Source organism: Thamnophis elegans, chromosome 14, assembly GCF_009769535.1.
Source record: "Thamnophis elegans isolate rThaEle1 chromosome 14, rThaEle1.pri, whole genome shotgun sequence".
Classification (NCBI taxonomy): Eukaryota; Metazoa; Chordata; class Lepidosauria; order Squamata; family Colubridae; genus Thamnophis; species Thamnophis elegans.
In genome coordinates this window covers 20,305,477-20,542,412 of record NC_045554.1, presented here as the reverse complement: position 1 = coordinate 20,542,412, position 236,936 = coordinate 20,305,477, and the positions used below count along the sequence as shown (strand labels likewise).

The window sequence follows — 236,936 nt, the reverse complement described above, 5'->3', positions numbered from 1 at the left end:
GCTTTCTTTGGCCATTTCTCTTAATAATCCAAGAGCCCTGGGCTCTAATGGTGCTACTGTTGCTGCTTTGTGGGCTCCGTATTTTCTTTCCCTCCGGGAGTTTCCTTAGAGCAGTAAGAAATCCTGTCTTCCAAGCTAGCGGATGCAGCCAAAGGCCTTTCGGAGCCAACCTGGCCACCGCCATCCTCTTCCTTGTAACCGCCAGAGGGGCTTTGGTTCCAGGCCTGCTAGTTCTGGAATGCCAATAGTGAACTTCCATTTAGTTTTCCTTTTCTGTTCCTTCCTTTGTTGAAAACCATGCTGGGGAATTACCCTCACAGGCCTTTTGTGTTCTTACCAGACTGAAAATGGCATCTTCTGCTGCTGGTCCCATCTAGTGCCCTCCAAATGGTAGATTTTAAAGAGGCTTGGGGATCATAACGGCTCCTGTGTAGGCCATTTTCTACAGATATCCAGGTTAGAGATCGGTGGTTGTTCTGGAAACTTACAAAGCCATGGAAGAGGAAAAGAATACAGAAAAAAGTAGACTTGTTGGTCTAGTTATACTGTGTCATTTATTCTGCATAATAAGCAGAATAGAATTATTCTGAGTATATTTATGACAAAAACATAAACTTTTTATTTTTGTGTTTATGTCTTAATTTTACTCAATACCTACAAATATACCTAGTGTTAAAGATAGCCCTCCAAGCTGCTGTATCCTAAGATATCTAACAGAGTGTTTTTGTAACACATACTGCAGTATGTGCAGTTATAAGTTATAAGAAGTTCCATTGAACTCAGTAGGATTTCCTTGGAGTAAGCTTTACAAGTAAGAGAAAGTAGAATTTTCAAAAACAGGAACTTACCAAAATTGTAATGACTAAAGGAAGACTTTGCTACCTGGAAAATTTTATGTAGACCATTTTGAAACTTACCTTTTTAGAAAAAACTCACAGAAAATAAATATTCCTATAAATGAAATTAAGATGTGGTAATAAACTTGATCACATTGAACTCCTATCTTATTTGTATTTATCTTAGTCTAACTTGGGTAAACATGGTCAACAGCTGAAAACGTGGGAGCTCTGTGGGGCTAAGGAAATGTCTCCATGCGTAAGATTCCCTGGGTTGAGACAGCTTCTTTGCAGGTCAGTGCAGCGCAGAGAGTTGCAGCCCAAAGAGATTGTCACATATATTTATTCTGTGATCGGACTCCGTGGCCCGAATAGATCCAAGGACCTAGAGAAACAAGACAACAAATTTCAGAATCTTATAACTGGATTTTAATTCAGATCTCTTCCATATTTGGCTACCAGTAGACCTTCGCTTATTCTTGCTTAATTCAAGCATATCCAAAATAATCGATGTTCAGTGATCTGGTGCTGAGTTGCTGCTATGGGTGCTGCATTCTCTGACGCTTCAAGTAAGCAGGAATTTCTCTTCTGAAACTCCTCCAACCTCCAAGCCCTGTTGCTCTCCTGGAGTGTGTGTGGGGGGGGGTCACAGGTCCCCATCCTCTGCCCTGCTGCTCCCCTCCTGCTTTGTGGGCAAGGGTGTCAGGGGGGCCTCCTGGGAAAAGAGGGGGGCATGGAGCCATTTTCTCTCCTGCACAGATGACATGAGCAGAGTCGGCTAATGCTCAAGCAGCAGCATGTCCTGTGCCTGATGAGCAAAGCCAGCCATGTGCCTGCTGGCCTTGCTGGAGGTAGAACAGCCCCTTGCTTGGAGGGCTTTGTGAAGAGGCAGCTGGATGGAGCTGAATGAAAGGAGGGGGATTCCAGGCAACTCTTAAGAACCCCCAAAGGAGCAGGGGAAACAACCAAAAACCCAAGCTGTACTTCTCTCCAGATGGATTGGGGGGAAGGGGGAGGAGCCTGCTCTCTGCACATGCTCAAGGGTGCTCCCAGGCTCTCCAGTTTCAAGTGCTTCGATCTGAAAGGCAGCCTTGTTCCTCCAGGAGGCTGACAGAGAAAAACCGCCTCCTCTCCCCTCCCTCCCTCCGTCCCTTAAAAGGAAGCCTCCAAGCAGAGTTGAGGCTGAAAGGCCACTGAGACAAATGAGCGCTAGGCAGAGGAGACAAGCGGAAGCCAGGCAGGTGATCTCATGTTCACATCCAGCTGCAGGAAGCTCCCTCTTGCAAGATCATCGGGGAGGACTTGGAATGGCATGGCTGCTTCTGGGCAGGTCAAGACATCAGTGGGCCACCAACTTCCTTTCCCAGGACCAGTCGGGGGCCCATGGTGGGTGGCTATTTTGGAAGGTGTGGGTTCCTGTGTATTTTTCCAGGAGAGACCCTGCAGGGGGGATTAGGAGCTTTGAGGATGGAATACAGTGATATCCCCTCTTGATGGAGGGATGGAAGTGGCAGTCTTGGACATGGGGGAATGTGGGTCTTGCCTGCCTTGTCCATCTGCCTCTTAGAGCAGCTGCTTTGAAGAAGAACTCGCTGTCTACACTAGGCAATCTGACTCTCCTGTCCCTGCCCTCTCCTTTCCTTCCTTCCTGAGAAATCTAGAAAGTGTCCCGTGAAGTGTTCCTAATCTGTTTTGCCACCCTTGGGGGGGGGGCGGCAGTCTCCTTAGCCTCCTCCCCAGCTGATTTGTGATGGCACTGGCCTCCCCTTTTACCCTGAGACCTGAGTGAAAGCATCTCAGCTTCTCAGCGCTGGAAAGGCTTCTGGTGTTAAAAGGCAACAAGTGTGATTGGGAAACCCACCAGATCCAAGGATTGGGAATGCGCTTCCAGACTTGGCCTTTTCCTCTCTGGCTCCTGGGATCTTTCTTGGTGTCAGCAGGTCCAAAGACGCACTTGCAAATGAGGATATTTTCCCCATCCAAAATGCCTCACCCGGGGCTCCTTCCTCCTGGCTGATAGGGGTGGCAAAACACACCTACTCTTTTGCTCCCTGCTTCTCTGGGCAAGTTGGAGGCTCCCGTCCTGCATTCCAAGGGTGCGAAAGGAGGCCTCCAGCTCCAACAGATCAACCTGGTGTTGGTCCTGTGCCCAGGTTTCATTGTGCAAAGGGCACTTGGAATGGAAAGTTTGGCAGCTGTCAAGTCCTAGTAACATAGAAATGTCAGAGGTTGGAAGGTATTTTGGAGATCCTCTAGTCCATCCCCCTCCCACTGAGATAAGGCCATCCAGCTTGAGTTTATACATTCCAGGAGAGAAGACATCTGCATTCCAAGAGAGCAGCTCTTACTCCTCATCTCTGTCTTCTGGAACAACTGCTCCATCTTCTGTCCAAAGTCTCTGGATGCCTGAAGAGAGTTTCCAGACATTAAGAGACAATCATTAAGTTTCAATCAGAATAGAGCTGAAAGGGACCTTGGAGGTCTTCTAGTCCAACCCGCTGCTCAAGCAGAAGAGATTATTCCATTTTAGATAGGTAGCTGTTCAGTCTTTTTTTAAAAACCTCCAGTGATGAAGCACCCACAACTTCTGAAGGCAAGCTGTTCTGCTGGTTAATTGATCTCACTGGTTCTCAATTCCTTGTGGCAATTGTGCTGAAATTCTGTTGCCTGCTCTTCAAGAGTGTATATCTACCCAAACACATCTCTCTCTCTCTCTCTCTCTCCCTCCCTCCCTCCCTCCCTCATAAACACACACACCAATTAATGAGCTAACAGAATAAGCAAAAGTAACTCAATACTGATGGCTTTTAATTATGTTTGCAGACTGTTGTGGCATAAAGCTAGAATCCAGGGTGTGATGGGTTCTAGTCCTGCCTTGGGCAAACACTTCCTGAAAATCTTGCCAAGAAAACTGCAGGGACAGAGCCAGGCAGGCTCCAGGAGTCAGCACTCAATCGCCCCCCCCCCCAAAGGATATTGGTGCACAGTGTGTTGAGCCTATTGTGCCATATTTGAGCATATATATTTTTGCCAAAGGTGGCTTTCTTGTGTCCCTGGAAGGGCCCGTTTGTCCCTGGGGGCTGTGATTCCTGCACAGCAGCCTTTGCTTTCCCTGCAGAAGGGATCCCGCCTCCAGCTTAGTTTCCTCACTGGGGGCTTCAAGGCACCCCGGCGATTTTTCCGGGCTGTCGGGAGCTCAGGCTCTGCTCGCCAGGAGGGGCTGGAAGGGGCGTCCGTAGAAAGTGGGACACTGGAGAGGAATGGAGGTGCAAGACCCCCGCACAGTCTCTGCCCCCCCCCCGAGTGTGTTGTCGCGCCTCCTCCGGATCCCAGCGAGACTTTTTCCCGCTGGAGGGCGAGACAGTTTTGCCCGCAGCGGAGAAACCGCTCCGGCGGGTTCCTCTTCCTGTAGGGCGTGGAGGCGAGTCGGCGTCCCCAGGACCCAAGCGCTCCTGGTCTGCGGCCGGATGCTAGGCCGGCGCGAGCTCCGGCGCCGCTTCAAGAAAGGCCCGCGGACTGGAGATTCCCACCACCCCGAGCCGAAATGCAGCCCAAGAGTCTTGTCCCAAACGACGACAACTAAAGAAGCTTCTTGGATTAGAAGCGAAAAGGAAGCCCAGGTGCCTTCGGGAAAGCCCCTCGGAGACAGCCGTGTCCGGGAGGACGGAGGGTCTCCAGGGGCTTTTAGAGGGTCGAGTGGTGGACTTGGGTCGACACGAGGACACGAAGCGTCCCCTGCGGAGGCGTCCTGGGGGGAAACCGTCCTGGTCCCCCGATGGGCTCCTCCCAGGCTTGCTTGGCTCCGCATACACCGTCGTGGGAAGCAGCCAGAGGGATTGGCAGCTGGGCGCGTAGCGCGAACTGTTTTCATTCCTCCGGGGAGGTGTGTGCTCAACTACGGACCTCCGTCCCTTCGGCCGTCCAGAGCCTCTGGCGGGCGACGGGGCAGGTGTGCCACGCTAGGGGCCCCTGAGCATGTTCGGAGCGCGTGCTCCTCGGCTGGGCGGTGGGGCGGGAGGGAGTTTCAGGCCGGGCGAGGTGGGGCGAGGCAGTTGAGGCGGGAGCGCCGGAGACCGGTGCCGTCCGGGACCCGGATCTGGGGCGGAGGCCGGCCAGGAGGGTCCGGTTCCTCCCCGCGGGTAGCAGGCAGGGGTGGCGCGCAGGCCAGGAAGCGCGGCGTGGCAGGACTGCCATGGGCGAGGCCGAGGAGCAGCCCCCGACCGGCCACCGCCGAGCGCCCACCCCGCGACGCTTCCCGCTGCTGCTGCTGCTGCTGCTGCTGGTGGTGGCGGAGGTAAAGCCGGGCCGCGGCGCCCCTCCCTCCCTCCTTCCCCGAGGGGAGGCTGCCCAAGCGGTCGCCGAGCGGCCAGAGCTCCGCCAGCTCTGCTCCCACGAAAGGGCGGCCAGGCGGGCGAGGAGGCTCGACGGAGGCCGCTGGCGGACCCGCGCTCGGACAGACTGGCGTGGGGGGTCTGGTGTCTCGGGAGCAGCTTCGAAAGAGCGCGGACGGAGGACAGGAGATGGAGAGGCCGGAGCGGCGGGTGGAGCCGGCCTGATCCTGGATGGGCCGGAGAGCGGCTGCCGTCGCCGTCTCCTCTGCTCCAGTCGCCCAAGTCGCCTGTTGGGCTGGGCTGCGTCTGGCTTTCGACGGAGGGCGCTGGCTTGGAGTCCCCAAAGGGTGTCCGCTCTCTTCGACGTCGGGCAACGCGCAGTCTCCCCCGACGGGCGCCCCGCTAAGAGGGTCTCTGCGGGGCGGCTCGCCTTTCCCGGCTGCGGAATTGTCCGGTCCCTCGCGGTGCCAGGCGGCTTCCGGAAAGCCACCTTCGACGGCGCGGCCGAGAGTCTGGCTCCGGCTCCACCCGCTGCTTCTGCCTTCTCCGCAGGTTCTGGCTGGCAGCTCTGCAGCGGCGAAATCGGAGTCGGAGTCGGCGCCGCCGCCGCTCTTGGTAGCCACGCTGGACGGGCGCCTCCGCGCAGTGAGCCCGGCCACGGGGGACGCCCGGTGGACGCTGAAGGAGGGTGAGCGGCGCGCGGGGCTCCGGGGCTGCTCCTGTAATCCCCTGCCGCCCAAGAGCGTCCAGAGGGGGCGTCTCTCCGGTTCTGACGGGCGCTGCTCTGCTTTCAGATCCGCCTCTGCTGGTGCCCCGCGAAGAGCCCGAGTGAGTGGCGCCGGCCGAGCTTCTGCTGCGGGGAGAAGGCGCGCCCCGCTCACCCCAAAGCGCCGTCTGCCCCCCCATAAGGCAGCCGATGGGGGGGGCGAGGGCGGCTGAGAGCAACGGGGGGGGGGTTGCTGTCCGCCGGTGGTCCAGCGGCCTTGTGCCGATTGCCCAGCTGGCCTAGCTGGCCTTGTGCCGGAGGAGCTGTCCAGGGCCAGCGTCCTTCTCTTCTCTGTCCAGGCCCGCGTTTCTCCCCGACCCCAGCGATGGCAGCTTGTATGTGGTGGGGGGCAAGGACAAAGGGGGGCTGATGGTAAGTAGCCAAGAAAGGGGGCAGGGCACCCCTGAGTCAAAGTGGCCCGTGCTGAGTTTGCCTCCTGGGGAGCTCAAGGGGAAGGGGCCATCCTGCAGACATTTCCCCTGATGGGGCAGTAGAGAAAGCTGGAAGGGCTCCCTGCATCCTCAAAGACCTTTCCTTGTGCAACTGATGGGGAATGTGCAGACACAGGATTAAGCCAGCTGGATCTTGGAGGCCATGCAGGGCCGGGAATAATAGAGTTGGATGCCTCCTTGTTCTAATCCAACTGCCCATGCAAGCAGGAGACCCTCTAACATAGTATAGGGCCTATACCATTTCAGGCAATTGGCTGTCCAGTTTCTTCTTAAAAGCCTCCAGTGATGGAGCAGCCACCACTTCTAAAGGCTGTTGTGCTGGTTGATTGCTCTCACTTAAGAAATTTCTCCTTAGTTCTTGTTGCTTCTCTCCTGCCATTGTTTCTCGCCCTGCCTTCAGATGCTTTGGAAAATAGGTTGATCTCTCTTCTCTGTGATAGCCCCTCAGGTATTGGAAGACTGCTATCACATCACACAGGATCCTTTTCTACATTAGACTAGAGTCATAGCCAATTCCTGCAACTCTTCTTCACTTGAAGGAAGAAGGAAATTAGAAGCTTCCACTGGGCCAGTGTAGGGCCACCCGGCTTGGGCACAGAATCCCATATTCTTGAGGGATGTAGAATATGCCCAGAGGAGCTAATCCTGAGCAATTAAAGACACCTGAGAGAGTTTCCTGGCTACTTCTTGTTTGTTGTGAGCTTTATTTCTCAAGCAGGTTCTCCTGCTTGAGCAGGGGGCTGGACTAGAAGACCTCCAAGGTTCCTTCCAGAGTCCTATTCTATTCTGCTCTCTTCTGTTCTATTCTATGTTCTCTTCTCTTCTATTCCATTCTATTCACAGGATACTAATGGTTAAAGGGAATAATTGACTCCCTGTTTGTATTGTGTGAATGGAGGTTCTTACTTAAAGGCATCCTGAAGGCCTAGAATTCTGAAGGCTGATGATGTGGTGCATAATTCGAGGGGCATCTACATGACTACCACACCAATAGTTGTTGAGAGGTCCTACATGTTCCAAGCTTCTTGTGCCAAAATGCAATGCTGGATCAGCTGCTACAGATGGTGCCTTGATGATTCCACAATTGTTAGTTAAAGGATGATCTTGAGCTAAGTAGGATGTGTGTGTGTCTTTCTCTCTCTTTTATTTTTCTGGTAGAAGCTGCCTTTCACCATCCCGGAGCTGGTGCAGTCTTCTCCGTGCCGCAGCTCTGATGGCGTGATCTACACAGGTGCTGGGGGGGGGGGGGGTTGTTTCCATCCTTGGCTTGTGAAAGGCTGGGCAAAGCATCAGTGAGGCTGGAGCCCATCTCCACTTGGAAGGGATTGGAGTGCCCCGGAATACACGTCTTCCCTCCTCAATTATCCAGGGAAAAAGGAGGATTCCTGGTTTCTTGTGGATCCGGCATCGGGGGAGAAGCAGAGTGTGCTGTCGCCAGAGGCCTGGGATGGGCTGCATCCCACAAGCCCTTTGCTGTTCATCGGACGCAGTGGTAAGCATCCCTTGGGCCTCCATCCCTGAGAAGGTTCAGGGGGAGAAACAGCAGCCTGTAGAGAAAGAAGAAGAAAGAGAGGGAGAGGGGGATAGGAGGAGGAGAAAGGAGAAGGAAGAGAAGGGGAAATGGGGAGAGGGAGAGGGAGGGAGGGAGGGAGAGAGAGAGAGAGGGTAAATCAATGTTGCTCTCCTCTGCAGAATATGTCATCACCATGTATGACACAAGGACCCGTGAGCTGCAGTGGAATGTCACCTACCTGGATTACTCAGTTTCCATCCATGAGCAGGACCCCGACTATAGTGAGTAACTGGGCAGAGCAAGGTGGCAGCCGGGATTCTCCTCTCCACACACACACCCTTCCTTCCTTCCTTCCTTCCTTCCTTCCTTCCTTCCTTCCTTCCTTCCTTCCTTCCTCCCTCCCTCCCTCCCTCCCTCCCTCCCTCCCTCCCTCCCTCCCTTCCTTGTCAGCTGGTAGGGGAAGCAGCAATGTGGGACTCCAAGGAATGTCACCATGGAATCACAGTGCAGGCAAGGAGGGAGGGCAGCCCTTCTAACCTCATTGGTGGAGGGGAGTTCAGACCAGAGGTGAGTTGCTCCCGGTTCAGCTGAATCGGTACTGGAATTCAGGCCTGGGTTGCAGAACTGGTAGCGACCCAGGCCTGCCAAACCCCCAAACTTGCTGCCACTGGGCTGCCACCATTTTGATTCTTAATGACTGTGCGTGTGCAATTCACTGCAAATTATCCTGGGCATGCGCGAAGAACAATTTACATTGAACAGCACAGGTGTGGGTTGTGAACTGGTAGTAAAACCAGCAACAACCCAGCCCTGGTTCAGACGAGGGCAGCCGGAGTTTTCCCACCCACTCCCCTAGTGCCAATTTTAATAGCACATCTGCTATTAAATATTAGGCCCTCCCCACAAAAGCTGTTGGTTTCATCAGCCAATCTGTGTGATCTAAGCTTATTTTTAAACTTGTGATTTTTTCACATCTGGAAATTGATATCCCAGCTTCTCCAAAGCCCTGAAAGTCTCCCTCTTGCCAGAGTCGGTCTAGGCCAGAGGTCTCCAACCCTGGCAACTGTAAGCCTGGTGGACTTCAACTCCCAGAATTCCCCAGCCAGCTTTAAGTCTGCCAGGCTTAAAGTTGCCAGGGTTGGAGACCCCTGGCCTAGGCTGCTGGGCTTGACAGGTCCCATCAGAGATGAGACCAGCTTCAGGAATTAGGAGTGCGACTGACCCTGTGATTAGCACTTGGCGGGCATCTGCACTCAAGGATATCAAAGCCTCTGCTGCCGTGCCCAACACCTGCCCCCCACCCCGGCACAGGCATGGCCCATTTTGCCTCAAGCGGAGACGGTTGGCTGGTGACCGTGGGCAAGGAGAACGGAGAGGTGCTCTGGGTGCAGGACTATGGATCCCCCGTGGTGGGCGTCTACAGTTGGCACAAGGACAGCCTGCATCGGGCACCCCACCTCAGCATAGCCATGGAGAGCCTGCGCTACCTTATCCTGCACGCACAGAAGATCCCCCTCCTCAATTGGACCTTCCGGACTGGCAAGGACTTTGCGGCCAAGGCCCCTTTGCTGTAAGTGCCGACCCCACGAGAGCATCCTTGGGGGTCTCAGGGTTGACTTCTAGGAAAGCAGTTCTGTCGAAAAAACCAGGGTGGGGGCATAGATGCATTTGTGGGGAGCCTAAGAGGGGGAAACAGAGACACAGAAAGCAAAGAAGTTGAGCTTCATTTTTTGTTGGCTGTCCTTAAGAGCTCTGGGCAACTGTGCAAACCACAGGCTGCAATTGGAAGAGACCTTCAAGGGTCATTTAAGAGGTGACAGTCAGCCTCCTCCCACAATGGGCTGCCTGCACTGGAGAAAGTGGAATGTATTGATAGGCCTCAGTTGGGAACGTTTGGAGACAGGCTGGGAGGGAGACGTGCAACTTGGTGGGACCAAGAGCACCTTAAGTGCCTCATCAGGCTTCAAGAAGACCCCAGGCTGACTCTGGAAGAGGCCCAGAGAAGAGGCAGGAGGAAACAGGGAAGACAGAAAGGGTGTGTTTTTGTGTGTGTGTGTGTGTGTGTGTGTGTGTGTGTGTGTTTACACTCTGCCTGAAAGCAGCTCACCCAGAAGAGAGCAGAACGTGGCCAAATGGAGTCAAGTTACCAGAAAGTAGAATCCGACTGAGCCTTAGGAGGTTACTTACGGGGCGTGGCTGTGGGTGGCCTGCCTCGACGGCAGTAGAGGCTGAACAGCCCCTCCTGTCCGAGGTGATTTCTGCTGGGACATGGGTTAGACTAGATGGCCCCCAAGGTCGCCTTCCAACTTTAGTTAATCTTTTGATTCCAGCGTAGTATTGGTTTTAATCGATGTTGCTTTAAACTATTCTTAGCTGCCTGCCAGAAGAGAAAGGCAGAGCATGAATCATATAGATATGCATGTTTACATGTGTGTGTATATGTGCACGTATGCATATAACTGTTCATGACCAAGGAGCCTTTCAGACGGTTTTTCTTTTTCCCAAATGAACTTTGCTTTGTCTTTCGTAATTTTAAAACTCATTTTATGGTTGGTGTGTTGAAGGGTTTTTGGTGGGGGATTGAGTTCTTTTGCAAACCTCCCTGGGCTCCCTTGGGAAATCACAGAGAATTCGTGGGAAGGAGTAAGAAAAGGGATAGGGGGACTGCAGGTGGGGGTCAGGCCTCTGGTACAAGAGGGCCAGCCATTGGTTGCCCGGTTTCCAGGAAAGCAGCCAGGGAGAAGGGGCAGAGGGGGGGGGGCAGCATCTGCCTCAGGGTTAACCCTGGTCTGTTTCCCCAAAGGACACCCACCGTTTCAGGAGCTTCTAGGAAAGAGATCCTGGCTGCACATGAGCTACCACACCTCCTCTCTCTGGGCAGGAGCTTTTTTTTTTTTGTAAATATTTTTTTTTATTTTTAAACAAACATAAACACACAAAACATATAACATAAAAAACCTCTTCAACTACATACAGTGTGTCGATTGGTTATAAAATCTTTCTCCGTCCTTTCCATAGTCATCGCTTGGGCTTTATCAAAAATCACTTATTGTCAATCAAATATCTTTGTATACATTATTATTGTACTTCATTTCTTTAATTATCACTATTGTTTCACCATTTTAAACAAGGTATTCTAAATATGTATCCATTTATATTATGATGATTCATTATATCATCTTCAATATATCCAATAATAAAGTTTTTTTAACCCTATTCTAAATTATTCTATTATTTTAGCATTAATAACATTCTCTAATAATTTTGAATTCCATGTTTTTTCCATTATTATCATCAATCTAAAATACATTTATACAAATTATTATAATTGTTAAACCCATTAATTATAGCTATTATTACATCATTTTTATGAGGCATATTAAATTTGAACTAAATTTATATTATGGCATTTCATTACATCATCCTGAAATCATCCAATAATATTACATCTTTATATTCTATTCTATATAGAATTATCTTTTATAAAAAGGCTTTTTAACATCATCTCCATCTTCGTCACTTACAGTTTATACAAAATTTCATATTATCAATCTAGTATATATAAATGCTTTATTATCATTATTGGTCATTTATTTGACTATAGCTATTATTACTTTGTCTTATACATAATACTCCAAGTTTAACTACATTTAACTAAATTTTATTGTGACATATCATTTCATCATCCTGTATCCTTCCAGAAATAGTGCAGTCCAATATCTCTTGCCATTTGTAGAATCTGTATTCTAAGTGTTTTCTTGATAAGTCTTATGTGCACTTCTCTTGACAACTTGTTGTTCATTGGATATCTTAAAAGAATTTGAAACCCTCCATCTGTTCCTTTCATCTGCTTGACTTTTATTATCACTGGTGCTTCTGCCAAAATTACTCTAATTGTTTTTGCCAAATTTTCTCCCCTATCTTCATCTATGTTTTGACATCTGAGATAGAGTTCCAGTTCATCGATCTCTCCTTTCTGTATTCCGCACTTATCATTTCCCTCCGCACTCGATTTGCTGTCAATGTCAACAATTTTCTTATCACTTTCATGTGTCTCTGTAATTTTTTGAACTCTGTCCTCAAATTTTGTTGTATAAGTATTCTCAACACTTCCCTCTGTACTTTCTGTATTTTGATATTTTGTATTTTGATCTATAAATCCAAGACTCTTTTCAATTCTCTCTGTAGTTATTAAGAGCCGAGGTGGCGCAGTGGTTAAATGCAGCACTGCAGGCTACTGCTAGATCAGCAGTTCAGCGGTTCAAATCTCACCGGCTCAGGGTTGACTCAGCCCTCCATCCTTCCGAGGTGGGTAAAATGAGGACCCGGATTGTTGGGGGCAATATGCTGACTCTCTGTAAACCGCTTAGAGAGGGCTGAAAGCCCTATGAAGCGGTATATAAGTCTACTGCTATTGCTAAGAGTTTTTGAACTTCTAACATAATTTTTTGCAATGTTAGTTCCTTTTCTTCTTTATATAGTGCAATTTTTCCAAGTTATAGACACTGCCACTAAAACATCCAAGGCTTTTGCTAGGTTTCAAACAAATTCAGTGAAATTTTTTCCACTGACCCTTTCAGTAAACCAAGCTGATAGCTTTGTAATATCAGATGTTGCCAAGCCTCTAGCCATTAGATGGCAGTGTTACATCTTTCCCCTCTGTTTTTCGCTCTTTTTTTCCTAAACTCCCGTTTTTCTCCAGAAAGAGAAAAAAAATTGTTTAAAGATTGCGATCTGGCTGAGCCTTGCGAGGAAAGAGGCTCTAAATCCACAAACACAAAAAATGGGAAAAGTATAGAGGAAGAAGGTGGAAAAAAAGAGCAGTCCAGTTTAAAAGTAAGAGGTATTTGTAAAAAGTCCATCCATAAAAAAACCAAACAAAATTAAAGTGAAAAAGATAACACAATAGTTTTAAACCAGGGTAAATTCACCACTTGTTTCCTTCTGTCCTCAATTTTATTTTAACTCTGAGTCTTTTGGGTTTTCTCTTCTCTAATAATAAAGATTTTTCTCACCATTTCGACACACTGTCTCTCCTGTGCTGCTTCCGTTTCAGGGGCTTGTCCCAACCTTCTGCAGCCATATTGGCTGCTTCTCTTGTAGCCGGCAAAAAGAGATTTTTCTTGGATCAATCAGGGGCTTTGCAATGCCCCTGAGATTAGCAGGACATGTCCTTCACTATTACCTTTCCTTCAGAATGGTTTAAATCCAAAAAGGATCGTCCAGCAACAGAGATATCGACAGCAATACTGGAGCTCCAAGATTGCATGTCATGTCATTGTGATGTCAAGCCCTGCCTTTCTCTAGGCAGGAGCTTTGATCTCCTGCTTCTTTGGTTCAGGGGAGCCATGATGGAAGGGGCTGCAAGGGAATTCCCTGCCCCTGACCTCCCCCATGTCAGCCCCTTCAGCCCAGCCCCTCCCTCCAGGGCCCTTGTGGGGACAGGAGCCACTGTGGCTGCCAGCCACTCATTTGTGCCTCTGTAAGCCTGTGAATGGTTTATCCATCAGTGCAGTTGGGTAGTGAATGGATTTATATTCCGTTTTTGTTTCGTGCAAACCCTCTTCCCTCCAAGCCACCCTAGGGGTCGGGTTGAAGGATGCTGCGTTAGACTGTCCCTGCCTACCAGAACTCAGCCTCCAGATGTCCAGGTCCTCCTGAATCTCCCCAGAATCTACAGGACAGCCCTCTGAGCCATGGAGGGGCTTCCTCACCCTTCCTGACCCCCTTTTCTTTCAGCACAACCCTTTATGTGGGCAAGTATGCGGGGGGCTTCTATGCATTGACGTCCCTGGTGCATGAAGGCATGGCCCTGGTGGTGAGTTTTCCCAGGGGGTGGGGCAAGGGATGGGTAGGTGTGTGGGGGGGGTCCTGGTGATCATTGGCCTGTCTCTGCCTCCTGCAGCCTCAGGGGGTTTCTCTGGCCCAGGGCAGCGGTCCCACCACACGTGAAGTGACCCTCCAAAGGTCTGGTGAGTGCAAGATCACACCCAGCACGGGCATCCAGTACCCACCGGGCACCATCTTCCTCCCCCACAGCCAGTGGCTGCTGATAGGTGAGTGTCTGAGCTCTGGGGCCTCCATTTCCCCCAGAGGTTGCCCAGAGGCCCTGAATGGTAGGGGAAGAAAGTCCCCCCTCCTTGGACTGAATGGTTTGCAATGCTGCCATTCTGCAAAAGAACATGTGTGTGCATACTGGCAGGCGTGGGCTGACCCCCCTTTCCCCTCTGGTCCTTGGATGGGGGGTGCCAAGCCTTGGAGGTTCAGAAAGGGGAGGGAGAGGAAGTGGTGATGAGAAGATTTGGGGGCAGCTGAGCGTCCCAGAAGATCAGCATTAGAAGAGAGCAGGGGGTTGGGGGAGTTGAAGAAAAAAAACCACAGTCAGCATAACTGAAGCTTTGGGAGGCAGGCAATGTAGGCAGGTGGAGCTCAGCCATGGGGAGCTCTTCTTGGGGAGGGCCCCCAACTTCAGGCTGCCCCCTTCCTTCCAGGCCATCATGAGATGCCCCCGCTAATCCACACCACCATGCTGAGGGCCCCTCCGGGCAGCCTGCGGAGGACCCCACACGACTCCCGCGCTCACAGCCTCTTCGGAGAGGTAGGAGCAAGAGGGGGGAAGGGATGATGGGGGAGAGGGCTGCAGGGCAGAGTCCTCCAGTCCGGGTGACAATGGCCTCCTAAGAGAAGGGGAGACCCTCCCGGCTGCTTCACTCAGGGTCCTCGTCAGAAGGCTCAGAGCCAGCGATTCAGCCCTGGGTCTTCCAGGCTTTTCTTGCAAACACCCCAACACTCATAAGCTATTGTGGGAATTGGGGGGGGAGAGCAATAAAGACATGCAGAGGGTGTGCTTGCTCCTCTTCCCCTTCCCCACTGCAGGTGACATCTGGGGCAAAAGAGCTGGCCGGGCTGGCCCCACTTCCAGGCCCGATGTCCAGGCCCTGTGGCTGGGCGGTGGCTCTATGTCCCCCTCCGTCCTTGCCAAGAGCTTCCGGTCTCTTTCAGTTCCTGGCCCCTGAGGGCCCGCAGGAGGATCTGGCTGATGGTCGGCCCTGGGGGGATCATGCCGCGAAGGAGGCCCCAGTGGAAGTGGATCCCTCCTTTGCCAGCTGGGAGCTGGTTGTGGTTGGCCTGGCTTCCATCTGTTGGGGCGGGGGGCTCCTCTGCCTCCTGCTCTGGGTGAGTGGGCTTCATCTCATCCTCTTCCAGCTTTCTGTGCTTTGGGAGGATTGCAGGGGCCGCAGGGCCAAGCCAGGAGAGGCACCCCTCAGTCCCTGCCAGCTGCTAGAGGATGCCACTTCATGGGCTCTATTGGGGAGGGGTCTTTTCCAGGATGTAGCCAGTCCTGCCCCCAGCCTGATGATGGGGACCCAACAGTAAAGGCAGGTGGTCTCTTCCCCTTTCGTTCCTGCTGCCGCTCTCCCAGAGGGTCCCTCTTGAGCGCAGCTCCAGCCAGCAGCCTCCTGTGTCCTCCAGCCATTTCCCAAGAAGGACTCCTGAAGGGTCCCTGGAGCTGGACCAGGGGGCAGAGCTGCCCTCCTCCTCAGCCTCGGTGGATAAAGCCTCCCTCCAGGGCCCTGGTCCAGGTGGGTACCTGCCCAGCTAGTAGAGGGTGTGTTGGGGGGGCTGTCCAAGGGGCCCCTAGGGGGACTTCCTCTTCCTCTCTTTTCCCCCTCAGCAGGTATTGCCCCAGAGACAGTGACGGTGGGGAAGCTCTCCTTCAGAGCCCAGGAGGTGCTGGGCCGGGGGGCCGGGGGCACCTTTGTCTTCCGGTGAGTGACAGCTGCTGAACAAAAGGGCTCAGCCCTGCCGTCCAACTGAGGGGCTTCCTACAGGCCGAGGGTCCTGGGTTGCTCCTGGGTTGAAGAGGCAGCTGGACGAGCCTCCCTCTTGGGGTCCAGGAGGCCGAAATGCTAAGCATCCTCAGAGGGGGCCCAGACAGCTTTGGCCGCTTCCTGAGAGGGCAGAGGCTGAGCGAGGGCTTTGCTGGAAGGTGGGCATTCTGGGCCCATAGGAGAAGCCCTTCCTCCCCATCGCCTCACCCGGGGGGGGGGCTTCCTCCTTCAGAGGCCGCTTCGATGGGCGTGATGTGGCCGTGAAGCGGTTGCTTCCGGAAAGCGTCCGCTTGGTGGATCGCGAGGTGCGTCTGTTGCGAGAGTCGGATGCACATCCCAACGTGGTGCGTTATTTCTGCACCGAGGCTGACGGGCAGTTCCACTACATCGCCCTGGAGCTCTGCTCTGCCACCCTGCAGCAGGTGAGGAGGTAGCCCCCCTTCCGGCCCCCTCCACCCCCCTCACATCCCTGCTATCCTTTTCTTCCAAAGAGGAAAATATGAACTTGCCCCATTTGGTCTCTGTGCCCCAAGGGCTGCATTGCATGAAGCTGCCAGGGGAAATGCTCCCCTCCAGCCTGCTGGCCCTGCCTGGCCGCCAGTTCAGATGCTGTGCCTGGTTTCCTTGCCTGGGGAAGCCCCTCTGAGCTCAGTAGGGGGACCCTGACTTCCACCCCCACCAGCCCAAATATTTGGAAATGATGAGAAATCCAGCTACGTCTGTCCGAGGGATAGAAATAACTTTTGCTTAAGTATTGCAGGTGTGACGTGAAGGGATCTCCTTCCAAACGCTGCTGAGCGCTTCATCTGAAAAAAGATCACCTCCTGGGTGGGGGAGGATGGGGGGGAGTGGATTGGCAGATTCCTGAAGGCCGTCAGAGCTGACGGCTCTTCCAGCATAGCTGGGGGTGGGTGGGTGGGTGGAGAGTTTTGATGGGGGGGGGGGGCTCCCGGCAAGAATTGCCCTGCCTGCTTCCCTTCTGCCCCCTTCAGTATGTGGAGCGCTCCCTGTTCCCTGGGAAGGCCCTGGATTCTCTCTCCCTGCTGACCCAGACCATGTCCGGACTGGCCCACCTGCACTCCCTTAGCATAGGTGAGACCCCTCCCCTCAGCAGGGGCCGTTGCCTCCCCCTCCCCTTGAAACGGAGACCGGGTGTCATCCTGGCTGGTGCTGAGGACCTTTTCTGGGCAGCTCATCGTGACCTGAAGCCCCGCAACATCCTGATCTCAGGCCCTGACGGGCAAGGCCGGCTCCGAGCGGTCATCTCCGACTTTGGCCTGTGCAAGAAGCTGCAGGGGGAGCATCAGACCTTCAGCCTCGGCTCAGGCATCCCTGGCACCGAGGGATGGATCGCACCCGAGATGCTCAGGGAGGACGCCCGGGAGAGCCCGGTGAGGACGGCCGACCTCCCTGCCTTTGGGGTCTGGGAGCTGAGGGTTTGGGGACCTGCCCCTGCCCTGCCCTCCCCCCTAGGGTGCCATCCCAGGGGAGAGAGAGGGCCAGAGAAGAGGCAGGATGGGAATCAAACCTTGGGCCTTCAGAGACTCATGGAAGCGGCTGCCTCTGGCCCTGGCTTCCTGCTCTCTTACAGACCTGTGGGGTGGACATCTTCTCCGCCGGCTGCGTCTTCTACTATGTCCTGTCCCATGGACAGCATCCCTTTGGGCACAGCTTCCATCGCCAGGCCAACATTCTGGCAGGCACCTACCAACTGCTGAGGCTCCAGCAGGACACTCACAGTAAGGGGGCTGCCATGGGGTGCTTTGGCCCTGTGGGAGCATGTGTGGGGACGACCTTCCTGGCTCAACTGTTGCTCAGCCGTGGCTGAGCCCTTTCTCCTCAGCTTCACCCTGCTGGCAGCTACGCTAGTCTACCTTGCAGGGGTGTAGCAAAGGTAGTGACAAATGGTAGGTGGATCCTTGGACGACCTCCTGAAGGTCCCTGCCTGCTTGCTCTCCCAGGCCACATAGTAGGGCGGGACCTGATAGAAGCCATGATCAGCAGTGACCCCCACCTGCGCCCCTCAGCCGCACAGGTGCTCTGCCACCCCTTCTTCTGGGGCCCCGAGAAGCAGCTGCAGTTTTTCCAGGTGAGTCCTGGGTGGGTGACGCTCGTCCTGGCTGCCCTTTCCAGTCGCGCTCTGTCCTGCTGCCCACGCTCTCTCCCTTCTGCAGGACGTCAGTGACCGCCTTGAGAAGGAGCCGGCAGAGGGGCCCCTGGTCAGCCTCCTGGAGACCGGGAGCCTGGCGGTGGTGCGAGGGAACTGGCAGCTGCATCTCTCAGCCCCACTACAGGCAGGTAGGTGCTGGCCCACTCTGGGCCCCCTGTGTGTCCTGGGGGAGGGAAAGTACCGCAGGAGCCTTGCTGGCCCTCTTGGCCCCTCTCACTCTCCCCTCTCCCCCGCAGACCTCAGGAGGTTCCGGAGATACCAGGGCAGCTCAGTCCGGGAGCTCTTGCGAGCCATGAGGAACAAGGTGCCGTGCCAACCCCGGCTGGGCTCTTTGGGGAATGCCAGGCCCTCTGCGTCTGAGTGGCACATGAGTGGGTGGCTTCCCCCCCCCCCATTCCTTCGGGCACCTCCTGTCCCCTTCCTGTCCCTGAGTGTGGCACTGTCCCCTGGGGGCCTCTTTCTCCTTCAGAAGCATCACTACTACGAACTGCCCAGCAACGTCCAGGAGGCCCTTGGCAGCCTCCCCCATGGATTCCTCCAGTACTTCCTGGACCGTTTTCCCTGCCTGCTGCTGCACACTCACCAGGCCATGCGCCTATGCGCTGCTGAGCAGCTGTTCCAGCGATACTACTGCCAGGAGTGAGGAGCATTCCACACGGCGGGGCATTTCTTGGCCCCTGCCTTCCCACACCTCCACATCTGGAGGGACCGATTCAGCACAGGGCATCCGAGCCCCACCAGCTCCCTGGCAGAGGTGTTTATGCGGGGCTTCCAGGAGGCCTCACGCAGAGAGGGGCAGAAGGGGGTGGGCTTCCCAAGAGGATCTGTTGTCTTCCCTTCAATTCTCAGCTGAAGAGAGTAGGGGAGCATCACCTGTCCCCATGGGCTGCACTGCTGATGCACGGTGGGCCTTGCATAACTTGAGCCTGCTGTGGCCACTCCAGAGAAGGGATCATCCTCTAAAGGCAGCCAGAGGTGCTCTCAGGCTGGGCTTTGCCCTGCCCCTTCTCCCCCTTGGTTCCCTGCCCCATGGCATTTTATTCCCAGGCTCATCATGAATGGGGATGCAGGGAGCATCTCCAGTTGCCTCAGAGACCTTCTGGGGTGGGGGTCAGTAGCAGAAATCTGGAATGTGGGGTTTAAAAGAAAAGCTAGCAGCACAAGGGAAGCAAGCAGGAGGCCTCTGCTCTGCAGCTGGAGGGCCATCAGGAAGGAAGGCACTTTCTTCAGCCAGGAAGCAGCAGGAGGAAGGATGGCCGGGCAGGGGTTCCCCTTGAGCCCAGTTGTGCTGAGAAGGAAATATCATAACTACCTTTTAATTCATTACACTTACACAGAAGCCCAGGTGTGGACTGGTTTTAGCCATAATTTGATGTATTAGACAGAATTAGATCAGATCTGAACATCAGCCGCATTGTCAGTCTTGTTATTTTTTTAATCAGACAATTTTAATGGATTGTGGAAAAGTGACAAATACTTGTTAACCAGGAAAACATTTGGCCAAATTTGTCATGGCAGCAGCCAGCAAAATATTGGATGGCTCCCAGCAGCCCTGACCCTCACTGGAAGAGGAGCAGGAGGGCATCCTGGGGCCACCCAGAGATCAGCCAGTCTTTTCTGATCAGTAATGAGCTGGATGAGATTAGCACAGGAGCAAAGACAGTTGCCAAGAGAGAAGATTCGCTCTCCTGCGTTTGCGGCTGCCGCCATGTTTGATGAAGGCCCAGTCCTAGAAGATACGCAAGGCTGATTCAGGTGGATCTTGAGTTGTGACAGTGGTAAATCATCCCCCCACCGCACGACCAGCCTCCTTTGTGGCTGCAATCATCAAACAAATCCATGGTTTGCTATGGGCCAATGTAGCCAAAAAGCAAAAGATGTTTTTGGGGAGGCAAAATGGTCATAAAAATCGTGACCAGAGGATGGTGTAGTATTTACGAATGTTGTAAATATGGTTGCTAAATACTCCAATTGGGGGTCACGTGACCCTGGAACACCCCCACCAACCGTTGGCGCATGGTGCCTAAGTACCCACGCAGGGAGTTGCATTGTAGCGCCAGTTGCTAGGTGTGACTGGTCATAAGTCGAGGACTACCTCTCAAACCGGCTGAAGCAACTGTGGAACAAGGACAGGTGCAACTGGGACCCTCTGATGTCCTTGCGTAGAGCCAGTTTGGCCCCTGACCTGGTTCTTGCTGGTGGCCCAATGGGGGTTCAGTCCACTGGGTCACACACGGGGCTGATGCCAAGACAAACAGCCACACATTGAAGAGTCTGTTGCGTGAAGCCCAGCAAGGCTATTTGGCAAACTATGTTTAGGTGCAGTGATAAAAATCTCTCTCAACCATGGAAGCAACAGAAGCACGCCTGAAACGCTTTAAATTTTTAAGAAGTTTAAAATATTCCTGCCAGGCTCTGGGTCCCAACTGTGATGACAATTAAGATCGGGGCTCCCATCTCTGGGAGAGGGGAATCCCCACAAACTCCCGACACTTTGGGCAAGAATGGACGAGGAGGAGAGCTTTCTCAACCCATCAGGGGCTCCACAGTTAAGGGCCTAATGCAGCCACCAAATGCCAGCAGGGCTCATCACAGCAACTGCTGCGGCTGGGGCTCCCTGTCCGAGCGGGGCCACTCTGGACACATGCACAATGCCTTGAGGTGGGGAGCACATCCACGCAACAAAGGGTCCCTTCTACCTGAGTCCTCCATCCTGGGTTTGCTGGTCCTCATGAAGCCCATTCCCCCTCCCATCACTTGGGGGTCGCTCTCCTGTGGGTGCACCAAACCCTGGGGAAGTTCAGCTGAAGGCTGCTGCTCACTGCTTTGGAGGGGCTTCAGGTGCAGCCGTGGGAAATCCCTAGTCCAGGGACCCAGGGTTGCTGGCTGGATCTGAGAACCCTGCCTGGCCAAGAGGACCTGGGCTGGTGTGTGTGATGACAGCCACTCCCCCTTGCTTCCTACCGTATTTTTCGGAGTACAAGACACACCTTTTTCTTTCAAGAGGCTGAAAATCTGGGTGTATCTTGTACACTGAATACAGCATTTTGGCCTCCTGAAATTCTGCCCTCTTCACCAAAATGGCCATGCCTAGCCTTTAGGAGACTTATAGAGTGCTCCTGAGGGCTGGGGAAGGCAGAAATGAGCGAAAAGCGGTTTTTGCTCAAGTTTGCCCCCCCCCCCTCAACCCCCAGGAGCATTCTGGAAGCCTCCTAAAGGCTAGGCATGCCCTTTTTTTGACAAAAAATGGGCCCAATTTCACAAAAACTGGGCCATTTTTGGGAGGTCTGCAGAGTGCAAAACGTTTTTTTTTAATTTGCCTCTTCAAAATCTTGGTGCATCTTATACTCCCAAAAATAGGATATGCGTTCCCTTCTGCCTTAAGTCATGCTGCCTGGCAACATCAGTGCTGTGAGCCCCCTCCCAAGAAGACAAGGAGGGCTGGGATGGAGGCCAGCTTTGGTCCTTCAGCCAGGGACATAGGTGGGTCTCCTGCCCCCGGACTCTCTTTGGCCACAGCTGCCTTTGCTGCGGGGTTGCCCGACCACACGCTCCCCCTTCTTCCCAGGGTTCCCAGCTGTGGGAGGCCTTGGTGGGCTCAGAGAGTTTGAGAAGCTCAGCCGGAGGAGGGTCACCAGTCCTAAGACAAAGCAAGGAAAGGACTGATTCGCCATTGCCAAGGCCAAATGCCACTGAACCGCACAAGCCCAGCAACAAACCCCTCGTCCGCCAGTGCAGAGCCCGGACTCCCCTCCAGAGAGAGGCTCAAGTAGGAATCCGGCTGAGTTCCGAATCAACGGCCAAAGGCTTCTCTTTATTCAAAGCGAGTATAAAACAGTGAAGGGGGGACAGAAAGGGGGGGGGGGTGTCTTATCAGAATCTGAGAAAAAGCATCCTGTTCAATTACAGTACTTTTGTGGCCAGGGGGGCTCCCGGCACCCCAAAGCAGCCTGGGGACAAGAAGGGCTGTCCAGGGGGGGCCCGCACAGTTCTGAGCCAAGCAGAGCCTCCCCTGGCTCTAGCTTGGTGCCTTGGTGGCCCCCGATTTAGAGGCCAGCAGCTTCTCCACCATGGTGTGGGCGTAACGGAGGCGGCTGGCTAGCTCCTTGCAGCAGCCAAACTCCTCGATCAGAGCCAGTTTGTAGGTGTGGAACTCACGCCGCTCGTTGATGTAGGTGACAGCAGCCATCAAGGGGCAGAGGATGACCTTGGTGTGGTCCTGTGGGCCAAGAAAGCACAGCGGGGGCGGGGGGGGAGGGGACTTGCTTAGCATCAGGAGGCAGCAGTACCTAATGGCAAAGCAAGGAGATGACCCGTTCTGAGAAGGGATTTGGGGTTCCAGCTAGGAGGACCCCAGGCCTGGCGGGTGCAAGAACTCCAGAAACGCTGCTCCCAATCCTTTGGTCTGCCTCCTTTCCTCCCAGGAAAGCCAGGTGGATATGGGGGTGGATGGGAGGGGGTGCCAGTGCTTCTGTGTCCCCAGAGAGAGCACCAGCACCTGGGGGAGGGCAGGCTCCCAATAGATCGGTTCCTCCCTCCATTCGCAGGCATCCTGACATCTGAGCACGTTTTCTCCCTCTCTGCCCCCCACCCCCTCTGAGGGCCCTGTGGCCCACTCCTCACCTGGAAGAAGTTGACCTGCACGGTGCCATTGCTCAAGTGCAGGATGATGGCACTGCGGGTGCGGAACCAGTTCAAGAGGTAGGGCAGCCGCGCCAACTCGTCCCCTTCCCGGGGAGTCACGTTGGCGCCAGCTTTCAGCAAGTGCTCACTCATGTAGTTCTGGAAATACTCCAGCAGCTTAATCTGGGAAGAACGGAGCAGAGCGGGTAGCCGACCAGGGTGAGCCCCAGCACAAGAAGGCCCCCTGCCAGGAAAAAGCCAGAACATCCCCCCCCCCTCCCAGGTCCTGCAGCCATGCCAATCTCTTGGATGGGAGCATCCCTCCACCAAGCCTTTTGCCCCCCCCTTCCCCCCAGTCACACCCTCTGGGCCTGGGCTTTTCCTCCCGTGCAGATGGAATGCCCCTTCAAGCACAGGCTCAAGATTGCAACGGAGGGGACTCTCCTCCCGCCCATCAGAGACGGAAGGGGAAACTGAGGCAAGGGTAGGGCAGCGCCCCAAGCGTCCTCTCTCCATCTCACCTTCTTGCTGAAAGTGTCTGGGTAAGAGAGCACGTTAAAATACAGTTCAGTGCCGTTCTGGTTAATGTATTGCAGTTTGTCCCCGTCGCTGTACATGAGGAGTCGAGTTGAGTCGTTGAAAAGGACCCCAACGCTGTTGTCGCACAGTTGGTAGCCTGTGGAAGAGAAGACGGGCGCATCCTCAGCTTTCCTGGATCGGGCCGCAATCCCAAAGGATTATCTTGACCTAGCAGGAGAACAAGACCACAGCCGGGCGAGCCCACCCTACCTGCCCCCGGGGAGCATTTGGGAATCGGCCCAAGACCACGGAGGCATCTGGCCGCACCTCCAAAGATGGGGAAAGAACCGAGTGGCACAAGACCATTAGCTGGGCTGGGAAAGAGCATTCTCTCCTTCCCTCAGAAGACCAAGCTCTTTTAAAAGAAACATATTACAGGCAGCCCCCAAGTTATGACCATTCATTCAGCGACCGTTTGAATTACAAAGGAGCTGAACAATGGCCTCACGACCCGCAACCGACGTTACGGCTGCTGCCCTGCCCCTGTGGCCGTGGGACCCATCATCCACTCCTCCGGAGCCGAGAAGGAAGGAATGGCTTTTGTGGGCTGGAGGGCATTGCAGGGCCAGGCAGTGAGTACTTGGGAGACCTGAAGGAGCAGGTGGGGGACAGATTATTTGGGGAAAATATCAGCAAGACTTAACAGTGATTTCATAGCAGTTAATCAGTTAAATTTTTTAACTCAATTCAGAAAAAGAGGAAAGCAAAACAGAGAAATTGCTGGAGTTCATTAGCCTAATTAGTGCAAAATAAGCCCTTTTCCCAGGGTTGGGGGGCAGTTTGAAACCCGCAAGTGTTGACAGACTAACAAATTTGTCAAACCACTTTGAATTTCAGTTCACCCAGCATCAATTCTACATCGGCTGTCCCTCGTCCATATGTTTTAGGGCCTTTGGGGGGCAAGTCCAGGGCAAACAGGCCCTCCCCCCAAGAGGGTGTCCTCTGTCCCAAGACTATTTCTTTCCTTCACACGACATACAGAAAAATCAACTGTCCTTGCAGGGGAAAATGCAGCTGGGGTAACAGGGGCTGTTTCCAGAGGGTTCCCACTAAAGGGCCATTGCTTGACCCAGCGCCCCCCCCCCCGACCTACCTAGCCCATACTTGTCAGAGTAGTCCACCCACTTGCTGACCCAGAAGATGGGGATGCAGGCAGGGTCTTCAGCCTCCTCTGGGGGGAAAAAACAAAGAGATGCAGGAGTGAAGAAGTGCACCCGAATTGGCTGGCTCAAAAGCACAGCCTCCAGCCAGCCGCCCTCACCTTGCCTGACGGGAGTTTTTTCTGCGGGACGGCAAGCGTTGACTCGCATCAGCTGCTGCAGCAGGTCGGGAAGGTAGCAGGGCAGGGGCTGTCCGGCCTCCATCAGGATGCCGGCCTTGTCTTCCTTCTCGGGCACCTTCTCGAGGGCTGCGTTCTCTGGACCTGTGCCAGGGAAGATTTGGCCAGGCTCAGAAGCTTCATGGCCCAGAGGGGGGGGGGGGGCACTCTGAAACCTTGCCCCGGCTCACCTTTGTTCACCACCGCAAGAGGCCTCCGGCTGCTGGGGTCAAGGCTGCTGGGCGCCAGGGAGAAGCGGGGAGGAACCGTAAGGCAGGTGGTGGGCAGCCGCGAAGGGATGTAGCCTGTGGTGAAGAACTCCTCATTCAGCAGCTCGTCAATGGTCGGCCGGGCAGCCGGGTCATGCTGTAGCATCTTCTGGATGAGACTAGCAGCCACGGGGTTGATGTGCTGGACGGACAGAAGGTCCACAGGCCATTCCTACACAATTCCCCCCTCCCCCCCCCCACATATATAAAGGAAGCGCCAAGCATTAGGATCAGGGACTTCTCGGCTGGATTCCAAGCAAAGCAAAAAGAGTTGCAGAAGAACAGAATTCAACCATGTCTGAAAAGCTCAATAAGCAAAATGAGGAGCCAGATTTTTGGAGGCCAGAGGCTGACTCTGAAACTGCTCAGAAAGGGCAGGGGAGCACTGTGAAGCAGGATACACCCTCTTTCCCCAAAAATACCTCCCCCCCCCCAAGCCCAATCGGGTTTTTGAGCACATGGGATAAAATAAGCCTCCTCCCCGAAAATATTGCAACACAGCAGCAGCCATGAGGTGACCACGCTCTCCGCTTCCTGCACCTCAAAAATAATAAGACCTCCCCGGAAATAAAGCCAAGTGCTTATTTGGGGGGGGGGGTGTCAAAAGGAAATAAGACCCTGTCTTATTTTCGGGGAAACACAGTAACTTTAAGTGCTATTGCTCTCAAGCCAACTGGCTGAAGCAGCAGGATGGAGCAGTCTTATTCTTACAAGCATTATTTTTTATTTGTTTTACTTTTTATGCCACCCATCTCCCCTGTAAAGTGACTCTGGGCAGCCTGAGATTTCAGTCACTGAAAGCGAGCAACGACCAAATGCTGCCAAACTGCAATCTGTTAGGAGTGCGGCTCACACAGCCACAGGGGGAAGAGGGGGGAGCTGTGATTCAGCGGGGGTCCAAGGCAGCCCACCTGGGGCTGAGCTTGAGGGAAGAGGAGACAAGGACACACAACTTCTGCATTCCCTCCAAGCAGACCGGGGTAGGTGGGTGGGCGTGGGAAATGCAAAGCCGGCCCAGCCCCAAGTCCTAACAGGCAGCTCCCGCAGGATGCCCTGGCTGGGAGCTCCGAAAAGAACCCACCGTAGGAATGGTGTATGCGTTGTTCTTAATCCGAATATAGGTTTCTTTCAAGCAGGAGGTTTCAAAGGGCGGCTTCCCAACCAGGAGGGTGTACCTGCAAGGAGAAAGAGCTTCAGAACAGCTCCCACAAAGCCTCCTCTGCCAAAGGGACCGGAGCCCCTTTGCTGCCCCCCACCCCCGGTCTGTCAAAGTGATCCTCGGACGGCACAGCCACTTCCGCTCCCCAGTCCCACTTCTGGCATCACGAGAACACCTTCGCTCTCTGCGCTGGCCACACCTGAAACCTCCCCCCCCAAGCACAGTGTAAGGCGGCTTCCACCTGTTGAGCCACCCAGCTGACGGCCTCTCAAGCCCCTGGTGTCCCAACGTGGCTTTTGCCAACGAGAAGTCACGCCCGAGAATCCTGGGGAGGGACTTCAAACAGCCACAGATTATAAGCTGAGGTTGTTGAATTGTCTCTGTTGTTTGGGGAGCCCTGCCTTCTTACACCTGCAGGATGTCTATGGAGATCCTCAGCTGCCCAGGCCATGCTCTTTCAAAGGCAACTGGACTTCCTGGTTTTGCTAGAAGACCTCTTGCTTCTCACCCAAGAAGCTTCTTCAGTTCTGCCCGAATGGTGGGGAATGGAAGGGTTTATATTCCTTGCAGTCATCTGGTCATTAGAACTCTTCCTGAAAGTCATTGAGGCCATGACTGCAAGGAACATGAGGAAGCTTCTTGGATGGAAAGTGAAACGTCTTCTACAAAACAAGGAAATCCCACTTGCCTTTGGAAGAAAGCAGCTTTGGGGCATGTCCTGCAGAGTCCCACTGAACCCCTATTTGTCCATTCCCCAATTTGCAGAACTGGGAGATGTGTGCAAAACTCCCCTCCCATGGTTCCTGGTGCTGTGTGTGTAATTTTCCTCTTGTGATTTCCACGTATCTTTGCAACCCACCCAAACTTACATGATGCAGCCAATGGACCAGATGTCCACTTCAAAGCTGTGCCCTTTCTTGCCCAACACTTCGGGGGCAATGTAGTTTGGCGTCCCACATAAAGTCTTCTTCCGCTCCCCGTCGTACTCCACCCTGGTGGCCAGGCCAAAGTCACCTGGACAGACACAAGGGGCAGGCTTCTGAGTCCAGCCTACAACTGGGCAACAGCCCCACCGTTCCTGCTGGCTGCTTCAGCATCCTGCAGAGGATGCAACCCCTGCTCCATGGCCCCAAGGGGGTCTCAGCCGTGCCCAGAGAATGGGACCACAGCCCACTCACCAATCTTCACCTCCATGTCATCATTCAGAAACAGGTTGCCCAGTTTGAGGTCGCGATGGATGACTCGGTTGCTGTGCAGGTACTGGCAGCCCAGGATGATCTGGCGCAGGTAATAGCGGGCCTCAGGCTCCGTCAGGGCTTTCCGACGCTTGTGCAACTCCAAAAGGGACTGGGGGAGGGGGGAAAGGGGGGGAGAAAAGCAACCCGGCAGCATGTGAGAAGCTGTGCTCAGAAGAGGCAAATGCCGCCCCCTCCCCATTATAGGAAATACAGATGAAAGGGGAGGGACTCATAAAAGCATTCAGAGCCTTTGGGGGAAACTCAAACCATGTGTGCAGCTTGTAAGCCTCCCTATCTCAGCCCCTAAACTGACAAAATAGAAGACCTGATCTGAAAGATTTCTACTACTCGCCCAGCAAAAGAAATGCCCACTCTAAGCCCCCTCCCCTATAAATGACGTAGGGGTTCCTACGGCAGACTCACCACACTAGGGACCAGTCAGTCCATGGCCTCCTCACTGGGAAAGTGCCAGGAGACCCTGCAAATAATAGCCATGAAAACCCACCCTCGAGAGGAGCAAATCTGCCAGGTTTTACCCTGCGCCGAGAGGCTATTGGAAGGATTTGAACACAGAACTTGTGGAAGCTGAGGAAAGAACTAGCAGGCATCCAAACAGCCCTTTTGTCCTACCCTCCCAGCGATAGGAGCCCCACAATTGATGTGACCTCTGAGCCGCTCATCCTCTAAACCGGGGGTGGGTGGGTGGGGTGGGGGGTGGTCCAATATGTAGGCTGTGGAATTCTGGGAGTTGAAGTCCCCAAGTCTTAAAGTTGCGATGGTTGGAGACCCCTCCTCTAAACTCTCTCAGGCCGCTGCCTCTCCTCAAAGGCACACAGAAAGCTGTGTCAGCACACAACTCCCACTTCCTCCACCATGATTGTGAAAGCGACACCGGCAGGGACTTCTCCCAGCTCCACACCAGCCATGATATAGGAAAACCAGGCAAAAAGAAACTGCCCTGAAAACACTGCAAAGCCCCCCCCCCAACAATACAGAAACCCAATCCAGAGACATAGCCTCCCCGGCCTCCAAAACTGGGGGTGGGGTGGCTCCCCTTTCCCCAGGAGAAACAGTCCCGCCCCACTTCTTGCACTGGACAAGTCGAAGTAAAGTTCCCCTGGCCAATGATGGCACCCTCCACCAAAGCACCAATCCCTCCCTCCCTCCCTCCCCAACTCTGAAGATGACAGATTCCTCCACACCCTTTGCTCAAAAATCAAACTTGGCAGGTTTCTCCTTGGTTCAAACAGTCCTCAGGTTGAACCTCTGAATTCCAAATGATGTCCTTGAAAATGACCATCCAGCCAAATCCACCTCCAGAATGAGTGATTAGCTATCCCTAAATTTGCAAGCAACCCCTTCCCAAAGCTGCTCCACTTAAATGCCTTCAATCAAGAATCACCTCCTTCTACCAACCCCTACTCATGCCAGCAACAAGAACTCACTGGCACGGATCCCCCCACACACACTTAAATCAAAGGATAACTGAACTAATGGCCTCCAGTCACCTCCGGTCTGTCCTGACCCCAGCCGTGTCTCCTCCTGGAGAAGTACAACACCCGCACCCCTCCAAGCCATGGTTGGTCAAGGACTCTAGTGCCAAAACACTCCTGCTACCACTTAGTAGACCTACATATCCAATTCTACACCAGGAGCAGCACAGGATCTCCTCCAGCAGAAAAGATACTACAAGCAACTGCTGGCATGAAAGAGAGGAAGCCACCCGGGGAGTTGGGTCCAATGACTCAGCCCTTTCTGGCACATTCCGTAAAGCTCCTAATCCCACCAGGGGCCATTAAGAACCCTCTGGGCTTCTGGGGATCCCCCTCTGGCCTCGCCCATTAGCTGCATCAATTGTCATCATTGTCCCTATATATATATGGGAGAAAGGGATGATTCATCCTGATCAGCCTCCACAACCCAATCCACAAACTCTGAGCAAGACACCCAAGAGGGGAATGGCTGGAAGAAGAAAAGAAGGAGCAATTACGTTTTCGGGAGGACCGATCCTTTTGCCACTGGTCAGTGCGCTAACCCTCCTCCCACAAGACCCCCTCTCCTTATGTTCCTTCCTAGACCTCAGTGCAGGAGGCTCCTCAACTGACAGATGCCAGATGCTATTTAGCCAATAGGCACGCTTCATGAAGGGTCCTCACTCAAAGTAGGATGCAACCCCCACGCCCTGGGATGAGAAAGGGGCCAAGCAAGGCGGCATCCCATTCAACTGATGTCCTGGGCCATAAATCAGTTCTAGTGGTCTATTCTAGAGCAGGGTGCCAAACTCAAGGCCCAGGGGCCAGATGCAGCCCGCAGGGTGCTTAGATCTGGGCCACCCTGGAAATAGTGAAGGAATGGCCTGCGGTGCCTCGACCAGAAAAAACAGAGCTCCGTTTTTGCTGGCAGAGCATTGCAGGAGGCTGTCACAGCTGAAAACAGAGCTCGGGAGCCCATTTTTGCTGGCAGAGCGCTCGACCTCCACAGTTGCCCCCAACTTGAGTGACGCTGACCCCCCTCCAAGGTCAGACAACTTTGATTTGACCCTTAATGAAATTGTGTTTGACACCCCAGTTCCAGAGTGCCCAGCAGCCCCCCCCCATGTGGCTTGCCAGCCCCCTCTAGAGTACATAGCGCTCCTACCCCTCGGTTCAGGTTCTACCCGCAGTTTCAATATTTCTAGGTTTTTGCATGTACATTTTAAGTCTCATGTATCTTTTATGTTTCTTTAACTCTTTGTAGCCCACCCTCCTTTTGCTGGCCATAATAAAGGGCTTTTCTTTCATTTCTAAAGGTCACCTGAGCGAGGGAAGGGATGGGAGAAGGAGGGGGGAACCCGCCCAAGCCATCATAAAGCCCCCCCCCCCACTCCAGTTGCTTTCAGGCAAGGGGAGGCAGGGAGGAGATGGATGGGAGGAAGAGAAGCCGTAGGAGAGTCGTGGGGGGTCTCTTCGAGCGCCGCCTTCCTTCTCTCCCTTTGCTGATACGCAGCATTTACAGCTCTCCCGACGGCAGAGCCGAGCCGTTGCGGCAAGGAGGAGCCCCGCTTTTCCCTCGGAGCGCCAGAAAGGCTCCAGGCTAAGGCGGGAGGGACCCACTCTCGACGGCAACGCTCGCGTTCAAGAGCCCCCCCTCTTTTCCTGACCCCCCCCTGGAGCCAAAGGGAGTCGGGGGGACGGGAGGGGGAGTTGCCGCGCCTTCCCGCCGGCCACCGGCGGGCCAGGCGAGGAGCAGTTCCGGCCAGCGCGGGAGGGGGGGCATGCCTGGCCCCTACCCGCCTGCCTCCCGCCCTGCCTACCCGCCGCCGGCAGAGCTCGAGCACCACGAAGACGAAGTGGCTGTCCTCGAAGAAGCCCTGGAAGGCCACCACGTGGCTGTGCTGGAGGCTGCGGTGGATGGCGATCTCCATGGTCATCTTCTCCTTCTGCGGCGCCTTCAGCAGCAGCGTCTTGGGCACCACCTTGCAGGCGAAGGCCTCGCGGCTCTCCGCCTCCGTGATCTCGTAGCACTTGGCGAAGCCGCCCTTGCCCAGGAAGCGGCCCAGGCTGTAGGAGCGGCGGCTGCGCGGGTCCACCAGCACCTCCGGCACCGCCCGGCTCTCCGGTCCCGAGGAGGAGGAAGACGCCGCCGCCGGCTGCTGTTGCCCCGCCGGACGGGAGCCCTTGCCGGGAATCGCCGCGCTCATCGCCGCCAACACCAACGCCGCCCTCGCCCGCCCGCTGCCTCCTTCGCTCAGCGCCGCCGCCGGAGCCTTCGAAGCCGGAGCCGGAGCGTTACGGGCGGCCGAGCGCGCTGCCGATTGGCCGGCAGGATTTAAACGCCAACCCGCCTCCCGCGCCGCTAAGCAGCACGGGAGGGAGGGGGTGGGGCGGGCAGGGAACCGCCTCCCGGGCGCGGCCACGAGGGCCTCTCTGGCGCCGGCGGCGCTTGCCGCTTCCCCCCGCCGTCCGCGCGCCTTCCTGGCCTCCGCCCCGGGTGGGAGGGAAGGAGGGAGGTGGGTTGGCCCTCCGCGGGGATCCCCTCCGGCCTGAGCTGCGGGGAGCGCAGGATGCGAGGTTTAAGCCTGGTCAGAGCCCGCCGGGGCCGGAGTCCTGTTCACCAGTCCGGAAAGGCGGAGGCAAATGGGCGGAGGGCCCGGCCTGGAGGCTCGGGGCTCGGAGAATGGGGCGGGGGCGGCAGAAGGAGCAGGGTCGAGAGCGCCCCTTCCCCGCCCGAAGGCTTGTCTCGGGCGATTCTTCTCCGCTCCTTTGTCAGGCCACATTCCCACCGGGAGATTCAGACTGGACGCCTGGAGGAGTTTCCCGCCCGGTGGAACGGGCTGTCGGAGAAGTTCTGGTGGATCCTGAGCTGAATTGGGGATCGTACTAAATGCAGCCAGGATTATACAGTATAACTGAAGGCAGGCGCTGCTCAACTCTTTCTGAAGTGGGCCCCTGCCCCCCCCCCCCCCCGCAGAGAGAGTGGACCATGGGCGCCCTTGTTTTTTAACTCCCCAGCTGTGCCAGGCCTCGGGTTTCCTTTCTGAATGCTAAGCCACACTGCCCCCAGTCTGTTATGCCAGGTCAGCCAAGACTAGGAATTGAGGGGTTCAGTGGCAGCCCCCGTTATCCACGCAATGCGGGTGTAACATTAACGAACATATTTGTTGTTAGTTGCGAAGTCCCTGCCAAGGTGGCGCAGTGGTTAAATGCAGCACTGCAAGCTACTTCAGCTGACTGCAGTTCTGTAGTTTGGCTGTTCAAATCTCACCGGCTCAGGGTTGACTCAGCCTTCCATCCTTCCGAGGTGGGTAAAATGAGGACCCGGATTGTTGTTGGGGGCAATATCCTGACTCTGTAAACCGCTTAGAGAGGGCTGAAAGCCCTATGAAGCGGTATATAAGTGTAACTGCTATTGCTATGATCCCTACATGTATTGGTGACTGGAACCCGCTTATGGAATTTTTGTCTTAAAAAATGTGATTATAGTTTTGATAATTAGGATGGATTATAGAAAACAGTAATTTTAGAAAGAGGTTCAATATATATCGGTACTTATAACTGCTATTCAGAAGCTTCCTTTTTTGTTTTCATTTGTTTCAAACTTTTCTTAAACTTCGTTTTTCTTGTATATTACTTTGTGCTAATTTTTATTTTCTTCTATATGTTATATATGTGTGTGTGTGTGTGTGTGTGTGTGTGTGTGTATATATATATATACATACATACATACATATATATATGTGTGTGTGTGTGTTTTTATTTGTGCTGATAAATAAATAAAGGGAGACTAGTATAGATCTATTTCAAGCTATTTAGCTCTCATCAGCTAGCCATACCCTTACTGGGATTTGAACCTGGGCTAGGTTCAAATCCCAGTAAGCAGTTAGCTTCCTCCCATAATTGGGGCTTACCAGGGGTTGTAAAAAATCATATATATATATATATATATATATATATATATATATATATATATATATATATATATATATATATATATTTAACATATAGAAGAAAATAAAATGAGACGGATGAGGCGACGTGCTTGATCAGCAAGATCACGTCGGGATCACCAGTTGCGGCGTTGTCGCCACACTGGTGGGCTGCTCATGTGTCCTTCGCTAATCAAAAGGAAAACACCAGACGAAATTCCTTGGGATGAGCTAAAGCCTCGAATGATCATCAAAGGGCTTTTTTATTAGAAAAAAGTTAGTTACAGCGTCATCAAAAAGGAGCGTATCAAAAGGCATATATAATCACACATGGTACAAGTAAACTAATGAAAAGTTCACAGTATTCTACAAATAAACCAATAGAAAATCACATCATGGCAAAGGGTGGGCAAAGGGGGAGCAGAAGGTTACAAGCTGCATGGCATTGGGAGGGGGAGAGGGGGAATAGAAAGTTACAGCACAGCATAGGGGGGAGAAAGGGCATGTGTGGGAGTAGCTGGCTCACATAGTTCTTGTTACATAAGGCTGTCCCAACAACGCTGTCAAGATTAAGATCTCTTGAATTAGATTCCGGCTGATGCGGCGGGCGGCGCGGATTGCAGCAGGGACGCCCGCCGATCGCAGCCCAATTGCGCCAGGGGCTGCGCTGGCGGGGACGGGCATAGGGGATGGGACTTGGAGTCCTACGATCTTGGCGAGTGGGGATTCCTGCGATGGGGTTTGGAGTCCGATGCCCCTGGCGATTGGGGGTTCCGCTGGTTGGAAGAAAGTCCTTCGTGCCAAGCGCTTTTCCCTCCCAACCACACCTGGGGGACACAGGGAAAGGCGCCCGCTCGCCAGTCCGCCCGCCCACCCTTGGACTCCCGGGGCAGCACCTCCCCAGCGCCTTCCTTCGCGCCTTGCGGAGTTTCTCGCACACAGGACGGGCGCGACCTGGGAGACACAGGGAAAACTCCGCAGGGCGCGAAGGAAGCAGCGTGGCAGCGGCAGAGCTGGGAAGGTGCTGCCCCCGGAGCCCAAGGGTGAGCAGGCTGGCGCGGGTTGGCAAGCAGGCGCCTTTCTCGCACACAGGGAAGGGGAGGAGGGCGGCGGCGGCTGTTTCACTAACCCCGCGCAGGTTACTAAAGGCCCTCAGCAGCAGCAGCAGCCGCCGCCGACCTCGCGCGACGGTCCTTGGGGGCGCTGCGGAAGCCCTGCCAAAGTGCCCCTTTCCCAGCTCGGAGCGGGATGAGCAGCGAGCGGAGCCTCATTTAAAATGACGGCCGTGGCCGCTCGTTCGCTCCGCTGCTCTTGTGTGGAGGTCTACTGCCGCTCTTGCTGAGGAGGCAGAGGGGTGGGAGGGGTGCGAAGGAACCAGCGCGGCGGCGCTTGGCGAGCGGGCGCCTTTCTCGCACACAGGGAAGAGGAGGAGGGCGGCGGCAGCTGTTTCACTAACCCCGCGCAGGTTACTAATTCCCGGTTTACTCACCAGTGAAGCAGCAAAACAAAGCAAACGGCTGCGAAGGCGAAATGAAATGGAGACTCATGCGGCGTGCTAAGCGGACTCCAGCCAATCAGTGAGCTGGCTGGGATGGAAAACTTTAAGCACGCCACGTTTTCCATCCCAGCCAGCTCACTGATTGGCTGGAGTCCAGACCAATCAGTGAGCGGCAGGCTGGGCTGGCTTAGATTTTTAGTGTAGATAGAATAGATGGGGGAACGGAACGAGCGAGCTAGCGGCAGCTGATGACGGGCGGGGGAGCCAGCGAGTGCCAAAATAAAGCGGGGTTTTTTGAGAAGTGGGCGGGACGCGGGAAAAATGATGAAAAGTCGTGCCTGTCCCGCCAGATGCGGGACGTCTGGTCACCCTAAACATTCTGTCCCTCTGGGATTAACTCCCATAGGGAGGGAATGTGGTTGCCGACTACAGGTGGGGCATTGTTAAATGATTGCTGATGCCCCCACCGACGTAAGGCCAAATTGTTTCATGAGCGCGTTTTTATTCTGATGAAAGTAAGAGTGGCTATCCCAAGGTGTGATAGCAGAACAAACATTGACATGGGGTGGGGGGGCTGATGCCGCAGCATCAGCAGCATCATTGCCCTCCTGGAGAGGCCCAGGGAAGGGCTGATGGCTTCGAATGTGGGAAACATGGAAAAAATGGGTGCGGGCAGAAATTAACTTTTGCAAAGATAAAAAGAGCGAGAGTAATTGTGGTTCCAACGAGGGAGAAAGATAGGCCTCATAGATTGATTTCACAATCTGAGTTACATAGAGGCTATCCAAAATCAAGTTAAAGGGTTTATTTGGAAAAGTAGAAAAAGCCAAAATAGAGGCAGCAAGCTCCGCACGCTGAGCGGAAGTCTGCGGGGGGGGGGGGTAATTTTTGTGCACCACCGACCATTCTCCTGCCAAGCACAAGCACCATAGGTTTTGCTTCATCAGCAAAAATAGTCATGGCTTGAGGAAGTGGGAGAGGGGAATATGGAGTGTGCCATTGCAGGGGAACAGTTTTCAAAAGAGCCAATCTAGGGTCGGGAGGTGCATGGCAAGAAATCTCACCTGGCCAGTCAGCAAGTGCGAATTGAAGGTTTTCCGGGTTAGCAAGTAAAGTCTCCCAAGTTGATAAAGAACAAGGGACAAAAATCGTGGAAGGTTCAATTCCGGCCAACAACTTTGTTCTGACATGGGCTTTTGTAATTAGAGCTGCAAAAAGTGCAGGTTTCTGAGAAATAGTGGACTTTGGGGTGTGAGACAAGTGTACCCATTCAATAATTAATAAATTTGAAGTTTTTTGCACCACGGCTCCTGTTGGGAGCCCAAGAGTGTTACATATAATGAAAGCTAAGGGGGTGTTATCCTGAAGACGATCCACCCAAATTTGATCCAGGGCCTCATTTACCTCTTTTAAAACTTGCTGATGTGTTTCATCTAATTTAATAACATCTGCAGGGTTTTTGCCCATTGTTAATGCAGAAAACAACGGAGCCAATTGAGGGGTTGTGAGCCCCATATATGGTCGTGCCCAGTTAATGGAGCCCAAATATTGCTGTAACTGTACTAATGTGGGAGTGTGTGGCAAGTCCAATTTTGGCATTGCAGGTGCAGCATGAGAAGCCAAAAGTTTGTGACCCTGGTACGAAAAAGGTTGTGCTGTTTGAACCTTTTCTGGAGCTATGTGCAGGCCATTTTTATGGAGAAGGTTAGTCAGAAAAGGTAATGTTGCTAAAACCGTACCTGGGGGCCCACATGCTGCTACTAAGATATCATCCATATAGTGGTAAATCAAAAAGTGAGGATGTGCCGTCCGATACGGCTGCAAAGTTTTATCTACAAAATATTGACACATGGTGGGGCTGTTGAGCATTCCCTGAGGCAGGACTGTCCATTGAAAGCGAGAAGCAGGTTTGGAATTGTTAAATTCTGGAACAGTAAAAGCAAACAGTTTGCGATCATTTTCATGGAGTGGTATAGAAAAAAAGGCATCTTTTAAATCAATGATCATGAGATCGCATTCTTGGGGAATCAAATTTGGATTGGGGAGGCCTTACTGCAGCGCTCCCATGGGCTGGAGAATTTTATTAACAGCCCGCAAATCATGCAAAAAACGCCATTTACCAGATTTCTTTTTTATAACAAACACAGGGGTATTGTAAGGGCTGTGGGATATCTCTTTCCTCTTCCTCTCTTCTCTCTCTGTCTCTCTCACCCTCTTTCTCTTTGTCTCTGTTCACTTTCTCTTTCCCTCTTTTCCATTCTTCTGTCACTTTCTCCTTCTCCCTTCTCTCTCCTCTTTGTCTCTTTCTGTCTCTTTCACTCTTTTTCTTTCTTCCTCTCTCCCACTCTTTTATCACTTTCTCTTTACTCTCTACTGCCCAACCTGTCCCCATAATTTACCTACTTTCCTAGTTTCCTTACTGGAGCCCTCACTCCCTCAAACGCACACACACACACACACGCACGCACAAAACCATTTTTCTCCATTCCAATTCGGATCCTATAAATCAATTGCTCTGTGAAACATCTGTGAAAAAGATTCAGGTGCTCAGGCATGAAAATGTCATCAAAGCAACAGAAAAGAAATCAGAAGAGTCAGTAAGAAAGGGAGTAGCAAGAACTCCTTGAGACATAAAATCACGATGAGGAAAGACTAAGAGAGGCATCGTAGGGGGTAATGGAAGAGAGGTAGCCGGGATGACCAGAAGAAAGTAAGAAGAGCCAGGCATTGGAGCATCTATAGATTCACTTGCCAAGAGATTGAAATAAGAAGGAAGATAAGAAGCAGCCTTTTGTGTGGGGCTGGCTGAATGCCCCAGGATTAGTTTCCCGACTGTGAGTCAGGTTGGAAAGCAGGCAGAAGCGTCCTCTAAAGGGATGTAATGCTGAGGAGCTTCAGGGGCTGAGGGTGACAGAGGCATGCATACAAGGGAGGAGGAAGCCTTGGATTCCGAGTGTGAATTTAGTGAAGAGGTTTCCAAATATGGTGGGGGGGGGTCTGGTCCCCCCATCATGGCTTTTTCATGAACTTTTAAACATTCCATGATGATCCGCCAAGTGGAAAGTATTTTCACTGGTGCCCTTGGAGGGTCATGGAAATGCCTTCCTAATTTTTCCCAAGTGGCTGTTCGAATTGAGCCCTTCTCAGGATATGTGGGACAATTTTGATAAATGTACCTGAGAAGGTTGGTAAGATCTTTTTTCGAAGGGATGGGGAGAACGTCCCCATCGTTTTTTAAGATTAATATTGAGGATTTGGCCAATTCTCTAAGTTCAAAAAGATGTGCAACCTGGGGCTTAGAGAATTCTGCCCCCATAACTCACGATTCTGGGAGGATGCTCCATCTGCGACAGCCGGTCCTGGTATGCAAGGGGCATTCCTTCGCCGGTAAGCAATGGGGGTGCCAAATGAGACGGATGAGGCGACGTGCTTGATCAGCAAGATCACGTCGGGATCACCAGTTGCGGCGTTGTCGCCACACTGGTGGGCTGCTCATGTGTCCTTCGCTAATCAAAAGGAAAACACCAGACGAAATTCCTTGGGATGAGCTAAAGCCTCGAATGATCACCAAAGGGCTTTTTTATTAGAAAAAAGTTAGTTACAGCGTCATCAAAAAGGAGCGTATCAAAAGGCATATATAATCACACATGGTACAAGTAAACTAATGAAAAGTTCACAGTATTCTACAAATAAACCAATAGAAAATCACATCATGGCAAAGGGTGGGCAAAGGGGGAGCAGAAGGTTACAAGCTGCATGGCATTGGGAGGGGGAGAGGGGGAATAGAAAGTTACAGCACAGCATAGGGGGGAGAAAGGGCATGTGTGGGAGTAGCTGGCTCACATAGTTCTTGTTACATGAGGCTGCATAGTGAGTTTTGACCGTTAGGCCAGAAAGATGTTTCTGGTGCGATGTTTTTGCATCCCTGTGTATGTGTGTTTCAGACAGCAGAAACTGCCCTGCACACAAACACCTGGAATGAATTCCAACACTGTTGGAGTCTCTATTTGTTCTGTTTGGTTGCTGTACCAAATGAGACATATAGTTATTTAGAGTTAGACATTTATTTAAAAGCCAAAGTGTACACATCCAGCCAACCTTTCTCTTCTCCACTGTTGTTTCTTTGTTTTCAACTCTCTTATTATTTTGATTCCTTTGGTTTGTTGTAAAGCATTTCTTTGCAACATTTTGTACTTTTAAATTGCTTCAGAAGGGAATTCGGTGGAGATAGACAGCTAGCTCCAACTGGCAGAATGAGGGTCAAGCAAGATATACCATTTTACATCGAGGCTACATTGGATTAGTTTATTTTGTTTGTATATAAATGTCTGCATTAATTTGAAAGAAAGATGAAAACTGTTCACTGAGATTGGTCATTGGAATTCTGTGGTTTGACAGTTGAGGAGTGACGGTTGGAATGCTCAGTGACAGTTGAAAACAGACATTTGGAAAAGAATAGAAGACATGCTGGTCATTTGGCATTGGAGACCGTGAGAGACAGCTGCAACTATCTGTCCATGATCATCAATTGAGGGGATATCATTTTTTTTACTTCAAATATAATTCCAGTGCTATTGTGTAAGCTACCTGTTACATGTTACAGCGATATCAGCTCATTCCAACCATGCTGCACTTGAAATTGTGGAGGTTAAAAAACACTGGTAGAGTTTAGAAGAATGATTTCTGATAACTATCCCAGATATTTATCCAAGAGGAAATTGTTCCTACTATGTCATAATCTTGTGTGTGTGTTCTCAGGGATCTCTCTCTCTCTCTCTCTCTCTCTCTCTCTCTCTCTCTCTCTCTCTCTCTCTCTCTCTCTCTCTCTCTCCCTCCCTCCCTCCCTCCCTCCCTCCCTCCCTCCCTCCCTCCCTCCCCCCCCTCTCTCTCTCTCATACACACACCCCTATATAAATGAAAGTTAAACTATTCTCTTTTGTTTTGTTTCAGCAAACTTACAGCCACCAACATAGTTCATAGTCTAAGATATTTGCAATGAGGAGTAATGAAGGTATTCTGCCTACAAGGTAGGTAGCTTCCATTTATGCAAACTCTTATTGTTATTCTAAGTGGGATTTGTATTTAATCCTTCAATAATACGTCCTGTTCAATTTGTAGTATGTAGAAAGAATAATTAAACTACAGTATGTTAGTGGGGGCAGAATTTCTTCAGTTTTGATATTCATAACATATTTGGCATTTGTATACATCTCACAAAGTTCTATAACTGTTAAGGTAATACCTTGCTTTTTTCTTGACAATTGTCAGTATTATTTTAATGCCAACATATTTGATTTAAACCTTTAAAGGCATTACTTTTTTATAAGCAACTTAAAAATATTTTTCCTTTGTATTTGTAAACCACTCAGAGTCACTTAGAAAGTGTGATGGGTAACATCTAAATTTGATTACTAAATAAACTTATACTGCTAAGAAATCAATTGGAGAAATTTACCTCCAATAGAATCAGTGGTGAATGCCTTTTACACTGCTAGTTTATTCATGTATTTATGTATACAGTAGGTGTCAGAATAATAGCATACATAGACCGTATGTTGAGCTATTTTGTTTTTATTTTATTTTAACAGTTCGAAGTTCATGTACATGACCAATAAACCACTTAATTGGCAAGCACCAAGTGAAACAGAATCCATGATTACAAAATGGTCAGTCTGGATTAATAGAGCCCAATTTGGTGGTTATTTGCTCAGTATCTTAGGATGGATCCTGTGTATTACCTCAACAGCCACCGATTACTGGAGATTATGGCATGTTAAAAGTAAGGACAACTTGTATCCTGGCTTGTTATGGATTGGAATCTGGAGAGCCTGTTATCTGCACAGCACTCATCCACAAAACAGATATGTCCACTGTGAGGAATTCACTGAAGACCTGAAGAAGCTGCCCAATGAAATTTTTCTGGCTCAAGATCTGTTGAGCTTGTGTTGCATCGTGGGAGCCGTGGGGATAACTTTCATGAGCTTTGCCTTGTGGAATGTTGTCAGAGCCATAACACACAAAACTTTTTTGCTCACTCTTTTTAACGTTGGAGGCCTCATGAACTTCCTAACAGGAATCATAATCTTAATTCCCATTGCTTGGAACAGTTATTCCATCTTGATTAATGCAGACATCATGTTTCCTGAGTCTTTCAATATGCCTACTTCTCCAGTGTACCAGGAGATTGGAGCTGCTATTTATATTGGCTATGTTTCTGCACTTTTATTAATAGTGAGTGGTGTTATGATCATGTGCAATAAACGTGTTTTTCAAAGCCGTCGAGAAAATCTTGTTTTATCCCCAGGAATTGGATCGCTGGCAACAATTGACATGTGTGGAAATATTGGTTCTTCTGGGACAATCGACCAACGACATAAAGAGGAGCCTGAGCTCCTCCGGCCTGATGCGGTAACATCTGTGCATCATGTAGATATAAAGAAAGAGTCTGTACAATCAATGCAACAGCAACTGCTTGAGGATGCTAAGGAGGTCCCTATTGTATTAGTTACTCCATATGTGGTCGAATCCCAGGTTGAAGGTGAGGAGGCAGTGAAGGGGCTGGACAGCACGGAATCACATCCAAGGAGGAAGCATCACCGACCAGACTAGGAAAGGCTTTTGTGCTGGTGCCAAAGATCTATCTATTTCTGTCTGTCCTGTCCTGTCCTGTCCTGTCTGTCTGTCTATCTATCTATTTGTATTTTGTATTTTATTAGGATTTATAGGCCGCCCTTTTCCCTGAGGGGACTATCTGTCTGCCTGCCTGTCTGTCTGTCTGTCTGTCTGTCTCTCTCTGTCTCTGTCTCTCTCTCTCTCCCTCCCTCATCTATCTAAAGTAACTGCTTTGGCTTATTCCCAGAGTTGATCTGATTCCTTGCACCTGATGTCATGCCAAGAACATACCATCACAAGGGTGGAAGTCTGGAACTGCTCAAACAGATGAAGCCCCCTCCCCATCTTTCTTTCTGACTCAGAGCCCTGCCGTTCAACTCATACCATCTGACTACCTCAAGTACACCAAATGAGAAAAAATGCTATTGAACAATATTGTATAGTAAACAATATTTTTAAACAATTGTAATATATTGTAAACAATATATTTAAATATTATAATATTTAAATAGGTTTTCTTTAAATGGTATATTGTTATAATGCTATATATTGTAGAACATTGTTTTTATATTCTATTGACAAATTCTACTGTATTTTAGTTTCACTTTTAATTGTACAGTTACAAAATAACATTTTCTACTGAAAATAAATATTATTAATAGTATTGAGTGGCTCCCAATTCAGGACTGTTTGCCTTCTGTTTGCTTGGGTGTCCATGGCAAGAAGTCCTGTGATTTTCAATCTTGCTTCTAGAGCTGCCAACAATTCTGACTGATTAATTAGCCTTATCTATGCTATAATTGAAGACTTTCTGAGCATATTATGGTCGGCAGTAGCTAAGTGGGGAGTTGGACATATTGACTGTCCCTTTGTCTTCATTTGTCTCTTTGTTTCTGTAGTTTAGCTTGAATAATTTGGTTTGGAATTTTGTTTCCTTTTTTTGACTTAGAGGTGTATTCTTGATCAGAATGAAAACTCCTTAATCTCACATAAGCAGACTCAACCATATTTTCAGCTGGGAAACAGTGGCCATTCTAGATCAAACCAAATGCAAAAATGCTAGGGAATTTCTGGAATTCAGACAAACCAGCCATGAATGACACATACAAATAATCTACATTTACATACCATTCACAAGAGACAATGAAAAAGGGCTAGGAAGGAAAGAAAAAGACCAGAACATATCCTCCCAAGCAGCCTACTACACCCAGATAAGCAAGGATTAATGCCAAGTAATCAAGCAGAAAATAATACCCTAACCAAGGCACTACCAAGGGGAAAACCATGCCCCCAACACTAGCTAGGCAAATTACAGATAATCCTCTCCTATGATCACAACTGAAACCAGAATTTCCATTGTTATTAAGCAAGGCAACTGTTAGGTAATCACGATTTTACTACCTTTTTTGCCATGGTTGGTAAATGAATCACTTGCAGTTGTACAGTTAACAACATAGTTGTTAAGCAAATTTGGCTTCCACCACTGACACTGCTTATTGGAAGGGAGCAGGGAAAGTCACAAATGGGAATCTTAATGCCCTGGGGACACTGCAACTATCACAAGTAGATGCCAATTGCCAAGTAGCCAAATTTTGATCACATGGCCATGGGGATGCTGCAACAGTTGTGAGTGAGAGGACCAGTTGTGGGTCACTTTCCAGTGCCATTGTAAATTCAAATGGTGAATAAAGGAATGGGTGTAAGTCAAGAACTACCTGTATTATACATGAACAGTGAGCAAAGTCCCCCCTAGTGGCACTGACGATGTTAATGATCCATGATGCCAGGTAATGAAACATCTGCAAGCGAAGAATCGAGGTCGGAGCACCCAAGGTCTCCACAGTTCAACCTATGGAGATTCTGTTCTATTGGATTTTATCCAGCAAGTACAGAAATGAAGAAATTGTATTTTTCCCATGTGGAAAGATGATGGTGTTCTATCATTTCTTTTTTCAACCACTGTAATAATTAAATATTGATTTAATTTGAATTAAAGGATTCAAGGATTTATGGGATTGGGAGGAGGATGACTGCCTTTCTGTGGAAAATGAGGCTCCATTAGGAGACAGAGGGGAAAACAAGGATAATATTAAGAGCAATTTTAAAGGAGACTTGGATTTGGTTGCTAAGAATTGCCTATGAAAACACAAACAGTTATTGCTATATTTGATCAGCTCTTGGAAGCAAATAAATAAAAAGATTGAAGAATTAAGGTCTCCAATGGGAAACTCTATCTCTCAATTAGATAAGGAAGCAAATAACAATGCCCAAGTTCCAAAATCTACTGCACACTAAACTGACTGAGATTTCTTGGCTCCCCAGTGGATATGGTGGTAAAAGAATATTGTTATAATCTTTGGGCAGATTGTTCTTCCAGCTATGTTATTCACAGATAACATAGATAAGAGAACATAGATGTTATTCATTGAAATCTTTCCAAGGAAATACTGTATTCGGCCAATATGGGTGTTATACCACTCAAATCCAGCCTCTGCTAAAGTCTGGGCAGAGAACCAAGATAGTGAGGGAGGCTGACTCCAACCTTGAAAATTCTAAAACATTAATGGCCAAACAACAAATCCTCTATTAACAAGGAGAGAACAAGATAGGGATAGTAAAAAAAGAGAACTCAGATCTACTTAGCAATATTACTGAGACTTATATACTGCTGCTAAGTGGTTTTACAGCCCTCTCTAAGTGGTTTACAGAATCACCTCCAACAATCTGGATGCTCATTTTACTGACCTTGGAAGTACGGAAAGCTGAGTCAACCTTGAGCCTGGTGACATTTGAACTGCTAAATTGCAGGCAGTCAACAATTAGCAGAAGTAGCCTGCAGTACTGCATTCTAATCACTGCACCATCAAGGTTTTTAACAGACTGTCACAATTTATAGATGACAAGGAAGAATTAATCCACCAGTTTGCCACCCCTTTGCCCAGGAAATCAAGAGCTGATTTTAAAGAAAATCAGAATAATTAGTTCAATATTGAAATTGGTAACTAATGCAACAGACAGTCTGAACACTCTGCTCCCCTCTAGCTGCTCTTCTGTGGAATTGTTATCAGGCTCGGTTTTGGAATGCACTAATGTGTAGTCCCCAATGGAACTGCATCTACATGGAGGGAGGTATGCGGTGGAGTACCCCACGGCTCTGTTTTAGGCCCAGTACTCTTCAACATCTTCATCAATGATTTGGACGAGGGAATAAATGGGGAACTCATCAAATTTGCAGATGACACCAAGATGGCAGGAATAGCCAACACTCTAGAACTGGGATGGCGAACCTATGGCACTGGCACATGGAGCCATTTGTCAGGGCACGCGAGGCATGCACGAGCTGGCCAGCTGAGTTTAGCCTTTTTTAAAGCCATTCTTTGCCCTCCCCAGGCTCCAGAGGCTTTATAGGAGCCTGCAGAGGGCAAAAAGAGCCCTCCCCGCCCCCCGGAGACCCTCCGGAGGATTCAGGAGCTTCCCTAAAGCCTCTGGAGCACAAGAAACGGCTCTATGGGCAAACCAGATGTTCAGGAATGGACTTCCGGTTTGCTCATAGGGTCGGTTTAAGCCCACCAGAGGCTTCAGGGAAGCCTCCTGAAGGTCCCTGAAGCCTCCGGAGGGCCTCCGGGGTGGGGGGGTGGGGGAGGCTGTTTTCGCCCTCCCCAAGCTCCTATAAAGCCTCTGGAGCCTGGGAAGGGCAAAAAAAGCATGCAAAAATGGGGGGGGGGGGGTGGTGTGCCTCTTATGCATGCATGCACACTGGGGGGTCGCACATTACATTATGGGTGCGACATGCCTGCGCATGACCCCCCCTGTGCTCTCCCCTTATGGCACGCGAACCAAAAAAGGTTCCCCATCGCTGCTCTAGAAGATAGGCTCAAGATACGGAAGGATCTTGACAGACCTGAACATTGGGCACTGTCTAACAAAATGAAATTCAGCGGTGAAAAGAATAAGGTTCTACATTTAGGCAAGAAAAACAACATGCACAAGTTCAGTATAGGTAGTACCTTGCTCAACAGTAGTAACTGTGAGAGGAATCTTAGAGTCCTAATGGACAACCATTCAAAAAGGAGCCAGCCATGTGCAGCAGCTGCTAAAAAAGCTAACACAATTCTAGGCTGCATAAACAGAGGGTTTGAGCAGGAAGATCTCGCTGGTTTGATTTTGAATGTTAGTTGTTGAAAAATAAATTGAAGGAAGCCATGAGAGTCGCTCAGAGGAATCTAGCTGCCCATATACAAGATGAGATGCTGCATATAAGAAGATAATATTTTTTTAAAACCCTCATAAAATTAAAGAAAAACTTTTGCCATTTCAATTTGGTCAGAACTCGAGCTGGCTGCTAAAAGTCATAAGTCAGTAATATTCTGGCCCTCTGTAGCAGGAGTCCTAATAGAGATTGATATACCAATCTCTGCTGAGGACTGTGAGAACTACTACCAATGTTTGTTTGCTTCCACGGAATCTGTAGAGAGATTTATCATTCCCTAAAACTCCTCCCCCTTGGCCACCAGTCTCGGTTAAAGAGATGAAATCCATCATTAAAAGTCTAAAGAGTAATAAAGTCCCAGGTGAGGATTTTCTACCAGCAGAATTATTTAAGAAATTCCCCGATTGGCAGGGTCCAATACTGGCAAGTCTTTTTACACATATAAATAACACCTGCCATATTCCAGCTGGGTAGAAGATAGCAATAGTTGTCCCCCTATACAAACAAGAGAATAAAAAGGATCCTAGTAATTATAGGTCCATCAGTTTGATTGACATTGTAGCAAAAATATATGCTAAGTTCCTTTTGAAACCTGGGTAGAAGAAAATAATATTCTTGTAGTAGAAGAACAAGCAGATTTTAGATAAGACCAATCTATCATCCATAACTGCTTTGTCTTGAACCACCTAATTGCCAAATTTGTCTATAAGAAGAGACCCTTGTTTTCCACTTTTATAGATCTCACAGCAGCATTTGATAGGGTGAACAGAGAAGGACTGTGGAGTAAACTGATATCTCTTAAAATAGCACCTAGGCTGCTGTCTTTGATTAAAGCCCTTTACACAAGTACCTGTTTGAAAGTGTGATATGGGGCTAACTGAGCACTGACAAACAAGATTCACACCAATAAAGGGATAAAACAAGGGTAAATTAGCTCTATTATTATTTAATTTATACATCAATGACTTGCCAGGATTAATGAAGGATCTCATGGTACATATGCCAATGATTCTAAATACATATTGTAACATCTTGCTCTATGCTGATGATATGATTTTATTATCGTATTCACAAGTAGGAGATTGTGTAGGAGATTTAAGCTCCTACTGTCACAAAAAACTCTCTATTAGTAAATCCAAATAAAAATTATATTGCTTAGGAAACATCAACAGAGACATAGATGGCAATTAGAGGGTGAACCAATTGAACAGGTTAACACCTTTTTATATTTAGGCTTGAATTTTTTCCAAGACTGGATCTTTGGTTGCAATCGTCAACCGAGTGCACTTAGAGCAAAAGCTCCTTTGAATGTATTGCTTAAATTAAAGAATCATGGTTACTTAGGGTCCCTAGCCCCATTAAAGTATATAAAGCTACGTTTACCCCTATGGTCTTGTACGGAGCAGACGTTTGGGGTCTACATTCTACTACTGTATTGGAACAAACACAGTCCCAGCAGCTGAGATGTATTTGGGGTGTAGATCTAAGGACGTCTGTTGCAGCAGTTAGGGCTGAATTGGGAATTTATACAATTCATGCACTGTCTAAAATCATAGGATATGACAGGTACAAAATCAGAGAAATGGAGACTGAGAGACTCCCCGTGTTTTTTAGAGCAGATAAAATCAGAACTGCAAACCTCTTGGATCATTAAACTGACAAATTTTGTAAGAAGCTGTGGTCTTCCTATCTCTTGTGTAATAAGGAGAACAAGTTAAAAAAAGAGTTGCTCAAAGAATCATGGACCTAGAAGCACAAAATGATATAGATACTCTTAGTAAGGCTGGTAGCTTGAAATGGTTGAGTAAATATAAAACCTTTCAAATAGACAGCTATTTAAAATTACAATTGAATTTGAAAACAACATTCGACAGAGCACAATACTTGAGTAAAATGGTTTGGCTGAAATCGGCATATGCGGGACTGATTGGCGTAGATTGTAAGGGTGATACTGAAATATAATTTATCTTATTTACTTATCTATATATCCCAATTTCATTTTAAATTGTTTTTATAGGAATTTATTAATAATTTGTGCTTGGAACTTTGTAATTTTGATATGGCCAATGGGCAAATCAATAAACTAAACTAAATTAAACTAAACTAAACTAAACTAAAGCCATGGCATCATTTATTTTAAAAAAGAAATCCAAAATGGAGAAGGATACACAACAATTTGGATAATATACCTAATATGGATGCCCTGCCAATTAGTTTGTCAGAAAACAACTGTCACCAGGAGGTGATGCCAAGGGTCCTGTGCCATATGGTTGGCAGAAAAAGTCTGTCTGCTATCCATCAGGAGAGTAAGTTGTAACTTTCCTGCAAAAAACAATCTTACGTCATTTCATGAGTCTGATGTTTGCCCTGTCCACTGTTCAGCAGGAATACTTGTATTCTCCATAGTGGTGGAGGTAGCATCCAGACTGGGTTGACCTTATCCGCTCATTGATTGGACTGAGTCTGATAAGACTGTTAAGCCATGCCCCTGTCGCTAGGCAGATCCAGCTTTCAACTCAGTCCCTCAATGAAGACGGATGTGTCATAGCAGTTCTCCTCAGAGATATTTGGATTTCATATATACATCAATTATTGAAGTGGGAGTTATTGGATTGTGAGTAGTGCTGGACTAACTTGTTGAATCCCCAATCGGGGGTAGTGGCAGCCGTGCCAATAACCCCTTGGGGGTGGCAAACAGCTCCGTTTGGCCTCATAGCCTAACTGTCACTTGACAGGGCTCCTGACATTGGGCCAATTTTAAACAGCTCTACTCTGTTATTGAATCACTTGGCTGACAGTTGTGACTGGAATTTAGAGCGCTATTCAAGAAGATCTTGTTGATAGTTGTTATAGTGCAGGAGTGCTCTGCCGCTCCTCTCAGAGTTGAGTGGCGACTGCAGCTGTCAAAACAGTTGCGGAGCCCCCGTGCTGCTTCAATAAACAAAGAGCTTGATGAAGTGGAGGCTGCGTGCAGCAGAGCTCAGAAGAACCCGCGCATCTCGCAAACGTTCTTCCATAGATTGCACTGCAGCAGGAGTTGATTTAGGTGTGAATCACCATTTTGAAGCACGAGCTGGAAGTCTAAATGGCGGCCACCAGCGGCATCATGGACGCAGAGAAGAGCCATATCCTCACAACTGCGGCTACTAGCTCACAGGAGATTCTGGAGGCCCCACATCAGTGTCTGGTCCCCTCCAGCTGCTTCCCCAAGGGGAGGGAGGCAAAAAGCCCACAGCAAGACTAAGCATACTTCTAGGTTCTCACAAACTAAGAAGACCTCTAAATCTAGCTCTAAATTTGAGCGCCAAAAGGATAAGGCGCTTGAACAGTTATATAAAAAGGCCAGTAGTCAAAAGGTCTCCTCTGCCCCAGACTCTGATACAAGGCTTTCTCTGGGACAACAGCCCGGGCATAATTCCCCTGGGGGAGGATCAGATGGGGAGCCTTCACTCAATCTTAGAATCACCATAGACACAATGGGGCTTTGGGGCTCTGCCCAGGGATGGCAGTCCTCCCCACGTACAGCTGGGCCTCGTCCTGTCCTTAAGTTAGAGGAGCCGGTACTTCCATCCACATCAGCGGGGTTTTGACTTGAGAAGATGTATCCCATGTGCATGCCCAATTTCCAGGACATTATTGCCAATGCCATTCAATAGGGCATAGCAGCCGGGCTGCAGCAAAAACAGGACCAACCACACAAGGGGGCTCCCCCAAGGGCACCAGTGGTAGGGGACATTCCTACAGAGGATCCTCCTGTGTCCCCTGCTCAGTCACAAGAAGATCAGGAGTCAGAATCTGAGGAGGGTGAAATTAGGGAGGAAAACCTCTCTGAGGATGAGGGCGTGCCACCCGCAAAGCCGGCCCTTTCTGGCCTGTTCCAGCCATCTTTGTTTAAATCCCTATTATTTAAGGCAAAAGCTTCTGCCAAATTTGGAGACAAACCATCTGACACAGCCGTTCAACCCCAGGGAATATCAGCTGAAACTATTTTCGCTGAACAAGCCATCGACGCTGAGACAGTACCCACTCCAAAGATATTTGTTGACTTGGTCAAGAGACAATGGGCGTCTCCCACTGCCTATCTCTACTGACAAAACCTTTTTTAATGTAGACAAGGATATGGCCCAAGTGCTTCTACCACCTAGCACAGATGCCCCAGTGACCGCATTTACACTTCTGCCAATATGCCTGGGGCTCCAGAAGACTCTCTAAAGCCAGAGGACAAGAAGGCGGACCTCACACTACAACAGGTCATCAGGCAGCGGCCTGGGCAGTAACAGTGGTTACTACTACCTCATTTTTTAACCGTTCTTGTCTGCTCTGGTTATAGGATTTATAACAGCGGGTGCCTATCGCTGACGACAGAACCCACCAGGACATTAACAAATTGGTTGCAGTTGTTCAATTTTCATCCCAAGCCACTTTGTCTGCTGCCAGGTTTGCTTCTAGGGCTATTGCTTCCTCTGTGGCGTCCTGGATATGTCAGTGGCAGGCCGACATAAGCCACAAGTGGTGCTTAGCATCAGCGTCCTTCACCGGGGGCTCTCTGTCCAGCACTGAACTAGACCCTTTCCTGGTGGAGAACAAAGATTAATGGAAAGTTCTCCCCACCGCTCCACGGAAAGCATGTTCAGGGCGGTTCCTTACCCGAGACAATCTGCCATTTGTAACCAGGAGTACGGGCCTTCCTTTCGGGATCAGGATTATGGATCTTCCTTTTGTGGGTCTGATTTTGGGGCCTCAGGATTTAGGCAGCATCAGAGTGGCTATGCACCAAGACAGAGATTTCAGGCCTATCGCCAGCAGAGGGGCAAACAATCTAAGCATCCATTTAGAGGAGCTGGTGGCGGCGGTCGCTTCTACTGTCAGAACTAGGCTTCGGCCAGGTTCCCCATCCATCTACCCATCAGCAGTTTCTCCACTCTGTCAGTTGCAGACATATACTTATTCTCACAGACAACATAGCCACCAAGCCTCATGTAAATCGACAGGGAGGGACAAAGTTCATGTGCCTCATGCTGGAGGCCAAAAGATTAGGGCTTTGGGCCGAGAGGAATTTACTGTCAATTACCATGGAGTATATAGTAGGGGTGGCGAATGTACGGGCTGATTGGCTCAGCTGGACCGTGGTTGACAATGCGGAGTCGCAACTTCATCCATCAATCTTTCGGGCAATTGTGGACCTTTTCGGCAGCCCGTTGGTCGACCTGTTTGCCACCCCATTCAATGCTCAGCTGCTGCGGTTTTACTCCCGTTTTCCTTCACCAAACCAGAGGGAGTGGATGACCTCCACTGCAGTTGGCCCTGGGAGCTCTTTTACTCATTCCCCCCGTTGCCCCTGATTCCAAGGGTCATACAGAAGATCATAGGGGAGGGGGGAGGAGGTTGTGATGATTGCTCCCCATTAGCCCCGGCGGCCTTGGTTCGCCGACCGCAGATCGCTCTCTGTGTACAGGCCCTGGAGGATTCCTCAGGACATGTTCTCCCTTAGCCAGGGGTCGCTGGAGCATCCAGACCCTTAGTGGCTTCAGTTGACCGCTCTGTGAACCAGGGACAATCTGTGCATATTCTATCATGACAGAGTGGTTTTATGGCTGGATCCCTCCTTTATACCCAAGGTGTGCTCCTGTTTTCATCGACCTGGAACTGGTTCTGTCAACTTTCTGTCCAGAACCATTACACCCTTTAGAGAGAAAATGGCACACCTTGGATGTGAGGAGGGCTGTAAAAATCTACCTTAAGAGGACATTGCCAACTAGGAAGCCGGAGGCACTGTTTGTCTCTTTCCAGGCTGTTTCCCTAGGAAAAAAGGTTACATCCACCACCATTGGCAGATGATTGCGAGTCTGCATTGCTTCAGCGCATCAGTCACAGGATATTCGGGTACCGGGAAGGATAACTGCCCATTCCACTAGAAGCGCGGCCACCTTGGTCACCTGGGCGAATCAAGCCTCCTTGTCTGAGATTTGTAGGGCAGCTACGTGGGTGTCTCCTTCCCCCTTTATAAAAAGTTATAAATTGGACACCTTTGCATCGGCGGAAGCTGCCTTTGGAAACAGAGTTCTTCATGAACCCACCCAGGGGACACCTCCAGCTTTGGTACGCCCCAATCTGAATGCTACCTCCAACACTATGGAGAAAGGGCATTGGTCCTTACCTGATGGGCCTATTCTCATAGTGTGGAGATAGCATCCAGCCCCTCCCTCAGAGTGCTGGTCTTTGCAGAATGTTATTAGCATATTAAACTATTTATACCGACGTCGTCACAGGATCAAATCAAAGACCTTGACAACTTACCTGGAGAACATGACACATTGAGTCTGACGGAAGTCCTTCGCCGAACGTTGGGTCTGCCTAGCGACAGGGGCATGGCTTAACAGTCTTATCAGACTCAGTCCAATCAATGAGCGGTCAAACCAGTTACCTCCACACTATGAGAATAGGTGTATCAGGTAAGGACCAATGCCCTTTCTCTGGTGCAGCAAATGGTGCAGCTTGTTTGGCTCATTTATGGTGGATCCAAGTCTTGATTCCCACTACCTTGGGAGAAGTGTAGGTTGATAACCACACCTGGTAGGACCCTCCCCACTTAGGTTGCAAGGGATCATCCTTTGGACTTCACCAAAACCCAACCCTCAGCTTCAGGAGGATGAATAGCCTGGTCCAATCCACTAGGCTCAATCCAGCCAGAAAAGGTATCACTAAACAGAGTTCTATTTTTTCGATAGTTCAGGGACACCAACCTCTTAAAAATGCCTTAGTGCTGCTCCCCAGATCTGAATCCCCCCCCCCAGGGTTTATTTTTTCCCTTTGGGGTTGGCACCTCACACATTCTCATGCTAGCCATGTAGCATCCATATACACTCCTGGATATAGAAACAACCGCACCATGGAAATACCCAGAATGTCTCTTCCATGTGAGTCGTATCATGGAGGTATTTAATCACATGCCTAGCTACAGTTCCTGGGAGAACTATAGAATGAAGTAAGCCTTATCAGCCACCAGATGTCAGTGTAGCTCCCCTCAACTTTGCTCAGACTCCTTCAGCTGGGTGTAAACTGGTCTATCAGGAAGTTCAAAGGAGGGCATTAAAGACAGCTGTTTCTCTCCAGAGGTTGACTTGCAACAGCCTTAGCTGTCCCATCTGCTCTCCTGTTTCCTTTGGCTATTTGCATGTCTTCCCTGGAATGGGCTCTAACATGCATTACAGCTACCTCAGCAGAAGTACCTCAACTGCTTTCACCATGGCTAAAATTTCTTCTGATGTTTGATCTTTGCATCCTTCACAGTTAACAGTCCTCTTTCTTTCCACAGTGCTCCATGTACATGCAAAACTCTAAAAGCTTACTTGCTGTCTGTACAGGTGCTGATTTTCTTACCCTGACCCAAATGTAAGGCTTTCATGAGGGCAATCCTTTTCAGCGGAAGTATTAAGGGGAAGAGGGTGGGCCACAAGGTGACTACTACATATCCAGTAGGAATATCCAGTAGTATCCAGCTCTTATAAAAAGTCAGCACCCACCCACCCACCTTCCTAGAGAATGAAATATTTTGGGGGATAATAAAAAGGCAGGAGAAATGGGAAAAAATCTTAAGGGAGGCAGAAACCTGCCCCAGTCTCCCAGCCCCACGCAGGAACTGAGGAGGCCAGCTTTTAGAAATGCAGATTTGGTAATCCGTTCAGAAAGACTGGGCCAGACAGAAACTCCAGATAAGCAATTAAGTTGACAAGATTAACTTAGACAAACGCCTAGGTCCTAGGATTTGCATTTCCCCTTCTGCCTATAGAGCCAGCCACAACCCCATAGCAATCTGACAACAGCCATTAGAATATTAAAGGACATGTTCTTGCACAGGAACAGGAAGCTCAAACACAAAGCCCAAAGGTGTAAAAATCCACATTCCTCATGGGGAATTTGATGTGTTATTTCAAAGAACCAAAAACATTAATCAAAGGCACTCCTAGTTACTGAAAACATTACTCAAGAAGGCCCCTCTTTCCTGCTCCCATCACCTTCATCCAGATCATGAAACTTCAAAGAAAAATTGCTGTAGGTCCACTCAACACTTGAGAGCATGTGTGTTGTGGCCTGTCAGCCGCTGTCCCCTCCAGCAGCCAAATCAGAGGAAGAGGTGGTGTGGGAGTCAAGGTCAGAAGGCAACCTGGGAGCTCTGAGGGGGAATAGCAATAGCAGTAGACTTATATACCGCTTCATAGGCCTTTCAGGCCTCTCTAAGCGGTTTACAGAGAGTCAGCATATTGCCCCCAACAATCTGGGTCCTCATTTTACCCACCTCGGAAGGATGGAAGGCTGAGTCAACCCTGAGCCGGTGAGATTTGAACCGCTGACCTGCTGATCTAGCAGTAGCCTGCAGTGCTGCATTTAACCACTGCGCCACCTTGGCTCATAGGGAATGGGGCTGGCAGAGAAAGAGACAGAAGCGGAGCCTGGATTGTCCATCAGCTCTCAGATGGAGAGTCAACAGCCTCCAGGTCTGGATGTCTGATGAGGAAGAGGAGGAACAGCTGGGTCCAGTGCCTGACACAGTGGACGAGAGCAGTGGAAATCCATGGGCTGGTCCTTGGGACGGAAGCCCCACTGCTGCTAGTGAAGGCCCACCCTAGCTTTGGTGATAAAAGGCAGGGGGTGGAGAGGAATAGATGTGGCAGACAACTATTCATCTTCTGGCAGGCCGGACTTGTTAGCCTGTGTTGAGAGAGAAACTTTTTGCTAGAGTTGTTGGCATTCCTAATAAACGAATCTTTGAGTTCACTTCAGAGGGTTGGTCGTGTTTGGGGAGCTGGGTCAAAACAATGTGTCCCTCTTCAATTCCTGTCCAAAATAATCAAATGAGGGGTATGAAGTCAGGAATGTACTACTTTGGTGCCATTGTCAGATGCCTAAAAGTGATACTGCCATTCAATTGGGAGGAGGGGAGCCTCGGAGTTAAATCATTAGCTACATCTGAAACAACTGAGTTTTACCACTTTACAACCGGTTTCCTGTCACCGGGAGACTGAAGGTCCCAACATCTCTGGAGGGATGTTTATGGTAGCCATGTGGGATATATAACTTTGATGTCTAACTAGAGATAGCCATGGGAACGTGTGCTTTATTGACTCCCAGGGCAGAAGAGTTAAGGAAGCATCTTCACACTTGTGTATCAGAATCTTCATTCGGACAAAGGGGAAGGGTCATTATCAGTTTAATCCCATTTGCAAGGCCTAAAGGTTTTCAGATGCTGCTTTGCTTCTAATGATTTCCATCCTGCTTGATTAAAGGTTCCTTTTGAAATAATCCGTTTCAAGAGCCTTTACTTTCTCAAGTTAGGAGAGGAGTCATTACAGCCATTTTATATGAACTGTGTGAGGATTTAATAATGCCGGAGTGTATTCTCAAATCCCATGGACATTTGGAAGAAGGAAGTATTCTTTTCCTCTTAGTTAGCCAAAGCTGCAAAATTACATTTCAGCACCATTGCTGTCCATCTGATATTATAATATTTATTGAGGAGTAAATCACAGGAGGTGGAAGCCTTCACAAAACACATCAACTCTGTGGACAGATACGTTAAGTTCACACGGGAAGATGTTACGGAAAACAGTCTGTATTTTCCTGGACTATGCAGTACACACTAAGGAAGACAGATGTCATAACATTGAAGTTTATAGAAAACTAACATACACACACACACAAATCAGTATTTGGATTTGGATTCTCACCACCCACTGGAGCACACTGGGCTGAATGTTGCTGAGCAGTGAAGAGAGACATGAAAAAGAACTAAAACACATCAAGGAAGCCTTCAGAATACATGTGAGAATGCAAACTAGACCTTTAGCAAATCCAAACAAAGACCAAGCAGGAGCTCCTCCATTACAGAAAAAAAGAGGACAACAAATGAAGCAATGTTGTCATTCCAAATGTTGCAGGAATATCTGAAAAGCTCAGGAGGATTTTCAAACAACACAACATACATGTACAATTCAAATCCACAAATATACTAAGGCAGAAGCTTGTCCACCCCAAGGATAAAACACCTAGACACAAATTGAGCAATGATATATGTAATACAGTGCAGTGAGACATGTGCAGATCTGTACATTGGAGAAACAAAACAACCATTTCACAAAGCATGGCACAACTGAGGAGAATAAACCATCAGGACAAAATTCAGCAAGCCATCGGCATTTGAAAGACAAAGAGCACTCATTTCAAGACAGAAAGCTCCACATTTTGGATAAAAGAATAATTGGTTTGAAATAGGGGTAAAAGAGTCTCCATCTATGCTAGAATTGAACAGGTCTCAATCAACAGAGGGGGAGGAATAAGACACCACTTATCTCCTGTTTACATCACAGCCCTTTCAGCAATTCCAAGAAGATCCGACAACCATTTGCACTCTAATTCAGGTGACCCTGAGGGCACAGATAAGCCCCCAAGTGGCCTCAATGGCTCCCAGAGAGAGTGCTAACAAAGTGCAAAGAAATACAACAATTCCCTCCCATCCTTTCAGAACTATCCTTTCATCCTTGTACCATCCGTTCAAAACTAATGAAGCTTCTTGAATAAGAAGGAAAACATCTTATTTGTCTTCAAAGAAAAAAATAGTGTATTTAACTTTTGAAAAAGCACTTTTGATACACCTAAGAAAGGTTGGTTACAAACAGCAATGTTCCTTATTAGTACTATTGAGAAAGTAATGCACATGTCATTTATTTCATTTTACTTTTGTTGTTCAATCTGCGTCCACAGGGCAACACCCAGTCAGAGGAAGTAGAGACTGCAAACACCTCCGCTGACAGCAACCTCCCAGAATCATGGAATACCAAAACAAACAACTATCATCAGTGAATCAAGTGAATGTCAGCCATCCTTTCTTGTACAATAATGTGTCGGAATTAATTTAGTTTCCCTGTTTTTCTTAATCTTTTCTTCCCTGACTAAATTGTAAAGATCTTAGATGATGATTATTGTTGTGATTTAAAAAGTAGGCAGATTCCAGCCATGCTGCAGAAGAACCCAGATGGTGGCAGTCAGTGTGTGAACTCTTGGCCTTAGTGGCTGCAAAATTTAAGCAAACTTGTGCAAAGAAAACCAGGACCTGGTTGAAGGCAGAATTATTGAGTGTTTATTAGCTGACATAATGGTTGGGGGTGGGTGGGTTTGACCTTGGGATGGTTGGCTTTGGAGGGAAACCACCAACCACTAAAACTAGCCACCCACCTCTTGTTTTTTTCTTTTTTAATATCTTACAGAGATATTAATTTATTATTGTTAGAGTGGCATCACCACGAGTTATGGAGCCCTAGGGCAACAAAAACCCCAAAAAGTTTGATGATATTAATTTAAGGTCCACAACTTTATTCCAAATAATAACCCTTATTATTATTCATAAAAGGCAGGCACAACATACAACTGTGTATTAATAATTCAGCTGTGGAGGTGGTTAGTAGTATCAAGTTTCTGGTTGTGCAGCTGATGAGCAGGTTAGCTTGGTCACTCAACAGTGAGACACTGGTGAAGCGGGCACAACATGTTCTGTGTCGTATGAGAAAAGCACACCTTCCTTCCGCTGTCCTTACCACTTTCTATTCAGAGACAATTAAAAGCATCCCATGGTATTATAATATTGTGTGGTTTAAAGGTATTACTGTTTTGGACAGGAAGGCCTTGCAGAGAGTGGTAAGGATGGCAGAAAAGATTATTAGAAGCTCACTTCCTTTTATCCAGGGCATGGCATTTATGCAATGCTTAACCAGGGTTGGCAGGATTGTCTGGGACGCTACACATCTTTCCATGACTGGTTTTCTTTGTTACCTTTTGGGAGGAGGCTTCACAATATCCGAAGTAGAAAAACTAGATTATGTAACACCTTTGTACCATGTAGAGCAACCTTGTTAACTCTCAAGGCTCTTTTTTCCACTAAGTAATGGACTGTGATTAATGTATAAGTTACTATGTTTTATTTTCCTTGTGTTCTTCAATACCCAGGAATAGGTATTGCAATGGGAGAGTGTTGCCATGACAATTATTTATCAGCTTGGCTGGCTCAGATAAGAATGGGAAATGAAATAAGTCCTGATTTGACAAAAACACCAGAAGGACCTTCCTCAACACCTATATAGCATTTGGCAATTTTTAATATTATTTCAATTATTAGGTTTTATTAATTCTGTCCCTTATTTATTAATATAATTTAAATATTAAATGTATTCCTGTTATCTCCCAGGAGTTGGACAACTTGGACCTTGAGGAAGAGGTTCCAGTAGAACCATGGAATGTTAACCTAAGGAGACACAAAACCAAGGCTGTTCTGTGAGAGCAGCAGCAGCAGCAGCAGTCAATTGATTTAGATGATGTCAGGCCTCCTAGAAAGCAGACTGGAGACCGAGCAACATAGTTCTATTAGGCATCTCTCGAAGAAAGAGAATAAATCTTTTATTGATCACAGCTGGCTGCAGCCTGATTTAAGAAGCAGCTCTGACTCATGTTCCCTTTGCTGGAAACAGTATCTAATCTCTGAGTCTTGCATGATATCCCTATTTGTGTAAGAATCCTTGAGCCTCTAACTTTTGGATTGATGGACAACCCTGACCCAGCTCTTGGAATTTTAGTCTGTTTTTGGACTATTCTTCTGCATGCTCCTATTTCAAAGCGATTCAGAGATTTGGTTTTGGTTTGCAGGCTATTATCTCTTGAACTTGAGTCAACTGAGAAATATCAATTATTTGTGGGTTGCAATCAGGACAGTTTGTTTCGGCAGACGGTGGCTTCACTGCCAACATCAGTGGAGTCGATCTTGACGATCGCTGGATGGTGCCATACAATCCTGTCCTGTCTCGCACTTTCTCAGCTCATATAAATGTTGAGTACTGCAATTCAGTTAAATCCATAAAATACATCTGCAAGTATATTAACAAAGGGTCTGACCAGGCAGCGTTCACCATTGAAGATCTGGACCAGGTGACGAGGTGTGAGGCAGGACAATACATCAGCAGCTCTGAAGCAGCCTGGGGCATTCTCTGCTATCCTAGTCACAAAAGGTTTCCTCCTGTTATGCAACTTGCCGTACATTTCAAAAATGGACAAAGTTTATTTTACTGAGGACAATGTTGTTGAGAGGATCAATAACCCTCCAAAAATAACACTTCTGGCCTATTTTGAGCTGTGCAAAGTTGATGCTTTTGCAAGGACCCTTTCATATTGTGAAGTTCCAACTTACTACATATGGAAAGGCAACCAGTTCTGCAGGAGGAGAAAAGGGAAGCCTGTACCAGGTTATCTGGGGATGAAGAAATATCAGTGAAGTTTTGGGTGGAGTGTACACCGTCCATCCCAGTAATGCCTCCTCTTGCACGAGATCCGTGGCCCCATGCCATTTACTGCCCTAAAAACTGTGGCAGGGGTACTTCAACTGACATTTCAAGCAGTGTGCAGTGCACTTAGCTTGCTGGAGGGCGATGCTCACTGGAAGAAGCCTCCATCTCTGACTTTCCTAACAAAATCTGTGAGCTGTTTGCCATCATGTTGGTTTTCTGCCAAGTTGGAGACCCCCTAAAATTGTGGGAGAAATACAGAGACAGTCTTGCGGAAGATGTTAGATGGCTAATGGAGAGAGCGTGTGGAAATGCCCAACTGGTCCTCCAACGTTCTTGATCAATCTGTTGCTGGCCAAAATTAGGGATGGAGTGTGTTAATATAAGGCAATTGACAGTTGGAACAGAGTTCTTTTCAGGTGGGGAAGGGGAGTAGAGCAAGTTAATTATTGTATTAAGAAATAGTAATGATCTGATGGTCATTTTGAAAAATCCTTTCTTAGCAAGCACCTAGAAGCCAAGAGGAATATACATGCTAAATTTCAAGTTTGTAGGGAACTTTAGATCCTGCTTTCTTTTGTCTTGCAATCCCTCTCCTTCAATAAAAGGTTCCTTTTGAAATGCTGATGTTTCAAGAGTCTTTACTTTCTTGAAAGGAGAGAAGCAGACCCTTACACAACCATTTCATTTCTATTAATAAGAATGAAATCCAGTACAGCTGACCATCTAGTTTCCTCCTCTACCTTTTGGGTAACAAAGTTGTCAGCCAGGCATGTCAGGAATGGCATATGCCATTCACTGCAGAATTTGTTTCACAGTTAAAGTCCCCCTTTAGTACTGTGGTATATGTTCTGCATAGCTAGGTTAACTGAACAGCGAAGAGTTCATCTATTTCCTCAGCTTGGTTGGATGGCCTGTAGTAAACAACTCAATTTCATTTCTTTCCCCCCTAATATTTACCCAAATACTTTCAAGGAGGCTTTCATCCTTGGTATCAAATAATCACTGAAGGAAATGTGGTGTAATTTCTCTCTCTGCAGGTTGCTGTCATGATGTTCTCCATTCTTGCTGTTTTTCTTGTGGCCATTATACAAAGGCACCAATATCAAATGTATTTCTGCAAGAGACCAACAAGTGTGTTGAGTTTCTCATGAAGTATATAATCTGCTTTGCATTTCCCAATAGATTATTTAACTATGCATTATGATACTCCTTTTGTGCAACTATACTTCATGTGATGGTTAGAAATTATTTCTGACAATTTCTATGTATGTAATAATTCATTTCATTGTTATGAATGGTATATGTAAACATTAGAAATGCCTTTTGTCATTTTTAAACATTTGATTGTAAGCATTATGTACAATATATACAGTATAAACACTACTGTTCAAAAACAAACCAAAATGACAGAATTTGTCAAAGTGTGAAAATAAATTGGAAACAGTTCAATTTCAATCAATATTTTTCTGGAAATTACACTAGATTGCAGATTTTCTCTAAAAGATAAACTAGGAACATTTCTGTCCTGCTGTCTGCAGCCCACACTCACCTAAAAGACCAACAGTCATGGCCATAAATTGGAACTTGTAAGTCTAGAACCCAGGATTACGTTCTTCTCTTTGTAGGCGTATATTTATTTATTAGATGTCTATGCTGCCCATCACACTGTTAAGTGAATATAACTAAAGCAATATCATAGCACAGTGATTCTCAACATTTTCTTCACCATGGACCCCCTTTAAATACATGTTGTGGCCACAGACGATGGCACCACCCCCCGCCAAGACTTACCTCAAGATTTTAATAACATTTCTTCAAGACTTTGTCAAACCCGTGTGATGACATTGCAGCCCCCAAGGGTCCATGGACCACAGCTTGTGAACCACTGTCTTAGCATCAAGCCGAACATGTGGATCCATAAAATGAGCTCATGCCATGATAATCTAGAAACCCACTGCTAGTGAAACTCTGGTGGTTTAAAGAATTGGCTGTGCTTGTTTTATTATGTGTGAAATCGAAGAGGGTATTTTAAAAAGAATACTAAGAGATGCAGGCCTCCCATCTTCCTCCTGCTCAGAGCTTTGGCTGCTCAGGTGAGCCAACAGGCTTCCAACTGCCGATTCCAAGGAGGTGCTTAGAGGGTAACTGCCATGCCGGGCTGGCAGATGGGTTCCTGGAAGGTTCTGGATCAGTCTGCCACAGCAAGATGGCTGATGTGATGCCCTCAGTGACCAGAAACACCCTGCTTAGTGCTTTGGAGGAGAGGCGACGGCAGCAGCAGAAGGTGGTCTTGGGGTGGGGCTGGTGCCTCTTTTTCCAGAGGTGGCAGTCCTTCTAGGCCCTGGCATCCCAGCCTCAGAGGATTGGTGGGTTTCAGTTTGGCATCTGGCCTAAACCTGACATATTGCTGAGTCAGTAAGTTGAACTTATTGAATCCCACAGCTTGGTGGGCTGTCAAAACCTAGCCAGTAGGGTTCTTTGCAGCTGGCCCAATTGGCCATATTTTGGCTGAGAGGGCTGCCCCACAGTCTGCGGATGGGAGACCACTTGGAGATCCCAAGACTGTTGGCTAGACTGGAGAACCAATCCTGGAGGAAGGCCATGCCTGGATGTGTCTGGAAATCAAGTTTCCCCTGGTTCCCCTTGCTCTCTGTTTTACTCTCACCTTGAAGGTTTCTCTGACCTCCTCGGCTTCAGCCGGGTTTTTCTCTCCTTCTGGAGATTTCCGGGGGTCCTTTTCTGCTGGTCAGTGGCCATCAGAAAGGCCATTTGTTCCTTTTCATTTTCCCTGCTCTGGCCCAAAACACAGGGATCTCCAAACTTGGCAAATGTAAGACTTGTGGACTTCAACTCCCAGAATTCCCCAGCCAGCAGCTTTAAATTCACAAGTCTTAAACGTTGTCAGGTTGGGAGACTCCTGCATTAGAGCATATAAAACTATATGTATAGAACATGGTTTATGGCCTAGCGTCATGATGGCGAACCTATGGCACACGTGCCATAGGTGGCATGTGTAGCTCTCTCTGCGGGCATGCGAGCCCTCACCCAGCTCAGCCCTATTGTGCATGCACATGTGCTTCTGCTGGCCAACTGATTTTTGCATTTCTGACGCACTTGTGGGAGATGTGCATGCATGCACAGGGGGAGGGAGGAGCATGGGGGATCTCCTGTTTTTGGTGCCAGGAGGCTTCAGGGAGTGCCTCTGGAGCCCCGGGGAGGCCTTGTTCACCCTCCCAGAGGCTTGAGGAAAACCTCTGGAGCCTGGGGAGGGCAAATAACGACCCTCCCAGAAGCTCCAGATGTTAGATACTATTACCATTACCCGATCTAACACCCGAAGTCTGGAAACGGGCCTGTTTCTGGCCTCTGGAGCCTGGGGGAGCCTGTTTTTGCCTTTCCAGAGGCTCGAGGAAAACCTACTGAGCCTGGGGAGGGCAAAAACGTCCCCGTCCACTGTGGCACGGGAGGCCGAGTAGGCCACTTGTGTGTATGGAGGCGCATGGCATCTGCAGGGGGTGGGTGGGTGGGCACATTGCATTGTGGGTGCGTGCAGGAGAAAAGGTTAGCCATCACTGCCCTGAATCATTGGATTCAGCCCCTGGCTGAGTTTGACTCAGATTAATCAGGGCACAGCCACCTATTCCAGTGTGCAAGAACATCTGCAAGACATGAAAAAAAGTGCCAAGATTATTGCTGCCACATCTTGGGGCTTCAACCATGTGGTAGCAACCACCATCTTGATTTTTTTGGCCCTCTCCTATTTAGACATGTCTACCATTCACTTTGATTTGCATGACACACAGTACTATAAACTCACTACAAATTGTCCTAACGTTAGGGTAAAATCCAACTGCTTCCTTGGTGGTTCAGTGTGCTGAGGACAGAGGGTTGACCCTCCTAAGATGGCTGTTTTCCCTTTTGAGCACCCAGCTTTCTTTCTAGAGTGTTGCTTTGTTTTTCCTGTATCCTGTATTTTGATGGGTTTTGGGGAAATGTACCAAAATATCTATAAAGATAAGTGACAGATTATTTCTGCAACATTGTATTTGTATTTGTATTTTATTAAATTTATATGCCGCCCTTTCCCCTGGGGGGACTCAGGGCGGCTCACAACTCAAGAGGGGAGGGGGGAAAACAAACTTTAGACATATAGAACAATACAAATTTAAAAAACACAACATTCATACCATTCGGGCGGGTTACAATCTTAGTCCCAGGCCTGACGGGATAGCCAGGTTTTGAGGGCTGTGCGGAAGGTCTGGAGGGTGGCGAGGGTACGAATCTCCACGGGGAGATCGTTCCATAGGGTTGGAGCTGCCACCGAGAAGACTCTCCTCCGCGTGGTTGCCAGTCGGCATTGACCGGCAGATGGGACTCGGAGGAGGCCTAATCGGTGAGATCTAATAGGTCGCATGGAGGTAATCGGCAGTAGGCGGTCTCTCAAGTACCCAGATCCACTACCATGAAGGGCTTTATGGGTGACAACATTGCATTTTTGACAGAGCTTCAAACAGTGGGGAAAACCAAGCCCTAAAGCATAGAGGCTAAATCTTCTGGTGCTTTCCCCCCCACAGAAATATCTGCTTCACCGGCTGATCTTGGTTGCGATGCTGCAAGAAAATGCCAATGAGGAGGAAATCACAGGTATTGCAGTCAGTCTCACCACGGCCTTCAAAAGACTGAGCTTCCCTTATTAAAGGCCATGAAGTCCCTGGATGCTCCCAGTGAGGGAAAGGTTCCAAGATCTTACTGAAATCTGTGCTTGCCCTGGGATGTCCTCTTCCATAGCACCCTGAAGTTTCCCAAATGGGAAGGCTTTCATGAGCCTTGTCCGTTTGGCTGTGGGGAGGTCTGACTATCTCACTCTGTCTCACCCATCTTCATTGGAAGTCAGTGTTTGTCCCTGTGAAGACAAAACTGGTAATAACCTCAATTTTGAATCCAGCCCTATCAGGTAGAAACAGACACCATGTAGACCTAGAACTACTTGTATCAGAACAACTGTAGTAACAGCACCTTGCAGGTCTGAACGAACTCCCCTTTTTCTCTTTTATCTTCATGAGAATTGGAGGGGTGGCTGTCTGAGGCATTTTTGTAATCCCCTTTTTGGCCTGGGCTCAAGCCTCGTTTATCTCATCTTTGCCTTTCTGGTGGATCTCTCTATTGATCTTTCCTGCTTCCTTTTTGAAGACTATCATGAACAGCTTTTCCAGAAGATTTCACGATGCCATTTGGGGGAAGCAGCCTCTGGGGTCCTTCTCATCTATTCCCAGAGCATACTCCACATTCTGGAGGTAGGTCAAGCAAATATTTAAGGGTACCAGAAGAAGGTGAAAAATCCTTTAGTTGAATTGTATAGAGATTTATAACAAATGCTGACAAAACCTACATCCAATTTAGGCACCAATCTGTAATCATACATACGGATACCATAGTATTGCAGGCACAATGTAATTTGGTCACTTGCAGAATTAACAAAACTCCCCACCAGAAATTTCTGAAAACATCACTTCAAATATAGAATAACAGAATTGAGTGGAAACACCTTCAGAACTTCATATCCTGATGTTCTTCCATTCCCCTCAGGCCTCCAGCGGCACCCTCTACCACATCCTCATGGATCTGACCCTCTTTGAACATCAGGGAGCAGAGTAAGTCAAGCAAGTCCTCCAGAGAGGAGAGCTGTGGGGAGGCAGAGGGGAGGCATCTCAATCACGAGGCAGAGGGACCTCCGGAAGATGCCCAAGTCTCTCTGCACGGTCGGGTTGGAAAGGGACTATCTGAAGAATGGATGATGCCCTTGGCTGAAAGACTGCTTCTAATGACCATGTATTATTGTATTTATATATTTTATTTGTGCTTTTATTATTAAAAAGGTGAAAAGTTTAAAAATGCATTTATAGTAAGTTAAATGCAAGGTACAAACTGATAAACAGAGCATCCCATAGCCTCTTTACCAGTACGCACAGATGGTTGATGGCTTTAAAACAGCTAAAAACAAAGCCAAAAAAACCCCTAAACTAAGAGAAGCAGCAGCAGAAAGCAGAAGGCACAGCAGCACCAATGGAAAGAATCCCTTCAATCCCTCCCAACATTTGGGTGTGTGAATAAGATAGGGAAGAACCCTCCCTACTAGCACTGAGGATGTTACCTAGTTTGGTAATGAAATGACTGCAAGAAAACAACCAGAGAGAGCAGCAAAGACCCCATGATGGAGAAAATGTCACCTTATCTAAGGGATAGGGAGTCAGTGCCCAATCAAAGGTCGCAAAGTTTCTAGCCTTACAGTTTATAGTTCCTGGGAAATTTGAGTGTCTCCTTGAGTGTCTTGGATGGGCATTGGCATTTAGCAATTTCTGGAGGGCATCAGATTCCTCAATCCTATTTTCGGATAGGAATGAAAGCACATCTAGGATGCTCAGCCAAGAGAGGAAGGTCATGAGCTCCAGAAGACCTGTGGTTGGATCAGAAGCAGGCTTGGTCTAATTCATTCATTCAAGGATTTATGAGCAGAGACTTCAGATAAATGTCTAAATTTCTCTCTTGATCTGGATGGCTAGCATGACAACTTACTAAAGGTTCAACATCCAGTTGGAATAAAAACATCCTGCATCAAACCTGGAAGAGACAGGGGTTTCGGTCATCACTGGAAGGATCCTGTCCTGAGAAACTGGTTATTAGGTTCTCTGAAAAAGTTCTATTTTTATACTGTCTTTCCTAGAAGCTTCTTATAGATTGTTTCCACTTAGCTTTTATCTTGTTTTTACCTTATGTTTTCATAATTATTGTAACCACCTCAGGAGTTTTAGAACAGGAAGCATATAAATACTTGGAAGGAAGGGAGGAAACCTCCCATGTCCATGGGCAATGTAGCCAGTGCCTCTGATGTGACCCTCCATGGTAGATAGCTGCAAGTCTTAAATATCTTGCTTTTGATAGAACATGGATGCAAGTGTATGCATAATGTGTCTACAGACCTATGGGTTTAATATGGTTTCTTCCTTTTAGGGCTTTATTACGAGATATTAAGATATTGGTAATGTCTCATAACATCCCTACCAGACTTTTCTCACAGTGGAATGCCACCAAAGTGGAAGTGCCTGTAACTTTGGAAGATGTCACCCAGAGCCAGACCATAGAAGAAGTTATTACTGAGTGTCTTACACTCATTCTCAAGCTGGGAGTGTATCTTGCAACACTCAAGGTGAGAGCAGATCCCTTCAGCAGTTTTCTCTTTGGCATCAGCTTCATTTCCCCAGGACCAGCACCTCATCCAAAATAGACTTGGCTGCACATAAGGATAATACACTCCAACAATGGATCTCCTTCATTTGGGACAAAGTTGGTAGAAATGTACATTTCTGTAGCCAGAAGATCTCTCCTGCTTTTTGCCCAAGACTCTGAGATGTCTTCAGTTAGCATAAGTACACCAAACCCTTAGAGATCAAGAAATCTGGCATTACACTCTTATGCCTAGTTAGGGGCTTGCACTGTTTAGTTTTGACATACTCTACTGTAAATTAACAGTGCCAACATGTAAGGAAGAACTTGGGGACATACATGAGATAATGCCAAGGGCATGATGGGAACTCTTACTTGCTATAGTTCTTTGCATTGTGATTCATGTGAACATAACTTTAATAAAAAAACAATTATTGATTTTTTTTTGAAATAGCAGTATCCTGGCCATAGAGATACAGAATCTGTTTCTCTTGTGTTTGTTTACTGGCAGGATTATTTAAAAAAATAGGTACCCAAAAATATATTGATGATTCAGTTTGTCAATTCTGCACAATCCAAATTGAAAACTTCCTTTCAGCTCCCAGCCCCTATTCTTCAATCTGTAAGTTTATTTTAACGAAGACCTCACTGGAAAAACAATAGCAATAGCAATAGCAGTTAGACTTATATACTGCTTCATAGGGCTTTCAGCCCTCTCTAAGCGGTTTACAGTCAGCATATTGCCCCCAACAACAATCCGGGTCCTCATTTTACCCACCTCGGAAGGATGGAAGGCTGAGTCAACCCTGAGCCAGTGAGATTTGAACAGCCGAACTGCAGTCAGCTGAAGTAGCCTGCAGTGCTGCATTTAACCACTGTGCCACCAACATGACCCAGGTGGCCAGGAAGGCCCAAGAGAGACTCCATTTCCTTAGGGTCTTGCGTAAAAACAAGGTGGAACAAAAACTGATGATCTCCTTTTACCGATCCACAATAGAAAGCGTCCTCACTTATTGCATCATAGTACAGCATGCTGGTTTGACAGCCACGGATGGAAACATTAGAGGGTGATGAGCACAGCACAAAACATTGTGGGCTGCCCCTGACACCACTAGATGAGATCGCTAGGGCTCCCTGCCTTAGAAGAGTGAGCAAAGTCATCAGGGACGACTCTCACCCTGCATGGCACTTCTTTACCCTCCTACCATCGAGAAGGAGGTATGAAAGCATAGCCAGCTGCACAAACAGGCTGGAGAACAGTTTGTATCCATGGGCTGTCAGACACCTGAATGCACAATAACAAAATAATAACTAAGTAGTATGATGGACTGACAGGGCTAGCGCAATGTGTAACATGTTCACACTGGTGTAATGGGGCTGGGTGTTTGTTAATAAGATTTACTGGGCTAGGGATATTTTTTTTTCTTTTGGTCTTCACTGTGAGTTGTATTGTGTGTGTATGGGTGCACAGAAGGAGCTCAACCAATCTCATTGTACATATGTTGTGCACTGGCAATAAAGAATTCTTCTTCTTTAGACCAAGCTTTGAAACATCAGTTGTCCGAGCAGCATTGCTTAAAGCAGAAAAGCCTGACCAAGTCAATGTATGCACTAATTCCAGGACAAATGCCATGGGATTAAATCCACTGTGCTTCCTTTCTCCTCTGAAGGTGGGCAACAAAGGCCTGGGTGAGTGCCTCCACACTGCTGTGCCGGAGCTGCTGATCCCAGCGGAAACAATCCAGTATTTGTGCAGGAGCCAAGAATGTTTGAGCCCAGTGGAATTTCTGAAGATGTACAACAATCCTCTGCAGCCACAAATGGATGCAGGTACTTTTTTTGCCTGCCCCCAAGGCTAACCAGAGAATCCACAGCCCAAAAGGAAAGTCTACCTCCTTGGACAGGCCTCAAGGCAGCCCCTGGTCAACGGGAAGCTTCCACAGGGCTCCACTAGAACCAAGCGAGTCACCATTTTGCTGGAAAGCTGTAGATTCTACTTGAAACTGAAGATGGTTGTAAACAGACTGTAGACAGATGTAGTGGTTTATGTTTGGAAAGCTGGTGCTTTGCAGCTTTAGTGCGAGGGTCTCTAGACTTGGCAACTTTAAGGCTTATGGACTTCAACTCCCAGAATTCCTTAGCCAGCCATTAGGAAAACCCATCCTGGGTGAGGAATTCTGGGAGTTGAAGTCCAAAAGTCTTAAAGTTGTCAAGTTTGGAGACCTCTATTTTAAACACAATTAGATGACCGTGGCAATATATTCAATTTATCCTTCCATCCCTGCTCCATCTTGTTTTTAACATCCCGGCACCTTTTGGTTAAAAGCAGGTGGTTGGATGGAGAACAGGGATTCCCCAAAGAAAATCTTTGATGCAAATTGAGGCATAAGAAAGGAACTTACTAAAATTTTGAACAAGGGTACTGGTAGTCCTTGAGGTAAAACAGGTTGCTTAACAAATTACATAGGACCATTTCTAACTAGGATGGCTGCAGGGGCCCTGTGGCCATTCACCCTTATGACCCATCACTGGGTCACTGCAGCACCCCCAGACCTCCCCCAGACCAAACCCTGCGCTTGGGCCTCCTCCACACACGCCAGTCAGGCCCCACCCTTTACCTCTTCATGCTGGGGAAGGAGGATGGGACAGAATGGTGGCCACTTCTGGAATTGTCTCCTCACGACCAGCTACAAGGATGCTGCAGGGCTTCTCTCCTCCATCCCATCCTGCCGGAACCCCTCAGTGCTTGGCTCTGCTGCTCCCCGCACTCACCTTTTGGAATTCTCCAGAGCTCATGTTGTGGAAGGAGGGCAGCCCACGACCTCCCTGGGCCACGCAGGGGACCTGAACGTAGCAGCCATCTTGTGCTGCCTGCTTGTGGGTGGGGAGAAAATGGCAGCTGCCGGAGAAACTGATTCCTTTGCTGCCTTAAAGACGCCTCCAAAGTGGTGCAGAGGCTTCTGAACGAGCATTGTGCAGTCCTTGCAAAGGTAGCGAAATGAAGCAGTTTGTCCTGGCTGCACAAGCGGTGACCCAAACACAGCGGCTATTTCGTGGCTGGGATAAAAATGGTGGCCACTTCCAGAACCATGCAGCTTAACAGCTGCCATGACATGCAACCGTAATGGAGAGGCTTCCATGAGTCTTACCTTGAGGACGACCTGTAATTAAGAATGCGGAGGACCAAACCTTTAGTTCCACAGTGTTGAAAAGGGTTATGTACATGTTGCTGGTAATTGCTGAGCGACCGTTTAAAGCTAGGATGGGCCTCCCAAAAGATCCTTAGTTCCAGCAGCCAGCCCTCCTACCCACGACACATGACTGGATTTGGGGCACTCAGCAACTGGCTTGCATTTATGGCCATCCACTGTCCTGCAGTTACATGACTGCAATTTATGTTTTTGCCAAAACTGGCGTTCACTTCTGGGTTTGAGCAAAAATGCCCCATAGGGAACAATGGGTTTGTGTAATAGCTGCCACAAAAAGATTGCAAAATCAGGACGGTCACATGATGACCCACTTTACAACTGTCATGATTTATGACTGTAATAAGCAGGTTCCTGGAGATTATGGGAAAAAATCCATGGCTTTGGGCAGGGGCTGGGAAGTTTGGAGAGGCTCCATTCTCAGCCTCCTGGTCACATTTGACACACTCCTAGTGTGTGTGTGTGCAAGCACAAACCCACACACCAGGCAACCAGTCCACTTTAGCCAAACCAAGACATAAAGGCAACATGTATGCACTCTGATTGGTCCCTGGGGAGAGACTGCAGCCATACAAACACAACATGGGTGCACCAAAGAATATACAGATGCTCTTCCGGTTATTGCTTGTAAAAGCGTTGGAAAAATGATGTTTCCTTTTTCTTCCACTTCCCTCTCTCCTCCCCAGAAACAGTATGGCCTACTCCTACCCATATGACTACGTGAAACCCTACAGCCAAGCTACCTACCAATGTGTCTAAAGAAATCCCATTTGCAAATCCCAAAGCCCTGGGATGGAGTTGGCCTGAGAACGTTAATGCCCATCTCTTCACCCACGCAGAGGGAAAACAAAGCAACTAATAAAGTTGTCAGGAAGACTTGAGAGTGGTGTGCTGGCATTTTTTCAAACCAGGGATGAGGAATTAATGACTCTCCAGAAGCTGTTGAACTTCTCTTTGTTCGGGTCCTGACTCCTTATGACTAAAAGTAGTTGGAGAGGGGAGAAATTAGGGGCAAATACTTCTATATCTTTCAGGTTCTTGCCAAACTATTCCCTTTTTCTTTCTGGGGTGACTCTGCTTCACTTCCCAAGCAATTTAATTCACTGGTCAATTTAGGGGAAAAATACAGCTCTCTGGGTAGGAAAATTACAATAAATTGGTTGCACAGTGACAAAAAAAGAGAATAATTTTACTTGGCAGATGAACCCAACAAGATATCCAAAATAACTTTCAAAGTTCAACTCATTTATAGCAATACACATTTTCCAGAGTTCAGCTTGACAGCATCTGCCTATGGAAGTTACAGAAACCAGAGCAGAAGGGTTAATACAAATATCTATGAAAAATAAAGGGGTAAAGAACCATATTTTAAAAAAGAATAGCACTGAAATGGTTAGAGAGACAGTACATTTCCTTCTACAGTGTCAAGTCCATCAAGGCACAAGAATACATCCATCGTTTAGAAAAGTGACCGATAACCAGCAGTCATCTTCTGCACCTGTAGCAATTTTTTGGTTCATACTTTTAACGAAGTTTGCAGCATATCAGAGATAGCATGTCTCTTGCACACCTCTCTTTGATACGGACAAAGAAGAAGAGCTCAACAGAGGTCTTGAAAGGGTTATGATTTCCATTACACATGCATTGCTTTGGATTCTTCTCGGAAATTTCTGGCAAGGGCCGTCTTGGTTAACAGCAGCAATCAAGCTTCTCATATAAGGTTTAGCAACAGCCAGAACACCCAATGTTAGCTTAGGCAGCTTTGTCAGGATACAGGTCATTAAACTCTCTTTTTAAAGATCACGTGTCTTCTCAGAAGACATGAGGCCAGCAGTGGTACGATTCCTACTTTGTCTTCTTCTTTGTTTTAAAGCTCCTCACTGTAAATCCTGGACTGGTTAAGTTTTCATTGGGATAGAAAAGGCTGCTTTGGAGTGATTTTATTCTTTTTTACAAAGCAGTGCTTTCAGTATCATGATCGAGATCAAGCACAAGGTGGTTGTGTGAATTCTGATTCGGCGAAGTCACCAATTCTGTGGCAGGAAGTTCCATGCCAGGGATGCCCTGTGATTGCTCTTTAACTTCGGAACTGGTATCTGTGCAGAAAAGATATCAAACAAACACAGTACAAATGCTGGAAGATAAACTCAGGGCTGGCTACTGATCCACAAGACTCCCCCTCTGAAATACTATGCAAAATGTCTGAATTCAAAGGAGAGCAGGAATTACAATTCAGGGTCTGACTTCAGAATCCTCTAACAACATATTTTATTCAAGTGTATCATAATGGCTAATAACTTTGTTGTGAAAGGAGCCTGACCTGATCTCAGAGGTGACAGGATATGCCTTCACCTTAAAATTTCAAATTTGAGCAGCATAGCTCCTGAAAAACAGAGCACTTTATTCTCAGACAGCCAGCCAAAGTTTCTTCATGTCATTCAGGGAAACTGATTTGTCACAAGCTGTAAATCCAACTATCAGGACCCAGCTAGTATAAGCTTAGGTAATTCTGGAAAAGCACAAACTGTTCTTTACTAGGGAAGCATAATTTGAAGAAACAGGTCAATGAAAACAGAATTTTGTTCATTTGTCTGAATTTGCCACATTCTGGGGAAAACTGGTTGGGCCTGGGGCTTTAGTGGACCTGCAAAGAATAGAACTCTATGGGACGAGAACCCATTAGCACAAACAATTAGGTTGTAACAATTTGGGGGAAACTTGCCTGTCATGGCTACCTAGCTCTCTTCCCCATTTCAAAATCCAAGAAACATGAGCTAGGCTATTTCTACACTGGCAACCAACCCTCTTCTCCCCCCTCCTTCAATGAAAAGGTGAAAAGACATCTGACGTGCAGGTGGGACTTCGTTTCCACCGACATGCAGCCCTGGTATGATGGGTCGAAGGTATCCTTTCCCTTTTAATGCAGAATGACTGCAAAATAGAGTTGCACCTGTTCTTGTACATTTCCTTACCATCAGAAATGCAAATCCAGTCACGGCTCTCTGCCCCTGTCTGACAATCACATAGCCAAAGTTTAGACGGGCCCTCACTTGGCTCTAATGGAAGAGCTTTAATGATCCAAAAGTTCCATAGGGTTGGTTGCCGCTAGTGCATCAATGGGGCATGAGGCAGAGCAGGGGATCGATCGGATTGCCTGCTTTTCAGCATCTGTGGGTGTGGTGGAACGTTGTCTGGCTTCCCAGGAGGGAGATGCTGCAGGCCAGAGGACCAAGAGACAGGGACTAGGTTTAGAGGCAGCTCCTCCCTAGACATTCTCGAGTAGATCTTACATGATGCAAGTAACTGCTTTAGTTTGGCCAGATTTCTGTCTGCAGGTGAGGAATGATAAAGGCTCCAATCTGCTCTTCCCCAGAAAGATGCTTTGGCTGCTGTATCTTCTTTCTAAGTCAAGGTCACCTCCAGCAAATTAGGCAGTATTTGGAGCTGAGTCTCTACACATAAATCAGCTTGCCAGAGTTCTTGGCCAACAATACTGCAATTAGGGCAAAAGAGTGCACACCAACTTGCTTGGGGCAACGGCTGCTTATTCCAAAATCACATCAAGTTTGTATTTTATTACGAATACATAATTCACCTGAGCTTTCAATCCATACGAGAAGCCTTTCTCTCAGATTCTTCTTACCCTGCATGTTTAAGCCACGTGCAGCAGTGGAGGTGCCCTGTTCACACTATAAGGGAACAGCAACCAGTGCCAGGATTGGCATGGATCTGCAAGGTTGCACTTAGCTCTCTGTGGGAGAGAACTTAAGACTGCAAATTCGTCAGCACAAGGGTGGAGGGAAGAACAGTTTACGTGTGCCTCTCTGTGTGCCTCTTTCACTTCTATCTGGACATGCTATGACGCTCTGAAGATTTTCAAAAGCAGAAAGTCATTCCAGTGTCTGCTGATGAAAGGTTGACAAATATGGATCGGAAGGGGCAGTAGACCAGAATGCATTAAAATGGAGATCAACATTACGAACAATGGACAAGAAAAGCATCACTCCTTTCACATGCAGGATTAGTCCAGGTGCAAGCAAGGCAGGTTACAGTGACCAGTTAGTAAGAAACGAAAGCAGCATCCATGATTATGCAACATTTGCAACATATCCAGCCAATCGGAAGGCCTCAATTTCCTCTTACCATTTCCAATTTCAGTTCCTATTGAATAAGGCAGCTCAAACATCTAGATTATTTAATAAAATTCTCAATTAGAATATTATTTGTAGATATATTACAATCTAAAGATTCAAAGGGTTATTTTGGCAGTTGAAACTTGTTTTGTTCCAGTAGCCATTACAAGGCTGCAAGGGTTCAATATGTTAGAGTCTGCTAAAATTAAGAGATGGGCATGCGCTATTTCATTCTGCCAGAAGTCAAGGCTTTGTCCTAATATGCGTCTTAAAATTAACATTAAGTGTTATTAAAAAGTGCCCAATCCAGATTAAGAAATAAAAAGAGCTTGTAAATATTGATGCAATAAATGAGTCTTGTACGTACTGCACCAACAGGGAAATTATTTGGTTAGCTAGCAAGGGACAGTGTTTAAATAAAAGAATAAATGGCTATTTCCCCTGTTTGCCATCTACAATCTGAGTATGATAAAATTCAGCCGTCATCTAACAGCAGCACTGAGATTTTCCCAATGTTTCTGAACGCAGCCTGCGTGAAAAGGCCACCAGCACCCCATCTGGGCAGCAAGGAAAGAAGGAACCCACAGAGCAAAAAGGCTAAAACCTGCCTCTCCTGATCATTGGCTGTGTTGCTATAACAACACAGGAAGGAAACCTGACATCTTGGAATGTTCTTCAGTGTGAAGTAAAACAATTTTGATGGCAGAGGAAAATCAGAGGGAGGGTTGCACTGCTACCGTTGATGGGAAGGAATGGGGACTAGCAAAGGATGATATGCAAAAGCCCAGAACACAAAATTGATTGCTGATTGATTCCAACTCTTGAGGATGCCTTTGTTGTTCAGTTAAAGGAAGCCAAAACTTTGACGTGAACACTGAAATGGGCTCACATATTTCACATTTGCTCCAATATGTTCACTATTTCCTTTCTGAAATGAAGCGCTATGCTCCTATCTAGACTAGCTGCTACTATGAATACAGTTAATCTGCCTTTGTCATCTCGTCCATGGATTTTGCTAATATCAAAGGACAGAAACTGGGCCTTGCAGCCCCCCATGGAGGGCTGGCCGACAGCCGTAACTGGCTTGCTTTGAAGTGGGGGGGCTTTCTTTGGCCGTCCCCGCTGGGAGAGAGCATTCCTCCATCAAAGCACAAGCTCAAAGACATGCATGAGAGGAGCCGAGAGGGTTCTTACCAGTCACGATGTGGGACGCTGTTGCTGGAGGGCCCAGCAGAGAACCATTTGCAGACAGATGAGGAGCAGGAGGGTGAGGCGGAGGGGGCACTGTGGGACGGTTGCGAGGTCTGGGCACTGGCCGGGGCCTTGGTAGCGTGCCAGATGGAGGAGGCGACTGAGCCGGTGGAATGTCCTGGGCTGAAGGCTGGGCGGATGGGCAGGTGGTGCTATGCTTCTCCAGGGGGGGTGTGTCAGGTGGGGTGGGGGTATGTGGAGGGGTGGATGACAGCGGCTCTGACCCGGCCTCTGCGCCTGGCGGGGAGGGTCCAAAACTACTAGCCTTGGTCTGTGGAGGTGGTGTTACGGACTGCGTGGGGGGCTGGGGGGGTGGGTGGTTGGGAGCTTGTATCGGGGAGAGGCTGCTCGAGTATCGCCGGGGGGCAGAAATCTGGGGCAGGGCAGCAGAAGGCTGAGCGCCCCCTTGGTTTGATTGCTGGCTGGGAGGAGAAGGGCTTCTTGGGGGGGGCTTGGGGGCTGGAGTGGGGTTCGGGGTCCCTGGCTGTCCCGGAGGTGGGTTTGCTGGCTTTGGAGGGGCTGGTGCAGGTTTTTTGACGGCTGAAAGAGAGCAAAAGGAAGAGACATGGCTGAGATTGTGGTCGAGTATGAAGCTTCTGATTATTTCATGGGCTACAGTTAAGTGCTGGGCACCCAGGCTGAAAAAGACCTCTGGCCCCTGTCTGAGAAACACCAAGTTTCGTGGGGATCCTGAAATTGGATGGAGGTTGTATTACCACAGAAGACCCAGCCCGGCAGCCTCTTTTCAAGAGAGGGATGCTTCACGTCCTCTCCTAGAGGACTGCCTGCAGCTCTCCCATTTCCTAAGAGCGAGGGTCTCTAAAGTGGATTACCTGTGAACTTCAACTCCCAGGATTTCCCAGCCATCATAGCTGCCTGGGGAATTCTGGAAGTTGAAGGCCGCAAGACTAAAAGCTGAAAGGTTTGGACACGCCTGTTCTCAGAGCCTAATGCAGTGTGAGGGCTTCTCCCCTGCTGTCCTCTGTGGCTGCCGCCCAGCCTGCTCTATGCCTCCCTGGCCAACATTAGTCTCAACCCAGCAGTCTAATCCAATGTACCCACTCCATCGGTTCCAACAGGGAGAGTGAAGTGGGCCTCTTGGTTTTGTTTGGGGTTATTTTGTTGTATATTTGTGTGTGTGTGTTTACTTTGCACCAGTCATGTGTATGACACATGGGTGCCTACATACCTTTTCCAAATAAAAACAAATCTTTTGCTGGGGCAGAGCATTCTCGCTTCCCTTCCCAGCGCTGCTCCTCCTCCAATACATCTTATCCCCCCCCACCAAAAAATTTTGATCACTTGAGTAACTTGAGACTCCAAGTCAGGCAAATTTAACTGTCTGAATTTCGGGGCAAGTTCTGCATTCTCTTGGTGGTGTGAAATAGCCCAAGTAGCCAATGACATGCGAAACCTGCTCTACGGCCCTCCTGCAAGGTGACCAAAAGTGAAAAGGAGAAAAAAATGCCCCAGTGTTGAAATCCCTTCCTCACCGGTCTCCCTTCTGATCCAAAGTGGGCAAATTCTGATTGAGAAACAGCTGTTCCTCGGGAAAGACCTGGCAGCTTTAGTCTTCACTGAACCCCCGCCCCACAACTCTCCCCCCCGGCTGCCAATGCAGCTCCCAAAGGACATACCTCGCCTGAGGGCATGTGGGCTGGGCCCGGAGGTGCTCTGGGGCTGCCCAACTGAGTACTGGCTGGCGCTGCTGAGAGGCTGAGAGGGTCCACCATTTCTGGGGGGTGGCGGTGTGGTTGAGGGCACCAAATCCTTTGGCTTGGAAGAGCTGCAAGGAGAGAAAGACCTGCATCAAAGGCTCCTGTTGGGTGCCAGAAGCCTCTTCTCCCTAAGGCTCCTCTTGAGTCGTGGGGCCCTTGTTGCATTAAACAGGTGCCAAGTGCAGGCAGACCCCCACTCTTTGGTCCCTAGCCCACTGCTGGCCTGCTTGACCCAGCTGTCTAGGGTCCATGGAATCCCCCACAGCTTAGGAAAAGTATTCAGAAGTGCTTCAAGCAGCAGAGCACCAAGGTCAGCCATACCAACTGCGGGCACCACAGAGTTAGAAGAGGGATCTTAAGCTGCAAGAGTGACGTCCTTCTAGTTCCTCTGAGATGTCTCAAAGATTGCAATTCCCCAGAAACCCAAATGAGCCCCTTTTCAGCTACTCACCAGTCCTTGAACCTCACTCAGGTCCCTGGCACCCATTTTAACCACCAACATTTCTTGCTCTGCCCATTCCTACAACCTGGTCTTTGCTCAACCTATTTTGGGGGACTTGTTCAGAATAGCAAGGCTTCTCTGAGCAGCTGCTTCCGTATCTTCTCCCCCAAGTTACGCTTGTAGGCTGTCCAGCAAGGGCTGTTGGGCCCAGAGACCAATTGGTGGAAGGCTTTGGAGGAGGAGCAAATCTCGCTTTTTCCAGTGCAGAAAGGAGCCTGCACCGCCAGTCGACCCCGCTTTCACATTCCCACCTTCCCCGTGGGAGGAAAAGCTAAAGCCCAGAAACACTGTGGCACACTGACTGGGGTGGGTGCACAGCCTACGAAGACGAGACAAACAGGTTCTAGCTAAGTGGGTTAGAAGGACGAGCTACCATCTCTCCAGGTCAGGCGGGAGGGAGGATCCCTACCTTTGCGGGGTGCAGCTGGGCTCTGCCGTGCAGCTCTGCATTTTCCCTGACTCGGGCGGGCTCTGGCATGACCTCTGAGCAACACCTCGGGAGGGAAGCAGGAGGGCGACTTGGCCTGCTTTAAGGCAGGAGGATCCCGATGATTCTGCTTCCGTGGGGCAACAAAGCAGGCCAGCCTTGCAAAGCGTCTCCCTTTGGCTTTGGGGACTGACGACAGGGAGAGAAGAGCAGGACCGGGGCCCACCCTGAGCCTGCCTCGCTGAGCCCCCCATCTTACCTGCTGTCCTCTGTGCCTTGGCTGTGAGAATGCTCTGCTGAGCCAGGCAGGCAGGCAGAAGAAGCACCTGCCAGGCCGGGCTCAGCCCCCGGGGCCTGTGGGTGCTGCTCCGCCGTGGCCAGGGCCAGCGGGCCAGCCTCCGTGGGCGGAAGCGGTGGCTGGAAAGCTGGGGCTGTGTGCTTTCTATTCACAGTGCCAACTCTCCGGGGGTTTGCCTGGAAGTCCATAACCTTGACACCAAAGCTACAGAGGAGAGAGAGAGTAAACACTCCATGCAGGCAGGCTACATGTAAACACAAAGAGTCAGTATAACTACTCGGGGAGACGGAAGGTGAATCCCTGCTGCTGGCCATGCAAGATAGGCAGCAAGGAACACACAAACTCTGCCAGCCAGAGTTTGACAAGTGCAACACATTCTGGCTCAGCTAGGAAGAGTGTGACAGGCATTGAGGACTGGCAAGATTGATAATCCCCCATCAGTTTCGTTTTGTGAGTGTGAGAGAGACAGAGATGGAGAGTGAGAGTGATGCAGAGACACAATACATCCATACTGGACAATTCTATCTTCGGGCAAACTAATATCTGCCCACTTTATCCCTTTAGCCCCAGGAATTCTGCAATGGTTTGAAAATATTTCCCTTCTCCGGAAATGTTGGAGAGTGTGGTGGCTGCCGGGCAGCTCTATCCACAGGACCTTTTTGGTATCCTCCCCCTGTGGTCCAAATGCCTGGGACACTCCAGCTGAGAACATCCCTGGTTAAGTCACAGACATGCGTCGGTAACTGTTTAAATATTAATGGCAGGGCTGTGTGTATTCAGTGGTGATCACAGCAATAACAACGGCAGCCACAACAACAGAGACACAAAAGCTGCCCACAGTCACTCGATAAGTGAGATGGGCAGCAGACACATTTAGTTAATTAATAATCAATCTAGCTTTCTCAGTACCAAGAAGCCAGGCTTCTTGTGCTCTGTCACAGGGCAGGCAGACTTTGGTGCTCTGTAGAATCTGTTTGCCTTTCCCAGATTTACTGGCAGCAAAATGATCTAAAACAGGTCAAGGTAAACAAACCGGCATTTATACGTGCAACTTAATTATTCATTTTCTTGTTTTAGATGTTTGAAACTGTAAAAGTCCAGAATACACACAGCTCTAGTTAATGTGCAGAAACAAAAACATGAAAACTAGGTTACTGATGAATCCAACGTAGACCATGTAGAACAAATGTTTGTCTAGCTCAGGGACCTCAAACTCAGACTGGCATTGAAGCTTTGGCATACTTGATTTTTTAAAAAAGTCTTTCATGAATAGAGGGTCACATATGCCACTAAACATAATTTTACACACACACACACACCACAGCCATTTCTCTGCATTTCATTTTGGCTAATTGGCTACTGAAGGTGAGGCTCACTTATGCAGTGGTGAGTCTGTGCCTGGATCATGGCCAGGAGGCAGGGGAAGAGGCCCTTCCCTGTAGCTTTGGGCCACTAAAACCCCAGGCAGCGTTTCAAAGAGCTGGCACAGCTCACTTCCTTGCCCTGGGTACCTCCCAGGAGAGATCTTGCTAGGTGTGTTCTGGGGTACCTCTTTTCATTCTGGATACCTGTACAGGTAGTGGCAGAGGTGGGGCCTGGAGCCAGGAGACCGTCCCTTCTCAACCCAGAGCCAGTGGACTCGGCATCTGTGATGAATGTGGCCAGAGCCGTCTCTGCCAGCCAGCAGCCAGCCAGCCGCCTTGCCTCTAAGTCAGCGCTTCTCAACCTTGGCAACTTTAGCATGTCTGGACTTCAACAGGGCGTGGCCCCTGGGCTGGGAGTTTGAGATCCCTGGTCTAGCTGCTAGTAAGGCAAGGAAAAACCAAGTGGCTCACATTGGAAATCAGGCTACAACAGCGTTCAGGGAAGCCCAAAGCACACAGATAAACAACCCCTGCTAACCACTCTTCAAACTAAAGTCACAGCAAATTTCCAGACTGAAATTTGGTGTTCCAAAGACACGGTAGAATTTCTGGGGAGGCGATTGGCATGACAAAGGTTTTGGGTTGTCGTGGATTATAGAAAAGGGGCCTGTAACCGTTTATCGTGAGGGCTGTCAGCAGGGACACCTTCTTGCAGGCCCTACGCGGATCCCAAGGAGAGGCTGCTCCCATTGCTCCCACAGCGTGAGATCTCCCTCGGGCTTCTATCATGCATGGAACACGGTGAGAAGGAAAGAATGGCATGTACGTTACCTTTGGATCCTCCTTAGGCTGCAGTAAGGAGGGGAAAGGCACCACTCAGGGCTGGCTGGCCATGACCCCAGGCATGCCCAGCTCCTCTCTGTCAACACAGGCCGTGCCCGACTGCAGAATCCCTTCAGGAAGCCCATCAGGTGCCCTTGGGGGCTCACTGAAGCAGCTGCCCTTTTAAAGAAGCTTCCAGGTTTCCTGGAATGAGGCCTTTAGTCCCAACACCCTGCGCACCTTGGTACTCAAGGGGATACATTTGTGCCTCCCAGGCTTGGTGACTGAAAGGAACACCATCGATAGTTTTTAATACTCCAAACCAGGGGTCTCCAACCTTGGCAATTTTAAGATTTGGGGACTTCAACTCCCAGAATTCAAGGTTGCCAGGGTTGGAGATTCCTGCTGTAAACCACCTTGGATGGAACCTCTCTGATTGGCTGCTAATATACAGTATGAAGGCCGTCATTCTCAGAGGAACAAGTGTTGTGAGTGCCAACTAACATAGAAATGAATGCCAACTTCTGCCACAATTCAAACTTCATTCACTATGCAACATTCGGGGGGGGGGGGGGGGCGAAAGAGTCAACAAGACTCTTTCGTGGTAAGAATATGATCTGTTTTTCTTCATTAGACAAAGAAATCTTTGATTTCTTATGTGCCAAGAAAAGGACTGTTGACTCAACCCAAGTTTGTGACTTCTGAAAGAACTTCAAACACCTTTGACTTAAGTTAAACAGCAACAAATGGTGTTGAATATCCTGCTAAACCAACAATAGGATGGAGGAAGGGAAGAAACGCTCCCTTTACCTTTCCTTTCTCAAGAGCTCCCCTTCCATCACAGCCATGCTGACCGGCCTCTTCCGCTCCAGGGTCCCTGAATCATAGTCACTCCCTGCAGGAAGGTGGTTGGAGTTCACAGCTGGCTGCCCCACAAATGCCCCAGACACATTGAAGTCCAGCTCTGCAAATTCAGGAATAAAAATGAAAATCCAAGTGGTTTAGTGGAACACCGCTTTCAGGCCAAGAACTTAACTTCAGAGGACAAAAATACTTTACAGCTTTCGCTTGCAAGTATTAAGGTAAATTCATTTTTACTTCCCTTTCCAGATTAAAAGTCAGACAAAGCAATACAACACAATGGGAATGCAGGAGCACGCACAGTCCGGAGTCGCTAGTGTTGCACATATAACAATGCGCAAGCTACATCGGTTACAGGTTTGCTTCTGGATCCAATTCAAGATGTTCGTTGTTACCTTAAAGCCCTACATGTCATGGGTCTATCTTTCCCTAATGAGACAAGCCTGCCCCACTTACGCCAGCAGAAGAGACATGCTACAGATCCTGTGTGTTAAGGAACTCCAGCAGCGGGTTCAAGAAGAGCCTTTTCCGCTGTGGCCCCATCCCTGAGGAACACTTAAAATCTTAATCTGGGTAGTTTTAAAGTTTTAATTATTTTTCTGCTTGTTTTAAACCTTGTAAGCCACCCAAGTCACCTTACAGCCCTGGTGGCACAGTGATTAAAATGCTGTATGGCAGGCTGATTCTGCCCACAGTCAGGGATTCAATCCTGACCAGCTCAAGGTTGACTCAGCCTTCCATCCTTTCAAGGTGGGTAAAATGAGGACCCAGATTGTTGGGGGGCAAGAGGCTGACTTTGTAGCTCAGAGAGGGCTGAAAAGCACTGTAGAGTGGTATATGTCTAAATACTAACGCTATAGTGGAGACGAGTGGCATAAAAATTAATAAACAAACATAGTTTGTTTATTTTCACTGCAAGTTAAAAAATTACGGTGGCACTCAAAACTTGTAATAAAAGCTCTGTTCAATGTTTCACTACAATGAATGCCTCTAGAGAAGTAGCCAGTAGCTGGGTGCAGATATTAAGACATTTCCAAGCTCATATGTCTCAGAAACTAAAACAAGTTAGAGAATTTAGGTACAGTAATAGAAATGCAATAATGAAAATCTCAAGAATACTAAACTTAAATGTTATACAAGAGAAAATTGGCATTAGATATTCTATAACTCATGTTTTAACCCAATCATGATATAGTGGATAATTCAATTTCTAAAAATTGTTGAAAATATAAAGGTTAGTTTGGATCCTGTTTTTACAACTGGCATTGCTGTAAAGCTCAACAATTCTGAAAAATGATTCATAGCAGAATGAAGCAAATCTTAAAAGGTACGTATGTGACCCTTTTCAACTGCAGCATTTTTACTATATATTCCCAGAAAATTTTACTATATATCCCCATAAAATAGCCCAGATTAGCTTTGTACATGCTAACTGCTGTGAGGATATTTTATGCCTTTTATTAGAATGGATGTCTCATCCCTTCTAAGAATGGCTCACCAAATTGTAGGAATACAGTTCAACATCTAGAACAGAGGTATTCAAACTTTGCAAATTTAAAGTTGCCAAGTTTGGGGACCTCTGATCTAGAAGTTTGTTATTTTAAAAGTAAATTCGACATAGAATTTGATTCAAATTGCAAACCATTTCATAATTTGTTGTTCATGGCTTTTGATACATTTTTGGATTTTCTCTACATAAACATTTCTAAAATTTTTACTCTCAGCAGAATTCATTGTAATCTACAATTTCATTTTATATAACATTCATTATGTCTCCTGTTATTAACTTCTGTTAATAGTTTAATAATAATTTTTAGATTTTAAAAATGCAATATATTCCATTACTTAAAATTAATTAATGATGTATTGAAAAATGGTAATTTCTATTAAATGGGAATGCCTTTTTTCCCCCACAAGGGATTCCCCCCCTATTTATCCTGCTTACATCTTTATGTATTTTCTCTTTAAACGTTGAACAAAAACATATTTAAAAACAAAACATGTTTCCAAACTCGTTCTTTTCAGTACCTCACATGGGTTTTTTACAAGGATGAAAAAATATCAAAAGCAAACAGCACAGCGGTTCCATCATCAGCTTGCCAGTTCTCCTAGGAAGAACAATTGGGATCACACGCCAAGAAGAAAAAGCGTTTTCTTTACCTTCAGGAAAGAACCAGGTAGCGTGCTGGATGATGGGTTCAACAATGGCAACCACGTGGACTGAAGTTGCTGCTGCCATTTCTGCAAGAGAGCTGGGGAGAGAAGACCAGTGGCTCAAAAGATGTCCTCAGCAATCAAGGAAGATGATGAGATCTAGTCAATCCTGCTCACCGGGGTCGAAGGATGCCTGGTGGAATGTCTGGGTGGCTGTCAACTGTTTACTGGATACAAGTGAGGGGTTCAAAGTCCCCTCCCTCTGAGGGCTTTTTCTCTTGCCCAGCTTTCAGGAGAAGCTCTTCTGAAGATGCTGCCTGAGGCTTCTAGAGCTGTCCCAATGGGCAGAACCTTCCCCCGTGTTGCTTTTAGGCGACAGGGTGCGTACCCTCCAGTGTTACCTTTGGCCCCTCGGTTCTTCATGCATTCTGAAAATATGCGGATTGCTTTGACCAGCTCAAGTTTTTAATTAATTTTAGGATTTGCAGAACTGAATAATAAAAATATCCTTTGTGATGCTATTAATCTTTCTTGCACAAAAATGAAGAAACAGCACAGAAGTATTCAGTATTGACTTCTTATGCAGTGATTTAGTTTGTGCTGGACCTTTTCCATTAAAGAGCTAGTTAAAAATATAACCCTACAAATATTCAAGATTCGCTGCTCCTTGGCCAAGGGCCCCCTAGCTGGAGTTCAAAGAGCTGCCAAAGACAACAGAAGCAGGACGGCCCGTGGTGATTGGCCCCTGCTGATCTGGCAATTCAAGTATTAGAATTCAACACTTACCCTTCATTCTTGGCCCACAACAAATTTGGGCCCAGCACAAATGGCAATGTTGCTAGGAGTCATCTTGTTAATGTCACTATACTGTGCGAGTTTTGCAAGGAATTTGATTAAATACCTGCAAGGAATAATCAGTGTTAGGCTCTATGGAAAACCAAAGGCATCGCTGGTCACAGAAAAACTGAGGTCCAAGGTACTTAGCTAAGACTGTCCTGGACAGTACAAAAATTCCACAAAAGCAATGTAAATTTCAATTCTTGCCTGGACAGGAGCAAATAAGTGTGGGAAACACTGGAGGGCTTACTCATGGGACTTCAGAGCCCCATAGAAAACACCATCCACTGGAATCCTTGTTGAAGTTTTCTAAATGACAGTTCCATAGGTGGAGGCTTTGCGTTCACCATCTCTGGAGATGTTTATGAAGAGGCTGGGCAGCCACCTCTCCTGAGTGAATGGAATGGTTTTCCATTCATATTGGAGATGGTAAGACTATATTTACATTTGTTTGATTCCTTTGTATTCCACTGGGGATTGGGCCACAGTCCCACACAGGGACTGTGTGGCAGCTCAGGAACAGAGCCCCTGCTCTGCCTCTAGAAGATGGGGGTCCAACCGTGGCAACTTTAAGTCCTGGCTGGCTGGCTGGGGAATTCTGGGAGTTGAAGTTCACAGGCCTTAAACTTGCCAAAGTTGATACCTGTCTTCTAGAACATTATAAACACAGTGTCGGGTACCTCCATGTCAAACCCTCGCCTCACGTCCCAGAGCATAACTACCCATTGGTACAGCCTGGCTTCTTCTTCTTCTTTTTTTTGGAAGAAATTTTTATTTTTTATTTTTTTTATTAAACAGCAGCAAAAAAATCATCATCTTACATTACATCTTGTAGAAAGTGTGTCAATTGGTTACAATTAGCTTTCGTGCATCTCTTCCACAGTCATTACTTATATTCATATCAAATGTTGAAGATTCTTAATGAGTCTTACTATCAACATAGCATAGTTCTCATTTGACTGAAATTGTTTTAGTGTCCTTATATATCATTAACTGTATCCCTATCCTTATCATTCCATTATTAGTTGTTATAATTAATATTGGTTAACAAAAAAATCCTTTCCTGTTTATATCCATTTCTTCTCATCAAATCAACATGTATGTGCACATTATTGCCCTTATCAATTATTTAACATAACAATCTATGTTACTAAATTACTACTTACTAATTATAAACTTACTTTTTTGTTATCTTTCATATATCCAATAACATTACACTTTATACCATATTCAAAATAAAAATTAATTAACAAAATTTCTAAACCTTTTTTTCCCCCAAATCACTGTTTGCAATTTATATCCAAATTCCTTATATAAACCAGTACATATATATGTTGTTAATATCTCTTATCATTTCATTATTATCATTAATATTTGTTAACAAAATCATTTATTATTTATATCCAACTTCCTCACCTCCAGCCAACATAGAAATGTGCCTTGTTACCATTATCAACTATTTATTTAACAAAGCAATCTAAAAATTACTAAATTCCTACTTACTAATCACCAAACGTAGCTATTTTTAATTATCAACTTTCATATATCAATCAACCTGTATCCTTCCAGAAGGTATATAGTCTTATTTCTTTTGCCATTTGTGGAATTAATCTTCGTTTATTTCCTTGGTAAAGTTTTAATGGACATCTCTCCGCACCTTGTTGCTTGTTGCATCTCTCAGGTAATCTCGGCGCCCTTTTGCTACTTTAATTTATCTTTGATTATCAATCGTGCTTCTGATAACAGTTTTCTCTTTAAAAACATCATTTTTTCTCTTTTTTCTTCTTTGTGCCTTGAGATTTGGAATAGAGCTCCAGTCCATCAAATTCCCTTTTTCCATACTCCCATTTTTTTCACTTCAACCACTTTCACTCCACAAATCAAATCATTAGTTTTCTATCTTTGTATTTGTGCCCTTGGCTCTTATCACTTTAATTGCAGAGCTTTGAAGTACAAAGACAGTGAAATCAAAGGAGAAACAGGAACGAATGGGTGGGTTTCAGAAACTCTAGCCTCCAAGCAGCAGAATTTTCCTTTAACTCTCTTATGTTGTCTCAGGTTTAGGGGGAGCAAAGTTCTTAAATGGAGCTTAATAGCAAATATAGAAGGTTTTTGTTAGAGTAGAGAGGGAGATTTTAATCCTTAAATTAAAAAATAAAGCAAGAAAAAGTCGAAGAAGAAAAACCGGTCCATTCACTTTAAGAAAAGGAGAGAAAAAAAAAAGTTGCGAGCACTTCAATCCATAAAGTGTAATTACAAAAAGAAGAAAGAAAGCATACTAACCAAAACAATCCAATGGAGATCAATTCTGCCGCTTACTCTTCTGCTTAAGGATTAATTTAGCATAAAAAAGAAGTACTTTTGGGCAGTCTTTTCAAAACAAAAAGGATTCACCAGATGATCACACTTTCTCTTCCCATTTCCTTCCGTTCCGTAGCCGTCCCAACTTCATCAGCCTAGGCTGCCTTTTGTTGCCAGCTTGAAGGTCTTCTCTTGGATCGATCAGGGACTTGCGGGGTCCCTGAGATCAGCAAGACGTGGTCTTCCTGTTCAGGACGGTTGGACCACCCAGCGGCAAAAGTATCGGCAGCAGTCTCAGAGCATCAACGTCCATACCGTTGGGACGTTGGCTCCTCCTCCGGTACAGCCTGGCTTCTATGATTTGCATTCTCTAGACTAGAGTTTGTACTGCAAACTTAAAAGTGGCCAACAACGCAGAATACTCCATTTCCAATGGAGGTTTATAATATTACAGTGAACACATTCCTTGAGCTTCTGCATCCTGGAATTCTCCATTTAAAGCCAAGGATTGAAGACAGATCCATTTGGAAAACCTTCGAGAGCTTAACTTACCTGAAGTTGGCCAGGTTAGGCTTTGGCAATTTCTGGCAAATCCTCCACAGGTCTTGCAGTTTCTTATCCTGGTCCTGGATGCTGTGGGAAAGCAAAATGTTCTCTTAAGAGTCACCTAAAAGGTATCCCTTTATTCCCATGTGCAACAGAACTTTACTTGCAAAGCTACTATCAGCTGTTGCTGAAGAAAAATCTAAAATTGGAGATCGTACATTATCTACTTAGAAATATTAACCAGTTTTCAGGAAAATAACACAACAGTACTCTCTGATTATTATTATTATTATTATTATTATTATTATTATTATTATTATTATTATTATTATTATACAATTGTATCACAGCGGCCAATTGTTTCGCCGGATTTGGCATTGGTTACTAATCGGGCCCCACCCAGGACATCGTAACGTATTTTCGTAATATGCGTGCAGATCCAAGCAGTGCGGCTTTTTGCATTTGACTGATGGTGATTTTGGTCAATTTTAAACTGTTTTAATGTAATTCCAGTGCTTTTGGAATAGCACCCAGTGTGCCAATTACCACTGGAATTATCACTGCTGGTTTTGTGCCATAGTCGTGAATTTCGATTTTTAAGTCCTGGTATCTTGCGATTTTTTCATGTTCCTTCTCGGCGACCCTGCTATCACCTGGTATTTGGCGATGTCTATGATTGTGATCTTATTTTTTCTCAACCAGTGTGATGTCTGGTGTATTTATGGCCAGTATTTTGTCCGTTTGTATACGGAAATCCCACAAAATCTTGACCATCTGATTTTCGGTGACTTTTTCAGGCTAATGTTCCCACCAGTTTGTTGCTGTTTTAATATTATAATTTTTGCACAAATTCCAATGGATCGTTTGTGCTACTGAATTGTGCCGCAATTTATAATCAGTCTGCGCAATTTTTTTACAGCAGCTGAGTATGTGATCAACAGTTTCATCAGCTTCTTTGCAAAGTCTGCATTGGCATCATCAGAGGATTTTTTCGATTTTGGCCTTAATGCATTTGTGCGGATAGCTTGTTCTTGTGCAGCCAGGATTAGGACTCTGTTTCTTCTTTAATGTACCTGTTGTTACCATAACCAAGTTTGTTCACTGTCCACTTTATCTTTTATTTTTTCCAGAAATTGGCCATGCAGTGCTTTGTTCTGCCAACTCTCCATCTTGATTTTATCACATCTTTTCTGTATTCTTGTTTCATCTGTTGGGCCTTCAGTAGATTTTTGTTCTTTACTTCGATTAATAGATGTTCTTGACTTTCTTTTAAATAATCAGCCAGTGCATGTTTTTCCTCCTCAACTGTTTGCTTCACTTGTAATAATCCTCTGCCACCTGATTTTCTGGGCAGGTACAGTCTATCAGTATCACCACGTGGATGTAAACTGTAGTGCATTGTCATTAGTTTCCTGGTTTTTCGGTCCAAAATGTCCAAATCAGCTTATGTCCAGTTAACTATACAGCTGTGTATTCTTATAACTGGTATTGCCCAGGTCTTTATGGCCTTGATTGTTATTTCCACCATTCAATTTAGATTTCAAAATTTTCCTAACTCTGTTGGTGTACTCTCGCCTGACAATAGTTTTTACTTCTCCATGCTTGATGTTATCCAACTGCAGAATGCCTAAGTATTGTAGGCTTCATTTTCGTTGCATTTAATTAGTTGGCCATTGGGCATTTCAATTCCCTCACATGCAGTGATTTTGCCCCCTTTTTAGGATACAGTGGCACATTTTTCCATGCCAAACTGCATTGAAATATCGGTGCTGAATACTCGGACTGTGTTTGTCAATGATTGGATTTCTGTTTCTGACTTTCCATAGAGTTTAAAATCATCCATATATAGCAAATGCGAAATTTTTTCAGCTTCTTTGGCTATTTGGTAGCCTAATTTCATTTTTTTAAAGATTACTGATAGTGGGATCATTCGCGATGATGAAGAGAAGAGGTGAAAGTGAATCACCCTGGAAAATTCCTCGCTTGATATTAACCATTCCGTAGATCTCATTCCTACTGCCAACTCAGTTCTCCATTGTTTCATCGCCTTTTCAGTAAAGGATGAATATTTTTGCTAATGCCAGTTGTTTCTAAGCATTTTATGATTCCAACTATGTGCAGTGAGTCAAATGCCTTTTTGTAATCAATCCAGACCATATTCAAGTTCATTTTTCTGTTCTTACAATTTTCTAATATCATTTTATCAATTAGGAGCTGATCTTTTGAGCCCTGCTTCTTCTTTTGTTGCCATTTTGCTCTACCGGCAAGATGTTGTTTGTTTCCAAATAATCCATCCTGTTATCTGCAATAATGCTGTGAGTAATTTGAAGGTTGTTGGCAAGCATGTATTGGTCTGTAGTTTTCAGGTGTTGTGCCTTTAGTTGCATCTTTCTGAATCAAGTATGTTTTTCCAGTGTCAACCATTCATCAATTTGGCCCTTTTGTAAAATTTCATTCAGTTGCCTGGCCAATATTGCATGTAAACTGGTCAGATATTTGAGCCAGAAACCATGTAATTGGTCCTTTCCAGGTGATGTCCAATTCTTTACCTTTTTTACTCGATTTTTGACTATCTCAGTTGTTATTCTAATACTTGCATTTGTTTGTTGCCATGCTTTTCTCAAAGTCATGTATCCACTTGCTTCCTTATTGTAGCCTTTGCATTTTCCCAGAATTCTTTCCAGAATTCAACTGTGGCCTGCTTTTCTGGTTTTTCACTTTGGTGTCACCATTCACATTAAGACTTTGATAAAAACGCCGTTGGTCTGATCGAAATTGCTGATTTTGTTATATTGGATGATTCGTACTTCATATCTTCAATTTTTTCTAGCTGTTGCTGTTATCTGCTGTTTTACAATCTCTACAGCTTCATTGATGTTTCTTGTATCCAATCTATATCTTCTGATTAGCCACTCTATGATTTTGTTGTTTTTAAGCCATTGCTCATGCATGTTTCTTTAAGTTACTAGCATCTGCCCTTAATTTTTTGACTTTTTGTTCTAATCGGATTTTCCACTTTGGCTTTGATGCTTTTTCTGTTGTATGACTAGGTACTTTGATTTTAATGCCTAGTTCATTAGTGACTATTACAGCTGCGCTGTACATTAACTGGTTGTTTCCAAGATGGATCCCGATTCAATTGTTGAAAACACTGCATTAACCATTTTCATGATAGGGGCCAAATTTTCTTAGGCATGGTTTTTTAGTGACGGTAAACGTTGCCTTTCCTCATTAAGCAGAAAATGCTCCATGATCTTATCCTTCAATTCTTTTTGTTTTTGAGTTATTTCATCAGTTGGTTCAGTGATAACTGGTTCTAGTGGGGGTGGTGTTATTTCCTCCCCGAGAGCTTCTTCTGGGAGTTCTACTATAATGTCTTTAGTTGTGTCTTGAATATCAGTTATTTATTATTATTATTATTATTATTATTATTATTATTAAATTTATTTGCCAACCATCTCTTTGTGGGGCTACTCTGTGCAGCTTACAACAATACACCAGAAAAAAAATGATAAAACATAATGTAAACACAACATCGTTGCTTTAAAAAGAGCAGTGAAAGAAATGCAAGGAGGAAATCAAGAAAGTGGTTTCCAAGTACAACTTTTCAAAGACTTTTTCAAGCATCGACAAGGCAAACCAGAGATCCTGGCAGAAACCAGCCTTACTTTGCAACCTGGGTCCACTCTTCATACAGGGCATAGGTCATCAGTGGCTCTGGCAGCTCCCTCAGGTAGGACTTCAGGGCCCCTGAAGCAAAAAGGAGGAGGGGGAGTCAAAGCAAAGCAGGCTGGAGCTGCAGCTGGACAGGCTGTAGCTGGGCTACAAAGGGATCCAAGCAGCTGTTTCAGTTACGCAGGAAGATGAGGGCAGCTACCCATGATGGCTACCTGTCTCCCGGCCAGAAGAGTGGAGGTGAAACCCCTTATTTTAAAACCACATCAATGATTTTAAAAGCATGTTTAAAAAACTATTTCTCTATCATTTGCTCCTACATTTGATTTTTAATGGTTAGAAAACTATGTTTTAAATAGGTGGCACTGGCTCAACAGCAGCAAGAGTGAGAGGAATCTAAGAATCCTTGGGACAACCGCTTAAGGATGAGCCAGCCGTGGGCTGCAGCTGCTAAGAAAGCCAATGCAGTCGTAGGCTGCATCAACAGAGGGATAGAATCAGGATCATGGGAAGATGTTTTTATACTGTACTGGTAAAACAACACTTGAAATATTGTGAAAGGATTTAGTCATCATGATATAAAAAAGACGTTGAGACTCTAGAAAGAGTGCAGAGAAAGGCAACAAAGATGATTAGGGGAATAATCATTAGGCTAAAACATATGCAGAAGGGTTGCAGGAATGTCTAGTCTAACAAAGAGGAGGACTGGGAGCCATATGATAGTATTTCAATATTTGAAGGGCTTGTCCCAGATAAAGTGGGGGGATTAACCTATTCATCAAAGCATCTGAAAGCAGGACAAGAGGATGGAAACGTATCAGGGAGAGATCCAACCTAGAATGAAAGACATTTTCTGACAGTGAGAACAATTAACCAGTGGAACTGCTTGCTCCAAAAGCTGTGAGTGCTAAGAAGAGATTTGACAGTCATTTATCTGAAATGGTATAGGACCTCCTGCTTGAGCAGGGGGTTGGACGAGAAGACCTCCAAGGTCCCTTCCAATTCTATTATTCTATAATTATTTTGTAAATGCTCCTTTTTTTGTTAGCTGCCTTTCCACTAGGCAGTTCAAGGAAGGTGCAGACATTTTAAATCAACTAGTGACAGACCCAAGAGGACCACCTAGAATGTTAATCTGACTTTTTGGGGAAGAAGCGGAAATATTCTGGAACAAACTCAGCAAGTGGGGCAGAAACTAATGAGGAGGACCTCAGTTGTGGCCAATCTTGAAACCAGCAAAAAAGTATGGCCACATAAAGAACAGATAAAATAGATGAAATGATGGTGAAATAGGAGGACAGATCTCAAAAAACTGAAGAAAAAGATGAACAAGAGATAAGAAAATCGGAGATATTGACAGCAGAATGAGTGCTGTTGAAAAAGATAAGAGTGGAGTATTGGAATGGGAGATCGATTAGACTTGAATTTTACCTCAGATTCCAGAAGACAGAAGAAGTGAGAAATTCTGGCAGAAGCATTGGTGATAACTAAAGGGAATATGATAGAAGGAACGGATGAGGGGTTTCGAGCCTTCACAAGACACTCAGTGAAATATAGTTGCCAAGAGATGTCCATACAAGATTTATTAAAAAAGCAATTAGAATACAAATACCACAAATGGCAAGAAATAAAAGATTGCACTACTATTGGATGGATACAGGATGATGTAATGAAATGTTATAATAAAAATTAATTTAAATTTATTTAAAGTTAGAATATTTTGTATAAAATGAAGTAGTAATAATAGTTATAGTCAAAAATGATTAATAATGATAATACTGTATACATATATATTGATAATATGAGATTTTATATAATTTGTAAGTGAGGACTATAGAGAGGATGCATAAAGGTTTGGTGACCAAGATAAACAATTTTATAAAATAGGGAATTTATCTTATCAATGGTTAAACAAAGAATTTTATAAAGATGTACTATTACTGGATGGATTTAGCATGATGTAATGAATGTCATATATAAATTTACCTAAAATGTAGAATATCCACATAAAATGTAATAATGACAATTATAGTCAAATAAATGTATAATAATTGTTTACATATATATCAGATTGATAATACGAGATTTTATATAAAGTGTAAGTGAAGTCTATGGTGAGAATGTACAAACGTTTTGTAACCAATCAACACACTGTATGGAACTGGAAGATGTTTTTATGTTTTATGTGTGTCTGTACTTGTTTGTTTAAAAATAAAATAAAAAATGTATACAAAAAAAAGTATGGCCACCAAGTCCCCAGTCGATTCTGGGTCCCTCCAAGCCTGGTGCAGAGCCATGAAGAAGAGGTTCGTCTCTTCTTTTGGGGTCCACTTACCGGCCACAGCATGAGGGTCTGAGTAAAACTCATCCAGGTGCGAGGAGGAGCAGTCCAGCGCTGCCTTCAGCTTCTTTAACTTGGAGGCTCCAGCAGCAATGCGGAATAAGCCCTGGGGAGGACAGGAAACACACTCTTCCCTTAGCCAGACTCCCTCTGGGATCTACCCTGCTTAACTCCCCATTTCATGAAAAAAGATCTCCTCTTCAAGATGCTGATGGTGCGAGACATCAGGGAAGTAACAAGAGTCAGTTTGGCTGAGCTCATGCACCACTTGGGGACATATTGAGCTGTGGCCACCGAGGTCCTGATGGAATGTGATGCCCTTTCTTTGAGCAAATCAGACACAGGCGGATCAGCTGGGAGAGAGTTCTGTCTTTTTTAGGCCATTATGGCAAAAGACGGCTTGAAAACTGATCTCAGCCAAGTGACTCTTCCCTATTTCTTCTTGGAATATTCTGTGAACAGAACTTGTGCTTCAAAACAGGAACATGTTTTTCCCCCAGAGCAAATGGATGGTCACAAAGCTGACAGCTTTTCACAAGTGAAGTCTAACTCATTTCTGACATCCTGCATGTACCTTCTTGTTGTGGTTTCCCCTAAAATCCTGATTGGCCAACAGTTCCCAAACTTTCTAAAATCTGAGACAGAACCTGGGCTCCTTCTCACAACACTGCTGCAAGAAGGAAGCCCTCGCACTGTGGCTCGGGGGTGGGGGTGGGGAGGCATCCATTCTTGCAAGTCCTGGGGACAAGGCTGAAAGACACCTGACATAGACAGAGGTAGGGACCAAGTTCCTAAATACCAAACCATGATGTTGAACCTGCAGCTTTCTGCTCCAATATCCATTTTTGAGAAGGCAAATGGATGAAGCCGAAGGAAAAACAAATTGGCCTAGATATGAAGCCCAAGACAAAAGGGAAGAAATGGAAGTCAATCCTTGCTACCCCCTCTTGTACATGGGCTTTTATTAGCTCCTCAAGCCCTCCAGGGGGCTCCACTTCAGCTTTTTCTTCCTTTGGGGGTGGGGAAGAGGTCAGACATCTGGATGATGGAAGGATAATTGCACGACACTCCCTCCCAGTCAGGGAGCCTGGGGTATGCAGGTGCCCTAAGAGCAGTCTGGGCCAACAGTTTCCTACCAGAAGTGCAGTGAAGAAAGCAAGCTAAAATGACTCAAACAAATGAAAAGATTCAGGCTGCTTCCAAATGACTTGGCCAGCACCAGCAAGACAAAACAGCCAAGTTAGCCTCAAGTGTCTGCAAAACCTCCATCAAACCTTCTTCAAGGGATTTCAGGAAATTTGGCAGCCAACATGCCAAACTGGCCATCTCAGATGAGCAGAAGGCAAATGCCTTACGGAGGCAGCCGAATCTGGGAGCCCCCTGGCCACGGAGAAAGTGCCACTTTGGTCTAGGTGGTGAAGGCACCAAGATAAAAAGCAGGAGATTGTGAATTCAAGTCCCATCGAAAGCCAGCTGGGTGACCTTAGGCCAGTCCCACTCTCTTAACCCAAACCACCTCAAAGGGTTGTTGTTGTTGTAGGGGAAAAAAGGAGGAGAAAAGTGTGTTGGATGTGTTTGCTACCTTGAGTTATTTGTAAAATAATAAAGGTGGGATGAAATAAATGGGGCTTGGCCCGTCCTGTATGTGCAAGTTGAACCTGCCCCACACAGGAAATGAGAAGAGTGTGGTGCCCTCACCCACCTCCTCCTTCATGCCTGTTTCCAAGAGCATCATCACACAGGCCTCGACGGGAACGGCAATTTCTCGGCCACTACGCTTGAGGTGCTCCTCCAGGGGAGTCCCGAAAGCTGGTTTTTCAGTCCACTTGTCTAGTTAGAGAAGCAGAATTAAAAGTCAGCCACACAACTGGGAAACCACCATCCAGAGGGTAGGGGTGGGGGAGAGATCTACAGTACGGTCATTAGGCATCACACAAGAAGATCTGAACCATTTGATGGCAGAGCCCTTTAAGTTCTGTCCCCGGGAAGAACCAGAATCCAAGTCTGCATCCTGGGAGTGATGGACCCAGAAGTGCACAGGCTGAGGTGGCTGGATTGGCCGGGGCTCTCAGCACACAAAGAGGTGACCTCTAAGCAGGGCTGGGCTTCTCCAACAGAACTACTTAGGTGAGGTCCAGAATGCTGCTACAACCACCATGCTTAGGGAGAAAAAGGAATGGCAGGTAATCAACCCAGGGAGATTTTTTGCAGTTCTTCAGAAATGTTCATTCACACCCACGTAACAAGGTTGCTAGAAAACATGTGATTTGGAAGCAGGAACTAAAACAAGATAGTGATGTTGGCTGCAACAATGCTTGAGGCATACTCTCAATTATCAGGTAATTTAATTAAGCAGTAAACCGTCCCCAGTTTTTCTTGCTAGGGTTCCCAGTCCTTGAGGTCTTTGTGGCAAGGGATGCAAAAGCAGGTGGGGTTGCCACAGGGATGAGAGCAGGTAGCTAAGGCAGGAAGATCCACGCCTTGTTGAATAAGGTGGCCAGGGGTGAGCTGTTCTCGAAGGGAAAGGTGATTTCTCGATGATCAGAGGTTCCTCCCAGGAAAACAGATGGTGACAATTCTGTCCAATCAGGAATAGCAATAGCAATAGCACTTAGACTTACATACCACTCCATGGTGCTTTACAGCACTCTCTGAGCAGTTTACAGTGTCAGCATGTTGCCCCCAATAATCTGCATCCTCATGTTACCAACCTTGGAAGTATGGAAGGCTGAGTCAACGTGGAGATGGTTAGGATTGAACTCCTGGCAGTGGGCAGAGTCTGCCTTCAATACTGCATTCTAACCACTGAGCCACCAGGGCTCCTAGAAAGCTATTCAACAGCTTTTTCCATTGTAGTATTGTAATCCAACTGTTGGCAATCTAGCCACCCCCAATTATGGATGACCTCAAATTGGCTCATCCCCAGGATGCAATTAAAAAAATCTGTTTTTAATTCCATAGGTTATCCTGAGCTTCATGCTGATTGGGCAGCTATATACAGAGTGAGTACATAAATAAATAAATATCCTTTCTCAATTAAACAATCTGGAGAGTCACGTGAGTTTTGCCAAATGGCCCACACAAATAATTTCAAATCTCTCCAGTCTGCTAAGTACATTTAAGACCGTTTCTTAAGACCGCTTTTATCTCCAGCCAGTTCTTCTCAGCTGCCTTTTTTGAAGCCCCAGACAGGCGAGCCCCCCCTCCCAGGACAAAGCAAAGTTGTTTGAAGCTAGGATTAATACGGGCGGGTCCCACCCCTGTGAGATTTATGCTTTTATTACTATCTTAAACACCAGCACCATTTGTCTTAGAGGCTTCTTTGTTTAAACGGACTTCAAAATGGCGATTTCTCCCCGTTGGTGACTGATAGGGGATGTACTTAGCCGGTTTTACCTTCCTGCAGACCGCTCCTTAACAAAATAAATTTTTTTTTTTGGAAACAGAGGGGAGCGAAAGCACTGTTTATTTGTTTATTTATAATGGCACCCAGGTCAAAATCGAAGCGTCTCTCTACAAATGTGCCTAAAGAATCTAAAGAATCTATACTGGAATTGCAGCCCTTGTCTCCTACGCCCTCTACTGGAGAATTTTTAACACAGGAATTTTTCTTTCAAATGCTTAATGATTTTAAACAAGAAATTAAGGAATTTGTATTGGAGCTATATGATGATTTAAAGTCTAAAATTGACCAAATGAAGGCGAATACGTTTGCAGCCGTGTCTGCCCTGTCAGATTATTCTGCTGAATTCGCAATAAGAGTCAGAGGATTCCACGAAAAGGAGCGAGAGAATCTGAAACAGACCTTTGTTGAAGCCTTCAGCCATGCGGTGGGAAGCCCGGGACTTAACTTTGATTGGCAGATTCGGAAAATCTATCGCCAGAACTCGTTGGTAGCGGAACAGCGACAGCTCCCGAGGATATAATTATATATTTTTCCACAAAAGAATCCAGAAACGCGATTATGCAAAAGTTTCATAATAATAGTCTGCGAGTTGATGACCAGGACTTGATTGTCTTCAAAGAAATACCTTTCCAGATGTTGAGAGCAAGAAGAGACTATGCTTTTTTAACTAAAGAGCTTAGAAATCAACAGATTCAATATCGATGGGAGGCCCCAGCCGGCATTACGGTCACATTTGAGAATCAAAGACTTCGTCTTAACTCTGTTTCGGAGGCTCGAGATTTCTATTACAAGACTTTGAAGGCGGGACTTCCTGATTCACTTGGAAAAGAGGAGAGACAAGCTGAAGGAGAAGGCAAGCAACAGACCACATGGCTGCAAGATGGAGGGGGTAGCCTTTCCTCCCTCGGAGAAGCAGAAAAGCGGAGATCGAGGATTTAGACATTTTAAAATATTTGCCAAAGTTGTGGACTGAGTGGGGGTTTGCGACCTCTCTCCGGTAGAAAAAGCGGAACTTATTGGTGGGGTGATACTGATTGTATATATGTAAAATGAATGCGGAATGATTTATGTTGTTTAAATTCTGTTAGAAGGGATTACTTTAAAACAGAAGGTAAACTGACCCTTGTTGAAAGTATTATTTGAATATGTGGAATGATCCATGCTATTTAATTTTTATTAGAAGGGAAAGCTTGGTGAAATTATTTTGAGTTGGATTTTAACTTAATGTCTGCATAAATTTGATAGTGGTAAATATCAGAGAAGCAAGGGATGAGGGTAAAATGCATGCGGAATGATTTACGTATATGGTGGGTGATATTGAATGTATATATGTAAAAGGATGCAAAATGATTTATGTTGTTTAAATTCTGTTAGAAGGGAAAGCTGGACGAGATTATTTTTTAAAACAGAAGGTTAACTGATTCTTGTTGAAAGTATTATTTGAATATGTGGAATGATCATGCTATTTAATTCTTATTAGAAGGGAAAGTTTGGTGAAATTATTTTGAGCTAGATCTTAAACTAATGTCTGCATAAATTTGATAGTGGTAAATATCAGACAAGCAAGGGATGAGGGTAAAATGCATGCGGAATGATTTACGTTGTTTAAATCCTATTAGAAGGGAAAGCCGGTCGGGATCATCTTAAGATAGAATGTAAACTGATTTTTGTGTAAAGTAATACTTGATTCACGCTGCTTAAATTTTACTAAGAAGGGAAAGTTTGGTTAGATTATTTTGAATTACTGTTTGAAAATAAGGTTAAGAAAGATTATTTACGCTGTTTAAATCCTATTAGAAGGGAAAGTTTGATTATTCTTCTGAAAAGTAATATTTGAATATGTGGAATGATCCACGCTGCTTAAATTTTACTAGAAGGGATTATTTTTGAGCTAGATTGTATATTGATGTCTATACAAATTTGTACAAATGTTTATCTGAATACAAGGTTAAGGAAGAGGAACGGGAGAGTCTACAGGAGGTTGGGGTAAATAAAGAAGTAAGAGACGAGAATAAAATATAGATAGAATGACTTACACTATTTAAGCATAGATAAAGATGGGGGGCTGAGCTTAACACAAAGAGTTCTTTTTCTTTTTTTTCCTTTTTCTTTTTTCTTTTCTTTCTTTTTTCTTGTTTTTCTTTCCTTTAATATATTACTTTTATTTTTAATCCATACGAACACAAGATACTTTAGATAGAAGGCAGTGCCAGGTGTGGGCCCCGGGAAGTCGGGAGGATTAGGGATGGGGATTTATGGGGGGTGGGTGGGTGGGTGTTAACATAGTTTCAATAAGAACAAGAATGCACTTATATACGGTTGTTTTTTTTTCCCCTTTTTTTTCCTCTTTTCTTTCTTTATATTTTTTTTTCCTTGGTTTATTTTACTTTTTATCAGATTAAACAACACTTGAATAAAGGCATACACCAAGGAGGGAGGTAGAGGGAAAGAAGAGGGAGGAGTAAGGAAGGAGTAAGGGGAATGTAAGGAGGGCGTGTTGGGAGTAAGGGGAGAAGGAAGGTTTGAGGGGAAAGGGAAGTAGGAGGGGAGTGTTAGAGGGAGGAAAGGAAAGTTGGAGGGGGTAGACGGGGTGTATGGAGGATGGAAGTGTCAGGTGGGGTTGTGAATGATGAGTTGTGTTTTCTTTTTTATTTTTTATTTTTTATTTTTATTTTTTTTCTTATAGCAAATACTCTGTATATAAGTGATTGTAAAATGGAATGTGAAAATGAATAAAATATATTAAAAAAAAAAAAAAAAAAAAAAGACCGTTTCAATTCTCTTCTCTTCCAAATCAAAAGATGAAGACAGAGGCGCCTGAGCAGATTGTTAGTTATTCAGGAAGAACTTAGAAAGGAGAAGTCTGAAAGCTCTCCGAGACATGTGATGCTTCCCCAAAGCTGTTTTGTCTTCAACCCTCTGCGGACAAAAATGGTGAATACTTGATGGCCCGCTCCGAAGCAGAGTTGGAAAGTGTCAGAGAGGCCCTCTGGCTCTGTGCAGCACTGAATTAAACCTCTCCGATAGGCTGGAATGGAACAGATTGGATGACTTGAGAGAAACTAGGCCCTGAAATAGTGCTTTCTGCTTGTATCACAACCTTCAGCCTTGGTGCCCCGCAAGGCCCAAAAAATGGTGCTCTTCTAATGTTGCTGAACTACAAAGGCCAGCAGCCTCAACTGTAAGGTCAGAGGGTGAGAATTGTTGCTTGGCAGTGTCAAAAGGATCACAAAGTCCATCCCTGGAAGTCAGGACCTGCCACTATCTAGGGTAACTTCCCTCCCACATTACGCTGCTTCACATAATGAATTTATGAAACCTACGGCCTTCACCTGTGGCTTCTAAAGGAATGTTTTGTTTTTTAAGGTTTAGAATATTAGCAGAACACATGTCGTTTCAGGACTAATTTACCTTGAGAAACTAAATGGACCCAGCTATCCTTAAAAACTATCGTCCAGTCTCCAACCTCCCTTTTTTGGGGAAGGTTGTTGAGAAGGTAGTGGCCCTTCAACTCCGACGGACCTTGGATGAAGCAGATTATCTAGACTCCTTTCAGTCTGGTTTCAGGCCTGAATACTGCACCGAAACCGCCTTGGTCGTGCTGGCCGATGATCTCTGGCGGGCCAGGGATAGAGGACATTCCTCTATCCTGGTCCTCCTTGACCTCTCAGCAGCCTTCGATACCATCGACCATGGTATCCTTCTGCTGGAAGAGGTGGGAGTGGGAGGCACGGTTTTACGGTGGTTCTCCTCTTACCTCTCCGGCAGGTTGCAGTCGGTGTTGGTTGGAGGACAAAGGTCGACCCCTAGGCCCCTTAAATATGGGGTGCTGCAGGGCTCGGTCTTGTCCCCCTTCCTATTCAATATCTACATGAAGCCACTGGGTGAGATCATTCGCCGGCACAAGATTAAATACCATCAATACACGGATGATCCTCAGTTGTATCTCTCCGCCCCGTGCCAACTCAGTGTAGCGGTGGAAGTGATGTGCCAGTGCCTGGAAGCTGTCAGGGTCTGGATGGGAGTGAACAAACTTGCACTCAATCCTGACAAGACCGAGTGGCTGTGGATGTTGCCCCCCAAGGACAGTCCAGATATTCCATCTCTAAGCCTGGGGGGTGAAACTTTACACCCCTCAGAGAGGATCTGCAACTTGGGTGTCCTCCTGGACCCGCAGCTGACATTAGAACATCACTTGTCAGCTGTGACCAGGGGGACCTTTGCCCAGGTCCGCCTGGTACACCAGTTGCGGCCCTACCTAGATCGGGAGGCACTTCAAATGGTCACTCATGCCCTCGTCATCTCAAGACTTGACTACTGTAACATGCGCTACATGGGGTGCTCCTGAAAAGCGTTCGGAGACTACAATTGGTCCAGAATGCAGCCGCGCGAGCGATATTGGGTGTACCAATATACACCCATGTTACACCTATCCTCCACGTGCTGCACTGGCTTCCTATCGGTCTCCGAACGCGTTTCAAGGTGCTGGTTATTACCTTTAAAGCCCTACATGGCCTAGGACCCGGATATCTGCGAGACCGTCTTCTGCCGCATACCTCCCAACGGCCGATAAGATCACACAGGGTGCGCCTTCTCCGGGTGCCGTCAACCAGACAATGCCGTCTGGCAGCTCCCCGGGGGAGGGCCTTCTCTGTAGCCGCTCTGACCCTATGGAATGATCTACCCCCAGAGATCCGGATCCTTCCCACTCTCACGGCCTTCCGAAAAGCTACCAAAACCTGGCTATTCCGGCAGGCCTGGGGCTGTTGACCTCATGAATGAGGTCCAGCCCCGCCTAGATTGAGTGCATGAGGTGATCTTTTAATCTGTTTTAATCTGTTTTTTTTAATCTGTTTTTCCCCCTCTATTTTTAATTCTTTATTTTTTAAAAAAAATGTATTTCTGTAAACTGCCCCGAGTCCTTCGGGATTGGGCGGCCTATAAATTTATTAAATACTTAATACTTAAATACTATATATGTTACTTGATTTTTGTTGCCATTTTTATTGTTAGCTGCTTTAGCATATTTTTACATGATGACAAAATTGCTTCTGAGTGAGATGGGTGGCGTATAAATTTAAAAAACAAACAAACAAAGCAGACAGCAAAATGATTCAGCCTTCTTAGGACAACGCAGCTTAACTAACCAGCTGTTTATTGGGATACCCGTGGGATTCCTCTATCATGGAAAGGCCTTTTCAAAGCCAAACAGCCCCTCCTCCTCTTCCCTGCAGGATCTGCTAAATTGTTCTGGAGGTTGGACTTTGGGAGGTCTCAATGGCGCCTCCCTCCCAGCAGCCATGTTTTGAAGAAGGCTCTTTTGCATGTGTCATCTTTAAGGGCAGGGCTCCGCACAAAAGGTTTTGCAAGCAGGAGGCTGCGATCCAACATCTCTGGGAAGAGATGCTGATCAGAGCAGACTTCCCCAAGAACTTCACATATCCCCCAATAAGGTGACTGAGGAAAAGCACCAGATACCGGAAGAGAGACAATGGCTCCACAACTGGCCAAGGAGTGGGCTGTCATGCCTCACCTGTCCAAGGAATGGTAATGCTCTGGAGGAGCTTCAGACAAGTTCCTAGGAATTTGTTAGTGGATTAAGAGAGAACTGGGAGGTTTTCAGGGATGCAACTGCAAAAGGGAAGGGATATTTGGGAAGATTAAGCACCATTAAGAAAACTCCTGTGTTTTCATTCAAGAAGGACAGCATGCGGAAAGGGGACGAAGTAAACTGGGAGGAGGAGGAGGAGGAGGAGGAGGAGGAGGAGGAGGAGGAGGAGGAGGAGGAAGAAGAGTGCAGAGATGGCACAGGCAAAGCAGGAGGCAGAGCATGGAGTTACTTTACCTTGATGGGCCTGGATTTCAGGGAGCACCTTTTCTAAGACTGCTAATGCTTTTCTATGGTAATCTGCTTGGGCTTCTAATAACTGAGAACAAAACCCATATTTTAAAACAAAAGTTAGCACCGAATGAACAGAACAGCACACAGACAGAAGGATTAAGCAGGTAAAATGTATATCCAGAACAAAGTAGGTTACCCGGGGAGCAGTTACTTACCGAGACAAAGTGTCTTGCATAATCACCTTCTTTGGAAATGAAATTATACATATCTGCAGCAAGTTGGTCCTGGAGATTTTGGGAAGGGGTGTAGAAAAAAGAAGAGGCAAGTTAGTAACATAAGACACTGCCTCAGAGGAAACAAACAGAAGGTTAAAAAGTTATGATATTTATGTAGTTACTTACCAAGCACATCTAAATTATATTAAGATAACCAAAATATCTTTAGAATCAAGAAGTGACATGCCTTGGGGATTCTAAAGATATTTTGGTTACTTTAACATAATTTAAATGTTTGGAAATTGAAAGTTGAAAAATTTGACACATCCTATCACTGCCTCACCCAGCAGCCCTCTGGGATAGGCACAGAAATCTGGCAGAGTAAATTAAGCAGGCAGACAGACCCTGAACCAGCCCTCCAGGATAATGAGGTTAGGACATGAAGAGAGTCAAACCACAATTCCATTGAATCCATCTTCGTGAAAATGACCACATCCTGCAAAAGGATGAGCATAAGGTCCACGAATCAATGGCCTTACCTAAACATCCCTTTCAGAACAAGTGAATTCTGTCTCCTGCATCATTGCCTCATGTGCCTATTTTAAAATGTGCATAATCACAGCCCATTGCCTCCAATATAATTAATATAGGAAAATTGATTCAAACTTTCCACCATTTTACATGATCCAAATAATCTGTGCAAAAAGTATAAACAAAGCTACACACTATACTTTATTCAAAATTGGATAAAAGTAAGCATGCGGTGATGCTTATTAATGTTGGTGAACCCCTTTGAATTTTCAATATTTCTGTAATATAAAACAGGGATGTTGGTGGGCTTCCTTGCACAAACTGCCTGTTTCAGACCCTCCCAAGCATTTCTATAAAATGATGGTTGAGACCTTGACTCGTATGGAAGTTAAGAGGAGAATTGAGCACCCAATTCCAGTAATTCAAATATAACTTTGGACAGCAAACCTAAGCAAGCAAAAGGGTGAATTGAGGTATTTTTGTTTATTTATATTTCATTCTTTCTAGATTGCCCATCTCCCCTCAAGGGGGGGCTCCGGGTGGTAAAAACCCAGCTTTATTGAAAAGCTGCTTCCTACTAGTTCTAGAGCAGGGTTTCTCAACTTCAGCAACTTTAAGATGCGTGGACTTCAACTCCCAGAATTCTTTAAGATCTGTTATTCTTAGAATAAATAATGTATTAATTCTTTAAGATGTGTGTGGACTTTTAGGAACTGAAGTTCTTAAATTGCTGAGATTGAGGAACACCGTTCTCAGGAGACCAAGAAGAGTTATCATCTGTTTGAAGTAAGTTTCCTAGGAAGCCAGGGTTGGTATTATTAAGGCTAGGAACTGCTTCCTCTGTCCTGAATGAAATTCACCTGTTAGGCTGCTGAGAGAGGCATAAAAGACATCCATAAATAAGCTCCAGATGCAAAATCCTGTTGGTGACATTTCCAAACCAAGGACATGATCTTCTGTCCTGGGTGTTTTTACTCGGGAGTCCCAAAAGTGCTTTTCCCCAAAGGCAACTGGACTTTCTTGGGGTTTTTTCCTTTGAAAATGTTTCCAAGAAGCTTCTTCATTTCTACGTTTCAGTTCCTTTGAAGTTTCAGTTCCTTTGAAACGTTTTCAAAAGAAAAAAAAAACTCAAGATAGTCCAGCTGCTTTTTGGAAAAAAAGCACTTTTGGGACAACTATGACCATGTTACTAGGCAGGGAAATATAAAACTTCTCCAAGCATCCATCAATTCTCCATCAGAGATTGGAGCAAGAATTCACTTAAGAACGTACCTTGCATTGCTCTACTTTATTTCCAGCTTCATCCATCTCCTCCTTGAGGGAATCTATTTTAGATGGGAGCCCTTGGAAGTTAGTAGCTGAGGTTTTGTGGGCCTGGTTCCACCTGCATAAGAGAAAGCAGCCATCCAGAAAGAATTCCAGGGGAGAAAACACTTATGAAGGATCAATGGTCTTCCTAACCACCATGTGCAAGTCCTGTTCTTCCATAGTGAATTATGCAGAAGCATCTTTTGCAGAACAAGATCTTCAAATGAAAGTACTTATGAGAGGCAAACAGGAAGTGAAGAAATAGAGTCCATAGCTGAATATATCCTCGAGACAGAACATATGGGGAAGATGTCTGGTCTGTAACTCCAACTAAGTAAACATGTCACGCCAACTGCATGCCAGATAGAGATGGGACCTAGAAAGGCACACTATTCCTGATGTACACGGGTCCTATTCAAAGTACGACAACTTTACTGAAAGTAGAGGATCCATTCTATTGCATTCTGGCAGAGAGACGGTGTGGCTGACGGGTGAGGTCTTGTGGGAACTGGAATTCAGTTGGGTGCCCACTTGGCTACTTGAGCAGAAAGCTGTCTTCTGTGACAGATAACCATGTTATGGGAGAATGAATGCTGTTCTAGTGAACAACAAATCCATCTCACTGGCACACCTTCTTTTACTCATTGAGCAAGCATGCCTACGGGTACATCGACTTTGGATGGGAGCTGATAATCTCCAGGGCAGCTGAGCTAAGTGAGGAGACCTGGCAGACTCTCTCCCTTCCCAAGGTACTGAGTGGATGACAAAATCCGGAAGGCTGGATGTGGCCTGATAAATGTACCGATAAATGAGAATATTTGTAGCTCACGGTTAAAATGGCGTTCTCTGGGCTTGGTTGTTTTCTCTCTGCAGATGTTTCATTACCCAAATTTGGTGCCCTGATGATGTTACCTAGTTTGGGTAATGAACAGGTTGGATAAATCAAGTTGATTTAAATCAAATCCACCCTGGTAATGAAACATCTGCAATAAAACCAGCCAAGCTCAGAGAGCACCAAGGACTCCTCAGGTCAACTCTGGAGCAGATGGGCTTGCAAGGAAGGGGGACTGAGACCTCCTGAGCATAAAAAGGAAGAGGAGAGTTGTACTATACCGAGCTCTTGCAGAATCCCAGTCTAGGACTAGCTTAGCAAGCTGCTTCCTCTGTTTCTGAATATTGGGGATTTCCATCTGTAAGAAGACACAACAGGAAACCGACATTTGACACGAACTATACAACCATTATATTTATCAAACAACCCCCCTTCTCCATGTTGCTGCTTTTATTACTCTTCCTGGTAAGAAAGGGGGTGCCCCTGGGACAGGACCGATGGTCACAGCTGGAGCCACTTACCTCGCTGAGTTGATTCAGTGGTTCCAAAACATCCCTTTCAACCTGCATCTCGTGGTGAGAGAGTTCCATTGCAAGTTTATTCTCTGCTTCTCCACAAGCCTCCAGCATTTTCCTACAAACAAAAGAAACCGTCTTTGGCTTCATTCGGTTTGCCCAAAGGAGTGGAAGGAGCCATTCCCCCAGCAAAATAAAGCACATGAACTTGTTACAATTCTCCAGCCATTTCTCAAGAAGCTCCGGACGGTGTGAATGGATGGGAGAACCTTTATTCTCACAGGTGCCTGTGGGAAAAGGAGAGTCTAAGGGAGGGTGAAAGGAACCATCCAGACTGTGCTAAGCAAGCTCTCTTCCCCCGGCTGGAATCATCACACAGGAATGGATGTAGAGGTACAAGAGGTTTCTGCCCCTCTGGGTTTCAAAAGGGTGGAAAAATATGGTCTGCTGCATATACAGGTAGTTCTCGACTTCCAACACTTCACTGAGTGACTGAAGTCGCAAAGGCACTGAAAAAAGTGACATGACCATTTTTACGCTTATAACCATTGTAGCCTCCCCTTGGCCACACGATCAGAATTAAAATGCTTAGAATTGGCTCATATTTATGATGGTTGCAGTGACCCAGGGTCATGTGATCACCTTTTGTGACCTTCTGACAAGCCAATGAGAAAGCCAGATTCACTTAACAAAGGTCTTACCAACTTAATAACTGCAGTGATTTACTCAACTGGCAAGAAATGTTGTAAAATGGGGCAAAACTCAATTAACAACTGTCTTGCTTAGCAACATAAATTCTGGGCTTAAATGTGGTTTTAAGATGAGGACTCCCTGTTCAGGGACAAGAGGAAATCAGGCTGCCCTTTAGCCAAGAGAAAGACCTCTTAGGCATCCAGGGTTGTTCACTTACAACTGCTGAGCTGTTTTTCTGGCTGGGCTGAACCTCCACGACACAATTACAATTGAATTACAATTGAAGACATTAAAACAATAAATATAACAGCAACCTCCAATAAGAAACGGAGGAAAACTGTGAAAATAGCCAGCAACTTCAATCCCAAATGAAGAGAATGGCGTTTATTAACAGCAGGCCCACAATGTGAGTGAATAAGTACCAGTCCAATTTCTCCTTTTCATCCACAGTCTTTGCTGCTGGGGCATCTAAAGGGCCTCAGAGGACCTCTTAAAGTGAAAGTCGGCCTTGAGGCATTCTGCATGTGCGTGTGTGTGTGTGTGTGTGTAGGTACCTTGTCTTTGGGGCATGCAATGCTTCGAGCCACTTGCTGTTTTGCTACACGGAAACAGCTTCTTCCTCTAAGAATCCATGACTGGAAGATGGATTCTTCAGCAACTGTGTTTAGTGAGCGTACAGGGCTGAAAGGAGAAAGGGAGCCTGGCCCTCAGAGGCGGCACCGTCTCCATGTGCGAAGAGGCCAAGGGTGACGGGCAGATCCAGAAAGGAGCTTCAGCTCTTACCCCAGAAGCGTTTCCTCGCTAAGCTGCTGGGCGCCTTCCTGCATGTTCTGAGCAAACGTCGTGAGGGGAAGCTTCTTCTGCAAAGGAAAAGAAAGGCAGCTCCTAGCAAGGTAACTCTTCCAAACCTCTAACAGTCAGGAGGAAACATGGCACCTGCCCGCCCACCTGCAGAACCTGAAGAAGAAATCGGGGGAGGAACGAAAGCTCAGCTCTGATGGCTGCACAGAGACGTTGGGAAATGTCAGCATGACAAAGGAAGATCAACGTGGGGCCTGTAAAGGAGACGCTCTGCGCGTCTCTCCTGGCGAAGCCCTGGGTTGCCCTGCCAATGGAAGCAGGCCTTTCTGCTGGGCTCTCAAAGCTGCCCTGTGAGTCAGAAACAAGGGGCCAGAGCTGCTCTCTGGTGAGAAGGAAGCCGCTGTGCGCAGGAGAGGCTGGGCTGGGTGAGTGCTTGTGGGGGTCACCTCACATGAAGCTGGGAGCCCATGCAAAGCACCTGGGAAATGGCGGAGGCTCTCTTTGCGGGATTTCTTTCTCTATTTGTTATTTTTGGCTTCGTATTTTGGGGTGGCTGCTTCTTCTTCTTTCTTGCATGTTAGAGCAATACAAAGAAGTAAACAAACAAACAAACAAACAAACAAAAAGAACACTAAGGACAGTCTCGCCATCCTGTCCATTGAGCCAAGGTGGCACAATACTTAGAGTGAAGTACTGCAGGCTACTTCAGCTGACTTCTAGCTGCAGTTTGGCAGTTCAAATCTCACCGGCTCAAGGCTGACTCAGCCTTCCCTCCTTCCAAGGTGGGCAAAATGAGGAGCCAGATTGTTGGAGGCAAGAGGCTGACTCTGTAAAGTGCTTAGAGAGGGTTGTAAAAGGACTGTGAAGAGGTATATAAGTCTAAGTACTATTGCTAACCTGCAGGAAGAAAGGAAACACAGATGCACAGGAAGGAGCTTGAGAGGGGAAATCTACAGGGAAGGGCTACTCACATGTCTCTTTTCAGCCTCAGTTCCATACTGTCCTTGCAAACACAACACCAGCCGCTTACAGGAATTGTGGCAAACGGATCTCACGTTGTCAAGACGCCGCTCGATCTGGCCGGAGAGGAAACAAGACAGGATAAAGCAAGGCATGTTGTTAAATGAACAATTGTCAGTCGAGGATACCTAAGCTATGCAGCTACATAATACTCCTTTCTCAGTCCTATGTACCATGCGTGCACGTTGAGCTGAGTTCCATACACAATCACATGCTCACATTTTTATTTAGAACTTTAAAGTATTTGGTGAGAGCCACTTTGGTGAAGTTAGGAGGAAGTGAGTTCCAGGCCTTCCTCAGGCATGAAAGCCAGCTGGGTGACTTTGGGTCACTCACTGTCACAGAGTCGTTGTTAGGAGAAAAATAGGGGCAGGAGGATTAAGTAGGTTCGCCACCATGCATTGAATAAAGTATGTTGAAAGGCCAGGCTGTAATAATATACAAAGCCAATACTGGCGGTTGTTGACTTACGGCCACAATTGAGCCCAAAATTTCTGTTAAGCAAGACAGTTAAGTGAATTTTGCCCCATTTTATGACCTTTCTTGCCAGAGTTGTTCAGTGAATCACTGGGGTTGTTAAGTCAAGAGAATCTCGCTTCCCCATTGACTTTCTTTGTCAGACCGTCATAAATATGAGTCAATTGCCAAATGGCAGAATTTTAATCATGTGACCATGGGGATGCTGCAACAGTCACTTTTTTCAGTGTTGTTGTAACTTTGAACGGCCCCTTAATGAAGTGTTGTTGAGGACTATATGTACGCTATAATAATAATATACTATATTGACATGTTATGACATCCTAGGTTATTGGAGGGAAATTGATGCATATGAAGACCAACAGCAGCTGGAGAACTGGCAGCTGTGACTTCATACTTTGTGAATAGAAGAAGAAGAAGAAGAAGAAGAAGAAGAAGAAGAAGAAGAAGAAGAAGAAGAAGAAGAAAAAGAAGAAGAAGAAGAAGAAGAAGAAGAGGAGGAGGAGGAGGAGGAGGAGGTGGTGGAGGAAGACATCTTTGAAGGGCAGTGAAGAAGATGCAGTGAAGCTACTATGCCATGAAGGCTTATACTGAGTACTGGAGAGACCAACCTGGCCCAAAAGAAAGAGAAAATGAGAAGGAAAGAGACACAGCAAGGTAAAGTATTACATGGCCAGGGCATAAAAAAGCAGGCAAAAGCAAGAACTGGCAATGGGCAGGAAAGAGCAGGAAAACTGAAGGAAGAGACAGAGGGGCTAATGCCAGCTGCACAAGGCTAAACCTTATCAACAAATACATACAAAACCAGAACTGAGAAGACAGCAACAGGCAGCAAATGCTGCTTCTATAAAGAATTGGAAGAATTGGTGGTCTACTTAGTTAGCTATTACAAGAAGATCACACAGACTGACTACAAAAAAGAGCATGACAACAGAGTGGGGCATTGGGAGATCTGCAAGAAATGCCATTATGAAGACATATTAGACAACCAAGAAAGACTAAAAACAAGACAAGAATTGAAAGACGAGGGAATAGTCATAGGCTGGTGGCCCTATTTACAAATACAGGCAAGGTGTAAAAAGGACAGAGAAAGGGATGGATTTTATAAGGAGCCACAAGAACTGGATAAAATTCTACAGGGAACCAAAGAAAAATTTATTAAAAATTATATATATCGTTATTTATTAAATTTAAAATGGAAGAAGAAACTGTGAAAGAAATGATGATAACATGGGTGACAAATTTTGGGTATACTATAGAATTGGCGGATTGGGAAACATTTTGGGAAATAAATTACAAATTAACGATGGCAACGGCATGTAGACAGAACATGTACAAGATGTTCTACAGATGGCATCTCCCACCAGCGAGAATTGCGAAAATGTTCCTGGAGTGATCACCTATCTGTTGGAAATGCAACCAACAACACGGAACATACTACCATATTGTGGTGGACGTGCACATCTGCGAAAAAATATTGGAAAAAAATAAAAGATTGGCTGGAGGAGATTACCACACACCAAATTGAACTAAAATCAGTTATTTCTCTTAGGTATTATAAAAGGAAGTTATGAAAAAAATATTAGATACTTAATTCTACATATAATCATGGCAGTGAGAATTATATTTGTACAAAACTGGAAAAATAATTACACACTAACAGAAGAAAATGTAATTAAAAAAATATTGGAAGGTGCAGAGATGGATAGGCTCACGAAAGAATTAAAAGAGAAAGAAGAATCTGAATATTACTCTGTATGATATTTATGGTATAATTGGCTAGAAGAAAGAGGGGAAAAAATAGGAAAGCAAAAAAGAAAGGAAGAAAGGAACAAATTAAAAAATAACTACAAAACCGGAAAATGGTTAAAAGATAGAAATACAAAATAGACTCTAGCAAATAAATAATAGGAAATGGATACAAAATGACTCAAATGTAATAAAGGTTGTTATACATAGAATATATAGAATGTTATACATAGCATGAAGAAAAAAGATGTATGAAATAATATAAAAGCACATATATATAAAGTTATAGTTATTATACAAGACTTATATGTACAGATAAAAGAATCATAACAGATATGTAAAAGAAGCGTAATGTGTTGCAAAGATGTGAAGTTTGCATAAACAAAATGAAAAGTTTAAAAAAAGAAAAAAGAAAAAGGAAGGAACGGAAAGGGAAGAGGAGGAAAGGGAAGGGAAGGGAGAAGGGAAGCAGTCACTTCTAACTGATAATCCAGACCATACCAATGGCAACAAATGACATTTTAGCTTTATTTTTTTCTGATACTCTTCACAATCATGGTGGTTATGATTTTTGCTGTAAAAGAGAATTGGCTTTCCTAGTTTGGATGGATGATTTTTTTAAAAGAGGAACTTGTTGTCTTTAATAAAAAGCTTCTTTCTGGAAGGTTTTTTTCAAAAAAAGAAAAGAAATGCCATTTCCTTGTCAGCAAGAGCCAGCAGGACCATCAAAGAGACAAAGTAACAGAAAATGGAGAAGCGAAAATGTTCTGGTTTTGGGTGCAATCCCAAAACATCTGAAGCGCCACTTAAAAATGATTGGAACTGACAAAAGGCAACTTATAACTTCACTAAGAACACATACATCCTGTGACAATACACCATCAGACAACACCTGCCTGTTCCAAGGCCTTGGAAAGGCCTTGACAGGTAGATAAAGATCCTGAATCCAGTCTAAACATTGGCTGACTGCGTGCCAAACTATAGCAATGCAATAATACATATTATAATATAGAATATAATAATACTGCAATATTTTTAGCACAGGTGTAGCAATGGAATTTGGTCTAAGAAATATGCCACAATAGCAATAAATTGGAGTAAAGTCACAAACATTAATGGATTGAAATGCTGAATGTCTACAGGTATCTGGGCATTTTACCGTTGGATAACATCAAGTACAGACAAGTTACAAATGTGATTAGTAAAGAATACATCCAAAGTAAAATAAAACTGAATGGTGGAAGCACCATTAAAGTTAGCCATACCTGAACCATACCTGTAATATGATACATCGTTGGAATTATTAACTGGACACAAGCTGAAAAGGGCGTTGGTACTTACCTGATATGCCTCTACTCATAGTGGAGGAGGAGTATCCAGGATGGGTTGACCTTATCCTCTTGTTGATTGGACTGAGTCAGATAAGCTCTTGGGATTCGTCCCTGGTCCACCAGTCACCGCCCAGTTATTGGCGAAGAACTCTATGCGACCCCTTGTGCCAAAGAGCCCAGACCTTTGTTAAGGTTTCAAACTTTTTATTGACTTATAACTTGAATATATTAGTACAACATCCATCGTAACACATGTTACATTATCATAACAGGTAGGGTCTGGATACTCCTCCCCCACTATGAGAAGAGGCGTATCAGGTAAGTACCAACACCCTTTCTCCATAGTGAGGGGAGGAGTATCCAGGATGGGACGTACCAAAGCTAACATGTCCCTAGGGAGGGTAACATGCTGAGGACCCATGGCCAAACTACGCCTGGTGGGGTGTGTCCCCCGCCCTATGAACCGCCTGTAATACCCTGCGACCAAACGAAGCGTCCGCCGAGGCAAAGGTATCCAATTTGTAGTTCCTCACAAAGGGTGGGGGGGAAGACCACGTGGCTGCCCTACAGATCTCTCTGAATGAGGCCTGCATTGCCCAGGCCGGAGTGGTGGCCACACTTCGTATGGAGTGTGCTGTGATGGGGCTCGGCAACTGCATGCCCTGAGACTGGTAGGCCGTAGCAATGCAGGTCCTCAACCACCTGCTTATGATGGTGGAGGTCACTTTCTTGCCCAGAGACCCCAGTTGTAATGAGACAAACAGGGCCTCGGACTTTCTATTTGGCCGGGTTCTTCTGAGGTAAATCCTCAGAGTCCTCCTTACGTCTAAGGTGTGCCACTTCCCCTCTAGTGGGCGAGAAGGGTCTGGACAAAAATTGGGCAAAATCAGCTCCTGCGACCTGTGAAAGCATGAATGCACCTTAGATATGAAGGAGGGGTCCAACTGCAACACCACTCTGTCCTGGTGAAAAATGCAGAGATCCTCCCTGGCGGACAGAGCCTGCAGCTCTGATATCCATCTGGCGGATGTGACGGCCACCAGACACACCACCTTAAGGGTTAGAAACTTTAGTGACACTGTTTGCAATGGCTCAAACGGGGCCTCCGTCAGAGCGTCCAACACATTATGCAAGTCTCAGGAAGGGTACCTATGTACCATGGGTGGTTTGAGATTGGATGCCCCCTTCAGGAACTGCCTGACCAAATGTTGGTGAGTGAGTGCCTGGGCTCTGCCGCACAGAAGCACAGATGAGATGGCCGAGACTTGTCTCCTAATTGTGTTGGGAGCTAACCCCCTGTCCAGGCCTGCCTGGAGAAACTCCAGCACTAAGGGAACGGTGGCTCTCACTGGGTCCTGTCCCCGGGAGTTACACTATGTGGAAAAGGCGTGCCAGGTCGCGCCGTAAATGTGCTCCATGGAGGGTCTTTGGGCGGCCTGGATAGTTTCTACTACCCTGGGGGAGAATTTTTCCTCCCTCAGGATGCTCTGCTCAACCGCCAAGCGGTCAACTGGAGCCACTGGGGTTCCGGGTGTTCTAGTGACCCCTGCCTGAGGGAGATTCTTTCCTGGGGAATCCTCCAAGCTCTATCCACCGAGAGCGATTGGAGGTCGGCAAACCTGGGCCAGTAGGGGGCAATCAGCACCACCTCTGCTCCTTCCCGAAGAATTTTTTGAATGACCCTGGGAATCAGGGGCAAGGGTGGGTATGCATAGACAAATCCCCGGGGCCACGGGCATCAGAAAGTGTCTGCCCCCTCTGTTTGGTACCTGGAGTAGAACCTCGGGAGTTGGGTGTTGCGGGGGGGTGGCAAATAGGTCGACCTCCAGGTGACTGAAGCGTCCGTCACCTCTCTGAAGATGGCCGATGCAACCTCCGCTCCTAGTTGTCCACTTCTGGCCGGCTGTGCCAATCGGCTCTGATGTTGTCCACCCCTGCTATATGTTCCGCCTTTAAGGAGAGAATAGTCCTTTCGGCCCACTGGCCCAACCTTTTGGCCTCCTGCATAAGGGCCCTTGATTTTGTCCCCCCCCCCCCCTGCCTGTTTAAGTGGGCCTTGGTTGCGATGTTGTCTGTGAGGACTAGAATGTGCCTGTCCTTGACAGAGCAGTGGAACTGTACTAGGGCCGGGTGGACCGCTCTGAGTTCCAACCAGTTGATGCTGTGAGTCAGTTCTGCCTGGTTCCACTATCCCTGTGCTATCTGATCCTGCAGGTGGGTGCCCCACCCAAACAGGCTGGCATCCATGGTTACCGTCACCTGGTCTGGCGTTCTGAAGACTTTGCCATTGGTTACTGCCGGGGACGTCCACCAGATCAGTGAGCGGGAGACTTCTGCTGGGAGAAAGACCTTGGTCTGGGAACAGCTCCTGCTCCTTTGTTGGAAAGGCAAAAGGAACCATTGTAGGTCTCTGGTGTGGAGGCGAGCCCAAGGGACAATGCAGATGGTGGAAACCATGGTACCTAACAGTTTGAACAAAGTGGCTACTGACACCTTACCTCCCGTGGTTACCTGGGTGGCTAGCCGTTTTAAGGAGAGCTGTCTTTCTGGTGACAGAAAGACCTTGCCTTCCTCTGAATCTATCAGAGCTCCTAGGTGAATTAGACTAGTGGATGGGTGAAGGTGGCTTTTAGCCAGGTTCACGGAGAACCCATGGTCCCTCAGGATCATCAAAGTGATGTCTGGATCCCTTAGAACTCCCTCAAAGGAGGATGACTGTATCAGCAGGTCATCTAAATAACATTGAATCCTGACCGGAACCTGTCTCAGGCACGCTGCCAGGGCAGCCATTACTTTGGTGAAAACTTGTGGGGCAGAAGACAGACCGAAGGGCAGGGCCCGGTACTGAAAGTGATGCCCTAGGTAGCGGAACCTGAGATACCTCCGGTGGTCCCTAATGATTGGAATGTGTAGGTAGGCCTCTGTGAGGTCTATGAAAGTGAGGAAGTCCTCCTGCCTGATCACCTCCAAGATGGAATGCATTTTGAACCTCCTATAACGGATGTAGCGGTTCAGACGTTTCAGGTCGAGAATTGTCCTCCAGCCCCCTGATGCCTTAGGGATTATGAAAAGTAAAGATGAATGCCCCTGACCTTGCTGGTCTAGAGACACTGGCTGGATGGCTCAGATATCTAGCAGGTGCTGTATGGCCTCCTGCATCATCTCCGTGCCGGGTTATTTGAAACCGGGCAGATCCGGAAAAACTTTGGGGGACTGGCAAGGAACTCCAGTGACAGGCCATGCCTGATGGTGTTCTGTACCCACTTGTCAGATGAGGAGCGGTCCCAGCGATCAGCGAAGTATGCCAAGCACCCCACAATGGGAGATGAATTGGGTTTAGAATTAGTTTTTGTGGAAGGAGCGCCCCCGGCCTCGAAAGGGCCGCTTCTGCTGCCTGCCTATCTGCTGTCTATCTGAGTATCTCGGCCTAGCGGAAGAACCCCCCTGGTACTGCCTGGCACCTGAGTACCCCGCATCTGAGCCCCTGAAGGGATCCTGACCCTGGAAGGAGGATCCAAAGTCTTGTCCCCGGGAGTAGGACCGTCTGGGGTAAGGCACCGTCCTGAACTGTCCCTTCTTTGGGGCTGTGGGAAGCACCTTCCTCTTGTCCTTGTTCTCGACCAGGTAGGGGTCTACAGCTGCCCCAAAAAGGGCATCTCCTGTGAAAGGAACAGATGCCAGGCGCCACTTGTGTCGAACATCAACCTGCCACTGTCTCAGCCACAACAACCTACGAGATGCAATGGTTGAAGCAATCTCTCTGGAGGCAAACCTGGCTGCGGACAAGGTGGTATCTGCCGAAAATTGGATGGCCGCCACCAGTTTGTTGATGTCTTGGTGCACTCTGACCTTGGTAATGGGGATATGTTGCTGCAGTTCCTGCAGGCAGAGTAGGGAAGACCTGTTGAAGAAGGAGGCGGTGGTTGCTGCCTTCACCGCCCAGGCAGCTGCTTGATGCCCCCTTTGGAGGGTGAGGTCCGCCTTTCTGTCCTTCAACTTCAGGGCCTCCTCTGGTTCCCCTGGCAGAGTAGCGGGGGGTATGTAGTGCCAATACTGGTGCATCAATGGAGGGTTGAGACAGCACCCCGGCCATGTTCTGGTTCACATTGAAGAAGGTCTTGTCTGTGGATGTGGGTGTGGGCCCCGCTGTGGGGGCAGCCCATTGGCGCTTGACCGACTCAAGAAAGGCCTTGGGAGTTGGCACCATGTCGGTCTCAATGGCCTGCTCATCAAAGATGGTTTCTGCAGAAAACCCCTCGTTGATTAGGTGGTGCTTCTGCTGCTCTGTTTCCGAGTTTGGCGGCTGCTTTTGCCTTGAACAGGAGTGACTTATACAATGAAGGCTGGAACAACCTGGTGAAGGCTGGCTTAGGAGGGGACATGCCTTCGTCTTCGGATAATTTATCCTCCCTAACTTCCCCCTTCTCACAATCTGTCCTCTTGTGATGAGGCTTCCCCCTGGGTTTCCAGCCCCTCTAGTATCCTAGGAGAGGATGCCACTTGAGGTTGCATTTGTAGCTGCTGAAATGCCGCTGTCATGCAATGCTGGAAGGCCCGCATCATTAGGTCTTGAAAATTGGGGACCCCTGTAGGGGGCTGCTAACTGGGACCCATGCCCACCTGTGTGTGTGGGGAAACCAGAGGTGGCAGCCCCATGGGCAGGGCTGATCCCAAGGAAGCCATATATGGGGGGGGGATTGCCACCCCGAGGAAGACCCGAAAGACCTGATGTGTCAATAGGGATCCTTGCCTGCAATGTGGGTGCCTCCCCTGTAGCCCTGCCTGTTGCAGGAATTCCAGGGGCTTTCCCCTTCTGTCCCAGGCCTGGAATGGGCTTAAGGCCACTTGCCTTTTTGTAGAGCTGCTCCAGCTTCCTGTGCCTTTCATACTTAGATGACTTGGAAGGCTTGTGACCACCCTCTGCCTCTAGCTCTGCCCTGGGAGAAAAGGTGCTTCTTTTTATCTCTGGCCTTTGTTCCCACCCCTTCTGGGCCTGCCTCTGGGGTGGTCACTAACCTTGGTTGCTCCTCTGCCCCTCTGGTGGGGCTGCTGGCTGTTGCTGCAGGTACTTGAGTCCTGCCGGTCTCCCCATTGCCATTGGGCACTGCCATCTTGAACACGTGGCTCCTCCCGGCTTCAAGATGGCGCCCGTGCCAGGAGACAAATGGCGCCTCTTTTAAAACTCCCGTTCTTGCGGCTTGTGTTCCAAGGAGCTGCCGCGCACCTCTGCCGCCAGTTTTTTCCGCTTTCTGGCACCGCTAGAGCCTTGGCTCTGCCCGTGGGGCCCCTCCAATGAGGTGGGCCACATGGACAAAGGCATGGGCGCTCTGCGGCACTTGGGAAGCCGCGGTTTGCTGCTCAACCCAGCAGGGAGCAGCAGAGCGCTCCGGCGCACAGCAGAGTTCCCACGGCAAGGCTCACCTTCTGGGCAGGGATCTGCCGCCGCCCTCGCTTGCCGGTGATCCAATTTGCGCCCCGCGGCGCTTGAGGAAGCCACGGCTCGCCACTCAACCCTGTGGGGAGTGGTGGAGCGCTGCAGCGCCGCTGATGCCTATGTGGCAGGACTTGCCTTTGGAAGGCTTGCGCCCTTTGTCTCCTGCTTGCCTGGCAGATTTCCTTTCTGAGTGATGCTTGTCTCACTCAGAGGCCTGGGCAACGTGCTGCCCCTCCGGGGGAGCAGCTTTTGACAATCCCTTTGCAGCTCAGGAAGCTTTCAGCTCACGTGCGGCTGCTGCAGTAGGGAGACAATTGAATTTTTTTCGCTTTTTTTTAATTTCTTCAAATTTATCGGAGATCCAGGATGGCAAACCATCCAGTTGAGGGACTGAGTCGATAACTGGGCGGTGTCTGGTGGACCAGGAGCGTATTCCAAGAGCTTATCTGACTCAGTCCAATCAACGAGAGGATAAGGTCAAACCATCCTGGATATTCCTCCCCTCACTATGGAGAATGGATAGTTTGGGCTAAAAAAACAGAAAGCTAAAGACTATTCATGATGCAGTACATCCCTGTAGTGATATTGATAGATTAACATCTGCCCTGCAAAATTGAGTCAGAGGTTTACTTCAAGTCAAAGAGTCAAAGAATGAAACACATGCGTTGCCTGTTTATGTAAAAGAGTCAAGAACAAGCATTGATGATGCTTATTAAATATTGGAACTTACTGAATGTGCAGGAAACAAAACATGAATATTGAAATAATAAAAACTTGACTGGAAAATAGAGAAGCTAAAGTACTCTGGCTCTTGGGTACAATCCCAAAACACTTGTAAGAAAAGCATTACATGGTCAATTTCTACCGAAGTTAGAGGGGAAGGTGAATAGCAATACAACCTGTGAATTGCGTATGGTACATAACACACTAGATTTAAGTGTGATTGAAAAGAAGAAAGTGGACAACTGATGTGGCAAAACCAGAGAATAGCAGAATACAACAACTGAAGATCACAAAGTATTCAAAACTGAAAGATTATGGCATAATCCATGATGGTTATTAGCACTCTGGCTGCCATTCTTAGACAGCACTTAGAACATCTGTGCATTAACAAAATCACAAAATCTCAATTACAAAATGTCACAGTCCATGGATCCACATATAGAATACGTTGATACACAACACCGAGGTTCATGGGAAATATTTGATGGATTTGAAGGCCAACATCAGCTAAAGGATTGGCAGCTGTGACACTGCTGACAGCAGTATCAATATTGTAAAGTCACAGATAAAAAGGGGAAATAAAATATACATGGAACCTGCGCTTTGAGGACTGCCAGGTGAAGGGTGAAACTATATACAACTCTTAATTAAGGAACTGCATGCTTCCAGGTGGAGGGCTCCTGGCAGCCTAGTTTTCCTTGGGGGTGGGAGGGGTGGGCATGGAAGCTCTAATAGAGGAAAGGATTCTAAATAAAAGTCAGGCTGGCTTCACATGTTGTATTAATTTAGTGAATTACTGAACTGTTTTCATACTTCACAGTTAGCCACAGCAGGATTCCTGCAGCATGTGACTTTAAACTCAATGGCAGCCAATGATATGATGGCTTCCCATGATGCATGAACCTGGCTTTTATCATGGGAGTCTACCAAAAACCGTATGAATGTGGAATCACACAATAAAATATTTGTGTAGAAGAACCTGTCCTGTAAAAGAGAGGTTGTTGGCAAGACACAATTGAAAAGCAACATACGTTATCTTAAAGAGCTTCTGTCCAAAGGTCAGAGAAGTTAAAGTACGTTCACCAAGTCCAGCTGGGAATCTCCACATATAAATTGCATTTTATTTTCCTGCTACGTTTTTATGAGTGGGGAAGGTTAAATGGAAGCCTTCTGGAATTTTCATTTGAACAAATCTGAACAACAATGGTCCAGCTGCAAATATAGGAATCCCCTTAAGACTTTTAAGTGCTGTCTTTTTTTAAAAAATTGCCTTAGAACAGAGGTCTCCAAACCTGGCAACTTTAAAGACTCAGGGATTCTGGGAGACCAGGCCATGGCTATAGTTGCCCACCCCTGAGCTAAAGGATGCCCTTGCTTGACAATGCTGAGATGCGGAGACCCAGCCCTGCCACCTGCCAGCAGGTCCTGTCTGAGAAGCAGAGGGAGGAGACGGCCAACTCTCAGGGCCTCTGCTCCCCCAGGGAAATTGCTATTTTGGATCATCTAGTTACGGCCCAGTGAAGCGAAGCAGCTCAGGCAGAAGAGGAAACTTACTGTGTGTCGTGAGGTGGGGCTGGGCCCCATTTTGCAAGACTCCTCCCAAACTGGAGCTTTGGGTCATCGTCCCCCTCCCCCACAGAGCCAGATGCTGCAACTGGGGAGCAAATGGCTCACAGTCATTCCCCCCCCCCCAAGAAAGGTGGAGCGAGAACCGAATCCCACTGCCCAGCTTCTTCCACAGCTCAGTTGAACCCCAGGGGGCACCACTGGCAAAGAAACTTAAAGTGAACGCAGCTCATTCTTGTACACAACCGTCCCTCTTCACAGGGCACAACACTGATTAGCACGGATGATACTTAGCCAGGTAATGAAATGTCTGTCAGCAAGCGACCCAGCTCAGAGAGCACGAGGAACTCCACAAGTAAAAAAAAAACCCTACATGGTTAAGAATCACTTAAGTCTGTTACTTTGGCTTCCAATTATAATTTAAAATTATTGCTGAACAAATGCTTTTATTTTAACCTATTTTCCTATGGGACTCCCTCCATATTATTATTAGGTGGCAGGCGCCCGAGTGGAAGGCCGAAGCAAAGATGGTGTTTGTCAGCCCAAATCAATAAATTCTAATTATGGTCACTGTCAATCCAAAAAGCACATCCCGCATCTGCGGGACTAATGCTAAGGAAGATGATAATAATTCCTTCCATATTATGAACCAAAATACACAAACAGTAGTTGCTGTCAGGAACAGTCAAAGAAGAAGAAGGGGAGCCCAGTCATCCTGAGGGAAGGGGTCCCTTGCAGCTCCCAAGGCCTCTTAGTCAGAGCTGTTTGCAGAGATTACGTTTGAGAGTAATAAGCCATTTAACTGTATTTACGGAAACACATGACTTACTTACTTCTCTTGGAAAGGACTTTGGAAACGAAGAACATGCCTGGGAGAATATGCCAGAGAACAGAAACATTTGGCAAAAGGCACAGCGCCTGAAGTTGAGGCTAAGACAAAAGTTGGAAGTTTCTGCCCAGCAAGGGGATGAATAAGCAATTCCGCCTGGGTGTCACAGAACCAACAAAGCCATGCCTGCAAAAAGCCTTTGCCAATAGTTGGAGAGAAGAATTCCTGGCTTCCCTCCATCTCCACGCCTCCAAATATTTCTTAGGATTACCAAGGCAACAAAATAGGAAAATGCAGGGAAGACTTGAGAAAAAAAATGCAGAAATTTAAATAGGAATTTAAATTGACAAATCTGTTATCTTTTCCCTGCTCCTCTGATTTGGGTAGAACATAACCTAACTTAAATACATGAAGGAAAACTGAAATGTAACATTACTCAAAGAAAAGAGCTGAACGCTTTCACTTCATGCTTATAAAGAAAGTGAACATCCCCAAATTTGTAAGGTGGAATTTAGTAAGTTATAAATGCACAGAATAAACAGGAGAGAATTGACAGTGTAGGACTTGATGATTCTGGAGAGTCTTCAAAGAAGCTTGCTTTCTCTTTCTACTGCATGGAAATACTAAAGAAATATAACAGAAGTGATTAATGCTTTAATCCCCAATTAAAACCCTACCACATATATGTCTCAGCCTCTTAGAGGCTGAGGCATATATTTGGTACAGCTGCAGGAACAGCTTCTAGTGCTGATTTTATTTGGATAATATGAAAAATGTAAATGCATGCTTATTCACATTTTTGGCTATGGGCACCAGACCGTTAAGTACTTAACAGGTTTTCCAGAAGGAGTTGCTGCCTCAATTGTCTTTGGAAGAAAGAGTGAAAAACCTGAGTGCCAGCAAAGATGATATCCAGAATCTGCAGCAACATGGGAGAAAATCACCCTCTACGTGCAGCCACAACTGGCAGGACTATAAGAAACCTCTGCCCATCAACCCTTCCTTTCCAAAGTTCAACTCGATTTAGCTGAAGGTTCTGAGCAGAACCTTAGACGCACCTTGGAGATTTTGGTGTGTGAGAAAGGGACCGCATGGAAGCTTGGACTTGATAAAGGTTTCCGTATTTTCTGAATCTCAGCTCACATTTATATTCTATTCAAATCTGCATGGCTGCGAGGTCAGTTGTGGAATAATATCTCAGACTGATGTATCTAATCATAAGGTTATGGGAGGTGATTGAAACAGGAAAGGCATAAGAATGTTGTGCCTTTATGAGCAACATTGGAAAGAATATTATGGATTTTGCTCTTCAGTGAATTGCCAAGAAAAATTCTAGTATGTGAAAGAAAATTCACTGGACCTTTCCTGACTTGGAGACAGCATATAATAAAGTGAATGTGCTTGAGATGTAATATTTCAAACAAATATATAGTTGAAAGTTCTTTGCTGAATGGAGCAAGAATGGAATGTGATGGAAAGAAAATGCGTGTGGGAATCAACGGAATGTCAGGACTGAGCAAGGAATAAGGCAAGGAGCTCTGATGTTCTCTTGGCTATTTATTTACAGATTTATAATAAATTCTACATAAATACATGTTTAATACATGTATATGGTGACACTAGAAACACATTGGTTGGGGATGCAAATATGTGTGTACTTTTGTATACATCTGATCCCATGCTATGGTTGAGGATCTAAATGATTTGCAGAGAATATTAGATAGACTAAGGAGTATGGAACTGAGAATTAATATATGCAAACGTTAGACAGGAAAAATGAACAACTCATACAATAACAGTGATAAACTAGAACAATTAGGTGATTTTGAAATAATAGAAAACACTTGTAAGCTCAGGTTTTAGATTTTGGCCGTGGTGTGCTCTCCAAGCTTCTTCAATTTAGCTTCTGAACATTTCGTTATCGGACTAGGTAACAGCATCAGCAGGATTCTCTCGTCCTATTCTCCTTAGCTTATAAATGTCTTGTGTGCCAATGTGATCAGTTGGCCGTGTGTTTGGTTGTTTATTGGAGCTACATTTAAATTCTGATTGGTTCTCTTGTTGATTGGTTGTCCTCATGGTTTGGTTTCTTACGTATTCTTACTCTGGATCTAGATTAATATGTTTGTTAATTGCTGCTTTGGTAGAATACCAGCCTTCCATAAATTACATGTGTGGTGGGTGCTGACATGGCCAATGATTTTGGTTCCTTCCCAATCGAACTGGTGTTGTTTATTATCCATGGGGTTGAGATCAAGGATTTTTGGTCGTGCTGTTTAACTGCTAGTTGATGTTCATTTTCAATGGCCTTCCTGTTTATCCCACATAGAACTGGTTACAATTGTTGCAATCAATTTTGTTTACTACGTTGCTGTTGTCTTTCTTCTGTATTTTCTCTTTGACTGTAGGTAGCTTTTTCCTGAGTGTAAATGTGGGCTTGTGAGCTATCGTTGTTCCTAGGGCCTGCAGTATTCTGGCAGCCATTTTGGATGTCCCTTTGATGTACGGCAGGACTTGTTTTTGTGTTGTGATTGGCTGTGTATTTTGTTGGAGTTTGGATGACAAGGATCGTATTATGAAATCTTTTGGATAGTCTTTGTGGAGAAAAACATTGAAAATGTGTTTCTCTTCTGCTTTTCTTAATGGCCCCAGTGCTGTGTTCTGGCTCTTTTGAAAAGGGACTTGTCTTGTGTGCCATGGGGTGGTTGCTTGTGAAATTAGAATCTGGTCTGTGTGCTTGGATTTTCAGTATGCACAGGTTGTTAATTAGGCGATTGTTCTATATCTTAGCAGAAGGTTATTATGGTGGGAAAATAAATGAAGAATTCTGAAGATGTGCAAGTGCCAGCAGAAAGGTACTTTATTCTGTGAAATAAAGGCTGTTAAAATAAGCAAAAATAGCTGCCTATAAAGATGTGCTTCTATTCAGTTATGATATGTCAAGAAAATCCTTCTAGTTGGATACAATGGGACACTTAAGAAGTCTATGGGGCAGAAGATGAAGAGATAAAGAATAAATGAGTGTGAACTAAAAACAAAAGTAGAAGAAAGAACCATCTGCGACCTCCTGCTGGCTTCCCCTTTGACTTTGTTGGAAGCCAGCAAAGATTGGAGAACATTGTGACTGCAGAGAAGTTGCCATAGCTATAAATACTCATTCAGTGCTGTAAGTAAGTTTGAGCAAGTGATTGTTAAACAAGGACCACCAGTAATTTCTTTGGTTCACTATTACTTACTCATCTCCTCCCCCCACTCTTTATATCTATATATATTTGTTTATCCACAAAAAGGAATATTGTAATGAGTCTACAGATGTGTACATCTTAAAGTAAATACCAGTTTATTATCCTGTTGCAACTTAACAGAAGTAGTAAAATAAGAGGAAAAAAGAAAGGAAGAACAATATTTATGATACAACCCTCTTCTGGGGAACACACAATTACATTTTTTGAAAAAACAAACAAACTGAAGAACAAAATTCCAAATTGCTCTTGCAACATATACCTGCAAATGCATTTTTCCCAAATGGGTAGAGACACACATTCATGCTCCAATAACACCAAATATTTCACTCTGCAGTAAGCCAATCAGATTCAAACCAGTTATTCTCACTTTCTCACCAGCTTTAGACTAAGGTAACTTTTTGAACCCTGTTTCTGCTGGTGTGGAATGTGAAAAAAGCCTCTTCTGTCTTTATATGACATACTTGCTTTTCTCACTCAACATTTTGAAAAGCAGCAATCAAAATCTCCAAAGGCAGCCTTATTACAGGAATTTAAACACAACCATCAATCAATTACCTGTAGCAGGTCATCACTGAGGACTTCAGTTTTCTCAGCTCTGCAAAAGAAGAAAAAATGTCATTGAGCATTTTTGTACACACATTAAGGATAAGAAAAGCGGATAGACCAATGATGGATTCTATCTCGAAATGGCAATCCTGTTATGAAAGCATTGTGCTTCTATCACAATAGTGATCCCTAAGCAACAGATGTTATAAAACTTTATCTTGTGTCACTTAATCAAGAGAGTGAGGGCAATATTTTTCTTCCTATTAACTTTCCAGATGGCTCCAACTAAAGTTGTTTATGTACAGACTTTGCCATTTCCCTGGGAACCAGAAGATTTTCACAGAAGCCTCTGAACTCCACTTATGCTCCTTGTTTCCAGCTAGAGTGTTTTCTCTCTTCCACTGCCCATTATGGAAACTTAACTTTAAAAATTCAACCATCTCAGCACTTCAGAGTTCTTTCAGTATTTCCATTTTTTTGCCTTTTAAAATTGGGAACATGGTGCTTCCAGCAAAGTATTTCTGGTTCAGGGGAGTATTTTAAATGTCAGCACCCTGTCCTTAAAATGATATATATCAAGCACAGCAGAATCTCTTATTTTACTTGAGTTCAGTTTCAAGTTTATATTAAAACAAATAAAATTGATGTAGGTATGGGACCCATAAAAGGGTTATGGGCTTCAGGTTTCCAATTGTTTAATATCAACTCTAATATCAACTCTTTCACCAACATTCAACAGCTTGGAGAAGAACCAAAGGTGGATATTCCTGGCAGAAGGAAGGACCCATTGTCCTAGGTTTGTGTTCAAAGGCACTGTATTCCTAAATTCTTGCAGATGGTAGTAAAAAGGTGATGGTGGCAGAACACTTGTGAACAAACTCTTGCGGAAGAGAATTTCATTCAGCCTGTCCACAACGTCCTGGCTACAACTCCCACTTGTTGCTTGAATGGGAGGCTCAAATCCAGAAGGACCCCAAGTCATGAACCAACTTTTCCCCCTCCCCTATCTAGAGTAACTATCTAGGAACGATGTTATCAGTTTGCCGAGATGTTTGTTGACACACAGCAGTTCCATTCAGACCCTGACAATCTCCAATTGGGGATTTCCAGAGCAGATCCAATTTGACCCGGACTGGCAATGCATAGCTGACGGCATCCGCATACTAATGATACCCCATTATAAACAGCAACAGCAATAGACTTATATAGGGCCCAATGGCGCTTGGCAGCATTCTCTGGTGGTTTAGGTCTTGGTGTCAGCACCTCTCCATTAGATAATTAGGAAAGAAAGACCACGAGTCTCATGTGTGAAATCAAGTGTACTTTTACTAACTATAAATGATTAAAGGCATAGCGAAGCGAAAGCTGAATATTAGGCGCGAAAGCGATTGATATATAGAATAGCCCATTTCCCTCCCCTTGGCATCACAGTTACAGTCCAATCATAATTCTCCCAAGTGTCAGGTGCGAGATACCTTCAAAAGGCATCACGAAGATGGAATGTCGGTGCCGTTAGTCCTGGCGGGAAACTCCCACGCATGCGTAGTCCGATCAGCAGCTGAACTCCAGAACCTTCCTCCAGCACAATGAGTAACCCCTCCCAAATACCATGCCCTCCCTCCCCGTTTCATAGCAGCCGAAGCAACAGCAAAGCAGAGGCTGACATCTGGCATTATTTGCATATTGCCCTCAATAATCTGGCTCCTCATTTTACTAATCTCAGAAAGATGGAAGGCTGCTGAGTCAACCTTGAGCCCCGTCAGGATTGAACCCCAGCTGTGGGCAGAGTTTGTCTGCAATACTGCGTTCTAAACGCTGTGCCACCAGGTGACCCTCCCAACAGGTTTCATGCAGATGTTCAATTACACGGAGGAGCACTGAGTCCTATGGAATCCCTCCCATACACCCCTGGAGAAATCAAAGATTATAGCCTTCTGTAACTACAGAAACTGCGTGCTCAGAACCACCATAACTCAGTGCTTCCAGCCATGCAGGTGACCCGGAAGGCTAGTACAGTTGATAGTTATGAATATTGCTCAGAAGTGTAATAGGTGTTGCACACAACTCAAAATCGTGGTCCTGATAAAACTAATTGCTTAGAACTATCCTGTCCTTTTAATGCCCCCCCCCCCCAATGCCTGAATCCGGGATGATAGGAACCTACACAATTCACCTGTTGTAGCATCCTCTGTGGCCGATGCCCTGCTACTTCTTGACAATCATCCATAAAAGGGAAAATTGAAGATTGGGAGAAAGTGGCCAGATCATGGATGGGTTTCTTCAGGACCGGGCACAATAGACCCCCCCTTAAGGTAGGTAATGTCCCTCAAAACGGTATTAACTGTCTGCCATATTCAGTTACTTACAGCCGGGGAAGTGGGAAGCTTCTCACCTGATTCTTTCACTAATTTCATTAGTGCGTCTGATCTAACTGACTCACTGCTGCATCTGTAGGCCATCACGCCTGCTAGATTTTATGGCCTCCCACTGCTTCCCCCCCCCCCCAAGAGTATTGGTTAGCAAATATCCTACAATGCAAAATGAGACTATAGAAAGTGTAATTCTTGAAATAGAAGCAAGCCTCCCAAAGATTCTTATGAAATAATACAATGCTGCCATTGAATGACAACACTGGATTCTGGTGGAACGAAATGCAGCTATTGTAACTTTTTCTGGAAAGTAAGCTAGGTCTCTTCAGAATTCAATACAACCAGGCAACCCTTCGCTTGGCTTTGAGGAAGACATCGTCCACTGTCTTCCTCTTCCCCAGGAGGATTAGTCTAAAGTTAAATTTCTCAAAAGCAATGTTCCCTCTAATTTTTTTTCAGTGTGTGCGGAAAAGTATAGTGTTTGAGTGACACATTTTCATGCCTGAGCACCTGAATTTTTTTCACAGATGTCACCCAAGACAACAACGAAATCAGTGTTATTTGAAACGCAAAGTTATGTTTATTCAAAGTACCTGCTTAATTAAAAGTGTTATATAATATATAACTATATAATATATATAGTAAATTGAGGACTACTTGTATTCAAGTTCAATGGATGACTCTCTATGGGGAAATGATCAAAACTTCCCTCTATCCACATTTTCCATACTATGAATTACTTATATGCTTTATACTTCCCCCCTTACTATCCAATAGTCTGCAGTGATATTAGCAAGTTATGAATAAATTACCCATTGATGTAGATTAGCAATTGGGGTATATAAACCTATTATTTATTGAGTTGCATGTATACAAAATTTATATATTGGCTGGCTGTAAACTATATTTAACCATTTGTTTTTATATGATGATCCAAGAACTGGAACCATTTGCTGTATCAATGCTATGGATGGTAACACCTAGCTGACCATGGCTGATCCCCCCAAAACTAGTAGACTCTTTACTGTTGCCAAAACAATCTACATGGAGGTTAGGCCAATTTGAACTTGCTAAAGAAATCTCATCAGTCACCTTTGAGAGGATGAACCAACAGAAATAAAGTTGGTTTTCAATATATTAAATGGCTCATTTAATATACAGCCCTTTCATATGCAAATAGTATAATAATGCATGGATTGTGTGATGATTTGTAAGTACTAATTTTCAGATGTAAAAATACAAAGATGCATAAAAGTGGCGAACCAATACCGTAGGTTGGTTTTCTGTTTCCTGAAAATTATCCCTTTCTTCTCTTGTGCCATTGGTAAAAAAACAGAAGACTAATTCAAAGCATTTAAAAAGAAAATACATAATGACAGCATGCAAGTGTCAGCAAAAGCCTCCCCCTGACAGATAAGGGAAAGAGGTATATGACCCTACACTTTCAGAATCAACCAGAAAGGAATCCCCTCCCAGACTAAACATGTGTGTGTGTGTGTGTGTTTCGCGCTTATACTATGCAATAGATAAGTGCAACAGACTGATTGGGATACTGAAATCCAACCACTTCCCCTAAGGCAGAGTGCTCTAATGTGCTTCCAGCAGCCCTTTGGGGCCGGTGGTCCTGTTCACGATTATCACAAGGAAGCTCCGCTCCGTTAAGTGGAGATTACTTTCAGGAAAACAATTTGCGGACTCGCCACCTGCCTTACGCACTCAGAGCTTCAAAAAACAGTCCTGGATAGACGCCAATAAGCGACGGGGGCTGCAGGTTCCGGGAGATTGAAGTGCTCCGCTCTCCCCTCAGGGAAAGAGGAGGCAACCACCAGGAGCAGCCCCAGCGCCCGCCAAACCACACAGCAAAAAGGATGCGACGCCACCCATCCGAACGGAGGCACGACCGCCACCACCGCAATTCCCTCTCCACTGCTGCCTCCCTCCTGTCCATCACACATTTCCTTCTGCGGAGGCTGAATCTACCTCCGAGACGCTCCCGCCTTTTATTCATGACCGCCTTTAAGTTTCTTGTGGTGATTGGCTGGGCCTGCCGAAAGACGGAACTGGATTGGCAGCGCAGCCACTCCTTGACAAGCTTGAACAGAGTCCTGGGCCAGGGGTTGCTAGTGGTGGTGGCTGGGGAGGATTTTTACCTGCCGAGCTTGTCAATTCCTCTCGGTCCTGAATTGCATGGCGTCGTTTCGGCTTCATTGCTCGCCCCGGCTGGGCAGTTTCGTTTTGGGGGAGGAAGGCGGCTGGTAGAGCCGAGGATTTTTCATGCTAAAAAACACTGAGCGGAAGTTGGAAACTTCTGCGCAGCATTTTCTTGACATGTGCACAGCCGCGCAACCGCGCACCTTAGAGGGAACAGTGCTCACAAGTATCTCTCTCAGACAGGAGGCACTTCGAATGTGAGTTAGTAGAAATAACCTCTTTCAAAAATATGTAAAACCTGTTTTGGAACAAAAATGTTTATAAGAACTGACATACAGCTATCAAATTGCTTCCATGTGTATGACGGCAAGAGAACATCTCAATAACCTCACTGGCAGTTCATTAAAACTAGTTTTTCCAGTGGCCAATCTCTTAGATTAATCTCTCAAGGCAATGCAGACTTCTGGAAAAGTCACCATTTCTTTCAATGTTTCTTTCAAGAAACATTTTGCACGATGTACATTTAGTTAGGAGCTTCACTGAAGCCAACAGATCTAATTTATGTGCAGGAAGCATACTTTGAAGTGTTATCCAAGGGTACACTCACAAGCACAGAGTCCTGAAAGCATCCCACTGAAACCCAGAAGAACGTATCTGAACAAAAACGTTGAGGAGAAGAAGAAGAGCAAGGCTACACTGCAATGGTAAGTATTCTCTTCCCCTAAAGAATGACTAACCAGAAAAGCATGTCACTTTCAGTCTCAAATCATGCAAGTGGTTGACTTGTACAAGCATCCATAATAGGCTGTTTTGGAAACAGACAGATTGTTAAAACACCAAGGAAGTTCCCCGCATACTTTTGCAATCACTAAGAGTACAAATAAGGTGTGCCCATTGCCAGATCAAAAGAGAAAGAGACGCTATCAGCATGCAGAGAACTCTTCTGTAAATATTAAGAGGCTTTCCCCAGCAAATACAGAAAAGGCAACTGATCAGCTGCTTACATGGTTAAGAAACCACCCAGCTGCTAAACTGGTAGAACTCCAGAATGTCAGCAAGGATTGGCAAAGGGAGAAAGCAACCAAACTGCCAGATACATGGGCCTGAATTGATCCAAAGCTAAAAGAGTGAAAATATCAATCCATCTCACCAGAGCCATGCATTCTGCATCTCTCCAGAATTCAGTCATGGAACCATAGATTCTTAACTGAACAGTTTACAGAATTACCTAAGTCTAGTTAGGCTTTCACATCAGATGTGGCTTTATCCAAGGTAGGAAATCATGTCTGGTCAATTTATTTTATATCCCCTAATCAATGATGCTGTTGGTGTTGCAATTCAAGAATCACTTTTATAAAACTAATGTTGTGATTACTGATACTTAAGAGTTTCTTTTCAGGAACGTCCTGTAATATACCAATCAAATCAAATAAGCAGTGAGAAAACTAATGCTAGACCAACAATCAAGCAGTAAACAATAGCCCAATCAAGGGTTGCCAATTCAGACAAGCTACCAAACAGCAGCTTATTTGTATTTGTATTTGTATTTATTTGTCTTGTATGCCGCTCACTCCCGAAGGACTCCGGGCGGCTCACAATAGACAAGGGAAGGGGAAAACTGGACAAAGACAACACTTTAAAAACGAAAACCGCAACATTCACAATTTCCGTGGGGTTGGATGTTTCCCAAGCCCACCGGCCTGCTGGAGCAGCCAGGACTTGGTGGCTTTGCGGAAGGCCAGGAGGGTAGTAAGGGTCTGGATCTCGACGGGGAGATCATTCCAAAGGGCTGGAGCTGCAACAGAGAAGGCTCTCCCCCGGGGGGGGTCGCCAGCCGACACTGGCTGGCGGATGGAATCTGGAGGAGACCTAACCTGTGAGATCTAATCGGTCTATGGGAGGTAATTGGCAGGAGGCGGTGTCTCAGGTACCCAGGTCCGATGCCATGTAGGGCTTTATAGGTAGCGACCAGCACCTTGAAGTGGATTCGGAGACTAATGGGTAGCCAGTGCAGCTTGCGGAGGATAGGTGTGATGTGGGTGTACCTGGGTGCACCCACAATCGCTCGCGCGGCTGCATTCTGGACTAACTGAAGTCTTCGAACACTCTTCAAGGGCAGCCCCATGTAGAGCGCATTACAATAATCCAGTCTTAAGGTCACAAGGGCATGAGTGACTGTCTGAAGGGCCTCCCGATCCAGGTAGGGTCGTAATTGGTGCACCCAGGCGAACCTGGGCAAAGGTCCCCCTGGTCACAGCCGACAAATGGTGTTCTAAAGTCAGCTGGGGATCCAGGAGGACTCCCAAATTGCGAACCCTCTCTGAGGGGCGTATAATTTCACCCCCCAGCCTGAGAGATGGAATAATTGGCCAATTTTTGGGAGGGAACATCAGAAGCCACTCGGTCTTGTCTGGATTGAGTGCCAACTTGTTTGCTCCCATCCAGACCCTAACAGCCTCCAGGCACTGGCACATCACTTCTACTGCTTCGCTGAGTTGGCACGGGGCAGACAGATACAACTGTGTGTCGTCTGCTTATTGGTGGTACTTAATCCCGTGCTGGCGTATGATCTCACCCAGCGGCTTCATGTAGATGTTAAATAGGAGGGGGGACAGGACCAAACCCTGTGGCACCCGTAGTTGAGTGGCCTTGGGGTCGATCTCTGCCCTCGACCAACACCGACTGTGACCTGTCCGAGAGGTAGGAGGAGAACCACCGAAGAATGGTGCCTCCCACTCCCACCTCTCGCAACTGTCGCAGAAGGATACCATGGTCGATGGTATCGAAGGCCGCTGAGAGGTCAAGGAGCACAAGGATAGAGGGGTGACCCCTATCCCTGGCCCACAGAGATCATCGATCAGTGCGACCAAAGCAGTTTCCGTGCTGTAACCAGGCCTGAAACCCGACTGAAAGAAATCCAGATAATCGGTTTCATCCAAGGACCGTCGGAGTTGAGAGGCCACCACTTTCTCAACAACCTTCACAACAAAGGGAAGGTTGGAGACTGGACGATAGTTGCTCAAAATGGCTGGGTCCAGAGATGGTTTCTTCAGGAGGGGTCTCACCACCGCATCCTTTAGGAGGCGTGGGAAGATTCCCTCCTGGAGAGAGGTGTTAACTATTGTCCGGATCCAGCCGCATGTCACCTCCCTGCTGGTCGAGACCAACCAGGAGGGACACGGGTCCAGTATACAGGTGGAGGCACTCACCGCTCCCATGGCCTTGTCCACTTCCTCAGGAGAAGCACGTTGAAACTCAATCCATAAAGTATGCTCAAGACCTTCCCCCGGTACCTCGGCTGGTATCGTGCAATTGGAGTCCAGCTCTGTCCGAATCTGAGCAACTTTATCCGTTAAATACTGAACAAATTCCTCAGCTCTTCCTTGTAAAGGGTCATCCGCATCCCTCCCTTTCAAGAGGGAGCGGGTTATTCTAAACAAGGCGGCTGGGCGCGATTCAGCGGATGCAATAAGGGCGGCAAAATGCGAACATTTCGCCGCCCGTATTGCCAAGAGATAGGCTCTGATAAAGGCTCTCATCAGTGCTCGGTCTGACTCAGATTTACTGGCCCTCCAGCGGCGCTCTAGGCGTCTCTTTTGGCGCTTCATCTCCCGGAGTTCCTTGGTAAACCAAGGAGCCCTCCTGGATCCACTGCCTCGGATCGGTCGCAAAGGCGCAATCCGGTTTAGAGCCCCCACTGCCGCTGCATTCCAGGCAGCGACTAAGGACTCCACCAGATTGTGGACGATAGTGTCAGGTATTTCCTCCAAGCGCCGTCTGAAATCCCATAGGGTCCATCAGGCGCCTGGGGCGGAACCACCTAATCAGTTCCCCCTCCCTACAGTGGGGGATTGGTTTCTGAAAGTCAAGCCTCAGTAGGAAGTGATCAGACCATGACAAGGGCAAGGTTTTAATGCCCTTCAACCCTAGATCACATCTCCACTGCTCCGAAAGAAATACGAGGTCAAGCGTGTGACCAGCTGAATGAGTCGAATTACTTGGGTCAAGTCCATGGCTGTCATGGAAGCCATGAACTCCTGCGCCCCGTCAGAGCGTTCACCAAGTGTAGGCAGGTTGAAATCCCCCAGAACCATAAGCCTGGGGAACTCTACCGCTAACTTGGCTACTGACTCGAGGAGCGAGGGGAGGGCTGTTGCAACGCTGTGGGAAGTAGGTACGTTAGCAAACAAACCCACTTGACCACCAAGGTCCACTTCATCAATAGGGACTCACACCTGACAAGCTCCGGAGCAGGGATCCTACGAGGAACTAAAGACCTTCGGACGATGACAGCCACTCCCCCACCCCTTCCCTGAGGTTGCGGCTGATGAAGCACCTGAAATCCTTCTGGGCACAGTTCAGTGAGGGGGACTCCTCCCTCCGGGCCCAGACAGGTTTCAGTAATACATGCCAGGTCTGCCCCCTCGTCTAAAATTAGGTCCGGACAAGGGAGCTTTGTGAACCACAGACCTGGCATTTAGCAACAACAGCCTGAGACCAGGGCCCTGACAGTTCTCGCCACCTGGCCCTGGAGTGGAACTAACAGGGCCGGAAGGAGGGATCTCTGTGATGTAGCCAAACCTCCTTCCCCGGTAATGGCTAGCCCTGAAGTTCCCGTCGTACCTGCCCCTCCCCATAGTGACCGTAATGCTCCAGCCCACCCCGCAACCGTAGACCCCATAACCCCTCCCACAGCCTCCACACCATCCAGCAGGCGATTTTATCACTCATTCTGGGACGGGAGGTAGGCCTGGGCCCCCTACCACTTCTGCAATAGCACTCAGTGGAGGAGGCACCAGGCTGTACTCTCAATCCTCTCATACACACACAGCCACTCACCCATGCATTCCCCACAAAGAAGCGCAAGGAACACTCCTACCCACACTGACAGGGAAGTCACTTGTACATAAATGAGAGCAAACCCAATGCTCATTAGCACTGATGAAGTTACCTAGTTGGGTAATGAAACAACTTGCAACAAAACAACCCAACTGGGGGAGCACCAAAGACCCAACAGTCACCCCCCTCCTCCTCCTTTCTAGCACTGATGAAGTTGCCTAGTTGCCTAGAGGGAGGGGATAAGGGTTTTGAGGAAGACTCTGCTTGTAATCCTGTCTTCATTTCAGGACTGTAGGGCTTTGGTAGGGGCATGTTTGCAGCCCTGCTCATTTATTTGCTGTCAGCAGTTCTTCCATCTTAATAGATGCTTGTAGCTGATCCTGTTCCAGGTAACACTATATTGCTACTACAATGACTACTACTGTTAGTTTATCCCTCTATTTACATAGCTAGTCAATTCAGAGAACACACCTAATACTGCCTCTTAATTTCCCCACAAAAACACCCTGTGAGGTGGGTTGGGCTGAGAGGGAGTAATTGGCCCTAAGTCACCTGTGGCTTTCCTGCCCAAGGAAGGCCTAGAATTCACCACCTCCTGGTTTCTAGGCCAGCATCTTAGCCACTACACCAAACAGGCTCTCATTATTTTATTAGGGTTCATCATAATCAGCCAGAGGTTTAGGCTGGATTGGGCACTTTTATCCACTCATGGAGTCCTTCCCAAGCACCTGGGATATAGGCAGATCCTGTTCCTTCCTAGTGTTACAGGTATGTCACAGGTCGTCAGCTGTTCCAAGTAAAGCTGCCTTTTGCAATTGGCTGATGGTGAGCTTGTCAGTGCTGACGGTGTTCAAAAGTAGTGCTCCAGTTGTTTTGGGATTGGACCCAAGTCACACCTATCGCAGTTGGGACCATCTTTGTTTCCCTTTGCCATAGTTGTTCTATTTGCAGGTCTTCGTATTTTGTGGTTTTCCCCAGTTTTTTCTCTTCTGCCATCTTCAGGTACTGCTATGACTTTTCTGTCTTATTAGCAATTGGAGTGCTACAGGACAGGTGCTTTTCTGTTTGAATCCTAAAGTCCCAGAGCCCTTTAGCGTCTACATTTTTTATTACCTATTTTGAGATCCCACTGGTTCTTGTTTGCAGGTAAATAGTATTTCTTGCAGGTATTCCAATGCGCCATTGCTCCTACTTTCTTCTGGACTTCACCATATCTGAATTAGTCAGCTTGAAGGATACCCACGTATTTATAGTGATTGTCTTCATCCAGACTCTTGATATTATTTCCACAGGAGATCTTAATTCATTCTGTTTTCACTATTTTCCCCCTCGGTTGACGGTGAGGGTGGCACATTTGTCCAGTCCAAACTCCACTGAAATATTCTGGCTGCATATACAGACAGCGAGGAGCAATGATTCTACTTCTGAGGGTTTTATTCCACACAGCTTCAAATCGTCCATATAAAGGAGGTGGAATAGGCTGCCAGATTTTTTTTTTTAATGATTGTTAGCCCACAGCCTGACTTGTTCAGGAATGGCGACAGAGGAATCAGTACATGACAAACTGTAATGAAGACAGTGAGTCAAGAACATTCTTCTCTTAATCTCTCCCATTCTGACATTATTGACCTACAACTGTATCTTCCATTGTGCCATCAATCTTTGAACAAAGATTCCGACTTCCGGGGAGGGACCTGTTGCCGTCGGCAGCTTAACAGAGCTGCCCCCAGAGTTCTGGTTCGTTATCTACTCAATATCAAGAAAATAACTCTTTTTCAGACAAGAAAAAAGCAGTGAGGAATCTCAGCTGGTAAGAATCTTCTTTGAAGTTCACAGTTTGTTTTTTTTTGGACTGTGGACGGAGGGGGAGGATCAACCCAAAGCTGAGTCATTCAACTCCGACCTGAACTTCGCAGCTGTTATTTACAGCACAAGACAGGAACCCCTCCCCCTTAGGACAATCTTTAGAAAACAGACTATTGAAAATCAATACGAGCAAAGACCAAACTTGTGAACTTTAAAATTTTTCCCTATCTGAAATACCAGCTTCAATGTTATAAAATCTCTTTTGTTTAATTGTCTTCAAAATGGCGTTTACAGCTTCTGCATTGTTATCTCCGGCTTCCTGGTACAGAATCAAAGGAATAACTTCTTATAATCTAATAGACCTACTCCCTTAAAGCCTTCAAAGACTCTTTGTTGTTGATACAGAGACATTCCAAACATTCAAATGGACTTTCTCTTTTGAAACCCTCCGTAAAACCCTTTGTAAAAAAAAAAAAGAAGGGGGGGGGAGGAATTTCTTTTTCTCCAAATAGCACAGTGGATTAGCAATTTAGACATAATAATTAAAACCAAAATACAATGGCATCCAAATCAACCTCTGTGAAATTACCTCCGAAAACGTCTCCCATACCTGGCACAAAGTTGCAGCCCCCACCATCTATGCCCCCTAGTGGAGACGTACTAACAAAAGAATTTTTCCTGGAAATGTTCAAAGAATCCAGAGAACAGAACTTAGAAATGTTTAGAGAATCCAGAGAACAGAATCTAGAAATGCTTAGAGAGTTCAAAGATGAAATAAGGAATGAGATGGAAGTTCTATATGACAAATTCGATACTAGGGTCACTAAAATGAATGATAATATGATGGGAATTGTAAATGTGATAACAGAATATATTTCTGGAATGGAAGATAATTTAGAAATTCTCAATGAAGCTAAAACTAACCTGATATCCAAAACTGAAGTGGTGGAACAAAAAATTGATAATGCTGAAAAACAAATTATTATGATACAGTATAAGCAGATGGAGCTTGCATTAAGAGTGAGGGGGCTGCGTGAAGAAAAGCAGGAGAACTTAAAGCAATTGTTTTCTGAAGCTTTTGACCGTCTGGTGGGAAAACCGGGATCCAATTTTGATTGGCAGATTGACAAGACTTTTCGTGTTAACTCGTGGGCGGCAAAACAAGGCAACTTCCCCGAGATGTGGTAATATACTTTGTTACAAGAGAATCTAGAAATATGATATTACAAGAGTCTTATAATACTAAGCTTCAAATTGGTGGACAGGACCTGATTGTTTTGAAAGAAATACCACCTCAGATGCTAAGAGCCAGAAGAGATTATGCTTTTCTGGTGGAAGAGCTCAGAAAGCGTCAGATACAGTACAGATGGGATGCCCCATTCGGTATTATAGTTACAATGGACAAACAAAGATATCGTCTCAGTTCTGTATGGAAAGCTCGTGATTTCTATCATAAGATTCTGAAGATGGGATACCCTGAATCTTCGGGATATGGTGAAAACCACGAGACGAACAAGATAAACAGCAAACCACACAACCATCAGATAAATGTATCATCTCCCTCTCCCGGAAGGGCAAGGAGTCAAGGAAAAAGATCCAACCGTATGACCACCAGACAAACGGAATAAACAAGCTACTATGCAACAATCTCAACAATCGTTGGCCACTGATCAAGGAGCTACTGCAACAAGCTCAGAAGCTGTGGGAGGAGCCAAACCAAAGGTGAGACAGGCCTTGCGGGAGGCTCTAAAAAAGCTTCAGGCAACCAAAAATGACAACTAAGATTTTGACATGGAATGTTAACGGACTGAACTCTCCCAGAAAAGAAAGAAAATATTTCATTATCTCAAACAGTTTAAGAATGACATAATTTGTTTGCAAGAAACTCATAGCAAATCACCGATCAAAAATATTTGTTTAACCCCAAGCTGGTCCAACATTTTGCGACCTCAGCCATGGAAAAGAAAAATGGCATAGTAGTATACTTAAGAAAAGACATTAAAGCTGAGCTAATTGAAGCAGATCCCTTTGGAAGATATATTGCATTAGATTTAATCTTAGAAGGGAAAAAGATGTTACTTTTGGGAATTTATGCTCCTAATCAACAACAAGATGGATTTTATAGAAATCTCCATGCTAAATTAGTACAGTGGGACTTTGAGTCTTGTATATATTGGGTGACTGGAATGGCGTGATCGACACCAAAAGAGATAAGAAGACATCTCGCCCGAACACCAATTCCGAGCTAAGTTACCCAAACCCTTTTTGACATGCTGGACGACTTTGAATTGCGAGACGCTTGGCACGAGAGGCATGCAGAAGAATATGACTTTACCTTTTTTTCCAACAGACATCAATCTCTTTCAAGGATTGATTTATACTAATTACAAATGATTTACTTTGCAGGGTGAAGAAGACAAAGATTATGGCGAGAGTTCTTTCAGCTCATAATCCAGTCTGGATGGAATTGGGAAGGGTAGCCCAGGCAAGAAGGTCCTGGAGGTTGAATGAAACTTATTTAGCTATGAAAAGTATGTTAATGATGTAAAAAAATTGCTATCGGAATATTTGTTCTCAATATGAATAAGGGTACATCTATGGAATATGTATGGGATGCAAGCAAAGCGTATATGAGAGGAGTATTAATGAATATAAACAAATACATAGACACAAACAAGGGCAAAAACGAAAAGAATTGGAAGAGGAAATTAAAGGGAAAGAGTCAGAATTAACATTGAATCCAGGAGATACAAAGATTAGGGAAACAATTGCTATATTAAAATCTCAGTTTGATATGCTGATCTCTGACCAGGTAGCCACCAGTTTATTATATGCCAAACATAATACTTTCTGCAATGCAAATAAACCCGGTAGGTGGTTGGGCTTATCAGATTAGAAAAAAAGGAAAGCTCGAAATGTATCCAAATTGTGTTACAGAGGGAAGGAAGTGTTTCAACCGGAAGAGATTCAAAAGGTATTTCGGGAATTTTTTACAGAGTTGTATAAGGGGATAAAATTAAGGACGTAGATATAGACAAATACCTAGATAAAGAGAAAATTCCCCTAGTTAGAGAAGAACATAGGCATTAAGCTGAATCAACCTCTAACCTCTGGGGAAATTTTGCAGGCAATTAAAACAATTAAAGTTAGGGAAAGCACCAGGCAGAGATGGTTTAACAGCTGTTTATTATAAAATTTACAGTTAGAAATGGTAGAACCCCTCAGAGAACTATTCAATAAAATTCAATCGGGAGGGAACGTGCCCCCTTCGTGGAAGACTGCGTTCATATCGTTGATACCCAAAGAAGACCAAGACCTTGCCCAACCAAAAAACTATAGACCTATTTCATTACTCAATGTAGATTATAAAATTTTTACTAAAATATTAGCAAATAGGCTAATGGTGGTAATTCAACAATTGATACATACCGATTCAAACTGGTTTTATACAGGGCAGACAGATGAAGAACGTTAGATTAATTATTAACGCTTTAGAATACCTGGGAAAGAACAATCAAAATCCAGCCGCATTCATATTTTTGGATGCGGAGAAAGCCTTTGATCGAGTTAATTGGCAATTCCTGCTGAAGACATTGCAAAAAATGCAGATAGGAGATGGCTTTTACGGTCAATTGGTGCAATATATCAGCAGCAAACAGCCCAGATCATTGTCACTGGAAGTCTGACAGACTCCTTTCAAATTGAAAAAGGTACAAGACAGGGCTGTCCTCTGTCCCCATTATTGTTTATTATAACTTTGGAAATACTGTTGAATAAGATACGGGGCTTGGGCGGTCTAAAAGGGATTAAATTAGACAGCAAGAATATAGAGTCCGTGCATTTGCGGATGATCTGTTATAATATTGGAACAACCGCAGGAATCTAGTAGGGTATATTGAACATGATCAATCAATATGGTCAAGTCTCGGGATTTAAAATAAATCTAGGAAAAACCAAAATATTAGCTATAAATATGACTATCAACAGAAGGAAGAACTGGGGCGATGCTAAGATGGAGGTAGTTAAAAAAGTTAAATATCTTGGAGTTAATATTTTAATCTCAAATGGGAAATTATATAAGCATAATTATGAACCACTTTGCATAGTATTACAGTTGAAAAGGTGGGAAAAATTGCATTTGTCCTTGCTGGTGTAGAATAGCGGCAGTAAAAATGAACATTTTACCAAAAATTTTATTTCTTTTTCAACGTTACCATACTTAAAGAGATGCAAATCTTTCCGAATGGCAGAAGGGTATCAACAAATTTGTGTGGGCAGGAAAGAAGCCGAGGGTAAAGATGAAATAATGCAAGATGCACGTGAAAGAGGAGGATTGAAATTACCTAACTTAAAATTATACTACGACGCAGTGGCATTATCTGCAATTAGTGACTGGATTCATCTAACTAATGACAGAATTTTGAATATCGAGGGATATGACTTGTTATATGGTTGGCATGCTTACCTGTTATTTAACAAAAAAATGGATAAGAAATTTAAAATCATATCTTAAGAAATGCTTTTATTGCGGGTTTGGAAAAATATCAACATAAATTAAATGATAAAGTGCCCATGTGGGCAATTCCTAGACATGCAATTGAAAATATGAATGTAGAACAAAAACACGATAGAAACCACCTATAGACAACTTCTTATCTCAGAAGAGGGGTGATGCAACTAAAATCTTTAGAGGTACTTAAAGAAGAGAAGTAGTTCAAACGTGGTTTCAGTATGGTCAACTACAGGCTAGGTGGGAAAAACAGATCATAAAATTGGCTTTGTAAAGTTTGAGGATAATTTGTTTAAACAAATAAGAGATCACAGCTCATGCATATAAAGAGGTTATATAATGTACTAATACAGATGGATTCTGAAACGGAACTGATTAAGGATTGTATGATAAAATGGGCTCAGAATATCGAGGAACCAATAATGCTTGAAACATGGGAAAGAATCTGGGTAAGAAATGTGAAATTTACACAAGCACAAAACTTGAGAGAAATTTTTATAAGATGTTTTATAGATGGCACCTAGATCCTAAAAAGCTTGCCTCTATGTATCCAAATGTTCAACCTAAATGTTGGAGATGTGGTTTTTTGTGATGCTACATATTTTCATATATGGTGGGACATGTCGTAATGTCAAGGCATTTTGGATAAAAATATGGTGGATCCTGCAAAACATCTTCAAAAGAAGGATAAAATTCACCCCCCAGTTGTTTTTACTGGGTATATGTATTGACTTTACAGCAGCAGAGACTAATTGGTTCTGTACTTAATACGGCAGCAAGACTCTTGGTGGCGCAGTATTGGAAGAAGAAAGATTTACCTACAATTCAAGAATGGACTTGAAAGTTATGAACTTAGCCGAAATGGCCAAAATTTCAGCATATCTCAAGAACATTCAAACGAGAGATATAAACAAGACTGGACAAAAATGGATTGATTACATAAAAAGTAAATATGGGACTAAGAAACTCCAGATAGCTTATGCTTAGTATCAGTAACAATTTAAATTGTTTAAAATTTGGGTAACAGTAAGGAGCTGAGTTCAATGTAGAGATATTTTAGACTGTGATTGTCCAAACGTTATACCACGTATGGTCTTTGGGAAGTCGGGGGGAGGGAAGGGAGGTGGGGATTTAGGGGGAGGGGGGAGGGGGAAATACAATATGTGTTAAATTCCGTGATTGCATTTGTATACTGTGGCTTCTCAATGTTAGTGCGAAAATAGAACAAACCGAATTACTGGAAGGTAATAGACTTATACCGAAGGAAAGAGTCGAGTGAAAGAAGGAGGGGGAGAGGGTGAGAGAGAGGAGGAGAAGGGAGGGAGGGAATGGATTAGAGGGAGTGATCGGGTTAGGGTTAGAAAGAAGGGGAGGGGAAGTAGGCGTAGAGGGGTGTGTTGAGAAGGAAGAATGAAGTTGGAGGGGGTTGAAAGAGGGTGTATGGTGGGCCAAGGTGGTATATTGGATTTGTATTGTAGAGGGCATTTTCTATATAAGTGAAGGCCGTGTTTATTACTCAATGTTATATGCCCTGATCAAGCACAGTAAATATGTGATTGTATAAATGAAAACATTAATAAAATATATATATACACACACACCACACACAAAAAAAATCTTTGAACAAAGATTCCGATGTTTCTACTGATTCCTGTTGTTTCTGGGCACTTGATTATTGATCATATGGCAGGGAATCAAAGGCCTCTTGTAATCAATCCAAGCTACATTCAAGTTGGTCTTCCTTCTCTTGAAGTTTCCCAAAATCATCTCTGTGAATTAGGAGCTCATCTTTGTTCCTCTGCTGCTTGGATAGTTCCTTTCTGCTCAGGTGGAAAAAATTTGCTTTTAATTAGTTGCTGTTGGACTGTATCTGCAGTCTTGAATGTTGGAACCGTGTGGCTTGAGCACATTGTATGCAACATACTACTTAAGGTTGCACATTATTTGGCTAGCAATAGACGGAGAAGACAACTTAGTGAGCCCTCACTTGCTAGGCCTCAAAGCAGTTGATTCTCTTTCCCTGCTGTTTAGCATCTGTATGGAACCCACTGGAGAAGTCATCTGCCAATTTGGTTGAGATGGAAGAATAAATATGAAAGTTTATTGGTGCCCCAGTTTTAAAGTCAGCACTTTCAGTATGGTCAAGTGCAATAAGCCCATCTAGATAGCAACGTACAATTGATCTCAACATTTTTAAGCAGCCACAACATGGTTAGTGCTTGGATGAGAGACCACCAGGATATCCCAATGGAAGGCCAGACACATGGCCAGGGTAATAAGATTAACAGAATGAGAGGGACCTTGGCAGTCATCTAGTCCAATCCCCACCCCAAGCAGGAGACCTTACACCCTTTTCTGACAAAAATGGCAGTTAGTTTCTACTTGAAAGCTTCCAGTGATGAAGGTCTAGGACAAGAACCTTCTCTGCCATGATGGAGGTCCTTTGGAACAACCTGCCACCTTACCACCCCATGAGAACTGCACCAACCTATTGATCTTCTGCTGACTGCTTCTGGTCAACCCAGTAGAGAGTATTATGCTGAAGGTGATTGATGGACCAATAGTAGATCCACGTCCTTCCCCTGTGCATCCTGCTCCCTCCCCTCCCCTCTTTTAATCACAATTTGTCTCTTTATATATATAATTGTATATTTTTAATTTTCAAAACAGACACAACACAAAGAATCCTCCTTCTTTACATCCCGTAGAAAGTGTATCAGTGGTTACAAAAGACTTTTGTGCATCTCTTCCACAGTATCAACCATAATTCATATTAACTCAAGTATTTTAACTCAGATATATTTATACATATTACCATCATCATACTCTATTTTCATTTGACTATATTGTTTAAATGTCCTTCATCATAAAATATATAAAGAATTTAAAACATAACCACATACTGCCATTTCATTTGTATTTCTAATATCCTCCAATAACACTGAATCCTTATGGCCTATTCTGCTAACATCATATATTTAGTAACAAAATTTTCTAATCCTCCTTTCCAAATCACTGTTTACATTTTACATCCACTTTCCTTGTGTTGTGCCCATACATATTGTATGTTATCATTATCCCTCCTTTATTTGACTGTGTCCTTTATCATGGAACGAGCTCCCTGTGGAGATTCGGACCCTCACCACCCTTCAGGCTTTCTGCAAAGCCCTTAAAATCTGGTTGTTCCGACAGGCCTGGGGCTGACGGATTCCACGCCCCCGCTCGAATTGTGTGGTTGTTGAGGTTTTTTAAATTGTTGTAGTTGTTTGTCCGTTGTTTCTTCCTGTTTGTATTCCCCCCCCCCCTATTTTGGTTTGTGAGTCGCCCTGAGTCCCTCTGGGAATAGGGCGGCATAGAAATGCAATAAATCAAATCAAATCAAATACATTTCCCTCCCTAATAAACAAAACTAACTAAATTTAACAGTTCTTTTTTATTAACCTTTATATATAACCAAAAAAATTTCTAATCTTCCTTTCATAGGTACCATTCAATATTCATATCCATTTATTATTTATTTATTATTTATTATTAAATATATTTATATGCCGCCCAATCCTGAAGGACTCCCGGGCGGCTTACAAAAAATATAAGAAAACACATAACGATAAAAGAAAACAGTTTTAAAACAGCAACCCCCTCATACATTCATTCTAATCGGGGCTGGACCTCAACAGTGAGGTCAACAGCCCCAGGCCTGCCGGAACAGTCAAGTTTTTACAGCTTTCCTGAAGGCCATGAGAGGTGGGTATGGTCCGGATCTCCAGGGGTAGCTGGTTCCAGAGAGTGGAGCAGCCACAGAGAAGGCTCTCCTCCAAGGGCCCGCCAGCTGACAACATTTGGCTGACGGCATCTGAAGGAGGCCCAATCTGTGGGATCTTACTGGCCGCTGAGAGGTATGTGGCAGCAAGCTGGTCTTGAAGGTACCCTGGCCCTAAGCCATGTAGGGCTTTAAAGGTGATAACCAACACCTTGAATAGAGTCGGAGACCAATGGTAGCCCAGTGCAGCTCACGGAGGACAGGTGTACGTGGGTGTACCTCGGCACACCCAATATCGCTCGCCGCGGCCGATTCTGAACTAACTGCAGTCTCCAAACGCTTTTCAAGGGTAGCCCCATGTAGAGCGCATTGCAATAATCATAGCAATACATATGTATACATTATTATCATTATCAATTATTTATTTATATCTATTATCACTAAATTTCACTGTTTAACTAGTTTTAGATTATACCCTTTCATCTATCAACCTGTATCTTTCCAGTAGCAAAACAATCTCGTGTCTTCTGCCATTTGTGGTATCAGTCCTCTAATTATCTCTTTAATCAAATTTGTATGGACTCCTCCTCTCATGTAATTTCTATGCCCTTCTTCTGTTTCCTTAATCAGCTTATCTTTAATTATCAGTGGTGTTTTCAATGATGTTGCTAACAAAATTTCTCTCTGTAAATCCATAAATTCTTTTAAGGTTAAGGTTTATTAAAATTTGTATGCCTCCCACTCCCATTGGGACTCTGGGTGGCTCACAGCAAGACAAAAACAGTTAAATTTAAAAATAGAAAAGTGCAATATTAAAAATTCACATCATCCATTACAATCTAAGTGGGGGCTGGATATCCATCAACAGCCCCAGGCCTGCCGAACAACCAGATCTTAACGGTTTTACGGAAGGCCGGGAGAGTGGTAAGGGTCCGGATCTCTGCGGGTAGATCGTTCCACAGGGCCGGCGCAGCAACAGAGAAGGGCCCCCCCTGGGGAGCCACCAACCGGCATTGTCTGGTTGACGGCACCCGGAGGAGGCCCAGCCTGTGCAATCTTGTTGGTCGTTGGGAGGTGAGTGGCAGGAGGCGGTCTCTCAGGTAGCTCGGTCTCTTCTTCTGTATCCTGCCATCTGGAGTAGAGTTCCCCTCCATTTAATTCCTCTTTCTGTATTCCACTCTTTCCATTTCCAGACACAAACCAATCACTATAGATATCAGCAGATTTAATTTCTTTGTAGTCATTTTTCTCTTTGGTTTGTAGGACTCTAACCTCCACTTTTTCCACTTGATAAACATCTCCAACTTCATCATATTTTACTGTTAGATGCTCTAGATTTTTCCAACTTCTCCATCCTCTCAAACGTGTATGATAATTTCTGAATTTCTAACAATATCTTTTGCAAATTTAAAAGTTTCTTTCTGCTGTTGAGATTGTACCATTATCTCCAGCTGACAAACACTGCTGCTCTGGCTTGGAAGGTTTTTACAAGATTATGCATAAATTCACAATAAGGTCTTATTTTCACTTTCTCTGGTTGAAGATATACTTCAAAGGAACATCTGTATGCTTTCTTCTTATCACTCTCTATAGACAAAACAGTGAGACCTTGAAGTGCTAAGCCAGAATAATCAGTGAGGAAAGTAAGAGTGTTTTGTTTCTAGTAGTAGTAGTAGTAGCAGTAACAGTTAGACTTATATACTGCTTCATAGGACTTCAGCCCTCTCTAAGCGGTTTACAGAGTCAGCATATTGCCCCCACAGTCTGGGTCTCATTTCACCTCACCTTGGAAGGATGGAAGGCTGAGTCAACCTTGAGCCGGTGAGATTAGAACTGTGAACTGCAGATAACAGTCAGCTGAAGTGGCCTGCAGTACTGCACCCTAACCACTGCGCCACCTCAGCTCTTCCAATACACAAACCTCCAGCCTCCAAGTAGCAGTGCCATCTTCCCCTCTGTTGTTACAATGTTCTTTGTTGCTTTTTGTATCTTTTTTTATTCCAAATTAAAAACAAGTCAAATTCTTAAATGAAATAGAGAAGAAAAAGGGAAAAACACCCGCAGTAATGAAGGAGAATTTTAGTCCATAGGTTGCAAAAAATAATAATAAAAGAAGAAGAAAACTTAATCCATTCGGTTTAAAATGCTTGCATAAATTCCATCCATAAAAATAACATTTAAAAAGTAAGATAACCACTGTCCAAAACCATTGAAAGCTTAATTCTGCCGCTTATTTCTTCTGTTCTCAAATTTAAATTAACTTTAAGTTTTTTATAGGCAGTGTCTTTTAAAACGCTTAAAAATTCCTCACCAGTTGAAACACTTTCTCTTTCCGTATATCCTTCCGTTTTGGAGCCGCCCCCGACTTCATCAGCCTGTGGCTGGACTTTTGTTGCTGGCTTGGAAGAACTTCTCTTGGATCGATCAGGGACTTTGCAATGTCCCTGAGATCAGCAAGACGTATTCTTCCTGTTCATTGTCTCTGCGGGACGATTTAGGTCCAATTGGACCCACCCACGGCAAAAGTATCGGCCTGCAGTCTCGGAGCATCGAGACCGCACGTCCGTATCGTCCACAATTTGTTCTTATTGTTGTGTGTATGTGTGTTTATTGTGTATCTTGACACACACATTGAAAAGAATTTGAATGAAACTGCATCCAATGGAGGAATTACAAGTTGAAAACATAAAACTGACCAAAACCGCAAACAGAAGACCTATGATCAAAATATGAATATGAAACCTTCAGTGAATATGAAACCTTCCCACAGCCATAGCCCCATTCCTCTCTCTGTATGTGTGTGAATGTGAATCTACTAGAGGGTAGCATTTCAGCCCAGAATGCCTTTTCACCCGGGGGAGGCAGCCCTCAGAGGAGAAAGTACCCTCCTCTCCACAGTACAATGACTTGGTTTGCTGCCAGGCCAGGGAGGAGACGCAGGAAGAGATGGAAACACCTGAAGCTTTGTGCAGAAACCAAGATAAACAGTGGCAACTCAACACAGGCCACAAAGCTACGCAAATGGCAGACAAGGAAAAAGGGGTGGGGGAGCCTCTTCATCCAAACAGCTAAAGGTTCCCTGCAGGCTTCAGAAATCCAGGATGCTAACTTGGGGCTTTTGTCACCTCCAAGGAGAGACGCGTGACAGGCCCCTTCTTGAGCTTTCAGTTATAATTTCACCCACTGCATTTTCTGAACAACAAAATAGCCCAAAGGTCGGAGTAAGAATTAAGAGCATCTTAAAGAGGAAATACAGCAGCTAAACAGGGCATAGAAATGTCACAGAAACAACATGCGGGAAAATAGAATTTTTGGCTTGATCCAGACTTTCAAAATATACTCAGAGAACTTCCAAGAGGAACCTTGTCAAATCTCGACTGCAATGGAGAAGACCTCTAGGTGGGGACTCTCCCATCCAGGGGCCAGTGTTCAACTTCCATCTGTCTGAAAATAGCAGAAACTGAAAAAGGGCGTTGGTACCTACCTGATATGCCTCTTCTCATAGTGGGGGGAGGAGTATCCAGAATGGGTTGACCTTGTCCTATCATGATTAGATGAGTCAGCTAAGCTCTTTGGGCAATGCCCCCTGGCCAGCAGATATTCCCCATATTTGACGAAGAGCTCTATCCGACTCGTTGCACCATTCACTCCAGACTCTTAATTCAGTTCTTAGCTTTTATCGTCTTCAACATCAATATTTATATAACTTCATAAAACAATGAACATAACACTTAGTCGTACAAAAACAGTCAGGGAGGGACTGGATACTCCTCCCCCAACTATGAGAAGAGGCGTATCAGGTAGATACCAACGCCCTTTCTCCATAGTGAGGGGGGAGGAGTATCCAGAATGGGACGTACCAAAGCCTGCATGTCCCTAGGGAGGGAGACCCCTGAGGCCCCATGTCCCCCCCTCATGCCAGTTGAGGCGTGGGCCCCGCCCTGTGAACCGCCTGCAACACCCTGCAGCCAAAGAGGCTTTTGCCAAGGCAAAAGAGTCCAGTTTATAGTTCCTAGCAAAGGGAGAGGGGAAGCCCACGTGGCTGCCCTGCAGATTTTCCACCAGGGATGTCTGCGTGGCCCAGGTCTGTGGATGTGGCTGCGCTCTGCGTGGAGTGAGCTGTGATATGATTGATGTCTGTAAGCCCTGCGATTGGTATGCAGTGGCAATGCAGGTTCGCAACCACCTGCCTATTGTGGTGGAAGTCACCTCGTTACCCAGGACCTGGTTGGAAGGAGACAAACAAAGCTTCGGATTTCCTGTTTGGCCTGGTTCTCCTGAGGTAAATCCTCAGAGCCCTCCTTATGTCCCAGAGTGTGCCACTTCTTCTCCAACGGATGAGAAGGGTCTGGACAGGAGTTGGGCAAATCAGTTCCTGGGCTCGATGGAAGCAGGGGCCCACCTTGGGGATGAAGGACGGATCCAGTCGTAACCCCACCCTGTCTGGTGGAAGACGCAGAGGATCCTCCTTGGTGGACAGAGCTTGCAGTTCAGATATCTGCTGGCGGAGGTGATGGCCACCAGAAAGGCCACCATAAGAGTCAGGAACTAAGGGAAACTGTTTCGTAAAGGCTCAAATGGAGCGCCTGTTGGAGTGTCACTACCCCGTGTAAGTCCAGGAAGGGTACCTGAACACTGTGTGCGGTTTGGGGTTTGGAAGCCCCCTTGAGGAATTGCCTGACCATAGGATGGTGAGTCAAGCTCTGGTTCCTGCCACGCAGGAGAACTGGTGAGATGGCTGAAACCTGTCTCCTAATCGTGTAGGAGCTAACCCTCTGTCCAGGCATGCCTGGAGGAGGTCCAGAATCTGAGGCACTGAGGCCTGGATAGGATTGTACCCCAGGGAATTACACCATGAAGCAAAGGCCCCGCCACCTGGAGCCATAGATACACTCTGTGGAGGGTGTGCGGGCAGTCTGGATAGTCTGCATCACCCTGGGGGGGAAGAGGTCTTTCCCCAGGATGCTCTGCTCAAGAGCTAAGCGGTCAGCTGGAGCATTGAGGGTCTGGGTGTTCCAGCGACCTCTGGGTTAAGGGATATCCCCTCCTGGGGGATTCTCCAGGGCCTCTCTCCTGAAAGCGACTGGAGATCTGCAAACCACGGCCTCCGGGGCCAGTGAGGTGCCAACAGAACCCCTTCTGCCCCCTCCCAACGGATTTTCCATGTGACCCTGGGGATCAGGGGTAAGGGCGGAAAGGCATACCGACGCCCCCTGGGCCAGGGGCTTCGCAGAGCATCCACCCCTACTGCCCCCCGTGTCTGGTACCTGGAAAGAACCTGGGAGCTGAGCGTTGAGGGGCCATGGCGAATAAGTCGACCTCCGGCCGTCACGAAGCACTCCACCAGCTCCTTGAAGATTGCTGGCTGCAGCTTCCGCTCTAAATGTCCACCTTGGTCCGGCTGAGCCAGTTGGCTCTGATGTTCTCACCCCTGCTATAGTTCTGCCCTCAGCGAATGCTGTCTAAGATCATAGGCTATCTGAGGGCTTCTGCGATTTCTCATAGTCGGACATCCCATTCTGAGTTTGTGGTGGGTTTCTGGCATGGGGACTGGCCTGTCTGACCCTTTTTCCCGGCCATAAGGTGTGCTATGATTCTATTTAACTCAGAGATATTCTGAATGTAAACACTGACGGAGTTCAATGGTCAGCCACTAGAGTGGTGTAAAGATGAAGTGAGGGAAGCTAAGGCTCACAATAACGAAAGGCCTGCCGCAAAGGTATAATAATAATATAATAATAATAATAATAATAATAATAATACTACGCCGTTGCCAGTCCCAAGCCGGATGAGAAAGGAGGAGGGTTGGGGTCAGGTTGGCAACCTGGCCCCATTAAAAAAAAAACGCCAACCCATACAATATGGTGAAAGAAATGAATAAAAATTTTATACTGCATCGGTCATCGTGCGGGTTAACAAGGGCAGCGAACGGATGTGGGGTCCCTGGACATCCATCGACAAATGGGCTACAAGTGGACCAGCCAACAAAACGACAAAATATAGTGCAGATGAAAACCGTGCCATAATGGCATGTTACTACAACTCAGAGCCAGAAAAAAGAGGGTTATTCAAAGCGAATGTATGAATTATGGAAAAAAAGCAGATCAAAGGTGATTTATTATACGGAATAAAGTGTTGAAAATATATTTTATTCATTTTTCACATTCCATTTGCAATCACTTATATACAGGGTATTTACTATAAGAAAAGAAAAAAAGAAAAAGGGAATAAAACGAACAAATAAAAAGGAAACACAACTCATCATTCACAACCCCACCTAACCCTTCCATCCTCCATACACCCCATCTACCCCCTCCAACTTTCCTTTCTCCCTCTAACACTCCCCTCCTACTTCCCTTTCCCCTCAAACCTTCCTTCTCCCCTTACTCCCCAGACACCCTCCTTACATTCCCCTTACTCCTTCCTTACTCCTCCCTCTTCTTTCCCTCTACCTCCCTCCTTGGTGTATGCCTTTATTCGAGTGTTGTTTGATCTGATAAAAGTAAATGAACCAAGGGAAAAAATAAAAATAAAAGAAAAAAAGAACCACCGTATATAAATACATTCTTGTTCTTATTAAGACTATGTTAACACCCCCCCCCCCACAAATCCCCATCCCTAATCCTCCCGACTTCCTTCTGGCACTACCTTCTGTCTAAAATATCTTGTATACATATGGATTAAAAAATAAAAGTAATATGTCAAAAGAAAGAAAAACAGAAAAAAAAAAGAAGAGAGAAAAGAAAAGAGAAAAGAAAAGAAAAAAAAAGAAACCACTCTTTGTGTTGATCTCAGCCCCCCATCTTTATCTATGCTTAAATAGTATAAATCATTCTATCTATATTTTATTCTCGTCTCTTACTTCTTTGCTATTTACCCCAACTTTCTGTAGACTCTCCCGTTCCTCTTCCTAAACCTCATGATCCCTTCCGATAAAATTTAAGCAACGTGGTTCATGCCACATATTCAAATATGACTTTACAGAAGAGTAATCAAACTTTCCCTTCTAGTAAAATTTAAACAGCGTAAATGATCTTTCTTAACCTCCTTTTCAAACAGTAATTCAAAATAATCTAGCCAAGCTTCCCCTTCTTAGTAAAATTAAGCAGCGTAGATCAAATATTACATTACACAGAAATCAATTTCTATCTTAAGATAATTCCAACCGACTTTCTCTTCTAATAGGATTTAAATAACGTAGTTCATTCCACATGCATTTTACCCTCATCCCTTACTTGTCTGATATTTACCACTATCAAATTTATACTAGCATTTGTTTAAAATCTAACTCAAAGCAATTTCAACCAACTTTCCCTTCTAATAAAAGTTAAATAGCATGGATCATTCCACATATTCAAATAATACTTTCAGCAAGAGTCAGTTAACCTTCTGTTTTAAAATAGTCCCTTCTAACAAAGTTTAAGCAACATAAATCATTCCGCATTCTTTTTACACTTATCTTAAGATAATCCCAACCGGCTTTCTGTTCTAATAAGCTTTAAACAACGTAAATCATTCCACATATATTTTACCCTCATCCCTTGCTTGTCTGATGTTTACCACTATCAAATTTATGCTAACGTTAATTTAAAATCTAGCTCAAAGTAGTTTCACCCAGCTTTCCCTTCTAATAAGAATTAGTCCGCTTTTTCTACCGGAGAGAGGTCTCAAACCCCCATTCAGTCCTCAACTTTGGCGAGTATTTTGAAATGTCTAAATTCTCGATCTCCGTTTTTCTGCTTCTCCGAGGGAGGAAGGGCTACCCCCTCCATCTTGCAGCCACATGGCCTGCCGCTTGCCTTCTCCTTCCGCTTGTCTCTCCTCTCTTCCAAGCGAATCAGGAAGTCCCGCCTTCAGAGTCCTACAATAGAAATCTTGAGCCTCCGAAACAGAGTTAAGACGAAATCTTTGATTCTCAAATGTAACCGTGATACCGGCAGGGGCCTCCCATCTGTATCGAATCTGTTGACTCCTAAGCTCCTTAGTTAAAAAGGTGTAGTCCCTTCTTGCTTTCAGCATCTGGAAAGGAATATCTTTGAAGACAATCAGGTCCTGGTCATCAACTCGGAGACTGTTATTATGAAACTTTTGCACAATCGCATTTCTAGATTCTTTTGTAAAGAAATGTATAATTATGTCCCTCGGGAGCTGTCGCTGTTCCGCTATCAATGAGTTCTGGCGATAGATTTTCCGAATCTGCCAATCAAAGTTAAGTCCCGGGCTTCCCACCGCATGGCTGAAGGCTTCAGCAAAGGTCTGTTTCAGATTCTCTTGCTCCTTTTCACGGAATCCTCTGACTCTTATTGCAAATGCCTTCCTATTAAAATTTATCATCATAAGCTGTTCTTCATTGTCTCTAATTTTTTGTTGTAAAATTTGAATATTGGTAGTCAAATTAAAATTAGCCTTCTCCAAACTTTCCAATTTGTTCTCTATTTCAGCAGAGTAATCTGACAGGGCAGACACGGCTGCAAACGTATTCGCCTTCATTTGATTAACTTTAGACTTTAAATCATCATATAGTTCCAATACAAATTCCTTAATTTCTTGTTTAAAGGCATTAAACATTTTAAGGAGATATTCCTGTGTTAAAATCTCCAGTAGAGGGCATAGGAGACAAGGCTGTGGTTCCAGTAAAAATTCTTTAAATTCTTAGACACATTTGTAGCAAGACGCTTCTTTGACTGGGTGCCATAATAAATAAACAAGTAAGCAGCGCTTGCTCCCCTCTCTTTCCAAAGAAGAAGAGTTTATTTTGTTAAGGAGCGGTCTGCAGGAAGGTAAAACCGGCTAAGTACATCCACTATCAATCATCCACGGAGAGAAATCGCCATTTTTGAAGTCCATTTAACAAAGAAGTCTCTAAGACAAATGGTGCTGGTATTTAAGATAGTAATAAAAGCATAAATCTCACAGGGGTGGGACCCGCCCCGTATCAATTCTAGCTTGAAAAACTTGTTTTGTCCTGGGGGGGGCTAGCCTGTCTGGGGCTGCCAAAAAAAAAAAAGGCAGCTGAGAAGAACTGGCTGGAGATAAAAGCTCCGCTCCGGCTGGATCTAATCTCTATCCACAGCCAAAAAAAAGGAAAAGGCTGTGGCTTACGAATAGACCTAGCCTACAGAGCTACTCCCTGCCCCTTTCTTAGCCAAAAAGGGGTGCTATCTATGATCTTATTTAGATATACAGACCAGATCTCTGAGGAGCTCGGTGGAGCCCTCCTCGGCAACAGGCCACGCCCCCAGGAAGTCCCGGAATAAAGTGTTTAGTGAAGTTGAACTTGAGGAAATTCAGGCAAAATTGCAAAATCAAAAAAAACAATATACAAGCAGAAATAACTGATATTCAAGACACAACTAAAGACATTATAGTAGAACTCCCAGAATAAGCTCTCGTGGAGGAAATAACACCACCCCCACTAGAACCAGTTATCACTGAACCAACTGATGAACTAAACTCAAAAACAAAAAGAATTGAAGGATAAGATCATGGAGCATTTTCTGCTAATGAGGAAAGGCAACGTTTACCATCACTAAAAACCGTGCCTAAGAAAATTTTGGCCCCTATCATGAAAATGGTTTAATGCAGTGTTTTCAACAATTGAATCGGGTTCCATCTTGGAAACGAACCAGTTAATGTACAGCGCAGCTGTAATAGTCACTAATGAACTAGGCATTAAAATCAAAGTACCTAGTCCACACAACAGAAAAAAGCATCAAAGCCAAAGTGGAAAATCGATTAGAACCAAAAGTCAAAAAATTAAGGGCAGATGCTAGTAACTTAAAGAACATGCATGAGCAACGGCTTAAAAACAACAAAATCATAGATCGGCTAATCAAAAGATACTAGACTGGATACAAGAAACATCAATGAAGCTGTAGAGATTGTAAAACAGCGGGATAATAGCAACGCTAGAAAAATTGAAAGATATGAGGCACGAATCATCCAATATAAACAAATCAGCAATTTCGATCAGACCAACGGCGTTTTATCAAAGTCTTAATGTGAATGGTGACACCAAAGTTGAAAACCAGAAAAGCAGGCCACAGTTGAATTCCGGAAAGAATTGTGGGAAAATGCAAAGGACTACAACAAGGAAGCAAAGTGGATACATGACTTTGAGAAAAGCATTGGCAACAAACAAATGCAAGTATTAGAAATAACAACTGAGATGGTCAAAAATCGAGTTAAAAAGGTAAAGAATTGGACATCACCTGGAAAGGACCAATTACATGGTTTCTGGCTCAAATATCTGACCAGTTTACATGCAATAATGGCCAGGCAACTGAATGAAATTTTACAAAAGGGCCAAATTGATGAATGGTTGACAACTGGAAAAACATACTTGATTCAGAAAGATGCAACTAAAGGAACAACACCTGAAAACTACAGACCAATAACATGCTTGCCAACAACCTTCAAATTACTCACAGGCATTATTGCAGATAAACATGATGGATTATTTGGAAACAAACAACATCTTGCCAGTAGAGCAAAAAGGCAACAAAAGAAGGAGCAGGGGCTCAAAAGATCAGCTCCTAATTGATAAAATGATATTAGAAAATTGTAAGAACAGAAAAACGAACTTGAATATGGTCTGGATTGATTACAAAAAGGCATTTGACTCTTTGCCACATAGTGGATCATAAATGCTTAGAAACAACTGGCATTAGCAAAATATTACATCCTTTACTGAAAAGGTGATGAAACAATGGAGATAACTGAGTTGGCAAGTAGGGAATGAGATCTCGGAATGGTTAATATCAAGCGAGGAATTTTCCAGGGTGATTCACTTTCACCTCTTCTCTCTCATCATCGCAATGATCCCACTATCAGTAATCTTAAAAAAATGAAATTAGGCTACCCAAACAGCCAAAGCTGAAAAAATTCGCATTTACTATATATGGATGATTTGAAACTCTATGGAAAGTCAGAAATAGAAATCCAATCATTGACAAACACAGTCCGAGTATTCAGCACCGATATTTCAATGCAGTTTGGCATGGAAAAATGTGCCACTGTATCATAAAAAGAGGCAAAATCACTGCATGTGAGGAATTGAAATGCCACTGGCCAACTAATAAATGCACAGAAAATGAAGCTACAAATACTTAGGCATTCTGCAGTTGGATAATATCAAGCATGAGCAGTAAGTAAAAATATTGTCAGGCGAGAGTAACCAACAGAGTTAGGAAAATTTTGAAATCTAAATTGAATGGTGGAAATTCAAAAAAGGCCATAAATACCCTGGGCAATACCAGTTAAGATACACAGCTGGTATAGTAACTGGAACAAGTGATTTGACATTTGGACCGAAAAAACCAGGAAAACTAATGAAAATGCACTACAGTTTCCATCCACGTGGTGATACTGATAGACTATATCTGCCCCCGAAAACAGGGTGGCAGAGGATTATTACAAGTGAAGCAAGCAGTTGAAGAAGAAAAACATTGCACTGGCTGACTATTTAAAGAAAATCAAGAACATCTATAATCGAAAGTAAGGAACAAAAATCTACGAAGGCCAACAGACGAACAAGAATACAGAAAAGATGTGATAAAATCAAGAATGGAGAGTTGGCAGAACAAAGCACTGCATGGCCAATTTCTGGAAAAAATAAAAAAAATTAAAAAAAGATAAAGTGGACAGTGAACAAACTTGGTTATGGTTAACAACAGGTACATTAAAGAAGAAAGAGAGTCACTAATCCTGGCTACGCAAGAACAAGCTATACCGCAACAAATGCCATTAAGGCCAAAATCGAAAAATTCTCTGATGATGCCAATGCGACTTTGCAAAGAAGCTGATGAAACTGTTGATCACATACTCAGCTGCTGTCAAAAATTGCGCAGACTGATTATAAATTGCGGCACAATTCAATAGCACAAATGATCCACTGGAATTTGTGCAAAAATATACTATTAAAACAGCAACAACTGGTGGGAACATTCAGCCTGAAAAAGTCACCGAAAATCAGTGGTCAGGATTTTGTGGGATTTTCGCATACAAACAGACAAATACTGGTGCATAATACACCAGACATCACACTGGTGAGAAAATAAGATCACATCATAGACATCACAATACAAGTTGATAGCAGGGTCGCTGAGAAGGAACATGAAAAAATGCAAAATACCAGGACTTAAAAATCGAAATTCAACGACTATGGCACAAACCAGCCGTGGTAATTCTAAGCGGTAATTGGCACACGGGGTGTTATTCCCAAAGCACTGGAATTACATTTAAAACAGTTAAAAATTGACAAAATCACCATCAGTCAAATGCAAAAAGCCGCACTGCTTGGATCTGCACGCATATTACGAAAATATGTTACAACGTCCTAGGCCCCTGGGTGGGGCCCGACTAGTAACCAATACCAAATCCGGCGAAACAACTGGCCGCTGTGATACAATTGTATAATAATAATAACAACAACAACAGCAACAACAAAATAAAATACAAAAGGGGGCATCTTCCCACATGTTAAAAACAAGAAAGATTAAGGAAACGATTGGTCCCTTGCTGGGAGAAAGTGGCCAGAAGGTGACAAGCAGCAGGGATAAAGCAGAACTATTTAACTCATGTTTGGCATCTGTCTTTACCCAAAGGGATAAAACAGTCCAACCTATCAAGAACAGCACCCCAAAATCAGATTAGGAACCCAAGATGAGAAAGGGAAGAAATGGTAAGTGAGCACCTGTCTACCCTAGCCAAAGTCCAATTCCCAGGACCGGATAGGTTACACCCCAGGGATCTGAAGGAACTGGCAGACGAGATCTTCAAACAACTGAACTATATCTTTCAGAGATCCTGGAGTACCGGAGAACTTCCATAGGATTGCTGATGTGGTTCCCCTCTTCAGAAAGGGAGAAAACAGATCAAGAGCCCAAAGCCAACATGGGTTTGTCAAAAACAGATCATGCCAGACTAGCCATATTGCCTTCTTAGATACAGTGACAACACTAGTGGACCATAGGAATGCCATTGATATAGTTTACTTGGACTTCAGCAAGTCCTGATAAGGTAGACCATAACCTACTACTAGATAAAGTAGAAGAATGTGGGTTAGACATTGTCACACCAGATAACTTTGTAACTGGTTGACCAACTGCACACACCTGTACTACTCGATGGAACTGCCTCTTCATGGAGGGAAGAATGCAGTGGAGTACACCAAGGCTCTGTGTTGGGCCCAATACTCTTCAAAATCTTCATCAGTGATTTGGATGAGGGTGTTAGGTATGTAAGCTAACAGTTGGGTTAACACTATATATGTCATGCTGTTTCTTTAAGTACTGCTGTTATCTCAAGCGGTCATAAGAAGGAGCCAGAATGACTGTTAGCTCTCTGTTTGTTAAATGCTGATCGGTGGGGGCCTCATCAGATTTGCAGACGACCCCAAGCTGGCAGGAATAGCCAACACTCCAGAATACAGGCTAAAGATACAGAAGGATCTTGATACATTGGGCACTGTCTAAGAAAATGAGATTCAATGAAGTAAGGTTCTACCTTTAGGCAACTAAAACAAAATGCACAGGTACAGAATACCTTGCTCCACGGTAGTAACTGTGAAGGGGATCTTGGAGTCCTAGTGGACAACCCTTTAAATATGAGCCAGCAGTGTGCAGCAGCTGCCAGAAAGACCAACACAGTTTTAGGCTGCATAAACAGAGGAATAGAATCAAGCTGGTGAAGTGTTAATCCCACTTTATAAGGCCTTGGTAAGGCCACACTTGGAATTCTGCATTCAGTCTGGTCACCATGATGTAAAAAGGATGTGGAGACTCTAAGAAGAGTGCAGAGAAGAGCAACAGAGGGGATCAGGGGACTGGAGGCTAAAGCCTATGAAGAACGGTTGCAGGAACTGGGTAGGTCTAGAAAGGAAGGACTAAGGGAGACGTGATAGCAGTGTTCCAAAATCTCAGGGGTTACCACAGAGAAGAGGCAGCCCGACTATCCTCCAAGGCACTTGAGTGCAGAACAAGAAGCAATGGGTGGAAACTAATCAAGGAGAGAAGCAACTTAGAACTGAGGAGAAATTTCCTGACAGTTAGAACAATTAATCAGTGGAACAACTGCCTCCAGACGTTGTGAATGCCCCAACACTGGTAGTCTTTAAGCTCTTGGATAGTCATTTGTCTGAAATGGTATAGGATTTCCTGCCTAGGCAGGGAGTTGGGCTAGAAGACCTCCAAGGTCCCTTTCCACTGTGCTATTGTATTGCATAGTATTGTATTGCATTGTATTTTGCTCTTTGCCTAGTTGCCCCCACCCTTGGAAGGCCTTCAGGGGTAATCTCTAACCTGATTGGAGGCTCTTCTATCCCTCCATTGAGAGCTGTAGCCTTTAGCAGCTAGGGCTGATTTCTGCTTGTTTTCCCAGCTGCAGGGGGCTGCCATATTGGGCCACGTGTGGCCTCTCCTCCCCCTTCTTCCCAAATGGCTCTGCTGGGCAAATACCATAGCCCCACCCTCAAGAATTGGCAACAAAAACACAGCTTGTGCTACTAAGATCTGCGGTCTCCTGCAGTTATGTGTGACCTCCTGCTGAGAGCCTTCTCACCCCCACTCTTTCTTCCACTTAAAGGGGAGTGTTCTTAAAGGAGAAGCCTCTGGAATTCTCCTGTGACTCAGAAAGGGGCAGAATAGGGTTTGCATAAATCCTGCAAGCAAGGTTGCTGGAACCCAGATGACAAGTCATTGCTGCCTGAAGAGAAAACTAGTGGTCTTTTCTCAGTTTCCAGGCACATGGGGAGGGGCTCTTTCTGCTGCCGGCCTTGTGGCAGCTGCTTCTGCCTTTCCTATTTGGAGGTAGGCTGGGGGGAGGGGGAAATTGATCCACCGCCTGCCTCTTTAACCTCCTTGAAGGAGATAAGCCTCCTTTTGGCCCTTTGCTGCCTCCCCCGCCCTTGGCTAATGCCTCTGCGATGGTTTCTCACCTTTTTAAGGGCTCCTCAGAGCCTCCGGTGGTGGTTGTTACTGGAGGGCTGAGAGCTGGGCTCCTGCCGGCCTCCTCTGAGCTGCTGGGGGCCGCCATCTTGGACCACGTGGTTTCAAGATGGCCCCCGGCTCCAAATTCAAAAGGCTCCTCTTTGCTGGAGCACATGGAAAGGGCTTGTGCCTTTGCAGGCTGCCATGTGGCTGCCGCTGCCACTGGAGGCTCTCTCTCTCTCGCCTCCCCCTGCCTCCCCCAGCTCTTTCTGAGCCTCTCCGGCTCTCACCTTGTTCACTGATGATAGCTGCCAGCGCAGACTTTCCAGGGCGTTTTAACAACCCGCGGTTCGTGGCTCAATCCCTGAGGGGAGCGGAGGAGCACTCCTGCTCCTGAGACGCCTCTGCAGCATTGGCTTGCCTGCAAGAGGCTTATGCCCTGTCCTCCTGCTTGCCCAGCAAAGGTCCTCACTGAGTGACCCATCTCACTCAGTGGCCAGCGTGCCGCCCCAGGGGGCTTGTGGCAGTCCAGTCCTTGCAGGAGGAGGCTGTGTGCGATGTAGGGAGGCAGGATTCACCAGGTCCAAGCTTATTTTCCTTAATCCTTTGTAAATTACTGGAGGTCCAGAGTGGTACAACCTTTCCAGTGAGTGGATGAGTCAAATATGGGGAATATCTGCTGGCCAGGGGGTGTTGCCCAAAGACTCATCCAATCATGAGAGGACAAGGTCAACCCATTCTGGATATTCCTACCCCCTTACTATGGAGAAAGACCAGTGAAAAGTCGCATGTGCGGGAAAAAACATAATAAAACGAAGGTCATTCAGAACTCTAAGTATCTGCAATTTGATTTGTCTCACAAACTAAACGCAATACAAGATTTTGCATACATTTTATTACAGTAACTAAGCAGAATTTCCCTAATATTTTTGTTCCCCATTATCTTCTACCAAGAGGAAGGTCAATCAAGACAACATTAAAAAGCACTTCATGGTGTGGAAGCCCCCTAAGAAACTTCATAAGCGGAGCTGGATCGAGACGTTTCTATGCCTTCACTTTTGGAAGCGAATGTCTTTTTCCCAATCAGTTCTGTATTGTATATGAAACTGAAGTACATATAGGGTTGCCTATGAATTTGGAGAGAAAGATTATTAATACTGTTAAACTGGTGGGTTGACTGATACCTAGAAAACAAATCAAATTAAAAATCACTGCATGCTTTTGCAAACAGAGTCAGCGGATATGCCTGAGAAAAAGTATATGTGAAAGCGTAATTTCACAAAGCGGGTTGAAATCTTGGTAAAAGTTAAAAAAAAAAAACCATCCCCAGATCTAGGGCTAAAGAGAAAAAATCCAAATCGTATATTAAGTCACTCAAAAGTCATAAAATTGAGTAAGAACAAAATCTGATGGCTCTGGGTGAGGAAAGCATGCCATCCTTTTGACAGCACTAGCATTTTTCAGGGCTGGGGAGAAACATGGCAAATAAAATGAGCCTCCGAAACTAAGAGATGCAAATGGGAACGAGGCACTCCAAATTGAAGACACAACCATGAAGGCTGACATCTTATTTCAGGAACCAACTTCATCTCTCATCTTAAGTAAACTAAAGAGAGGAACTAGGTAATATTTAGTTTAATAATACCAGCAGGGCCCCGGGAAGCTGAGTGCAAAGTGAAACCACCACAATGCCAGACAGCAGCCAATTTGAACGCCAAAAGCCAAGCTACCTGGCCTTTTCTGTCTGGAACACCAACCAGACAAGCTTTTTGGCTGCTGCTCCCCCACAAAAGCTTCTGCTTTCTCCATTCTGTTTTTTGCAACACCTGGCATGGTGCCTAACAGAACATGGAATGGCAGGGTAGGAAGGGACTTTAGAGGTCTTCTAATACAACCCCCTGCTCAAGTGGGAGACCCTATGCCAGCAGCCTCCAACCTTTTGGGCACCAGAAACCGGTTCCATGGAGAAAAGGTTTTCCGGGGACTGGAGGGGGCGTGGTTTTGCTTGCTGCCTGCATCCCACGGATGGGGCTTTGCTTGTTTGTGCGGACCAGTTTCTGGCATGCGGCAGATCTGGCATGCTGACTGGCGGTTGAGGATCCCTGTCCTATATCATTCCAGACTAATGGCTGTCCATCTCGATCTTCCATTGAACTCCATCTTCCAGTGGACTTCACACTGTAATCTTAATTTAGAAGTAAATGTCTGGACCCAACAGGTTAGGGCCAGTCTTTCTCCTTTCATGCTGCTCATGTACCCATGGTCAAGGTAGCCATTTATTCCCCAACCACAAGAACAGGTCAAGCAGGTTACCAAATAAGGCAAGAATAAACAAAAGGATATTTGTTCATGTTGGCCATGCTGTCAAAGAGAAAATGGAACCATGCATACTCCTTTATGTGTTTAATAAACTTTCCCTTGTTGCTTTTGGAATATCACTGAGGCTTCTGGGGACCTATCCTATGCTGGAGTTGTGCCCCTCTGCCCTGGAATAATTCTATAGAGCTGGGACCAGCTCCCCCAATGGTCATCTCCCACCAAGGATGCAGATTAGTCGCATTGAGCAGTTGTTCTCTCCTTTGTACTCCTCCCCCTTTTTATTTATTGCTTTTCTTAGTGTCAAACTCACATTGTTGTGGTGAATCACAACTTTTTTCTCCTTTGCTAAACTGGGGGTGGGCGTGGCCAGCACGACACATCCAACCTGCAGGCTACAAGTTTGACACCCCTGCTCTAAGGCATACAGTTAGTCCTTGATGTATGACCACAACTGAATCTAAATCTTCTGTTGTTAAGTGAGACATTTGTCAAGTGCGTTTTGGCCCAATTTATGATCTTTCTTGCCATAGTTGTTAAATTAATCCCTGCAGTTGTTAATCCGTAACAGAGTTGTTAAACTTCCCCATTGATTCTGCAAAAGGTGATCACATGACCCAGAGGCACTGCAACCGTCATAATATGAGTCAGTTGCCAAGCATCCAAATTTTGATCAGCCACAACGGTTGTGTGAAAAACGTTTTCCTGTGCCATAATTGAACCGTTGTAAGTCGGGGGCTACTGAATCCATTGCCCTGGCATTTGCATGACTGACTCTGGCTCCAGGCATTTGGTCAAGCTGCTTCAGGATTGTAGGAGGGCATAAAAATCATGCACCCTTATTTCCCAAGAGTTCCAGATATCACTGCTTTTAGGGCTTGTAGATTGACACTCTGCATTTACTAGCATTTTTATTTCTTGAATTTTTAAGTTGCTTTTCAGTCTGTAGAAAATTACAGATTTTGCTAAGCTAATTTTTAGTAGTGCAATTTTTATGAACAACATACAGACATGACCAGGAAGCATCATTATGCATTGGAGGCTGCCATAATCTGGCCTTCAATCAACGTCCTTTTATGCTGAGATAAGCAGCACGAATACAAACTTCCCAGCTGCTGGTCTTCCCAGCAGGACTTCTGCCAGGACTGGGGAATCTTATTCAGAACATTCCACTTCGCCTGGCCTGCTCCTTAAGGATCTGCACTCTACATTTTCGCATCTCCAAGATCCAGTCTGTTTTTGGGGTTGCTAAGCAAAAGGGATACACACCAGGACACAACTTTTGGACAGGCTGTCAGCAAACACACCATCCCTGAGCTCTCAGAAGCCCATCATTCTAACTGGATTAAAGCTCCCACAAGTGAAGTGCAGAGCTCCGCACACTAATCTGGTTAAAAATCATCCAGGCTCATGATGCTGCTTTAATTCCCACAGCAATGGCAACCCTGCACTGAGCTGCTGCAGCCTGCACTGAGGAACCAGTCTGTGAGCAGGAAACGCACCAGCCAAGGGACTGTAGTTGGCAGAGGAAGGACAGAGGGCTTATTCCTATTCCTATACTATTCCTAGCATAGAAAAGTTAAGATGTTGTGAGCAAGGTAGCCATTCTCATTGTCAAACAGACGGGAGATTCCTGTGCTGCAGTCTCCTCATAAGGAGCAGCTGTGGGGCCCATGTGAGCAATTTCCTGTCCTCACTTGTCCAGAGAGGTTCCAAAGAGCTACTCTCCTCATTGGCTCTTTGTTCTTTGCTTTGCTTTCAGAGGCATTTTCAGTCCACCATTCCTCTCGCAAAAAAACCTCTGATGATCTTTTTCTAAACATTAAACACTGCCTCTACTGCTTTCAAATCTCACAATCTTTAAAAAAATATCCACTTTCTCCACCTTTTAAAGAAATCCATTCCCAGATTTCCCAGCACCTTAATTTAGGCCTGTTGCTTTTTGTTTCTATATTAATCAGAATTCAGATGAACTGAATATTTTTTATTGTGGAAATGAAAACAAAACTGGAAGTATAGTTAAAAAATCAAAGTGTGCAGAGATAGAGAAGCAGAAAGAATTAAAAGGGAGATTTGGAAACGTCTTCTCTGATCAAATCAATGTTAGAACAAGTCCTTTTGGTCATCTTAAAACTGGAGTAAACTAGCAAGAATATGTTGAATGAAAAATGTGTACATTTATTCTCAGGACTGGGAATAAGGACTGGAGCTGAAACTACACTGTGAAGAGAGAGCAGTAAAGGAGACCAATATGATTGAGCCAAGGACAGACTAGCTTACCAAAGTCTGCAAGATTTCCAGAAAGGGAGGGAAGAGCCGAGGTGGCGCAGTGGTTAAATGCAGCACTGCAGGCTATTTCAGCTGACTGCAGTTCTGCAGTTCGGCTGTTCAAATCTCACCGGCTCAGGGTTGACTCAGCCTTCCATCCTTCCGAGGTGGGTAAAATGAGGATACGGATTGTTGTTGGGGGCAATATGCTGACTCTGTAAACCGCTTAGAGAGGGCTGAAAGCCCTATGAAGCAGTATATAAGTTTAACTGCTATTGCTATTGCTAAGATAAAGCAAAATTCTTGATGCCTTTCAGAGCCTGCTTTGGAAACATTTTCCCTGGAACCTCCTTTTCACTAAGAACGAAACCTCTCCTAGAGCCTTGCTGGTTCCATCTTGAGACAAGCTACACTTTCAAGAGGAAAAGACATCAACTCCCTCAGGGGTGGGGGGGACCAAAGCAGGCAGGCAGGCAGGGGGCTTTTCCTGAAGCCACAGCAGATGGATACTGAAGGAAGGTCACAGCAGCAACTCTTCCAGGAGGCCATGTAACACATCCTGAGATAAGGTAATTCTTTTGCTCTTCCTAAATACAAATGGTTTTCATTAACAAGCTAATTTAAGAATGCCAGGCTTGGGGGTCCTTCTTTATATATTTGATTTTATTTATATTGAAGCTGCTGCAGGAATTCAAGGCAGCTTTCACGGGAATCCCCCTTCATGTAATCCCCACAACAGGGTTACAGATATTCATTTATTATTTATTAGTTAAAACACTGTTTTTCAAACTTGGCGTCTTTTAAGATGAGACAGCTTCATTCCTGGAATTCCTCACCCAGAATGCTTTCTCTCCAAGAGCTCACAGGGGTTCAATGGCATTCCTTCTACCAATTTTCTCAGACAAAATGGGGATTTGCAAGGTATGCGAAACCAAGAGTCAAATTTTTGCAAAAGTTGAAGATGGAATTGAACTTAGTTCTCCCCAGTCCCAGACCAACCCTTGAATCGGGTGCATCCCCCTTTCTCCCTTGTATCCTAATGACTGGTAACCTTCTCTGGAAGCGCTAATGGCATAAGATTGTAATGCATATCCTTTAAAAACTTTGGGAAGGCAACTCTGACTCTTCATCGCTTTAGCTGGGCCCTGTCTCATAAAGCTCCACATTTGCCTCCAGCTCTAAATCCACAAAGGGAGGCAATAAACCAGTGGAACACCTGCCTTCAGAAGTTGTGGTTGCTTCATCACTCTGTTCTGACCTCGGCTTCCCCAAAAAGCAGGAGGCAGAATCCAGGCCTGACAAAACCCCTTTTATTAAAGGAATGTGAATTCTTCTCCTTCACCTTCAGCAAAGGCCTGGCAGAGTGTCTTTCAAAGGAATATTTATGACTACAGACCTTATCTAGCTTGGAAAGCTGCCATGTAAATATTGTCCAAATGATGTGCTGTGCAAGGAAAGACTGGGCACAGAGTCTCTGAGATTCACAGACAGATCTTCACACTCCTGAAATGAATCTAACGAACGAACGGTTTCCTGCAAAAGCCCACTCCCCTTTCGCTCCTCTTTTATTTCCTATGTGAGGAGCCAATCACCTTCCACCTGTGGCTTTATTCCCAAGTCAACACTGATTTCTGAGTTGTTCTTTTCTTCTGAGCGTGTGCACACTGGGAACAAGCTCCAACAGTTCCTCTGCATCACTGCTGTCTAGCTCTGTAGGCAGCTGATCACTGCCAGACCGCCTTGACTTTAGAACATCATTTGTCGGCTGTGACCAGGGGGGCATTTACCCAGGTTCGCCTGGTGCACCAGTTGCGTCCCTACTTGAACCGGGAGGCACTCGCAACAGTCACTCACACCCTCGTGACCTCAAGACTGGACTACTGCAATGCGCTCTACATGGGGCAGCCCTTGAAGAGCATTCGGAGACTTCAACTTGTCCAGAATGCAGCTGCGCGAGCGATTGTGGGTGTACCTCGATACACCCACGTTACACCTATCCTCCGTGAGCTGCACTGGCTTCCAATCGGTCTCCGGATACGCTTCAAGGTGCTAGTTATTACTTATAAAGCCCTTCATGGTATTGGACCTGGGTACTTGAGAGACCGCCTGCTGCCAATTACCTCCCAAAGACCCATTAGATCGCACAGGGTCGGCCTCCTCCGGGTTCCATCCACCAGCCAATGCCATCTGGCTACGACCCGGGGGAGGGCCTTCTCTGTTGCAGCTCCGGCCCTTTGGAACGAACTCCCTGCGGAGATTCGGACCCTCACCTCTCTCCTGGCCTTCCGAAAAGCCGTTAAAACCTGGCTGTGTCGGCAGGCCTGGGGTTGATGAGCTCCCTTCCCCTCTCGACAGGTGTGGTTGTTGGTTATTTTAATTGCCTGTCTTGTATTTGTATGTTCCCTTTTCCCGTTTGAGTTGTTCGCCGCCCTGTGTCCCTATAGGGAATAGGGCGGCATAGAAATAAAATAAAACTTCAAACTTCAAACCTTGACCCCCTCTCTGCCTCCAACGCTGAGCCCTCGTCCGAGCCTTCCCCAATCTCCAGGACTGGCCCATGCTCCTCCCCAACCTCTTCACTGTCCAACTCTGCTGCCAGCTCCACTGGCCGATGGCAGGCCACAACACACTGGGGCTTTTAAGAAGAGATTGGACAGCCACTTGACTGGAAAAGTATAGGGTCGTCTGCTTGTTGGATTAGAAGACCTCCAAGGTCCCTTCCAGCTCTCCCAAAGGTGTTTTTTCAAGAGGCAACTGGATTTTATTTTTCCTTTGAAGATGTTTGGCATTTCATCCAAGAAGCTCCTTCAGCTCAGATTAGATGGTGGGAAATGGTAGGATTTATACTCCTTGAAGAGAGCTGGTCATTGGCATTGTTTTAGAAAGCCATTGTGGCCACCTGGAGCTTTATCTGTGTCGCCAGGGTCAACTGAGTAGTGCAAATGGGTGTATAGCCTTCCTGGATAGACTGTGTTATAACTGGAGACTTCCAGCTCTATTATTCTAATTCTACGGTTAATTCCCCTGTTCACTGAATCAGACCGGTCTCTCAAAAGAAATAGATGGGCACAGCTTACAAAACTATTAGTTGTACAAATGAATGCCTTTGGAAATAATTCTCAGTATAACTAGTCACTCTGCCAGAATTCACAGCCAGCCATTCTGCTTTGATTGTACTGAATGCTATAAAGTCAAACTGCTGCCAATGCACTTCTTGCAGAAGGCTTAATTTTCCTGATTCTTTTCATGGATGATGCCATTCCTGTTTCCTATTTTTGGTCCTAGCGTAGTATGTACCAGCTCTGGGAAAAAACTCAGCTCAGCTTGGTTTGCAACAGAGATCTTGTCATATCAAATTTTCAAAGGCCTCTCTAGTCTGCTTTCATGCCTACAACTTAAAAAAAACCCTCAGAAAGCTCTTGGTATTGTTGTAAATCAGATTCTACAAGCATGTTAGAGTGCCTTCCTACTGTTCTCTCACTATGTCTCATCCCTAAATTCCAGAAAAGAGGTCATTTAATTGAAAATTGAAATCTCTTAGCTCTTTGCTTATAGAATGCGAGAGAAAAGCAAGCAGCTTTATGTCAGAGCTTGTTTATGGCATCACAGAGCACCTAATAACACGTGCAATTGTATGCTCTACTCCCAGTTCCCAAACTACAGAGGTTGTGCCTTTGGTTGCCCAGGCTGACAACTGAATGGTCCTAGAATCAAAGGACTAGAACAATCACTATATCGGAAAGCAGCAAACATTTAATTTTTAAACAATAGGTATGGAATGCATTTCACTTACAACAGTACCTTCATTACTGTAACCAGCTCCCCAGTTATATGAAAAGTGTTTCAAGGCAGTCCTCAACTTACCACCCAATTGAGCACAAAATTTTGGTGGATAAGCGAAGCAATTGTTAAGTGAGTTGTGCCCCATTTTAAACCTTTTTTGCCACAGCTGTTAAGTGAATCACTTAAGTTGTTAATTGAATCAGTTCAGTTATTAAGTGAGTTTGGCTTCCCTCATTGACTTTGTTTGTCAAAAGCCGGCTGGAAAAGTCACAAATAGGGATAATGTGAGCCCAGGACAGTGAAACTGTCCTAAGTACATGCCAGTTGCCAAGCATCTGAATTTTGATCATGTGATTTTAGGGATGCTGCAACAATCACAAATGTGAAAAGTGGTCATTAAATCACTTTTTAAAATGCTTCTTCAAACGTTTGCTAAAAAAATGGTTGTAAGTCGAGGATTACCTGTATTCTCAGGTTCAGGGGAAACAGACTCCTCCTACAAAAACAGGCCCATCTAGGAAAACCAATCTTTAAGGTCTTCCCATCGTCCTTCAGCCTCTTTGAGCAAGATCTGCTGCGCTGGATGAGTCCTTGAATGGGAGCCTTTTTGGCTGCTGGCCTTGCTGCCTCTTCTCTACATTTGATTATAGTTATGTGTACACTGGAGTTATGGTGTCAGAAGGCTGAAATGCTGCACTGCACAAAGCTACCAAGGAACAACTCAGGGGAGGCAAAGCACATGGGAAATTCTGGGAGTTGAAGTTCACAAGACTTAAAGTTGCCAAGGTAGGATGCCCTGATATACAAGACTGTATGTAAAACAGAGTGTGAGCAAATTTTGCGTGGTTCACCTGGAAAAGAAATCACCCGCTTGACTTTTGCCCCTTTTAAAAAATGGAACATAAGTTTCAGCATCCTGAGAAAAGAGTTTGCTAACTGGTGTTATTCACTGCAGGGCAAGGAAGGCATCCTGATGCATGTTAACACCTGGCCGAGTGCCTCTTTTGCTATTTGCTTGCTGTGTTACTAAACCACTAGTAAGAAATCGCTACTGTTAATTCCCTAAAGGGAACCTGTTAGGAAGCCTGAAAGGCAAATGGTTCAATGAAGTATCGCTTGGTTGTGTAATTCTTAATGACAGACAAACTTCTCAGTGATACCAAGAGTCCACCTGCCCCACCTGTCTACATCAGCATGAAACTGCTGTGGGAGGCAGAGCAGTAAACACCAATTTCAGAGGTCAGCATCAGCATAATCCATTACCCCAATGGATCCCTGGATGGGTAAGTAAACACAACAGGCTTAAGGTGATTATCCAGACAACCTTTTCTGCATTTAGACAAACCTCTATCACAAACTCCAGCAAGGGATCCTTGGTGCTCCCAGCGCTCAGAGACCACCAAGTGCTCACTTCAATCCTGAGCTACAAATATTCTCCTTTATTAATCTCCAATCAATGTAACAGAATAGAAACTGCTCATTTGAATCCCAATTCAAAAGTCCTAATGTGAATGCACAATGAAGCTTGTTTAATTCTGACCTCAGCAATCAGGGTTCCTAAACTGCTGGATGGCTTGGTGTGTGCTATGCATGTCTATGTAAGACCTGTAGTTTAGTTAGCAAGTTTTGACCATACAAACCATGAATTACTGCAACATGGAAGCTCAATCAATGACATCTTTTGAGAGAACCTCTTTGTTTACGATTTCATTCCAGCTACTTGATTCAGTTGCTCTAAAGGCTGAAAAGATATGTGATAACTTAGAAAAGCCGTAAACTATAAAACAATGACACCAAGGGATCTCCCCCCCCCATATATGAAGTTATATAGGACCAGTAAATTACAACTTTTAATCTTTTTAACAAAAAGATTGAATAAAAACAGACTTGTTTTCTATTGCAGTGGGAGATCAATTTTTATAGAAGGAAATAAGTTATATATTATTCTTTGGTTGTATAATTAGAGTACTTCATACATTTATATATAATAGTATGAATACCATGTTTTATCAACTTTTAGCAGGTTGATAAGTAAGGGTGTTAATCTTTATTTTCCTGATAGTTTTAATTTGTCTTTGCCATATTCCCCCCATCTGAATCTTTGTACAGTACCTTTTTAATAAAAAGATTAAAAGTTGTAACTGATTGGCCTAATAAAATTTGATAGATAAGGAATACCACATCCTCCCCACCCCACAAAATTCATCCCCCAAATTATATTTTTTTCAATTTTACTCTGTTGTTTGTCTAGCTGCTTATCCAACAGGACAATGTATTAAAAAGATAAGTTTAGTGTCATGATCAAGGCACCAGACTAGAAATCAGGAGACCTTGAAGACAAAGACAAACCTTGGGCCAGTCACTCTCTCGGCCCAAGGAAGGAGGCAATGGCAAACTGCTGAAAAAAACCTTGTCAAAAGAAGGGTAGGGACTTATTCAGGGCATCTCTGAGAATCAGATGTAACTGAACAGAAAAAAATACAGGTAGTCCTCAACTTACAGCCACATTTCTGCTGTTAAGTGAGACATTTGTTGTGAGTTTTGCCTCATTTTATGACTTTTTTTGCTAAAGTTGTTAAATGAATCACTGAGGTTGCTAAGTTAGTAACATGGTTGTTACATGACTCTGGTTTTCCCTCTTGTCAGGAGGTTGCAAAAAGTGACAACCTGACTCGGGGTCATCAGGATGAAGCAGTTGCCAAGCAGCTGAATTTGAATCACATGACCATGGGGACGCTACAAAGGTCATGAGAAAAATGGTCATGTCACTTTTTTCAGTGCCATTGTAACTTTGAATGGTCACTAAATGAACTGTTTGAAGTCGAGGACAACCTGTATAGACAGAATCACTCTCATAATTTCTGGGAACCCCCAGAGGGCTGGTGAGGTCCTAGAAAACTGGAGAAGACAAATGTCACCCAATATACAAGAATGAGGAGCAGGAAATTACATGCCTGTCAGCTTTATGCCTTTACTGGGCAAGTTCCTTAATTAGATTATTAAATAAATTGGTTATAGCTTGTCAACCTTCTCCAATTTTATTAGTAATTTCTCCAAAATGCTACAATGAGGTCCTGAACAAAAGGAATGTTCATTTCAATGATCATATAATAAGGAATTTTTGGAGAGTGGTTTTTAAGAAATTTAATTATTCATCAGGAAAACAGTAATATTCCTTAGGACTATTAAACAGCTTGCCTCCTGAAACATAACTTCAAAAAAGCTCATGGTATTTTGCATTATGCAAGAACTGTGCATGGGAGTGGGTGGCTGGAATAGATTTAAGTTTTAATAATGAATGTTAGCAAAATTAGAATATGTAGACAAGTATACATTTTCATAAATTTTACAGATCAAAAGAAATAACAGTAAAAACCTCCCTCCCTCTCAAACTTTCCAAAATTATGGAACCAATTTCACTTTTACTGTAAAACTGCATAACTGAGTATATTGAACCAGTGTTTACCTTTCATTGTTTTCAATAATTAAATAGATTTTTTAAAATCATTTTGTTCCTTGGCAACAATAGGATCTGTGGTAAAACCATGACTTAAATAAGATGGAGGTTTTTCTGGGCTTTGGCTGCAATCACAGCACTTGCATCACTCTTGGTAGGAGGAGAAACTGAACTGTTAAACCTAGCAAGGATCAACCAGGTGGCCTCTGGAATTGGGTAAGGGGAAGGCTGCGGCAAAACCTGCATTAGAGACTAAACAACGTAAGTAATTGGAAAACTGCAGAAGGAATTTGCATGGTTCTGAACACATCCAGCCTCAGGACTCAATCAAGTCATAGAGTACTTCTGCTGCTCAGTACCTTTAAATAATAATGGCCTTGATATTCTCAAATGCTTTATTAAAGCCAATTTATACAGTAGGTCTACATAATATCGGACGGTGTGGTGGCTCAGTAGTTAAGATGCTGGGTTGGTAATCTGGAAAGCCAATAGCAACGACAAGCGGAGTAAAATCTGCAGGCACTCCTTTATCTTTTTTTGCTTACAGAATATCAATACAATATAAATATTTAGAATTTATGGGCATATTTTCATTAACATCATGCATGATGAACTAGCCCTAATCCAATATTTTAAATGCAGAAGCAAATTTGTACATTATAACCATCATGGTTTACTTAAGCATTCTTTATTCAAAGGACTGGAACCTGACTAAGATCACACAACCTGCTAAAATCACACTAGGGCTGCAGGAAATTCATGAACTTACTAGCCGTTACATGGCTAGCTGCTTCAAATATATCAGAACTAACAATATAGCTAACTTTAAAAAAACATTTAGTGAGAAGGCAAACAATGGAAGTATTCAGTAGTCAGGCAAACTATTTCAATTTTTTTTCTGTAAACACAACCATTGTTTATTAGCAAGGCTGATCAAGAAATTCTTGCTAATTAGCTCTGTAATCTTCCCCATTATGGACAAAGATGATAAATGATCTTCAAAAAAAGGAAATGCCACGGGAAAACTGGCTGAGCAAGACTGACACTGTAATTCTCTTTGCTCTACTCCAAGATAAGTTCAACTGCAGGGATACAATTTTAAGACTTGTGGACTTCAATTCCCAGAATTCCCTAATCAGCCATGCTGGCTGAGGAATTCTGGGAGTTCACAAGGCTTAAAGCTGCCAGGTTTGGAGGTCCCTGCTCTACTGCATCCAACAAGGCTTATTCCCAGGCCTAAGTAGATGCAGAGCAAAACAACTTTTCTTTGGCAGAAAACCTTGAGAAGCCAGAGTTCCTATCTTGTGGCTGGTCCTTTGCCTCCATTGTGTTCCCCACAAGAAAGACCCACAACAAACCCTGCCTTAACGGAGGCTTCTTTTCAGTGGTCATTCAGTCCAGGACAGCCTTCATCCCACTCATCCTCTTCCCTGCCAGTTCTCCCCTTTGGTCAGCTGCTTTCCTTGGGAACAGAGCAAGCTTATCGGAGTCTCATCGACAGGACATTTTTCTTGTGACTAAGCTCAGGATTGCTGAAGTCACTTTGCTGGGATACATTAAAATCAACAATTCTTCACTAAACTTCACAAATATACATTAAACCAAGTTACATGAAAAAGATATACTAATATCTACATGAAATGAACAGAACATGCTTTTGTGTTTGAGGCCGAAGTTAATAACCTTGGACTGTCATTTGCCACAAAAACTGATCCAATCCCCCCCCCCACTTCAAAATCAAAGGGTGCATCATAAGTTACAGAAGGAAAAGTAAGTTCCCTTTTGATGGAGCTAAGTGGAAAGGGAAAAAGCCCAAAAGCTGAAATCGAATGTCATTATGTAGCTCTCAACTGCCAGAAGAACACCTAATAAAAGGTCCCCTCTTCCAGGTAAGATTCAGACTGCCCTCATCTGTGCTACACACACATACACACAAACAGCTAACAAAAAGAAAGGAACACATACGTGGTCTGATTCTAGCATCAACCGACCGCCAAACCCTACCACTCAAAGACTCTGCTAGAATCAAATTCAAAGCTAGAAATGTTCAGGTTCGTTTCCATTTCCTCCTGCCCTGCGGAGCTTTAGACAAGTCAGAGTCAGTCAATTCAGAACTTGTATGGTGGCATCTCATCTTGAAAGAGGAAGATCATGAAAAATAGGCATGACAAGACAGTGAAGTGCAATGGAATAATCTAACCAGAAACAGAAGCTTAACACAGTTTTTTCTTCATGGATTATTTGAAGGGATGGGATAAAAAGCATAGCTGGAAAACAATGCATTTGCCCAGAGTGAAAATCTGTCATTACGTTATCAGGTATGAATCTTGAAAAACAATGCCCGACAAGCCAAATCTAGGCTTGGTCAAATTACAAACAGAACTGTCAGATCACACACAAAATGGGGAAGGAAAACAAGAGTCAAGTAGCTGACACCACGCCAAATCTGATAACTTGGCATCTGAAGTATTTTACAGCTTTAAATAAAACACTCCACTGACCGGCTCTTCATCTTGGTACCCAAATGCACAGGGATAGCTAACTTGAATATCCAGACATTCCAATCTTTAAATTTGTAAGAAACAGCTGCTGTAAGTGATGAAGATGAAAAGGTTTTGTTTCCTTTTCTTTGCATTTTCTCCTAATGGAAAAGAGTTTCCCACAAAACTTTATGTAAAGATTGCATTTATATCCAAACTTTCATGCAAGGTGTTCAAACTTGTAGGCAGGGCCCCTTTTAATCTTATTAATTGTATTAAATTAGAAAGCTTACACTAAGAGCATGATTAGCACAAGGTCACCCAATAAATGTTTTCATGAGGGGGAATTCAGCAAGCCCAACAGCTGAGCACCCAGCAATTTTTTATTAAATGTGCAGAGCAAAGGGGCAATTTTATCTGGGAAAGCAAGATGGAAGAAAGAAACATCTTGCCAATCTCAGTACTTCTCCCCAGTGACTTCTGGTTCTGAGTTAGACTGGTCTATACTTTTTATTAAAAAAAGAAAGAGAGAAAAGGGGTTGAACCTGTTGAGCTTTCTAACTTCAAATCCTAATTACATACCATTTGCACATATAGAGAAACCTTGTTTTATTAAACCTCCACTCTTACTAAATTAATTTACTTAGATCCCAGTGTGTACAATCCATTTTTAAATCACAGATAAAAGCAAAGCAAAGGGTCCCAGTAAGTTAAGATTTGCTTTCACTCTCTAAACTTGTTTCAATCAAAACCAAATGTATTATAGGAGTTTGGCAGATTACCACACTGCACAAAAATCAACAGAAATTGTTCCAAGAGCCGAGATGTCTATGTCTGTTCAGGATTAAGTCTACTGAAGTTAACTGAGCCTGTGTGCAGGTAGCTGAAGGGAAAAACTGCAGCTTTTAAGTCACAACAAATGTGCGGCTATTAGTGGAAAATCTGGCTCAGCATTTCTCACCTGTGGCAATTTCCCAAGACAGCATGGGGAATTCTGGGAGTTGAAGTCCATACATCTTCAAGTTGCCAGTCTTAAGAAAGACTGATCCAGGCCATTGATAAATGAGAGCTCCTGATTCCACTGCTACCAACTATGAGGGACGCCAGCATCCAGCAACCTTTTAGTCTCCTTTCTCACATACCTGGTTACACAAATGGTGCCATCTTCTTAGCTTTCTACAAAGAGTTTCTATATTCTGAAGAATCTCGGTCACATCCTCCATGCCTTTACCATCAGCTTCTTTCTATCATTAACCTTTAAAGTTGTGTTGCTGCACAACTTTCTGCCAAGGAATTACAGCATATTTCTGAAATCCTGGTTTATTAGTATTTAGACTTCTATACCAGTTCACAGTGCTTTTACAGCACTCTCTAAGCGGGCTACAGAGTCAGCCTCTTGTGCCCCCAACAATCTGGGTCCTCACTTTGCCCACCTTGGAAGGACGGAAGGCTGAGTCAACTTTGAGCCTGGTGAGATTTGAACTGCCAAACTGCAGTCAGTCAGTAGAAGTAGCCTGCAGTACTGCAGCTTCTTTATTATCCTTTCTCACTAGCTAAACGCTGCAATAATACATTTGAGATTTTTTTCACAAAAAGATGTTATATACAGTTATATTTTATAAACACCTATATTGTCATTTTGCAGTTCTTTTTTTAAGTCAACATTTAATTTTTAGTTTACATTCTTAGGATTCACAATTAACAAAATGATCTTTAAAGAGAGAAAAAAATGAGGTGGGGGAAGGGGAATGTCCCCATATTCTTGTATAAAAATAACCAAATACAACTAACAATAAAATATTTTTTTCAAGTTATAGGAGTGCTTATCTCACTTCTGGATAATGGATGCAGTTAAAATATTAATAAAACAAAAAATGGAATGATACAAATATAACAAAGAGAAAAGCAAAAAAGGATGGAAAAAAACCAACCATAATCCAGTTTTGTAGTCACACTGCTCAGACTTCCTGCTGCAGGAGATACTTACCATCCGCTTGTTCAGTGACTGTCCATACTTGTGACGAGTGGTATTTTACGACCGGTCCCCAAAGTTCCAGTCTTCACAGGTCAATCTTGGTCATGTGATCATGATTTGGGTGCTGGGCAACTGGCTCTCACAATGGCTGCAGTGCCCCACAGTCACAAGGCTGCCGTTTGCAGCTTTCCCAGCTGGCTCCGCACAAGCAAAACCAATGGGGTGGCCAGGAGTCCATCTGATGAACCCCCCCCAGGCTCCCTCTTCTCATGCTGCCCTGTGGGCACCCGTCCCCCAGCCCTGCTGTGCTCTGGTGCCTGGCCTGCCTCAAGCCTCCCTCACAGAAACTCCCCCCCCCTCCCTGTGGCTTTATGGTGCTTCCTGCTTAACGACCGACCCATGTGCCTTGGGGTTATGACAACAATTGAGGCTGCCGGGATTGTTGTCACCCAGCAATGTGGTCATGTGACACCACGCTTTAGGGCCACACTGTTTTGCAAGGGCAATCCTGGTCCCAATTGTGTCATAACCCAAGGACTTCCTGTTCTCCCAACCTTCTGCCTCAGGGAATAGCCAGGTTTTAAGGGCTTTCTGAAAGACCAGTGGGGTTAAGGGCAATCCTGGTCCCAATTGTGTCATAACCCAAGGACTTCCTGTTCTCCCGACCTTCTGCCTCAGGGAATAGCCAGGTTTTAAGGGCTTTCTGAAAGACCAGTGGGGTTAGGACTACTTTAGTCTTATGTGGTGAGGGAGCAAAGGGCAAAGGCAGCAAGACAACCAGGCCTGCTTCCTGCACCCTCCTAGATAACCTTTTTAAATAATAGATGGGACTTGGACCTGCCTTTTCTGCTGGACATGGTGTGGCAGGTAAAGATCACTGGAGAGAGATGGGCCTATGAAGGACAACTAGCATTTTGAATTGTACCTGCAAGCCTACTGGAAGCCAGTGCAGCTTACGGAGCAGGGTGAAACACAGTGTTCCAAGGCACACCCATAATTGCTTGTTCTGGGCCAAGTTCTTCAGAGACGGCCCACAGTAATCCACCTGGGTGTAACCCACACAGTGGCTGAACTCACAGCCCTAGAATATTCTCCAACTCCTTGGGAGTATCAGAATGAACCTCAGATAACACTGTGAGACTGGGCTTTAGTCAACTCTATAAAGCCTACTCCAAAGCCAGAGTCCATCCTGGCCGTGGTGGTGGTGGTGCAGTGGTTAGAATGCAATATTGCAGGAAAACTCACTGCTCGCTCCAGGAGTTCGATCCTGACCAGCTCAAGGCAGACTCGGCCTTCCCTCCTTCCCAGGTCGGTAAAATGAAGAGCCAGCTTGTGCAAGATGCTGACTCTGTAAACAGCTTAGAGAGGGCTGTAAAGCACCATGAAACAGTATATAAGTCTAAGTGCTATCCTGGAGCAAATCCAAGCAACTTTCTTCAATAGATACATAACGCATTCCCAATGGCCCTACAAATGAGCCTCTGGCTCTCCTTCCCAAGGAGAATCCAGGTCAATTGGAAGAGGGCTGCTGGAAACCTATCGGCAGATGCAATAAAGATGGAAAAGCGGCAACAGATATCACCGCCAGCGGATCGACCATCTCTTAACCTATTTCATCTGCTATCAAATAAACCCCACCTCCCTGTGAGAGGCAGCATCCCTGGAAAACCTGAAGGCAACCAGGAAGTGATCTGACCCTAACAGGGAAGGATAACAGTCTCCCCAACTCCAGATCATATGTCGCCACTGACAGGAAGACCAACTTCAGACTTGCACCCTCATTGTGTGTGTTGCCCTCAAAGTCCTTGGCCCAGTCCATGGGTGGCCATAACACCTGGGCCACTTCCAACTCTACCAGAGAAGGCAGACTGAAGTCACCCAGACCATAATCCTGGGGAACTCCACCGCCATCTTGGAGTTGAGGAGCTCAGGTAGGGCAGATGCTATGCAGAAAGGAAGTAGTTATAGCAGCAACAATCCCAACTGAACTCTTCAGCCCAATTTCACATCCAGCTATTAATAGGGCAGCATCTCTGAACACCTCTCCAATGTCCTCATACAAACAAAAACTATTGACTCCAACTATATAGTCATGCCATGTTGGGGAGAAAAAACCCTGGTTAATAACTAAAACAAATTAGATAACAATACTCACAAGTTCAAAAATCGGAATAGAGACAATTACAAATCAAATGTTCTGTGGAATAAATTATTTTTACAATTTTCTTCTACGGTATTAACTAAACCTTGGAAGGAAACTATTCCAAAGAGAAGCAGCTGCTATAGAGAAATACCACCTCCACCCCCAGCAGCTCAAATAGGAGACCTTGAGCGTGTCAGAACAGGTTGTTCTGTCTGCAGTAAGTGAAGCTGAAAACAGCACTTTATTGATCAAATAAATGTATGTATACCAGCAATAAATGAATCTTAAATAACAATCAAAACAATAAAATATAAATAAGATCATGGGAGAATGCACCATCTTATGGGCTCCTGGTTCCCAAGGGATTCCCAAGGCTGCTGAAAAAAATACGTTTTGAAGGATTTCCTGAAGAACAAGAGAGTCAAAGCTAATTCACTTCAGAAGGAAATGATGTTCCTTGGGTAGGGTGCTACAGCAGAAAAGGATTTTATCCTGGGCCATCCCATCAAATGTATTCTTTTTAGCAAGTGGGACCTGTAACATGCCATTCCTTCCACAACTGATATGCTTAACCATAGAGAGGTAGTCCTTCAAATAACCTGTCCTCAAGGCAAGCAGGCAGGGATTTAAAGGTAAAAAAAAAGAACACCATTGTAATGGAATGTGTGCCTGATCTTGGAGAAACAGGAAAGATGCTGCCTAGGAAACAATCGGAGAAGAGAGAGGTAGGAGCCCCCGGTCAAAGGATCCACCCTAAGGGATCAGCTGGTTAAAAATGCAGGTGAGAAGTTCAGGCTTGCAAGATTGTGTTAATGTAGCTTTACAATAAAGTAGAATTCCTTCATCTAACCTTGTTTCTCTCTGGAAAGACTGACGCCATGAATTGGACCAATCTGTAAGCAAACTGGTGACCAATGTAGATTGCGCAACAGAGGCACAAACATGCCCTTGTCCTAAAGGGACATATAATTGCCCCAGCTATCATATTTGCACGTTAAAGATTCCATTCGGTCAGATCCATTACTAGGCTTCCTCCATTAGAACACCAGCCATTTTTTCTGTTGATTTCCCCCCTTCTGTTGAGGTAAATTGTTGGTGATTTTCGTCTCAGGTACTCTCGGTCAGTACCGGTTCATTTCAATGAAACTGCATTTATACCCAGTTTGTTCATGGACAAATGAAGTGGACTTGGGATGTAGTTCACTGAAGAACTTCCAGGACCTTGTTCAGGAGCAATTGCATGGTCTCCGGCTGCCTCTGATTTCCAAAGTTTGACCAAGAACCCGATGGGACTGTCTACCAGATTGCTGGGAAAATCCACACAGCCCCATCAGAGTTCATCCTTCCACGAAGTGTCTGGTGTGGATCAATATAATCAGCCAAATGTCTGGAAGCAGAAAGCCTCACTGGGACTAGGAAGTGACCCGTCTAAAGCAAAAGATCAATAGCAACGCCCTTTGTCTTGAGATCACAAGCCAGTTACAACAAGGTAAAACAAGTCAAGCCAGAGATTATATGGGAAAAAGCAAATGAAGATCAAGAATGCCCAGTCCTCCATAGATCCTGAAATCTGTATTGGAAGGATGGTAAATATCTGTCCAACAATGAAAACCAGATGGTCACAATGGGATCTTCTAGATAGCAAAGTGGGCAGTTCATAATTAGAGTCCCCAACATGTTCTCCTATGCCCTCTAAAATAGAGTTCCTGAGAATGATCCCACCCATCCCCTTCTCACACACAGAGGCCTTAAGAGTTGTAGCTGCTAAAAGACCCAAAAGACAGAAAAGAGCATTTATCCTGTCTACACCACATAATAAATCTTTGGTTCTACATACCAGGCCCACTTCACTTATCCATGACCAAATTGTGTGTACTGTATTAGGTACATTATCTGGTACTGACCAAGAGTACCACGAGACTAAAGTCACCAGCGGTCCAACTTCCTAGATCCAAGCATGGGGTTGAAGAGCAGGAGGGGGTCAGCAAAACATCCCTCATGACATTCCTGTAAAATGGGAAGTCCAGTGGTCCCTTTCCCCACCATTTACAGTCCAGATTTGCTCTTTCATCTTCTGTGGTAACAACAAAGATATTACCAGTTTCCAAGGACCCCTTGCAGGACCTCTGGAAGCTCTGAAACAGGTTCTGCAAAGTTCTCCTGCAATCTGCCCTCATTCATTTGATTCAAAAATTTTATGAACCCTGCATCTTCCACACCCTCTTAGCAACAAAGTAATTACAGATGGTATGGAGAGATACTGTTGGACACATCATTATCAATTTATTTCAAGTAGCTTAATTTGAGAAGAAACAATGGGATCTCTTGATCTTGTCAGCACAATAACTAAGTAGAAATAAGCTTCACTTAAAACTAAATTATTCAGGTCATTCTAAGCTATTCCAAGCTCACCAAATTTAGCACATTGAGAGTTGGTTTTGAAGATTCTTTTCTCCTAATGGGTGGGAGGGCAAGGGAGAATGGTTAGTTAAACTGAAACTGATAAAAACCCCTCCCTAATTTTTCATTTAAAGCTGAAATACATTTTTGTAAATCTTCTTTTAATCCTGAATATGCTTACTTACAAACTCATAAGAATATATAAAGATATTTAAGTGCATGCTATTTTCCTGGCCAAGATATGTTAATACAAATGAATGCAGAGTGATACCTCCTACTAACTGCTTTTAATAAATTAAACCTAAAACAGAAGCGTTTTATGACAGCAGGCAAAGGTTCCCTAACCCTACCTTAATTACATAAGGCTGTAATAATCAAAGGTTACTTTGTTAAGTTATATACATTTCACTGTTCCCTACATTCATTCAAGATTTCCACCTCTTTTGCTCAAATGGAATACTGTATCTGTAGCATTTGTATGTTTTCAACATTTACTCAATTTAAATTTCATTTTATATTCAAACTCTCAAGGTAGGTTCTCTGTTTAGACAATATGACTTGTAAAATCGAAAAGCAACTGGCAGCAGGCAGGCAGTAAAATTAGCCTTTACACTAATTGGAAAGTGATCGAGAGATTGAACTCTAGAGCAGGATGTCCCTGCCTCAAATTCCTCCTCCATCACTTTTCGTCAGCAAACAATTTAAGTAGTTGTGAGATAAAATATGATACAAAATATGAAAGTAAATAGGAAAGTGGGGGGGGAGGTGGGGGGAAGATAAGTAAGGAAGGGTTGGGAAAAAGAAAAAAGTTGATTTCCGACTTTCTCTGTTGCAGTAAAGCATTAACATAAAACCACATAATAATAATCTTGCCGCTCTCCTCCACCCCTTTTCAACAGGGATATCAATAATAGCTCTTTATCTGTAGTAAGGTACTATAGCTACAGGTACGTTTTGATTTACCGCCACAATTGAGCTGAAAATTTTTCTTACTAAGTGAGGAAGTTGTTAAGTGAATTTTGCCCCATTATATGACCTTTCTTGCCATCTACTTGTCTTTAGTCTTTAATATATGGTGGACAAATTTTGGGTCCCTTCCTTGAAACCTATTGGGACCTGGAAGATGTGCCTTTTCTGTAGAGGTACCTGTCCTTTGGAATGATTTTCCACATCTTCCTTTCCTGCTCTGTTGCTTTTATCTTGGTTTGTTTCCTCTTGTAAGCAACCCAGAGTCCCACTGTTTGAGTTAGGGAGCCATATAAATTCTTTACATGTTATCTTCAATTTGGCTGAGAAAGAAAGGCTTATCTGAAAGCAATTAGTGCAGTGGAAAGTCGATTATTTTCAACAGGTGATTTACATGCAATTTATTCAGTAGCGCTACAGAAAGAGATTGCCATTATTTTGCTTATTTGTCAAGTTTAAAATGCTGCTTAGCTCTCTAAATTCTTTCTTTAGGTTTCCAATCTAGCCTAACAGCATGGTTTCGTGATTATCTCCCATGCAAGTACTAATCAGGTCTGATTCTTTCAAACTAAGCCAGGTGCTCTCTGTTATTGGCACATTGTGTGTGTCTGTCTGCCTGTGCCTTCCTTCAATATAGACTCAACACTTGGCAACTATTTGAAGAAGTCCTCCTAGTTTTCTTTGCAACATTTTTGGAAGTGGCTTGCCTGGTATCTCCTTTCTAACCCAGAAACAAGAGGGACTACCCCAAAGCCATCCAGCTGACTTTGTGCCTAATGCAGAATTAGAACTGAGTCTCCAGGTTTCTACAGTGGGGGCTTTTACCACTACACCAATCTGGCTCTCTCCATTTAAACCAGGTCAACTCAAAGCATCAGAGTCCACACACTTCCCACTGCCTCTGATTTAGATTTGTGTATTTAACAACCTCTCTACTCAGCAGCCTGAAATACTGGACGGAGGTAATGCACAACATTCTGTAGTGCTACAGGAAACCGAAGATGGAAATAAGACTACCCAGCTCAAGTGTTTTCTGAAATAAAAATGAAATAGTTGACAATAACAGGTTTCTGTGGGTTCAAAGTCCTGTTTGGCAGATGCCTCTGATGGAATGACTGCAACTAATTGTAGAATGCATTTGTTAATTGCCCCACTGTCAATACACAGCCCTCATTACCTCTAAATTGTTGGTTGCAATGTTGAGTTCCTGCGCCCGGCTTCGAAAAACCACCACCGGCTCATAATGCAGCCCAAGATGTCCTTATTAGGTCAACTTCATGTAATGTCTTTCATTTAAGAGACTACGTGCATTTAAAGTCTTAAAAGACCTTGGACATAATTTAGCCAAGCCATTGCTTTCCCTTATGACTTTTGCCCCTGAGAGCACAAGGACCCAGAAAGGACCTTTTCTGCCAGAATCATCACCGTCTTGTCACACAATTGGAAGGTAAACTGGTAGGCAGGATAACTTCTACGGGAGGTTCCCCCACTGCTCACTCTCCCTTCCAACCGGTCCGGAGGACACACCGACCCAACTCTCCGACCCCCCTTCAGCTTGGCCTGTTCGAAGCCCAGCTAGGAATTCCCTCACGGAGCCCGTGTTCCCCAGCCCAGGAGGGTGGCGGGGTCGTCCCTCGCAGCCTCGGCGCCCTCACCTGCCCACCGTCTGGTTGGCCAGCTGCTTCATGCGGTTGAATTGCTTCTTCATGGTGGCGGCGGCGGCGTCGCTTTCCCGCTATTTCCGCGCCTCCCGCGCGCGACACCCGGCCCGCCTCGCCAGCGGAGCCCACAGCGGCGGCAGACCCGGCTTCCACCTCACTGCCCCACCGGAAGGCGCCGCGACTTCCGGCTACCGGTGCGTCACCGCCCGCCTTGCCTGCCTGCTCCGGAGCACAGGGCGGCGGCCGGAAATGCCGTCAGAGCCATAGAGAGCCAGAGGGTAGGATGGCCGCGTCCGGTGCTTTTGGAGTCTAGAGCTAGGAAAGTGGAGAGGAGTGTGCAGGGCAGATCATTCCTCCCACGTCCCGGGGGCGCTTTCTCCTTGGGTAGGGGAATTGCGCTGCTGCTCTGACGGACGGGACGCCCGCCCAGCAGATCGAAGCGGCGGACGGCTCTGGCCTGCTTGAGCGGCACATGCTCCTCCGACCGTTTCTGAGCGAGGGTCCTAACTCTTCAGGCATCGCACACAAGGACAGCTTCCTGGGGGTGGAAGGGGAGCGGGTCACGTGGAGAAAGTTGTCCCCTCTCCTGCCTCTTCTCCCCGAGCCACATTATTAGCCCAGGGCTCCCCAAACTTGGCAACTTTAAGACTTGTGGGCTTCAACTCCCAGAATTCTCCAGCTAGTTATGCTGGCTGGAGAATTCTGGGAATTGAAGTCCACAAGTCTTAAAGTTGCCAAGTTTGAAGACCTCGGAGTTAACCAACCTTCCCAAAAATTGGGCTGCGAGGGGAAACAGACTGGGTTTGCAAAGGCAAGTTGCGCGGGATCTTTTCAGTTAAGCAAGTTTATTTAGCAAACCATAGCAGCCCATCTCGATGTGTTACCACAATAACAGTTAAAATAGTATAATCTTTAAAACTCTGGAACATGAATAAAAATATTTATTTATTTAGCGTCTGGCAAATACATGGACTTACAGTTGTTTATCTGTAGAGAGCCAGGAAATGTAGTCTGGGTGGCACTTGCTGCTAGTCGTTTGCCATGTATTTAGAGAGCCAAGAGTTCTAAAAAGATGCCTGGCTGCCAACTGTTAACTGCCAGTTCTTCAATGTAATCTGGCTGCCACTTGTTGCTAGTTTTTTGGTTCACACTACCGTGCTATCCAGGGTGCACCACAAGGAAGCAAACTAGCATGGCACTCCATGAATAAAAATAAAGCATGTTCAAAAAAATCTGTAGAGATTCTGTCATCCAGGTCATGATTGTTCCAAAGGTGCTTTTTCAAGAGGCAACTGGACTTTAGTTGTTTTTTTTTTTTCTTTTGAAGACGTTTGGCTTCTCGTCCAAGAAGCTTCTTCAACTCTGACAGGGTAGTGGGGAATGGTTTTTATTCCTTGCAGACAGCTGGCCATTTGCATCTTTTTTGAAGCACTTGGAGGCTTATCTGTGTCCTCAGGGTCACCTGAGTGGTGCTCCTGGTTCCTGTAGACTGCAATTTTTCTCTGGAAACCCATTCCTACTTCCACACCACGTTACAAAAAGATTGTGGGAAAATAACAGTCCCCTAACATCTGCAGCCACCCCGCAGGATCCCCATGGATCTACAAGGTTGCTGGAAAAACATGTTTCATGGGCTTTCCAGAAGGGACAGAATTGGGCTGAAGAGTGGGGGCATGTTCCAGAAGGTGGAAACCACAACAGAAAAGGCAGGTCTTGCTCCTGCCGGATGAAATGACGGACAGGACATGCAATGTCAGTCTCCTGTTGGATTTGATGACCCACTGTAGAATTTACACGCTCCCACTCACCCTCCGGACCAGCCCATCAGCCGTGACCCTGTTATTAGGGAAAGCCTTTAAAACACGGGTTTTCCGGCGAACCTTCATGTGTATATTGTGCTTTCAGCATTTCTTAATACGAGTAACCTTAGGTTGTGTAAATTTTAGCTCACAGGCTGGTTGGGGAATTGAAGTCCATACATTTTTAAGTTGCTCAAGTTGAGAAACATTGACAATACAGTATGTAAATGTGACACGATGGCGAAAAAGGGGGGCTGTTTCACCGGCCAGCCGATCGTGGGAAACGAGGAACACACGGATCCCTGCAGCTTTGGGTCCCTTTCTCGACAGTCCTCGCGAGTAAGACTAAAATCCCCATAATGTCGAGGGGCTGTTTCCGTTCTCTAGCAGAAAACACGCCCCTTTCAGGAGGACTACAATTCCCGGCGTACTTTGCTTTTCGCACCACACGCGATATGGCCCGTATCGCCCTTGATTAGCCACCGGCACCAGTCTGGCCAATAGGAAGAGAAAGGGGCGGGGAGAACGCCGTCTTCCGGCCTCCCAAGGGCTGCTTCCTGGCCCGGCCAATGGGGGAGCGCGTTGCTAGTCGGTTCCGCGGCGTCGCGCTCTGAGGGGACCTCGGCGGCGTCGGCCCGGCATGGGCGGCCCGCGCTCCTCACTGGCGTCCCTTCGCTGAGCAGCCGCGACAGCCATGGCCGGCACCTCCCGAGACCTGGTGGGCACCGACGTCTTCGACGAGGCCGTGCGGAGCACCTGCGACGTCGCCTCCCACTGCAAGCGGTGAAGAAGCGGCTCGGGGAGGGCGCGGGGAGGCCCCTTTCTCGCCGGGCAGGGCCCGCTGAACCGGGGCGGGCGAATTGTGGCTCGCCAGTCGGCGGGCGGTAGCGCCTGGCGGTGTCTGGGAAGCCGGAGGGGCTTGGAACCCGCAGGCCGGGATGGGAGACTGACGCGGCGCAGTTTGGCTCAGCCGAGGCGGTTGCAATCCCGTTTCATGCCTTCCGTGAGCTCCGTCCATTGTGGTGGATGAGGGGACATCTGGGCGGGGGGCTCACCTGGAAAGGACCCCGTGCAAAGCCCTCGCTTGTTGACTGAAGAAAACCTACGGCCAGAGCGCAGGAAGGCCCCCTGCTGCCTCAGAGCGACCGCCTGGCTGCCCACTTCCCTTCACAACCCTCGGCCTTCCTTTCCCTCCCAGCTTTGGCCCTTCCCAGCTCCCGCTTGAGAAGAGCGACACTTAATGGCTGGAGGGAGATTTGCACCTCGGACTCTTTCCTTTTTCTCCAGCCATCTAGAAGGGTGTTATTTATTAGTTGTATTAATACAACTAATATTAGGGGGGGGAATTAGGATTGTAGATAATCAGAAGCTGGTAATAAATCAACAGCATGACTTGGTTGCCAAAATGACAAGGGTACAGGTAGCCCTCGACTTACAACCGTTCATTTTGTGACCGTTCAAAGTTACAACGGCACTGAAAAAAGGGACATGGCCATTTTTCAGAGTTACAACCTTTGCATCCCCATGCTCGTGGTTGAAATCCTGATGCTTGACAATTGATTCATCTTTATGACGGTTGCAGTGCCCTTAGACCACGAAGTAATTGCTTTTTGCAGTCTTCTGACAAGCAGAGTCATTGGGGAAGCCAGATTCACTTAACAACTGCAGTGATTCACTTAACAACTGAGGCAAGAAAGGTCATAAAATGGGACAAAACTCACTTAATAAATGTCTCACTTAAAATAAATTTTGGGCTCAATTGTCATAAGTTGAGGGCTACCTGTACTTTCAGCCAGCATCAATTAAGGAATTTTTGTATGTTCCAAATCATAGTTCCACAGATTAATCATTCTATTCTTGACAGCACTACAGTAGTAGCCAAAATTGTGGAAACCTTTTGGGAAAGGTGTACAGTATTTTTGAGGTTTGGTGGCTAATAACACCACTTCTTTTGGAGTAGTACCATAAAATTATATATCAATGGAAAGATATTTTAATCAAGAATGTAATGCAATAACTCCTTTGAAGGATTTGCTATTAGAATAGCAGTTATAAAAATAAAAGTGAAACACATAAAAAAAATGAGATGTACAAAAATGATCAATGAGATATACAAAAATGATCACCATGTAAGTAATACTTACTTGGGTAACCTTTAGTGTGAATTACGGCCTTAAAACGTCTTCCCATGGAATGAACCAAGTCTTTTAGTTCTGCAGCTGTTATGTGTGATTGCTTCTATTAACTGGGTTTTATTTCAGGCTATATTTGGCTATAACTTTTCATAGCATACAGATAATTGAACAAACTTTGTTGCATCACATTCTTGAATAAATTATTTTTCCATTTATATATAATTTTATGTACTACTACTCCAAAACAAAAGTGGTGCTATTAGCCATCAAACCTCAAAAATATACTTTTCTCAAAAGTTTTCCACAATTTTGGCCACTACTGTATGGTAGTCTCATCTATTGTACTATGTTTGGGGCACCTCACTTAATGTCTTTAAACAGAAGATGGGTAAATATTTATAGGGGATGTTTTAATATTGATTTCTGCCATAAGCAGATATTTTATCTAATCCTATTAGGCTAGTGCTCTCCTTGCATCCAGATATGTACAAACTTGGTTTTGATTCAGTGGTTTTCTCCTAGATTGATGGTTCACATTTTTCTATTAGTATCACCTGCCTTTTGAGAGCAGCAGCTGCTTCTGAAAGTCATAAATATTTTGAAGAGTCTCTTTGCCATCTCTTAAACATGGAATAACAATATTAATTAGCCTAATTTAGTTAAAGTGCATAAGACCTACTTTTCTAATTTAGATGGATATTCATATAATTTTTGTTTAAAATATTTTGTTTTCAATGGAATTGGATTTGTTAAAATCCAATTTGTTTTTCTTTTTGTGGTCAGGTATGCTGTCAGTGTTGGCTACTGGAAGGACCCTTACATTGAATATTTTGTAAGCCATCCAAAAGAAAGGAAGGCACCTGAAATCAGCCGTGGTAGGTTATAAACAAATGTGTGTGGGGCAACTTGTGTTGCTTCATGAACATACAGCAAAAGGAAGAAAGGAAGAGGTGGGTGGTGGATGGGAGCTAACTAACAAAATCATTTTCAAATGTTTTCAAAGCTAAAATATGTCAACTAATTGTGTTTTTTTTGTGTTTTTTTTTGTTTTGCTAAGGGTATTATGCCCGGGTCCAAGGAGTTGGTCGTTTACTTAAGGCTTTCTTAGAAAAGACAAAATGCAATTGCCAAATTATAAATCTTGGTGCCGGCATGGATACTCTGTTTTGGAAATTAAAGGTGAAATAGCTTATGTTATCTCAAGTGTGATCTCTGATTATAATTTCTAAAAGACTTTGTTTCCCCCCACTTTTATTGATTATATAATGAAGCGGTAGGCAAATTGGTATCCTCTAGATAATTTGGATGTCAGCTGTCACCAACTCCATCCAATATAGTTGAAGTGAAAGGATTATGGGGCCTTGTTATCCAAAATATCTTAAGGATACAGATTTCTATCTTAAAACGAAACAGTATAATTCTAGTTTATGTTCCAGGGAATTCGGCTATTCATTCTAATTCACAGGACACACTGTAACTTACAAAGCATTTCATTGGTGGTATATATCAGTGAAAATTGTTTCTAGAAAATAGCATGCAGCCACTAAGCTTTGGACATGGCTGAGCATTTCATGATCTGCAGAGTGCACATGATAGTAAAAAAATTCTGCTCTTAGAAGTCTGTGTACTTTTTCTCTTACTAGTAAATCAATGTTCTTGAATAGGATTGCCAGGAAGAGGGTAAATCAACCCATCTAACCTCTCTCAAGCAGATTATTGCGATTGGGTCATTGCTTCCATCTTTTCCCCTGCTTTTTGCTTAGAATAGTTGGGGGATTCGGTTTAGGAATATAGTTTGAGCAGGAGAAAGACATGCCTAACTATGACTGCAGAATCCTAGTCTAGCAACCTTGAAATCACAAAAGTCAGGACCGAAAGCAAAACAATGGGATGTTTCTTTTGCCCTCAGTGAAAATATTGGAACTTATTTGTTTTCCCCTACTTTTTAGGATGAGAATCTTCTTCCTTTGAAATACTTCGACGTTGATTTTCCATCTATAGTATCAAGAAAAATTCACTACATCAAGTAGGTGCTGGAATCTGTATTATATTTGAACAACTGAATTAATGCATTTGTCTTTGGAGAAGAATTTTAGAATAAAATAACTAGAAGTGATACTAAAATAGTTATACTTTAATTACTTTGTTCTGAAAATATGATGTAACACAAGCGAGTATATGTAAAATCGTATCTGCTATCTTACAAATTTCACTTTTAGACTGTTGCCTGATTAGATGTGACTGTACTACTATGAATGTTTGATGGAGTTTTTGTACATTTTTGCCTTTTCACATCTCTTGTTTGCTCCAAAGCAAGAGTTCTGCATAATAGTTGCAGTTTTGCCAAAACACAAGGAAGGGTGCCATTCTTTTTGTCAGTATATTGGACAAGTGATAGTTCATAGATTTGTAGCTGCTATCACATAAAGTTGAAAGGGATAGTTCCTTCCCCCCCCTTTTTTTTTGCGTTAATCTGAAAATAGGAAGATGAACTTTCGCTACAATTTCATGGTGATGGCCTTTAAAGCTGCTATGATTATTTTGCAGAAGATTGTTTTAAACAATTGAGAAGCAGGCATGTTCCCTTCATCAAGTAATTGTGAGAGTGAGTTCTCACCCAATTAAAAGCAAACAGATAGATAATCAGTTCAGTCTGTTAACAAAACAAGTAACAGGAAATCTTCCTTTCCCACACAAAGGATAATTCTAATCTTTAGCTTATAAATAGAATCAGCCAAACAATTATATCTATAAAAAACTTATTGTTGGATTTAAGGATTAGCACAGACCAAAGTATTTCTGTAATAATCAGAAATATATTTAAAAAAACAAGCATTCTTAAAAACTCTTAAATAAAATGGAAAACAAAGACAAACATGAAAATAATTTTACTTTCTAATATATCTGTAAACTACCAGTAATTATCTAGTTTAAGTGTCAGAGATTTCTGATAGGTGCAAGCCAAGTTAAGCAATGTTTGGTTAGTGAACAGGGATTTATAGCCGGGTCCAGGAAGTCTATTCTTTAATGAATTCCTTATTAAATAAATAAAAGTTGCTTAGAGTGCATCTGGCAAGATGGGGAGACAACATTGCATGAATGTTCTCTGTGTTGGTAGAAAAGAGTGAATGTCCTTAAATATATGATCTTGGGATTTCAAAAGAAGCTCAAAGTGTCTAAAAGTACTTTTAAAGAATTCTTCAAATTACAGGTAGTCCCCAACTTACAACAGTTCATTTAGTGACTGTTCAGTTACAATAGCACTGAAAAAAATGACATGACTGTTTTTCACACTTATGGCAGTTGGCGCATCCCCATGGTCACATGATCAAAGTTGGGACATTTGGCAACTGACTCATATTTATGACAGTTGCAGTGTCCTGGGGTCACATGATCACCTTTTGTGACCTTCTGACAAAATCAAAGGGAAGCCAGATTCACTTAACAACTGCGTTACTAATTTAACAACCACAGTGATTCACTTAACAATTGTGGCAAGAAAGGTCATAAAATGGGGGAAATTCACTTCATTGTCTCGCTTAGCAACAGAAATTTTCAACTCAATTGTGGTTGCAAATCAAGGATTACCTGTAATTTCTGCCATACAGATTTGCAGTACTAGCAATGGACACATTAACTCTGAACAGTGAGGATCGCATTGTCTTCCTTCCTCTTGAAAGCATCTCTATTGACTTGGCCTTTCCTGTCCAGCATCAACTGTGGATGTTTGGCTCAGGGAAAGTCCCTTTGATTCAGACAAGCACATAAGGGGCTCTCAGCCTCTGTTTTGTCTCACTTAGGCCGGTGCAGAAGGTGACCCTGCAGCCCACTCCCTTGGCTTGTTTTCAGAAAGTCCAGGCCCATTCTGGTTTTGGTGTAGGAAGGATGACGCTTTACCTGGTGACTCATGGGCTCTCTCTTCCCTTCCTGTTCCTCCTTTACAGATCAAAGCCTCCTCTCTCCAAACCGATCATGGAAAGCCATTTAGGGGAGACGGTTCTCATAGGTGAGTCACTTGGAGTAGGGCAGCTTTTTTAGATTTCTCTCACGTTTCCTCTGTTGGGTTGTTTGTTCTTCCCTGGTTTTCTTTGACCAGCCAGCGGCTGCATCTTCCCCATCAACACCAGAATAGGAATTCAGTGCTACAAAATTTAAAAAAGCGATGGATTTGTAAAATTCTGAACTAGTCTCTCCCTTAGACCTTTGTTAGCTTTAGGAGCCAATCAGTTGGGTTGTGTTGAAAGACCTGAGACGTTTGCTCACCCCTGCAATGGCATCACTGGGGAGGCCTCCCATCGTGACTGTAGATAGTGACACGGGTGAATTTGTAATGGGCAGTCTCTTCCAGGGTCTAACCAAGATTAGAACTGGGATCAAATCCCCTTGGAAATCCTCTTTGCCTTCTGGTCCTTCCATGAGACTTTGGCTTCCAGGGCTTGGTGCCCTCAAATCCCCCCTTTCCCACAAAATCAGCAAGTTCTGCTTGTACCTGCAGCTGCTGAAAGGACGCAGGGCCTGAGCTAGGCTTCTCTTTCCTGAAATCATGAAAGGAGCAGGCCCATAAAAGAGTTTGGGAATGTGCTTCCTGCTTGTTGACACTCCTCCAGTGGCCTGGTCCTTCCTTTTTTTCTGCCAAGGTAGGTGCTATCTTTGCACAGTCCCTGACCACTTCATGTTAAGACTGATCTGTCGGTCATCCCTCCCTCGCTCCACCTAGTCCCCTCCCACCATTGTGGCAGGTTATCAGCACTGGCAGCATAGATTTTAAGAACAGCCTTATTGTGTCGTCACATTTTTTTAGCAAAGCTTCAGGTTTTGTCAAGGATATACAAGCCCTTTGAAAAGTCCCTGCAGATCTGCATAGCAGTACATCTGTACACTGGCTGCATCGCGTGGCCTCTGCCTTTCCTGGGCTGTTCAGCAGGAGACTGAGACACTGCAGTGCTTTAGTTTTCCAACTGTTAAGTCAGCCTCCCCAACCCCTCCCACTCTTGCTCTTCACCTCTCAACACCCATCCTCTTGGCTGTTCTCTGAACTCCCACTGATCTCTGTCCTGCCTGGCAGCATTTTTCTGTTCCACCACCATCAAAAAGGTTGGTTGGTTCGAATTTCTTCTCATTAAATGGTATGCCCGCAGAGGGTTGAAGCAACTATGGAGAGTCCCAGATCGCTTCTCAGAGAAGCAGGTTCCTTGGAATCTTGAAAGAAAAAATAATTCCACCCCCCACCTTTCCCCCCCCCCCTAATTTACTTAGTGGGAACATCTTTTTCCTGCAAGATCCCTCAGTATATGACCCTGTTTACAAAAATGTTTTCCCTGCTTTTGTTTTGGCAGCAGGGTTTAACTTGGCTTGGGATGATAAATGTGTGTTTCACTTTGATTTAAGTGTGTTTTAAGATGGGGTGAGATACACATTTTTGAGAAGTAGCTTTCTAAGATGTATAAACAACAGTAAGTAACTATTACTATTAAGAAAGAAACCTTTGCTATATATCAAATAATTTAAGCATTGTGCAGCTTTTTATAAGAAATTTTATAATTTAAGCAACTTTGTTTATCAATATTATTATACAAATATACAAATCGTATTGACAAACTTTTTTCTTTATTTTCAAAGTTCTAACTTGATAATTAAGCTAAATCATCTAAGTGTTAATAAACTCTAGTCCATTTTGAATAAATACCACTGTACCCAAATAATGTACGACTCTTGTTTTGTAATAATACAATAAAACAATATTAAAAGGGGGTGAAGGGTTTGACTTATGTATATTACCAGTAATGTGTGAAAATCTGGCATTGTATAGAATGCCTAGAAAATCTAAGAATGTGTGATGGAATGGAGCAGGAAGGGATGTTGGAGGTCTTCTTATCCTGCCCCCTGCTCAAGCAGGAGAACCTAGACCATTTCAGACTGTCTAGACTCTTCTTAAAATCCTCCAGTGATGAAGCCCGCATAACTTCTGGAGGCAACTTCTGTTCCACTGGTCGATTGTTCTCACTGTTAGGAAGTTTCTTCTTAGTTCCAGGTTGCTTCTCTCCTTGATTAGTTTCCATCTGTTTTTTCTTGTGTTACCCGCCGGTACTTTGAAGAATAATTTTACTCCCCACTTCTTTGTGGCAGCCCCTCAAATACTGGAATACTGCTGTCATGTCGCTCCTAATTCTTCTTTTCCTTAGAGTAGCCATTTTAGGCAAAGTATGAAAGCTATATTATTTCAAGATGCTATATACTTTCTCTAGGCATTGTATATAATACCTAGGCTTTATGCAGAATGACAAGAACTATTTAGGCAAAATATGAAAAGAGAACCATCAAAAGTGTTTGGGTTACAGTTAAGATTAATCATTTATTGAAATACATATACGAAAATGAAGGAAGGAATGCCAAATAAAAAATGGTACTTTTCTAATTGAAAAAAACAAGAAAAAAATACCATTATTGACAAACTTTTTGCAACAAGCAAGACAAGAATGGCATTTTAGCAGACGTATTTTATATGGTTTGCTTTCTGGTGTTGCATAGAATGCCTAGGAAATGTGTGAAATGTTAAATTCTTTGATGTCCCATTTTTGGCATTCTATAGATTCCCTAGGTATTCCATAAAATGCCTACTTTCATTGATAGTAACATCTCAGTGTGGGATGGGCTACAGAACATAGGGAAATGTCTACCAGTTTTTTTCTAGGGGGTTCCCCTCCCCCCATCTTTGATTCCCCCCAACATACATGATTTCTGAGAGGAAGTGGTTCCAAATTGTTTGGACTTGAGATTAAAATCCTTCAAATTGTTTGCAAAGCTCAAGCCTGTAGACTTTCTCAGCTGCCATCAATATCAACTTCTCTGAAAAAGGTGAAATGCAATGTTGTTGCCCTAAAATAATTTATTTTATGTTATCTCCCTGCCTCTGAAAGCAAGAGGATCTGTGGCTGGCTTTAGAGTTTTCCTTCTGTGAAAGATATGGGCATTTGAAGCTGCTCCTCAGGGAGTCCTTTAGAGGGAATTGGCTGTTAAAAGGGTTTGCCAACCTCTTTGACCCCCCCCCCCCCCCAAACAGATGGAGAAAAAAGGGCCTCGGAGTCAGAAACCCCAAGACCTGCAAGGTTCCTTACTTGCTTTTTGGGACATGGCTGTCATTGTCCTTAGTTGGGGAGCATTTAAAAATAGCTGTCCCTGTTGAATCCTCTGCAGATGCACATAGTTTGGACACCAGCCGATATGCCATTGTTGGAGGTGATCTTCGAGATCTACCCAAACTGGAAGAACAGCTGAAGAAATGCAACATGGATCCAAAGTAAGATGGGCACCAGAATCTCTATGGCTCCCATCCTGATGGCATTCGGGGAACTCTTAAAAGACTTGGCTCTACTCCAATGTTCCCTCTAATTTTTTTTCAGTGTGTGCGGAAAAGTATAGTATTTGAGCAGCACATTTTCATGCCTGAGCACCTGAATTTTTTTCACAGATGTTTCACAGAGCAATTGATTTATAGGATCCGAATTGGAATGGAGAAAAATGGTTTTGTGCGTGAGTGAGTGTGTGTGTGTGTGTGTGTGTGTGTGTTTGAGTGAGCGAGGGATCCAGTAAGGGAACTGCGCCTATTTAGGAAAGAAGGTAAATTATTGCAAACATGATCAATCGAAGATAAGTATGGGGACAGGTTGGGCAGTAGAGAGAAAGTGATAAAAGAGTGGGAGAGAGGAAGAAAAAAAGAGGGAAGAGAGACAGAAAGAGACAGAGAAGGACAGAGAAAGTGACAGAAAGAGTGGGAAGAGTGGGATGTGATGAGCCAGGGGCTGGATGCTGTTAAAGACTGGATGGGGGTCAACAAGCTTGTGCTCAATCCAGAAAAGACCGAGTGGCTGTTATGTTTCCCTCCCAAGAATTGGCCAAGTACTCCATCTCTCAGGCTGGGGGGTCAAATTATACGCCCCTCAGACAGGGTCCGCAACTTGGGAGTCCTCCTGGACCCACAGCTGACCTTCGAACATCATTTGTCAGCTGTGACCAGGGGGGCATTTGCCCAGGTTCGTGCCCTTGTGACCTCTAGGCTGGAATATTGCAATGTGTTCTACATGGGGCTGCCCTTGAAGAGCATTCGGCGACTCCAGCTAGTCCAGAACGCGGCCACGCGAGCGATAGTGGGTGCACCTCGGTTCACCCACGTAACACCTATCCTCCGCGAGCTGCGCTGGCTACCTGTTGATCTCCGGGTGCGCTTCAAGGTGCTACTTACCACCTATAAAGCCCTTCATGGTAGTGGGCCTGGGTACTTGAGAGACCGCCTACTGCCAATTACCTCCACCAGACTGATTCGATCGCATCGATTAGGCCTCCTCCGAATCCCATCTTCTAGCCAGTGCAAACTGGCAACTACCCGGAGGAGGGCCTTCTCGGTGGCTGCTCCGTCCCTTTGGAACGAACTCCCCGTGGAGATTCGGACCCTCACCACCCTCCAATCCTTCCGCGCTGCTGTAAAGATCTGGCTGTCCCGGCTGGCCTGGGGTTAAGCCCCACTCGAATGGTGTGATTGTTGCGTCTTTTTTCTCTTTTAATATGCTGTATTGTTTACTGTTTGTTGTTTCCCCCCTCCCTTTTGAATTGTGAGCCGCCCTGAGTCCCCTTAGGGAAAAGGGCGGCATACAAATAAAGGCAAAAGTAAAAAGTAAAGAAGGAGAGAGAAAGAGAAAGAGGGTGAAAGAGACAGAAAGAGACAAAGAGGAGAGAGAAGGGAGAAGGAGAAAGTGACAGAAGAATGGAAAAGAGGGAGAGAGAAAGAGAAGAGAGACAGAGAAAGAGGATGAGAGAGACAGAGAGAGAAGAGAGGAAGAGGAAAGAGTAAGAGAGAACATCTCATTTCAACCCTGAGTTGCAAATATTCTCTTTGATTGGTAATTTTATTTGTCCATTTACTATCCAATACTCTCATTTCTCCTTAAATTCAAGAATTCCCTTCTTTTTATTGAATTTATCACAATACCATGAGAACAACTTTTTCAGCATAGCTTTACAGCTATTTAAAATATATAGTAATTTAGGTCAGGTTTTCAGAACATTAGTCTATTTATAAGTCACTAAGTGCAAAGAAACAGATTCAGAAAGTTGGCTTCCCTTTTTGTAATTGCATATTGCCTGCTTAATTTTCTACCTACATTTTTGATAACTGATATTCACATTGACCCAAAAAGCCCATCGTAGAAAGAAACCTCCCTATGAACTTTGTTGGGTTTCCATGGAATGAAGTTTGATCTTTTTCTCAACCATACAGTAGCATATTCTTTCTAAGGAGGATATAATCAAGATAGTCCATAATTGCCTATCAATCTAACAGTATGGCGATTGACAATCTCTTTATATTTCAACTCTAACTCTTTCAGTCTTAAAGGTTTGGTGAGGAGAAATCCAAAAATTCTTTTAAAGAGGAAAAAAATGCTTGCACAATTGCACCCATTGAGACATGTACACACAGAGAAACAAACTTAACAAAGTGCTAAGTCTGCCCACCAACTAACTAACTAACTAACTAACTAACTAACTAACTAACTCTGTCTGTCTGTCTGTCTCTCTCTCTCTCTCTCTTAAAGAGAGGGAGAGAGAGAAAGAGAGAGAGAGAGAGAGAGAGAGAGAGAATCCCTCCTTCCTTCAGCCCAACACTCTTGCTGGCATCCCGGACGGATGAGAGGGACTGCAGAGGGTCTCCTCGAGTCTAGAGCAGCGAGTCATTCGATGGGAAAGTTGCCTCTTGGAAGGAATGACCCGGATTGGCTCTCGCTTCATCTCTCCTGCTTTGTCTCTCCTGCCTCTTTGCTTCTCAGTTCAGTCTTTGGGCAGCAGAAAAGTGGAAGCTCACGCTCTCCCTCCCTCCCTCCCCTCCTCCTCCTCCCTCCCTTCCTCTCTCTCTCTCAAATGGCAAATCCGAGCAGCCACTGCTGGGACTGCCGGCCCTGTCCCATGCCTTCTCCCAACCCCCGCACCCCTTCTCTCAGCTCCTTCCTGCCTTGATTGCGTCTCCAGGCTGGCTCTCCCCTCGTGGAAAGCGTCTCACAAAAACCACTGGGCAGAAGTTGGAAAGTGCTGCGCGGTGTTTTGTTGCCACGTGCGCGGCCACTCACCCGCGCACCTTAGAGGGAACAGTGCTCTACTCCCGTCCTGCCTCTGGTGGTTGGGGGCTCTGCTATAGTTACCCTGAGCTGCCATCAATTTTGGTTTCTTATTCTTTTATTCTTTTACATTTATCACATTCTGCCTTTATATTCTTGGCTTTATGGCCTAGAGTCGGGTGGCAGCTAATTCGAATAAATACAATTGTACAAAGGGAATTTCTGGATACACAAGACAATCTTTTCAGGACTTCTTGCAGTACCTAGAATCGAAGATCCTGAATTCTTTCAATCCCTTGCCCTTTCTTCTTTCCCTGTTTAAAAGTTTGCCAACACTACTGATGACGGAATGTGTGCTGATCTACATGACCATGGAGCATTCGATTGACCTCATTAAGTGGGTGGCAACCACATTTCGGTCTGCCATGTTTATCAACTATGAGCAGGTAAGTGAGGCTCCTCTGTTGCCCCTTTCAGTGTCCAAACCGTGTGCAGTAGAGGTGCCCTCATTTCAGGGCATGGCTGCTTCAGGGTTAGGGCTTGGTGAGGTTATAAAGACGGTCCCCCAGCAAGACATTATTCTGGTCCGTGTTTGAATTTTGCTATTTCTGCATTGCTTCCCACACAATACAAGAGGAGAGATCTTCTCAAACTGGATTAATTATTTCTTGAGAAGAAGAGCTTCTGAGTCAGAGGTGGTTGAACTCAGAGATATAGACCTGGAAACAACCTTACTTTTTATTAAATATTAATCTGTGGAGTCTTAACGTGCTGGCATTTTAACAGTGATGCAAGCTGCATCCTTATGAAAAGGATAAACCGCTCTCAGAAAGGTGCAAGTGACAGATTTGAATCTGCAATTTTGGGTATGAAAGCAGTTGCAACTGGAAATAAAAGCTCTGTTTGCCTCCTCCCCCCCTCCCCCCAGTATTATTAGACTGACCCCTTTGCAAATCGGAGTGTGGTGACAATTGGGGTCATACTGAGTGGCTCTGTGAGCATTATTTTTATTATTTTAAAAATCTGTACAACATCCAGCAATTGTGCAGTGTCAGGCAATATAAGTACTGAAAAAAGTGATGTCCTCCAAGTATTGGGATCCCACTCCTGTGTGTTCTGCAATGGGAAGAAACTCTTTCAGTCTCATCAGGAACTGAAAAACCAGATTTGGCCATTTGTTTGCATTTATTGAGCTTCCAGGACATTCCGCCTAGTGGGAAGCTCTGGCACGAAAGCCCTCATTGGATATTTGCTTCAAATCCCAAGCTTAGGAGAACTGTAGCTACTGTTCTCACAGTGCCCAGCGTGTTTGCTATTCCAGCTGGGAGTTGTGAGAATCTGGTTTCTAGGGGTGCATCTAAGAATGAAAGGGAGGTTCTGCAGAGATTAAAAAGATAACGGTATAGCAGGATTGTGGACCCTGTGAATGTTGCACGATGACTGCATCTTTCTACTACCTGCTGGAACATCCAGGATTCCACATGGGCCTGAAAGATGCTGCTCTTTTAAGAGCTGTCTTGAAATTAGCAAGTCGGCTCTGGAATGCCTTTTGGAGTTTACACTGAACCCTGAAAAGCCTGAGTAGCTTTAATGAATTTCAGAGGTGAACCCCAAAGCCCCTCACTCTTCCAGACTGTTGCTGGAGCTGACACAGCCTCTTAGGTACTCGTTTGTGCACTTGTGCTCTGAATGGTAAGACAGCAAGGTACCCTTCCTGTGTCCTTTCCAGGTGAATATGCTGGATCGCTTTGGACAGATCATGATTGAGAACTTGCAGAGTAAGCAGTGCGAGCTGGTGGGTGCAGATGCTTGCAGATCTCTGGAGACCCAGGTCAGATTTCCTGGACAGTGGGACTCAGCTTAGTAAACCCCCCAATAAAAGAGGGGGGCTTTGTCCAAACACTCGTGCTTCCATTCAAGTCCCAACTTCACCCTGTGCTTTGCTCTACATGTTCCATTCCTTAACACAGGAGTCCCCAACCCCGGGGTCGGTCTGTGGCCTGCCAGGAACTGGGCTGCACAAACAAGCAAAACCCCATCCACACATGCCCGAGAGCCAAGGAGCACATGAAACCATGAGCCTCCCAGTCCACAGAAAAAATGCCTTCCACAGAACCGATCCCTGACACCCAAAAGGTTGGGTGCCGCTGCCATAACAGACCTTGTTTTGGAGAGGTGCCAGGCTTGAGAAAAGGGGGTTGCTCATGCTGACCTTATGTAAAAGCCAGCTGACTGGCCTGATGGCCCTCTTGGTCTGAGAGCTGCACCATTTTTGTCCTTAGGAGTGTAGAGTTGGTCAGAACCATTTAGACCGCTGAGTCTAACTCCCTGCATGCAGAGAGGGAGAGCAGGAATGTAAACAGACAGTATCCCTGGGAGGTGCCACTTCAGCTCTTCCTTAAATGCTGCTTCCTGTTGAACTCTTCCTTCTGTGAGAAGATTTTTCATGATGTTCAACCAGGTTTCCTTGATGTTTTATCCATTATTTTACCCATCATTACCTTGAAAGATAGAGAGCAGGTCATGACTGTTTTCTTTGTGACATCCTTTCAGGTGTTTAAAGGTTAAAAAAAGGATAATTTTTTGAAAATTGAAAAGGAATTTTCAAGGCTAAACCTTTTCCAGATCTCTCAGACTGTTAATTCTTTGTGTGGTGACATCTTTTTCTAAGAACTCAGACCCCACAGCCTCTTCTAGTATCGTGCCCAACTCAAATATTAAGCTGAAAGGCGGGTAACCTTTTGAGTGATTTATCTTCTTTTTGAGTCCTGGAAAATCTGTCTTTAACAGATTTTTCTCCTGCATTTCATTTGCAGAAGGAACGATTCCTGCAAAATGGCTGGGAAACAGTAAATGGTCTTGATATGTTGAAGGTCTATCAGAGTTTGCCACCAGATGAGATCAAAAGGTAAGCTTCTCTTGCTATTTTTATTCAGAGAGAGAGAAAGAGAGAGCACCCACAGGTGTATATTTGTATGCACTGAAGCAGCCCAGTAAACTGTGTGTTAATCTTCAGTGAAAAGGCGAACTTCCTCTGACTATGGTTTGAGCCAAGATGATAATGATGACCAAAGACCACAAAGATAATAATGATAAAGTTTTAGAGTTAAACTATACTATATAGTTTATATTTATAGAGCTGTGGTAGTGCAGTGGTTAGAATGCAGTATCACAGGTTAACTCTGCCCACAGTCAGGAGTTCAATCGTGATCAGCTCAAGGATGACTCAGCCATCCACCCTTCCAAAGTCAGTAAAATGAGGACTCAAATAGTTGGGGGCAATATGCTGACTCTGTAAGCTGCTTAGAGAGCTTGTAAAGCACTGTGAAGTGGTATATAAGTCTAGGTGCTATTGCTATATCCGAAACTCTATATTTATCATGCATTTTAGGGTGATCCCTGACATGTTTGTTTACAGGAGAAACAGATGGCAGATAGCACTGAATGAGCCACATGCTTGGTAGAGATAAATGGAGGTAGCTCTCCCAGCCTGAGCATACGAAAGGACAGGCCACAGAGTGAGGCACCTGATGCTGATCTGAAGGTCCCAAGATTGGACTGGAATGAGGGATTTCAGTACTCGAACTATCCTTGTTCCAAAACAGGAACTCTCATTTGAAACCTAATTTGGAAGTAAATAGATAATATTCTTCCATGTAAATTATGATCTATTTGTTGAAAATTGATGTATTTTTAAATTGCCTAACTCCTCCCCCCCCTTTCCTAAAATTGCCAACCTGGAACACAAGACAACATCCTGCAGTGTAGTCTTAACCAGTGCATGTAAGAGAGGTTCCATTTACTTTTGCCAGGTGAGGTGAATGGCTTGCCGAACTGAGTAAGCAAGAAGCATTCCGTGGAGCTCAGCTTGGTCTCCAGAGGGGTCTCCGAACGCATGTCCAATTCCTGAAGTTGCTGATCTTTGATCTTAGATGGGTCATCTCAGAGGATCCATGTAGATGTTAAAAGCAAGGAAGACAAACTCCAGAGGTTTCCTATAAGCAAAGAGTGGGAGTGGAAATTAATCATGAAATACTCTTTGGGTTTGTAGCATTGTGCCTCCAGGCAAGGCAAGGTTTTGTGCTCACCTAAAGTCCAAACACTACCGACCACTTGAGAACCAATATGGCCTCAGCTGGCACTAAAGTGTAATAATAGGTTTATACTTTTTGTTCAGTAAGCCTTAATTGGTTATCCTGGTATTTAAAAGGTACCAAAATGTCAACTCAGAATTCAGATGCAGCATCTAAAAACATGTTATATTCGCCCCAAACTAGGAATGTGCAGAACTCACTGATAACCTCAGAAAACTGCCCCGGAAGGACAAGGTCTGGAGGGGGAAAGGAACATTCCAGGGTTCAACGGAACGTTCTGTTCCTGAATTGGTGAGTTTGCACATCCACAACCAAAACCTTGCCAAAGTTTTTTGCTGTTTGTTCCTTCAAGCCCAGGTTTCCCATCTCTTCCCCTCTCTAAAAGTGGGTAACTGATATACTCTGAGAACCCACAACTTGTATTTTTCTTAATGGACTGAAAACATTGGATGGGTTTCCTATCTAAGAGAGGTGAGTGAGTTGGAGAGCACATTTTGATGAAGCAGGATAATGGACAGGGACACAGTATGTACTTGACACTAATGCGTCTTACTGATGCTTCTTACATTAATAGAAAATGTTGGAAAAATGAATACTGTGTGATCTAGAAATAAATTTTAGTCTTATTGCCAGGGAGAAAGACAGCAATTGTTCTATTTGGAGAATTTTGATAGTGGGATTACAATTAGTTGTCAATGAATAAATATTGGCCCATTGGTGTAGAAAGGGATGCAATGAAACCTTGTTTTAACAGAATAATTTGCAGAAATGTTTGCTATTCACAAATGTCCATTAATGTACAGAACAGAGAGATATAATTATGTACCTCTGTTCTATTAACAGAAAATGTGTGCTCTTTGTATGATGATACTAGGATACAAGCTACTTTACAAATGACTTAGATTCATTCACGTTTAAAGTTTTATAACATAAGAATTACAAAGTTATGTTTTGGTTTCCTTCAGACAGGCTCAGATCAGAAAATTATCCTAGTAGGTTTTTTTTTTAAAGGATTTGCTCGATATGTGAGAATGGTCAGTTCCAGGGTTTTTCCTGGTCTCACCGTAACGATGAGACTTGACCAAAGCTGATGAAATGCCCCTGTGATTGGGAAGCTTCTGTCTTCCTCAAAGCAAAGAGCCCTGTGGAATTAAAAGCACAGGAAAGTAAAATCCTGCTTTAGGAATTGACTCTGCTGGAACAGTTTAATGGCCCCACAGTAAACAGTGCAATGCTTTGAAAAGATAATAAGCATCTGAAAAGTTACTCTGTGCCTACCTAATAGAAAAGAGAAAAAGAATAACGGGGGATTTGTAAACTGAACTACATTACTTCGTAATCAGTTCATTAAATTTACACTTAATATAGAATAATTGAAAATATATTACGTATTTTAACCTAATCAGTCTAAAGCTGTTGAAATACATTTGAATGACTTTCCAGTCTGATCATATGACGTTTTTTATCGTGAGATTTTATAACTAAAATGCTACATACTGTGCATGCTTGATATTTTTTTTAAAAAGAAAATGTCCAATGGAGCCAAATTGATTTTGGGGTGCTCTGTAGGATAACACTCAGATCATGTCAGCTACCCACTTTGGTGAGGAAATGAAACCTGAAAAATGCTGGAAGAAAAAGGAACAAACCAGTATAAAACTTTGATCTAAGTACTTGGTAAATACAGCAATGTTTTAGGGGCTGTGTGTCTAAGGGTTTCTTTGAACTCCAATTTCAAAGGTCTCAACCATGGGGACACAGACTGGGTTTTGTTGAGCAAAACTTTGGCTCTGTTGGTTTCATGGTACTCTGTAGCCCGCACAGAGGGCACGTCAATTATCCACTCTTAGTTGTTTTTCAAAAACTGTAGTATAAAACTGAAGAATAGGTTTTGAGTGGAGACCAAATTTCAGAATGTTTGGTTTGTTATCTATTATTCTCTTAATATGGCTCCTCAACTCACAGATTGTGATACAGCCGTTCAGAGGCACCACCAGACTCTTCTGTTGGGCTCCTTGGACTGGCCCCCATCAAAAGTCGTGAATTTTGGGTTGGGCTGATATGTGCAAGGAGGCCTGGCTCAAAGCTTCCTTGTGAGCTTTGGACCTAGCTAGGAATTTGATCCTGGTTCTTATCCATCCTGGTAGCTCCTCTCTAAGTACAGCTTGTGTCTGCTACCACCTGTCTTGTTTTCTTCCTTCCTTCCAGGATAGAGGCACTTGAGTTCCTGGATGAGAAGGAACCATTTGAGCAGCTCATGCAACATTACTGCCTGTGCTGGGCTATCAAGGATTCCCAGAATTTAGGTATGGTCCTCCCTCTCTTGTCTCTTGCTTCAGAGCTTGAAGGACTAGTACAGGCGGTCTGATCTTGGACCTTTCCAGACCAAGTGGCATTTGTTGCTTCTCGCTATACCTGGAGGCAACTGGTCCACATGTGTCTTGGCTTGTCAGTATTTTTCCCCCAAATAATTTTTATTAATAAATATAAATGAAAAGAAAAAAAATCAATATAAACTATTAAAAATATAGAAAAATGTAAGAAAAGGGGAAAAAGAGAGACATAAAAAAGAAGCAGTTTCCCGCTTTATCCCAGCAGGTAAAAGTAATTTTATTAGATGTGACTGTCTCTAAACAATCTCTCTCCTCCCAATAGAATACCTCTCTTAGGTAGGTCAAAGTACGTCAATCGGTGTTTGTCAGCAAAAGTCCAATAAGGGCAAATATAGGTATTTACGTCTTTTAACTCTGGTCAAACAAGCCAATCTTATAAATCTTATTTAAATATTTAAAAAATATTCTTTAAACCATTCAAAAAGAGGCCCAGGGGTAATTTGCTGATCATCTGTTTCAAAGCAATAATTCTTCAGAACAGATTTCTTTTGTATGAACAAGTACAATTTATCCTTTATTCTCTTTTAAAAAAAAAAAAACCCCTTCCAAATCTTAGCAGAGCTCTTTTGTATATCCAGAAGGGGGAAAAATATCTAAATCAGCTTCTTGGTTTAATATCTCCTTTAGGGAACAAGTCATCCATCAATTCAATTGTATTACATTTAAATCCCCTCTTCAATTTAATTTCATTGCCATTCATTGCAGCTCATTTTTGTTTTACATCTTCCTTAAGGACACACACTATCAGTTTCATCATGTGTTTGATCCATTCTGTCCAAAAGCTTGCACTATTCAAAAATGTACACTAAGGCAGGGTTGTCAAACTTGCGGCATCATTGCAGCATTACGTGACACATTGGGATTTCCCCCCCTCCCCTTTCTCTAAACCAGGCGTGGCCATGGCCAGTGCATGATGCATCCAGCCCTCAAGCTGCGAGTTTGACAGCCCTGCACTAAGGTATTCAATAGTGTTTTTTTTAAAGCAATCTCCATTTGCCATGAAAAAATACCTTCTAAGTAATTCAGAGCTATAATTCCAAATCCCTCTGACCTCTTAATCTGTTGTTAAGTTTTCAAAATCCTTATACAAGCAGCATTCTTTTGCTTCATAGTCCAAAAATCAAACATTTGTAAAACATTTAAAATCAAATTTATGCCATCTCTTTTAAGGACACAGAAAGTTACCAATGAGTCCAGTAAAACCTTGCTAGTCCAATGTGTTTTAATAGCTCCAATACACAAAACATAAAATAATGTAAAAAGGTGATGAAGATATAAGGCTTGGTTGAGTTCAATGGCTGTAAAGGCTGCTCTGCAAGAGTGAGCTTGATGTTATCCCAACTCCCAGCCACTCCATTCATAAGCCATCCTTAAAAATGGCAAGTTTCTGCTGTCTGCTCACGAGGAGCAGCTGTCCGGAGAGCTGTATGGATCTTCCCTCAGATCCAGCATCTGCCTGGGATTCTTCTTACAAAAGCTGTCTTCTAGCCAGGAGAAGCCAGTAAGATGTCTGCTCACTGTGGGGCTTCCTGCAAGTGTCCTGCTTAGATGAGGGCTTTCAGGCTGCATTGGGAGGAACTGGAAGGTTCTGTGAGGGTTTGATAGGATTCCAAGAGAATCTGAGGGCAAAAATGATACAGAGATACACCCAGATACAGTTTCCTGTTACTAGAACTTTGCTTCTTGATCGGGGTTTTTGGGAAATAGATTTTTCTGCTTAAAAAAGTGTGAAAGTCCCAATTTCTCCCATCTTTCTACAGGCCTTGCAGACATTACTCTGTGACGCATTTGCTCCAGTGGAGCTCCAGGTGAATCTGCTGCCCCCTCCCGGTGGGCCTCTGCATGCATCTGCTGCCCCCCCTGCTCCTGTGGAAGTGTGCGCAGGTGAACATGAGCCTTGGAGCTGTGGCAAGCAGCCTCCTCTCCCCCGTTCGTGGCACGTGACAACCTTTTGAATAAATTACTCTTTTTGTGAGCAGCCGAAAAACAAGCGAGTCTCTCACCCTTTTGTAGGGATTTTTTCTAAAAAAAAAGTGGTGTTGATGAACGGAAAGGGATTTGGATTCCTCCTAGATGTCCGAGAGTTCTTGTCCTGCTGGCTGGTTCAGAACTGGGCTGAGTTTTTCCCCTGGGGAAACGCAGGGGGCCCTTTTGGCTGCCAGCAATCCCCTTCTCCCTGGCCTCATTTTCCTTCCTGAAATGATGTTTCCGGTGCATTTTCACCCTCTTCTGCCTTGAGTTTCTTGGTGTCTCCCGTAGGACTCTTCTTTCTTCTTTCCCCCCCAAAGGGAGCTGGCTGCAGTCTGGAAGCTCTCACTCTCGCTGAGGGGGTGGGAATTGTGTTGGTTTTGGGCCGCAGCTTCTGGGGGCTGTATTGAGATGCACTCCTGACCCTGAGAGAGTTAATAAATGGTGACGTTTTGTAAAGCCGTGTCATGCCCTTTTCTGATAAATCAATCATTTGATTGAACAAGACTCCAATGCAGCTTATGCCCAAAATGCCAGATGGCATGAGCACACAGGTATTTTCTCCCTCCCTAGGAAAGGGAGATATTTCCCTTTGTTTAACCTTAAGGAGTGGCCCTCCCCTGCTGGGAAGCAGAATCCTCCCCCCCCCCCCCGAAATTTCCTCCCTGACTTTATCCTGTCCTTGATCCCCTGACCCATTTTCTTCTTTCTGTCTTCAGAGAGATTGTTTAAACAAGCCTTCTCTTCCCAAAAAATGCTTTCCTTCCCTGTTTAGTAACCCTCTAAAGGGTTGAACCTCAAGTTAACCAGCACTCGAGTCCCTAGCCAGTTTCACCCTGAAGAGTTTTTCTCCTGCTAGTTGAGGCAGACTTTTGGAGTGCAGCAACGGGGACTCTTCTGTCAGACTACAGAGCCCCTGGTTCCCAACCTGAGATCTGTAAGCACCAACCTGTTGCAAACGTTTCCATTGATACCTGGGCTCCATGTCCCTCCTGGTTTTATATTTTGGTGGGAAACCACCTGTTTCCCCTTTATTTATAAGAATCAGAGAATAAATGAGTGCTTTTCCGCTCTCAATGGCTCCTCCGTTCTTTCCTTAAGTACTTCCTTCATGCAAGGGAGGCTGAGATGACAGACAAAATGGGCAGCCTCCCCAGTTTGCTTTCTGGGAATGTGGGGATTGGTTGCCTTCCGGCCTCGTAAAGGTGGGGCTAAAGGCTTACCTTCAGTCTGTAGAGCCCGGGAATTCTGCTCCCTTTTCTGATGATTAAGTGACAGATAACCAGCAATCTGCAGTGGGTCTGGGAGCAGGAGAAGTGCAAAGGATAGGTGCGAGAGGGTGTTGTGACTGAGTGTGTGCCCTGCCTGCCACCCTCTGTGGCTCTTGAGGGCTCCAAAGTTGCCCTTTGACTCCTCAGACATTCAGATTTTGACCAACTTTGGGAATGTTTCCCATTTTCCAAGTTCTCTTCCAGTTAACCCTGATGGGCTGGGAGCTGCGGTGCCTCGTGCAGAGAGAGGCAGTAAGGTAGGTGTTTCCTTGGGGGCTGGGAGAGAGAACAGAGCAAGTGCCTCCCCTCCCCCCCCCCCCCCCCGTGCCATGGCTTGTACGGGAACGGATGGGAAGCAAAGGAGGTCAGAGCAATGAATTAGAAGAGTGAAAACCTGGTCACAGGCGGCTGCTTCTGTAGGTGGACCTTCTTTAGAAGGTGGGCTGCTCCTTCCCCTTCAGCACTCTTCACCTGGCTTCAATTAGCAGTCCCCCAAGGACCGCAAGGGGGCAGCACTTACATGGGGCAGAGGAGGAGCTGCTGCTGCTGCAGGAGGAGGATGGTCTGTCAGAGCTAATCTGGGATCAAGCTGGGCGTCAAAAGGGTCCCCAAAGGCCAGAGTGGAGCGGCAGCAGGCCAAGAAGTTGCTTCCCTCTTGAAGGCCTTCGCTCCCCTCCAGCGGCAGCTCACAGCTCAGCTGCTGCCAGCAATGGCCACACTTGGCCCAGGCCTTTGCGCCTCTGAACCTGGGCTGCTTGGCACTGAAGTCTCTGGAATCCACCTTTGACAAGGTGAAGTGCTGCCTCTTCCCCTCCTGGGAGGCGCCCTTTGCTTCCTCCCTGATCTGCTCTCACCTTTGCTTTCAAAGAAATATTTGGGAAGGGTTGGGAAGCTGATAAATTATTTTTATTGGGATGGTTCGGCAGCTACCAAATTCTTCAGGCATTTATTGGAACAGCTGATACTGCATATTTTCTGCTGGGTTGTTTACTTTCTAACCTTGGCCTCTACAGTGAGATAAAAGCCCTTACCTGCTCAGGGAGGTGCGTGGTGCTCACGTTCACACCTGTTCTGGCCACAGTGGGAGGCAGGACTTGGAAGAGTGGCTTGACTGAAAAGTCCTGGCTAGAGGTACCAATGGGGAAGAAGTTACCAAAGCTGCTTCTTTGAAGGAATGGCTAAGCTGTGCTGCTGAAAGGAACAATAACAGAATAACAGTACTGGAAGGGACCTTGGAGGTCTCCTAGTCCAACCCTCCAGACAAGCAGGAGACCCTACATCATTCCAGGCAAGTGGCTGTCCAGGCTCTTCTTAAAAGCCACCAGTGATGGAGCACCCACAACTTCTGGAGGCCAGCTCTTCCATCGATTCTCACCATTAGGAAATGTCTCTTTAACCAGGTTGCTGCTCTCCATTAATTTCCATCCATTATTTTTAGTCTTTCTGGTGCTTTTTTGGGTGCTTCAGAAACCAAAAGCACTGAGATGCCCCACTTTCCCCCAATTCTTCCAAATCATGGAGATGATTTTTCAAGCACAGCTTGCAGTTGAGTCTGCTTGGAAGTCTAGTGGGCCGACTGTGGCCTACAAGAGTAAGCTGTAGCTCTGCCAGAGAGTAGCACTACCCCCACCAAGATCTTCTTTAGGCGCAATGATGGAGCTAAACGTGGGCTTTTGCATGCATAGCTGACCCAGGAGCTGAAATAGAAACTGCCATGGTTGATTTCTCCAGCTGCAAAATAACATGGCCGTTAGCGCTCTTTGAGCTTGGGTGTTTTCTTGCAGATGTTTCATTTGCCCAACTAGGTAACCTCATTGTTGATGCTGATATTAATTTTCATTGGGAATGAAAGACCAAGAAAACAACCAACTTCGGAGAGTTCAACCCTAAGCGGCAAATACTCTTTATTGGCAATGCCAATTTGAAGGCTGAGTCTTTTTTCACTTCTCCATACTTCATGGGGCAAAACAGGGCATTTACTTCCTTGCCCCACTGCTTCCCTGTGGAGGGCCAGCACTTGGACCCCCACCCCTGGCTAAATGGGGCAACCAAAGAGCCTTGGATCCCACTGCCAGGTTGGGCAGGGCAATATTCCCATGGGGAATCCCCAAAATCCCCACAGGCCTTGGGGGAGGGGGGCTGTTCCCTGTTCATTTGGCTACCTCTGCCTTCCTTGGAGAATCCTTGCCGCTTGTGATGGAGCACCGGCTGGAGCCCCAAAGCTGAGAATGGCCCGAGGCCTGTTCCTGAAGGAATTAAAGGGGGGGGGGAGAGATTCTGTGGTGCCAGCGAAAGAAAAGTGGGATTTGGGTTGCCATGGCAAAGCCTGGCTGCCCTTGACATCCTCCAACTTGGCATCCTGATTGCCTGCCACAAATCCATGGTGAAAACTTTCCCTTTTGCCTTTGATTGGAGAGCTTGTGCTGGGCCTTTGCATTCCCGTGTCCCTCCTTTCAAACCCTGCAAGGCTCCTGGCAGCTGCCAAGAGCTCCATGTGGAGGCTGGCTTTCCCTGCCTTCCCTCACTTGGAAAGCCACCCCAATATTCCTTAAGCTGGGGACTCCCCAGCTACTCAGGGGCAGGGAGTGGGCGTCTCTGCAGGGGATCTTTTGTTTGGAGGATTTTCTTTGTGTGTGTCCCCCCCCCACACACACACACCATGGTTGCTGCCAAATAGGGGATCACAGCAGCTGAATGCTGAAGTGCTTACAGCTTCTGGAAATAGCTACCCTGCAGAGCGCCCTGCCCCAACTCAGCCTGGCTTCCCAGTCCCCAAAGATTATTAGGAAAAGAGCAGCAGAGGGAGGAGATGAGCAGGGTTGCTTCTGCGGTGCCACATGCAGGAGGTCTCTGCTCCCAGGTGGCAGAGGGAGGACAGAGACGCGTATATACACACAGGCGCTGCGCTGCACATACTGTACGTTGCATATATGACCACTGGCACAGAGACGGGCCGCTGCTGTCTCTCTGCTCTGCATGCAGAGGCAGGAAATTTCAGTTTAATTTACTATCACCTTTAGTCAGCAACTAAAACAGAAAAAAGATAATCAAAATGCATCCATCCCAACTATGCATAACCCCGATCCATCCAGAATCTTGCTGGGGTTCTCTCTGCTGAAACCTTGACGCTAGATAACAACATGTTGTAAGAGCGTAGGTTGTGTAACACTCCTTATCAGTGAGCCGAATGTGAGGAGAATTCGGGGATTACCGCTAGAAGAGGACGACTCGGGCTTGACACAAAGTCCGATAAAACTGGCAACGCAAGAAAATTGTGTTCCTCAGCCCACCTGTTTTGTGTCGGGAGCAGTTTGCAATATTTGCTTTGTAGTGGGGCTGGAGGAAGTGCGTCACAGCCAGCCTGGTACAAGCCTGCTGTCCCTAGCAAGGACTTCAACGAAGTCAAGAGGGCTGCTGCATTGATGTGGCTGAAGCCCCTCGTGCGTGTTAGGCATGTTGCTCCTACAAATCACACTCCATCCATCCGCTGCGGTGTACAAAAATTCCTGCAATTTTCCTGCAAAAAGCAACTCTTCTGGATGGGATTTCTGGAAAGCAATCTGGTCAGCCTTTTTGGCCTGACTCGGAATAAACCTCTTTCCAACAGATTTAGCCACCCAACCTCTTTTTCCCTCAACCTGCCAAACCTCAAGTTGAGGCATAACATATTTAACACACTTGGCAATCCATGCCTCCGTTTGAAGTCACCATTCAAGGCAAAGAAAATTTGCTGCTCAAAGGCCCCGGTCAAGCTGGCCACTGAGTTTGGCATTTAGTGACATTTGAGTGATTGCTTTTTGAGTGGTTTGCTTGTCCTGAACTTTGGACCATTCCATATGTATTTATTAGGTCATCCTACCTTTGATTCAGGAGATCAGGGCTGTGTCCATAGTGTACACTTCAACCATGGTTATTCTGAGGTGGTGGTGCCCACCTTTGCCAACCATCCTGACCTGGAAGCCAAAGGGGAAGAATTGGCCTGGCATCCTCCATGGAGCTTGATCTATGGCAGAAGGGCCGGGGCCTGGTTGGGGGCAGCCCAACACTTTCTCCGTTAGACCATGCTGGCTTCCCAGGGTATTTAGCCTTCTTGCCTTGGCACACCTCGAGTTACATCAGTGCATCTATTGTTTCCTCCTCTCCTCTGTAAAGTGGATGGGGGTGCACGAATGACCAGCCCAAAGCTGTACAGCCAATCTCCATGACTGGAGGCAGGTGGAAGCTACAGTCTCCCTGGTGCCTGTATGCCCTCCCTCCCCCAGGACATCATCCTGGCCCCTTAGGGAATGTTGAGTTTTAGTCTTGGGGTGAGAAAAGAGAAAGCAACCTCATGTATTCTTCAATCAATCAGAATAGAGTTAGAAGGGACCTTGGAGGTCTACTAGTCCAGCTCAACTTAAGCGGGAGACCTTATACCATTCCAGACAAGTGGCTGCCCAGTCTCTTCTTAAAAACTCCAGGGATGGAGCCCCCACAACCTCTGAAGGCAAATGGTTCCAATGGTGAATTGTCCTCACTGTTAGGAAGTTTCTCCTAAATTCCATGTTGCTTCAGACTGGACAGTCACTTGTCTGAAATAGTATCAGATCTCCTGCTTGAGCAGAGGTTGAGCTAGAAGACCTCCAAGGTCCCTTCCAGCTCTATTCTGATCGATCGATTGATTCTGTTCCTCTGTTAATGCAACTTCAAGCACCAATCCCCTGATGTCTTGTCAAAAGCAGCTGCATTTCCCATCGTTTCCCATCAGGTGGGAGACACCCCCTCCCCCAAACGTCCCCTTAGCTCTTCCGTGCCTCTGCTTCCTAAGAAATAGCAAACTCACTGCTAGTGCTTGGAAAATTCCATTGGTCTCTGTACAAAATCAGTTGGTTTTATAATATCGTATATAAATTTTCATAGCCACCATATAAAATCTGTATACTAGCTACTTGAGATATTTTTGAACGTGCTCACTTGGTAGAGATTATGCAATTTTGGGATTGTTGGTGCTGCGTAGCCAATAATTGCTAGAGATCACAGTGCAAAAAGATAAGGACACAGTCAGGTGAGCCTTGCATTCTTTATTGCTTTGAAGTACCTTTGTGAAAGGAGGAATATGTCAACTATTATGCTAGTTTTCAAATCTGGAATTTAATTAGCATGTTTGAAGAAGGAAAGATGTCACTCAAGGGACAAAAGGACACGGAGAGAGAGGGTTTCCTTTTCGGGTCAGAACAGCCAAGTTTTTCCCACACCCGCATTCATTTTGCTTCCAAGGACTATCTAGAATAGACCAATGTTTCTAACCGTGGCAACTTTCACATGTATGGACTAAAACTCCAAGAGCAAAACTGGCTGGGGAATTCTGGGAGTTGAAGTCCGCCAGGCTTAAAGTTACCAAGTTGGGGACCTCTGCTCTGGAGTACCTGAGCATCCTCAGCCTGGAGGGTACCCTCCTGGGATGCCACTCCCAATTATCTATCCAAATCAGCCAGCCATGGACTGAAGATTGGCAGCAGAGATACAGCAGTCTTCATCAGGTAGTTTTGTGTGTCTAAGCTTGTCCTTCCCTCAGCACTCCTTGTACAGATGAAGAGCGTGATGGATTCACACTTCACACTGAGGGGTAAACACATTGCCCTGACCCATGGCTTGCTTACCTATAGGTTATCGACTCAACTAGAATGGATTGAGTCCAGCCACTATGCTAACTTTAACTGCACTTTTTATCTCCATGGATAATCCCTCTCAGAAGGCATGCTGTTTATTTATGCCCTATGGCGTGCCAGAGGTGGCATGTGGAGCCCTCTCTGTGGGCATGTGAACCATCGCCAGTGCTCTTCTGGTTTCTAGCACACACATGCACAGCTGGTCTTCCTGGACACTGGAACACTGGAAAATGGCCTGAAAACGCCCCCCCAAATAACCAAAATGGCCGTTTCCCAGGCCATTTTTCATGTTGTTTTCAGGCTGTTTTTCGGGCCAAAACCAGCCTGAAAACCAGCCTGAAAATGATCCAAAAAAACAGGCATGCGCATGCCAGCCAGTGGTCTTCGGGTTTTTGGTGCTCTGGCACAAGTGAAGACCAGCTGGCCAGTGCGCATGTGCATGCTGGAAACCTGCACCAGCCAGCTGGTCTTTGAATTTCCGGCGCAGGCACACGCACACATATTTGGGCCCTCGGGGGTGAAAAGGTTTGCCATCACTGCCCTATGTGTCCATTTATGCCCCGTGTGTAATGGATGCACCAGACCGTTAAACCAACTTTGGTTACCAAGACCTTGTCTCAACATGAACTGTGAAGCTTCTGGAGTTTTTTCCCAGAGCTTCCATTCTCTTGCAATTGAAAATGGTTGCCGCTCGTCTTAATCACGCCAAGGAAAACGAACAGATTGGGGTTTTGTATTCTTTATTTGCAGAATCAAAATGTTTCCAGTTCTTCCTGTCCTTTACCCTCTTTTCTGGAGGCAAAACCTTGCGAGAATCATGGTGAAATAAACATGTTCCTGATCTTTGTTAGATTAAGTGGCCAGTTACAGCGGCCATTCTGAAGACTCAAGTGGCAAGTAAGCTGAAGAACTCCCTCCTTGCCTTTATGAACCAAGGTGCCACAGTGGCTAAAACCAGTACTGCAGGCTACTTCTGTTGACTGCCAGCTGACTGCAATTTGGGAGTTCAATCCTGACCAGCTTAAGGTTGACTCAGCCTTCCGTCCTTCCAAGGAGGATAAAATGAGGACCCAGATTGTTGGGGGCAAGATGCTGACTCTATAAACCACTTAGACAGGGCTGGAAAGCACTGGAAAATGGTATATAAGTCAAAGTGCTATTGCTAGTATTATTTTGCGACCTTCTGGCAAACAAACTCAATGGGGAAGCCAGATTCACTAAACAACTGGGTTACTAAGTGCTATTGCTATAGTGCTATTCTGCCTTGTGCTTTGGGGAGGATTCCGGATATCATCTGAGTCACTTATATTAAGAAGTCCATGTGATGGAGTGGCTCAGGTTCTGGACTAGGATGGGGCTTGCCAGGTTCCAGCCCACCTTCAGGCTTTTTTGGCAGCTGTAGCAAACTGCTGGCTCATACTTAAGTGGTTATACACAAGGATTCTTAGATCCCTCTCATATTTACTACTGTTGAGCCAAGTACCACCTATTGTACACCTGTGCATTTGGTTTTTTTTGCCTACGTGTAAGACGTTACTTTGCATCGTTAAATTGTATGTTGTTGGATAGGAACAAGTCTGTCAAGATTCTTCTGGACCTTGAGTCTATCTTCTAAAGTGTTGATTATTCCCGCTAGCTTGGTGTCATCTGCAAATTCTGTCCGGTCATCTAAATTGTTTATGAAGATATTGAAGAGTACTGGGTCTAAGACAGAACCTTGGGATACCCCACTGCATGCGGCTCTCCATGTAGATGTAATTCCACTGAGTATTTACACATTGAGTTTGATTGGTCAGCCAGCTGTGAATTCATCAGGAGGTGGTACAGTCTATCCCATTTATTACCAAGAAGTAGGCTGTGGTCTACTTTATCAAATGCCTTACTCAAGTCTATCTATACTATATCCAGAGCACAGCATGCCCAAAGGGTGGATGGAAAAGACTTCAACTCAGCTGTGGGGGAAATGAATATGTTCTTGGTAGGATAAGACAGCACCATAGACCTGCAATCTCAGGTTGATTTTATACGTGATATTTTGAATAGTATTGAAACAGATGTCCCAAAGGTGCTTCTTCAAGAGGCAGCTTGGACCTTCTGGTTTTTCTTTGAAGACATTTTGCTTCTCATCCAAGAAGCTTCTTCATTGGAGCTGAAGAAACTTCCTGGATGAGAAGTGAACCGTCTTTAAAGAAAAACCAGAAGGTCCAGCTGCCTCTTGAAGAAGCACCTTTGGGACAACCAAGATATGGATGACCGAGAATCTCCATAGATATCCCAACACATATGTTCACCACTGAATTAATATTATCTCACTGATGAAAAAATTATATGTTTTATTTTTAAACTTGCTACATTGTCTTTTCCTTCCTGTTATTTTTGTATTTAAAAGTGACAATGTGCTCTTCCAAGCACTGGGCATCAGGTGTGAAAACTCCCAAGAGCTTCTGACCTCTTTTGAGCTACTTAATGAACCTCCAGGATGCCCCTGAGTAAGATGTGAGACAGACCATGATGGCAAGTCACCAGTTTGGAAGTCCCTGGTGAGCTCCTGGATGCTCAATGAACTCCCATTTCAAAGAATAATGATTAAAAAACTCCCTTCCCCTCTGGAAGCCAAAATGATACAAAAGAACAGCTGGAGACCAATTCCCAAGTAGGTTGGTGGCTGTTGTAATGCTGGGAGGGATAAAGCCAAGTCCTAATTAGACAATTCCATTAGCTTAGATGGCTTTTGTTAGCTGCTCCAAGGCTGGAGAGAAGACTCAAGTCTTTGCTTCACTTAGTAGCTGTCTGTGAGTAGCATTTCCATCCCACTATAATTTCTTCTGACTCGTAGAGAAAGGGTGTTTTTTTTAAACTGCTTAGTGGGTCTCCAAAATGAAGGGATTGGCTGTGAATTCTGAGAGGATGGGGTGGGCAGGAATGCTGGCTACCCAGAGGTTGACTGGAGGAAAAAGGTCAGGGGACGGAGGTGGACATGGGAGATGCTAGCAAGACCTTCCCGGGTACTCAGAGGAGCCAGAGATGCACCTTGGGATTGGCTTTGGCCACTAACCAGAGGACAGTCTCTCTTTCCTTCTGCCATACCTGCTCATGGAGACTCCTTGTTAGAAGGGCTTAGAAGCTGAGTTAGTGTTGCCTGTTGCTCCCCAAAGGTTGCTCCCGAAAAGGTTTAAGATGTTCCTCACTAACAGGGCATTGTTAATAGGACCTTCAGCCTGCCTGGGAGAAGTGGCACCTGTCAATTTCAGCACATTGGGGCTATGGAAGTGCAGCAGAGCTGCCTTCCTCCTCCCCCCTCCACCCCAGAGCACAAGGCTGGCTTCTCATGGTTTGTTTAAGGGAAGGGTTGGTTTACCCAGATGTTGCATTCTCATGCTGAGGTCAAGAGATGGGAGTTTGCCTGGGACAAAGCATTTTGGCAACCATAAATCATGGTCACATGTTGGGACAGAGAATTTAACAGCCCTTTGGAACAGAGAGGGAGCAACATGACAGCTGTTACTGAAGAGATTTTTGGAGATCAGGGAAGCGGAAAAGCATGGGAAAAAGGCCTTGCCATAATTACACTAGGTTTAAGTTGAGCTAGAGGATTACTTTGGTAGGCTTTCAAGATTCTGTTATCTTCTAGTAATAAAACATTTTCCAGAAATCCAAGTGGTTCTTGTTTTCTGAGCTTGTAAGATTTAATATTAATCTTGAAGACCTCCCGAAATAATTGCCTCACAAACATCACACCCGGCTCCATCTGGCAGCCTCCTTGGACCATGCAAGGCTAAGGCAGTTTACAGCCTCCTCTGTTGGCCTTAGAAGGTCAGGATGATTTTCACCAGAAAATGCCTGGAAAGATAGCAGGAAAACGGCTGACCTGGAGAGCAAGCATAGGAAGCTGTTTATCCTCTCCTCAATGTTAAGACTACTCTGATTGGTTGGAAGCATTCAAAAAAGAATAAAATGGGTGCCTGGTCAAGAAAGGGGTTCCCTTGTGTTTGGGCACCCCACGGCTCACTGAAAGCCCAGAGCCCTGAACTGAATTTCCTGCAGCCACCAATGAGGAGACGTGGCCCTTTCTGGACGTGATGCTGGATGGCAAGTAGGAGCATGGAGAGGAAGAAGATGCTTTTGAAGGATCAGCTTTGAAGTTCTCCTGCTTCCCTCTGGCCTTGCAGCATCGCAGGGGCAGGGCAGGGCTGGGATTTAGTCTTAAGACAGATGAATCTTCATCCTGGTATCCCTTCCCCTTGACTGCAACCAGATCATAGTTTGGAGGTAGCTTTGCAAGAGAGCCCTTGCAGATATCTTGTGAAGCTGAGATACCTTGGCTTCTTCAGAGCTCAATCCAGAGTTAATCATACTGGTGGGAAACAAGGAAGTCACGGTCTGGGGCATTCAGAAGGCACCAGATGCAGGGAGGCTGTTTAGGGACAGCTTGTAATCAGAGACCACACTTTTTCATCCCTTGCCTCTGTCCAAGGGCTACAGGCAGTCTGCTGTTGTCAGGGCATCGATGGGTCTGCCAAGGGGGATCAGCAATGTGCCATCCACTCTGCCCCCTCCCCCAAAGTGACTGCCCTTTGAGCTGCTGCTTTCTTCTCCCAACAGCAGGACTGGCTCGCCGTGACTTGATACTGCAGAGCTTCCCATCCGCTGGGGAAGGAGAAGTGCCAAAGCTGTCTACTCCCTTCTCCCCACCCCTCCACTCCTCGGGCCACCTTTGCTGCTGCCAGGAACCAGCGAGGCAGCTTGGGCTGAAGCGAGCAAGTGGAAATTTCCTCCCTGTCCCTTGAGCCTTGCAAAACGTCATTATAAAAACATCTGTGGGATTCTATGCCTTCAGCCAACAGAAAAACAAGGGCTATAAACAAGGCCTCTTAATTACCCAACACATTGATGAAGCCAAGGAGAGATTACTCAACCCCTGAAGCGCAAAGGTGCCATGCTCAGAACACCTTGTCACATTCTTGTCCCATCCCAAAGGGGATGATGTACCGGGTGCGAAGGCCTTGCCCAGGCAGTGTCGCAATGGCTGCGGCACCTTCCATCTCCTCGGGCACTGCTCCTCTATCCCCATTTCCCAGGAATCAAAGGGCATCATTTTTAGGGTCCAGAGCATGGAGGAAGAACTACAAGCCCCTCGTTTTTAGATTACATTGGGCTGCCTGTGGCTCAAGGGTGGCATTCCGGCCATCACTCTGCATGGGAAAGCCATGCTGGTCGATTCCATCCCATTTTTATATTATTTAATTAACCTCTGATACATTCAACTCAATTAATTGAAATTATTTAATTGTTATATTTAATTCATCATTTAATGCACTTGTAACATAGTTGTAAGTGGAGGTTTTTAAGAAGAGATTGGACAGCCATTTGTCTGAAATGGTGAAGGGTCTCCTGCTTGAACTAGAAGACCTCCAGGGTCCCTTTCAACTTTGCCATTCTCCTATTTGGTTACTTCTTTCAAACCTCTGGCTCCAAGTGAAATCCTGAAGAGTGAAGCAACTGTTAAACTTTCAGGACTCTTTTTCAGGTTCCTCAAGGGAGGTGGGAAGTAGGCAGAAGCTCCTGAGGTTCTTCAGCAACATAGCCAGAAAGAGCTCTTGATTGAAACCCAGCGAGTGGCCTTCTACCATCTCCTCCTGATTCAATTTGGGATGGGGGGGAGGGTCCCCTGTGGACAGGACTTCCTGCTTCTGCTCCCCAAACTCATTAATTGTGTTGGACGGTCCCTTATTTTCTTTCTCTGCCTTTTTGTTCTGAGAATCTCTTGCCCCTAACAGACCCCAAACCTTCAGTCTTTGTGGATTGTATGGAAGGGATCTTGGCTACATTCCAACTTATTGCAATAGATCAATTGTACTCTTCTGCCACAGAAACCACAGTTATTGGTTGAATTTTCCCATAGAGTTGGCATATGTGCAACTAATCTTTCCATCTTTTAAACTCTTTCTCTTTAAGAGCACTATTTTTTCTCTTTTCTGTTTATCTTGTATTCCCAACACCATCTTGGTTTGTTGACTAATCCTTAGCAGCCTCCAATCCTTTCATTTTTGCATCCTAAATCCCCCCCCCACTTCTTTTATCCTTCATGGTCTTTAAAAAGGTCAACATTGGTATGAAAATAGAATGCAGGGTTCTCCAGAACTTTCCTTCTTCTTTTCGTTTCCTTTCCTTTCCTTTTGTCCCTTTTCTTTTGTCCCTTTTCCTTTCCTTTTTCAGAGTAAATTGAGATCCCAGGGGCCTATCCCATGAGGGTGTGGTAAGAAAAGTCAAGATAACAGATGCAATGGTGCAATCAAAACTCTGTCCATTTTTAATGTGTCACGGAGGTGGGCTTTGATCACACAGGTGGAGCTTCTATTAAAATGCTGAGACACCACCTTGACCATATCTGAGGCTATTCATTCATTCATCCATCATCCATCTATCTATCTATCGATCTATCGATCTATCGATCTATCGATCTATCGATCTATCGATCTATCGATCTATCAGTAGAGTAATTCCTTACAAAAGCAATTGACTTTTGGCAGTTTAACTGGTAAAGGTCAGTTGTATTTAACCATAAATAAGTGCCCAATCATTGGAAATAGATTTACTTCTCTTGCCCTTCACCTTATCCAAAGGTGAAGGTATTTTGTTTTATGAGGGTTTGAATATGACGATTGTTCCAATTGTTCCGCACCTTCATCGTTCCATCTGAGACTTTAGGGGCCATCAGAGGCCACCGTTTATCAGCTTTCTCACCTTTGCTCCCCCAGTTCTGACTGGCATTGATTAAGAGTTGTGTATCTTATGAACAGGAGTCCTGAAAGAGGCAAATCCTGCCTGGTGCCTTGATAGAAAGGATCTACAGAAAAACCCAGGACATTCACAGTTGCGGGAGATGCTCTGCTCTGCATTGAAAAGATCCAATATTCACCTCCCACCCTGCCCGGTTTCTGGGTCTCTACCTGGGTACTTGGAAATTGGGGAAGGGCAGCTTCATCTGTTCCCATAACAGCCCTTGCCCTTTCTCCTGGTGGGGGGAGGTGGGGGAAATTGACATTCTGTCCTTGTTACTGCTATTTCTCAACTGTTTTGGAAAATCTTAAATTTATCCCAATATTACCTCCAAGACTTGCAGTGTGAAAATGTTAATAAAAGGCTGCCGTTTCCCCCCAACATGTCAGATGCTCAGTAGCCTCCAACTGACCCTCTACTTGTAATGCTGCCTCCTTTCTCCCTCCTCAGTTGATATGGGATGTCTATGCCCCCCCCAATAGGGATTAGCCGTAGGGGAGTAGAGGGTCCTCCCCTCCCTTCGTGCAACCAAGCACCATCTGATTTGGTTAAAAAGCAGCTCCCATCATCCCCAGCCAGACAACTGCTCAGCTGATCTCATTGTGAGAAGGCAGGAAGTTAGCAAAGCAAAAATTCAGGTCTTCAGCAAAGAAACAGCCGGAGAATTATCTCCTTCCCTACCAGCCATGAACCATGATGGTGGCGGTCATGGTGGGAGGAAGGGGCTCCACGCTCAAAAACATTCTTGCCAGGATTTCTGCTTGGAAGTCAAAAAAGTCCAGATGGTGGCCATCAACTGAGATCAAAGCACCATTTCTTTGGCTGTGGATATGTGCGTGTGTGTGTGTAGCAAAGGGTGGGGCTTTGATTGCTGGGGGGCAGCCAGCTTGACCGCCGTCCCCGTATACATCTCTGCCAATCAGGATCTCAGCACAGGCAGGTTGCAGCCCTGCATACCTCCCGGTCTTTTTCCTTGAGGGGGAAGGAGAGAGAGAGAGAGAAAGGGAGAGAGGAAAGGAGAGAGGGAAAGAGATGGGGGGGGCAAGCTGGTGATAATCCAGCTCTTTCAGAATGTCCTTCTAACTCAAAATCCTTTGTAAATCTTGCTCATTTTATTGCTGGCCCGAGGATCAGAAGTTCTGGCTCTTAAGCGTTTTTTGAAACCCTTCCTGCAAATCTATTTTCTTTTTATTTTACTTAGTTATTCATTCAGTAGATTGATCGTCTGCCTTTCTTCCAGGGTCTTCTGGGGGAGACAGTACCTGCCTCCCCTGCTTTCCCCCCACCACAGAACCCCTGTGAGGTTGGCTCCCATCCGAGAGGAGGGATGGCCCAAAGGCTCCCAGGAAGTCTTGGTGGCTGAGAGTGGAGGGGAATGTTGGTCTTCCCCACCCCCTGGGGCGAGGGGGCACACATCCAGTCTCTCCTCATCAAATCCAGAAGTGCTGCTCATTGAGACCCTCGTCAGTGGCTGTGGACCCCAATTCCACAGGTCCTCCCAAGAGATGGACGTTGGATAGGCATTTGTTCCCTGAACGAAAGCAAAGTTCCCTGGTGCTGTGGCAGAAACAGACACTCTGGATCTCATCCAGTTGTGTGGCTCTTGGGCTTCTGTAACTGGCAGTTGCTGATCTGGGTACGTCTAGAAGCCTGATTGTGCCATGCCAGTCTGCTGATTAACTAAACATTTACCAATTGCTCAAAATCCTTGGCATCGGCTCGCCATGAGACGCAGCCCAATGTGGAGGCTGAACCGCAGTATATAAAATATCATTCGAATGATCCCCAAATCGGCCTGGGATCAGATTGCCCCAACAGGGTTCCCACTGTGTCCATCCTGCCTAGGGAGTGGGGTTCCTTGTCAGAGCTCTGACAGGGGCCAGCCTGGGAAAGGCTGGCTGAGGGCCACTGCAATGGGGAGACTGTGCTGGAGAGATGCTTCCAATCAGCGCCTCATCTGTCATCTTAGTGATGCCTCCCTTTCCGGCTCTGGTGCATCTTTGCAGAGATCATCTCTGCAGCCCAGAGGACTCCCCACAAAAGACACGCTGCTCCCACTTACTGCACAAGGGGGCAAAGCCCACAGGATCCGTCCTTTGTTGGATCTGCCAGGAACTGTTTGCTCACCATTCTCTCTGCTTTGAGCACCTGAGTGGAGGAGGCCTCGGAGCTCAATTCTCTGCCCAGGGATGGCACAACAGAGGCGTTAATTGCAGGTGAGCACAGGTGTCTTTATGCAACAGCAGGGACTGGTTTTGCCTGCCTTTCAGAGGCAGCCGATTTGAATCCCACCTTGACTCCCAGGCAAACTCAATGCAAACGCCCTCTGTACATGCTCAAGGCCACCCTGTTATCAGTGCTTTTTATGCTGGCGCATTCCCAAAGGATAGGGCGACAGTGCCCAGAATTCCTGCCTGGATGGGCCGCTGAGGAATTCTGGGAGTCAAAGTCCTCCCATCCGGAGAGGGTGACTGCCTCTGTCGCTTTCAAGAGAGGCGAAGCTTTGAGGGCACCGGTGGTGCCACCTCTTTTAGGAGAGGCAGGCATGCCCACGTCGTCCTCGCTTATGCAGTGACTGCCTTTCTTTGAAAGCCACAGATGCACCGAGGAAGGAGTGTTTCTCAGCCAGCTCTTAGTGAGTCTACGCCCTATACTTGGCCTAGGCTGGCACCCAGATCTGGCAGAGGCTTCCAAAATGAAAGCTTGAACTCAGCACCCATGAAGAGCAAATAGCTCTTCTTCCCCAGCTGGCTGGAACGGCCCCTCCCCTCCCCTTTTGGCCTGACTGCACTTTTGTCACCCTTCTCCCACGCCCCCGATCAGTGGGGAGGGTGCCAATATTCTCGGGAGATAAGAAAGGTGCTTCTCCTGCCAAAGGGGCCGGTCAGCCAGAGGAGCTGTGGACAGCCCAGTGAGAGAAGTCACTGCTCTCCCAGGGTGAAGCCGTCGTGCAGCTGCAGCCAGGAGCGGAGAGACTTGGGTGAGTCCTGCAACAGTTGGGGGCAGGTGTGGGGTCTCCAGGAGAAGGAAGCTTCCATCCAGAAGGGAACAGGCAAGCCACCTTTCCTCAAAGCCCCACTCTGGTTTTCAAATACTTGAAGTAGCTAAGAAGAAATTGGCCTGACCACAAATGAAAAATTCTATGGTCTACAGCAGGGGTCTCCAACCTTGGCAACTTTAAGCCTGGCAGACTTCAACTCTGAAGTCCGCCAGGCTTAAAGTTGTCAAGGTTGGAGATCCCTGATCTGTAGGATACCTTTGAAAGTGTTAAAGCAGAGAATTGCAAAAAAGAATATTTGAGAAGCAAGAAACTCCTTCATGCTTTTCTTGGAATACTTTTTCATTAGGAGCTTTGCAGAAATAAATGTGTTTCTCCTTGGCCGATGATGAGCAGAGATGGAACACAGGGTCCCTGATCCTTTAGGAACTGCCTCCCACTTTGAGTATGGACTGGCACTGAACTCTTCCTTGGACAGAAGGTCCAGGAGATTCTGGATAACATTCTCCTAAGTCGGATTTCATTCCAAAGTCCATTTCTTATACAATAATCACTGGAGAATAGTTTTCCATTCTTAAATGTCAGGTACAGATTCTTTTTTGAGGGAGTCATAGGATGTTTTAAAGCCAATATTTTATTTTGATATGGATACAAATTTATATACAGTATTTTTTAGAGCAAACTGACCGTTGTGTCTCTCAGTCTTGCAGCTGGTCTCCTATGAGGCTGCCTTGGACAACAAGGATCAAATCAGATTGTAGACCAGAAGAAGCTTGTGGGCCAAGAAACCAAGCTTCGAAAGCTCATACACTCACCGAAGGTGTCTCTGAAGATGCTAGTCCTCACTGATTCAAGCACCTTCTGAGCCTCCTGCCCTAGGGATTCCTCGGGTGCCTTGAGACCCAGGGAGGAGGTTGCTCTGCTTGCTTCTGGGAAGCAAACCCAGAGAGACCTGGGCCCGATTCTGCTCTGACCCTTTCAGCCCAATAGATCCCCCAAACCTTTGGGCCATGAGGAGTTTTGGGGGCCACCACTACAGCTCCAGTCTGGAGACATTATCGGGCCAAAAAAAAGAGCACAGAACGATCAAATAATTGCACAAGAAAGTGGCCATTGTACTCCCACCTATTGTGGGGTGTCTAGTAGTGCATATTTGAGCAGGGCGGGGAAAGGATTCCAGGAAGGGGCGCAATTTGGAGGTGGCTTTTCTGCCCTTTTAACAATGGAGGTGTGTGTGTGCATGCGTGTGTGTGTGAGTGCTTTGACCTGCAATCAGCTCTATGCTTCTGCCCAGCACTATACTGTATAGAACTTTGAAAAATTGTGTATTTTATCTGATAAATATAGTAGTGGATGATGGGTGGTGGAGTGAAGTTAACATCGCAGCAATGTCTATGGAGATTCTCCATCATCCAGGCCATGGTTGTCCCAAAGGTGCTTTTTCAAAAGGCAACTGGACTGTCTTTGTTTTTGCTTGAAGACATTTCACTTCTCATCCAAGACGCTTCTTCAGCTCTGAGTGAATTCCCCACCATCCAGTCAGAGCTGAGGAAGCTTCTTTGGTGAGGAGCGAAATGTCTTCAAAGAAGAACCAGAAGGTCCAGTTACCTCTTGAAAAAGCACCTTTGAGACATCTAGGGAATGCTGTGGCCCAGAAGTCATTTTAGGTTATAGCCAAGAAGGTGAGTTTTGAATTGAATTTGAGCTTTGAAGTGTGATTTTTCTGGGGTTCTCTTATGCCCGCAAATACAGCCGTCATGCTCTCAACCACCGATGAGTTAATTCAGTCTTTCTCAACCTTGCCACTTGAAATTTGCACATCTTCACCTGCCAGGATTGAGAAAGACTGAGGTCATCTCTCTGCCGTTATTTGCCATCCCATTCTAAGAAGCAGCTCATCAACATCTCATCCCGCTTTCTCATCCCACCTCGTCAAGCATATCCCATCAGGCAAGGATCAAGGGGGAAGGTCTTCTCTGCTGTGGCCCTTCAGAACATCTAGCCCCCGCCCCAAAGAGAGGCAGGCCCCCATCCTTTTGGCTTTTGGGTTGAGACCTGGATTTGCCCATTAGCATGGGGTCTAAAAGTGTGACGCAGCCCCGAGACTTGATGACATCCCTGCTGCCTTGTGAACTTTTCAGCTTTTATGTGTTTGTATGGTTTCGTTATGATGCTGTAAACTGCCCAGAGTCACTTAGGTAAGATGAGCAGTTTAGCAATTAGGCCAACCAATTAACCAAGCAACCAAGCAACCAACCAAACAACAAACAAACAGCCCTTGTCCAGCTGCCATTCAACAACCACCTTCCCCTCTTCCCTGGACTCTCCAATTAACCCAACCTTCAAGTAGCCCATTCAGCCCTGAATTAAACACTTGAGCCGGGTTCATTCAGCACCCTAAACTAAAACGCGGCAGCTCCCTTTCTGGTTTGGTGTGAAGGGAGAACCAGGGAATCGTAGAGCCATTGGGGGTCTTTCTCCCTGGGAAAGTCTACCTCTTTGGAGGCCTACAAAGGTGTTCTGAATATGTGGCTTTGGGTTACAGCAGAAAACAAATGTGGGGCATCCCTGGGGTGAACTCAGCCACACAGCCCAATTTTGTGATTTTTCATTTGGCTGATTGGTTCCACCTTTGACTTCTGTGCTCTGTTCTTGGGGGAGAGAGAGAGAGAGAGAGAGAGAGAGAGAGAGAAGGAGAGGAAAAGAGAGAGAGAAGAAAGAGGAGAGAGAGGAGAGAGAAAAGGAGGAGAGAGAAAGAAGGAGACAGATGGGAAAAAGAAGACAGAGAGAGAGAAGAAAGAGAAAGAGGGGAGAAAGAGAAGGAGACAGGAAAAAAGAGGAGACAGATAAAAGAGAGAGAGAGAAAAGAGAAAGAGGAGGGAAGAGGGAAGAAGAGGGAAAGAGAGAGAGAAGGAGCAGAAAAGAGAGAGAGAGAAGAAAGAGAAGAGAAAGAGAGGAGAGAGAAGGAGACTGAGGAAAAAAGACAGAGAAAAGAAAGAGAGAGGGAGAGAGGGGGGGGGGGGGAGGAGGGTGAGATCTTGACCTGATCAGTCTGGCTGGCTGCAGTGTTGACAAGAGGGGGGGGGATGTGGGTTTCCTTTCCCTGCCTGTTAACAGAGGTGGGTAAAGAGGGCAATGGGGACACAGCTCTGCCAAAGCCTCACTGCACCCAGAACAAGGTGGCCTTGTGGGGAATGACAAGCGAGACAGATTTAAGGCCCCATTGTCACATTCCAGGGTCAACCTCCATCCACCTCATCGGGCTGGCAGGGAACATGTTTGCATGCCAGGGCATAATCTTTGTCTTCCAGAATCGGCCAGCCATGTCCGACTTGGAATTTGGACGGATGTCTTTCAAAGAGCCTGAGCTGGAGGCCAAGCATGGCCCGGCCCAGCCCCACTGGTACGAGCGCTACCTGCAGCCTTGCATCGGGGAGCTGGTGGGCTCGGCCTTCTTCATCTACATCGGCTGCGTTTCAGTCATCGAGAACTCAGAAGGCACTGGGAGGCTGCAGCCGGCATTGGCTCACGGGTTGGCCCTGGGACTGACCATTGCCATCTTGGGGAATATCAGGTGAAGGAAGGGACAGCCATGCGGTTTGGTCAGGGGATGTGGTCAAGTTAGCCATGCTGGAGCGATGGAGAAAGCTAGAGTGCACAAGAGGAGGAGGAGGAAGAAGAGGGGTCAGTTGGATTCAAGATCCATCCTCCACTGTTTCTCAACCATGGCAAGTTGCAGAAGGGTGGACTTCAACTCCCAGCTTTGCTGGCTGTGGAATTCTGGAAGTTGAAGTCCACCCATCCTCAACTTGAAAAACATTGATTGACAGGGCTGCAATGTCAGTCCTCTTCCTCTGAATTGCTCTTCCTTTGAATGGAGCCCCCACCTGGGATATTTTCTTTCTTTCAGGCATGCTTTATTGATTGATGGATTGACTGTATGGCATAATCATACATGGACTAGCAATTTCTATTAATATTTCACCTAGATTAGTAAAGCAACATAAACCGTAAACCTTAAAAAATCTCTCTTCAAATACCAAGGCCTAGGCCATCTCACCATTGAAGCAAAAATAATAATGATTTTTTAAAAAATCAGATACTGGACCAGCATATGCCTTCAGTTTAGAGTCAGCCAGGATGTGCTCTGCAGTTTGTTGTGGGTCCCTGCAGCCACACTGAGGGGAGGATACTGTGCCCCATTTACACAGAGAGGCAAGGTAGATGACGAAAGTCTACTTAAACAACAACTTACTCCCCTGTGATTCCCATCTTGGAGTAACACTCGACTGGACTCTCTCCTATAAGGTATACCTAGCACAGGGGTGTCAAACCTAAGGCCCAGGGGCTGCATTTGGCCCATGGGGTGCTTAGATCTGGCTCGCGGGGCCACCCTGGAAACAGTGAAGGACTGGCCCACGATACCTCTGCCAGGGGAAACAGAGCTTGTGAGGGCCACGCACAGCCCTCCCGAGCTCCGTTTTCATTGGCAGAGGGTTGCAGGGGGCCATCCCAGCCGAAAACAGAGCTCAGGAGCCCATTTTTGCTGGCAGAGCACTTGGGCCACCACATGTCTACCCCCCAACACATGTGATGTCATGCTGGCCACAGCCACCCCGGTACCCCAAGATCAAACACAAACCTGATGCGCCCCTCAGTGAAATCAAGTTTGACACCCCTGACCTAGAGACGATGATGACAAAAATCAACACACAGAACAACGTACTCCGGAAATTACGTGGAACTAAATGGAGAGCTTCAGCTTCCCCCCTGAGACCTTCAGCACAAGGCTGACTCTTGAAAGTCAGGTCTCAAACAGAATTTATCAAGTTAAACCTGTGGTCATCTTTAACCCTTCATTTCACTTTTATGAGTTTTGCTCTCTGTCCACAGGCAATGGGGTGATCCAGTGCCCCTTTTCTGCCAGGCCTTCCTCTGACCAAAGATGTCTCTCTCCCTCTCTCTGCCTGCAGTGGAGGCCACTACAACCCGGCTGTTTCCCTGGGGGCCTGGCTCGTTGGTGGGCTGAACATGGTGATGGTCATTCCATACTGGATCTCCCAGTTGTGCGGGGGAATGATTGGAGCAGGCCTGGCTAAGGTATGGAGGAGGATTGGGAAGGGGGGAAGGGAAAGGGGGAGGGGTGAGCTAACTCTACGTTATTGTAAGATTACATTAATAGAAATGGCAACTCTGAATGTTCTATACATCTTTTCCCCGGACCCCTTTGTGGCCTAAGAAACTAGGGAGAGTCCCTTCTGAGAAGTTTCCCACATCCACTTTTCTGCTCCGGGCTCAGCCGATTTTTATCTCCTTGTCCCCTTGGTTGTTGTGCCCTGTCTCCCAAGGCCTTTCTCACACACACCGTTGCAGATGAAGAGCAGAGGCCATGGCAGGTGTTGGGTGGTGCTCCATGCGCTCCCAGGTCCCTCACTCACAGCCTGTGGGGGCTTGCAGATCTTGCCCCTCCCCCCTCCTTGCTTTCTACCTGGGCATTCCAGAGAGGTGCGGCTGGAGCAGACAAGGCACAAAAGCCTGGTCAAGAGCCAGGAAACAAGGACGCACAGAAATCACTTTCCATGAACACTGAGGCACAATCAGTTCTCTGAAATACCCAAAGGCCCGATGAATTTAAAGGAACACCAACATTTTACTGTTTGCAATCTACTTTTGCTTTTCCTCACACACATAAGCACACTCGTGCACATTCACACATGTCCTCCTCCACCAGGCTAGCAAGCGCAAGCCAGAGAGACAAAGCTGTCTGGATCCAAAGATGACTCAAAGAGTGTGGTTGGGGGGGGGGGCTTCAGTACCCCTTTTATCCCCCAAAGTCCTTCCTCCTGTGACTCACAAGACGGGCAGCTACTCTTGCTTTGTTTACTTATAAATGTAGGGTAGCTATTGAAGGGATTGGGGTGTGTGTGTGCGTGTGTGGGAGGGGGGTTACCAGGTGCTCAACTTCCTTTGTCTTGTTAAAGTGACATTTTTCCTTTGTTTCTTTACCATCTTTCTTTCTTCTTTCTTTCTTTCTTCTCTTTCTTTCTTTCTTTCTTTCTTTCTTTCTTTACCCTCCTGGAAGAATCTTTTAGATAACATTTCTGGCTTTTTGTCCTCTCTGCTTACATGGCTGCTTCATATCTTTGTTATGGCAACTCAGTCCAGTCTCACAGGATTTAGGACAGTGTTTCTCAACCTTGGTGACTTAGGTCCTGTGACTCAACTCTCAGCTGGCTTGGGGAATCTGGGACGTTGAGGTCCACAGGACTTACAAGTCGCCAAGGTTGAGAAACACTGTTTAGGAGGAGGTGTCTGACCCATGGCAGATCTCCCATGCAACCCTCGCCACCCCCAAAAGAACCAATGTAAGATAATATGGCTGGCAGGCAAAGTAGTTGTCTTGGCGGATGCTTGGATTCGGCTGCATGTCCTTCCTGCTGACCCTCCTTACTTGCCAAAGACGAGGCAAGGAAGGCTGGACAGGTGGGGATGTCTGCCTCCTTTTCCAGCTGTGGCTTCATATCCCTCCAACTGGAAATCACTTGCTGCAGCCCTTCTGGATCAGGCCTTCCTCTCCAAGCCTTCATAGGAGGAGAACAATCTCTGCCTCTGGTTCCAGTGTGCTTGGGGTCACCTGAGACTGCAAGCCTTCAATGGGAAGCCAAGGAGAAAGCCCAAGCGATATCCCAAATCTTTGTCCAGTGCTAAAGCAGGAACTCAGTCTCAAGGACCTCAAGTACTTAAGAGCCCCCAGTGTGAATGAGATGAGGCCTCAAACGTCCACGTGTTTTTCATATATTAACAGAGTTGGAAGGACCTTGGAGGTCTTCTAGTCCAACTTCCTGCTCAAGCTACCATTCCAGACAATTGGCTGTCCAGCCTCTTCTTAAAAGTCTCCAGTGATGGAACATCCACAACTTCTGAAAGCAAGCCATTCCACTGGTTACTCATTCTCCCTGGGAGGAAATTTCTCCTAGGTTAGATTTCTCCTTGCTAGGTTTCCATCCATTGTTTCTTGTCTTGTCTTCTGGTGCTTTGGAAAATAGGTTGACTCCCTCTTCTTCTTTTTGATCTCCCCTCAGATCCTGGACTACTGCATGTCACTCCTAGTCCTTCTTTTCACAAAACTAGACATACTCAATTCCTGCAACCATTCTCCATATGTTTTAGCCTCCAGCTCTCTAATCATCTTTCTTGATCTTCTCAGCACTCTTTCCAGAGTCTCAACATCTTTTTTATAATATGGTGACCAAAACTTGATGCCATTTTCCAAGTGTGGTCTTACTAAGGCTTTATAGAGTGGAACTAATACTTCACGTTATTTTAATTCTTTCCCTCTGTTAATGCAACTCAGGATTGTGTTGGCTTTTTTGGCTGCTGCTGCAAACTGCCGACTCCTATTTAAATCATTGTCCACTAGGATTTCAAGATCCTTCTCACAGTTACTACTATTGAACCAGGTTTCTGTATGCTTGTTTAATCCAGGTTTAGCAGTCTGGGATAATCCCTCTTTGATGTCTGTCTCAGGTGACCACAATGTGGGAGAGGTATGAAAATGCCACAGGAGGAGCTTTCACGGCACTCACCTCAGATCACCAGCTCCCGGCTGCTGTGGTGGGGGAGATTGTGATGACCATGTTCCTGGTGATGGCTGTCTGCATGGGGGCCATTAATGAGAAAACCAAGAGTCCACTGGCACCCTTCTGCATTGGCTTCACTGTCACCGTGGACATCCTGGCTGGGTAAGTTGGCCAAAAGGCTGGCAGGTTCTTCTTCCCAGGTCTAGGAGGAAGTTTTTTTCTCCAGCAATGCCTTCCGCAGCCAGCCCTGCCCCCTGGGTCGACATTCTCTGCTATTGAATTGGTTCCTAATACTGTCCTTAAAAGGGGGAGCAGAGAGGCAGCCCTGGAAAGATCCAATCTTCAAATGCTTCCTTTGGCTGGTGCAACACCTTGAGGACAGACCTGTACCAGGGATGAAATCCAGCAGGTTCTGGAGGACCAGTAGCGGAAATTTTGAGTAGTCCAGAGAACCGGCAAATGCCACCCCTGGCTGGCTCCAGAGTGGGGAGGGAATGGAAATTTTGCAGTATCCTTCCCCTGCCACCCCACCAAGCTACGCCCACAGAAGTGGCAGTAAAACAAATTGAATTTCACCACTGCTTTATACCTATGTTTTATAGCAGTGGTCCGTAACCTTTTTGGCACCAGAGACCAGTTTCATGGAAGACAGATTTTCCATCGGAAGGGGAGGGGGAGGGGGGAGTAGGAGCGTGTAACCTTTACAGTAGGGTTTGCTATGGGTCCTGTTCTTACTGTGACCCGAGGTTGGGGACTCCTGCTTTATAGGGTTTTCAGACAAGAGGTTTTGATTTGGTTTGAAAAAGATGCAACTCATTGCCCCACAAAATTTGTTCCCATTAATTAATGCTTAACTGCCCTCTTCCTCAAAAAACAAAATCTGCCATGTTAAATGTTAAATAAAAAGAGCAACATCACATTACTACCTATTTGCGTGGGTCACCTCCATCTCCATCCTCCTTCATTCCCCCTCCCCTCCCCTCCCCACAGTCTCAGGTGTCAACACATGTACAAGTTACCAAGCACCCTCACTTCTCTACCTAACCCAAAAGCTGTTTCTTCCATTCTGGGAGGAAGACAGGCAGGTGCAGAGCTGGTTTCAAGAAGGGTGAACTTGGAGCATTTCCACATCTCAGAACACGAATATAAAAACATCGGCAGGTGTAAGAAACAACTGTGCACGTGCTCAGCACAACCAGGGAGAGGGAAGGCTGGCAGCCATGACAGCTGATTCTGAGATCTTCTCAATACCTACTGGATTCAAGTCCCCCGAGCGCACCTGCTCCTTGAGGGATTAAGGTCCATTATGGAAGGGATTTAGCCTCTGGAAAGCACAAGGAGATAAAACTCACCCTCATGAGCTTGCCTGGGCATCCTCTGAAATCAGGGAAGGAGCCATTTGCAGCCCGAATTTGACGCAGGAAGGAAGCAGCATTGCCATCATTATCCACTGGTCAGCTCCCCTGGAGGCGGCAGGGCTTCCTGACCTGCTGGACAGCTCCGCTGCCTGGCTGATGGACAGAGCCCTGGGGCTGGGCTGGGCTGGGGGCTTTAGGGTGGGCAGAAACAACTTTTCTGGCCTGCCTGGGGAGAACCCTGTCCCTGGCACTCTTTGCAGCTAGGATCCAGGGTGAGGGTGCCCATCTGGGCTCTTGGGCCCTTCATGTGCAGAAGCATTCAAACTATGCCTCTCTCCATCATCACTGAGGTTTTGTCTGGAGGAGGTTTCAATCCCGCCCCACCAGCAATCAGGGAGACGAACTCCCATACCCCTCAATTGATAAAAATGAAAAAGAGAGCCGAGTGGCCATTATGTGCTTCAGCTGCAGTTCAGCTGCTAAGTCATTTTTCCCAGCTATTGCTGACAGAGTTCAGCCAGTGGAGGGAAGAGGGTAGCCTCCAAGGAGGGGACCTGGAATCCCTGGATGGCTCTCTTCCTGATTTTGACTCAGGTGATAGACATGGCCCATTGCCAGCGGCATCTCCCCTTACAGATCCACGTCATGGTGTCCCCACCCCTCACCGAAATTGTTGGTGCCTCACAGCAAAATCCCTGGGAATGCCTGCTTCTTCTTTCAGAATAACAGAATAACAACATGACAGTTGCCCACTCACTGGCCTTGTGGGTTGGGGTTCTGTTTCTAGCCATCCAGAAAATGCATCGCCCTGCAGTGCTTGCCTGCTGCTTGTCTAAAGACCAATTGAAACTCTGCCTGCAGCAGCTCTTCCCCTCGCTTGTCCCTGGAGGTTCCTCTCCCGGTTATTTCAGCGCCATTTCAGTGTACACCGAGGAACTTGGATGCAGTTGGCCTCTTGGCCCAACTGGAATTGGGCTTGTCTTGGTCAATGTCTCGGGATGGGTGGATGGGAGGGGGGCACTCTTAGTATTGCCAATTAACTCTGCGCTCAGTTAGAATAAAAGGGGCAGTAGAGAAGACGTCTCTAGGGGAATTCTTTGCCCAGAATGGAGAATCCTGAAGCCTTGAAAACATTCCTGGGAGGGGCCGCTTAATTCTTTCAATCTTTCTTCTCTCTTCAGGGGAGCTGTTTCTGGAGCCTGCATGAATCCAGCCAGAGCTTTTGGCCCCGCGGTGGCTGCCAACCACTGGGACTATCACTGGGTGTACTGGGTGGGCCCCATGGGAGCTGCGCTTCTGGTGGGTGCATTGATAAGGTACGTGCCAGGTTTTCAGGGCCTCCCAGAATGCCCTGGGGGGAGAGCTGTATGGGTCTGGGGGGGAACCTCATTCCAGAGGGCAAATGCCACTTCACGGGGTTGCTTGGCTGAGCTAGTTGGATTCTTAGCTTGACTCTGGAGTGGGACTCAGGAATTAATTGAATCTAACAGCAACGATTCCTCAAGTAACAGTCAACGGAACTTCTCAGATTGTATGACATGTTAAAAGATCCCAGTTTCATCGAGAATGAGAATAAGGAAGTGTTTGGCATGCAGGAAATCCCACATTCAGTCCTGGCAGGTCCAGGCCAGCCCACCCCCACCCCCCCACTGAGAACCAAGTCAGTGTCGTCTTGGCCATGTGGCCAGGAATGGATGCCTCAGGGCTGCCTGTTGCCTCTCAACTGCTTTTGTTTGGTCTCCCAAAGTTTTCAGTGTGACAGAAGGCATAAATAAGGCAACACATGGGAAGTAATCACATTTGTTTGTAATTAATCTAATTGCAAGTATGTTTAGCAGTAACATGTGGTTTTGCTTGACTATGCCAACCTTTTTTGAATCTGGCCCCTCTGGGTGCCATTCAAAAGCCAGAGGTGCCCACGATGGTCATAGGGACCTTGTCCTTCCATCCCCAGAATTCTTTCACTGTCCTTCTATTACCAAGAGTCTTCCTCCCTTGTGCTAGGGAGATACGGGGAGAGGCAGTGTCTGATTTTGGTATCATAAACTAACAAGGCAGGCTAGGTTTATGCAGCAGGCTTAGCCATAAATGATATTCAATCAAGGGTGCTAGGTTTAGTATAAACCAGGATTAATGTGAGCTAGGTTCAACATGGAAAAGGCAGAATAACAGAGTTGGAAGGGACCCTGGAGGTCTTCTAATCCAACCTCTTGTGCAGGCAGGAGACTCTATACCATTTCAGGAAATGGTTGCCCAACCTCTTTTTAAAAACCTCCAGTGTTGGAGCCCCACAATTTCTGGAGGCAAATCGTTCCACCGATTAATTGTTCTAACTGTCAGGTAGTTCTAGGTTGCTTCTCTCCTTGATTACTGTAATTTCGACCCATTACTTCTTGTCCTGCCTCCAGGGGCTTGGGAGAATAGCTTGACTCCCTCTTTTTTGTGGCAGCCCCTGAGATATTGGAAGACTGCTATCATATCGCCTCTGATCCTTCTTTTCATTAAACTGGACACACCCAAATCCCTGCAACTGTTCTTCATGTTTTAACCTTCAGTCCCCTCATCATCTTTGTTGCTCTGCTCTCCAATCTTTCCAGACTCTGGGGGGGCCAGAACTGGATGCAATATTCCAAGTGTTGTCTTAGCAAGACATTATAAAATGGTATCAACACTTCATGTGATCTTAATTCTAGGACTGTGTTGCCTTTTTAAAGGCTTGACTTTAGAGACAATATAAGTGGAAGGGATTTAGTTTCTGGCATTATGGTTAGAGTTATCTGGATGATGGATCATGGCACATTTCTTACACCTTATAAGGGCTGCAGAAATCATGTCTGGCCAAAGAAGAGTGAGCTTGATTAGGAGGTTGTTTAAGTAGAAGCAAAACCAGGAAGCAGTTTGAGATGAGACGTGTCTTGCTGAAACCGAAACTCCTCACCCACTCAGTGAAAAATCAGAAAGAACATGGCCTCCTAAGCCACACCCTTCATTGTCTCTCCACCAATGGCCACCACACAAAAGATGAACAAGATGAGCTCAGATCTTTTGGAACAAAACAAATATAGGCACAAGAAAAGACAATTCCAGGACTGAAACAGAGCAAAGGGAAGATATAATTTGCTCAAAACTGAGGGAGGAGGAAATGTGCAGGATATCAGAAATTTCAAAATTACAGAGTTGGAAGGGACCCTGGAGGTCTTCTAGTCCAACCCCTTGCTCAGGCAGGAGACTCTAGTCTATACCGTTTCAGACAAATGGTTGTCCAATCTCTTCTTAAAAATCTCCAATGTTGGAGCTCCCACAACTTCTGGAGCAAGTCGTTCCACTGGTTAATTGTTCTCACTGTCAGAAATTTCACCCTAGTTCTAGATTGCTTCTCTCCTTGATTAGCTTCCACCCATTGCTTCTTGTCCTGCATTAGCTTCCACCCATTGCTTCTTGTCCTGCATCAGGTGCTTTGGAGAATAGCTTGACTTCTTTGTGGCAACCCCTGAGATATTGGAAGACTGCACAGTCATATGAGCATCTGCAAGAGCTTTCATCAGAAGTGAATCTCTGGAGGGCCACCATGAGGTTCATTCCTGAGTTCTGCATTGATTAAAGATGAGGAGGGGAACAGGCATAGATCCTAATACACTGCCCCCAACTTCCACAAAATGCCATTTAGAAGGGTTATCATAAACAAAACTCAAGATTTCAATGCACATAAAACCAGAGATTTGACTGCACGACTGTGGATACCATCTTGACATTTTTGACCACATGCTGCAGACATCTTCAATCCTTAAAGAAAGCCTCTTTCATGAAAAGAAGGACTAGGGGTGACATGATAGCAGTGTCCAAATATCTAAGAGTCTCACACAAAGCAGGTCAACTTTTCTCCTGAAGGCAGAACAAGAAAGGGAATTAATCAAGGGGAGAAGCAATCTAGAACCTGAAGAGAAATTTCCGGACAGAACAATTAACCAGTGGAATTGTGGGTGCCCCAACACTGGATGTGTTTAAGAAGAGATTGGACAACCATTTGTTCAGAATTGTATAAGGTTTCCTGCTTGAGCAGAGGTTGGACTAAAAATCCTCCAAAGTCCCTTCCAACTATTTTTTTTATAAAAAGTTTTTTATTTTTTACCATATAAACATTTCATCTTTCCTTAAACAGTTGTCGTCTGAATACAAATATCTCTGTGCAACAGCTTTCAGCATTTACAACATCATTAATATTAATTCTCTAACCTTAAAATTGTAGTATATTAAGACAATTGAACATTATTAACCTATTCATTTTCTTAACATATCTTATAATAAAAATACAATAACGTTAAGCATAATTATCTTCCTCATCATACTAACAATTATCATCTTGTTTATACTTCTATCTTAACATATTTTCTATTCTTTAGTCTTCTTCCCTTATTTCCAATTTCCCTTTTCCCCTCTAATCATTGATAAAATAATTCCCATATCATATAATATTCAGTTTGTTCTTTCTCTTTAATTATTACTGTTAATCTATTCATTTCTGCACATTCTAATATTTTCCTGATCACCTTCTAATCACTAGGAATCTCTTAACTTTTCCAATGTTGTGCAAATACAATTCTAGCTGCAATTAATACATGGATAATTAAATAGGTATTCTCTTTATTATAAGTTTCAGGTAAATCCCCAGCAAAAATATTTCTGGCTTTAACTCAATGTGTTTTTTTATCTCTTTCTTCAACCATGTCTTTATTTTTGTCAAATATTTTTTTGCTTCTACACATGTCCACCACATATGATAGTAAGATACAGATATCTGTATCTTACTATCCAACATTTAGCTGACTTGTCTTTAAACATCTTTGCCAGTCTCACTAGTGCCAGGTGCCATCTGTAAAACATCTTATACCAATTCTCTTTATATGCAGTTGACATTGTTAATTTATAATTCCTTTCCCACAGTTTCTGCTATTAATCTAATTCTATCATATAATCAAAAATTTTCACCCATGCTATCAGTCTCTTTTACTTGTTCCTCTTCCAACTCAATAAGTAACTATACAATTTCTTTATCAATCTTTCTTCTTTTCCTGTTAATATTTTATCCATGTAATTTAGCATCTTTCTCATATCTAGACTATATCTGCACTTGTGAGTACCATGTTATATCGATCCCTTTCTAACACATTTCTTGTTTAGTTTTGAACTCCCCCTTTTCATTCAAAATGTCTTTACATCTAACAATATATTCCATATTAATGACATTTGGCTGAATCAGTGCTTCCATTGTTGAAAGCCAAACTGACTTTCCTCAAATAATATTGGTCTTTGAATTTCTTCTATACTAATATCTTGACTTTTTGACCACATGCTACAGACACTTTCAATCCTTTAAGAAAGTCCCTTTAATGAAAATAAGGACTAGGGGTGACAAGATAGCAGTATCCAAATATCTGCCACAAAGAAGAGGAGGGTCAACTTTTCTCCTGAAGGGAGAACAAGAAACATGGATGGGAACTAATCAAGGAGAGAAGCAATCTAGAACTGAGGAGAAATTTCCTTACAGAACCAGTGGAACGACTGATCTCCAAAAATTGTGGGTGCGCTGGGTGTTTAGGAAGAGATTGGACAACCATTTGTCCAGAATGGTATAAGGTTTCCTGCTTGAGCAGAGGTTGAGCAGGGAACTAGAAATCCTCCAAAGTCTCTTCCAACTCGGTTATTCTGGCTCAATGTGGAAGGGCTACAGAGAAGGGCAGCAAGGAGAAATGTGGTTCTAGAATTGAGACTGCAGGATCAGGAAAGTTCAGCCAGAAGCTCTCAAGTGGAAGTGCTCTCAAGTGGAGGTGCTGCAGCTCCTTCCAGCTTTCTCCCAAGGGTCCTCCAGAGCAGGCCTCTCCTCTTTCCGGAATGCAAGATAGGATGTTATGGAGGCTGGTCAGCTGTCAACCTGGCAACATGGGGGGGTGGGGAGAGCAATCCTTTGCGTTGGACACCTCTGCCAAAAACTCCGCTTTGAACAGCATCAACCCTTTAATAGGTGCCTGTGGGGAGTTTGAAATAGAAAGCAAGCATGGGGTCCAGCAGGGGTGTCCAGCCGTGGCAACTTTAAGGCTGGTGTTCAACTCTCAGAGTTTCCCCGCCAACTTTGCTTAAGGTTGCCAAAGTCGGACTCCCGCGCTGTGCCAGCTGCTCCCTCCCCAGAGAAAAAGCAGGGCCGGAAAGCCCAGGGGAGCCGGGGCCGCCTGTCTCCTGTCGGGTGACCGGGTCTGACGCCTCGCTCCTTTATCCCTGCAGGTTCTTGATCGGGGACAGCAAGACGCGCTTCTTCCTCAAGTGAGGCGCCCTGCCAGGACCACCGCTCCGCCTTCCCGCGTGACCCCAGGCAGCTGCAGCCACCCTGGCCCGGGAAGAGACTGGCAGAAGCGGGGCTCCGCCAAGCGCTCATTTTTGCCCCTTCAAAACCGGGCGACGAGATTTTTCTTTTTCACGATTGCAGATGCAGGGAATTCTGCCCCCCCCCCCTTTTGAAACGATGCCTCGAATAAGACAGACGAGGGCGAAAAACGGCCGTCCCGGCAGATCCACGGCCCACAGCGAGGAAGCCGGAGGAGCTTCGGGCGAAGCGGCCCTGGGCAGCTCCGGCTCGAGCAGCGGCCAGCAAACCAGGTCCGGCGCTTGCAGGGCGCTCCCCGGCACTTCGCCAGGCCCCTGCGCAGCCCAGTCGAGGAAGCCGCCCCTCGGCTCGGCATCTCCGGGGGCGGCGCCTCCGCGCAGCCCCGCAGCCATCGGGGTGCACACGGGCGCAGCGCTTCTTCCGACCGGATCCCGTCTGCGGAAGGGCTGCTTAGATGGACCGGGCTCTCGGAGCACCTGGGCCGGGCTCGGAGATGCCAGCCGCTCCCGTCGGCTCTCCCCAGCCCCAGAGAGTGGCCATTCCCCACCTCCACCCCACCCCCGTGGGCCTGAAGCTCCTCCGCGCATCGCCCCTCCGCCCTCGAGCGGGCCGCTCCCCCCAGGCGCTTCCCAGCCCTCGAGAGGCGCCCCGCCGGGTTTAGCCCAAGATGCCCCCCCCCCCCAAACTACCGCTCTGGTCTCGGACCTCCCCTCCCAGCCGCTTCCGAGGCCCGCAACCCCTTCCCCCGTCCAAAAATCCGGGACGGGGCGCAATTCTCTCAACCCCCCCCCCCGGCTTTCCCGGTTTTCTCGCTCCCGCCCCGAGAGCGATCTTTCCTCGTCCTTTAAGCCGGGCTACGCGGCGGGGGGTTCCGGCCCGCGGTGGGCTTCCACCGGCAATCGCCCTGCCCGAAGGAGCTGTTGCTGCGCTTTGCCTTGCGGGATCGGCAAAAGCCTGGATCCCGAGATGCACGCAGCCCTTGGGGCTCTTTCGGTTTACGATCCGGCTCCAAGCAAAGGCCGCGGCGCTCTGTGGCCGGTTTAGCGGATTGCCTTGCTGGGTCTTTTCTTGCCGCTCCGCCAAGGACTGAGCCGGTGATTGTACAAACCTGAACGTGGAACTGGAGGCAGACAATGGGGACACGTCCTGCCCTGCACACCAGCAAGGAGGGATTGTAGAAATTGGGGTGAAATGTTGAGCCTCAAATTAGCTCCTGCCTGCGATGGATGGCTGTCTTACTATCCGCCTATTACGGAAGCACCGGTTGCCCAACCATTGTCTATTGAATTAGCCACGGATTGTTGGGTTGAACCATTATGTTGTTTGTTTGGTTTGGGATTCAGATTGGTTTGGGGTCCCCCCCCCCCATTGTTCAACCCATCCTCCCCCAAGCAGATCTACAGTTGTGCCAGTCTGGAAATGCTAGCACGGCTTGCTAAACCCTGAGCCTGAGTTCACAAACCACTAGAATAAAGTGAAAACCCAGAAAAGGAGAGGAATGTAATGGCCCTTAATGTGGTCTGCTTATTTTGATGTTTTTCCTGGAGTAGGAAAGCAGCTGTGGGTGGCTGGTTAAGCGCAGTTTGTGGTTTAGCATGTCTGAGCAGTTCCAAGCCACCAGGGTTGCTAACATCTGGATGAACGTTTTCCACATTGCTTGGCTGCCACCTGGGACTTTGTCCTATCACCCCTCCCCCCATTTCAGGACTTGAAAACGATCCTGATGTTGGGAGCCCAGCTGTGATGGGAGCCCTCGTGGGGTGGGGC

The 236,936-nt window shown here is 45.6% G+C and overlaps 7 protein-coding genes across 12 annotated transcripts; 5 read left to right on the top strand and 2 right to left on the bottom strand.

Moving 5' to 3' along the window:
* Positions 1 to 4,215: 4,215 nt before the first annotated feature.
* ERN2 (endoplasmic reticulum to nucleus signaling 2) lies at positions 4,216 to 19,450 on the top strand. 5 transcript variants are annotated; one of them, XM_032230936.1, is made up of 22 exons: positions 4,216 to 4,785; positions 5,720 to 5,855; positions 5,962 to 5,995; positions 6,233 to 6,305; positions 7,547 to 7,616; positions 7,755 to 7,877; positions 8,078 to 8,179; positions 9,210 to 9,468; positions 13,638 to 13,716; positions 13,804 to 13,954; positions 14,390 to 14,496; positions 14,901 to 15,074; positions 15,322 to 15,481; positions 15,574 to 15,667; positions 15,963 to 16,152; positions 16,723 to 16,822; positions 16,922 to 17,121; positions 17,322 to 17,469; positions 17,692 to 17,819; positions 17,905 to 18,028; positions 18,137 to 18,204; positions 18,370 to 19,450. In XM_032230936.1, exons 1-22 carry the CDS (start codon positions 4,612 to 4,614, stop codon positions 18,541 to 18,543), a joined length of 2,868 nt encoding a protein of 955 aa, XP_032086827.1. In that variant the 5' UTR covers positions 4,216 to 4,611; the 3' UTR covers positions 18,544 to 19,450. The 5 variants fall into 5 exon arrangements, with proteins under 5 accessions (XP_032086827.1, XP_032086825.1, XP_032086826.1 ...); XM_032230934.1 differs by having other exon boundaries at positions 7,544 to 7,616; XM_032230935.1 differs by having other exon boundaries at positions 7,544 to 7,616; positions 15,577 to 15,667; positions 18,370 to 19,449.
* A 2,226-nt stretch (positions 19,451 to 21,676) lies between these two features.
* Positions 21,677 to 30,904, bottom strand: PLK1 (polo like kinase 1). Its single transcript, XM_032230229.1, has 10 exons — positions 30,379 to 30,904; positions 27,027 to 27,195; positions 26,718 to 26,862; positions 25,771 to 25,864; positions 24,612 to 24,831; positions 24,364 to 24,525; positions 24,196 to 24,273; positions 23,045 to 23,199; positions 22,524 to 22,706; positions 21,677 to 22,119 (listed from the first exon to the last, which is right to left on the bottom strand). Exons 1-10 carry the CDS (start codon positions 30,763 to 30,765, stop codon positions 21,919 to 21,921), a joined length of 1,794 nt encoding a protein of 597 aa, XP_032086120.1. The 5' UTR covers positions 30,766 to 30,904; the 3' UTR covers positions 21,677 to 21,918.
* Positions 30,905 to 31,835: 931 nt separating this feature from the next.
* Positions 31,836 to 40,700, top strand: LOC116518109 (claudin-34-like). Its single transcript, XM_032231366.1, has 3 exons — positions 31,836 to 31,865; positions 38,939 to 39,015; positions 39,577 to 40,700. The coding sequence occupies exons 2-3, from the start codon at positions 38,984 to 38,986 to the stop codon at positions 40,595 to 40,597; spliced, it is 1,053 nt and encodes a 350-aa protein (XP_032087257.1). The 5' UTR covers positions 31,836 to 31,865; positions 38,939 to 38,983; the 3' UTR covers positions 40,598 to 40,700.
* A 19,641-nt stretch (positions 40,701 to 60,341) lies between these two features.
* LOC116517871 (testis-expressed protein 47-like) lies at positions 60,342 to 67,215 on the top strand. Its single transcript, XM_032231043.1, has 6 exons — positions 60,342 to 60,419; positions 62,710 to 62,779; positions 63,326 to 63,429; positions 63,722 to 63,786; positions 65,144 to 65,339; positions 67,027 to 67,215. Exons 1-6 carry the CDS (start codon positions 60,342 to 60,344, stop codon positions 67,213 to 67,215), a joined length of 702 nt encoding a protein of 233 aa, XP_032086934.1.
* Positions 67,216 to 69,730: 2,515 nt separating this feature from the next.
* On the bottom strand, positions 69,731 to 180,873 carry ARHGAP17 (Rho GTPase activating protein 17). Its single transcript, XM_032230345.1, is given in 21 exon segments — positions 69,731 to 70,658; positions 73,890 to 74,486; positions 75,584 to 75,732; positions 76,853 to 77,095; positions 79,888 to 80,041; positions 82,099 to 82,190; positions 82,879 to 82,916; positions 82,918 to 82,993; positions 85,783 to 85,863; positions 89,445 to 89,526; positions 91,787 to 91,898; positions 93,495 to 93,622; positions 101,044 to 101,125; positions 101,256 to 101,324; positions 103,059 to 103,170; positions 104,208 to 104,284; positions 104,448 to 104,559; positions 105,918 to 105,994; positions 106,907 to 107,011; positions 122,865 to 122,904; positions 180,661 to 180,873. Coding segments are annotated over 21 exon segments (2,625 nt in total). The 5' UTR covers positions 180,714 to 180,873; the 3' UTR covers positions 69,731 to 70,512.
* A 2,104-nt stretch (positions 180,874 to 182,977) lies between these two features.
* On the top strand, positions 182,978 to 203,617 carry LCMT1 (leucine carboxyl methyltransferase 1). Of its 2 annotated transcripts, XM_032230637.1 has the most exons (12): positions 182,978 to 183,248; positions 185,384 to 185,475; positions 185,658 to 185,779; positions 186,550 to 186,626; positions 188,545 to 188,606; positions 191,795 to 191,897; positions 195,029 to 195,149; positions 196,433 to 196,534; positions 197,520 to 197,611; positions 198,981 to 199,088; positions 201,006 to 201,103; positions 202,951 to 203,617. In XM_032230637.1, the coding sequence occupies exons 1-12, from the start codon at positions 183,160 to 183,162 to the stop codon at positions 202,971 to 202,973; spliced, it is 1,089 nt and encodes a 362-aa protein (XP_032086528.1). In that variant the 5' UTR covers positions 182,978 to 183,159; the 3' UTR covers positions 202,974 to 203,617. The 2 variants fall into 2 exon arrangements, with proteins under 2 accessions (XP_032086528.1, XP_032086529.1); XM_032230638.1 differs by lacking the exon at positions 198,981 to 199,088 and having other exon boundaries at positions 182,984 to 183,248.
* Positions 203,618 to 219,729: 16,112 nt separating this feature from the next.
* Positions 219,730 to 236,662, top strand: AQP8 (aquaporin 8). Its single transcript, XM_032230557.1, has 6 exons — positions 219,730 to 219,837; positions 223,167 to 223,429; positions 224,829 to 224,955; positions 227,383 to 227,597; positions 229,975 to 230,109; positions 235,070 to 236,662. The coding sequence occupies exons 2-6, from the start codon at positions 223,179 to 223,181 to the stop codon at positions 235,110 to 235,112; spliced, it is 771 nt and encodes a 256-aa protein (XP_032086448.1). The 5' UTR covers positions 219,730 to 219,837; positions 223,167 to 223,178; the 3' UTR covers positions 235,113 to 236,662.
* The last annotated feature ends 274 nt before the right edge of the window (positions 236,663 to 236,936 follow it).

Bases quoted from the DNA above. Each gene is read 5' to 3' on its own strand.
- ERN2 (XM_032230934.1), top strand. From the start codon at position 4,612: ATGGGCTCCTCCCAGGCTTGCTTGGCTCCGCATACACCGTCGTGGGAA. The intron at 15,668-15,962 runs GTGAGTGACAGC...TTCCTCCTTCAG, and splicing joins GGGGGCACCTTTGTCTTCCG to AGGCCGCTTCGATGGGCGTG. The intron at 18,205-18,369 runs GTGCCGTGCCAA...TTTCTCCTTCAG, and splicing joins TGCGAGCCATGAGGAACAAG to AAGCATCACTACTACGAACT.
- PLK1 (XM_032230229.1), bottom strand. From the start codon at position 30,765: ATGAGCGCGGCGATTCCCGGCAAGGGCTCCCGTCCGGCGGGGCAACAG. The intron at 24,832-25,770 runs GTGGGTTCTTTT...CTGTCCGTCCAG, and splicing joins ACGCATACACCATTCCTACG to CACATCAACCCCGTGGCTGC. The intron at 24,274-24,363 runs GTGAGGGCGGCT...TTTTCCCCCCAG, and splicing joins AAAAACTCCCGTCAGGCAAG to AGGAGGCTGAAGACCCTGCC.
- LOC116517871 (XM_032231043.1), top strand. From the start codon at position 60,342: ATGGCTGATGTGATGCCCTCAGTGACCAGAAACACCCTGCTTAGTGCT. The intron at 60,420-62,709 runs GTGGTCTTGGGG...TCCCCCCCACAG, and splicing joins GGCGACGGCAGCAGCAGAAG to AAATATCTGCTTCACCGGCT. The intron at 63,787-65,143 runs GTAAGTCAAGCA...TCTTCCTTTTAG, and splicing joins TTTGAACATCAGGGAGCAGA to GGCTTTATTACGAGATATTA.
- LCMT1 (XM_032230637.1), top strand. From the start codon at position 183,160: ATGGCCGGCACCTCCCGAGACCTGGTGGGCACCGACGTCTTCGACGAG. The intron at 185,780-186,549 runs GTGAAATAGCTT...CCTACTTTTTAG, and splicing joins CTCTGTTTTGGAAATTAAAG to GATGAGAATCTTCTTCCTTT. The intron at 197,612-198,980 runs GTAAGCTTCTCT...GCCCCAAACTAG, and splicing joins CCACCAGATGAGATCAAAAG to GAATGTGCAGAACTCACTGA.
- LOC116518109 (XM_032231366.1), top strand. From the start codon at position 38,984: ATGAGGAGTAATGAAGGTATTCTGCCTACAAG. The intron at 39,016-39,576 runs GTAGGTAGCTTC...TTATTTTAACAG, and splicing joins GAAGGTATTCTGCCTACAAG to TTCGAAGTTCATGTACATGA.
- AQP8 (XM_032230557.1), top strand. From the start codon at position 223,179: ATGTCCGACTTGGAATTTGGACGGATGTCTTTCAAAGAGCCTGAGCTG. The intron at 223,430-224,828 runs GTGAAGGAAGGG...CTCTGCCTGCAG, and splicing joins GCCATCTTGGGGAATATCAG to TGGAGGCCACTACAACCCGG. The intron at 227,598-229,974 runs GTAAGTTGGCCA...TTCTCTCTTCAG, and splicing joins ACCGTGGACATCCTGGCTGG to GGGAGCTGTTTCTGGAGCCT.